Source organism: Neovison vison, chromosome X, assembly GCF_020171115.1.
Source record: "Neovison vison isolate M4711 chromosome X, ASM_NN_V1, whole genome shotgun sequence".
Taxonomy (NCBI): domain Eukaryota; kingdom Metazoa; phylum Chordata; class Mammalia; order Carnivora; family Mustelidae; genus Neogale; species Neogale vison.
Window position 1 is genome coordinate 55,193,309 of NC_058105.1, and position 288,358 is coordinate 55,481,666.

At 36.1% G+C, this 288,358-nt stretch overlaps 1 protein-coding gene across 1 annotated transcript; it reads right to left on the reverse strand.

Moving 5' to 3' along the window:
• Positions 1-107,587: 107,587 nt before the first annotated feature.
• Positions 107,588-230,008, reverse strand: PCDH11X (protocadherin 11 X-linked). The gene is made up of 4 exons (XM_044235228.1): positions 229,974-230,008; positions 216,563-217,146; positions 190,169-192,673; positions 107,588-107,720 (listed from the first exon to the last, which is right to left on the reverse strand). Exons 1-4 carry the CDS (start codon positions 229,984-229,986, stop codon positions 107,682-107,684), a joined length of 3,141 nt encoding a protein of 1,046 aa, XP_044091163.1. The 5' UTR covers positions 229,987-230,008; the 3' UTR covers positions 107,588-107,681.
• Positions 230,009-288,358: the final 58,350 nt, after the last annotated feature.

Here is a 288,358-nt window from a genome sequence, read left to right on the forward strand (position 1 = left end):
TAAATAAATAAATAAATAAAACAATAATGAAAACAAAAATAAAACAAAAATCATTTTATGTCTATTTTTTTTCTATATGGATCCATATATTACCTTGGGAATTATTTTATTATTTGATTAGATCTTGATGGTGTTCTCTAAACATCATCACTTTAAAGTCATTTCATTAAAAACTTAGCCCTGCATAGTAGGTAGAATAATGACACCTCAAAAATAGCTACTTACTAAGCATGGAATTTCTGAATATGCTAAATTGCATATGAGATTGAATCAAGGATCTTGAAGTGGACAAACTATCCTGGATTATCCAGGTGGGTGCAATGTAATCACCAGGATCCTGATGAGCAAAAAAGGGAGGAAAAATAGTCAGAAAAAGAGATATAAAGAGAAAAGCAGAAGTCAAATTGATGTGGCCCTGAGGCAGATAATGCTGGCAACTTTAAGAAGCTGGAAAAGACAAGAAAATGAATTCACACCAAAAGCCTCCAGAAGGAATGAATTTCTGCCAACCCCTTGACTTTGTCTCATAGGAATTATGTTTGGACTTCTGTCCTTCAGAATTGTAAAATGATTTTTTTGTTGTTGTTTTAAATTGAAAATATTGTGGTATACATTTTAATAGCAATAGGAGACTAATATATCTATGAAGGGTTTGATTAAATAGAAACCATGGACATTCTGAAATATATAAAATAGGTAAACGAAAAATACTTCAAATGACAACGACAACTTGAAAATACCAACTAGTTTTGACATATCATGACCTCAGAAAACTCAGTGGCTTTTGCAGAATCTATAACCAAAGCTTAAAAAAATATAGAATTTCATGTGAATAGATCACCAGTGAACTGTGCAGGACAGAAAAGACAAGGATACTTCAGAAGGACCTTCATTCACTCATTTATTCAATAAATATTTGATGAGCACCAACTATGTGCTATGCACTGATCCACATACTGGAGACATAGGTATGAATAAAACCATCAGAATCTCTGTCCTCATGGAGATTACATTCTATAAGAGATGTAAAAGATAATTAACAAAATAAATAAAATATGTAGTCTATTATACAGTGATCCTTACTGTGGGAAAAATATTAATACAAACCAAAGGGATATAAATTCCTGGAGACTATAGTGACTATTTTACATAGAGATAACAAGGAAGTTCTCATTAAGTAACTGCCTTTAAGGAGGGACCTAAAGGAGATTAAAAAAAAATAAAAGCAAGATATATGGATATCTGAGGAAAGAGAATCCCTGGCAAATAAAACTTCCAGAAACATGTTTGGTACACTTTAAGTGACTAATGAATATCAAGGAGACCAGTGTGGCTACAGTAGAATGATCAAGAAAGATAGAACCATATGAGATTAGAGAAGAAGTGCAAGACCTGTCCGATTATAAAAGGTCTTTCAGTCCATTTATATGACATCTATTCTAATTGACATGGTAAGAAATTGGAATATTTTGAACAGAGAAGAAATGTGATCTGACTTGACTCAGATTAAGGATTTCTCTAGATGTCATGTAAATAGATTAAAGGACATTAAGAGGTGTTAGGAACACCTGTTAGAAAGCCACTTTAGTAATCTATGAGTGCTACAGTGGTGGCTTGGAGAAGAATGGGAGAAGTGAGGTTGTAAAAACTTGCTGGATTCTATTTATTTTAAGATAGAGCCCATATGAATTTTTAAAGGTAGGATATGTGGCATGATAGAAACAGAGGAGTCAAGAGTGATCCTAAAGCTTCTGCAGGAGCACCTGAGATAGCAAAGCCTCAGGGAGAGCAAATTTGGAAGAAACCAGGAGTTGAGTCTCGGGCATATTAAGTTAGAAATGCCATTAGACATCCAAGTGAAGACTCTGGGGTTTAGCGGTGGAGTATGATCTGGGGATATTAATTTGGAAGTCATCAGCATGTAAGTATTTTTAAAGACACAAGACAACATGAGCTCAACAAGAGAGTGGGACTAAGTAGGAAAGAGACAGGGTTTGAAGACTGAACCCTGGCCAATGCAGTATTTAGAAGCTGGAAAGATGAGGAAGTTTGAGTCAAGACACAGAATGAATGTCTTCGAAGTTAGAGTAGTAATACAGAGTGGGGTCCAGGAAGACAATTGAAGAAAGTAATTCAAGTATAAGTGAGTGGCCAGCTAATTCAAGTGCTGTAGGGAGATAAATCAAGATAAACATTTCAAAATGATCATTGGATATAGCAACACAGAGGTAAGTATTGGCTTTGCTATAGCTTCTTCAGTGGAGTGGTAGGTGGAACACCTATTGGAGGGGCAATAAGATGCCTGTCAAACTTCAAACATTTTTCAGATTTCTATAGCCATAGAATAATCCCAAAAGGATACCATGATAGAAACATAGAATTCATTTTTAACACTGCCTATTTCATTACATGAACTATATACAAAGTAATTAGCAATTTCTTGATGGAAATCTGTGACTTTTTTAATTACCAGAGCTTTTTCAATGAAACTGAACATTTTCATTTCACTATTTTTCTTTCTCCATATCATTCCAATATATGGTTGAATAGTTTAAACTTGTATTTTTGTATTCATGTTCTTATTGTCATTGGTAATATGATTTTTCTATTTATTTATTTTTTGAAATTCAGATGGGTTAAATGTTTCAAATGTTTGTGTTGCTGTTAGAGACGGATGTATAAAATAAAAGGAAAGAAAAGCAAACACACTTCTGGAAAGAGGGATCCTAGAAGTATTCTGCCTTTCGAAAAATGAACTTTGATGCCTTTATGTCTTTATAGCCTTCACAAAAAATGACATACTGTAATTGTTAATATTCATTTGTTTTAAATTGCTCATGTTTTCTTGCTTCCAAGTGCAAAATGCAATCGAAAACAAATAATAATTCAAATATTCCAAAATTAAATTATCCAGCTTTATTTCTATTACTTATAAATTTTAGGGAATGTAATCTCTTTGCTTCAATTGGTTAAAATGTTTCATTGTACCTTTTATGTACATGTGGGATAACAGAATTATTCTTGATTAGGAAACTAGTGGTCTCAAAGAATTAGTTACATAAATGTATGCATTAACTACATGAGGGGGAAAGCTGATGGGAGAAAAAACAGTAGAGTTATTATTTAAAAACTTTTTATCTGAAATTACATGTTTAGGTAATATTAATGGTGGCAGTGAAAAATGCCCTTGTCTAATTTTTATAAAGTATTTCACTTAATCTTAAAATAGTCTCTGATTTAGATTTGAACCCAAAAATTCCTTCCTTTAAAACTTTAATTCTTCATAAGAGTGGATTTTGTTTGATGTATAGTAAATGGTAAATTGTATTATTTAAATTAGTAGATGAAAACTTCTTAAATTTGGGAGATGTGTTTCTATATAAGGGATATTCTTCCTAGTCTTTGGTAAATTAACATGAACCTTAATATATGTGAATTATTAAGTTCTAGAACATGGAAACAAGAGAATACAGAACATGGGAAGTAAAAAGGCTGCACAATTATCTGATAAATTTTAAGCAAGGTAAACAATCAATTTAGAGATGATGTATCTTCAAATATGTTTTCCAAATTACACAAATCCATTATAATATTTTGCCACTTTCAAAATGTCTAAAGTTTGGAGAGATACAGTAGTCCACTGTTTCAAGTAATACAGAGTAATATCACAACAATATGAATGTCAAATTATTTTTTTAATTCTTGAGATATGTCTACTGCTAAATACAATTCTATGATTTTATATGTTTGTATAAAATTTATAATAATATATTAATATATTATTATGTGTATGTTATTTATAAATATATTTATATATAAATATGTATAACTACATTTAGCCATAAATAAGAATTCTTCAAGTGATTATTAAAACATAAAATTCTCACACCATTTAAAAATATGTACAACAAATAGCTTCAACTAAATCATTTTGTTTTTTTTTTTTTTTTAAGATTTTTTATTTATTTATTGAGAGAAAGAGAGTGCATGAGCAGGGTGAGGGGCAGAAGGACAAGCAGACTCCCCGCTGAGCAGGCTCCCCACCCCCACCCCCGCCGGCCCCCTGCAGGACTCGATCCCAAGACTCTGGGACCATGACCTGAGTTGAAGGCAGGCGCTAAACTGACTGAGCCACCCAGGGACCCCAATGTTACTGGTTTCTTTTAGGATCCTAGCTACTTTTTTTTCTTTCTCCTTTTTTTTTTTCCAATTTATTTATTTTCATTTTGGTTTTGTTTGGGTGTTGTGCTGAAATTTATGAATTCAATAAAATAAGTGACTATTGTGTTTATGCATATACCAGTACTTTAAAAACATCAACATACGTTTCCAAAATGTATATAGACAAGCTCAAAGTATAAAAATTCATTGGACTTAAAATGGCAAATTTAAAAATGGCTCCATCATCAACTGAATTACTCTCCGTTTAAGTGCCTCATGGGAATAAGCCACATCCAAGGTGAAAGGATTATAGATCATCTCAATTCTGAATTCTAGCCACAAAGAAGCTTTTGTAATGAAGTCAGAATGTGCTGCTCTCTATTTGCTGAGCTTTTAACCTCTCCTCTCTAATAAATAGGCTCATCGCGTATACAAGAACCCCACCCCCTCAAAGAAATGTGAGGAGAGTGCACCATGCCTCAAACTAAGTTTGGATTAAGGATCACTGGATTTACAGTTTGAAGTTTAAAACTACCATTAATTACAGTGAGGACTATGCCCCCAGAAACACACACCATAAATAAATACATACATACATACATACATACATACAAAATATTGTTCTAGCAGCCTTTGGTATATGCCCTAGAGAACATTAAAAAGCAAGGCATAAGCTATTAACCAAGGTAGGGTTATTAAAATATCTCTTTGTATTTATTTTTTCTCTTTTTTTTCATTCTCACATAGAAGTGGTAGACATTTTGAATTACAGAACCGCATGTGGTTTTATAAGCAAGGATATGAAATTTAACTTTCAAATTTGAAAAATTTTCTGCATTTTGAATATGAATCTCATTCTTGAAACAATATTCCTTACTATATTGCACTTTGAATGAATGTATGCATTGACATATGTTATAGGAATAGAGGAAAGTTAAACTTGGAAGATTAAGAAAGCTTTACTTTTCAAGCAACTCAGCACATTGCCTGAAAAAAATCTACAGGCTTATGATTTAACTAAACCATTAAATTCTTGTAGCATTTTCAGGGAGGATTTTAAAGCTTTACTGAAATCCATTCTGATGAATAATAAAAATCAAAAGTACCTTCAAATCTACTCATTTTGTTCAGATCCAATCTGAGAAGTCAGTTCCTAGATACATCCTAAATTTGGGGGAACGAAGGAGACATCCCAGTGATGAACAAGTACATCAGTTGTTCTTGTTCATTTTGCTTTATTCCAGTTGTTACTTGGCAGTGTGTTACAGTGAAAAAGAGTATGTAAAAAACAACAACAAACCTGGGAGTTTGGGTTCTGGTTTTATTTTTGCCACTAACTTCTGTGGTTTTAAGACAGTTATTTTGTGAAATAGAAAAATTATAATATTTTACTAAAAGATGCAACCAACCTAAATAATTTATCTTCATAGAGTTGTAGTTTGTATAGTTCTTATTTTGAGGATTTTAGGTTATCACAGAAGTATGTCACCACTTAGGAAATACATGTATATTTTTGTAGAAGTGTGCATCTTTTTCAGGGGAGAATACTTTCAATTAGCAGTAATTTTTTAGGTATCATACATATCTCTTTTAGAAGTTAGAAATTTTTAACTAAAGGTTCTTAACATATTACTCTGATAGACCCATTAGGCCACTTATTATTCATCCAAAATTATGGCTTAAACTTCATAGCTTTCTTGCAAAAATAGACTATATTTTCTTAAAATCGAACTTTATGCTAGGCTATGGAAGTTTTTCTGGGAAGCTACAGATGAACAATGTCTGTCTTTCTTCTCCCTGAATGATTAAGTGACATTTTAAGAGTTTTGTATTTTATATGCCTTTGTGCTAAAACTAAGTTTCTTGGGGGTTATTCTGATGTGGTTAAACACATTTAATAGCTGCTATGATTTTTCATTACTGAAGTACAAGGAGCTATAAAGTTATAATTTTGCATACTTTACAAAGCAAAATTTGGTTAAGGTTCTATCTAGATCATAAAATCAAGTAATAATATTTGTTTTAACTCTCTGTACCCAAGAGGCCTCAGAAATATAAGTGAAAGATGAATGGTATACAGACTTATATGCTCATTATACATAATTATTAAACAATTAATTTTAAAAAACACTTTGTTCATGTCAGAATGCAATTATCTCATTCTACATTTCCATCTATAACTTAGCTCATTTGATTCTCCATGCTTTCTCATATCAATTTTATTTCTCATATTGATCCATTGATACCTGCAACTTAATAAAAAGTAAACTCATGATGATGCATTAATGTTAGACATTTTTTGATAGCCATCATGGTCAATATCATAATCAAGCAGTGCAAATGTCACTTTGGTAGCCTCCATTCCAATAATGTGAACTTAAATTCAAGGAAGGCTCTAGTTGGGGCATCTGGGTGGTTCAGATCAGACTCTCTGCTCAGCAGGAATCCTGCTTGCCACCACCTCGCCTGCTTCTCTGCCTACTTGTGATTGCTATCTGTTAAATAAATAAATAAATAAATAAAATATTAAAAAAATAGAGGCTTTAGTAAAATCATTGCATTCTCCTCCAAGACAACCAAGAACATTTTCACTTTTTGCTCTTTTATCCTTGTTTGCTTATTGAAAGCTGACTTTTATGGGTTTGTTTTCTCCTTATATTTTTATATTTAATCACATATAGTCTCTTGTTTTTAGGAACACTCATGACACTAACAATAAAAGTAGCTTTTCTTTTGCCCCAATTCACTTCCAAGATCCTGTGAATTATTGTATCTACTCTTTTCCTTAGTAGGTAGGTTTTGATCTTTATTCTCACTTTACAAAAGCATCTTTTTTAGTTAATCAATTGTTTTCCTGATTTCTGTTTTTTGCCACATTTGTAAAGATAGAATTACAAATGCATTTGGAAGTCAAATATTTTTAAATCAGACTTCCTGGGAAAAATCATGTATGCCAATTAAGTAGGAAATTTGGGTCTCTATATTTTTTATGAGTCTACTTGTCTTGTATATATTGAAGTCATCAATAATGTGTGACATGATTAATTATGGCTGCTTATTTTCAAAGAGGAACTAAATGATATTATTCATCTTGTCTGATTATACCATTATCTGCTTATAACAAATTTAGAAGTTACAAAAATAGAATTAAACAATGATTGTTTCAAACAAACAAAAAAATTGTTCTTTTCATCTTCTTTACAGAATCACACAGTAGGGGCTTTTCCATGATTAAGCAGACCTTTAGCAGTAAAGTCAGTACAGACCTACCTGAAGTAAGTCCTAGACTTTCAGGATTTGTCATCTAAAGCAATCTAATCTCAAAATCAATACCCTACACTGTTTTATGTTTGTGTGTGTGTGTGTATTTTTTTTTTTTTTTTTGGAGAGAGAGAGTGCAGAAGGGGCAGAGAGAGAGGGAGAGAGAGAATCTTGGCCCAGCATGGAGCCCAACATGGGGCTTGATCTCAGGACCCTGAGATCATGACCTGAGTTGAAATTAAGAGTTGGATCCTCAACTGACTGAGCCACAGGCACCACAGTGTTTCTTTAATTATAATCTGAAGGATTATAATTTAATTATAATCTAAAGGAAGGTGATATGACTTGAGATACTCTGTCTGGTCTTGGAAGACTAAGATATTGGAATAATTATTTGTAGAGATAAACTTTTTTTAAAACTATGAAAATTTTAAATTTTAATATACTGAAACAATGTCCTGGGTAATTCAAACATAAATGTGTTAATTGCTTGGATATTTTACAGAAAGCAATCTTAGAAAGGAATCTGGTGACTATAATTATATGGACAGTTGCCTTAAATACTTTTGCAGTAAACATGCAATGTCCATTTGAGGCTAGGATCCTGGTACCTATACCTGTTTGAAAGCATAGGCAGAACTACAGCTGTATTAGTTGCATTATTAGCTCCACATTCTGTTTTGTTCCTTAATTATGTTTTATGCAGCTCTTAACCTCATGTATGATCAATGATAATTCTGTCTTTTTTAATCCTTATTCCTTATTTACCCCCTTATTTTAGAAACCTTGTGGGAACTGGATGGTAACATTTATCTTGAAATTATCTGATTTACCTAATCATACCAGGTTCCAAATGGTGCCTCAGTGTCTGGGAGAATGAATACCTCCAGATTGTTGCAACCGCCCCCTCCCCCAAGGTTTAAAGAAACTCCTAACCTTCCTTTCAAGCGTTTATTTCCTTCCCCAAAGATATATAAAGTAACCCTATATTTGACAGGACAAGGCAGCTTTGGGAATGATCCTGTTCCTTCTTCTTGGACTACACTTCTGATAATAAAGCTTTCTTTGCTTCAAACCAAGTGTCAGACATTGACTAACTGCATCAGGTGCATGGACAGGTTTGACTACGGTAACACAATGACTGGAATATTTCCAAACGTATAATTATAAGAATCCTTCATTTTTTAAAAGATTTTATTTATTTATTTATTTATTTATTTATTTATTTATGTGATACAGAGGGACAGAGAGAGAGAGAGAAAGAGAGAGAGCACACACAAACAGAGAGTGACAGTCACAAGAAGAAGATTCCCTGCTGAACAAAAAGCCCAATGTGGGACTCAATTCCAGGACCCTGGAGTCATGACCTGAGCTGAAGGCTGATGTTAAACTGATTGAGCCACCCAGGTGTCTCAGGACTCCTTCATTTTAAGCAGAGAAATCTACATTCTTTTCAGAAAAATCTCTTGTTTTTTTCTAAGCAATTGATTTTTGTTGGAATATATCCTCTGCTCAGATCAGTATTCTACATTTAAAGAGTTGTAACTGTGTGCTGAGATGTGCATGGATTAAACATTATGCTCACAATGTTTTGTTTTGTTTTGTTTCTCTTCTGGAGAATTTTGGGCAATGGGACATATAGGTTCACTAATAATCTGAAGTCAAGTTTTTTTAAACTAAAATCACAAAGAGGCCAATACAATTTGTTGATAAAAAACTATAAATAAGAACTATAAGGAAACATCCTCAACCTGATAAAGATCAAGAATGAAATAAGCACAGCTAATATCATACTTAATGATGAAAGACCAAATACTTTCTTCCTAAGATAAAAAATATACATATCTCTTTTTTTATTTTTTTAAATTAAATTTATTTATTTTCAGCATAACAGTATTCATTATTTTTTTCACCACACCCAGTGCTCCATGCAAGCCATGCCCTCTATAATACCCACCACTTGGATCCCCCAACCTCCCACCCCCCACCACTTCAAACCCCTAAGATTGTTTTCCAGAGTCCATAGTCTCTCATGGTTCACCCCCCTTCCAATTTCCCCCAACTCCCTTCTCTTCTCTAACTCCCCATGTCCTCCATGCTATTCGTTATGCTCCACAAATGAGTGAAACCATATGATACTTGACTTTCTCTGCTTGACTTATTTCACTCAGCATAATCTCTTCCAGTCCCATCCATGTTGCTACAAAAGTTGGGTATTCATCCTTTCTGATGGAGGCATAATACTCCATAATGCATATCTCTTTTAACATTTAACATTACACTGGAAATTCTAGATAAAACAATTAGGTAAGAAAAAGAAATAAGCAACATTTGGCTTAAAAGGAAGAAGAACTACCACCTCTATGTGAAGATGACTGGATCTTATATATAGAAAATCCTAAGTGAATTCCTATACAGTAACAAAGGGAATCCAAAAATAACATTAAGAGAATGATTTAATTTATAATAAGATTTAAATTATAAAATACTTAGGAATAAATATAACAAGCACAACACTTGTATAGTAAAAAATGAAAACATTGTTGAAATAAATTAGACAAGTTCAAAGTAAATGGAAAGATATCTGTGTTCATAGTTAAGAACACTTAATATTGTTAAAATGACAAAACGACTCAAACCGATCTACAAATTCAATGTAATAACTATTATAATTCCAACTGCATAATTTTGAGACTAGGTGATCCTAAAAATCATATGAGAATACATAGAATCTAGAATATCCAGAACAGTCTTGAATAAAAAGATATGGGAGAACTAGGAAAGATGGAAGAAGAATAGGGCACCACCATTTCATCTGGTCCCTTGAGTTCAGCTAGATATCTATCAAATTATTCTGAACACCTGTGAATTCAGCCTGAGGTATAAGAAAAGAATTGCAATTCTACAAATAGAAAAGTGACCACTTTTTGCAAGGTAGAAGGTGCAGAGAAGTGAATTTGAGTGGATATATTGGAAGATAAACTGCAGGATAAAAGAAGGAGCCTCCATAAGCTGGCTACTGGAAAATGATACAGCAACAGAGCACAAAATTAGAATTTCAAAAGACTTCTCCTGTGAGGGAAATCCCTCCTTAAAAGGTGTCCAGGTGGTGAAGACAGCAGAATCATAGGTGGGACAGTGTTGTCTCAGGATACCTGGAGTCACAGAAGGAGTGAGGGTGCCGGAGAGGGGCAGGGTTCCCAGGTATCCAAACAGGGAAGCTGGTTGCAATCAGTGAGCCCAAACGGGGGCTTTCAGCTAGGTGTTGCCATAACCCATGAACCAGGGCATGATCAGGTGACAGTTATACAAGCAGGGGCCTCACAAGTAGCAGAACAGCTGGGAGGCCCCCCTCCCTCCTCCAGGAGGAGCTGCCCAGTGTGCACATGATCTGGCAGATGCTCCTGGATCTGGAGTCCAGGAAAGAGGAAAACACTTCCCATAGGAGGAGCTGTGCAGGGGCATGCTTGATCAGGCAACCACTCCCATGGCAGGGGTCCAGAGAGTAGTGAGGAACTGGTGAGACACCTCACTCTCCAATCCCATGGGAGGATTGGTGTGGGTGTGCACCTCAGTAGTCTTTGGAGTTTGACACATAAAAAGATGCTTGACTACTTTTCCCTGAAGGTGTACTAAGGATGAGGGCTGCAATCATTGTGCTCTGTGGCTGGAGATAGATTTCCTGATATTTTTGTGTTTTGTTTTCCATCCTCCAAAGTGGGCTGGAAAGATGTCAGGGAATAAAAGTACATAGAGCAACTTACACTGAGCCCAGTCCCCTGACAAGGGGCAGTGCAACTCTGCCCAGGTGAAAACACCTGAGAATCAGTGCAACAGGCCACTCCCATGAAGGACCAGCAGGGAACATCAGTCGAATACCAAATTTATGGATCACTCAGAATTGAAAATCTCCTGCACTAGAGGAAAACAATATATAGAATTTAAGGATTTTTTTCTTGCATCTTTAGTCTTTCAGTTTAAAATCTTTTTTTTTCTTTTTTTACCTCATTTCAACTAGTTTCCCATTTGATCAAAACTCTGTTTTTAAGCCTTCTTTTTTTTAAATTTTCATTTTAACATTCTCATTTTATAGATATATTCTTCATTTTTGGCTACCTTTCACTGTATTCAATTGTGTGTGTGTGTGTATATATATATATATATATATATTTATATATATACATATATATATGTACATACATACATACATATACACACACATATGTATTTTTTCTTTCTTTTGTAAATAAAATATTTAAAATATTTAAAATAAAATAAAATTTTGGAATCTACAGTCTTCTAAAACAAACTGACAAAAATATACCCAGGATCAAGTAGCTCACCCTGTTTTGTTCATGTGGGTGATTAAATTCTCTTCCCCACCTTTTTTTTTTTTTTTCCTTTTTTGGTTTCTGATCTCCTCATATTTGTCTACTCTGTATTTTGTTGAGATCGTCTTAGATATTTTTATTCTATTCTCTCATTCATGTATTGTTTTCTGGACAGAATGATTAGAAGGATAAATTCACAGCAAAGGAAAGAACCAGAGATAATACACTCTGCCATAGATCTAAAAAATATGGATATTGTTAAAAACTCAGAAATTGAATTCAGAATAAAGACTATAAGGTTACTATTTGGGCTTTAAAAAAAGCATAAAATAACTAGAGAATCTCTTAGTGCAGAAATAAAATCTAATTAGTTCAAAATTAAAAATGCTTTAAACAAGATGCAGTCTGAAAAGGATGCTCTTAACAGCTAGGGTAAATGAGGCAGATGATAGAGTCAGTGACATAGAAGACAAAATGATAGGAAGGAAGGTGAGGAAATGGGAAAACAAAAATAAAAACAAAGCAAAACAAAACAAAAAACTAATGGACCATGAAGAGACTACATAGTGGGTCCCAAATCAGGTCTCAAATGGTACCAAGAAACTGGGACTTTTCTCTACATATTTTCAGACCACAATGCTTTGAAAGTTGAATTGAATCACAAGAGGAAATTTGAGAAGAACTCAAATACATGGAGGTTAAATAGCATCTTACTAAAGAATGAATGGGTCAACCAGGAAATTAAAGAAATATTTAAAAAATCACGAAAACAAACGAAAATGAGAACACAATTGCTCAAGATCTTTTGGATGCAGCAAAAGTTGTCCTAAGAGGGAAATGCTTAGCAAAAAGCCTTTCTCAAAATATTAGAAAAGTCACAAAAGTAAATCTCACCTTACATCTAAAGGAGCAGAAGAAAGAACAGTGAATAAAGCCTAAACCCAGTAGAAGAAGAGAAAGAATAATGATTGGTGCATAAATTAAAGAAATAGAAACCAAAAGTGTAGTAGAACAAATCAACAAACCTAGAAACTGGTTTGTTAAAATAATTAAAACAAAACAAAACAAAACAAAAAAACCTAGATAGACTTTTCCAAAAGAAAAGCAAAAGGACCCAAATTAATAAAATCATGAATGAAGAGATAGAAGAAATAATGACCAACACCAAATAAGTACAATTTTAACAACACAGTATAAGCAAATATATGCCAACAAATGTGGCAATCCAGAAGAAATGGATGCATTCCTGGAAACTTATAAACTAAGAAGAAGTCAAATTCTCATGCTTTGCAGATGACATGGTGCTGTGGAAAACCCAAAAGACTTCACCTCCAAATTACTAGAACTCATACAGCAATTCAGCAACATGACAGAATATAAAGTCAATAAACAGAAATCAGGTGCATTTCTATGCACTAACAACGAGACAGAAGAAGGAAAAATTGAGGCATCATTCCATTTACAATTGTGCCAAAACCTTTAACAGTAAAAGAGAAAAATCTACATGCTTGACTTCAAACTACATGAAAAAAAAACTGTAATCATCAAGAGAGAATGGTGTTGGCACAATTTTTTTTTTTCCATTGAGACAGAATGGTGTTGGCACAATATTACCACCTGCCCCAGCAACTTGTTTCAAGGCATGTCTCCAAATGAAAGAGAAAAAAGAGCAAAAATGAACTTTTGGAGCTTCATCAAGATGAAAGCTTCTGCACAGTAAAGAAAACAGTCAACAAAACTAAGAGCCAACCCACAGAATGGGAGAAGCTATTCGCAGATGACTTTCAGATAAAGGGCTGGTATCCAAGATCTATAAAGAACTTCCCAAATAATCCTGTCAAAATAATGGATGGAAGATACGAACAGACACTTCTCCAATGAAGATATACAAATGACTAACAGACACATGAAAAAATTTTGAAAATCATTAGTCATCAGGGAAATACAAATCAAAACCACAATGAGATACCACCTTACACAAGTTAGAATGCAAAAATTAACAAGGCAGGAAACAAATGTTGGAGAGGATGTGGAAAAAGGGAACCTTCTTACACTGTTGATGGGAATACAAGCTGGTACTGCCACTCTAGAAAACAGTATGGAGGTTCCTCAAGATGTTAAAAATAGAACTATTCTATGACCCAGCAATTGCACTACTAGGTATTTATCACAAAGATAGAGATTCAGTGAAAAGAAGGGGCACATGCCCCCCAACATTCATAGCAGCAATGTCCACAATAGCCATTCTGAGGAATGAACCAAGATGCCATTCAACAGATGAATGAATAAAGAAGATGTGGTTCATATATACAATGGATTATTACTCAGCCATCAGAAAGGATGAATATCCACCATTTTCATCAACATGGATGGAACTGGAAGGGATTATGCTAATTGAAATAAGTCAAACAGAGAAAGACAATTATATAAGGCTTCACTCATATGTGGAACATAAGGAATAGCAGTGAGGACAATAGAGGAAGGGAGGGAAAACTGAATGGGAAGAAATCATAGAAGGAAACAAACCATGAGAGGCTCTGAACCCTGAGAAACAAATTGAAGGTTACAGAAGGGAGAGGGTGGTGGGATGGGGTAGCCATTTGAGTATTAAGGAGGGCACATTTTGTGATGAGCAAATAATCAACTAATGAATCATTGAACATTACATCAAAAACTAATGATGTACTATATGTTTGCTAACTGAAAATAATAAAGAATTTTTTAAATGTTCTTCAGAGGTAATTCCCTATCAGCAATATAATTTCCATCTTTATAATTTTTAGGGAATTTTTTATACTTACCTTAAATATTAATATAGTACTTCAAATTGAGTGAAAAAATGGAAATGGAAATTAGCAGGTGAAACTACAGTGTACAATTGAGTTTAGGATATTTTAGTAAGAAGAAATGCAGGTACTAGTTTAGAAGAAAGGAATGTGATCATTTTAATATTCATGGTAAGGAGAATTGCCAATATGATAATGAATAGACTCATCAATTTAAAGCCATCAGTGACATTTCCTTTTGTCATTAACCAAATAAATTGCCTTTTTGTCAAATGAATTTCTTATAAGAGAAATATTACAAGAAAGTCTTTTTGGGTAAAAAATGTTTTGATATTTAAAAACTTCTGCTTAGAGGGGAGCCTGGGTGGCTCAGTGGGTTAAGCCGCTGCCTTCGGCTCAGGTCATGATCTCAGGGTCCTGGGATCGAGTCCCGCATCGGGCTCTCTGCTCAGCAGGGAGCCTGCTTCCTCCTCTCTCTCTCTGCCTGCCTCTCTGCCTACTTGTAATCTCTCTCTGTCAAATAAATAAATAAAATCTTTAAAAAAAACAAAACAACAACAACAAAAAAAAACTTCTGCTTAATTTGTTTTGAAATATGAATAGTGTTCAGATGATTGAGGTGAGAAATATTAACAAAAGCTCCACATAAAATATTATACCCCTTATAGGATTTTGAGGCCTGTGGAAAATCCATATTTTTTTAAGATTTTATTTATTTATTTGACAGAGAGAGATCACAAGTAGGCAGAGAGGCAGGCAGAGAGAGAGGAAGCAGGCTCCCCACCGAGCAGAGAGCCCAATGTGGGGCTCGATCCCAGGACCCTGGAATCACGACTTGAGCTGAAGGTAGAGGTTTTAACCCACTGAGCCACCCAGGCGCCCCCAAAATCAATATTTTAAATAAAGGGCTTATAATATTAAAAACTGTTTTCTAATATTCAAAGGCACAGAATTGTGAACAATAAAATGATCATTATTTTAAAAAGCCATATTCATAACTATATTCAAAATTGTTACTTATCAGCAGCACCATCAAAATAAATAAATAAACCGAAATCAAATTAGAAGTAGAATATCATTTTATAATAATAAGACTGTCTACAGTATGAAAATAAAATTGATACAAGAATTACATTAAAAGTAAAAGTCAAGGGTATGTATTTTCTGAGCACTTAATCTCATAAGTACTAATATATTAAAATGATCATTTTTTTCTGTTAGCTTACTGAAAATGCATTTCATTATTGTATGATGAAATAAAGAATACAATGTTTAGATTCAGAACTTTAGTAAGAAAAATTGGTGATAAATAAATAATTGGAAACCAAATTTTAAATAAGTATTAATATTACTGTATATTATATTTAGCTACACCTTACTTAAAACATTTTCATAAGTTTATGCAATAAAAATGATATCATTCACAAATCCTATCGATATACTAACTCAAAGAGTAAGATAAACATCCATGGACCAATATGGAGCATTAAAACTTTTATTTTTTTAAGATTTATTTATTTATACTAAGTAGAGAGAGAGAGAGAGAGCGCGCAAGTGAGTAGTGGGAGGAGCAAAAGGACAGAATCTTCAGACTCTCCACTGAGCAGGGACCCCAACTTGGTTGATGCCATGACTCATGAGATAACAATCTGAACTCAAATTGAGAGTTGGACTATTAATTGACTGAGCTACCCAGTGCCCCCAATCTTTTTAATAATGCAAATTATATATCTTTATTAGTTTCTCTTTGTTGTTCAAATCCTCTTTGCAAATTCTGTGTACCTACTAATAGTTTCATAGTTCTTTCAGGAATTCCATGAAAATCATTTCTTGATAAAGCAGATGCATTTATAAGAGGAAGTGTTGGAAATGTAGAAATGCAAATCTGATTTTTCATTAGCTGGAAAGTTATCCTTAAGGATTTAAATAGAACACAGACACATTACCAAAGCAATTATTGTTTACATAGCTATTAAAAACTTAACATAGACCAGTTCTAAATTGCTTTATACTCAATAGTGTACATTACTGGTCATAATTATGGAACATCAGAGGCAATCTAGTGTTGTATATAATTATTGTACATCCATGGTACTTTACAACAAAGCCAGTAGCCTCTTGAACTGAATCTCTTTCACTTCTGCTGCCTAATTCTATTTAAGTGGGGCATTACATATGTAATAGAGAAAAAAAAAAGATTAGCTGTTATAATGACAAATGTTTCATTCACAGATCAAAATTCAATAGAGATGATTTGAGAATACATTAAAAGTATTGCAGAGGCTACTTTGTTTAAGGTGTCCATGTTCATGGCCAACAGTATCAATCAAATAGAAAAGGAAATTGTGATTTTTTAACTTATTTTCATCTTTTTTAAAAGATTTTTTAAAATTTATTTGACAAATAGATCATAAGTAGGCAGAGAGGCAGGCAGAGAGAGGAAGGGAAGCAGGTTCCCCACTGAGCAGAGAGCCCAATGCGGGGCTCAATTCCAGGACCCTGGGATCATGACTTGAGCCAAAGGCAGAGACTTTAACCCATTGAGCCACCCAGGTGCCCCTTATTTTCATCTTTTAAAATACACATAAATATTGTCACTTACCAGAGTATCTTTAAGTTACAAAGATCTTATATTTAGTCTTCAATGTGTTCATATAGTATATCAGCAACTTTTTGTTAAATCTATATATGATACTTTAAAATTATTTTTATCGGGATGCCTGGGTGCCTCAGTGTGTTAAAACCTCTGTCTTTGGCTCAGGTCATGATCTCAGGGTCCTGGGATTGAGAATCACATCAGGCTCTCTGCTCAGTGGGGAGTCTGCTTCACCACCCCCACCCCCCGCCTGCCTCTCTGCCTACTTGTGATCTCCATCTGTCAAATAAATAAATAAAATCTTAAAAAAATACAAATATTTATTTTTATTAGGTCAGTGACTTTTAATCCTAAAATACCATCATGAGGATTATTTATCATACTATAAAGTTCTTGCATCAAAGTTATTAATAATGCCACTTTTTCATTTAAATCAAGAATTCTTTGTGGTGAAACATATTAGTATTTATTTTTAACTTGTTTTTATTTCCAATCTTATTTACATTTTCACTGCTTTCTTATGTACTTATATACTCACTTCCAAAGCTTGCATTCAAGAGCATTCATAAATACATCATTCATTCTTGTTATACATCACACCATTTCTTTTCTTCCTCTTCCTCCTCTTCCTCTTCCTCCTCCTTCTCCTCCTCCTCCTACCCTCCTACTCCTCCTCCTCCTCCTCCTCCTCCTCTATTTCCTCCTCCTCCTCCTCCTCCTCCTCCTCCTCCTTCTTCTTCTTTTCCTCCTCCTCCTCCTTCTTCTTCTTCCTTCTTCTTCTTCTTCTCCTTTAAATTAGGCTCCCTTCCCAGCGTGGAACACAATGCAGGGCTTGAGCTCACAACCCTGAGATCAAGACCTAAGCTGAGATCAAAAGCAGGATGTGTAACTGACTGAACCACCCAGGCACCCTCCTCAGACCATGTCCAATGAAATAATACACAGCAAAATATAATTAGTTAAAATTAGTAAGATGAATGAAGAAAAAATAAATATCTTTGACTTTTCAGAATATCAATTTTTTAAAATGGTGGCATATTCCTCTGTAGCCAATTTTCCACTTTCCCCTCTTTATACGAACTAAACTGTAATTTTCTAACATTCTGACTCAATAATAAAGTCCAGGTTCATAAGCCAAAACAGAACAAAACAACAAACAATTTTAAAAGCAGCAATAATATTCTTCATTAGTATATCAAATTAAACAAAAGAGAGTGCCATAACATATTTTCTGCAAGGTGAAGGATGAAGGATAGTTGAAAACCAGATAATAATTCAAATTTAAAAATATTTTCCTATAAATTTGTTAAGTTAAATTCATAAAACTCTACTTATTACTAGGTTAAATTTTAGAAGATTGTAAAGATGGCAATATAATTCAGTTATTAAAATTAACTTTTTAGATCAAGATGATTCCTTTACATTTAGAAAGTTCAGTTGCCTACATGATAATTTCATAAAACTGTGAAATAACTGAAACTTTTGATTATTTTGACATATAATATGAAAACCAATCTCCTGAATTGCCACCTTTTTTCTTTTAAAATTAATTCCTCTACTAAATCCCTTTGTATTTGTTGTGGATAATTTCTCTTTACACCAAAGAACATACAGACATTTTTGTCTTTTATTCTTCTGAGCAACAAAACCCATTCTATGGAGTTTATAACACTAAATTATATAGACTGTTACCAAGTAAACTATGAAACATTTAAAAAAATGATAATGTGGTGAATTTATTCTATATGAACCAATAGTTCATACATGTGTTCTTCCTATGAAGATTTTTTTTTCTCTCTACTAAACACCCGTTGAGTCTTTTACAGTGTCTCATATGAGAAAACAACAACAACAACAACAAACAGTCTCATAAATCCACATCCCAAAATAAAACAGGCTGAAAAATTCAGCCTATGCATCGATGAACAAATCAAGTTTCCAAACTGTAATCAATCATTATTTTCTATATTCTTGTATATTGTTTGGTTTAGGTATCTTCTAAAGTTTCTGTACTTTTAAATATTTATGGTAGAAAAACAAAACTTTGGTTATTAACATGGTACTTTGTTAAAAGTTACAAAATCCATAAACTATTAAATCCTATTTATAATATGTTCTTGATTTTACCCTTGAAATCTCAGAGGCATTCAGTGTAGAAAAATGAAGGCAAATAAAGTGAGTTTAGTTCACTAAATATAAAAATTATCTATTCTAGAGAAAATATTAGAATGCATCCTATGTGAGGAGTCTTAAAATCCAAGTTAATGATCACAAAGATAAATAATATAAAATCAACTATGCACAAAATACATTTTTTTGTGAAGTCCAGTCATGTTAGGATTTAAAAATTAAAAACTATTAAAAGTATTCCTGATGTTTCCTAACCCAGAACAGAAATACAATGATGAGAAGGGTTTCAATGTATAAGTAATTATTTTCTTTATTATAAGGAATGAATATTATTGATATTATTAAAATATTTATTTATATTCTTAAAATGAACATACTAAAATTCTAAAAGAAAATTTGTATGATGCAAATACGAAGTTATCAAGAATAAAATATGTAAAAATTGTATAAAATTAAACCTCTGGTAGATGCTGGTTATGACATCAATATCAGAAAAAATGACAAGAAATTTGAGACAATCAACAATTATTTATTTACTTTAATGTAAATATAACTTAACAGAAAAAAAACATAATGCCACAAATTACCTCATTATATTTTATTATTTTTATCTGTCTTCCTTTTTATTGATTGATTGATTGATTGATTGATATTTTACTATTTATTCTATTTCTTTAAGCTTTTATTTAGTTTCCAGTTAGTTAACTGGAAATAGTGATTTCAACATCTCTGTACAACATCTGTTGCTCATAAGAACAAATACACTCCTTATAACCTATCATCTGTTTAACTCATCCTCCCACTCACATTCCCTCTGGTAACCATTGGTTTATTCTCTATAGTTAAGAGTCTGGTTCTTATAAGGAAGATGTGGTCCATATACACTATGGAGTATTATGCCTCCATCAGAAAGGACGAATACCCAACTTTTGTAGCAACATGGACAGGACTGGAAGAGATTATGCTCTGTGAAATAAGTCAAGCAGAGAGAGTCAATTATCATATGGTTTCACTTATTTGTGGAGCATAACAAAAAGCATGGAGGACATGGGGAGATAGAGAGGAGAAGGGAGTTGGGGGAAATTGGAAGGGGAGGTGAACCATGAGAGACTATGGACTCTGAAGAACAATCTGAGGGTTTTGAAGGGGTGCGGGGTGGGAGGTCGGGGTACCAGGTGGTGGGTATTATAGAGGGCACGGATTGCATGGAGCACTGGGTGTGGTGCAAAAATAATGAATACTGTTATGCTGAAAATAAAAAATAAATTTAAAAAAAAGGGTCTGGTTCTTGGTTTCCATCTATCTCTCTCTCTTCCTCTCTCTCTCAATCTGGTCTCATTTGTTTTATTATTAAATTCTACCTTTCAGGGGCGCCTGGGTGGCTCAGTGGGTTAAAGCCTCTGCCTTCAGCTCGGGTCATGATCCCAGGGTCCTGGGATCAAGCCCCACATCGGGCTCTCTGCTCGGCAGGGAGCCTGCTTTCTCCTCTCTCTCTCTGCCTGCCTCTCTGCCTACTGGTGATCTCTGTCTGTCAAGTAAATAAATAAAATCTTTAAAAAAAAAATTCTACCTTTCAGTGCAATAATATATTTATCTTTCTCTAACTGGCTTAATTCCCTTAGCATAATACTCTCTAGCTCCATCTACATCATTGTAAATGGCAATATCTTGTCCCTTTTTTATGGCTAAGTAATATTTTATTGTATATCTGTACTACATCTTCTTTATCCATTCAACAATGGATATATGTAAATATGGACTGTCCTCATAGTTTGGTTATTGTAGATAATGCTGCTGTAAACATAATGAGGTATGTATCCATTTGATTTAGTATTTTTGTATTCTTTTGGGAAATACTTAATAGTGCAATTGCTGGATAATAAGGTAGTTCTATTTTTAGCATTTTAAGGAAGCTTCTTACTGTTTCCACAGTGGTTGCACCAGTTTTGATTCTCACCAATAGTGTAAGAGCATTCCCTTCCTCCACATCCTTCCCAACACATGTGGTATCTTGTGCTTTTAATTTTAGCCATTCTGACTGGTGTATGGCAGTATCTCTTAGTAGTTTTGATTTGTATTTTGCTAATGATAAATGGTGCTTACCATCTTTTTCTTTCTTTTCTTCTTCTAATATTTTATTTAAATTCAAGTTAGTTCATATAGTGTGTAGTGCTGCTTTCTGGAATAGAATTTAGTGATTCATCACCTGCGTATAAATACAGTGTTCATCACAAGTGCCCTTCTTAATGCCCATCACCAATTTAGCCCATCTGCCCATTTGCTGCCCCTCCAGCAACCCTCAGTTTGTTCTCTATAGTTAAGAGTCTCTAATGGTGTCCTTTCCTCTCTGATTTATTTTTAAGATATTATTTGTTTATCTGACAGAGAGAGATCACAAGTAGGGAGAGAGGCAGGCAGAAAGAGATTAGGAAGCAGGCTCCCTGCTGAGCAGAAAGCCCGATGCAGGGCTCAATCCCAGGACCCTGGGATCATGACCTGAGCCAAAGGCAGAAGCTTTAACCCACTGAGCCACCCATGCACCCCTCTCTCTGTTTTTATCATATTTTATTTTTCCTTCCCTTCTCTTATGTTCATCTGTTTTGGTTCTTAAATTACACATTTGAATGAAATAATATAGTATCTGCTTTCTCAGAGTGACTTAATTTATTTAGTATAATACACTCTAGATCCATTTACAACATTGAAAACAACAAGATTTCATTCTTTTTGATGGCTGAGTAATATTTGATTGTATATTTATACCACTTCTTTATCCATTCATTATTTGATATATATTTAGGCTTCTTCCATAATTTAGCTATTGTTCTTAGTGTTGCTATAAACACTGGAATGTTGTGCCTCTTCAAATCAGTATTTTCGTATCCTTTGGATACATACCTAGTTTGAAATTGTTTGCTTGTAGGGTAGTTCTATTTTTAAGTTTTTGAGGAACCTAGATGACATGACACTCTAGGTAAAAAAAACCCAAATAATCTACCAAATAATTGGTACAATGATAGATATACAGATATCAATGTACAAAATCAATGTACAGATATCTGTTGCATTTCTAAACACCAATAATGAAGCTACAAAAAAAGAAATAAAGGAATAAGTCCCACTTATATTTACACCAAACTGCAAGATACTTAGGAATAAGCCTAACCAAAGAGTTAGAAGATCTGTACTCTGAAAACTATAGAATACTTATGACATAAATTTAGGAAGACACAAAGAAATGGAAAAACATTCCATGTGCATGGTTGGGAGAAATATATATATTTAAAAGTCTGTGCTACTTGGGAGTCCTGGGTGTCTCAGTTGCTTAAGTGTTTAGCTCTTGATTTTGGCTCAGGTCATGATCTCATGTGTCATTGGACTGGGTCCGTCATCTAGCTCTGCCCTCAGTGGGGAGTCTGCTTTAGTTTTCATCCCTCAACCTCTTCCACACTCATGCTCTCAATGTCTGTCTCTCAAATAAATCTTTGAAAGAAATATCCATGCTACCCAAAGTAATCTACACATTCAAAGTAATCCTTATCAAAATACCATGAATATTTTTCACAAAACTGGAAAAAACAATCCTAAAATTTGTATAGAATGAGAAAAGACCCTGGATACTCAAAGGAATGTTGAAAAAGAAAAGTAAATCTAGAAACATCAGATTTCCAGACTTCACGTTATATTACAAAACTGTAATAATCAAGGCAGTATGGTACTGGTACAAAAACAGACACATAGATCAGTGGAACAGAATGGATAATCCGAAAATGGACCCTCAATCCATGGTCAACCTATCTGTGACAAAACAGGCAGAAATATCCAATGGAAAAAACAGTCTCTTCAACAAATGGTGTTGGGAAAATTGGGCCTCCTTATGCAGAAGAATGAAATTGGACCACTTTCTTACACCATATGCAAGAATAAATTAAAAATGGAAAAATTAAAATTGAGGCAGTAACCATCAAAATCTTAGAGAAGAACATAGGCAGAAACCTCTTTGACCTAGGCTATAGCAACTCCTTTTTAGACAGATCTCCATAGGCAATGAAAACAAAAGCAAAAATGAATTATTGGGACTTCATCAAGATAAAAAAGCTTTTGAATAGCAAATGAAACAATCTACAAAACTAAATGCATCCTATGGAATGGTAGAAGATATTTGAAAATGCCCTATCAGATAAAGGGCTAATATAAAAAATCTATGAAGAACGTATTAAACTCAACACCCCAAGCCCCCAAAATCTAGTCAATAGGCAGAAGACATGGACAGATATTTCTCTAAAGAAGACATACAAATGGCTAACAGGCATATGAAAAGATGTTTAACAACGCTTGGCATCAGGTAAATCAAAACCACAGTGTGATACCACCTTACAGTGGTCAGAATGGCCAAAGTAACAACTCTGGAAGTGATAGATGTTGGTGAGGATGCAGAGAAAGGGGAACCCTCTTACACTGTTGGTGGGAATGCAACTTGCTACAGCCACTCTGGAAAATAGTATGGAGGTTCCTCAAAAATTTAAAAAATACAGCTATCCTATGACTCATCAATTGCACTATTAGATATTTATCCAAAGGATACACACATAGTGATTTGAAGTGGCACATGCACCCCAGTTTTATAGCAGCAATATCCACAGTAGCCAAAATATGGGAAAAGCCCAGATGTCCATCCATATGTATAAAGAAGAAGTGGACATAAGCACAATGGAATATTAATCATCAAAAAGAATGAAACTTGCCATTTGCAATGACTTGGATGGAAGTATAGGCTTTTATGCTAAGCAAAATAAGTCAGGCGGAGAAAGACACACACCATATGATTTCAATCATATGTGGAATTTAGGAAACAAAACTAATGAACAGAGGGAAAGGGAAGGCAAAATAAAACAAGTTAAAAACAGGGAGGGAGGCAACCCATAAGAGACATTGAACTCTAGGAAACAAACTGAGGGTGGCTGGAGGGGGGATGGTTCAGAGGAAGGAATAAACAGGTGATGGACATTAAGGAGGGTACTTGATGTAATGAGCACTGGATGTTATATGCAACTATTGGGTCACTAAAATCTACCCCCCAAAATAATAATACTGTGTATGTTAACTAAATTGAATTTAAATAAGGAATTAAAAAAGAAAAATTCTATTCTCCTTCTGCTCCTACTCCTGGTCCTCTTTATTCCACATGCTCACTCACTCTTTCCCTCTCTCTATCTCTTTCTAATAGACAAGTAAATCTTAAAAAATATAAATGTTGGTATTAAAACAATATAATTTTTACAAAATTCTTTTTTTTTTTTCCCCCAATTTATTTATTTTCAGAAAAACAGTATTCATTATTTTTTCACCACACCCAGTGCTCCATGCAAGCTGTGCCCTCTATAATACCCACCACCTGGTACCCCAACCTCCCACCCCCCCGCCACTTCAAACCCCTCAGACTGTTTTTCAGAGTCCATAGTCTCTCATGGTTCACCTCCCCTTCCAATTTACCCAAATTCCCTACTACTCTCTAACGCCCCTTGTCCTCCATGCTATTGGTTATGCTCCACAAATGAGTGAAACCATATGATAATTGACTCTCTCTGCTTGACTGATTTCACTCAGCATAATCTCTTCCAGTCCCGTCCATGTTGCTACAAAAGTTGGATATTCGTCCTTTCTGATGGAGGCATAATACTCCATAGTGTATATGGACCACATCTTCCTTATCCATTCATCCGTTGAAGGGCATCTTGGTTCTTTCCATAGTTTGGCGACTGTGGCCATTGCTGCTATAAACATTGGGGTACAGATGGCCCTTCTTTTCACGACATCTGTATCTTTGGGGTAAATACCCAGGAGTGCAATTGCAGGGTCGTAGGGAAGCTCTATTTTTAATTTCTTGAGGAATCTCCACACTGTTCTCCAAAGAGGCTGCACCAACTTGCATTCCCACCAACAGTGTAAGAGGGTTCCCCTTTCTCCACATCCTCTCCAACACATGTTGTTTCCTGTTTTGTTAATTTTGGCCATTCTAACTGGTGTAAGGTGATATTTAGTGGTAAAATAATTATAGTTTTTGTATGCTCACTGTCTCAATATATTTCTTATTTCTGAACCTCCCAGTTGTAGTGAATTAATGAAATAATTTAAATAATAATAATACACAATTTGAAAAATACATAATGATATAAACACTGTGAAAAATTCCCCTATTTTCTAGATAGAATGATCATCTACAAGATAAATGTCTGAGATTTAATATATCTCTAATTTTACTTGAACTCACTTTTACATTATCTAAATAATAAATTTAATAAAAATAAACCACAATAAATAACTCAAAAGCAATTATTTTCAATCTGCATAAAAAAAGATAATGAAGCTCTGTTTTATAGGATTTCCTTTCTTGTTTATACATCATGTAAGATTGCATCACATTCTATGATAGGAATGGCATTGTATTGCAACTGGATTTTATTTATTAGAAGTGAAAACAATGATCCCACATATAGGAAATCTACAGATGTATCATCTTGAAAGTCAAACATCAGACTTTTTGACATAGATTTTAATGTGCCCTCCAAGTACATCCTCTTGGGGAAAATATATTCTCAGAAGAATTTCACTGTATCTCCTTAATAGTAACATTATTGTTAATACCAAAATAATGCAAAGAGATCTTTATTATTTTTATAATTTTGTTCATGAATCATGATGAAGACTTGTCATTATGAAGTGAGCTTTGTAAGATTACCCTGTTATTGTTGTGTGGGTATGTATATACATAGAACTAGAAAAAATTCATTTATTTTAAATAAGCAATGACTCTTGAAATAAAAGTTTAAAGTGTAATTCTAAAGCACATTGTCTTGTGGTTGGGGGCATGATTTAAGAGTAAAAGGACCCAAGGTCACCTCACCTATGGATACAACTAGATGACACTCACATCAGTGTAAATAACCCAGAAAATGATCTGAAGACTCTCAGAACAAAGTCTACTACTTAAAAGTAGAGAAGAAGCCATATGGAAGAAGGGAGGAAGGACAGAGATACAGTGAGGAGCAAAATGGACACATCCATGTGTAAGCAGGAAGGAGACATGACATGGAGAAGGGAAAGGAACAGAATATCACACTGGGGAGCTCACATGGGGAAGACCAATCCCCAAAATATTTGCTTTGAAAACTAGAGGGACCAAATTACATGAAGTTTTATGACCACTGAGAATTAAGTTATAGAAGTTAGGAAATTAGGGGCTCAGCTTTGAGAGCACAGAGTTTTATAAGATAACTCCCCCCTTATAGAGACACCATGAGAAAGAGCTTGTGGAGATACAGCATAGAAATAATAGTTTAGGGAGGAGAAAAGATGGTAGAGGAGTAAGGAACCCTATTTCAATCAGTCACCTGAATTGACCTGGGTATCTGCCAGACCATTATGAACACCCACAAAATCAGCCTGAGATATTCAAAGATATATCTGTATCTCTACAAACAGAATATCTCTGGCAGTTGGTCTTGAGGTGTGAACTAGGGGGCTGTGATTATGCAGGCAGGTATCAGAAGATAAATGGAAGGGAGAGGGAGCATCTGTGATCTTGTGCTAGGAAGGCAAAAGCCTCCTGTGTTGTGGACTGGGCACAGACTTGCACGCAGAATGGTAGCAGTGGGGAAAAGACTTAAGGTCAGCCCTCCAGACTGAAACCTGGAGCTGCAAAGGTGCACATGCAAACTGGGAGTAGCTTGTGGTTTTAGAAACACAACAAGCAGAGATGTGCCCAGACCTGGAAGCAAGGGCTGGGACTTCTGTTGTGGGGTGAACAACTCGGGACACTGCAGTTTTTAGCAGCACAGACAGAAATGGAGACAGTGTAGCCTGGAGAGTTCAGTGAAGGTTAGATTGTAATCTCTCTAGTCCAAGGCAAAGGTTTAGATGAGGTCAGTTCTGCTCTGACTCTCTGAAGAGATGCAGAAAGCCACCAGGGAAAGCCACCAGAGAACCAAAGACCCCGCCACAAACTGGTTTTCATGGAGCCCATCCCACACACACAGAAGGCAGGGCAAATCTGCCCAAATAGGGTTGCTTGAGTTACAGCATGGCAGGTCTATCCCTCAGAAGACAGGCTGAAAGGACAACACTAAGGTCTCTTTAAAACAGGTGCATCTTGCTGGGATTGTGGTCAATAACTTGAATTCTCTACTTTCCCTCAAGTACCCCTCAACAGAATGACTAAGAGGGGAAACCCCCAACAAAAGAAAGATTCAGAGACTGTGGTCTCTGCCACAGAAATAATGGATATAGATATAACCAATATGTCAGAAGTTGACTTCAGAGTAGCAATTATCAAGGCAATATCTAGGCTTGAAAAAATATTAATAACAATATAGACTCTCCAAGAGCAGACATATATCTAATTAGGCAGAACTTAAAAATGTTATGAATGAAATTCAATTTAAACTGGATACTTTGACTTCCAGGGTAAACAAGACAGAAGGATGAATTATTGAGATAGAGGATAAGATGATAGGAAAAAAGGAAATGGGGCGCCTGGGTGACTCAGTGGGTTAAGCTTCTGCCTTCAGCTCAGGTCATCTCAAGGTCTGGATGGAGCCCCACATCAGGCTTTCTGCTCAGTAGGGAGCCCGTTTCCCCCTCTCCCCCTGCCTGCCTCTCTGTCCATTTGTGATCTCTCTCTCTCTGTCAAATAAATAAATAAAATCTTTAAAAAAGGAAGGGAATTGAGATGGTATGGGAAAAAAAAAATTTAAGCCCAAGGAATCAAACAGAGAGATTAGTGATGCAATGAAACATTCCAATATCAGAATTATTTGGATCCCTGAGGGGTTGGAGAGAGAGAGAGAGAGGTATAGAAAACAAAACAGAACAAAACAAAATAAAACAAAACAAAAACAACTTGAGAAATCGTAGCTGAGAAATCCCCTAATGTGGGAAACGAAAGAAGCATTCCTTTCCCAGAGACAGAGAGGACCCTTCCCAAGATCAATGGGAACAGACCAGTGCCACAACATATAATAGTGCAATTTGCAAATATTAGAGTCAAGAAAACAATCTTGAAAGAGGCAAGAGTGAAGATTTTTTCTTACGTACAGAGGGAGGACAATCAGAATAGCATCGGACCTGTCCACAGAAACCTGGCAAGCCAGAAAGGGAAGGCAGGACATAATCAGGGTACTAAATGAGAAGAACATGCAGCCAAGGGTACTTTATCCAGCAAAGCTGTAATTCAGAATGGTTGGAGAGACAATGAGCTTCCAAGGCTGGCAGAAACTAAAAGAATATATGACCACCAAGTCCGTCCTGCAAGAAATATTAAGGGGAGTTCTATAAAAGGATAAATATTCCAAGAGTGATATAGATCAGAAATTTACAGAGACATTCTTTTTTATTAAACTATTATCTTTATTTTTTATAAACTTATAATGTATTATTAGCCCCACGGGTACAGTTCTGTGAATCGCCAGGTTTACACACTTCACAACACTACAGAGACATTCTATACAGAAAAGGATTTCACAGGCAATCTGATGACAATAAAATCATATCTTTAAATGAACACTCTCAATGTGAATGTCCTAAATGATCCCATAAAATGGCATATGGTTGCAGATTGGATAAAAGGCATGACCCATCCATAAGCTGTCTACAGAAGACTCATTTCAAACCTAAAGATACATCTAAACTACAAATGAAGGAATGGAGAAACATTTTTCATGCCAAGGGACCTCAAAAGAAAGCTGGGATAGCAATTCTCATAGCAGAAAGATATTATATCATGCTAAAAGGGTCTATCCAACAAGATGATTTAACAATTGTAAATATCTATGCTTCCAGCATGGAAGCAGTCAATTATATATGCCACAGTTAACCAAAATAAAGAGACATACTGAAAACAATACACCAATAGTAAGATACCTCAACACTGTACTCTCAGCAATAGACAGATCATTTAAGCAAAAAATAACAAACAAGAGATTTCTTTTTTTATTTTTTAAAATATTTTATTTATGTATTTGACAGAGAGAGAGATCACAAGTAGGCAGAGAGGCTGGCAGAGAGAGGGGTGAAGCAGGCTCGCTGCTGAGCAGAAAGCCAGATGTGGGGCTCTATCCCAAGACCCTGAGATCATGACCTGAGCTGAAGGTAGAGGCTTAACCCACTGAGATACCCAGGCACCCCTAAACAAGATTTTTTAGTGACAGACAAGATGGAAATCATAAATATATACAGAACATTCCACCTCAAAACAACAGGATACTCATTCTACTTGAATGCACATGGACCTTTCTCCAGAATAGACCAAATACTGGCTCACAAATCAAGTCTCAGCTGATACCAAAAGACTGTGGTTATTTCCTGCATATTCTCAGACTGTAATGATCTGAAACTGGAACTCAATCTCAAGAAAAAAATTGAAGAAATTCACACTTGGAAGCTAAAGATCATCCTGCTTAATAATTTTTGGTTCAACCAGGAAATCAAAGAAGAACTTAAATAATTTACAGAAAACAATAAAAATGATAACATTTCTGTCCAAAACCTATGGGATTCTCCAAAGGCAGTCTAAAAGGGGAAATAGATAGCCATCCAAGGCTCACTCAAAAAAATAGAAAAATTCCGACTGCACAAATTAACATTACACCTTAAAGGACTGGAGAAAGAACACCAAATAAAGCCTCAGCCATGCATTAGAAGAGAAATAATTAAGATTAGAGCAGAGATCAATTAAAGGCCAGAAATACAGTAGGGCAGATCAATGAAACTACAAGATGGTTCTTTGAAAGAATTAATACAATCAACAAACCCTTATTCAAAATAAAAGAGAAAGGACCCAAATTATAAAATAATGAATGAAAGGGAAGAAATCACGACTAACACCAAGGAAATAGAAACAACGATCAGAAATTATAATCAACAACTATATGCTAATAGATTAAGCAACGCTGAAGAAATGGGTGCTTCCTGGAAACCTAGAAACTACCAAGACAGAAACAGGAAGAAATTGACAACAATAATAGATCAATTACCATAACAGGATTGAAGCAGTGATCAAAAACTTCCCCAAAAAAACAAGAGACCAGGGACTGATGGATTCCCTGAGGAATTCTGCCAAACATTCAGAGAAGAAATAATACCTATTCTCCTTAACCTGTTTGAAAAAATAGAAACAGAAGGACAACACCCAAACTCAATCTATAAGGCCAGCATTATCCCCAAACCAAGCAAAGACCCCATTAAAAAGGAGAATTTCAGATGAATATCCTTGATGAATATGGATGACAAAATTCTCAACAAGATCCTAGCTAATAGGATCCAATAGTACATAAAAAGTCTTATCCATCATAACCAGATGTGATTTATCCCTTGGATTGCAAGGGTGGTTCAACATTTGCAAATTAATCAATGTGATACAGCACATAAATAAGAGAAGAGAGAAGAACTGCATGGTCCTCTCAATTGATGCAGAAAAAGCATTTGATAAAATACAACATCTTGGGGTGCCTGGGTGGCTCAGTGGGTTAAGCCGCTGCCTTCGGCTCAGGTCATGATCTCAGGGTCCTGGGATCGAGTCCTGCATGGGGCTCTCTGCTCAGCGGGGAGCCTGCTTCCTCCTCTCTCTCTCTGCCTGCCTCTCTGCCTACTTGTGATCTCTCTCTGTCAAATAAAAAAATAAAATCTTAAAAAAAATACAATATCTTTTCCAGATTAAAACTCTTTAGACTGTAGGGATAGAGGGAACATTTCTCAATCTCATAAAAGCCATCTATGAAAAGCCCACAGTGAATATCGTCCTCAATGAGAAAAAGCAGAGAGCCTTTCCCTTAATATCAGGACCATGACAAGGATGCCCATTCTTGCCACTATTGTTCAGCATAGTACTGGAAATCTTAGCAATAACAATCAGATAACAAAAAAGAAAAAAAGAATTGTATTCAAATTGACAAAGAAGTCAAACCCTCTCCTTACAAATGACATGATACTTTTTGTGGAAAAGCCAAAGACTCCACCCCCAAATTATTGGAACTCATATAGCAATTCAGTAATGTGGCAGGATACAAAATCAATGCACAAAAAGCAGTTGCTTTCCTATACACTGACAACGTAACTGTAGAAAGAGAAATTAGGGAATCAATTCAATTTGCAATAGCACCAAAACCTGTAAGATACCTGTGAATCAATCTAACCAAAGAGGTAGAGGATCTATACTCTAGAAATGACAAAACACTTATGAATGAAATCGAAGAAGACACAAAAAGATGGAAAAACATTCCATGTTCATGGATCAGAAGAATGAACATTTTCAAAATGTCTATACTTCCCTGAGCAATCTATAATTTCAGTTCCATCCCAATCAAAATACCAATGGCATTTTATCAAAGTTCTGGAAGAAGCAATCTTAAAATTTGTATGGATCTGGAAAAGACCCCGAATCACCAAGGAAGTGTTGAAAAAGAAAAACAAAGCTGGAGGTATCAGCGTTGCCTGATTTCAAGCTATATTACAAAGTCGTGATCACCAAGACAGCATTGTATTGGCATAAAAACAGACACATAGGTCAATGGAACAGAACAGAGAACCCAGAAACGGACCCATTACTCTATGGTCAACTACTCTTCAACAAAGCAGAAAGAAAATATCCAATGGAAGAAAGAGTCTCTTTAATAAATAATGCTGGGAAAATTGGACATCTGTATAGAGAAGAATGAAACTTGACCGTTCTCTTACACCATACACAAAGATAAATTCTAAATGGATGAAAGACCTCAATGTGAAACAAGAATCCATCAAAATCCTAGAGGAGAACAGAGGTAGTAACCTTTCCAACATCAGCCACAGCAACTTCTTTCAAAATGTGTCTCCAAAAGCAAAAATGAAGGTTTGAGATTTAATCAAGATTAAAAACCTCTGCACAGGGAAGGAAACAAGAGTCATCAAAACAAAGAGACAATCCAAGAAATGGGGGAAGATATTTGCAAATGACACTACAGATAAAAGTCTTGTATCCAAGATCTATAAAGAACTTCTCAAATATACACCAAAAAAACAAATATGCAAGTCAAAAAATGGGCAGAGAGCATGAATAGAAAAGTCTCCAAAAAAGAAATACAAACAGCTAAGAAACACATGAAAAAATGTTCAACATGATTAGTCATCAGAGAAATACAAATTCAAACCCACATTGTGATACCACCTTACACCAGTTAAAATGACAAAAATCAACAAGACAAGAAACAACAGATGTTGGAGAAGTTGTGGAGAAAAAGAACCCTGTTACACTGTTGGTGGGAATGCAAGTTGGTACAGCCACTTTGGAAAACAGTGTGGAGGTTCCTCAAAAAAATAAAACTGGAGTTACCCTATGGCCCAGCAATTCCACTACTGAGTATTTACCCCAAAGATACGGTAGTGAAAAGAAGGGACATATACATCCCAATGTTCATACCAGCAATGTATACAATAGCCAAACTATGGAAGGAAGTGAGATACCTTTCAACAGACTAATGAATCAAGATGTGGTCCTTATACAATGAAATATAACTTAGCTATCAAAAAGTATGAATACCTACCATTTGCATTGACATGGATGGAACTGGAGGGGATTTTGCCAAGAGAAGTAAGACAAGCAGAGATATAAAATTATGATATAGTTTCATTCATATGTGGAACATAAGAAATAGAACAGAGGATCTTAGGGGAATGGAGGGAAAACTGAATGGGAGGAAATCAGAGAGAGAGACAAAGCATAATAAATCTGGACTCTGGGAAACAAGCTGAGGGTTACGGAAGGGAGGGGGATAAGACTATGAGTAGCAAGGTGATGTTTAGTAAGGAGAGCACGTATTGTGATGAACACTGGGTGTCATATGCAACTAATGAATCATTGAACACTACATCAAAAACTAATGATATACTATATGTATGGCTAACAACATAATAATAAAAATAATTACTTAATTAAAAATATGTGGCATCCTTGGTGAGTGCTGTGAAGTGTGTAAACCTGGCAATTCACAGACCTGTACCCCTGGGGATAAAAATATATGTTTATAAAAAATAAAAAATCTAAAAATAAATAAATAAATAAAAAATATGTGGCATCCAAAACAGTAAGGAAGAAGTAAGATTATCACTATTTGCAGATGACATTTTACCCTATGTAGAAAACCTAACAGACTGCATAAAAAAAACTACTAAAACTGGTAAATGAATTAACTAAGGTCACTGGATACAAAATCAATGTACAAAAATCCATAGCATTTCTGTACACTAAATACTGAAGTGAAATTTTGTTATTCACTTGTTATAATAGGATTAAGATAGATTATAGATAGATATCTTTGGTTTCAAAATTCAATTATACATAAAAAATAATTATAATACACTATATAACAAAATAAAAGAAAAACATTACTTTGGTAAATGCAGAAAAATAATTTTATAAAATTCAACACCCATTCATATTAGAATAAAACTATAAGCAAACTAAAGTTAGTAGATTCCTTAAACTGCAAAAAAATCAAGAAAAAAGTTACATCTAATATTATAATTGTATGGTTTTCCTTTGAGAATAAGGCAAAGAGGCCTTCTATTGTTAGTTTTATTCAACATGTTCTGGAAAATATAGCAATAAGAATAATGTAAAAACAAATGAACAATATGGAAGGAAAGGACCAGAGAGAGAAGTAGAATTGTCCATATGTGCAAATGATAGGATTGCTATTATATAACATCTTAGGAAACCTACAAATCAATTATTAGAGTTAATAAATAAGTTTAGTGAGGTTGAAAAATACAAGATACACACATTCAATGGTATTCTAATAAATTAACAAAATAATTGAAACATGAAATTAAAAATATATATGGTAATATAAAACAACATAAAACACATTAGGAATAAATCTAAAAATGTTGCCTAGGCTTTCTACATTGAAAATGACAAAACAAAACAAAACAAAACAAAAAAGTGGCACAATATTGTTAGGAACAATTAAATGAGATCTAAATAAATAAAACATATAATATGTTCATGGATTTATTCATTAAAAATTGGAAATAAAAATATCCACTAAGAGATGAATGTATTAATAAAATGTGGTTTAACCATGAATGGAATATTATTTAGCAATAAGAAAGAATGGAGTACATGCTATAACATGAATAAAATTTGAAAACATCAAAATATTAAAAAAATTTGTATGATTCCATTCATATAACATCTTGGAAATACAAACTAAATATAGTGAAAGAAAGCAGATGACTGTGTCTCAGGGCAAAATAGAGGGAAAGAGGAGTGTATTACAAGAGGGTTTGTGGTAACTTTTGGATATGATGAATATGTTAAATACTGTGACTGTGACAATGTTTTCATATATGTCAAAACAGATCAATATTTTAATTTAGATATGCAGTTCATTGTACTTTGGTTATACTTTTATAAATACATTTTATGAAAAAATACTAGGATTTTGTTTGTGATTATTTTTTTTAAGATGTTTGGTTCAGAGGGGGGCAACTAAGATTGTGGCAGAGTAAGTGGACTACAGGCTCCTCTCTTTCCTTGAACACAACTAGATAACTACCAAATTATTCTAAAGATCTCAGAAACCAACTTGAAGTCTGACAGAACAAATTCCACAAATAAAAGGAGAAGAACCCACATCAAAGAAGGTAGAAAGCATAGTGACATGGTTTAGGGGAGAAATGGATCACAGGTGCTACAGAGGGAAGGGAGCCATGGTCAGAGAAACTCAAGAGAGATAAGATCATACAAAGGAATGCACAATAAGAACATTTCTCCAAGTCCATTGGCTAAGAAAACAAAATGGACAGATTTTCCTGAATTCTTGCAACTAGTGGGGCTTGAAGCCTGGAGTTTTAAGGGTCAGCTGGATTGGCTGGAATAGAGCCCTGAGGATATTACTATACTCCTGGAGAGAAGATGAACAGTATGGAAACAGTGACCTAAAAATTCCCTCAGTCACATGGAGAAGAGTCAGGAATATTTGCTCTTTTTCAAATGTCCCCCTGAGAGACAACATTTAGGGAGATGCCTCTCATTGACAAAGGAACTGGCATGAGCCATTTTTCTCTCCCTCCACCAGGATAAACACAAAGCCAACTGCTATAAGCAGCACAGTGCCCACACTGACTGCCTAACCTGGTTACAACAAGTCCCCTGTGCTCTGGTGGGACTTCCCCTATCAGTCAAGATTGCCTCAGTCCCAGTGTGATGGTTCCCTACCCCAGAAGACCAGCAGAAACCCCTGCATACACCGTATCTCCCAACCAGAGAGTTCTGCAGGGCTTCAGTTCTAAAGGATCTAGTATCAGGTCACATTTAACAAGGAAACCAGAGAATACCTGGCTAACATTTGCCTCATTCTTGACCTCTTGTTCATAAAGCCAATGCTCTCAGGGGCAGGAAATGTAATGGGGCTTGTAACATATAGAAGGCAGAGGAGTTGTAAAAATGTCAAGATGGAGGAATTCATCCCAAATGAAAGAACACAATAAAAACACAACCAGAGATCTAAGAAAAACACACAATTAGCATGCTTAATGAAGAATTTAAAGCAACAATCATAGGATGCTCACTGGTTTGAGAAAAGAATGGCAAACTTCAGGGAGGCATTACTACAGGGATAAAAGAGTTTAAAAAAAAAAGTCAAGGGGTGATGAGTCAAGATGGTGGAGGAGTAGCAGTTAAGATGACATCAGGTCCCAAGAGTTCAGTTAGATAGTTATCAAACCACTCCAAACACCTACAAATCCAACAGGAGATCAAACAGAAGAAGAGCAGCAATTCTAGAAAGACTTTCTAAAAGGTCGGACATGCAGAGGAGTGAATCCAAAGTGACAGGAAGACAGACAGCAGGGGAAGGGGCCAGCTCCTGGTAAGCGGCAGAGCAAAGGAGTACAAAATCAGAACTTTTAAAAGTCTGCTCCACTGAGGGACATTGCTCCAGAGGCTAAGCGGGGATGCAACCCTGCACGGACAGTGTGGTCTCAGGTCCCACGGGGTCAGAGAAGGATCAGGGATGTCTGAGTGTAGCAGATCTCACAGGTATCAGAGTGGGGAAGCCAGCTACAAAGATAGAGCCAAGGATTGAGCTCTCAGCTCAGAGTTACCTTAAACTGTGATCCATGGCACAGCCAAACCACTGATCTTTGAGCAGGGATACCACAAGTGGCAGATCTGGTGAGACTCAACTCCCTTCTCTGGAGACAGGAAACTGCTGGGTTTGGAGACTCCAAGCAGGGCTGTGTGCCAGAGACAGAAACATTCGGTCACAGGCCAGGTGAGCTTGGAGCGCAGCTGGGGGCCAGAGAGATGGGAGTGATTGAGCACTTTTCCCCAAGGGTATGCTGAGGAGTGGGGCTCCAAGCTCTCTGCTCCTCCGGGCCAGAGATGGGAGGCTCCCATTTTCATTCCTGTCTTCCAGAGCTCTATGGAAAGCCTTCATGGAACAAAAGCTCCTGAGAGCAAACACCAGCAGATTACTTAGTCCAGCCCCTGGCAAAGCAGTGCACTTCTGCCTCTGGCAAAGACACCTGAGAATCACTACAATGCGCCCCTCCACCCAGAAGATCAGCAAGAACACCCAGCCAAGAACAAGCTCACTGACCAAGGAGAACAATGGAACTCCAGAGGAGGGGAAAGCAAAGCATGGAATTCATGGCTTTCTCCCCATGATTCTTTCATCTTGCAAAGTTAATTTTTTAAATTTTATTTTTCTTTCTTATTCTATTTTTTAAAATTCACTCTTTCCTTTTTTAACATTTTTTAACTAGTTTATCTTAACAATACCTTTTTAAAAAAACTTTTTGAACCTTCATTATTACAGTCATATTTTATCCTGTATTGTATCTAACTTTATTTTTTGTATACATATAGGGGTTTTTTTCCTCTAAAAAAACTTGGGATACAACATTTTCTAATAGATCAAAGTATAACCTAAATCTAGCACAGGGCTTTGTTCTAGTCTCCAGCTTAAGCAAATTTTCTCCACTTTCTTTTTCTGTCTTTTCCCAACCAACTTATATTATCAACTCCTTTTTTAAAAGTTTTTTTTTTAAATTTTCATCTTTACAGTCATATTCGATCCCTACATTATGTTTACCCTTTTTTGGTATATCTATATATATAATATTTGTATATATAAAAGTATTATATTTTATATTAATATACAAATATTATATTGTATATATTTGTATATATGCAAATATTATATATAATATAATATGCATATATGCATACATATATACACATACATATACACATGCATATACATATACATACATACATATGTATACATATGTATTATGTATATACATTATGTATATACATGTCTGTATTGATTAGGTCCCTAGCCTTCAGTCCTGCTTCTTATTCTGTTTTATGTGGTGAGTTTTTCTGCCTTGTCATTTTATCCAGATAAGAATATATGAATGAGAGAATAAAATATGAGAGAATGAGAATAAAAAATGTCAGAATAGTTAAAATTAAAAAATATATATTATATATAGATATTATATATAAAATGTTTATTTTAAAATTAAAATATATATAAATTTTAACTTTTTAAAAGTTAAAATTAAAAAATATATATTATATATAAAGAAGTTACAATTATATATGTATAATTTTATATATATATAAATTTTTATATATTAAAATTTTATATATATTGTATATAATATATAAATAATATATATATATATAATTTTAAAAGGGGTAAAAAGAAGTTAAAATTTTATATATATAATTTTACATAAATTTTATATAAATTTTTGTATATTAAAATTTTATATATATATAAAATTTTAAAATTTTATATATATATAAAATTTTAACTTCTTTTTACCCCCTTTCTTCTCCCCTACAATTTGGGATCTCTTCTGATTAGGTTTATTCACACTTTTCTGGGGTCTTTGCCACTCTTTAGTATTTTATTTTCTCAATTGTATATTCTTATTTGGATAAAATGACAAGGCAGGAAAACTCACCACATAAAAAAGAATAAGAGACAGGACTGAAGGTTAGTGACCTAATCAATACAGACATTGGTAATATGTCAGATCTTGAGTTCAGAATGATGATTTTCAAGGTGCTAGCTAAGCTCGAAAAAGGCATGGAAGATGTTAGAGAGACCCTGTATGGAGAAATAAAAAAAACTAAAATCTAACCAAGCTGAAATAAAAAAAGCTATTGGGGGGAGGAGTCAAGATGGCGGAGAAGTAGCAGGCTGAGACTACTTCAGCTAGCAGGAGATCAGCTAGAGAGCTTATCTGAAGATTGCAAACACCTGCAAATCCATTGGCAGATCGAAGAGAAGAAGAACAGCAATTCTAGAAACAGAAAAACAACCACTTTCTGAAAGGTAGGACTGGCGGAGAAGTGAATCCAAAGCGACGGGAAGATAGACCCCGGGGGGAGGGGCCGGCTCCTGGCAAGCGGCAGAGCAACGGAGCACAAAATCAGGACTTTTAAAAGTCTGTTCCGCTGAGGGACATCACTCCAGAGGTGAAACCGGGGCAAAGCCCACGCGGGGTCGGGGTGGCCTCAGGTCTCGCAGGGTCACAGAAGGTTTGGGGTGTCTGAGTGTTGCAGAGCTTGCAGATGATATTGGAACGGGAAAGCCGGCTACAGAGACAGAGCCGACAGTAAGCTCACAGCTCACTGTTGCCTTGAACCGGTCGCAGGCTCTGTGAGCTCGGAGCGCGGCCGGAGGTCAAGCACACAGGAGTTACTAGGAGCTGTTCGCTGAGGGCGCACTGAGGAGAGGGGCCCCGGGCTCTCGGCTCCACCGGGCTGGAGACCAGGAGGCCGCCATTTGTATTCCCGTCCTCCGGAACTCTACGGAAAGCGCTCAGGGAACAAAAGCTCCTGAAAGCAAACCCAAGCAGATTACTCAGCCCGGACCCTAGTAAGGGCGGTGCAATTCCGCCTGGGGCAAAGACACTTGAGAATCACTACAAAAGGCCCCTCCCCCAGAAGATCAACAAGAAATCCAGGCAAGACCAAGTTCACTTACCAAGGAATTCAGTTTCAATACCAAGGAGAGCAGCAGAATTCCAGAGGAGGAGAAAACAAACCACGGAACTCATGGCTTTCTCCCTGTGATTTTTTAGTCTTGCAGTTAATTTGATTTTTTTCTTTTTCATTTTTTTTCTCTTCTTCTGTTAAATTATTTTTTAACTTTTACCCTTTTCTTTTTAAACGTTTTTTAACTAGTTTATCTAATATATATATATTTTTTCTTTTTTATACTTTTCTTTATTCGTTTTCTTTTTTTTAATTCTTTTTTCTTTTTTTTCTTTCTTCATTTTTTAACCTCTTTTTATCCCCAAATCAGAAGAGATCCCAATCTCTTCAATCTCTTTTTTTAATTCTTTTTAAAATTCTTGATTGAATTTTTAATTCAATCTCTTTTTTCAATTTTTCTTTTTTCTTTCTTTCTTTTTGAACCTCTTTTTATCCCCAAATCAGAAGAGATCCCAGTCGGAGGAGATTGGGAGATCCCAATCAGAAGAGATCCCAATCAGAGGAGATCCCTCACCCAATCGTGAGGGGGGAAAAATCCCCCCTCGCGATTTGGGATCTCTTCTGATTTGGTTAAAGCATATTTTCCTGGGATTGTTGCCACCCTTTTATTATTTAACTTGCTCCTTCATATACTCTTAGCTGGACAAAATGACAAGACGGAAAAATTCACAACAACAAAAAAAAAAAAGAACAAGAGGCAGTACCGAAGGCTAGGGACCTAATCAATACAGACATTGGTAATATGTCAGATCTAGAGTTCAAAATGACAATTCTCAAGGTTCTAGCCGGGCTTGAAAAAGGCATGGAAGATATTAGAGAAACCATCTCCAGAGATATAAAAGCCCTTTCTGGAGAAATAAAAGAACTAAAATCTAACCAAGTTGAAATCAAAAAAGCTATTAATGAGGTTCAATAAAAAAATGTAGGCTCTCACTTCTAGGATAAATGAGGCAGAAGAAAGAATTAGCGATATAGAAGCCCAAATGACAGAGAATAAAGAAGCTGAGCAAAAGAGGGACAAACAGCTACTGGACCACAAGGGGAGAATTCGAGAGATAAGTGACACCATAAGACGAAACAACATTAGAATAATTGGGATTCCAGAGAAGAAGAAAGAGAGGGGAGCAGAAGGTATATTGGAGAGAATTATTGGGGAGAATTTCCCCAATATGGCAAAGGGAACGAGCATCAAAATTCAGGAGGTTCAGAGAACGCCCCTCAAAATCAATAAGAATAGGCCCACACCCCGTCACCTATAGTAAAATTTACAAGCCTTAGTGACAAAGAGAAAATCCTGAAAGCAGCCCGGGAAAAGAAGTCTGTAACATACAATGGTAAAAGTATTAGATTGGCAGCTGACTTATCCACAGAGACCTGGCAGGCCAGAAAGAGCTGGCATGATATTTTCAGAGCACTAAATGAGAAAAACATGCACCAAGAATACTATATCCAGCTAGGCTATCATTGAAAATAGAAGGAGAGATTAAAAGCTTCCAGGAGAGTTGGGGGACAAGATGGCGGGGTAGTAGGAAGAGGCGTCTTTTCAGCTGGTACCCCAAAGTGAGCTGATTAACTACCAAAGAACTCCGATCACCCATGAAATCAACCTGAGATCAGAATTATACACGTCTGGATCTCTACAGGGGCAGAAGACGCCAGTGAGCAGGTAAAGCGGAGTGGGAACGGCGGACTGATATCGGAAGATAAACAAAAGGGGGAGGGAGCCACCAGTGGCAACCGGTGGGAAAGTAATACCCCAATACGAGCGACGGTGCCCTGCGTCTGGGGACCAGCATTAACTTGGAGACTGGTTGAAAGCACTCCAAAAGAGCAAAGGATCGCGGGGGGAAATTGTGGGAATCGGGGCGGCTAGGGACAGGGGCTTAAGTCCCCGGTCCCAGACGGCCTTCCCGGCACTGAGGCAGAGAGTGCGGCAGAGAAACCAGCTCCTGGTACCTAAGCCGCCAGCGCGCCCCAGAGCACGTGGGTTCCGGCTCCTGTGAGGGGATGGGAGCCGCGCCAGTCTGCAGAACGCGCGCTAGCCCTACCACAAAGCTTGAGATGCGTGCGCACGTCCCTCGAGCTCCCCTGGTTTACTGAGGCCCGGCAGGCGCTCCTTGACCCGCGCCATTGTTTCAAAGCCTAAGCCGCGTGCGGGCGAAACTCTTCCCCTGACAGAGGCGCGCAAAAGCCCAGCCTGCGGCTTACGGACCAGCGCCCCGTTCTCAGTGCCCCAGATGCGCGCCCGACCCACAGCCGCCTCTGAAAAGAGGTGTGCTCAATCCGGGCACTCCAACCCCGGGCCGGTGGCAAAATCTCAGTTTGCGATCGCTGCTTGGAACCTCTCTGGAGTTCGGGAGCTCCCAGACAGCCGCCACTGCCTTGGCTTTGGGGACAAGCAAAAGATCCTGCGCCCCCAGGGTCTGCAACTTGGAACCTGCGCTGCCAGCGGCCAAGGGGGAATTTATTCAGCTTCTGCACCCAGACTGAGGCTTCTCTCTGAGATGGAGACCAGGGTGCGGTTTGATTTCTTCTAATACTACAAAAACCATCAAAGGCAGTCAAGGTGAGAGGGGAAAAAGTGAATAAGCAAAAAAAACCGCCAGAGAACAAAAGCCTGAAAAAAAAACCAGTTTCCCCAGAGCCCACCCCCTTGAGGGGGGCGGGGGGACTCAACTCAGGAAACATCATTGACTGACAACCCACGTGGCAGGCCACTCCCCCAGAAAACAAACCAAGAAAGAAAAAACAAAAAAGGACTACAAGAGAACCACCACTACTTCATAGGAAAACTTGTATTATCCACTCGTTTCCACTATTCCGGTTTATATATATATATATATATATATATATATATATATATATATTTACACATAGGTAATTTTTTTAACCTATTTACCATCACACTGAGCTGTACAGTACATCAAATTCCATAATACCTTTCTAACCTGAACTTTTTGATACATACACCTATGTTTTTCTTTTGCATTTTTATTTTTTGAATTCCTTTTTTTTAAAATTTTAGTTTAGTTTAGTCTAGTATATTCCTTTTTATTTTTATCCTCTAATATTCATATAGAGTTAACTTCAAAGTAATCCCCTTTCCCAATCAATACTACCCCTATAGGTAAACCAATTTTTAATCCCCTTTATCTTAGGAAAGTTGAATCCTTTAACAAAGATATCAAGATACATCCAGGAAGAATCAAAACAACCTTCCTCGCACACACTGAGAATTTATAAGAACTCTCCCATCTTCTCCCACCTGTGTTTCTGTGTTTTTTGAGTTTGTCCTGATAGCATATAAATTTTACACTTGTGGTTCTTTTTGACGAGGGTCTTTCTTTATTTGCATATATATATTTTTTTTTCTCTTGCCATATAATTGTATCAGTCTTTTTATCTCTTTTTGCTTCTCTACTTCATAAATCTTACCTTGGGGCCCATCTGGGCTGAACCTTCTCTTTCATCTTCCCTTTCTTTCCTGTCTCTCTCTCTCTCTCTTTTTCTTTTTTTTCTTTTTCTTTTTCTTCTTTTCCTTTTTCTTTTCTTTTGTCTCTCGTTTGGGTGGGGAATCCTGATTCCTCAGAAGTGTTCCAGGGTGCACCTTGACTGCACCAGAGTTGATACATCCAGCTACATCTGTTCAGTCTTCTCCCACTAAAATGACTAGGAGGAGGAATGCCCAACAAAAGAAAAATACAGAGGATGGACCTTCTGCAACAGAGCTAACAGCTATCAACATAGACAATATGTCGGAAAGAGAATTCAGGCTAACAATTATCCAGGCAATAGCTAGGTTGGAGAAAGCCATGGATGACCAAACAGAATTAATTAGGGCCAAACTGAAAGCGACCAGACAAGATGATCAGAATGTTAGGGCAGAGCTTAAAGCTACCACGGAGGAGGTCCACAATGCTCTCAATGAGTTCCAATCTAATCTAAACTCTCTCAAAGCTAGGGTAACTGAGACAGAAGATAGAATTAGTGATCTGGAAGACAAACAGATAGAGAGAAAGGATCAGGAGGAAGCCTGGAACAAACAGCTTAGATCCCACAAAAGCAGAATCAGGGAAATAAATGATGCCATGAAGCGTTCCAACATCAGAATTACTGGAATTCCTGAAGGGGAGGAGAAAGAAAGAAGTCTAGAAGATATCGTGGAACAAGTCCTTCATGAAAATTTTCCGAATCTTGCGAATGAAACCAGCGTTCATATACTAGAGGCTGAACGGTCTCCACCCAAGATTATACATTCCAAAAAAACATCACGACACCTGATAGTCAAATTGAGGAATTATAATTGTAGGTATAATCTCTTGTAAGCCGCCAGGGCAAAGAGGCTCCTTACTTACAGAGGAAAGCCCATCAGAATAACGTCAGACCTGTCCACAGAGACCTGGCAAGCCAGAAGAGGCTGGCAAGATATATTCAGGGCACTAAATGAGAAGAACATGCAGCCAAGAATACTTTATCCAGCAAGACTGACATTCAAAATGGATGGAGAGATAAAGAGTTTCCAAGAGCGGCAAGGCTTAAAAGACTATGCAACCACCAAGCCGACACTGCAGGAAATATTAAGGGGGGTTCTATAAAAGAGGAAAACTCCCAGAATAGCATTGAACAGAAATATAGAGACAGTCTACAGAAAGAAAGACTTCAAAGGTCACTCGATGTCAATAAAAACGTATCTATCAATAATCACTCTCAATGTGAATGGCCTAAATGCACCGATAAAACGGCACAGGGTTGCAGACTGGATAAAACGACAGGACCCATCCATATGCTGTCTACAAGAGACCCATTTTGAACCTAAAGATACACGCAGACTGAAAGTGAAGGGGTAGAGAAGCATCTTTCATGCCAATGGGACTCAAAAGAAGGCTGGGGGTAGCGATTCTCATATCAGATAAATTAGACTTCAAACTAAAGACTGTAGTCAGAGATACAGAAGGACACTACATAATCCTTAAAGGGACTATCCACCAAGATGATCTAACAATTGTAAATATCTATGCTCCCAATATGGGAGCAGCCAATTACGTAAGAAAACTGTTAATAAAGAGTCATATTGATATGAATACACTAATCGTAGGAGATCTTAACACACCTATTTCAGAATTAGACAGATCATTGAAGCAGAAAATCAATAAAGAAACAAGAGCATTGAATGACACATTGGCCCAGATGGACCTCATAGATATATACAGAACATTCCACCCTAAAACAATAGAATACTCATTCTTCTCAAGTGCACACAGAACCTTCTCCAGAATAGACCTCATACTGGGTCACAAATTAGGACTCAACCGATACCAAAAGACTGAGATTATTCCCTGCATATTCTCAGATCTCAATGCTTTGAAACTGGAGCTCAATCACAAGGAAAAGTTCCGAAGGAACTCAAACACCTGGAAGCTAAAGACCACCTTGCTTAAGAATGCTTGGATCAACCAGGAGATCAAAGAAGACTGAAACAATTCATGGAAACCAATGAGAATGAAGACACTTCGGTCCAAAACCTATGGGATACAGCAAAGGCGGTCCTAAGGGGAAAATATATACCCATCCAAGCCTCGCTCAAAAAAATTGAAAAATCCAGAACACACCAGCTGTCTCTACACCTTAAAGAACTGGAGGATCAACAACAAATCAAACCAACTCCACACATAAGAAGGGAAATCATCAAGATTAGAGCTGAGATCAATGAGGGAGAAACAAGAGATACAGTAGAACGTATCAATGAAACTAGAAGCTGGTTTTTGAAAGAATCAATAAGATCGATAAGCCACTGGCTACACTAATCCAAAAGAAAAGAGAGAAAGCCCAAATTCATAAAATTATGAATGAAAAGGGAGAGATCACAACTAACGCCAAGGAAGTAGAAACAATCATCAGAAGTTATTACGAACAGTTATATGCCAATAAGCTTAGCAACCTAGATGAAATGGATGCATTCCTGGAAAAATATAAACTACCAACATTGAGCCAGGAAGAAATCGACAACCTGAATAGACTGATATCTAATAACGAGATTGAATCAGTGATCAAAAACCTCCCAAAAAACAAGAGCCCAGGACCTGACGGATTCCCTGGGGAATTCTACCAAACCTTCCAAGAAGAAATAACACCTATTCTCCTGAAGCTGTTTCAAAAAATTGAAACAGAAGGAAAACTTCCTGACTCTTTCTATGAAGCCAGCATTACCCTGATCCCCAAACCAGGCAAGGACCCTACCAAAAAGGAGAATTTCAGACCAATATCACTGATGAATATGGATGCTAAGATTCTCAACAAGATCCTAGCCAACAGGATCCAACAGCACATTAAAAAGATTATCCACCATGATCAGGTGGGATTCATCCCTGGGCTACAAGGATGGTTCAACATTCGTAAATCAATCAATGTGATACAACAAATTAATAGGAGAAGAGAGAAGAACCACATGGTCCTCTCAATTGATGCAGAAAAAGCATTTGACAAAATCCAACTTCCGTTCCTGATTAAAACGCTTCAAAGTATAGGGATAGAGGGAACATTCCTGAACCTCATCAAATCTATCTATGAAAGACCTGCAGCAAATATCATCCTCAACGGGAAAAAGCTTGCAGCCTTCCCATTGAGATCAGGAACAAGACAAGGATGCCCACTTTCACCACTCTTGTTCAACATAGTATTAGAAGTCCTAGCAAGAGCAATCAGACAACAGAGAAAAAAAAGGTATCCAAATTGGTAATGAAGAAGTCAAACTCTCTCTCTTTGCAGATGACATGATTCTTTATATGGAAAACCCAAAAGACTCCACCACCAAACTACTAGAACTCATTGCAATTCAGCAACGTGGCAGGATACAAAGTCAATGTGCAGAAATCAGTGGTTTTCTTATACACTAACAATGAAAATACAGAAAGGGAAATTAGAGAATCGATTCCATTTACTATAGCACCAAGAACCATAAGATACCTGGGAATAAACCTAACTAAAGACGTAAAGGTCTGTACTTGAGGAACTACAGAACACTCATGAAAGAAATTGAAGAAGACACAAATAGATGGAAGACCATTCCATGCTCTTGGATCGGAAGAATAAACATGGTTAAAATGTCTATACTGCCTAGAGCAATCTATACATTTAATGCCATTCCGATCAAAATTCCACCGGCATTCTTCAAAGAGCTGGAACAAATATTCCTAAAATTTGTATGGAATCAGAAGAGACCCCGAATCGCTAAGGAAATGTTGAAAAACAAAAATAAAGCTGGCGGCATCAACTTACCTGATTTCAAGCTTTATTACAAAGTTGCGATCACCAAGACAGCATGGTACTGGCATAAAAACAGACACATAGACCAGTGGAACAGAGTAGAGAGCCCAGATATGGACCCTCAACTCTATGGTCAATTAATCTTCAACAAAACAGGAAAAAATATACAGTGGAAAAAAGACAGTCTCTTCAATAAATGGTGCTGGGAAAACTGGACAGCTATATGTAGAAGAATGAAACTCGACCATTCTCTTACACCCGTTCACAAAGATCAACTCAAAATGGATAAAAGACCTCAACGTGAGACAGGAATCCATCAGAATCTTAGAGGAGAACATAGGCAGTAATCTCTTTGATATCAGCCACAGCAACTTCTTTCAAGATATGTCTCCAAAAGCAAAGGAAACAAAAGCGAAAATAAACTTCTTGGACTTCATCAAAATCAAAAGCTTCTGCACAGCAAAGGAAACAGTCAAAAAAACAAAGAGGTAACCCACGGAATGGGAGAAGATATTTGCAAATGACAGTACAGACAAAAGGTTGATATCCAGGATCTATAATGAACTCCTCAAACTCAACCCACACGAAACAGACAAACACATCAAAAAATGGGCAGAAGATATGAACAGACACTTCTCCAATCAAGAAATACAAATGGCTATCAGACACATAAAAAAATGCTCATCATCATTAGGCCTCAGGGAGATTCAAATTAAAAGAACATTGAGAGAGGCGCCTGGGTGGTTCAGTGGGTTAAAGCCTCTGCCTCCGGCTCAGGTCATGATCTCAGGGTCCTCGGATCAAGCCCTGCATCAGGCTCTCTGCTCAGCAGGGAGCCTGCTTCCACCTCTCTCTCTCTGCCTACCGCTCTGTCTACTTGTGATCTCTGTCTGTCAAATAAACAAATAAAAAAAAACCACATTGAGATATCACCTTACACCAGTTAGAATGGCCAAAATTAACAAAACAGGAAACAACATGTGTTGGAGAGGATGTGGAGAAAGGGGAACCCTCTTACACTGTTGGTGGGAATGCAAGTTGGTGCAGCCTCTTTGGAGAACAGTGTGGAGATTCCTCAAGAAATTAAAAATAGAGCTTCCCTATGACCCTGCAATTGCACTCCTGGGTATTTACCCCAAAGACACAGATGTCGTGAAAAGAAGGGCCATCTGTACCCCAATGTTTATAGCAGCAATGGCCACGGTCGCCAAACTATGGAAAGAACCAAGATGCCCTTCAACGGATGAATGGATAAGGAAGATGGGGTCCATATACACTATGGAGTATTATGCCTCCATCAGAAAGGATGAATACCCAACTTTTGTAGCAACATGGACGGGACTGGAAGAGATTATGCTGAGTGAATTAAGTCAAGCAGAGAGAGTCAATTATCATATGGTTTCACTCATTTGTGGAGCATAACCAATAGCATGGAGGACAAGGGGCGTTAGAGAGGAGTAGGGAATTTGGGTAAATTGGAAGGGGAGGTGAACCATGAGAGACTATGGACTCTGAAAAACAGTCTGAGGGGTTTGAAGTGGCGGGGGGTTGGGAGGTTGGGGTACCAGGTGGTGGGTATTATAGAGGGCACAGCTTGCATGGAGCACTGGGTGTGGTGAAAAAATAATGAATACTGTTTTTCTGAAAATAAATAAATTGGGGAAAAAAAAAAGAAAATTATAGGAAGATAAAGCAAATATTACAAACTGTTAGCTTTTAAACTGGGTGGGGGTTGGATGGTAAATGCATGTTCATTATCCTTTTCAACTTTTCTGTGTTTATAAGTTTTCATAATGACAAGATGGGGAAGTTTAATGGGCAGTTTTCCTCCTGTTACCCTTTTGATAATTTCTAATGAATAAGAAGTGTAGATTACAAAAAAAAAAAAAAAAAAAAAAAGAACATTGAGAGAGGCGCCTGGGTGGTTCAGTGGGTTAAAGCCTCTGCCTCCGGCTCAGGTCATGATCTCAGGGTCCTCGGATCAAGCCCCGCATCAGGCTCTCTGCTCAGCAGGGAGCCTGCTTCCACCTCTCTCTCTCTGCCTACCTCTCTGTCTACTTGTGATCTCTGTCTGTCAAATAAACAAATAAAAAAAAAACCACATTGAGATATCACCTTACACCAGTTAGAATGGCCAAAATTAACAAAACAGGAAACAACATGTGTTGGAGAGGATGTGGAGAAAGGGGAACCCTCTTACACTGTTGGTGGGAATGCAAGTTGGTGCAGCCTCTTTGGAGAACAGTGTGGAGATTCCTCAAGAAATTAAAAATAGAGCTTCCCTATGACCCTGCAATTGCACTCCTGGGTATTTACCCCAAAGACACAGATGTCGTGAAAAGAAGGGCCATCTGTACCCCAATGTTTATAGCAGCAATGGCCACAGTCGCCAAACTATGGAAAGAACCAAGATGCCCTTCAACGGATGAATGGATAAGGAAGATGGGGTCCATATACACTATGGAGTATTATGCCTCCATCAGAAAGGATGAATACCCAACTTTTGTAGCAACATGGACGGGACTGGAAGAGATTATGCTGAGTGAATTAAGTGAAGCAGAGAGAGTCAATTATCATATGGTTTCACTTATTTGTGGAGCAGAACAAATAGCATGGAGGACAAGGGGCGTTAGAGAGGAGTAGGGAATTTGGGTAAATTGGAAGGGGAGGTGAACCATGAGAGACTATGGACTCAGAAAAACAGTCTGAGGGGTTTGAAGTGAAGGGGGGTGGGAGGTTGGTGTACCAGGTGGTGGGTATTATAGAGGGCACGGCTTGCATGGAGCACTGGGTGTGGTGAAAAAATAATGAATAATGTTTTTCTGAAAATAAATAAATTGGAAAAAAACCTTCCTAATTGTACTTAATATTTTAAAATTCTAATAAATTTTTAGATTGATTAAAAAAAAAAAAGCTTCCAGGACAAACAAAAACTGAAAGAATTTGCAAACACCAAACCAGATCTACAGAAAATACTGAAAGGGTTCGTCTAAGCAAACAGAGAGCCTACAAGTGGTAGATCAGAAAGGAACAGAGACAATATACAGTAACAGTCACCTTACAGGCAATACAATGGCACTAAAATCATATCTCTCAATAGTTACCCTGAATGTTAATGGGCTAAATGCCCCAATAAAAAGACACAGGGTATCAGAATGGATAAAAAAAACAAAACCCATCTGTATGTTGCCTCCAAGAAACTCATTTTATGCCCGAAGACACCTCAAGATTTAAAGTGAGGGGGTGGAAAACAAGTTACCATGCTAATGGACACCAGAAAAAAGCAGGAGTGGCAATCCTTATATCAGATCAATTCGATTTTAAGCCAAAGACTATAATAAGAGATGAGGAAGGACAATATATCATACTCAAAGGGTCTGTCCAACAAGAAGTTCTAACAATTTTAAATATCTATGCCCCCAACGTGGGAGCAGCCAACTATATAAACCAATTAATAACAAAATCAAAGAAACACATCAACAATAATACAATAATAGTAAGGGACTTTAACACTCCCCTCACTGAAATGGACAGATCATCCAAGCAAAAGATCAACAGGGAAATAAAGGCCTTAAATGATACACTGGATGAGATCGACATCACAGATATATTCAGAACATTTCATCCCAAAGCAACAAAATACACATTCTTCTCAAGTGCACATGGAACATTCTCCAGAATAGATCACATCCTCGGTCCTAAATCAGGACTCAACCGGTATCAAAAGATTGGGATCATTCCCTGCATATTTTCAGACCACAATGCTCTGAAGCTAGAACTCAACCACAAGAGGGAGTTTGGAAAGAACCTAAATACATGGAGACTAAACAGCATCCTTCTAAAGAATGAATGGGTCAACCGGGAAATTAAAGAAGAATTGAAAAAATCATGGAAACAAATGATAATGAAAATACAACGGTTCAAAATCTGTGGGACACAACAAAGGCAGTCCTGAGAGGAAAATATATAGCGGTACAAGCTTTTCTCAAGAAACAAGAAAGGTCTCAGGTACACAACCTAACCCTACACCTAAAGGACCTGGAGAAAGAACAAGAAAGAAACCCTAAGCCCAGCAGGAGAAGAGAAATCATAAAGATCAGAGCAGAAAACAATGAAATAGAAACCAAAAAAACAATAGAACAAATCAACTATATTAGGAGCTGGTTCTTTGAAAGAATTAATAAAATTGATAAAGTCCTGGCCAGACTTATCAAAAAGAAATGAGAAAGGACCCAAATAATAAAATCATAAATGAAAGAGGAGAGATCACAACTAACACCAACGAAATACAAACTATTATAATAAAATACTATGAGCAACTCTATGTCAACAAATTTGACAATCTGGAAGAAATGGATGCATTCCTAGAAACATATAAACTACCAAAATTGAACCAGGAAGAAATAGTAAGCCTGAACAGACCTATAACCAGTAAGGAGATTGAAACAGTCATTAAAAGTCTCCAAACAAACAAAAGCCCAGGCCAGACGGCTTCCCGGGGGAATTCTACCAAACATTTAAAGAAGAACTAATTCCTATTCTCCTGAAACTGTTCCAAATAATAGAAATGGAAGGAAAACTTCCTAACTAATTTTATGAGGCCAGCATCACCTTGATCCCAAAAACAGACAAGGATCCCATCAAAAAGAGAGCTATAGACCAATATCCTTGATGAACACAGATGCAAAAATTCTCACCAAAATACTAGCCAATAGGATTCAACAGTACATTAAAAGGATTATTCACCACGACCAAGTGGGATTTATCCCAGGACTGCAAAGATGGTTCAACATCCACAAATCAGTCAATGTGATACAACACATCAATAAAAGAAAGAACAAGAACCATATGATACTCTCAATCGATGCTGAAATAGCATTTGACAAAGTACAGCATCCCTTCCTGATCAAAACTATTCAAAGTGTAGGGATGGAGGGCACATACCTCAATATCATCAAAGCCATCTATGAAAAACCTACTGCAAATATCATTCTCAATGGAGAAAAACTGAAAGCTTTTCCACTAAGGTCAGGAACACGGCAGGGATGTCCATTATCACCACTGCTATTCAACATAGTACTAGAAGTCCTAGCCTCTGCAATCAGACAACAAAAGGAAATTAAAGGCATCCAAATCGGCAAAGAAGAAGTCAAATTATCACTCTTCGCAGATGATATGATACTCTATGTGGAAAACCCAAAAGACTCCACTCCAAAACTGCTAGAACTTGTACAGGAATTCAGTAAAGTGTCAGGATATAAGATCAATGCACAGAAATCAGTTGCATTTCTCTACCCAACAACAAGACAGGAGAAAGAGAAATTAAGGAGTCAATCCCATTTACAATTGCACCCCAAACCATAAGATACCTAGGAATAAACCTAACCAAAGAGGCTAAGAACCTATACTCAGAAAACAATAAAGTACTCATGAAAGGAATTGAGGAAGACACAAAGAAATGGAAAACTGTTCCATGCTCCTGGATTGGAAGAATAAATATTGTGAAAACGTCTATGCTACCTAAAGCAATCTACACATTTAACGCAATTCCTATCAAAGTACCATCCATCTTCTTCAAAGAAATGGAACAAATAATTTTAAAATTTATATGGAACCAGAAAAGACCTCGAATAGCTAAAGGGATATTGAAAAACAAAGCCAAAGTTGGTGGCATCACAATTCCGGACTTCAAGCTTTATTACAAAGCTGTCATCATCAAGACAGCATGGTACTGGCACAAAAACAGACACATAGACCAATGGAACAGAATAGAGAGCCCAGAAATAAACCCTCAACTCTATGGTCAACTAATCTTCAACAAAGCAGAAAAGAATGTCCAATGGAAAAAAGACAGCCTCTTCAATAAATGGTGTTGGGGAAATTGGACAGCCACGTGCAGAAAAATGAAATTGGACCATTTCCTTACACCACACACAAAAATAGATTCAAAATGGATTAAGGACCTCAATGTGAGAAAGGAATCCATCAAAATCCTTGAGGAGAACACAGGCAGAAACCTCTTCGACCTCAGCCGCAGCAACATCTTCCTAGGAACATCGCCAAAGGCAAGGGAAGCAAGGGGAAAAATGAACTTTTGGGATTTCATCAAAATCAAAACTTTTGCACAGCAAAGGAAACAGTTAACAAAACCAAAAGACAACTGACAGAATGGGAGAAGATATTTGCAAACGACATATCAGATAAAGGACTAGTGTCCAAAATCTATAAAGAACTTAACAAACTCAACACCCAAAGAACAAATAATCCAATCAAGAAATGGGCAGAGGACATGAACAGACGTTTCTGCAAAGAAGACATCCAGATGGCCAACAGACACATGAAAAAGTGCTCCATATCACTCGGCATCAGGGAAATACAAATCAAAACCACAATGAGATATCACCTCGCACCAGTCAGAATGGCTAAAATCAACAAGTCAGGAAATGACAGATGCTGGCGAGGATGCGGAGAAAGGGGAACCCTCCTACACTGTTGGTGGGAATGCAAGCTGGTGCAACCACTCTGGAAAACAGCATGGAGGTTCCTCAAAATGTTGAAAATAGAACTGCCCTATGACCCAGCAATTGCACTACTGGGAATTTACCCTAAAGATACAAACGTAGTGATCCAAAGGGGCACGTGCACCCGAATGTTTATAGCAGCAATGTCCACAATAGCCAAACTGTGGAAAGAACCTAGATGTCCATCAACAGATAAATGGATAAATAAGATGTGGTATATATACACAATGGAATACTATGCAGCCATCAAAAGAAACGAAATCGTGCCATTTGCGACAACATGGCTGGAACTAGAGCGTATCATGCTTAGCGAAATAAGTCAAGCGGAGAAAGACAACTCTCATATGATTTCCCTGATATGAGGAAGTGGTGATGCAACATGGGGGCTTAAGTGGGTAGGAAAAGAATCCATGAAACAAGATGGGATAGGGAGGGAGACAAACCATAAGTGACTCTTAATCTCACGAAACAAACTGTGGGTTGCTGGGGGGAGGAGGGTTGGGAGAAGGGGTGTAGAGTTATGGACATTGGGGAGGGTATGTGCTTTTGGGTAAATTGGAAGGGGTGGTGAACCATGAGAGACTATGGACTCTGAAAAACAGTCTGAGGGGTTTGAAGTGAAGGGGGGTGGGAGTTTGGGGTACCAGGTGGTGGGTATTATAGAGGGCACGGCTTGCATGGAGCACTGGGTGTGGTGAAAAAATAATGAATACTGTTTTTCTGAAAATAAATAAATTGGAAAAAAAAAAAGGGAAATAAGAAAATTGACCAGATCAAAAAGGCACTTGGAGTCAGTACGGCCAAGCCATTGTGTCCTAGGAACTGTGAGCCCAGAATGATAATTCCAAAATATGTAACAGTGAGGTTTATGGATTTCATAAACAAAGAAATAATTCTTGGGGCAATGAGGCAATTGCATCACTTCTAAGAAACAAGGAAATCAGGCTGGTTTCAGACACCACCATGAGGGAGAAGGTAAGGAAGCATGACCTACGCATTTCTCAAGAAATCAAGTACTGCCCAGGAATTTTGCACTCAGCCCCCAACTCTTTTCAGGATAAAGGCAATAAACATTGATTGTGAAAAAAAAAAAAAAAAAGAAAAAGAAAGCCAAAGTTGGTGGCACAAAATTCCGGACTTCAATCTCTATTACAAAGCTGTCATCATCAAGACAGCATGGTACTGGCACAAAAACAGACACATAGATCAATGGAACAGAATAGAGAGCCCAGAGATAGACCCTCAACTCTATGGTCAACTAATCTTTGACAAAGCAGGAAAGAATGTCCAATGGAAAAAAGACAGCCTCTTTAATAAATGGTGTTGGGAAAAATTGGACAGCCACGTGCAGAAAAATGAAATTGGACCATTTCCTTACACCACACACCAAAATAGACTCAAAATGGATTAGGGACCTCAGTGTGAGAAAGGAATCCATCAAAATCCTTGAGGAGAACACAGGCAGCAACCTCTTCGACCTCAGCTGCAGAAACATCTTCCTAGGAACATCGCCAAAGGCAAGGGAAGCAAAGGCAAAAATGAACTATTGGGATTTCATCAAGATCAAAAGCTTTTGCACAGCAAAGGAAACAGTTAACAAAATCAAAAGACAACTGACAGAATGGGAGAAGAGATTTGCAAATGACATATCAGATAAAGGACTAGTGTCCAAAATCTATAAAGAACTTAACAAACTCAAAACCCAAAGAACAAATAATCCAATCAAGAAATGGGCAGAGGACATGAACAGATGTTTCTGCAAAGAAGACATCCAGATGGCCAACAGACACATGAAAAAGTGCTCCATATCACTCGGCATCAGGGAAATACAAATCAAAACCACAATGAGATATCACCTCACACCAGTCAGAATGGCTAAAATCAACAAGTCAGGAAATGACAGATGCTGGCGAGGATGCGGAGAAAGGGGAACCCTCCTACACTGTTGGTGGGAATGCAAGCTGGTGCAACCACTCTGGAAAACAGCATGGAGGTTCCTCAAAATGTTGAAAATAGAACTGCCCTATGACCCAGCAATAGCACTACTGGGTATTTACCCTAAAGATACAAATGTAGTGATCCAAAGGGGCACATGCACCCAAATGTTTATAGCAGCAATGTCCACAATAGCCAAACTATGGAAAGAACCTAGATGTCCATCAACAGACGAATGGATAAATAAGATGTGGTATATATACACAATGGAATACTATGCAGCCATCAAAAAACGAAATCGTGCCATTTGCGACAACATGGATGGAACTAGAGCGTATCATGCTTAGCGAAATAAGTCAAGCGGAGAAAGACAACTATCATATGATCTCCCTGATATGAGGAAGTGGTGATGCAACATGGGGGCTTAAGTGGGTAGGAAAAGAATCCATGAAACAAGATGGGATAGGGAGGGAGACAAACCATAAGTGACTCTTAATCTCACGAAACAAACTGTGGGTTGCTGGGAGGAGGGGGTTGGGAGAAGGGGTGTAGGGTTATGGACATTGGGGAGGGTATGTGCTTTTGGGTAAATTGGAAGGGGTGGTGAACCATGAGAGACTATGGACTCTGAAAAACATTCTGAGGGGTTTGAAATGGCAGGGGGGTGGGAGGTTGGGGTACCAGGTGGTGGATATTATAGAGGGCACGGCTTGCATGGAGCACTGGGTGTGGTGAAAAAATAATGAATACTGTTTTCCTGAAAATAAATAAATTGGGGGATAAAAGCTATTAATGAGGTGCAACCAAAAATGGAGGTTCTTTCTGCTAGAATAAATGAAGCAGAATAGAGAATTAGTGATATATAAGACAAAATGATGGAGAATAAAGTACCTGAGCAAAAGAAAGGCAAACAACTACTGGACCATGAGGGGAGAATTGATAGATAAGTGATACCATAAGAGGAAGCAATATTACAATAATTGCAATTCAAGAAGAAGAAGAGAGAGGGAGTATTGGCGTGAATTATTGTAGAAAATTTCCCTAATATGGCAAAAGGAAAAAAAAATCAAAATCAAGGAGGCACAGAGAACCCCTCCCCAAAACAATAAGAATAGGTCCACAGCCTGTCATTTAGTAGTAAAAGTTCCAATTCTGAGTGACAAAGAGAAAATCCTGAAAGCAGCCCGGGAAAAGAAGTCTATAATATACAATGGTAAAAATATTAGATTGGAAGCAGACTTATGCACAGAGACCTGGCAGGCTAGAAAGAACTGGCATGATATATTCAGAGCACTAATTGAGAAAAAAAAAAAATGCAGCAAAGAATACTATATCCAGCGAGGCTATTGCTGAAAATAGGAGAGATAAAAAGCTTCCAGGACAAACAAAAACTAAAAGAATTTGCAAACACCAAACCATATCTACAGGAAATATTGAAAAGGGTCCTCCAAGCAATGAGAGAGCCTAAAAGTAGTAGACCAGAAAGGAACACAGACTATATACAGTAACAGTCACCTTACAGGCAATACAATGGTATTAAATTCATATATTTTAATAGTTACCCTGAATGTAAATGGGCTAAATGCCTCAATCAAAGACATAGGGTATCAGAAAGGAAAAACAAAACAAAACAAAACAAACAAACAAACAAAAAATAAAAACCAAAAATCCTAGAACCCATCAATATGCTGTCAACAAGAAACTTATTTTAGTCCTAAAGACATCTCCAGATTTAAAGTGAGGGGGTGGAAAACAATTTACCATGCTAATGGACATCAAAAGAAATCTGGGGTAGCAAACTTTATATCAGGTAAATTTTAAGCCAGAGATTATAATAGAGTTGAGGAAGGACACTATATCATACTCAAAGGGTCTGCCTAACAAGAAGATCTAACAAATTTTTAAAGATTTTATTTATTTATTTGATAGACAGAGATCACAAGTAGGCAGAGAGGCAGGCAGAGAGAGAGGAGGAAGCAAGCTCCCTGCTGAGCAAAAATCCCAATGCAGGGCTCAATCCCAGGACCCCCAGATCATGACCTGAGCCAAAGGCAGAGGCTTTAACCTACTGAGTCACCCAGACACCCCATGATCTAACAATTTTAGATATCTATGCCCCTAACATGGGAACAGCCAACTATATAAACCAATTAATAACAAAATCAAAGAAACACATCAGGAATAATACAGTAATAGTAGGGTACTTTAACACCTCCCTCAATGAAATGGAAAGATCATCTAAGCAAAAGATAAACAATTAAATAAAGGTCTTAAATGACACACTGGACCAGATGGACATCACAGCTGTATTCAGAACATTCCATCCCAAAGCAACAGGATACACATTCCTCTCTAGTACACATGCAACATTCTTCAGAAGAGATCACATCTTGGGTCACAAGTCAGATCTCAACCACTGGCAAACTATTGGGATCATTTCCTGCATCTTTTCAGACCACAACACTCCGAAGCTAGAACTCAATCACAAAAGGAAATTTGGAAAGAACCCAAATACACGGAGGCTAAAAAACACTACTGAAGAATGAATGGGTCATTCAGAAAATAAAAGGAAAATTGAAAAAAAATCATGGAAACAAATTATAATGAAAACACAACTGTTCAAAATCTGTGGGACACAGCAAAGGCAGTCCTGAGAGGAAAATATATAGCCATACAAGAATTTCTAAATAAACAAGAAACGTCTCAAATTCACAACCTAACCTTACACCTAAAGGAGCTGGAGAAAGAACAGCAAAGAAAGCCTAAATCCAGAAAAAGAAGAGAAATCATAAAAATCAGAGCAGATATCAATGAAATAGAAACCAAACAGACAAACAAACAACAACAAAACAATGACAACAACAACAACAAAACCAATAGAACAAATCAATGAAACTAGGGCTGGTTCCTTGAAAAAATTAATAAGATTAATAAACCTCTGGCTTGACCTATGAAAAATAAAATAGAAAGGACCCAAATAAATAAAATCATGAATGAAAAAGGAGAGATCACAACCAACACCAAAAGAATGCAAACAATTATAACAACATGTTATCAGCAACTCTATGCCAACAAATTTGACAATCTGGAGAAATGGATGCATTCCTAGGGATGTATAAACTACCAGAACTGAACAGGAAGAAATAAAAAACCTCAACAGACCCATAAAAAGAAGAAGATTGAAGCAGTTATCAAAAATCTCCAAACAAACAAGAGCCCAGGGCCAGACATCTTCCCAGGGGAATTCTGCTAACCATTTAAAGAAGAATTAATACCTATTCATCTGAAACTGTTCCAAAAAATAGAAATGGAAGGAAAACTGCCTAACTCAGTTTATGAATCCAGAATTACCTTGGTCCCCAAACCAGACAAAGACAGAATTACAGACAAAAAACAGAATTGCAGACAAAAACAGAATTACAAAAGACAGAATTACAGACAAAAAACAGAATTACAGACCAATATCCTTGATGAACACAAATGCGAAAATTCTGACCAATATACTAGCCAATAAGATCCAACAGTACATTAAAAGGACTATTTACCATGACCAAGTGAGATTTATTCCTGGAATTCAATATTGGTTCAACAGCAACAAATCAATGTGATATAATACATTAATAAAGGAACGAACAAGAACCATATGATAATCTCAATAGATGCTTAAATGAATTTGAGAAAGTAGAGCATCCTTTCTTGATCAAAACTCTTCAAAGTGTATGGATAGTGGGTACATATCTCAATATCATCAAAGCCATCTATGAAAAACCCAAAGCAAATATTATTCTCAATGGAGAAGAACTGAGATCTTTTCCACTAAGGTCAGGGACACGGCAGGGATGTCCATTATCACCACTGCTATTGAACATAGTATAAGAAGTCCTAGATTCCCCAACCAGACAACAACAACAACAACAAATTAAAGGCATCCAAATTGGCAAAGAAGAAGTCAAACTCTCACTCTTTGTAGATGATATGATACTTTATGTGGAAAACCCAAAGGACTCCACTCCAAATCTGATAGAACTTGTACAATAATTCAGTAAAGTGTCAGTGTCAGGATATAAAATCAATACACATAAATCCATTGTATTTCTATACAACAAGAAGACAACAGAAAGAAAAATTAAGGAGAAAATCCCATTTACAACTGCACCCAATGCCATATGATACCTAGAATAAGCTTAACAACCAAAGAGGCAAAGATCTGTACTCAGAAAACTATAAAGTACTCATGAAAGAAATTGAGGAAGACACAAAGAAATAGAAAAATGTTCCATGCTCATGGATTGGAGGAATAAATATTACAAAAATGTCTATGCTACCTAGAGCAATCTACATGTTTAATGCAATCCTATCAAAATCCCATCCATTTTTTTCAAAGAAATAGAACAAATAATCCTAAAATTTATATGGAACCAGAAAAGACCTCAAATATCCAGAGAAATGTTGAAAAATAAAACGAATGTTGGTGGTATCACAATTCCAGACTTCGATCTCTATAACAAAGCTGTCATCATCAAAACAGTATGGTACTGGCACAAAAACAGACAATAGATCAATGGAACAAAATAGAGATCCCAGAAATAGACCCTCAACTCTATGGTCAACTAATCTTTGACAAAGCAGGAAATAAATTCCCATTAAAAAAAAGTCTCTTCAACAAATGGTGTTGGGAAAATTGGACAGCCACATGGAGAAAAATGAAACTGGACCATTTCTTTACACCAAACATGAAAATAGACTCCAAATGGATGAAGGACCTCAATGCGAGAAAGGAATCCACCAAAATCCTTGAGAAGAATACAGGCAACAACCTCTTTGACCTCAGCTACAGCAACTTCTTCCTAGAAGCACCACCAATGACAAGGGAAATGAAGGTCAAAAATGAACTATTGGGACTTCTTGAAGATCGAAAGCTTCAACAAAACCAAAAGACAACTGACTGAATGGTAGAAGATATTTGCAAATGACATATCAGACAAAATCTATAAAGACATTCTCAAACTCAACACCTAAAGAACAAAAAATCCAATCAAGAAATGGACAGAGGACATGAACAGACATTTCTACAAAGTAGACATCCAGATTGCCAACAGACATATGAAAAAGTGCTCCACATCACTTGGCATCAGGGAAATACAAATCAAAACCACAATGAGATACCACCTCACACTAGTCAGAATGGCTAAAATTAACAATTCAGGAAATAACAGATGCTGGTGAGGATGCAGAGAAAGGGGAGCCCTCCTACACTGTTGGTGGGAATGCAAACTGATGCAACCACTCGGGAGAACAGCATGGAGGTTCCTCAAAAAGTTGAAAATAGAGCTATCCTATGATCCAGCAATTCCACTTCTGGGTATTTACCCTAAGGACACAAACATAATGATCCAAAGGGGCACATGCACTCAAATGTTTATAGCAGCAATGTCCACCATAGTCAAACTACAGAAAGAACTTAGATGTCCATCAACAGATGAAAGGATAAAAAAGAGTGAAAAAAATATATATATATCTCACATACATACACACACAATGGAATACTATGCAACTATCAAAAGAAATGAAGTCTTGCCTTTGCAACGATGTGGATAGAACTAGAGGGTATTATGCTGAGTGAAATACGTCAATCAGAGAAAGACAGATATCATATGATCTCCCTGATATGAAGAATTTGAGAGGCAATATGGGGGGGTTGGGGGGTAGGGAAGGAAAAAATGAAACAAGATGGGATTGTGAGGGAGACAAACCATAAGAGACTCTTAATCTCACAAAACAAACTGAGAGTTGCTGGGGGAGGAGGGAAGGGAGAGGGTGGTTGGTTTATGGATATTGGGGTGGGTATATGCTATGGTGAGTGCTGTGAAGTGTGTAAACCTGGCAATTCACAGACCTGTACCCCTGGGGCTAATAATACATTATATGTTAATAAAAAATAAAAATAAATAAAAATAAACAGTCAAAAGAGAAAAAATACAATTACTGTGATTCTAAATAGGATTGATGCAATGAACACAAAGCTGGATGATGCAGAGGAAAGAATTAGTGACTTAAAGCCAAAATAATGAAAATAAATGAAGCTGAAAAAAGTGAGAAAAAGAATTCTGAGATGTGAGCCTCGACTTAGGGAATTCAGTGACTCCAGCAAACAGAATAATATTTGTATTATAGGAGGTGCAGAAGAAAAAAGAGAAAAGGGGGTGGAAAATTTATTTGAAGAAATAATAGCTGAAAACTTCCCTAATTTTGGGAAAGAAACAGACATTCAGATCCAGGAGGCACAGAGAATTCCCATTAAAATCAATAAAGGCAGACCAGGGCTCCTGGGTGGCTCAGTTCGTTAAGTCTCTGCCTTCAGCTCAGGTCATGATCCCAGGGTCCTGGGATCGAGCCCCACGTTCGGCTCTCTGCTCGGCAGGGAGCCTGCTTCCTCCTCTCTCTCTGCCTGCCTCTCTGCTTACTTGTGATCTCTGTCAAATAAATAAATAAAATCTTAAAAACAAAATAAAGGCAGACCAATGCCAAGACTTATTATATTTAAATTTACAAAATATAATGGTATGGAAAATGTATTAAGAGCAGCAAGACAAAAAGAATCCCTTAACTTACAATGGAAGACCCAAAGGCTAGCTGCTGATTTCTGAACAGAAACATGGCAAGACAGAAGAGAGTGGCATGATATATTCAAAGTGCTGAGTGGGAAAAATGCCCAGCCAAGAATACTTTATCCAGCAAGGCTATCATTCAGAAGAGGAGAGATGAAGACTTTCCCAAAGTCTTTAGCTTCCCCCCAAAGCTAAAGGAGTTAGTGACCACTAAGCCAAGTAATATTAAAAGGGACTCTGAGCAGAAATGGAGAAGCAAAGGTGACAAACACAAGAAAGGAACACAGATAATCTCCAGAAACAACAACAAATCAATTAATAAATGGAACTAAAGACATATCTATCTACAATTACTCTAAATGAAAATAGATTAAATATCAAAAGACATAGTATGTCAGAATGGATTAAAACAAAACAAAACCAGATCCATCTACATGCCACCTACAAGTGACTCATTTTAGACCTAAAGACACCTGCATATTGAAAGTGAGGGGATGCAGAAGAATTTATAATGCAAAAGAATGTCAAAAGAAAACTGGATCAATAATACTTATATCATACAAACTAGATTTTAAACTAAACACTGTACTAAGAGATGAATCAGGGCACTATATCATAATAAAGGGGACAATCCAACAAGACAATATAACAATTGTAAATATTTATGCCCCCAACATGGGAGAAGCCAAATATATAAAACAATTAATAACAAACATAAAGAAACTCATTGATAATAATATAATAATAGTAGAGTATTTTACCATCCCACTTACACCAATGGACAGATCATCTAAACAGAAAGTCAATAAGGAAACAGTGGTTTTGAATGACAAAATGAACCAGACAGTCTTAACAGATATATTTAGAAAATCTCTACCTAAAACAGCAAAACACACATTCTTTTCAAGAACACATGGGGCAATCTCCAGAATAGATCACATATTAAATCACAAATCAGACTTCAAGAAGTACAAAAGATTGAGATCTATACGATGGATCTTTTCTGACCTCAATGTTATCAAATGTTATGTCAACCACAAGAAAAAAAAAAAACCTGGAAATACTACAAGCACATGCAGGTTAAACAACATGTTACTAAACAGTAAATGGGCTTACCAGGAAGTCAAAGTAGAAATAAAAAATACATTTTTGGCAAAATTAATAAATTTGATAAACCCCTAGCCAGACTCATCAAAAAGATAAAAAAAAGGACCACAATAAATAAAATTGCAAATGAGAAAGGAGAAATAACAACCAACATTGCACATGTTGTGATGAGCATTGGGTGTTAGATGCAACTAATTGAACACTACATTGAACTACATTGAACACTACATTAAAAATTAATTATATATTATATAGTGGCTAATTGAACATAATAAAAAAATTTAAAAATGAAGGAATTAGTAAGTAAAAAAAATACCTAATTTAAAAAAATACATCACAGAGATATAAGCAATTACAAGTGAATATTATTAAAAATATATATCAATAAATTGGATGTCCTGGTAGAAATAGATAAATTCCTAGACACATATAAACTATCAAAATTGAAAAAGGAAGAAATAGAAAATTTGGACATACTGGTAACCAGTGAAGATATTGAAGCAGCAATCAAAAACTTCCAACAAACAAAAGTCCAGGGCTAGATGGTTTCACAAGTGAACCTACCAAACACAGAAAGAAGGGTTAATATGTAATCTCAATCTACTCCAAAAAAATAGAAAGGGTAGGAAAACTTCCAAATCCATTCAATAATGCTAACATTTTCCCCAATAACAAAAGCAGATAAAACCACTAAAAAAGAGAAGTACAGGCCAGTATACCTGATGAATATGGAAGAAAAACTCACACACACAAAAATACTAGCAAAATGAAACCAACACTATATTAAAAGAATCATTCACTATGATCATGTGAGATTATTCCTGGGCTTCAAGTGTGGCTCAATATTTACAAAGAATCAACATGATATACCACATGAATAAAAGAAAAAATAAGGACAATACCATCATTTCAATAGATGCAGAGAAAGAATTTGACAAAGTCCATCATCCATTCATGGTAAAAACTCTCATGAAAGTAGGTTTAGAGGGAACACACCTGAACATAATAAAGGCCATTATGAAAAATCCACAGCTACTTTCATCTTCAGTGAGGAAAAGCTGAGAGCTTTTCATCTACGGTCAAGAAGAAGATAGAGATTTCCACTCTTACCATGTTATTAAACATAGTATACTAATTCCTAACCACAGTAATGAGATAACAATAAAGATATAAAATGCATCCAAATTGGCAAGGAAGAAGTCAAACTTTCACTAATTTCAGATGACATGATTCCCTATGTAGAAAGTCTGAAAGACTCCATCAAGAAATTACTAGAACTGATACATGAATTCAGCAAGCTACAGGATATAAAATCAACCTACAGAAACCTGTTGCATTTCTATACATAAGTAATGAAGAAGCAGAAAGAGAAATCAAGGAATCAATTCCATTCACAATTGTATTTAAAACTGTAAGATACCTAGGAATAATCCTAACCAAAGAGGTAAAAGATCTATACTCTGAAAACTATAGAACACTAATGAAAGAAATTGAAGATGACAAAAAGAAATGAAAACACGTTCCATGCTCATGGATTGTAACAACAAATACTATAAACAATGCCAATATTGCCTAAAGCAATCTACACATTTAAAGCAATCCCTATCAAAATACCAACAGCATTTTTTACAGAGATAAAAAAAAATCCTAAAATTTGTATGGGGCCGCAAAAAAACTATGATAGCCAAAGCAATCTTGAAAAAGAAAAGCAAAACTAGAGGGATCACAGTTCCAGACTTCATGTTATATTACAAAGCTGTAGTCATCAAGAAAGTATGGTACTGGCACAACAGTAGACACATAGATCAATAGAACAGAATGGAAAACCCAAAAATGAACCCCCAACTCTATGGACAATTAATCTTTAACAAAGCAAGAAAGACTATCCAATGGAGAGGGGGAATCTCCTCAACAAATGGTTTTGGGAACACTGGGTAGCAACAGGCAAAAGAATGAAACTAGACCCCTTTCTTCTATCATACATAAAAATAAATTCAAAATGGATGGAAGACTTAAATGTGAGACAGGAAACCATTAAAATCCTAGAGGAAAAACACTGGCAGTATCTACTTTGGCATTGGCCTTAGCAACAATTTACTAGACATGTCTCCCAAAGTCAAAGGCAAACAAACTATTGGGAGTACATCTAAATAAAAACCTTGTGCACATCAAAGGAAACAATCACTTAAATTAAAAAAAAAAAACCTATGGAATGAGAGAAGATATTTTCAAATGACATATCTGATAAAGGGTTAGTCCAAAATATATAAAAAACTTTAAAAAGTCAACTACCCCAAAACAAATAATACAATTGCAAATAAGAAGAAGACATGAATAAATATTTTTCCATGAAGATCTATATAGATGGTGCACAGACATGAAAAGATGCTGAACATCACACATCATCAGGGAATTACAAATAAAAACCACAATGAGATATTACCTCACACCTATCATAATGGCTAAAGTCAATAAGACAAAAATCAACAATTGTTGGCAAGGATGTGGAGAAAGGGGAACCCTCTTACACTGTTAGTGGGAATGCAAACTGGTGTAGCCAGTGTAGAAAACAGTATGTAGGTTCTTCAAAACTTTAAAAATAGAACTACCTTAAAATGCAGCAATTGCACTACTAGGCATTTACCCCCAAAATACAACAATACTAATTTGGAGGGATACATGCACCCTGATGTTTATAGCAGCATTACTTGCAATAGCCTAATTATGAAACTGCTCAAATGTTCATTGATTAATGAATATATATAATGGAATATTAATCAGTTATTAAAATGACTAAAATCTTGTCATTTGCAAGGAAGTAAATGGAGCTACAGAATACTATACTAAGTTAAACAAGTCAGAGAAAGAGCATATGGCTTCACTTCTATGTGGGATTTAGTAAAGAAAACAAAGAATCATAGAGGGAAAAAAAGAGAGGTAAGGCAAGAAACAGGCTCAGTTATAGAGAACAAACTGATGAGTGCCAAAGGGGAGCTGGGTGGTGGGATTGGTTGGATGGGTGATGGATATTAAAGAGGGTGCAAATTGCGATGAGCATGGGTGTTATATGTAAGTGATAATCACTACATTCTACTCCTGAAACCAGTATTACACTATATTATACTAACTAGAATTTAAATAAAAACTTGAAACATAAAAATAAGTAAATAAATGAACATACAAATAAATAGGAAAAGAAAAAAAGAATTCTCCATTTCTTATTGCAACAAATAATTTTGGAACAGAATGGATTGTCTGAACTTTATGAATAGTATGAACATAGTCTTACTGTGCTAATCTTTCTCTGATATAAATGTAATATGTCAATCCTATTTTTCATATTTATGTATATAAATTTGTATATGTATATAAATTTGTACATAAATATACCCAAATACAAACATGTAATATCTATATCTGGACAGAAAATAGACATTAACATTGTAGAGCTGGTTTAGTTCTAATGCCAGGTCCAATCTTCATTAATGTCATAAACCATTGCAGAGATAATGAACAGCAAAGTCTTACTTTCAAATATACATTGCAGTGATATATGAAAGAAGACCCCAGGAATGAAATTTGAAAAAGTTTCAAAAAACATCTAAAGACATAATATAAATTCACTCAGAAATTGTAATTAGAGATTGTAATCAAATGAAGGAACTTAATTTGTCAGGTTGTACTTGTATTTGAAAGGTTAATAATTACTTTAGACCTAAAGCAATTCAATATCTCATTCTTGATTTTGTTTCTTCTGATTTTTTAAAATTTTTCATTCTAAACCTCATTTTCTTCCTTCTCAAATTTAACTAATAAGAATATATAGTCTACTGATAGTTATCTTTCTTCAATTTAGGAAAAATAAAAATGTACTTCAATATTATATACTCTTATATCTATTGGCAACATTCTTTGAGTTTATATTATAGCACAAGTTGCACATGTGTAACAGCTGTATATTGTCCCTACCATCCCCAAAAGCAAGCAATTGCATGCAGCAAAGGACTTTTCCAGTAAATATATTCCCAGGATGGTTGGAAAAATTGTGCCTGACTGGAATGTCTTTAGGACTTCTCAGTTGTCAAAGCTAAATTTCAAAGTAACAGTTTAGTTTTTATTGTCCTACTCTTTGTCATAGGCAGGAGTAAAAGAGTATACCAAAACACCCTCTAAACATAATTTTATTAAAAAAAATTCATGGCAATTCTATAGAATGTTTTCTAGGTCTCATTTTGATGTTAATAATATTCAGGGGTTGTTTTTTGAGTGCAAAGTAGATTTTCAAGGCCAGAAGCATTGCAACAATTTAATGTTTCTGTGCTCTGAATGATTATATTATACATACAAAAAAAAAAAAAACTAAAAACTTTGGAACAGCTGACAGTTTTATTTGAAAAACAGTTTTTAGCCCTGTGGAACTGAACTATCTTTCAGGAGATTATAAAACTGCTGAAAAATAGCATTATTAAGTCATCATGAAGTGTACTCAAAAGCCCAATGTGGGGGGGTGCCTGGGTAGCTCATTAAGCATCCGCCTTCAGCTCAGGTCATGATCTCAGGGTCCTGGGATTGAGCCAGGGAGCCTGCTTCTCCCTCTCTCACTACCCCTGCTTGTGTTCTCTCTCTCTCTCTCTCTCTCTCTCTCTCTCTCGTCAAGTAAATAAATAAATAAAAGAAAAGAAAAGAAAAACCCAATGGGGCAGGAGAATTCTGAAGCTATACAAAAATCAAATTTGACTCTCAAGTCTCAATTTACCAAGAAAATTAATGAATTCTATAATAGTTTAAATGAATAAGACTATGTCATTTATCTATTTATTTAGAAATTAAAAAAAAAAAGAAATTTTAAATATATGCCCATGTCAGACAATGATAGACACTAAGGATTTTGGTACCGTTACAATTCACAGTATTGGAAAGGAGTTTCAATCTGCTATCTCTAATTAAAGTGCATACTATAAAAAATCTAGCCACAACTATATCTTTTTAAAATAAAATACTTTACTCTCTACACACATATTTTATAAAACAAAGACACCTTATTTGATGTAAGAGCCTTTGGTAAAACTTTGCCTTTGAAAAAATGTTCCTTTTACTTGCAGTGTCAGAGGATATCCATGAATCCTAAATTCTCTTCCATGGTTTCCTGCCCATAATAAAAGCAAAATAAATAATAAAAAATAAATAACAGCTGTAGATATTTGGATTAATAAATATTCATGTTACTACAGAAACATTTGAATCTGTAGGGCTTAGCAGAATAACTGTTGGGTAAAATGGTAGCAGCCTTTGACAATTTCCTGATGCTTACATATAATCCAATGACACCATGTCACTTAGATTTTGTAGTGCAACAAGCAATTTTGTAGATCTAATTCAAAGGTTAGAAGTTTAAATCAATTGGCATTAAATCAATATATGTAAAAAATTATCAGTGCTTACATTTCTAACACATGTGGATGCTATTGCTTCATTGCTTTCCACTGATTTAATGAAGAAAAAAGAAAAATTCAGAGCTAAAGAATGTGATCTATGAAAGCCTTGTAGTAATGACATTAAGATGGCTGACCTTACATAAATGTAAAACAGGAGATGAGTAAATCTGAAGTTAAGTGTTCTGTGATATTGTCTAAAATGTAAAAGTGCAAAACTGCACTTATTTGCCAAACTGTTTTTTTTCAGTCATTGGAATAGACTCATTCAATCCCTATCTCTGCATTTGATAAACAAAGAACTAAACCATTTGGTTATCAGAAACACCTTGTGTACACAGCAGTAGTAGGACAGAGGAGCTTTGTTATCTGGTGAATTTGAGATAATCTCTAAAATTCATTCAGCTAAACTTATGCAACTTGTGTTCAACATAAAGTTTTATAAACTATATATATATATATATATATATATATATATCTGCTTTTCAGATAAGATGTGCCAAAACAAGGCCACATACAGAATGATAATGATGCAGAACTTTATGGAGTGAAAAGGCACATCTTAAAACTTGCATATAGTTAGAATAGATGGAATGTTCAAATTATAAGCAAACGGAAACATATTCTTAAATATAGAGTTATTACTCAAAATCAGCTCTGTTGGGGTCCCTTCAAATATGTATCTCTGCTATAATTTGGTGTCCCAGGGTACTATATACAGATACAATGAATATATTGTAGAAATATTGTACTCAAAATTATTAAAAAATAAACTTTGCTAATTTTTTAACAAAAACACATTTATTTATTTAAGTTAAAAAATGGTAATGCAGTTTTGGTGAGAAAAAAATGTCATTTGAAAACCAGCATGGGGTTGTCACCTGGGTGGCTCAGTCTGTTGAGTTTCCAACTCCTGATTTTGGCTTAGATCATGATCTCAGAGTCCTGATATTCAGCCCCCCATTGAGCTCTGAGATGGGTATGGAGCCTGCTAAATATTTTCTCTCTTTCCCTTTTCTTTTGTCCCCTCCTCCTCTTTCCCTCATAAATAAGTAAATGAATAAATATCAACATTGGGTTTAAATGGTCTTTTTGTTGCATCAAACATCTTATAAACAATATGGAATTTTAAATGGGAAACAAAAAGCTGCATCTATATTGTAGCCTATAGCTTTGCTTTTTAAAATTAAAGAATCTTAAAATGTTTTAAAATTAAAACATCTTAAAATGTTTTTACCTGGCTCAAATTAATATGTGGTAATCTCTTAATAGTATTCCCTTATTTTTTTAATAAACTAATTAATCATATTCCAATTTGATCTAACAGTCAAGCTGTGGTTCCATATTAATATGGCCTCCAATTTCCAATGTTAACACTTTGGTAAATAGCATAAATAATGAAAAATGGGATCTAGGATAAAAAGATCTATGTAATATTCAAATTATGGATTACCAATGAAATGTTGCATGCCATTCATATCAAATTTCTATTAATTCAATTTAGTTGTTTGAGAAGTGTTATGAAAAATGGACTAAGTTAAGTCGTGTAGTTTTCTACTATCCACCAATTCCTCCCCTCTTTGAATAATAGCTGTAACAATTCTGTACAGCATGGTAATGTATACAGACAGAAACAGAATGATGATGTCCCATCCCCAGGTAAAATTAATGATAGAATAATAATGAATAAAAATATATATTATACATATAGATCATTATTTTATCTTCATTTATGTACCCATCAACATTTCTCTGTAAGTGTAAAGGCAAAATACATATTTATTAATATAGCCTCATTTCATGTAAATCTTCTTGGGTATCTCTTAAATTGAATGCTAAGGGAGGAGATGAATCGCAAGCTATGTAAATCCTAACACTAAATGAATATTTTTGGAAAACCAGACTTAAAGCACAGAGTTGACTGCTTTTATAAACCTCGTTCATAAGGGAGTTAGGAGGAGTATAAATTCATAGGAAAAGCAATTTGGAAAAAATGCCATTTGTTCTATAAACTTATATGTAAGGTTTTTTTTAACTTCTCAAGATTTTTCTCTTTTCATGAGTGGATGTTTTTAACACAATAAAATGTATGGAAGGAAGTTAATTTAAAGATTAGAAAAAAAATTAGGAAAAAGTGCTAAAAAAGATATAGTTTATTTTTTATATACTGTTTATTTCACTCACTGTTCTTGGGTAAATTATATAAAGGTTTTGAAAAATATCTCTTTTAGTGTGTCCCTCTTAAATAATATGTACAAGTAGTGAAGTGTAATACAAATAACCTAACTTAAAGATAGCCATACTATATATAATACAGCATAATTAAAAAAAAGTTGTAATAAGAAAACAAGTAACGGGGGCACCTGGGTGGCTCAGTGGGTTAAAGCCTCTGCCTTCGGATCAGGTCATGATCCCAGAGCCCAGGGATCAAGCCCCATATCGGGCTCTCTGCTCAGCAGGGAGCCTGCTTCCTCCTCTCTCTCTCTGCCTGCCTCTCTGCCTACTTGTGATCTCTGTCTATCAAATAAATAAATAAATAAATAAATCTTAAAAAAAAAAAGAAAACAAGTAATGCATTTAAACAGATATTAAATTTAAAATCTCCTTAGATGGGGGCCTGGGTGGCTCAGTCATTAAGCATCTGCCTTCAGCTCAGGTAGGGATCCCAGGGTCCTGGGATTGAGCCCAGCATCAGGCTCTCTATATAGATATAGATATAGATATAGATATATAGATAAAAATGCAGATACATATTTACTACAGTATATACAGGAATATCATTCAGCCATAAAAAAGAATGAAATCTTGCTTTTTGCAACAAACAAATGGAGCCAGAATATATAATGCTAGGTGAAATAAATCAGAAAATAAATACTGTATGATTTCACTCCTATATGAAATAGAAGTGAAATCCTATTTCACTATGCATTCCTATTCACTATTTCACCTATTCCTATTCACTATTTCACCTATTGTATATCCTCCTAGGAGTGAAATATGGTGAGCAAAAGAAGAAAACAAATGAGCAAAGGAGGAAAAGAGAGACAAACCAAGAAACAGACTCTCAACTATGGAGAAAAAAAACCAGATAGTTATGAAAGGGAAGATGGGAGGATGGGTGAAATAGGTGCCAGGAATTAAACAGTTCACTTATCATGATGAGCACTGAGTAATGTCTAGAATTGTTGGATCACTATTTTGTACCTGAAACTAATATAACTCTGTATGTTAACTATACTGGAATTAAAATTTAATAAAAACTTAATTTAAAAAAGTTGTACTTACTCCATACTTCAGATTTTATTTCTGTGTTTATAATGTACGTGTGTGTGTGTGTGTATGTTTGTGTGTGTATGTGTACAGTGGAATACATTAAATGAATTGGAGGATCAGTCTTTTGTGTATGGTAATTAAAAAGAGTTATAATCTTGGTGAAGAAAATCTTGGCAGTCAGTCTTTGGTAATGAGAAAGGAATATGGGAGTCAAGAACATACATAACTATAATTTGAAGATGACATATGCAAAAATATCATTAGCTATAAACAAAAATTTAGGGGCATTGACAGGTTGTTCACTTGTAATTATTCAGTCAATAATGGTTTTCTTTTATAAATTGTAAGCATATGGCAAAGAAATCTTATATGTTCAAATTAAGACACTGGCATGGTAATTAGTACCACATTTGCTCTTAAGTGCTATTCATTAGCAAAGCAGTGGAATAAAAGTCAAAAATCTTGTTGTGGGTATTGTAGATGACATCTGTGCAAAGATTTGAAAAAAGATGGAGTAAACCATGTGATGATCTGGGTTAAACTAATTCCATGCAGAAGGAACAAAGTCATAAAGTTACCAGATGTATGCCTAATGTAGATAGCAAGATCAGCACTGGGCAGTTCTTTAAGCCAAGACTAGTGTAAAAACTAACAGAGAGTGCTTTGATATTCTAGACCCATTCAATATTCAGTTTATTATATGCCACATTTGATAGTATATTTGCAATGCACATTTTAAGGAATACTTCCCAAGTGCCAATAGTGCAACAATTTATGGAAATGAAAATAGATTATGATGTTAAAATGAAACTGAAGGTATGTCCATTTTTATAACATGGCATGCCACTAAAAATCCATTCCAAAACATTACATTAATATAATGTAAGATATAATGTAAGTGAAAGAATTCAGTAACAAAAGATCACTACATATATTAATTCATTTATATGAAATTAAATATAGGAAGTTTATTGAGACAGAAAGTAAATTAGTAGTGCCCTGCAGATGGATGAGGGGATGGAAGGGTTACTGCTAATGATTATTCTGTTTCTTTTGGGAGTGAAGAACACATTCTAAAATTGTGATGATGGTTGCACAACTCTATGAATATAATAACCATTGGATGTTACACTAAATCAGTAAACTGTGTGGTGTGTGATTTATACCTCAATAAATCTGTTACTAAAAAATACTTCATATACTCAAGGATATACAGAATTATTTTATGAAATGACTGTATTCTTCAATGCCTGCTGAAACTAAGGACTACATAATTTGCAAACATGAAAGTCTCTTGAATTTGATGTTTGCTGCTGCAGATAGATTTTCTTTAACCTGAATTGCAAATTCTCCAAGGTGATTTTTTAAAAGGACCAAAAAAAAGAAAGAAAATGTTTCCTTCATTCTACAGTGTAACAAAAATCAATTTGTTATTGTATAATTATACTATATATACACACACATGCACTAGTATTGTGTGTGTACATAGATGTCCATATATATATATTTGCTTATCATATAAGAAAATAGACCAGTACAAGGAAGATAAAAAACTATTAAAAGATCTACTTTTCTGTTATGAAAGTAAACATTTTTAGGAAAATTGAAAATAGAAATCTATTCCTCATGCCCCAAGTTATTAATATAGCAGATAAAGGGATTCTGGTTTAACAAGGAAATGAACTGATAACATTCCTTTGCTCAAAAACAATCTACAAGTTTCTTCCTTCACTGTTAAAAAAATTGAAGTCTCTAAAATGACCTCAAGGCTCTATAACAGGGATAGGTTAGCAAACAGTTTTTGTAAAGAGGCTGACCAAATATTTCAGGCTTACCAGGGCTCTAAGGTACATGTTACAGCTCCTTAATTTTGCCCCAGTGGGAACAAAAGCAGCCACAGGCAGTACATACGTGAGTGAATATGACTGTATGCCATACAAGTTTATTTATGGAACTGAAATTTGAATCTCTTAAGATTTTCATGTGTGAAGTAATGTTATTTTTCTTTTTCTCTTTCTCTCTTTCTTCCTTTCTCTTTCTTTCTTCCTTTCTTTTTTCCTAACCATTTGAAAACATTAAAGCCATTCTTAGCTCTTGGACTGTCCAAAAACAGTTCTGACTCTTGCTGTCTCTCTGCCCTTATTTCCCATTCCCTGTCTCCTTGCTGGGTCCTGTTAAGAAGAAAACTACAAGCAGTGACAAATGGAGTCACTTATGCTAGAGCACATTACCAAACTAGGGTTTACTACCTAACCTAATCACACATTCACCCTCCTCGAGAAATGTAGTCTTGACAGGTCAGTCAGGAATTTTCTGATCAGTAACAATAAGGTAACCTGTCACATGGGCTCTCTTCATCCCCCAAAGGAAGATGACATAATCCACCTAACAAGATTCATGCTCCTGAAAGGTGACCTCAACCAAAATAATCTTTTTGTTTTCTGTTTTTGACTTCCTTGTCCTGTCTTTAAAAACTTTGCACTTCTTGTGGCTCTTTGGAATTCCCCTCTACTTGCCAGATGAGATGATGCTTGACTCATGAATCATTAATTAGATATTCAAATTTACTCAGTTGATTTTTTTTTTTCTGCACTTGGCTCCAGATATGCTGATCTTGTCTGCACCAAGTGGAATCTTGGTCAGAATGACAATGAAAGTATGGATTGCTCTAGGCAGTATAGACATTTTAACAATGTTTATTCTTCCAATCCATGAACATGTAATGCTCTTCCATCTTTCTGTGTCTTCTTCAATATCTTTCATAAGTGTTCTGTAGTTCCGTGAATACAGATAATTTACCGCTTTAGTTAGCTTTATTCCCAGGTATCTTATGGTTCTCAGGACTATAGTAAAGGGAATTGATTATCTAATTCCCCTTTCTGTATTTTCATTGTTAGTGTATAAGAAAGCCACTGATTTCTGTACATTCACTTTGTATCCTGCCACGTTACTGAATTGCTGTATGAGTTCTAGTAGTTTGGGGGTGGAGTCTTTCAGGTTTTCCATATAAAGAATCATGTCATCTGCAAAGAGAGTTTGACTTCTTCATTGCCAATTTGAATACCTTTTATTTCTCTTTGTCGTCTGATTGCTGTTGCTAGGACTTCTAATACTATGTTGAACAAGAGTGGTGAGAGTGGGCATCCTTGTTGTTCTGATCTCAAAGGGAAGGCTGTCAGCTTTTCCCCATTGAGAATGATATTCACTGTGGGTTTTTTGTAGACAGATTTTATGTGGTTCAGGAATGTTCCCTCTACCCTATACTGTGAAGCATTTTAATCAGGAACAGATGTTGTATCTTGTGAAATGCTTTTTCTGCATCTATTGAGAAGACCATGTGGTTTTTTCTCTTTTATTGATTTGTTCTATCACATTGATTGATTTGCAAATGTTGAACCACCCCCGCATCCCATGGAAAAATCTCACCTGGTCATGGTGGATAATCTTGTTAATGTGCTGCTGGATCCTATTAGCTTGGATCTTGTTGAGAATTTTGGCATTCATATTCATCAGGGATATTGGTCTTAAAATCTCCTTTTTGGTGGGGTCTTTGCCTGGTTTGGCGATCAAGGTAATGCTGGCTTCATGAAAAGAGTATGGAAAATTATCTTGTGCTTCAATTTTTTGAAACAGCTTCAGAAGAATAGGTATTATTTCTTCTTTGAACGTTTGGTAGAATTCCCCAGGGAATCCATCAGGTCCTGGGCTCTTGTTTTGGGGGAGGTTTTTTTTTTCCCAATTTATTTATTTTCAGAAAAACATTATTCATTATTTTTTTGTGGGGAGGTTTTTGATCACTGCTTCAATCTCATTACTAGATATTGGTCTATTCAGGTTGTCAATTTCTTCCTGATTCAGTTTTGGAAGTTTATAGTTTTCCAGGAATGCATCCAATTTAACTTTTAGTCTGGATGAATCCTTTGGTTCAAAATGGGTCTCTTGTAGACAACATATGGATGGATCCTGTCATTTTATCCAATCTGCAATCCTGTGCCATTTCATGAGAGCATTTAGGCCATTTATGTTGAGAGTGATTATTGAGAAATACATTTTTATTGTCATGTTGCCTGTGAAGTCCTTTTTTTCTATGGATTACCTCCATAAATTTCTGTTCTCTGACACTCTTGGGTTCTTTCTTCTCTTATAGAACCTCCCCTTAATATTTCTTGTAGTGCGGAATTGATGGTCACATACTCTTTTAAACCTTGCTGGTCTCACAAGCTCTTTATCTCTCCATACATTTTGAATGTTAGCCTTGCTGGATAAAGTATTCTTGGCTGCATGTTCTTTTCATTTAGTGCCCTGAATACATTTGCCAGGCCTTTCTGGCTTGCCAGGTTTCTGTGGATAAGTCTGATATTATTCTGATGAGCTTTCTTCTGTACATAAAGAATCTTTCCCCTCTAGCTGATTTCAAGAGCTCCTGTCTAAAACTATGATTCATCATTTTCACAATCAGGTGCCTCGAGGTCGTTCTATAGATTCTTTTTTTTTTTTAATTAATTAATTTAATTATTTATTTTCAGCATAACAGTATTCATTGTTTTTGCACAACACCCAGTGCTCCATGCAATCCATACCCTCTCTAATACCCACCACCTGGTTCCCCCAACCTCCCACCCGCTGCCGCTTCAAAACCCTCAGATTGTTTTTCAGAGTCCATAGTCTCTCATGGTTCACCTCCCCTTCCAATTTCCCCCAACTCCCTTCTCCTCTCTAACTCCCCTTGTCCTCCATGCTATTTGTTATGCTCCACAAATAAGTGAAACCATATGATAATTGACTCTCTCTGCTTGACTTATTTCACTCAGCATAATCTCTTCCAGTCCTGTCCATGTTGCTACAAAAGTTGGGTATTCGTACTTTCTGATGGAGGCATAATACTCTATAGTGTATATGGACCACATCTTCCTTATCCATTCGTCCCTGAAGGGCATCTTGGTTCTTTCCACAGTTTGGTGACTGTGGCCATTGCTGCTATAAACATTGGGGTACAGATGGCCCTTCTTTTCACTACATCTGTATCTTTGGGGTAAATACCCAGTAGTGCAATTTCAGGGTCATAGGGAATTTCTATTTTTAATTTCTTGAGGAATCTCCACACTGTTCTCCAAAGTGGCTGCACCAACTTGCATTCCCACCAACAGTGTAAGAGGGTTCCCCTTTCTCCACATCCCCTCCAACACATGTTGTTTCCTATCTTGCTAATTTTGGCCACTCTATGGTCTTGGGGGGAGACCTTTCTGTCTCTAGGACAGGGATGTTCCCCAGTTTGGGAACATTTTCATGGAGAATTTGTTCAACTATATCCCTCAGTCTTCTTTCCTTCTCCTCCCCCTCAGGGATTCCAATAATTCTGAAATTGGAATATTTCATGGTATCATTTATTTCCCTAATTCTGTTTTCATGGCTTCTAAGCTGTTTGTTTCAGGACTCTTCCTGGTCTTTTTTCTCTATCAGTTTGTCCTCTAAATCACTAATTCTATCCTCTGCCTCAGGTACCCTAGCTGTTAGATAATTCAGATTATATTGGAACTCACTGACAGCATTTTTAACTTCTTCTCTGGTGGCTTTCACTTCTGCCCTAATTCATTCCATTTTGTAATGAATGGTTTTCTCCAACCTAGCCATTGCCTGGATGATTGTTAGCCTGAATTCCCTTACTGGCATACTGTTTATGTCCATATACAATAGCTCTGATGGAGAGGAACTGTCTCTGCATTTTTCCTCTGTTGGGCATTCCTCCTCCTAGTCATTTTGGTGAGAGATGGCTAAGGGGATGTGTAGCTGAATGTATCATCGTTGATCCAGGCAAGGTGCACCCTGGAATGCTTCTGTCCACCAGTGTCTTCTGCCCCCTGCAGAGATCTAGGAGTATATAATCCTACATCTCAGGCTGATTTTTTAGGTATTCAGAGTGTTCTGGTAATCAGCTCACTTTAGGGAACCGGTTGAAACAGCATCTCCTACTTTTCCACTATCTTGCCCCACTCCCAAAAACACTATTCTTGCACAAACACTTGAAGAGCATATTCTATCCCTATTATTGGTATAATAAAACATAATATTTGTGATATTTAATGACTTTTTTGCCAAAAAAAATTAAAATTTTCACATAGGATCTTTTACTTCACAAAATTATCATTGTCCATATAGTTAAGAGCTGAAACTTGAAGAAATTATTTTTTATTGAACAGAATATGTATTCAATGGAAATATTGCACTTAATTAAGATACCATTGTGACAAATTGAATGTGATAAGACAATGAATGATGCTAGTCTCCTTTTTAGTTATGTTGCATTGAAGAAAGAGATGGATACAGGATAATAAACTCAGGGCTCAGAGAAGACCAAAATAAAATTGAACTATAAAATACATGATGTACTCTGTTTCATTAGTTCATGGAAATATGGGGGACAAAATCCTAGCAGGCTGTCTTCTTTTAATATAATGGAAACACTTTCAGGTATTTTATTTTTATTTCCAAATATTTATTACTTTTTAATATCTAGAACCATCTCTTCCTCTGAGAACATATTAGTTTCCTTTCTCTTTTTTCTTTCTTTCTTTTTTTTTTGAAACATATCATCATACCAATCAATTCTATTTTAAAGAAAACACACATTTCCAAAGTGTGTATTATGTTCCCCTCTGAAACAGTCAGTCCATTTTATATACACAAACCACTATATTGTCCTTGCATCATAAGGTATGTGACTTCTAATAAAAATACAACTATTAGCAAAGTAAATGGCAAAAAATTCACAGCTTCTTATAATATCAGGTATTGAAATCCATAAAAATTTTAGTCTTACTAAAAAATATTAGCCTTACCTTAAGAATTCAGATAAATTATTTGTACATGTATTTAAACTCAATAAATAATAATAATCATAACTTAACATAATCGAATAAACTTTATATTTTATATGGTGTGATATAAGATATTAGAAAATCAACTCATCTGGACAATGATTCTGTAAGGTAAACTCAAATATATTTGTGATTCAGGTACGTATTGTTTTCAATACTATGAAGGCATTCTATTAAGTGGTAATGTTTTTTATACCCATAGCTTAATTTTTTTTCCAGAAAGTTCATAAAAAGATGGGAAATACTATAACTTGATGCTCAAACGCCATAATTGTTTTAGCTCTGAAAATCTGAAAATGATCTCAATTTCTCCAGCCCCAAAACTACTTCCAGATTTACATGTGCAACAAGTTATACTTTTGAAACATTTACTTTCCTAAATCTATGTGGAAACCATGCAGTCATCCATTCATTCAACAAATGTTAGGAATACCTATGGCACATCAGGTATTCTGCTTACCTTTATAGATTTAGGAGTAAATCAGGTAGATATTATTCTAGTCTTAATGAACTATTTTTTATTGCTTTTAATAAAACAAGGATAGCTCTTCTCATTAAGATAGGAGAGTGCATTCCAACATACCATCCAAATAAGCAGATGTATTTTTGTTCTACATGTTTCCACAGATAATTATACTCTACAGGTAGTAGCAGGGACTCTGTGTACTAAATGATGTAACATTATTCTTCTAGGTCATTGCACCTACTGCAGCACAAGAAGAATGTTGACTATATTAAACAATAATGATGTAATATAGTTTTATCAACATAAATTACATATCCTGATCACAGAACACTGGATTTGCTAATCATGATTAACATGATACAGATATAAAAGTTAAGCATCCCAAAAAAGCTTATTTTTTCTTTAATAATATAAAAGTGGATTTGATAATAAAAAAGTTTCTTAAAGGATGTATGCTGATAACAACTTGTCCACTGATCTAGTAGGAAGATACCAAAATGTGGCTTAGAATAAATGGGTAGTGAGGGACTTTTTTTTTTTTTAGGAAATGGAAATAGAAGTAAATATGCAAAATGGCTTGTCATAATAATACAAAGGAAAAATCTTGGCAATATAAAACATATTTATTTAATGAATAGATGATCAATGCTCAAATTTTTTTTCTAAATTTTATAATATTATATCACATATATATTTTTCAAGAGATGTAGACAAGGTCAGGAAAACTGTACCTTAAATTTGAAAATATTTATAAATGTGTATGGAGTATATTACTCAAAATGGTTACATTCTAACAGTAAAAAATTATCTTTCCATAGTTTGGCGACCGTGGCCATTGTTGCTATAAACACTGGGGTACAGATGGCCCTTCTTTTCACTACATCTGTATCTTTGGGGTAAATACCCAGAAGTGCAATGGCAGGGTCATAGGGAAGTTCTATTTTTAATTTCTTGAGGAATCTCCACACTGTTCTCCAAAGAGGCTGCACCAACTTGCATTCCCACCAACAGTGGAAGAGGGTTCCCCTTTCTCCACATCCTCTCCAACACATGTTGTTTCCTGTTTTGTTAATTTTGGCCATTCTAACTGGTGTAAGGTGATATCTCAATGTAGTTTTAATTTGAATCTCCCTGAGGGCTAGTGATGATGAACATTTTTTCATGATGGCCACGGTCACCAAACTATGGAAAGAACCAAGATGCCCTTCAACGGATGAATGGATAAGGAAGATGTGGTCCATACACACTATTGAGTATTATGCCTCCATCAGAAAGTACGAATACCCAACTTTTGTAGCAACATGAACGGGATTGGAAGAGATTATGCTGAGTGAAATAAGTCAAGCAGAGAGAGTCAATTATCATATGGTTTCACTTATTTGTGGAGCATAACAAATATCATGAAGGACAATGGGTGTTAGAGAGGAGAAGGGAGTTGGGGTAAATTGGAAGGGGAGGTGAATCATGAGACACTATGGACTCTGAAAAACAATCTGAGGGGTTTGAAGTGGCGGGGGGGTGAGAGGTTGGGGTACCAGGTGGTGGGTATTATAGAGGGCACAGATTGCATGGAGCACTGGGTGTGGTGAAAAAATAAGAATACTGTTTTTCTGAAAATAAATAAATTAATTTAAAAAATTATCTTAAAGGATGCTGTTTAGGGGCGCCTGTGACTTTCAGTGGGTTAAAGCCTCTGCCTTTGGCTCAGGTCATGATCTCGGGGTCCTGGGATCCAGCCCCGCATCGGGTTCTCTGCTCATCAGGAAGCCTGCTTCTTCCTCTCTCTCTGCCTGCCCCTCTGCCTACTTGTGATTTCTCTCTGTCATATAAATAAATGAAATCTTTAAAAAAAAAGATGATGTGAAGGGATTAAGTAGAAATATGCACTATTTAGGACTTTCATTTCTATAGAAGAACTGGATAAAAATGAAGAGAATTCATTAATATTATTAATTTATTTTCTGGATATCTGACAATCAATTCTAAAAATTATAACTATAATAGCTATAATGTATTTTGCTTGTGCTCATGGGTATGAATTTTGGAACATTAATATCTTCTAAACTGATTATATCACTGGCATAATTTTTTCTATTTATAACAAATCATTGCACTGGAAAATGTAAAATGAATTTTGACAGAAAGTCTGCCTTTGTGTTTAATTACTTAATTTGTGAAGACATATTTTCTGATGAAACAGGAATTATCTTAAAAAATACTGAGATATTTCAGGTAAAAATCCCATTTTTAGTTATCTGTATCTTCCTTTCCTGCCCAAGGCATGCACTATTCCTATAACATTATTTCTTCACCAAGGCTTTTGGACTGATTGGAATCCAAAGAGAATAAATTCATAGATGTCAAATCAATCATTTATTTTCTCTTTCTGTAAATACTATTTAGCCCATACTCCAACCAGAATAGTATTTTACACTTGTATAACATTTACAAGTTTCTCAAAATGGTCTGCATTCATTTTAATTAACTATAACACCTTACTTGGTAGATCTACTCATTGGTGCAGGGTTTAAAGACTAGAGCTTTTAAGAAGCTATTTACAAATCTTCAAATATCAAATAGAAAATAAGCCTAATTCAAATCAAATTATCATCTACAGAGATCAAATAACTCTTTTGATTATTTATGCTTTTCTAATAATCAGATCCTCACTTCTATCTGAATCTAATCTGATTCAATAATCACTACAATATGGGTGTCTAGGCAGCTCACCTGCTTAAGCTTCAGAATCTTGATTTTGGTTCAGGTCATGATTTCTGGGTCATGAGATCAAGCCCAAAGATGGGCTTTGCACTGAGCATGGAGCCTGCTTAAGATTTTCTCTCTCCATCTCCCTCTGCCCCTTCACCCTGCTCATGCATGCTCTCTCTCTTTCTAAAAAATTATAATAATCACAACAATAATAACATAAAACCAATAACTATATATTGACTAGATTTTACATTTGGATTGAGGTATTTAAATAGATGTGAAAAAGAAAGAAGGAAGGGTAACTATGTGGTTGATTCTGATGTAACATTTAAATTTAAATTATTTATTGAAATCTTATCTTATTCTAAAAATGACTTAAGAATGGTGCTTCATTTATTAAAATAAAATTATACCATAATTATAACTAAATACAATAAGGGTAATCAATCCAATTTAACTGTGGAAGGAACAAAATAAATGAATTCAGGAATAGGAAGATTCAAAAGTCTTGCAATTTAAATAAGTCTCTTGGCATTAACGTCTACATTAAAGAAAAATGGGAACACTAATGAATTAAATGGAATATTATAAAGACTTATTACATTTATAACATGTAATTTAATAAGTATACATTTTAATAATAAATGCATTTAGAGTTTTGACAATGAGCATACCAGATAAAATACATGTGCTTTTTAGAAGTAATAATTAATTAGGCCTATATATCTCATTTTATCACTCCATCTTGAAAAAGTTTTCATTTGGTATACATACACACAGTTTTCAAACAATTATGAATATTTCTGTAACAGATATACCTATTAAGAAAAGTTTAAATAAAAAAGAAAATAAAGTCTTATCTTGAATTAGAATGAATCAAAGGTGTACTTAACAAAAATCTTGCTGCTTGGCAACAAAATTCAGCTTCCCTTGTTTGAAGTACTGACATCATTAACAGTAAAACTTTTTTTGAAAACATAGTCCCAACAAAAGCAGAAAAAAGTATATCTCTCCCAAAACATCATTTTTAAAATTTTATTTTAAAGATTTTAATTTATTTATTTGTCAGAGGGAGCGAGTACACAAGTAGGGGGAGCTGTGGGCAGAGGGAGAAGCAGGCTCACCAAGTAGGGAGCCCAATGTGGGACTCTATCCCAGGACCCTGGGATCATGACTTGTGCCGAAGGACATTTTTTCCCTTGAAACCCAACACTGCACGTGCAGGCACACACACACACACCCGCCCCTTCATTATTGCAAAAAATCTATTCCCAAATCAAAAGAGGAAATGTTTATATTTTTAATGTTTAATTTCAAAATCTTTGATTATCATGAATATATTTAGTGGAATATAAGAAGTTTTTTGAAAGAATAGAATAAAAGCACAAGTATGCTTAAAAAACAGCTATTATTGTTTTTAGTTATGCATGAACCATTTTAAAAAATCACTTCATGAAGGTGTATATATATACACACACACTATTCCTCTTTAATTGTTAAGAATTACATTAGTGACTTCTTGAATGAATTCAGAAAGGTCAGGGGGCATCAGGGTCCTGGGATTGAAGCCCCTGTTAGGCTCCATGCCCAGTGGCAGTTCTGCTTGAGGATTCTGTCTTCCTTCTTTGCCCCTCTTCTCTTTCTCTCTCCTTTCTCTTTCTCTCTCTCAAATTAAATAAATCTTAAACTGAGGGTTTTATAACCCTACCCAATGTCTATATGGGGGTAGGGTTATAGACATTGGGGAGGGTATGTGCTTTTGGGTAAATTGGAAGGGGTGGTGAACCATGAGAGACTATGGACTCTAAAAAACAATCTGAGGGGTTTGAAGTGGCAGGGGGGTGGGAGGGTGGGGTACCAGGTGGTGGGTATTATAGAGGGCACAGCTTGCATGGAGCACTGGGTGTGGTGAAAAAATAATGAATACTGTTTTTCTGAAAATAAATAAATTGGAAAAAAAAGAAAATCTCTTATTAATGTGTTGACTCCAAAGAGGCAAAAAAAAAAAAAAAAAAACTGAGGGTTTTATAGGGGAGAGGGGAGAGAGTATGAGTGAGCCTGGTGGTGGGTATTAAGGAGGGCACATATTGTATGGAGCACTGGGTGTTATACATAAACAATGAATCTTGGTACACTGCATTGAAAACTAGTGATGTAATGTTTGGTGACTAACATAATACATACATAGATACATACATACATACATAAAGGATTATAATCACTTTTTTTAAATGACAAAATTCTTTTTTTTAAAGACTTTATTTATTGATTTGACAGAGAGAGAGATCACAAGTAGGCAGAGAGGCAGGCAGAGAGAGAGGAGGAAGCAGGCTCCCTGCCAAGCAGAGAGCCGAATGTGGGGCTCGATCCCAGGACCCTGGGATCATGACCTGAGCCAAAGGCAGAGGCTTTAACCCACTGAGCCACCCAGGTGCCCCTAAATGACAAAATTCTTAGTGAATAAATATTAATCTATTATAACATCCCTTGCAAAGAATAAGCATATATTATTAGGTTAAAAATAGCTTTGTTCAGGGCACCTGGGTGGCTCAGTGGGTTAAGCCGCTGCCTTCGTCTCAGGTCATGATCTCAGGGTCCTGGGATCGAGTCCCGCATCGGGCTCTCTGCTCAGCAGGGAGCCTGCTTCCTCCTCTCTCTCTCTCTCTGCCTGCCTCTCTGCCTACTTGTGATCTCTCTCTGTCAAATCAATAAATAAAATCTTAAAAAAATAGCTTTGTTCATTTCAAAAAACCTCTACTATAAGACTCTTGCAATAACCACTGCCGCCTGCTGTTATACACCTATAAAGCAATGACACAGAATTCAATAACTAAGTCGTCAAAACCAGTCCTGTTACCTATACTTACACCTTGCATAATGACAAGCAACTTTCCTTTGTATTTAAATAAAGAACAGTATGCTTGTGACAATATCAACTTTTTAAGACTTTTATAGGAATGTAAAATACATATAAGTAATATGATTCTTTCTTTTATGTATATACCATTTTAATTTTATTAACTCTACTGTTTTGACTGAAAAGGCAAAATATTGTTTATGTTGCATATATCATATTTATAAGCATTATCATGTTAATTTATTTTTTATGTGACTGGAACTGTCTATAGTGCATCATGATACTAAATGTTGCCTGCTTCTACTGCATTTTTATTTCCAAATAATTCAATATTAAATTCCATTTTATATTTATTCAGTCATGAAACATGATTAAATATTATATGCATAAAATCCAAATGTATTCATTTGCTCATGCACTAAATATTTACTCAGTTCATACTCTGTGCCAGGTACTTATTAGGCACTGAAGACACAATTATGAAGACAGACATGTCTCCTGACCCACCAAGAGTGTACAGTCTAGGAGATAAGATGGGCCAAAAGCAAACAACAACAACAACAACAAACAAATGAATGAATAAATGAGAGTTCACAAACTTAAGGCCCAGGGCTGGATATTGGCAGCAGACTTGTTTGGTTTAGTCTACACACTGTCCCACAAATATTGTTTTATCACAGTAAAAATATGCAGCATTTACATAAACATTTAGACTCCTACATTTTAGACCTTAGAATATTTCCAACTACGTCCAAATGTCCTGGAACCAAATAGCTATTGTCCCATTTAGATGCAGAGTGTCATCTCCAGTTATCCAGAGTCCTTTTCATACCTCATACAGCTTCATAATGGGTTTATTTACCCATGTATTTACCTGCTTGGCCCCTGTAGCACTGTAGTTTGTAACCTATGAAACAGATTTTAGTTACAACTTGTGATACATACACTAGATGGGGAAAGAATGAGGTATAAAGCCCAAATCTTTTTTTTTAAAGATTTTATTTATTTATTTGACAGACAGAGATCACAAGTAAGCAGAGAGGCAGGCAGAGAGAGGGGAGGAAGCAGGGTTCCTGCTGAGCAGAGAGCCCAACGTGGGGATCGATCCCAGGACCCCGGGATCATGACCATACCCGAAGGCAGAGGCTTTAAACCACTGAGCCACCCAGGCGCCCCAATACCAAATCTTTTTAATATATTGTTGTGCTATGGATGGCATCTTTGAGGGTGCTGACCGTTGAAGTATCAGAGGAATGGAGGATGTCTCAGTGTCTTAGGCAGAAAGCAGAACAGAGATTGTGTTATTTAATTTAAAAAGGTGGCCAGCATGTCTGAAATATATACTAAGCAAGAAGGAAAAAGGAATGAAAAAAGGTTAATGACATAGAAAAGTGTCAAATTGTGTAGGGTACTGTAGCTGATGGCAAATATTTGGCACTTATTCTAAATGCACTGGAAAATCATAATAATCTAATTTATATTTTCCAACATCACTTTAGTTACCTTGAAAAGAAAAGATACAAGAATGGTAGTTGGGGATACTGTCTAGGAGACTAGTACAATATAGTGTGTAGTGGATGGTTTAATGTGGAAACACTGCAAATGGTAAGAGGTTGATGTGTAAGAGTTTTGAGGCATAATCAATAGGGTTTGTTGTTGGGCTGATTGGAGGTCAGGCAAGGGAAATAAAGAGATAAACTGAGCTGATGTTCATACTATTTATTGAAATAAGGAAGACAAAGAAAGAACTAGGTTTGGTGCACAAAAAGGCAGCTAAAATTTAAGATACCTGTGACTTATCCAGTGTAGATAGAGAGTAAGCAGTTAGAGATACATGTTTAGAGATTAAGAAGATTTATCAATATATAGACATCATTTAACATCGGAAGAAATGATGACACTAAGAGATAGATCATAGAGAAAAAGTAGATGGTGACTTATAGCACTGAGGACTGAGGAAAATGGTATTTAGAGTTTAAGTAGATGTGACAATAATACATTATGTGGTTCCTGCTCACAAAGAGTTTATAGTCTAATATATAAAAATTGCTGGATTATGACAGACTGAATAACAACATGCAGTGGTAGATAAGAGAATGGAAGGAATATTCATCTGGGTCAGGAAAATTAAAGAAGAATGTTTGGTGGAGAAAGTAGATTTAACATTAAAGAAAAATTACACAGGTCCATATGCAGGAATGAGGACTGGAGAGAAAGGGAAAGAATTTCAGGTGAGAATAAACTTTCTCCCCAACAGGGATGCAGGACACAGTTCTTCACATTGCAGAAACCATAGGCTGCCCAACAGGTTATAGCATAAGGTGAATGAAGGGAAGTCTTTTGAGATTATAATTTTCTTAAATATGATCATTAAGAGCTCAAGAATACCTCTTGGCCTTTATTCTCATTATACCACCATTTAATGTGATGTTTGTTGATTCTCTTTATTCCTTTTCTTTGTGGAGGAATTTCTAACAATTTTGCAAATATAATAAGCATGTTAAATACAAACAAAACAGAATTATGATCTAGAGACTTCTTATAGATGCCATTCTGAAACTAGTTACAAGCAGACTGAGAGAACATCAACCAGCTAAATGATTTCAAAATTTGTTTCTGCAATGGTACCATTATGCAGATTTCAGGCATGAGAATAATGTTGTGGTAAAATTCTAATTAGATTTGTTTTTTCAATAAAGAACTGCTTCTTTTTTGTTTATTTACCCTTTGAAGATTGAGGTCATAGACTGTCTTTCACCTGGGGAGGGACAAATGGCAGAGGAGTAGGAGACCCTATTTCAACTGTCTCCTGAATTGGGCTCAGTATCTACCAGAACCCTCTGAACACTCAAGAAATCAGTCTGAGATGTAAGATTTTACACTTCTGGTTCTCTATGGTGGCAGAAGATCATCAATAGAGAGGTACAGAGGAGTGGGAGGGCTTGGACTGATATTGGAGGATAAACAGAAGGGGGAGGGAGCCACCAGAAGTGACCCTTTGGAAAGTAATACCCCAATATGAAAGTGCCCTGTCCTAGGACCAAAATTAGCTTGGAAACTGGTTAACAATACTCAGAAAGAATAAAGGTACTTAAAGAGTAATTGGTTGGATTGGGTGGCTAGAGGCACAGACCCAAGCCCACAGTCCCAGGGCTTCCACAGCCAGTGATCGCCCACTCCTGGTAGAGTCCAGCAAGGGCTGCAGTTTGCCAGTCCCTGGGTCCACAGCCATCCACTGCTTGTACCATCTTCAGGACTGAGCACACCCGGCATGGGCATGGGCTCAAGACAGTAATCCTGGGAACAGCAGCCACTGGGATGGGGCTCACCTGGATTAGTATCACTAGTGGTTTTAGTGGCATGGGGTACAGAGACAAGCAGGGGCCTTGGGTGTCCACTGAGACAATGGCTGGGGATATGCCTGCCTTTGGGAGGTTGTGGTGTTCAATGGAGTTTGCAGTGGGGGAGATTGTGTGCTCTGGACCATTCAGAGGAAAGCAGACTGAGGCTACTCTCTGGGGCAGAGGGCTGGGTGTAAAGAGTTTACTTTGTTCTGACCTTCCAAAAAGGCTCAAAAAGGCACCAAAGAACAAAAAAACTCCAGAGAACAAAAGCCTAAAAAACCACTTTCCATGGAGCCCAGCCCCTCGATAGGGGGCAGGGTGACTCAGCCCATACAAGACTGACTGGAAAACAATACAGCAGGACCCTCCTCCAGAAGACAAGCCAAAACAGCAAAAGGACAACCACAGGGTCACAATAAAACTGTAAAACCCCACCATCAGGGGAAAGCAATATATTTAGCTCCAGGTATTATCACAAAAACTTTATATTTCATAGATAAAGTTTTGTCCTTTTTTAAATTCATACTCATAATTCTTGTTCTTTTATTTTTCTCTGTACTTACCATTTCAGCTAGATGTTTAATACTTGATATTCCATAATAAATTTTTAACTTGAAATTTGTCATAGATATACTGGTGTTTCTTTTCTTTTTAAAAAATAGAGAGAGAGAGAGATAAGCTTCAAGGTAGTCCTTTTTTTCTATTCAATACTACCCCTATATATATATACACCAGTTTTAATTTAATTTCCTATATCTCTGGAAAGTTAAGTCCCTTAACAAAGATAACAAGATGCACCCAGGAAGAACTGAAATAACTTTTCTCGCCCACATCAAGGGTTTATAACCACCTTCATCTTATTTTTTTTGTCAGTGTTTCTCTGTGTTTGTTCTTGTTTTTGTACTTTATAAATATTATTCTTAGCATTTATTTTGGCTGGGTTTTTCTTTCTTTCTTTCTTTTTCTTTTTCAGTCTTTTTGGCTGTTGTTTTTTGTTTTTGTTCTTTATAAATCTTACTTGTGAGGCTCCTTTTGGTTGGGTTTTTTCTTTTCTTTTTTTGTTTCTTTCTTTTTGCTGGTGACTTCTGATTGCTCCAAAACCTTCCAGAGTGCCACTTGCCTGGATTGTGGTTGATATTTTCAGCTATACATCCCCTCAACCACCTCTCACCAAAACGACTAGAAGGAGGAACACCCAACAGAGGAAAAATTCTGAGACTGTGACATCTGCCACAGAACTACTGGATATGGACATAAACAATATGTCAGCAATAGAATTCAGGGTAACAGTTATCCAGACAATGGCTGGGTTGGAGAACACAATTAGGGCAACATAGAATATATAAGGGCAGAAGTGAGAGCTGATCTGGCAGAACTTAAAAATGCTATCAATGATATCCAACCTAATCCAAATACTGTAACAGCTAGGGTAAATGAGGCAGAAGGTTGAATTAGTGATCTAGAAGAAAAATTGATAGAAAAAGAAGGATCAGGAGGAGGTATGGAACAAACAGATTAGAAGCCATGACAACAGAATTAGGGAAATAAATGATGTCATGAACTATTCCAATGTCAGAATTATTGTGATTCCGGAAGGGATGGAGAGACAGAGAGGACTAGACTATATAGTTAAACAAATGCTAGATGAGAATTGCCTTAATCTGAGGAATGGAAAAAATGTTCATATCCTAGAGGCAGAGAGGACACCCCTTATGATTAATGAGAGTAGAAAGTCCTCCAGTCACATGATTATGAAATTCACGAATCATAAATTCAGAGATGTCTCAAGGGCACCTGGGGGAAAAATTCCTTACATACAGAGGAAAGCCCATCAGAATAACATCAGACTTGTCCACAGAAACCTGGCAAGTCAAAAAGGGCTGGTAAGACATATTCAGGAAACTAAATGCAAGAAAGTAACTTATTTGTGGAGCATAACAAATAACATGGAGGACAAGGGGCGTTAGAGAGGAGTAGGGAATTTGGGTGAATTGGAAGGGGAGGTGAACCATGAGAGACTATGGACTCTGAAAAACAGTCTGAGGGGTTTGAAGTGGCGGGGGGGTGGGAGGTTGGGGTACCAGGTGATGGGTATTATAGAGGGCACGGCTTGCATGGAGCACTGGGTGTGGTGAAAAAATAATGAATACTGTTTTTCTGAAAATAAATAAATTGGAAAAAAAAAGAAAGTAATGTTTATGATAATGGGTTTGTCAATAAAGCTAAAATAATTAAAAGGCAAATTAAAATTTTATATTAGGAGATATATGTATACACAGACACACACATACACACACATATATGATTAAACTTTTGTGGAGGTGATATGTCATTTTGACTGATAAATTGACAACATTCTATTTCTGTGAAATAGAATTTCTGCTCCTTCTCTTTTTCATACAAGAACCACTTGCTTTGAAGTTACAGAAAGTGAAGTGTATCTTTCTGCATATATTAATTTTCTTTTAGCTCCAGGTTTTAGCCTCATCACTAGGGACCAATGGCTCATGCAAGCTTGAAAGGGAAAGTTCATTTAGTACTCTGATGAAGGACTGAGAGAATATGAGTATATCTGTTTTGGTTAAAAAATATTTATTCCTAAGCATAAGCTTTGAAATGTTTTAGAAATTATGGAATAACAACCCTGATGATCTTCCAAGAAGTTTTAGGCCCTCAGCTGTACATAAATTCAACAATTTAGACCCCCAACCAGTACTTATTTGCACTGACAGAGAATCAAACATAGAGCAATAAACACTAATTGCAGAAATTGCAATGAAAATTCACTGGGATTAAGCCAATAGAAGTATAACATGTTAAAAATGTCTATATTTAAATGTTTTTATTCTTACATGCCAATATACCAAAGATGCAATAGTTAATTTCTGAAAAATACTGGACTCCCTTACTTTTTAACTGCATATATATTAATATGCAATTATCATTATTTTCAAAAGAAAGGGTATTTTCTTCAATAATAATATAAAAATGTCTAATATATGAAAAATACATAATTACATATAGGTCTCCTCCCATCCAAGTACTAACCAGGCCCGACCTTGCTTAGCTTCCGAGATCAAACGAGATCGGGCACGTTCAGGGTGATATGGCCGTAGACAGATATAGGTCTCCTATACATAATAAATTAAAAATTACTGAAATGTGTTCTCAAAAAATGAGCAACAGGGTGCCTGTGTGACTCAGTTGGATAAGCATCTACATTTGGCTCAGATGATCCTGGAGTTCTGGGATCAAGTCCCATGTCAGGTACCATGCTCAGTGGGGAGGCTGCTTCTTCTCCCTCTGCCTGCTGCTCCTAATCCTCGCTTGTGTTCTCTCTCTCTGTCAAATAAATAAATAAAATCTTTTAGGAAATGAGGAACAATTTTATAACTTCCTGAATCACAGTCTTTCTTCAAAGAGTTGTCTCAATGTGGAAATTGTCACTCAATAACAAAATGCAGTTCAATTATAGAAAATTGATAAATGTATGTCACTATAAAAGTCCATGGTAGGTGTCATTAGAAAAAAGTAATAAACTGGAGTATTTGTCAAAGTCTTTGATACTCAGAAATAATAGATTTGTGTGTTTAAATCTGAATCATATGATATTTCATATACAGAAATCTTTAGATCTATCCTTTTAATAAAAAATTAATTTCTCACTCATGTATGTATTTAATAAAAGTAAATATGTCTAGTTGATAATTTATTCAAGGCAAAATTTATGATTGTTCAGTGAAGAAAAAGATAGTACCCTTCACAGTATATTTTAATTTAATACTTTAAGATATTATAGGCTATTTACAGTGTTTCTTAATTTTAAACATTAAATTGTCAGGAATTACATGGGAAATATCTGTATTCATGTTCATATCACTTAATATTTTAATTAAAATAAATGCTATTTAAAAACTGTTTGCTTTAGAATTTCATCACATTTATTAAAATGATATATTAATAACCACTTTAAGGTCAAAATAAGTGAAGAGTTTTTTAACTAATACTGGTTATTTATGTGGTACTCATTTATCCTTTTGCAACTGTAAAATAAACAAATGATATTTTAAAATTAATAGAAGTTCAAGAAATGGAACCTAGAATTATTTACTACTTTACCGATATAAATACCAAATTATATCACCTTGCATTGCCTGTTTTTAATTTGAAAATTCAGAAAGAAGCAGATGTCTTGGACTGTGATTTCAAAACCTCACATGTTTGTATAACCAAATTACATTGTTATGATTTTCCCTGGATTATTATAAGGCAAAATATCAAGACTAAAAGAGAAAAATGCTCTTCTCATAGAAGAGTACTAATAAGGTAGTTGCATTAGAACATAGCTTTACTTAAGTTTTATAAATTGCAGTCTACTATATGAACAGGTCTAGTTTTCTAGGTGTCATTTTCTTTTTTTTTTAAGATTTTATTTATTTATTTGACAGAGAGAGATCACAGTAGGCAGAGAGGCAGGCAGAGAGAGGGGAAGGGAAGCAGGCCCCCTGCTGAGCATAGAGCCCGATGCGGGACTCGATCCCAGGACCCTGAGATCATGACCTGAGCCGAAGGCAGCGCCCTAACCTACTGAGCCACCCAGGCGCCCCTAAGTGTCATTTTCTCAAATGACCAGTAACATTAGTAATAACTCCTAAAACATCCAAAATACTGAAGCATAGTTCTGCCTTAATGGCAAAATTCTGAAACAATTGAGAAAGAAAATGTTTGCCATTTAATCTTTTTTATCTTTAAAAATTTTATTTATTTATTTATTTATTTATTTATTTATTTATTTGACAGACAGAGATCACAAGTAGGCAGAGAGGCCAGCCGAGAGAGAGGGAGAAGAAGGCTCTGCACTGAGCAGAGATTCCTATGGGGGGTTCATTCCCAGGACCCTAGGATCATGACCTGAGCTGGAGGCTTTAACCCACTGAGCCACCCAGGCACCCTGTGTCATTTTCTTTTTTTGTTGTTAGAGAGAGCAAGTGGGAGTGGGAGACAGAAGGGCACAGGGAGACAGAAACTTATGCAGACTCTGCACTGAGCGTGGAGCCCATTATGGGGCTCTATCTCATGACCTGAGCTGAAATCAAAGTTGAATTCTTAAGTGGCTGAGTCACCCAGGTGACACAGTTTATGTCATTTTCAAAATGCTTTAGTCCTTGGTAAAATCTTTACCCCACTGGAAAATATTGTAAAAACATGTGACATCTCCATTACTATTTCAAAATACTTAAAGGTTAAAAGCTATTTTATATATTTATATCTCATTGGCATGATTTTTCAATATCAATCAAGACCCCCAGTGTGAGATGGACGAACAAATCAATTAAGATTTATTTTTATGTTAATAGATGACAAAATAAGGTTTTATTGTGAAAAATATATTGAATTAAATCTTCATTAAGGAACATTTTTGAAAATGTAAAGTCTTCTCTTGATTTTTAAAAAATTTTTCAGTGTTCCAAAATTCATTGTTTATGTACCATACCCAATTTTCCATGCAATACATACCCTCCTTAATACCTACGACCAGGCTCCCCATACCCCCATCCCCTCCCCTCTAAAACCCTCAGTTTGATTCTCAGAGTCCACAGTCTCTCATGGTTCATCTCCCCCTCCGATTTCCCCCAATTCACTTTTCCTTTCCTTCTCCTAATGTCCTTCATATTATTCCTTATGTTTCACAAGTAAGTGAACCCATATGATAATTGACTTTCTCTGCTTGACTTATTTCACTTAGCATAATCTCTTCCAGTCCCAGTCATGTTGATACAAGTTGGGTATTCATCCTTTCTGATGGCTGGGTAATATTCCATTGTATATATGGACCACATCTTCTTTATCCATTCATCTGTTGGAGGGCATCTTGGCTCTTTCCACAGTTTGGTGATTGTGGTCATTGCTGTTATGAACATTGGGGGTACATATGGCCCTTTTTTCACAACATCTATACCTTTTTTTTTCCAATTTATTTATTTTCAGAAAAACAGTATTCATTATTTTTTCACCACACCCAGTGCTCCATGCAAGCCGTGCCCTCTATAATACCCACCACCTGGTACCCCAACCTCCCACCCCCCCTGCCACTTCAAACCCCTCAGATTGTTTTTCAGAGTCCATAGTCTCTCATGGTTCACCTCCCCTTCCAATTTACCCAAAAGCACATACCCTCCCCAATGTCCATAACCCTACCCCGCTTCTCCCAACCCTCCTCCCCCCAGCAACCCACAGTTTGTTTCGTGAGATTAAGAGTCACTTATGGTTTGTCTCCCTCCCTATCCCATCTTGTTTCATGGATTCTTTTCCTACCCACTTAAGCCCCCATGTTGCATCACCACTTCCTCATATCAGGGAAATCATATGAGAGTTGTCTTTCTCCGCTTGACTTATTTCGCTAAGCATGATACGCTCTAGTTCCAGCCATGTTGTCGCAAATGGCAAGATTTCGTTTCTTTTGATGGCTGCATAGTATTCCATTGTGTATATATACCACATCTTATTTATCCATTTATCTGTTGATGGACATCTAGGTTCTTTCCACAGTTTGGCTATTGTGGACATTGCTGCTATAAACATTCGGGTGCACGTGCCCCTTTGGATCACTACGTTTGTATCTTTAGGGTAAATACCCAGTAGTGCAATTGCTGGGTCATAGGGCAGTTCTATTTTCAACATTTTGAGGAACCTCCATGCTGTTTTCCAGAGTGGTTGCACCAGCTTGCATTCCCACCAACAGTGTAGGAGGGTTCCCCTTTCTCCGCATCCTCACCAGCATCTGTCATTGTTGATTTTAGCCATTCTGATTGGTGTGAGGTGATATCTCATTGTGGTTTTGATTTATATTTCCCTGATGCTGAGTGATATGGAGCATTTTTTCATGTGTCTGTTGGCCATCTGGATGTCTTCTTTGCAGAAACGTCTGTTCATGTCCTCTTCCCATTTCTTGATTGGATTATTTTTTCTTTGGGTGTTGAGTTTATTAAGTTCTTTATAGATTTTGGACACTAGTCCTTTATCTGATATGTTGTTTGCAAATATCTTCTCCCATTCTGTCAGTTGTCTTTTGATTTTGTTAACTGTTTCCTTTGCTGTGCAAAAGCTTTTGATCTTGATACAACACATCAATAAAAGAAAGAACAAGAACCATATGATACTCTCAATAGATGCTGAAAAAGCATTTGACAAAGTACAGCATCCCTTCCTGATCAAAACTATTCAAAGTGTAGGGATAGAGGGCACATACCTCAATATCATCAAAGCCATCTATGAAAAACCCACTGCAAATATCATTCTCAATGGAGAAAAACTGAAAGCTTTTCCCCTAAGGTCAGGAACACGGCAGGGATGTCCATTATCACCATTGCTATTCAGCATAGTACTAGAAGTCCTAGCCTCAGCAATCAGACAACAAAAGGAAATTCAAGGCATCCAAATCAGCAAAGAAGTCAAATTATCACTCTTCGCAGATGATATGATACTCTATGTGGAAAACCCAAAAGACTCCACTCCAAAACTGCTAGAACTTGTACAGGAATTCAGTAAAGTGTCAGGATATAAGATCATAGCACAGAAATCAGTTGCATTTTTCTACACCAACAACAAGACAGAAGAAAGAGAAATTAAGGAGTCAATCCCATTTACAATTGCACCCCAAACCATAAGATACCTAGGAATAAACCTAACCAAAGAGGCTAAGAATCTATACTCAGAAAACTATAAAGTACTCATGAAAGAAATTGAGGAAGACACAAAGAAATGGAAAAATGTTCCATGCTCCTGGATTGGAAGAATAAATATTGTGAAAATGTCTATGCTACCTAAAGCAATCTACACATTTAATGCAATTCCTATCAAAGTACCATCCATCTTTTTCAAAGAAATGGAACAAATAATTTTAAAATTTATATGGAACCAGAAAAGACCTCGAATAGCCAAAGGGATATTGAAAAACAAAGCCAAAGTTGGTGGCATCACAATTCCGGACTTCAAGCTCTATTACAAAGCTGTCATCATCAAGACAGCATGGTACTGGCACAAAAACAGACACATAGATCAATGGAACAGAATAGAGAGCCCAGAAATAGACCCTCAACTCTATGGTCAACTAATCTTTGACAAAGCAGGAAAGAATGTCCAATGGAAAAAAGACAGCCTCTTTAATAAATGGTGTTGGGAAAATTGGACAGCCACGTGCAGAAAAATGAAATTGGACCATTTCCTTACACCACACACAAAAATAGACTCAAAATGGATTAAGGACTTCTTTGTGAGAAAGGAATCCATCAAAATCCTTGAGGAGAACACAGGCAGCAACCTCTTCAACCTCAGCCGCAGCAACATCCTCCTAGGAACATCGCCAAAGGCAAGGGAAGCAAAGGCAAAAATAAACTATTGGGATTTCACAACATCTATACCTTTGAGGTAAATACTCAGTAGTGCAATTACAGGATCATAGGATAGCTCTATTTTCAAGTTTTTGAGGAATCTCCACACTGTTTTCCAAAGCAGCTGCACCAACTTGCATTCCCACCAACAGTGTAAGAGGGTTCCCCTTTCTCCACAACCTCTCCAACATTTGTTGTTTCCTGTCTTGTTAATTTTTGCCATTCTAACTGGTATAATGTGGTATCTCAGTGTGTTTTTGATTTTAATTTCCCTGGTGGTTAATGATGATGAACAATTTTTCATGTATCTGTTAGCTCTTGATTTTCCAAAATACTTAATGCTACCTAAAAACTTCATCCTCTGATATCTGTCCATGAATTCCCAACTCCTTTGTACTTCTCCATTGATGATCCTCTGCCACCACAGAGATCCACTAATGTATAATCTTACATCTCAGGCTGATTTCATGGGTGTTCAGAGTGCTCTGGTAGATATCCTGTTCAATTCAGCGGACAAGTTGAAATAGGGTCCCTTACTCCTCTGCCATCTTGTCCCCTAACTTCAAGCAATAACAGTTTTGAAATGTACTCTCTCTTCTCTCTTTGCAAAGAAGATTCTTAAAACCTTCTTCAGGAAGATTCTTAAAATAGTATATTTTACTTAGCTACAGTAAGTATAAAGAGTAACTTACCTGTAGTTGAATCAGTAACTTAAAGGAAGTATATATGACAATCCCTCAAATATGGTGGATTTGAACAAATTATGACAAAAGATTCTGAATGACAGCAGCAGCCTCACAATATCATATCCATTATAAAATCCTGATCTCCTCCATTTTCTAGCAATGTCACATATATTAGATATTAACTACCCAACTAGATTGCCAAAGTGAAGCGGAGATGAGTGGACTGAGCGAACTGCAAAGGAAAGGCAGCTGTAAGTAATGGGGGAAGAATTTGAGCACATAAAATATTGTGGGAAGGGATGATTATTTGCACGTTGGACTTTGAATATAATCTCTAAGCACTTTGTAATCAGTAAACTTGCTCTGATAGTACTTTCTTAAGGAACAGAGTCACTGAAACTCCCTTTAATCAGCTCTTATCCTTATCCTGCTCTGTGGCAGATGTGCATTTTACCAACAAAATAAGCCAGAGTCTCCTAATGCATAGACTACACTCAGGGACTGTAATAAGCACTTCTAGAAGTTACATTAACTCTTTCAAGCACTGAAGCATTAATTTACAATGGTAACCCCTAATATTCCAAAAAAGACAAGAAAATGTCAAAATCAAAGTTGTATGTAGGTTGCTCACAATCGCTCATTGAGTCTTCTTTCCAACCTTGCACAATTTGTAGTTTAAGCAAAAAATCTCAGAAGAAAAGCAAAGGCATCTTGTTGCTGTTTCTGTGTTTTGGGCCTCCTTCGTGCCAATGTTTACATCTTTTGAGTCCTAGGGAAATTATTCAGAGGATGATAAGTAGAAAGAAAGCATGACTATTTCACTTTCATGGTATTTTAAAAAAGAAATGTGAAAGGAACTCATACATGGTAATTCATAGAGAATAATAGAGGCTAGTTTGAGTGAAGGAAAATAACCTGAGGGAATATTTTATAGAGTTCTGTAGACTATTTCTAAGGACTTTGTATTTTACTCTAAATGAGAAGGTGAGCTACTGGAGATTTGAACAGAGAAATTAGATATCTTCCTTCTTAACAGTCTCTCTCTGGCTTCTATGTTGAGAATATGTATCAGAAAGCAAGTGGAAAGTAATGAGACAATTATAAACTATTGAACTTATTCAGGTAAGAGATAATAATGCTTCTATATATTCAGGATAGAAATAGTGAAGGTGGTGAGAAATGTTTGTTTAATAAACTCTGACTTAGAGTCACAAGTATGAAGCTTAAAAATAAAGACCAAATTTTCAAGTCTGCCTTAATCCTTGTTGTCAGTATTGTACTGAATATGAGGTGTGTAATGGAACTCACAGATAGTCTTAAAGAAGTTTCAGGCAATTTTCAAACTTCCCTCACTGTATAATCTTTATTTTTTTATTTAAATGCAATTAGCCAACATATAGTACAGCCTTAGTTTTTGAGGTAGTATTCAATGATTCATTAGTTGCATATAACTATGATCTTGAAATAAATTTTAAATTTACTTTTATTTCTCTTAATTATTTAATGAGATTTTGATGGCACTGACTGTTAAGGGAGCATTATGTTAGATATTGTGACATAAGTATATAACAATAGTTAGAAACTCTATATTTAGAATGGAAGGGGAAAAGCTAGATACTGAGAATGCTGGTAGAAGAACTATCAAGGAATTCAATGTAAAAGAGACAGCACAGTTAGAACTCATTAATGACAAATTGTAAGAGAAAAATGAAAGTTAATGGTGAAAGTTTATATTTTTAAAGCAAAAAAATTAAATATTAATTATACATAATTCAGATGGCAAAATATATGAGGAAGTTGATTTCTTTGCAGTTCAATGACATTGAATGGTCATATACACATTCATACAATAACTTAGACCTTATATTCTGGCTGAAACATTGAATGTTAAATCAGTTCCCTCAGGAATATTATAGTTTGGTTTATACAGGTGAGTCATATGGTTAACTTTATTTTTGAAGCTGTAGGATTATATAGATTTTATAATGCTTTCTTCATGCATGGACTAACCACTAAGCATAATTGATAGATGTAAAATTCATGAATGAATGGAAGAAAGAGTAGTGATATGGTATTACTTTCATGCTTCGCTTGCTATACCTTACACAGGATCTAATAAATCCAATTTATGATACATGGTTCCGTCTTTCTTGACCATGACAAACACAGTCCCTTTGGCTGTTTAAATTACTCTGCATGTTTTCTATCCTTCAACTAAGAAGCAATCAGTGAAAATTGTTTTGTCCCCCTATGCTCTATATTACTTGGCTTCTGTGCAGCTAGTAAATGAAAATCTTTCTAGTATGAGAACATTTAGATACTGATTAGGAGTTTTCTTATACAGATAAATAAGCTTCTTGGTAATCATATTACAGTGAAATAAGAAAGCTAAATCTGATTGGTCCATACAAATAGTTATCATGTTGCTATGGCAATGAAATTATCATTGGGGCACATATATACACATATGTAATATGCAAGTAACATATAAGATATTTCTTACACATATAAGATTATGAAATGAGGTATAATGGAACTGGAAGGCAGGCTATAAGGTTTTCCATGTCATTTCCAACAATGTATAAAATAAAATTCTGTTTGTACATGTGCACATCTGTCTGTGTGTGCATATATACATGCATATGTGGTGCATGCCTCTGAACATACAACACAGTTAGATATTATATGAGGCATGGATATACATTAATAAAGTTAGTTGTTTTAATTTACCTGTTTACTTTAGCAGAAGGAGGGGCAGAGGATGAGGGAGTCTTAAGCAGACTCTGTGCTAAGTGCAGGACCCTATATGGGGATCCATCTCAGGACCATAAAATCATGCTCTAAAAACCAAAAGTTGGGATGCTTAACAGACTGTGTCACCCAAAAACCCCAAATTCATCTAATCTTTATGAACCTACCATAACATATATATCCTAACAAATGCATTTTCAAGTAATCTTCAGAGACTACATTCATTAATCAAAAGGAGGCTTCTGTTGCTTACACCATTTTAGCAATATTTGACTTCAAATTGCATTTTAAGGTACCTGCTATGAAGGCACTGGCATTTTGGATTCTGTCCATTCAGGCAAACTTGATTAAAAACCAGTAACATCACTTTTATAATAATGTCTTACTTGTGATGAACAACATTAATTATAGTTCCATATAAGATTTTAGGTATTAACATCTATTTACTTGTTCTATTAACTAATATATTTTAAAGTTTTTATTAAAATTCCAATTAGTTAGCATACATTGTAATATTATTTTCAATGTAAAATACAGTGAGTGATTCAACACTTTCATACAGAGCACAGTGCCCATCACAACTGCATTCCTTAATACCACCACCTATTTAAACCATCTCCTCCATCTCCTTTCTGGTATGTTCTCTATAGTTAAGTCTTTTCTTGATTTCTCTTTCTCTTTTTGTGCTTGTTTTTTTGTTTCTTAAATTCCACATGTGAGTGAAATCACATGGTGTTTGTCTTTCTCTGAAAGACACTCTGTAACACTCTGTAGGTCCATGCATATAGTTTCAAATGTCAAGATTTCATTCCTTTTTAAAAAATATTTTATTCATTTATTAGAAAGAGAAAGTGTGTGTAAGAGAGAATGAGCATGGAGGGCGGCGGAAGCAGAGGAAGAAGGAGAAGCAGATCCCCTGCTGAGCAGGGGCTTGAACCCTGGATCCTGAGATCATGACATGAGCCAAAAGCAGCTGCTTAAATGACTGAGGCACCGAGGTGCCCTGATATCATTATTATTTTTTTAAGATTTTATTTATTTATTTGACAGACAGAGATCACAAGTAGGCAGAGAAGCAGGCAGATAGAGAGGAAGGGAAGCAGGCCCCCCACTGAGCAGAGAACCCGACGCGGGACTCGATACCAGGACCCCGAGATCATGACCCGAGCCGAAGGCAGCGGCTCAACCCACTGAGCCACCCAGGCGCCCCCCTGATATCATTATTTTTAAGGCTGATGAATACACACACACACACACACAGAAATATTAAAGAGGTGGGGTATAAAGAAGTGGGGGTATATATATGTCATTCATCAGTCATTGGACATGTGGGTTTTTTCTACAATTTGGTTACTGTTGATATATCCTGCTATAAACTTCAGGGTGTGTGCATCACTTTGAAACAGTATTATTGTAACGTTTGGGTAAATACCTAGTAGTGTAATTGCTAGATCATAGGGCAGTCTTATTTTTCACTTTTTTTTTTTTAGATTTCATTTATTTATTTGTCAGAGAGAGAGAGAGAGAGAGAGAGCAGGCACAGGCAGACAGAGTGGCAGGCAGAGGCAGAGGAAGAAGCAGGCTCCCTGCTGAGCAAGGAGCCCGATATGGGACTCGATCCCACGATGCTGGAATTATGACCTGACCCGAAGGCAGCCGCTTAACCAACTGAGCCACCCAGGCGTCCCTATTTTTCACTTTTTTTTGAAGAGCCTCCATACTGTTTCCCAGATTGGCTGTTGACTTTGCATTCCCACCTAACAGTGAAAGAGGGTTCCCCTTTCTCTACATCCTTGCCAATACCTATGGTTTCCTGTGTTGTTAATTTTAGCCATTCTGACAGGTGTGAGGTGTGGGGTGATAACTCATTCCAGTTTTGAATTTTATTTCCTTGATGATCCGTGATGTTGAGCACCTTTTCACATCAATTAGCCATCTACATGTCTCCACTAAAAAATGCTTATCCATGTCTTCTGTTCACTTCTTAATTGGATTATATATATTTGGGGTATTGAGTTTTACAAATTCTATACATGTTTTGGATACTAACCCTTATCAAATATGTCATTTGCAAATATCTTTTTCCCATTCCAGAAATTGCCCTTTCATTTTGTTGATTGCTTCCTTTGATGTGCAGAAACTTTTTATCTTGATGAAGTCCCAATAGTTCATTTTTGCCTTTGCTTCCCTTGACTCAGGAGATGTGCCTGGAAAGAAATTGCTGCAGCCAAGGTCAAAGAGATTGCGCCTGTCTTCTGTTCTAGGATTTTGATAGTTTCCTGTCTCATATTTAGGTCTTTATCCATTTCGGATTTATTTTTGTATATGGTGTAAGAAAGTGGTCCAATTTCATTCTTCTGCATGTTGCTGTCCAGTTTTCCCAACACAGTTTGTTGTAGAAACTCTTCTCCCCCCCGCACTGTATATTCTTTCCTGCTTTGTCGAGACTAATTGACCATATACTTGTGGGTTCATTTCTGGGATTTCCATTCTGTTCTATTGATCTAAGTGCCTGTTTTTGTGGCAGTACCATAGTGTCTAATCACTACAGCTTTATCATATAACTTGAAGTCCAGAATTTTTATGTCTCCAGCTTGGCTTTTCTCTTTGAAGATTGCTTTGGCTATTTGGGGCTTTTGTGGTTCCACATAAATTTTAGGGCTGTTTTTTATAGCTCTGTGAAAAATGTTGCTGGTATCTGATTAGGAAATGCATTAAACATGCATATTGTTTTAAGGAATATAGACATTTTAACAATATTTGGTATTCCAATCCATAGGCATGGAATGTTTTTCCATTTCTTTATGTCATCTACATTTTTTCATCAGTGTTTCAGTTTTCAGGGTACAAAATTTTTTTTATATGAACACAAAACATATATTTCAGTTTTTTTTTAATTTTTTTTATTTATTTTCAGCATAACAGTATTCATTATTTTTGCACCACACCCAGTGCTCCATGCAATCCGTGCCCTCCCTAATGCCCACCACCTGCAGGGTACAAACATTTTACCCTTTAGATAGGTTTATTTCTAGGTATCTTGTGATTTTTTTGTGCAATTGTAAATGGGATGATTCTTTGATTTCTCTTTCTGCTGCTTCATTATTGGTGTATAGAAACACAACACATTTCTGCATCTTGATTTGTATTATGTGACTTTACTGAACTCATGTATCAGTTCTAGCAATTTTTTGGTGGAGTCTTCTAAACGGTTTTCTGCATACAGTATCATGTCATTGGAAAGAGTGAAATATTAGCTTCTTCGCTGCTGATCTGGATGCCTTTTATTCTTTTTGCTCTTTGCTGAGATTAGGACTTCCGGTGCTAGTAAATAACAGTGGTGAAAGTGGACATCACTATTTGGTTCCTAACTGCAGAGGAAAAGTTCTCAGTTTTTCCTCCTTGAGGATGATATTCATTGTTGGCTTTCCAAATATGGCTTTTATTATCTTAAGATATGTTCTCACTTTCCCTACTGTTTTGAGAATTTTTAACATGAGTGGATGTTTTACTTTGTCAAATGCTTCTTCTGTATCCATGGAGAGAATCATAAGGTTCTTAATTTTACTAATGTGGTGTAGCATGGTGCTTGATTTGTGGATATTGAACCATGCTTGCACTTCAGGAAAAAATCCCACTTGATTGAGGTGAATGATTCTTTTAATATACTGTTGGATTTTATTTGCTAGTTATTTTGCTGAGAATTTTTGCATTCATGTTCATCAGGAATATTGCCTTGTAGTGGAGTCTGGCTTTGTCTGATTTTGGAATCAGTATAATGTTAGCCTCCTAGAATGACTTTGGAAGTTTTCCTTTCTTTCCTACGTTTTGGAATAGTTTCAGGATAGATTTAGCTTTTTTTTTTTTCAATATTTGGTGAAATTCCCCTATTAAGCCATCAGACCCCAGATTTTTTTTTGGGGGGGTGTGCATATTTTGAATACCGATTTAATATCTATGTTGGTTTTCTACCTGTTCATGTTTTCTATTTCTTCCTGCTTTAGTTTTAGTTGTTTATATGTTTCTAGGAAATTGTCCATTTTTTCCAGGTTGTCTGATTTATTGTTCTATATATTTTCATAATATTATCTTATATTGTTTATATTTCTGTGGTGTTTGTTGTTATTTCTCTTCTTTCATTTGTGATTTGATTTATTGGGGTCATTTTCTCTTCTTTTTTGATAAGTCTCGCTGAGGTTTTATCAATTTTATTACTTTAAAAAAATGGCTCATGGTTTCATTGATCAATTCTACTGTTTTTTTGTGTGTGTGTCTATGTTATCTGCTCTAATCTTTATTATTTCTCGCTGCCTTTAGGTTTTTTGCTTTTGTTTTGTTTGTTTGTTTGTTTTATCTTCCTAGCTCCTTTAAGTGTAACATTAGGTTGTTTATTTGAGATTTTCTTGCTTCTTGAGGTAGGCCTATATTGCTATATACTTCCCCATTATGACCTTTTCTTTTCCTCATCCCAAAGGTTTTGGATCATTGTCTTTCATTGTTTCCATGTATATTTTAATTCCTTCTTTAATTTCCTGGTTGACCAATTCATTCTTTAGTAGCATGTTATTTAACTTTCATGTGTTTTTAGTCTTTCCAAATTTTTTTCTTGTGGCTGACTTCAAATTTCATAGTGCTGTGGTCCAAAAGATGCACATACAATTTCAATCCTTTTGTGCTTATTGGGAATTTGTAACCTCATATCTGTTCTATTCTGGCAAATGTGCCATAAGTACTTGAAAAGAATGTGTGTTTTGCTTCTTTAAGATAGAATGTTTTGAATATATCAGGTAAGTCCGTCTTGTTTAATGTGTCATTCGGAGCCATTGTCTCATTGCATATTTTCTGCCTAAGTGATCTGTCCATTGATGGAAGAGGGAAGTTAACATCCCCTACTTTACTGTATTATTACCAATGAGTTCCTCTATGTTTGTTATGAATTATTTTGTGTATTTTGTTGCTCCTTATTAGGGAGCATAACTATTTATAATTGATGTTCTTGTTGGAAAATCTCCTTTGTTATGATACAGTTCCCTTCTTCATCACTTGCTCCAGTCTTTTATTTAAAATCTATTTTTTTCTTTTTTAAAGATTTTATTTATTTGTTTGACAGAGAGAGAGACACACAGCTAAAAGGAGGACATAAGCAAGGGAAGTAGGAGAGGGAGAAGCAGGTTCCCCACTGAGAAGGGAGCCTGATGCAGAGCTTAATCTCAGGATCCAGGGATCATGACTGGGCAGATGCTTAATTATTGAGCCACCCATGTGACCCTAAAATCTAGCTTTTTTCTTATAAATTTTGCTACTCAGGCTTTCTTTTGACATCCGTTTGCATGATACTTCTTTCTTCATCCCTTCCTTTTCAATTTCCAGGTGTCATTAGTTCTAAAATGAGTCTCTTGGGGCACCTGGATGGTTCAGTCAGTTAAACCTCTGACTCTTGATTTCAGTTCAAGTCATAATCTTGGGGTTATGAGATTAATCCTTGTTTCAGGCTCCATGCTTGGCCTGGAGTCAGCTTAAGATCTCCCTCTCCCTCTGCCCCTCGCTTCACTCTCATGCTCTCATTCTCTCTTTCTCTCAGAGTTTGAAAAATTGATTAAATTAAATTAAATTTTAAAAAGTCTCTTGTAGGCAACATATAGCTGGAACTTTTTAAAAAATTCATTCTGACACCCCGTGTCTTTGAGTGGGGTGTTAAGTCCATTTACATTCAGAGTAATTATTGATAGATATTTATTATTTAGCATATTTATGTATTTAGTGACATTTTATTACTTGTTTCTGGAGATATTCTCTGTTCCTTTTTAGTTTTTGTTGCTTTTGGTCTTTCTTTCCCACTTGAAGTGTCCCCTTTAATATTTCTTTCTTTTTTTTTTAGATCGTATTTATTTACTTATTTATTTATCAGAGAGAAAGAGAGAAAGAGAGAGTGCACAAGCAAGGGGAGAGGCAAAGGAAGCTGCTGAGCAGGGAACCTAATGAAGGACTTGATCCCAGGACCCTGGGATCATGACATGAGCTAAAGGCAGACACTTAACCAACTGATCCACCCAGGTGCCCCCACTTTAATATTTCTTACAGTTCTAATATTTGTCACAATCTCTGTTAGTTTTTGTTTAGAAGACTCTTTATCTTTCTTCTTATTTTGAATGATACCATGCTAGATAGAGTATTCTTCTTTGCAGAATTTTCCTATTCAGCCCAGTCAATTTAATTAATTAATTTAATTTAATTGCTTGTGCTCTCTCTCTCTCTGATAAATAAATAAGTAAATAAATATGATCTAAATAAAAGAAGGAAATATTAAAAGGGACACTTCAAGTGGGAAAGAAAGTCCAAAAGCAACAAAATCTAAAAAGGAACAGAGAAAATCTCCAGAAATAAGTAATAAAATGTCACTAAATACATAAATACACTAAATAATAAATATCTATCAATAATTATTCTGAATATAAATGGACTTAACACCCCACTCAAAGACTCAGGGTGTAAGAATGAATTTTTTAAAAAGTTCCAGCTATATGTTGCCTACAAGAGACTTTTTTTTTTAAAGATTTTATTTATTTATTTGACAGAGAGAGATCACAAGCAGGCAGAGAGGCAGGCAGAGAGAGAGGAGTAAGCAGGCTCCCTGCTGAGCAGAGAGCCCGATGTGGGACTCGATCCCAGGACCCTGAGATCATGACCTGAGCCGAAGGCAGCGGCTTAACCCACTGAGCCATTTAATTTAATTTAATCAATTTTTCAAACTCTGAGAGAAAGAGAGAATGAGAGCATGAGAGTGAAGCGAGGGGCAGAGGGAGAGGGAGATCTTAAGCTGACTCCAGGCCAAGCATGGAGCCTGTTTCAGGATTAATCTCATAACCCCAAGATTATGACTTGAACTGAAATCAAGAGTCAGAGGTTTAACTGACTGAACCATCCAGGTGCCCCAAGAGACTCATTTTAGGACTAATGACACCTGGAAATTGAAAAGGAAGGGATGAAGAAAGAAGTATCATGCAAATCGATGTCAAAAGAAAGTCAGAGTAGTACATGTCAATTTCTTCTGGCTTGCCAGGTTTCTGTTGAGAGATCTACAGGTAGCTTTATAGGTCTTCCTTTGTAAGTTAAGGACTTATTTTTTCTTGTTCCTTTTAGGGTTTTTGCTTTATTACTGTAGTTTGCAAATTTAATTATAATGTGTTTTGTTGTTGGCCTGCTTTTGTTGATTTTGATAGGAGTTTTTTTTTTTTTTTCTTTTTTCCCCTCCTGGATCTTGATGTCTCTTTCTTTCCCCAAAGTGGGGACATTTTCAGCTATTATTTCATCAAATAAGCCTTCTGTCCCCTTTTCTCTCTTCTGTACTCCTTTGATATGAATGTTATTACATTTAATAAGTCACTGAATTCACTGTGTACTCTCTTGATCTTGTGTATTCTTTTTCTTTTATTTTCAGCTTCATTACTTTTGATAATTCTGTCTTCTATATTATTTATTCATTCCTCTGCTTCTTCCATCCTTGAGGTTATTACCTCTAGTCAGTTTCAAATCTTAGTTATTTGATTTTTCATTTCTGACTGGTTGTTTTTTAGCTTTTTTATCTTTTCAGTAAGGTGTCTCTGATGCCTCCCATCCTTTTTTCAAGAATACCAAGTATCCTTATGATTCTTGCTTTATATTCTCCTCAGGCATGTTACTCATATTTGTTTTTTTTTTAAGATTTTATTTATTTATTTGACAGAGAGAGATCACAAGTAGGCAGAGAGGCAGGTAGAGAGAGAAGGAGGAGGAAGCAGGCTCCCCGCTGAGCAGAGAGCCCGATGCGGGACTCGATCCCAGGACCCCGAGATCATGACCCGAGCCGAAGCCAGCGGCTTAACCCACTGAGCCACCCAGGCGCCCACTCATATTTGTTTTGATTAGATCTCTGGCCATTACCTTTTCTTGTTCTTTCTTTTGGGATGAATTCCTCCAGCTTGTCATTTTGTCTAGGTTTCTGTCTTCTGTATGGTAAAAAAAAAAAAAAAAAAAAAAAGCCTTATTTTTCCTGCTCCTGAAGTTAATGGTTTTATGAAGATGAGTTGATATAATGTCCAGGGCCTTGATTTTCAGGAAGTATCTTTGGTGTGTGCTGTGGGTACTCTGCTCCTGTGTTTTGGCTGCTCTATCCCTCAGGCCAGTGGTCTTCAGAGGTTCTCCTTGCCTGCAGTAGACAGTGTTTGAACTTTGGTCAGAATATGGTGAATTTTAACTGAGTGTTCTATGATCTGCCTGTTAACAGAGACCTGATGCTATTTCCTTTAGAACCGAAAACTTACAGAACTCTATTGGCAGTAGATGTGATGTGTACAGGGGTTTGTGCTTCTCTTTTGGGGAAAGGGCCCACTGCAACACTCCTTAGTCACACTTACCTGAGAAAAGCAGTACCAGAAGACACAAGGTGGCAGGACTAGGTGTAAGCTGGTTAGGCATCCAGTGATAGCACTGCAATATTTACTGAAACTGATTCATGCTGGTGGTTGGGCTCCTTTGTCCTCAGAGATGGGAGTCTGAGTTCTGCTTTTATTGAGGCATTCTTTGGAAAAATGTATAATTTCTCCTCATGTGTCTTAGATGTTTTTTAGATCACTGTTTTCACACTTTCTGTCTCTGGACTACTTGCCTGACTGGAGCAGTGCAGTGCACTTTGAGCTTTATCCCAGTAAAATGGGTTGAATTTAAAGATCTAAAATTTAGGGATTTGGTGTGGCAGAGACCCATGCTGGTCTTTGGAGGTGTGTGTGTGTGTGTGTGTGTGTGTGTGTGTGGCAGGGGGTGGGGGGAGTCACTGCTCTGGGATGATGCAGGTTTGCCCCAGAAAGGCAGTGTTGCCAAAGCACAAAGGTGTGGAATTTGGAACAAAGCAGGTTAAACAACACTGTCTGGGTTAGTCATCCTCAGCAGGTGGCTCTGCACCTATACTGAGGGGCAGAGGGGAGAAATGGCACCCACAGTCTTTTTTTTTTTTTTCCTGGTAAAGCAGGGCCACCTTTCACAGGTGTGCTCCAAGAAGAGGGAACGGTCTCACTATGTGTACCTTAGGCAATCCTCAGATGTACCATCTGCCCCATGGTTGTTTGCCTGCCTTCTTTCCAGGAGTAGGGCAGCATCCTCTGTTCTCTACCTCAGCCAAGCCCACAAACTTTTAAAACTGGTATTTGAGACCCTCATTGCAAAAACTCTCAAAAATCAGTCCTTATTTTTCCAGCCAATGGCTTTGGGGAAGTGTACTCCTTGTGCTAACCCCTGTGTGTTCCACATTATGTTACCTTTCTCTATGACTGGGGCTCCCTCCTATCTGCAGCTCCCATGATCACATCTCTGCACCTAAACCACATCTCTGCACTTCCTACCTTCTTCACTGGGGCTTGTTATCTCATAATTATGCAGTTTTCCTATCAGTCCTCAGGTTGATTTCTTGGGTATCCAGAATGATTTGATAGTTATCTAGCTGTGTTCTTGTGTAGGAACAAGTCATAGGGTCCTCCTACTATGTCACCATTTTAGCTCCCTTAACATAAGTCCTAAACCTCATTTTATTTATCCACTCATCAGTTGATGGACATTTGAGTTGTTTCTAACTTTTGGCTACTGTATGTTAATAGTCATGTACTGGATGCAATCATAAATACATAAGAATGACACACACATACACACACACATACACACATGCAAATATTCCATTATTTCCGCTTATATTGTTAGTTTTGTTTTGGTAATCCTGATAAAGAGGAAAAGGGAAAGATAATTCTTTCTTGTAGAATGTTCTGGGATCACTAGGACATAAGTTTAAATGGACTTTCTTAAGGCATTCTTAAGTAGGTATCTACTTATAATTTAAGCATTTTAAAATTAGACAAGATACAATTTCCTACATCAAGGTATACTCAGTGTATAAATACAGATCTCATAGTCCTTTATGCAAATGATTTTTCTCATACATTTTCCCCCTAGTGGGCATTTGTTTAAATTATAGCATTTAAAAGGCTCATCTATTTGTAATTTACTTTACCTTTTATAAACTTGCAATATACTCTGGAGCTTTCAACAGCCTTACTTCATTATTTTTCTATGTTGCCAGAAGGCAAACCACCATTTTTTTTAACACAGCAACAATAAATGGAAGCTCTAGGATATTAGAGCTACATTAAAGTGGTTCCCATGAATTACCATGTATACTGTCTCCATCTAAAATTTCAAGAAGTCTAATGATTCTACATAAGAATGAATAATTGAATATTATTAAGATACACCTCATACAAAGTTATAAGATAGTAAATGATAAGGAACAGAAAAAGCATTCCTACAGTTAATAAAAATAGATTAAAACCATAACTTATTAATTTAAAATGAGCTAAAAGACATTAATATAATTGTACAAGATATGAGAGAATAACATAAAATAGAGCTAAAAATTATAAAACTAAGATAAGACTTGAGGAAATATTACAAATGAAAGAAAATTAATTAAATTTTCCTTCTAAACTGGAGGAAACAAAAAGAACAGGTAATTGAAGTCAAATAGAGAAAAGACAATAAATAAAAAAGAAATTAAAAAAGAGAAGATAATGGTTTTATAGAATGTATTAAATATTGAAACACGTAAAGAAGATACATTATACTCCAATAGGAGTCACTGAAGGAGAAAGTCAAACCAAAGGAACAGAACAAATAAAAACTGAACAAAAAATTGAGATATTGAAAGACCACACTATACTACATGCCTCAAAGCATCAACTCAGAATGATGAGTTCCAGTATCTATTCTTAAAAAAAAAAGTATTTATTTATTTCAGAAAGAGAGTGAGGTAGAGCACAAGGTGGGGAAGACAAAGGGAGAAGCAGACTCCCTGCTGAGCAGGGAACCCAAAGTGCAGCTTGGTCCCAGGACTCCTAGATCAAGACTCCAGCCAAATACAAATGCTTAGCCAATTGAACCACCCAGGCATCTCTATATTCTTTTAAAATTACTAGAATTAATTACTAAGGAGGATAAAAAATATTCTGGGCACATCCAAGAGAATGACTTATTAGGGAAAGAAACATTACCATAATTTTTTTAGTAGTAATGATGACAGCAGAGAATGGAGTATATGATAGTTTTATATCCTGCAAAAATGGTTTTCAATTACAAAAAAAAAGACCAATATAAAAAAAACTCGAATTATTACTTCCATGAATGATCCAAGATTCCATTGGAGAATGAACTTAAGACAATGAAAATGAGTGGAGAAACTTAAAAACTAACAAACACTATTACTAAACATTAAATGTGCAGCTATTATAGAATGAAGACTGAATTAGGACTAAAAGAGAATGTAAAAAGTATATTTTCTATACTAATGTAAATATAGTACAAGTATTTTTTTTAATTTTTAAGGTTTTATTTATTTATTTGACAGAGAGAGAGAATGAGCATAAGCAGAGGGAGTGGCACGTGGAGGGAGAGAGAGAAGCAGGTTACCTGTTGAGCAGAGTCCAACATGGGGCTTGATCCAGGGACCTTAGGATTGTGACCTGAGCTGAAAGCAGATGCTTAATCAACTGAGCCACCCAGGTGTCACAAGTAAAAGTCTTTTAAAAATCATGCACAATAGTCAAAAAAACAAAGAGGCAACCCACGGAATGGGAGAAGATATTTGCAAATGACAGTACAGACAAAAGGTTGATATCCAGGATCTATAATGAACTCCTCAAACTCAACCCACATGAAACAGACAAACACATCAAAAAATGGGCAGAAGATATGAACAGACACTTCTCTAATCAAGACATACAAATGGCTATCAGACACATGAAAAAATGCTCATCATCATTAGCCCTCAGGGAGATTCAAATTAAAACCACATTGAGATATCACCTTACACCAGTTAGAATAGCCAAAATTAACAAAACAGGAAACAACATGTGTTGGAGAGGATGTGGAGAAAGGGAAACCCTCTTACACTGTTGGTGGGAATGCAAGTTGGTGCAGCCTCTTTGGAGAACAGTGTGGAGATTCCTCAAGAAATTAAAAAATAGAGCTTCCCTATGACCCTGCCATTGCACTCCTGGGTATTTACCCCAAAGACACAGATGTCGTGAAAAGAAAGGCCATCTGTACCCCAATGTTTATAGCAGCAATGGCCACGGTCGCCAAACTATGGAAAGAACCAAGATGCCCTTCAATGGATGAATGGATAAGGAAGATGTGGTCCATATACACTATGGAGTATTATGCCTCCATCAGAAAGGACGAATATCCAACTTTTGTAGCAACATGGATGGGACTGGAAGAGATTATGCTGAGTGAAATAAGTCAAGCAGAGAGAGTCAATTATCATATGGTTTCACTTATTTATGGAGCATAACAAATAGCATGGAGGACAAGGGGCGTTAGAGAGGAGTAGGGAATTTGGGTAAATTGGAAGGGGAGGTGAACCATGAGAGACTATGGACTCTGAAAAACAATCTGAGGGGTTTGAATTGGCGGGGGTGTGGGAGGTTGGGGTACCAGGTGGTGGGTATCATAGAGGGAACGGATTGCATGGAGCACTGTGTGTGGTGAAAAAATAATGAATACTGTTTTTCTGAAAATAAATAAATTGAAAAAAAAATCATGCACAATAAAGAGGAATAGCTAGAAATATTTTTTACCTTTTTTTCAATTATTATATTGCCCATGTTAGTATAGGTATTATTATCCAAAAGTATTGAAAGAGTAATATTGGATGAAGCAAATAATAATCATAGACTATTCTGATAAACTTGCTGAATCACTGTTATGCATTTGAAACTAATGTAACATTGTGTGTCAAATATATTCAAAAAATTTGAAAAAGAAAGAAATTACAGATGTAAAACAGAAGACGTTATATTAAAAATTGTGTGGACATAAATTTGAAAAAATTAGTATAAATTTATGTTGTGTTTTATCTTTAAATATGTGTGTCCAAGTACACACACACACACACACACACACACACACATATTTCACAACTTTGTCCAGTGTAAAGTCCTAGAAAAATGATCCAAACCTTAGCAATGAGGATCTGAGCATACAGATTATGGTTTCAGAACATTACCCAATAAAAGAAAAAAGGCCCTCTTGGAATAATGGCAGATTCGAGGTCAACAGCAGGAAATGTATAAGGCAGTGATCCTTGATCATTTTATCTTACCAGATAGCAAATATCTATCAAGATTATTAAGGTCATGTCAAAAGGACTCAAAAGCCAACTTGAAAAAGCTCTACCAGGGGCACCTGGGTGGTTCAGTGGGTTAAGCCGCTGCCTTCGGCTCAGGTCATGATCTCAGGGTCCTGGGATCGAGTCCCGCATCGGGCTCTCTGCTCAGCAGGGAGCCTGCTTCCCTCTCTCTCTCTCTGCCTGCCTCTCCATCTACTTGTGATTTCTCTCTGTCAAATAAATACATAAAAAAAAAATCTTAAAAAAAAAAAGAAAAAGCTCTACCAGCCAAAAATTGGACAATTAAAAATTGGACCATTTTATTAACCATCAATAAAAATAAGAATCACAGTGCAATTAAACACATAAAAATATTTAAATCTATAAAATCATAATGATATGAAAATTATCTACTTGGTGTCTCTTTCAGAATGACAGAATCAATTCATTGTCTTAGAAACTAGTAACTAAAGTGAAAGAATCATTCACTTACCTTTTTATATATATATATATATATATATATATATATAAAATATGAATTGTACCATTGGACAACCAAAAAACAGGTAAGGAGAAGCACATCTTTATAAAAATGTCCCCAGTAATAAATGTAAAGCAATGATAGAATTAAAATATCACCATGTTGAAATCACCAGTATATTAGTGGATCTGGGCACTAAGCATCAAAATTTCTCATATCACAAAAATGATATAAATAATGGAGTAGGTGTACCTTTCTTTTTTCCTTCTGCTAACTTCAACAAAAATCTCTTGGAATTATATATAAACCAAACATAAAGAGTCTAAAAAGTGGACAGAGGGCAGACTAGTGACTAGGGATCTCAGAACCCAAGGCCAGGCATAGTGGTGAGATCCCTGGGCTTTTGTTTTGTTTTTTCCTCCTCATATATGCAGTTGGTGACCTGGAAATGCCAACAGACACAGACCAAGAAAGTCCCATCAGAAACCTACTGTCAGTAACGAAAAGTACTGAAAAGGAATGGCTTAATGCAAAAGACAATAGTACACAATAACCTCTTCATTCCACCTTTTACTATAGGGGAAAAAAAAAGGCTCCATCCCCACACATGCCGGCCTAGTGGAGACCCTAGACTTCCACATCTGCCAGTCTATAACAAATTGCTACTCCTACCCTCACACAACTCACTGTCATTCTCCCAGAGTAATGTCAGAGAATGCTTTGTGGGGAGCTGTAGCCAGTCATTGTTACCCCTTCCAGTTAAAGAGGTATCAGTGGAGAACTAAGGAAGAGCCAGAACTCCCACCTCAACCTAATTGTAACAAGGTATCTCCTCCCTACCCCTGCATGTCTCCCCCTCAGGTGTCAACAAAGGCATAGTGGGGAACTTAGAATTTTTCCCCCCACATTGGAAAATAACAAGATGTCTCTCTCCCTTCTGTGGTAGGTGGTGTCAGAGAAGACCTAGTGAAAAGTCAGATCTCTCAACACTGTACAACAGCCATGAGGCCAGCCTCCCTCTGTTTTAAGAAGGACCACAAACCAAGCAGTTACAAGGCAAATGTGCTTATTTTAACTAGAGTAGTATCAGTTGAAACCTCGTGGGAAAAAGGGACTCCTAACCTAATCCAGTAGTAAGCCCTTGAACCTACTGGATGTCAATAGAAACTGAGTGGGGAATTAGGGCTCATTCCATTACCTGGCAGTAATGAAGCAGTGTCCCCTTTCCCATTGAAGTGGTATCATATGAGGCTTGCTAAAACAGAAAGTTTAAATAAAATCCAGAATCTCATAACATATACTCAAAATGTTCAGATTTCAACTGAAAATCACACATCATACTAAGAAGCAGGAAAATATCCACTTGAATGAGAACACAGTCAACAAATACCAACATCAGGATGACAGAATTGTTAGAGTTATCTGAAAAGAATTGCCAAACAGTCCTCATAAAAAAACCCTTTAACAAGCAATAACAAATACACTTGGAACATTGAAAAATAAGAGCTCTCTGCAAAGATATAGAAAGCCTCAGTCAAAAACAAACTAATAAACAAACCCCCAAATAATAAAAAGGAAGATATAAGAAAGAATCAAATGAAAATTTTAGAACTGAAAATTAAAATAACCACAATAAAAAACTCAGTGGATGGTTTCAACATGAGAATGGGAGGGACAGAAGAAAGAATCAGAAAACTTGAAGAAAAATAAATAAAATCTATTCAGTTTGAACAACAGTGGGAAATTAGATGGCAAAAAAGTGAACAGAGCCTCAGGGACTTGTAGGACTATAAAAAGTATTTAGTATTCATATCATTAGAATTCTGCATTGAAAGAAGAGGCCTGAAAAGTTATCTGAAGAAATAATTTTATAAAATTTTCCAAATTTACCAAAAAAACAATTTTACAGATTCCAGAAGCTGAGTAAACACAATCAAGTGTATTTTCTTTAAGACTTCCGAGAACTTTGAATATGTTAATATGCATTACAGAAATCAGAATCTGACAAACTGATTAAATATGCAACATTTTTCCCCAAAAGTGTAGTTATGGGTTATGCCACCATCTCTCACCTGAGATTGATCAACAGCATGCATTAATTCTTTTCTTTTTTCTTTTACAAGATATGTTGGGAAATAAATGAGAGTATTTTTTTCTTTTTTTCTTTTTTTCTTTTTTTTTTTTAGTTTGAGAAAAGTAAGCAGCATTGGAATCAAGATGGATGGACTATTTCAAGATCTCTGAGCATCATAGAGGGCAGTGTCCCTTTGAAGGATGTGTGAGAAAGATTATTATCTAATAAAACAGTGTCTAAATAAGCTTCTCTGCGTTTTGAACAGCTATCTAAACCCTAGTAGCAGAATTTTCCCTTGTGTTTTAAATGTTTATCTTCTAAAAAAATGACTTTAATATTTTCACAGATCACAAATAAAACAACAGAATCACCACCAAACTATGGGGGACACAAAGATGAATAAGACGTGGTTCCTCTCCAAAGGAAACATCTTTTCTATTGTAAGAGGGTTTTTTTTTTTTTTTAATGGACCATAAGGGTGTTTCAATGTTTCATTTCTTAAACCTCAGAGGAATAAAAGCTACTTAATTCTATTTTTTTTAACTTTTTGTATATTTTTTTAAATTTTTAATAAACATATAATGTATTATTAGCCCCAGGGGTACAGGTATGTGAATTGCCAGGTTTACACACTTCATACCACTCACCATAGCATATACCCTCCCCAGTGTCCATAACCCCACCACCCTCTCCCCCCTCCCTCCCAGCAATCCTGTTTGTTTTGTGAGATTAAGAGTCGCTTACAGTTTGACTCCCTCCTGATCCCATCTTGTTTCATTTATCCTTTTCCTACCCCCCTAGCCCCCCACATTGCATCTCCACTTCCTCATATCAGGGAGATCATATGATAGCTGTTGTTCTCCAATTGACTTATTATGCTAAGCATAATACCCTCTAGTTCCATCCACATCATCACAAATGACAGGATTTCATTTCTTTTGATGGCTGCATAGTATTCCATTGTATATATATATACCACTTCTTCTTTATCCATTCATCTGTTGATGGACATCTAGGTTCTTTCCATAGTTTGGTTATTGTGGACATTGCTGCTATAAACATCTGGGTGTGCATGGCCCTTCAGACCACTACATTTGTATCTTTAGGGTAAATACCCAGTAGTGCAATTGCTGGGTCCTAGGGTAGCTCTATTTTCAATTTTTTGAGAAATCGTCATGCCGTTTTCCAGAGTAGTTGCATCAGATTGCATTCCCACCAACAGTGTAGGAGGGTTCCCCTTTCTCCACATCCTTGCCAGCATTTGTCATTTCCTGACTTGTTAATTTTAGCCGCTCTGACCGGTGTGAGGTGGTAACTCATTGTGGTTTTGATTTGTATTTCCCTGATGCCGAGTGATGTGGAGCACTTTTTCATGTGTCTGTTGGCCATCTGGATGTCTTCTTTGCAGAAATGTCTGTTCATGTCTTCTGCCTATTTCTTGATTGGATTATGTGTTCTTTGGGTGTTGAGTTTGATAATTCTTTATAGATTTTGGATACTAGCCCTTTATCTTATATATCATTTGCAAATACCTTCTCCCATTCTGTCAGTTGTCTTTTGGTTTTGTTAACTCTTTCCTTTGCTGTGCAAAGGATTTTGATCTTGGTCAAATCCCAATAGTTCATTTTTGCCCTTGCATCCCTTGCCTTTGGCGATATTCCTTGGAAGAACTTGCTGCAGCTGAAGTCAAAGAGGTTGCTGCCTGTGCTCTCCTCAAGGATTTTGATGGATTCCTTTCTCATATTGAGGTCCTTCATCCGTTTGGAATCTATTTTAATGTGTAGTGTATAGAAATGGTCCAGTTTCATTTTTCTGCATGTGGCTATCCAATTTTCCCAATGCCATTTGTTGAAGAGGATGTCTTTTCTCCATTGGACATTCGTTCCTGCATTGTCCAAGATTAGTTGACCATAGAGTTGAGGGTCTACTTCTGGGCTCTCTATTCTGTTTCATTGACCTATGTGTTTTTGTGCCAGTACTGTACTGTCTTGATGATGGCAGCTTTGTAATAGAGCTTGAAGTCTGGAATTGTGATGCCACCAACTTCGGCTTTCTTTTTTAACATTCCTCTGACTATTTAAGGTCTTTTCTGGTTCCATATAAATTTTAGGATTACATCTTCCATTTATTTGAAAAAAAATGGGTGGGATTTTGATAGGGATTGCATTAAATGTGTAGATTGCTTTAGGTAGCATAGACATTTTCACAATATTTGTTCTTCCAATCCAGGAGCATGGAACATTTTTCCATTTCTTTTTGTCTTCCTCAATTTCTTTCATGAGTACTTTATAGTTTTCTGAGCATAGATTCTTTGCCTCTTTAGTTAGGTTTATTCCTAGGTATCTTATGGTTTGGGGTGCAATTGTAAATGGGATTGACTCCTTAATTTCTCTTTCTTCTGTCTTGTTGTTGGTGTAAAGGAATGCTACTGATTTCTGTGCATTGATTTTATATCCTGACACATTAATAAATTTCTGTACAAGTTCTAGCAGATTTGGTGTAGTCTTTTGGGTTTTCCACATATACTATCATATCATCTGCAAAGAGTGATAGCCTGACTTCTTCTTTGCTGATTTGGATGCCTTTAAGTTCTTTTTGTTGTCTGATTGCTGAGGCTAGGCTGCTAGTACTATGTTTAATAGCAGTGGTGATAATGGACATCCCTGCCGTATCCCTGACCTCAGAGGAAAACATCTCAGTTTTTTTCCATTGAGAATGGTATTTGTGGTGGTTTTTTCATAGATGGCTTTGATGATATTGAGGTATGTGCCCTCTATCCAAACACTTTGAAGAGTTTTGATTAGGAGAGGGTGCTGTAGAAAGCTACTTAATTCTTAAAGGGGTTTATTAAATTAATGAGATTTTACTTAAAGGAAAACCAAAATGACTTGTTGACTGAGTACAATAATTTATTTCAGTATGAAATGTCCAGCTATGAATAAAAAATGATTTATTAAGCTAAGTAATAAAATTGGCTTTTATCACAAACCATCTGCATTTTTGAAATGCAAATAAAAACCATTTTATAGTAATATTTAATTTGTTTCAAATGGTTTCTCTCTTTTTTTTTTTCTTGTGGATCTCTCAATATTTTCTTTTTTTAAAGATTTTATTTATTTGTTAGAGAGATATAGAGAGCACAAGCAGGGGGAACAGTAGGCAGAAGGAGAAGGAGAAGCAGGTTACCTGTTGAGCAGATAGCCAGAGGTGGGGCTTGATCTCAGGACCCTGGGATCATGACTTGAGTTGAAGGCAGATGCTGAACTGACTGAGCCACCCAAGCACCCCTCAGTGTTTTATTTCTTAAAATGAAAAATTGTTTTTAACTATAAAATTCTTAATATTTAGTGAAATATGAGTTTTATATGCATTATGTTCTTTTTCATTATATAATATAAAATATTCATATTGAATAGCATGACTAATATATAACTATTTTAATAAATATAAACTTAAAAGCATACCAACCTGTGAGATTTTAAAGCTTTTATGTAAACATTTTCTAGATGTATTCATTGTGACCTAGATAAATGGTGAACAGTAGACTCTCATCAAGTCAAATGGTGAATAGTAGACACTCACCAAGTCTAATAATGTTAAATTCAACTTAATGTTATTTGGTTAAGAACCAAAATGTTTGGCAAATAATAAGTGCTCAACAAATACTTGCTAAATATTGAACTCTTTCTTTTTTGTATGACATAGATTTCATTTTTAAGTTTTGTTCTATATAAAATATATCCATCACATTATTTTATGATGATATTATTGACTGAATTGGAGTGATTGCATTGCCAATTCATTTGCTTAGGCAAACATTTAGATAGTTGAGAGAAATACTTTATTTCCACACATTGAGATAGGACAGAAAGATGGCCCCCATTGAGGTCCACTCCCTCAATCCTAGAACCTGTGATAATGTTACCTAACATGGCAAAAGGAACTTGGCAGATACAATTTAGATTAAGTTCTTGAACTGAGGAGATTATTCTGGATTATGAAAATGGGCCCAGGCTAATCACCTGAATTCTTAAAAGAAGAAAACCTTTCCAGATTTTCCTGGATACAGTCAAAGGGAGATATGAGGAAAACAAGGGTGAAAGGGATGCAATATTTTCACTTTGAAGATAGAAGAAAGGACCATGCACCACGGAATGTGAGTGGCCACTAGAAGCTAGTAAAAGCAAAGAAACAGATTCTCCCCTACAGCCTCCAAAGAGGAATATGGATCTGTTACCACCATGATTTTAGTCCACTGACAACTTTGTTGGTTTTCTAATCTTCAGAATTGTAAGATAATATATTTGAGTTGCTTTAATCCACTAAACTTGTGATAATCTGTCCTGGAAGTAACAGAAAACTAATACATGTACATATAATTCAATTGCTGCATACTAACATTATCATAATATCAATAACATGTTATAAAATTGTTGATTCACACAGAATTCCACATAAAGCTGGCACATTTATGACTCAATTAATTTAAATCTATATTAACCTTATTTTCCTAAAATAATTTGAATTCTTAGATTTTTTTTGTGTTAGTGGACATAATTAAAATGGTACCCAATGAAACAGTGGCATTTGGAGCTGCCAATATTTTTAGATAAGTTGGTTTACTTCTTGCTTACTTCCTCCCATCAAATTAATTTTCATGAAGAGGCTAAGGTTAATTCTGCTGAAATAAGCTTATTTGAGCTAACCATGGAAAGAAATAGATTCCTAAGGAATTGAGCCAGATAAGAAAGTATGGGAAGAAGAATATGCTGTCCTCACTGTGGTAAGATATATCTTTGTGGGAGGTTGGAAAACATCTGTGCTTCATGAAACCATTTGGTGAAAGATATGCTTTTCCACAAGACATTTCTTCAAGTTCTTAAAAAAAGATGAATTTTAAAAATCAATTTTTATACTGGCATTTAACTTAGTCTTTAGCTTGTTTTTTTATTCTGAATATATTTAAGCTTCCCTATATAATGGGTTTCAAGTTAGATTTTTTTCTATTTTTTATAATGAGTACCCTTTACTTCTGAAATTTTAATTATGTTAATTTACAAAATAAGAAAGAAGAGATGTATTTAACAGACTACTACAGGGGAGAAGGGGAGTTAAGATGGCAGAGCAGTAGGAGGACCTAATGTTGACCACATTGCTTGATCATAGCTAGCTCAATATGAGGTCATTCTGAACCCAGGAAATTAATCTGAGGACTATGTGAACAAGCTGGCACACTGGAGGAAGAAATGAGGCCACATCGTAGAAAGTAGGAGATACAGAACTGTGATTTGGGAGGGAAAATAATGGACCATGCTGCATAGGGAAGGGAGCCCTGATCAGGGAGAGAGGGGAGAAAGAGAGAGAGACAGAGACACACAGAGAGAGCAGGACACAAGGCATTGCACAAGATAAACACTCCCCAAAACCACTGACTGGGACTTAATTCTTAAATAATTCTTAAGTTCATTATTAAATTAAGGAAATTTACTTAAAGGAAAAACAAAATGACTTGTTGACTGAGTACAATAATTTATTTCAGTAAGAAATTGTCCAGTTATGAATAAAACATGATTTACTAAGCTCAGTCATAAAATTTGTTTTTATCACAAACCATCTGCATTTTTGAAATGCAAATAAAAACAATTTTATGGTGATATTTAATTTGTTTCAAATGGTTTCTCCTTTGTGTGTGTGTGTGTGTGGATCTCTCAATATTTTGTTTAAGATTTTATTTATTTGGGGACACCTGGCTGGCTCAGAAGGTTAAGCTTCTGCCTTTGGCTTGGGTCATTATCTCAGGGTCCTTGGATCGAGCCTGATATCAGGCTCACTGCTGAGCAGGGAGCCTGCTTCCCCCTCTCTCTCTGCCTACCTGTGATGTCTGTCTATCAAATAAAATCTTAAAAAATCCATTTATTTGTTAGAGAGATAGAGAGAACACAAGCAGGAAGAACAGTAGGCAGGAGGAGAGGGAGAAGCAGGCTATCTGCTGATCAGAGAGCCAGATGAGGGGCTTGAACTCAGAACACCAGGATCATGACCTGAGTTGCAGGCACATGCTCCTTTGCCAAGATGGGGCCTGGTGGGTGTAGAGGTGCTTTTGTGGAGAAGGAAGGCAGAGACCTGGGAGTGATCAGTTGCTTTAAGGATCCCCTGGCCCATGCTGGGAGAGACAGTTGCCCTTCTTGGAGTGCATTTGGGAGAGATACCACTGCCTCTCAGAGGGCAAAAGAGCTAGCGAACACCATTGAGCTACTCTGTTCATTAACATAGAAAAAAGGGCAGATGCTGAGGGCACCTAACCTGGATGTCAGCTTTTTGCTGCATTTTATCATAAACTCCAAGCCCCTGCATGTATGTATTACTGTGCTTCTGGGACAAATCAGTACCAAGTACAGAATGGTGAGACCCTCCCCCAGAGGATCAGTATGGGTTCTTGTCACACCAGGTCCATAAAGTTTGGAGTTTTGAAACCCAACCAGTGTGCCTGAGATAAAACACAGGAGCACCCTGCTGACAGGTGGGCAGTCCACTCAGGCACAGATAGGATGAAGGCAGAGATCTGAAGGAAGGATGGGACAAATGAGAGGAAATTGTTGGCTCTTCTGTGAAGGCTTCCTGAGCAGCAACATGTGTGAACTCCCCTCTCCATGGATGAAAGAGCTGGCTAGAACCACTTTTACCCCCACCCATCAGCACAGATATACTTCATTGAAAAGCACAGGGCCCACAGTGAAGGCTTGAACTGCTTAGAGCAAGCCCTGACCACTTGTGCTCTGCAGGTGCTTTTTCCTAGCACAACTGTGCCTGAGCAGCAGTGTCCCCCACAAGATCACACAAGCCATCTGCACCCACAAAGGCTACAGACCATAGAGTGCTGCAATGATTCAGCTCTAAGGGAAGTAGGATCCAGCCCTTTTAACAAGCAGAACAAAACACACTTAGCCAAAACTCACCATACAGTGGAAAAGTTCCAAACACTTCCACCTGCATGCAAGGAGAAACTCTGCAGAGGACTGCCCTGAAGGAAAGAGCAGCTGACAACAGCAGAGAGAACAGAGCATACATCAGAAACACTTCTCCTGAAGCATCAAACCCTAGACTGTATATGACCTCTTCTTAACATAGCCATTATTTCCCAGAGCAGGAAACATAAAAGGTTTTCCTAACACAGAGAAGAAAAAGACCCAGAAAAAATGTCAAGATGGAGTAATTCATCCCAAAAGAAAAAACAAGAAATGGTCATGACCAAAGATCTAATCAAAACAGATATAAGTAATATGCCTAAATTAGAATTTAAAACAACAATCATAGCGATACCAGCTAGGATTGAAAAAAGCATAGAAGGCACAGGGAATCCCTTACAACAGAGATAAAATACCTAAAAACTATTCCAGGCCAAATTTTTTTAAAAAAATGCTACAACCAAGATACAAAACTGCATGCAATGACCACAAGAATGGGAGAAAGAGAGCAACAAATAAGTGAAATAGAAGATAAAATTATGGAAAATAATGAAGCTGAAAAGAAGAAGGAAAGAACAGCATTGGGTCACAATGTAGACTTAGGGAACTCAGCAACTCCATAAAGTGTAATAATATTCATATCATAGGAGTCATGGTAAAAGAAGAGAGGGAAAAGGGTGCAGAAGGCTTATTTGAGTAAATTATAGCTGAAAACTTCCCTAATCTGAGGAAGAAATCAGACATCCAAATCCAGGAGGCACAGAGAACTCCCATCAAAATCAACAAAAGCAGGGGCACTTGGGTGGCTGTTGGTTAAGCAACCAACTTGAGCTCAGGTCAAGACCCTGGGGTCCTGGGATGGAGACCCACATTGGGCTCCCTGTCAGAAGGGAGCCTGCTTCTATCGCTTCCTGCTGCTCCCCTGCTTGTGTGCTCTCTCTCTCTCTCTCTCTCTCTCTCTCTCTCTCTGTTAAATATATATACATATATGTATATATATATGTGTGTGTGTGTATGCATATATACATATATATGTGTGTGTATTATATATATATATTAAATAAAGCAAGTCAACACCACGACATACAGTAGTAGAACTGGCAAAATACAGAGATAAGGAAAAAATCCTGAATGCAGCAAGGGAAAAGAAATCCCTAACTTACAAAGAAAGACAAATAAGGTTAACAGAAGATCTCTCCACAGGAACTTGGCAGGCTGAAAGAAACTGGCAGATATAATCAAAATGCTGAATGGGAGAAAAATATGCATCCAAGAATACTTTAACCAGCAAGGCTGTCATTCAGAATAGGAGAGAAAAAGCTTCCCCATAAAAAGCAAACAAAAAATAAGCAAACTTAAATGAATATTACACTATATGTTAACTAACTAGAAACTAAATAAATACTTGAAACAAAATTTCAGTTGGGGAGGAGGCTATTTCCTCTTGAAAGAAGGAAAGAAGAAAGAAAAAGAAAGGAGAAAGAAGGAAGGAAAGGAAGGAAGGAAGAAAGAAGGAAGGAAGAAAGAAAGGGAAAGAAAGAGGGAGGGATGGAGGAAGGAAAGGAGAGAGGGTGGGAGAGATGGAGGAAGAAAAGGGGAAAGAAGAATAAAAAGTACAGATATAAGAAAAACAAACAAAAATCTCTGAAAAAATCCTTGAGTTTCTTTTGAAATATTGCAAGAGAAAACGCTATAAAGGCAAAATAGATTTTGAGCATGTTTTCCTCTGCATATCACAGATGGAACTTTCAAGTGTATAAATCCAGTGGACTTCCATTTCTAGTGATATTGCAAAACAAATAATGTGAAAATTCCCCTGTAAAAAGATTCACAGAATTATAGGATAAAGCAGAGAGAGTCAATTATCATATGGTTTCACTTATTTGTGGAGCAGAACAAATAGCATGGAGGACAAGGGGCGTTAGAGAGGAGTAGGGAATTTGGGTAAATTGGAAGGGGAGGTGAACCATGAGAGACTATGGACTCTGAAAAACAGTCTGAGGGGTTTGAAGTGGCGGGGGGTGGGAGGTTGGGGTACCAGGTGGTGGGTATTATAGAGGGCACAGCTTGCATGGAGCACTGGGTGTGGTGAAAAAATAATGAATACTGTTTTTCTGAAAATAAATAAATTGGAAAAAAAATAACAACATCCCTTTAAATGTAATACTGAGAGCACAAGAAAAGAAAAGCAATCCTTAAGTGACCAAAAAAAAAAAAATGAACAACAACAAAAGCACTGATGATTATGTTTTGGGGAAGGAGGGATTTATAAGTCTTCAAACTAAGGGGCTTGTGATTCAATTGCAAGGAAAAGGCATGAACTTAAGTCTTAGGTTCACATGATGTGGGAAGTTGTAAAGGAGATCCCTGATTAAAGCCAAAACCTCTAAAGAACTATATAAGCCTCTAAAGATCTATATATACTATATATACATTGGATTAAAAAAATATCCTTCAGAGCAGTGAAACTCCAAGAATCTGTGCTTATCTTAATCTGATATCTAGCTAAGAAAAAGAAGTCTGTCTTGAGAATTTATAAACACAGATCTGTTTAACAAGTTGTGGTATAAATGTATACCACTTATATGGTCTAAGGATGCCAAAAGTAAGAAGTTAAGCAGTGGTTCTCAGCAGTTAATACTCATGCGTTTCCTGGTGACAGTAAACTTAAAACACTCATCTAAAGAATGCAGGTTCAAAATAAAATAGGAAAGTTAAAGAGGAATGAAGAAGTGGAAAGAAAGGATATTAATTTTTTATATGTCAAGTTTTAATACTCATTTGACTTATTGATTAAAGAATTATGAAAATACATGTTCACTTTTCTGTTTAAAAGTAGATTTATAAACACAGACGTGGGAAAATTTAAGTCATAGAATGTCAAGAAATTTTGACAAAATTTCAAGAAAATTTAAGACATAGAATGTCAAGAATATGACATTAGGATAAATTGGTGAAGGCTTGCTCAATTTTCATAAATAAATTTATGTCTGACAATAAAGTAGAAATATTTTATACTTCTGAATTTTATATATTTTACTTAGCAAAATAACTAGAACAAAAAGTTAGAAATATATGAGACTAAAGTGAAAGAAAGTAAGCAATTATGGGAAATGTTAATATACTTCTCTAAAATTTTGATGTGTATAAAAGAGGAAATAAATATATGAATAAATAAATAAATAAATAATGAAAGTTCAATCCATGCAGAATAAGATCCACAGACAAATCTTCTTTGGAAACAATTTACATATTCAAAATTTACCATAAAAAAGCAACAACATCAATAGTCCTGTTGTTACCTCCAGGAACTTTTGAGAATCATTATCTAGATCAAAAGAAGTATCTTTAAATCAATTTAAATATTAGCAAAAAATTTTTAAAAAAGCAAAGAAGAAATTATCACAAAACACACACATATTTTAAGAGATTAAGCTAGTTAAAAGGAATAAATATATAGGTATTGAAATTAAAATCTAGCAGAATATTTAAAAAGTGAAAATCTCCATATTGATACAATTCTAATGAATAAAAAAACTATTAAACATTTTAATAAGGTAATATAGTAAAAATAAGATAGTTATGCCATAGATTTTCATTTAAAAATAATATAACAATGTCAAGTTTAATGTGTTTCACTAACTTATAGAAGCCTAGTTGTATATTTGTATCCCCCCAAAAGAGAAAAACAACTTCTATATGAAGTATGCAGCAATTAATTCAAATGATCAATAGTCAACCCAAATTGAAGACTTTAAATGTAATATTAAATGTTAACAGTGCAATAAGACCATAGTCCATGATATTTCTATGACAAATATTTTCTATAAATGTTACAGTCAATTTTCTATGATACTATTTTTTTTGTCTACAGCTTAAAACATCTTTTTACAAAACTTAATTTCTTATGTAGTCTTCATTTTATTAAATTGGCTTTATTGGTAGTATGTATGGTTAAGTGATAGATCAAAAAATACAATTTCTGAATTGAATTTTATATTTTTCTGCAACAACAGTAGTCAGTGGAAGAATCATCAAGTAGCCCCTCATGAATTTTTACCAGATCCTGCATTATCATAGACTTCCAAACCAACTTAGGAACCACAACTATATATCCCTGTTGAATACTTGATTTTTATAAGTTCATGCCAAGTTGGATTAAAAAGAAAAGGATTAGCTTAGATATTGATCAGTTTGGTAGAACTTGATTTGCCTTCATTTTTCCCTTATTCAGTTCATTCAGTGATTGAATGGGAAGGTGATATAATAATAACAAAAACAACAACAGCAATAACTAACCTCTTGGTTATAGCAATGGAGAGTTCACTATTACACATTTATTAACTGTAAGATTTTTCACTATACTATATGTTTCCTGAGGACATGGAACAAATCTTGCTCTCTATATATACTCAAAGCCTAGCACAGAATTTCAAAAATAACACACAACGGTATTTACTAAATTAATAATGTATCCAACTTCAATTGTTCTTCCTTTTTCCTTCATTTTTAATATAAAGTAAGTAGTAATGCAATTTCATCTTTTTTATACTTCTCAAGGCAACACACAATAAACTATAAAATCCCTACTTTTGCTACTTGTCACTTTTAAAAAAGTTTTTCCTAAGGTATCCATGAAAATATATTACAGAGCTAGAGGAAACATTGAACACAGTTGAGGCATGATTCAGATGTGATGTGATTGGTCAAGAAAACATTTCTGTGTTGGTTCAGTTTGACTCTTTGCTTTGAAAGAAATGCTGCATGTCATTGGTGGAGAAATGTGGGAAGTGCAAGTCAGAAAGAAAGAATGGCCTAACTCAGGGTCCAAGAACTATTTTTAGGAAATGAATATTTCTGATTCAGGTTAGAGCTGTCAGGTTTCATTTACTTTTAATTTTTTAAAGTTTTTATTTAAATTCTAGTTCATTAACATATAGTGTAATATTGGTTTCAGGAATATCATTTAGCAATTCATCACTTACATACAACAACCAGTGCTCATCACAAGTGCCCCCTTTAATACCCAATACCCATTTAGCCTGTCCCCCACCCATCTCCATTGGGACTATAATTTTTAAAACTTTTTCTTCAAAGGATTAACCTTATAACAACATTCAATGACTATTTCATGTAATACTTAGTTATCACAATAATCACAACTGATCTTTATTCAGGCAGGATGTACATATAAAAATAGGGAATAACACTCTTTTTTTCCCTTAAAAAAGAACTTTACTGAGATTCTTTAGAAAGTAATTTATACAAGTTATTTCTTAAGCTGTTATCTTTATAAATAAAAATCAAACAACACAAAATATATAGAGTATAAAGTTAAAATCTTCTCAGGGACAACTTCTGTTTTCAGTTCGCTTTCAGGTACTTTTCTGTGGTGATATAATTATTCTTGGCCATATGCACATATATAAGATGTCGTTCATTTTGTTCTTTTTTCTTGAGTTCTATTAGAAAGTTTTGTAACGTTCCCTTTTTTACTGAACAAATTTTCATTAATCCTCTCTTTAAAGCTATTTAATTCAAACCACACTAAACTTTTCTCAGCCACTTTATTAGATTAAATTTGATGCTACATTGAACCTGGGTATGTTAGCTATTCTTGGGGGATATACTGCTTATCTCAGTGAAATAAATTAACTATTTCAATTTTCTAATAAAAAATTTTTATTTTTCTCAAGATGCAGAGACTCATTTTTTTCCTTTTCTTCTCAGACTGACTCATTTGAGTCTGACACAAAAATTAATTATTTAAAAATGTCCAAGAAAATTTAAATTCAGTTCTATTTCCATTCTCATAGTGACATCAATATTTTCCTTAACTTGGTATTATCCTGCCTTCATCATGGATTTGTGATTAAAAGAAGAAGAAAAAAAAAGATGGGAGGAAAAAACTAGTTTCAACCACTCAATTTTTGTTTGTATTTGTTTCCAAATTCAAGTAGTCTTTTCAGCAGCAAAGGTTCTCTCTTCTGCTCTATAACTGGTCTGCAAAGTAAATTGCAAAGAGCTACCCAAGTCTAGTGCGTCATCATAGTAACTGTTTAAATCCATTGCTTTTTCTTTTCTCTTATTTTTCCCAATATTTTATTTAAATTCTGGTTATTTACTATATAGTGTAGTATTGGTTTCAGGAGTAGAATTTAGTAATTCATCAGTTACACAAAAATATGCATATACATATAAGGGTAAGTCAATGTTATTAAAATATATATATATAGAAACTTTAGTTCAGTCCTAACAATGTGGAAAATTGCCTAGCCTTAGTCACGTAACAGATGAAAAACCTGGGCAGAAAACATAATAAATAAACAAAAAACTATGCTATAGAAGTGACAAAGGTCAAAATGACTATATAATTCAAATGGCACTAAAGACGAAGGGGTGATATCCAAGATCTATAAAGAACTCCTCAAACTCAACACCCAAAAAACAGATAATCATTTCAAAAAATGGGCATAAGACATGGACAGACGCAGACACTTCTCCAATGAAGACATACAAATGGCTAACAGAAACATGAAAAAATGTCCATCATCATTAGCCTTCAGGGAAATTCAAATCAAAACCACACTGAGATATCACCTTACACCAGTTAGAATGGCAAAAATCAACAGGACAGGAAAAAATAAGTGTTAGAGAGGGTGTGGAGAAAGGGGAACCCTCTTACACTGTTGGTAGGGATGTAAGTTGGTGCAGCCACTTTGGAAAACAGTGTAGAGATTCCTCAAAAAAGTGAAAATAGATCTACCTTTTTACCCAGTAATTATACTACTGGGTATTTACCCCAAAGATACAGATGTAGTGAAAAGAAGGGCCATCTGTACCCCAATGTTCATAGCAGCAATGACTACAATCGCCAAACAGTGGAAAGACTCAACATGCCCTTCAACAGATGGATGGATAAAGAAGATGTGGTCAATATACACAATGGAATATTACTCAACCATTGGAAAAGATGAACACCAAACTTTTGTAACAACATGGTTGGGACTGGAGGAGGTTATGGTGAGTGAAATAAGTCAAGCAGAGAAAGTCAATTATCACATGGTTTCACTTACTTTTGGAGAATAAGGAATAACATGAAAAACATTAAAAGAAGGAAAGGAAAACTAAATTGGGGGAAATCAGAGAGGGAGATGAACCACAAGAGACTGTGAACTCTGAGAAACAAACTGAGGGTTTTGGAGGAGAAGGAGTGAGGGCATGGGTGAGCCTGGTGGTGGGTATTAAGGAGGGCATGTATTGCATGGAGCACTTGGTGTGATGCATAAACAATGAATCTTGGAACACTGAAAAAATAAAATAAATTTTTTTTAGAAATCTTAAAATGACAACAGTGATATTTAGGAAGTCAAGAAATGAAATAATGGGGGTGCCTGGGTGGCTCAGTGGGTTAAAGCCTCTGCCTTCATCTCAGGTCATGTTCCCAGGATCCTGGGATTGAACCCCACATTGAGCTCCCTGCTAAGTGGGGAGCCCATTTCCCTCTATCTCTGCCTGCTCCTCTGCCTACTTGTGATCTCTCTCTGTCAAATAAATAAATAAAATCTTAAAACCAAACCAAACAAAACAGGTGTGTGATTCTAGCAGCCATTCATCCACTTCTGTAAGATTTGTAAGGGGAAAAGAAGAGAGAGTGAGTGCAAGTAGCCTGAATCTCCTATTTGAAGTGCTATTTGTAATTAATAATTAATTTAACACAGGATGCTTGTATGATGTTAATGAAAAGATTTTACATTATTAAGTAGGGGATATTTAATAATGGGTTTGTTTCAGTACGGACTAATTCTAGAAATTTTCTTTCTCACTTTCTGTCTCCCTGTAGCTCTCCTCCACACACTTTTGCATACCTGTGTTTCTCTTCTCCATCCTCACATTATGCCCATATTTTTTCTCTTTCCTCTCTTGCTGTAGAAACTGTCTCTCTCTGTCTCTTCCACCATTTTCCCACTTCTTATTCTTTTTTCTTAAACTATCTACCTTTCCTTTTTCACTTCCCATGTTCCTTCACTTCATCTTTGTTATCCTCCTTCCCATTTTCACTCCCTTTCTCTAATGTCTCCCCTTGTCTGTCTCCTCCTAACCCTTCCCCAATTCTCCCCTTTCTTCCCATTTCTCTGTCCAAAAATTGCAAAACTACATGTTACTTTTTAAAATATTTTGCATACATATCAATTTTTGCATACAGTGTTTCACATTCATAATTTTTGTTCAACTCAGTTTTGGTCAGGAACGAGCCATTATAGAGGCTGAGAGCAGGCTGCCCCAAGATGGGCACCTTTGGCATGCAGACTATTTGGAGATGAAAGCTATCAAGGCCTTATGGGTGAAGAGAAACATTTTCCTTTCCAATAACTACGTAGAAGAATCTAAGTTGGGAGTCTTTCCCAGAATAAGCATTATTAGCAGAGATAAACTTTATCTGAGTGACCTATCAGCATGGCAGGGCAAACATCTAATTACTAAACATCTTTTCTTTTCCTTTTTGCCCTGTAAATTGTATTTCTTTCCTCTGAAGTCCCAGATGCCTACCCACTTCTTCTTAATTCAGGATGACATATATACTTCATTTTGCCTGACTGGCTTTGGAATGTGTGTGTGTGGATTCCTCATAGGTATGCTGTTAAATTTTATTTTCTTCTATTAATATTTCTCATGTCAATTTGTTTCTTAGTCCAGTTAGAAAGACTTTGAAGAACACAGGGCATTCTTGATCCCAGACACCATAAAGCAATAAAATAACATATTTTCCTATTGAATGGAAGATTTTTAACTGCCTAAAATATATCTTCTGTGTTAGATTCAATTGCATTCATCAACTAAGGTAAAATATTCTTCTAACATCTTTTGCTGAATCTAACCATTGAGTCAAGAATGGATATTTCACATCTAAAATGCTTTGTTTCAAGGGAAGAGTTAAGATGGTGGAGTAGTTGGGGGACTCTGAGCTTGCCTCATCCCTCAAATAGGGCTAGAACAAATCAAACTATTTTGAACAACTAAAGATACAATATGAGGATTAAAAAAAATCACATAATTGGAGGGAGATAATGTCACAGATGCAAGATTCAGAACCTCGAATTGGGTGGAGGGAGGAACAGGAAAAGGGAAGGGAACCCTTTTCATAGAGCAAAGTCAGGGAGAGGGAGAGAGTGGGAGAGAGCACAATAAATAGTGTTCACACAGTAAGCCATGGTGAGGGGGTCCCCTGGTCACATTGGGAGAGATTGCTACCCTTCCTGAAGTACATTTTGGAAAGGACATTTTGTCTTTCTAAGGACAAAAGACCAACTAGGAGCCATTGAGCAACGTTCAATCACAGGGACAGAGGTGTGAACAGAGCATATAACCTGGTAGCAAATTTCACTGTGAGTTACAATAGACTAAAGCCACAGTATGTGTGCTGAGTGACTGCTTTTCTGGGACAGAACTGAGCAGAGAGCAGAGACACACATATTGCAGATAACTGGTCACAGTTTTTTGTGACTATATAGACATAATATGACTATATAGACATAATAGACTATAGTCACTGTGTGAACATTGTGTGACTCCATTTCTGGGACAAGATAGTGGTAGGTATGCCAAGAAGTTCTCCTCTGGGGGAGGAGAGCAGGTCTGCACCTCGACAAGGCCTTTAAAATTTGGATATTTGAATCCCAGCAACCAACCAGAGATAAAATGAAGGAGATCTGTGGCACAGGGTGTGCCAATGGCCTGGACATAGAAAGGTTAAGGACAGGGATCTGACAAAAGCCAAGGACATAGGAGATTGTTCACTTTTCTATGAGGGCCTGCTGAACGAGAGAGCAGAATGATACCATCTTCCTCCTCTGCCACCTTTCCCTCAATCCCCCCACAACCCAACCCACCAGCACAGTAAGAATTCAGAGAGAATCACAGCACCTCCAATGGAAGCTAGAGCCTCTTATACCAAACCCCACCTTCTGTGCCTGGCAGAGGCATTGTTACAAGTGCAACTCTGTGAGCCAGTCTAACAGGACTCTCCCTCAGAAAACCAAAACAGGCCACCTGCATCAACCAAGAGCACTGATTAAAGAATGCTCCAAAGTGTCAGCTTCACTTCACTTCTGGTGGAAATATGACCAAGTATTCTTTCTTTCCTTTTTAAATTTGTGTTCCATATATATATACATGTATGTGTGTGTGTGTATGTATATATACATATATACAAATATGTATATATATATGCATATATATATTTCCTGTTTTGTTATCGGTTTATAACTTTTGTTCATTTATTGGTTTGGTTATTTGTTTCCTTCTATTATATTTCAGATCAGTGTTCTTAATAAATATTTTATTTAGGGGTGTGTGAGTGGCTCAGTGGGTTAAAGCCTCTGCCTTCAACTCGGGTCATGATCCCAGGGTTCTCTGCTCAGCGGGGAGCTTGCTTCTCTCTGCCTGCTTGTGATCTCTGTCAAATAAATAAATAAAATTTTAAATAATTTTAATAAATTTAATAAAATTAATTAAATTAATAAATTTAATAAAAATAAATAATTTTAATAAAAATAAAATTTAAAAAAAGATGATTTGCAACATATATATATGTATATTATATATTATGTATATATATGTATATAATATATACATATATATATATATATATATATATAATTTATTTAACAGAGAGACAGTGAGAGAGGGAACACAAGCAGGAGGAGGGGGAGAGGGAGAAGCAGGCTTCCTGCTGAACAAGGAGCCAGATGCAAGGCTTCATACCAGGATCCTGGGATCATGATCTAAGCTGAAGACAGACACTTAATGACTGAGTCACTCCAGAGCCTCTCAGAGCAGGCTTTTTTTTTTTTCCTTTCCTTACCTTTTATTTCCTTCTTTTCTTCTTATTCGTTAGAATCAGGTTTTTATTTCTGGTTTTTGTTTTATTTTTTTGTTCCTATTCTTATTCTCTTATTTTTTTAATATATTTTTTAATAAACATACATTTTTTTATCCCCAGGGGTACAGGTCTGTGAATTGACAGGTTTACACATTTCACAGCACTCACCATAGCACATACCCTCCCCAATGTCCATAACCTCACCCCACTTCTCCCCACCCCCCTCCCCACATCAACCCTCAGTTTGTTTTGTGAGATTAAGAGTCACTTATGGTTTGTCTCCCTCCCAATGCCATCTTGTTTCATTTATTCTTCTCCTATCCCCTTAACCCCCATGTTGCATCTCCACTTCCTCATATCAGGGAGATCATATGATAGTTGTCTTTCTTCGCTTGACTTATTTTGCTAAGCATGATACCCTCTAATTCCATCCACGTGGTCGCAAATGGCAAGATTTCATTTCTTTTGATAGCTGCATAGTATTCCATTGTGCATATATACCACATAGTCTTTATCCATTCATCTGTTGATGGACATCTAGGTTCTTTCCATAGTTTGGCTATTGTAGACAATGCTGCTATAAACATTCGGGTGCACGTGCCCCTTCGGATCACTACATTTGTATCTTTAGGTTAAATACCCAGTGCTATTGCTGGGTCATAGGGTAGTTCTATTTTCAACATTTTGAGGAACCTCCATGTTGTTTTCCAAGGTGGTTGCACCAGCTTGCATTCCCACCAACAGTGTAGGAGGGTTCCCCTTTCTCTGCATCCTCGCCAGCATCTGTCATTTCCTGACTTGTTAATTGTAGCCATTCTGACTGGTGTGAGGTGATATCTCATTGTGGTTTTGATTTGTATTTCACTGATGCCGAGTGATATGGAGCACTTTTTCATGTGTCTGTTGGCCATCTGGATGTCTTATTTGCAGAAATGTCTGTTCATGTCTTCTGCCCATTTCTTGAATGGATTATTTGTTCTTGGGGTGTTGAGTTTGCTAAGTTCTTTATAGATTTTGGACATTAGCCCTTTATCTTATATGTCATTTGCAAATCTCTTCTCCAATTCTGTCAGTTGTCTTTTGGTTTTGTTAACTGTTTCCTTTGCTGTGCAAAAGCTTTTGATCTTGATGAAATCCCAATAGTTCATTTTGCCCTTGCTTCCCTTGCCTTTGGTGATGTTCCTAGGAAAACGTTGCTGCAGCTGAGGTCAAAGAGGTTGCTGCCTGTGTTCTCCTCAAGGATTTTGATGGATTCCTTTCTCACATTGAGGTCCTTCATCCATTTTGAGTCTATTTTCATGTGTGGTGTAAGGAAAAGGTCCAGTTTCATTTTTCTGCATGTGGCTGTCCAATTTTCCCAACACCATTTATTGAAAAGGCTGTCTTTTTTCCACTGGACAATCTTTCCTGCTTTGTTGAAGATTAGTTGACCATAGAGTTGAGGGTCCATTTATGGGCTCTCTATTCTGTTCCATTGATCTATGTGTCTGTTTTTGTATCAGTACCATGATGTATTGATGATGAAAGCTTTGTAATAGAGCTTGAAGTCTGTAATTGTGAGGCCACCAACTTTGGCTGTCTTTTTCAACATTCCTTTGTCTTTTCGATGTCTTTTCTGGTTCCATATAAATTTTAGGATTACATCTTCCATTTCTTTGGGAAAAATGGATGCTATTTTGATAGGGATTGCATTAAATGTGTAGATTGCTTTAGGTAGCATAGACATTTTCACAATATTTGTTCTTCCAATCCATGAGCATGGAGCATTTTTCCATTTTTTAGTGTCTTCCTCAATTTCTTTCATGAGTACTTTATAGTTTTCTGCATATAGATTCTTTGCCTCTTTGGCTAGGTTTATTCCTAGGTATCTTATGGTTTGGGGTGCAATTGAAAATGGGATTGACTCCTTAATTTCTCTTTCTTCTGTCTTGTTGTTGGTGTAGAGAAATGCAACTGATTTCTGTGCATTGATTTTATATCCTGACACTTTACTGAATTCCTGTACAAGTTCTAGCAGTTTTGGAGTGGAGTCTTTTGGGTTTCCCACATATAGTATCATATCATCTGCGAAGAGTGATAGTTTGTCTTCCTCTTTGCCAATTTGGATGCCTTTAATTTCCTTTTGTTGTCTGAGTGCTGAGGTTAGGACTTCTAGTACTATGTTGAACAGCATTGGTGATAATGGACATCCCTGCCATGTTCCTGAACTTAGCGGAAAAACTTTCAGTTTTTCGCCATTGAGAATGATATTTGTGGTGGGTTTTTCATAGATGGCTTTGACAATATTGAGGTATGTGCCCTCTATCCCTACACTCTGAAGAGTTTTGATCAGGAAGGGATGCTGTACTTTGTCAAATGCTTTTTCAGCATCTATTGAGAGTATCATAAGGTTCTTGTTCTTTCTTTTATTAATGTGTTGTATCACATTGATTGATTTGCAGATGTTGAACCAACCTTGCAGCCCTGGAATAAATCCCACTTGGTCGTGGTGAATGATCCTTTTAATGTACTATTGAATCATATTGGCTAGTATTTTGGTGAGAATTTTCGCATCTGTGTTCATCAAGGATATTGGTCTGTAGTTCTCTTCTTTGATGGGATCCTTGTCTGGTTTTGTGATCAAGGCGATGCTGGCCTCATAAAATGAGTTCGGAAGTCTTCCTTCCATCTCTATTTTTTGGAACAGTTTCAGGAGAATAAGAATTAATTCTTCTTTAAACGTTTGGTAGAATTCCCCTGGGAAGCCATCTGGCCCTGGGCTTTTGTTTGTTTGGAGATTTTTGATGACTGTTTCAATTTCCTTACTGGTTATGGGTCTGCTCAGGCTTTCTATTTCTTCCTGGTTCAGTTGTGGCAGTTTATATGTTTCTAGGAATGCATCCATTTCTTCCAGATTGTCAAATTTGTTGGCGTAGAGTTGCTCATAGTATGTTCTTATAATTGTTTGTATTTCTTTGGTGCTAGTTGTGATCTCTCCTCTTTCATTCATGATTTTTTTAAATTTGTGTCTTTTCCCTTTTCTTTTTGATAAGTCTGGCCAAGAGTTTATCAATCTTATTAATTCTTTCAAAGAACCAGCTCCTAGTTTTGTTGATTTGTTCTATTGTTTTTTGTTTTCTTTTGTTTTGTTTTTTGTTTCTATTTCATTCATTTCTGCTCGGATCTTTATGATTTCTCTTCTCCTGCTGGGTTTAGGGTTTCTTTCTTGTTCTTTCTCCAGCTCCTTTATATGTAGGGTTAGGTTGTGTACTTGAGACCTTTCTTGATTCTTGAGAAAGGCTTGTACTGCTATATATTTTCCTCTCAGGACCGCCTTTGCTGTGTCCCACCAATTTTGAACCACTGTGTTTTCATTATCATTTGTTTCCATTAATTTTTTTCAATTCTTCCTTAATTTCCTGGTTGACCCATTCATTCTTCAGAAGGATGCTGTTTAGTTTCCATGTATTTGGGTTCTTTCCCAATTTCCTCTTGTGATTGAGTTCCAGCTTCAGAGGATTGTGGTCTGAAAATATGCAGGGAATGATCCCAATCTTTTGATACCGGCTGAGACCTGATTTAGGACCGAGGAAGTGATCTATTCTGGAGAATGTTTCATGTGCACTAGAGAAGAATGTGTATTCTGTTGCTTTGGGATGAAATGTTCAAAATTTATCTGTGATGTCCATTTGGTCCAGTGTGTCATTTAAGGCCTTTATTTCCTTGTTGATCTTTTGCTTGGATGATCTGTCCATTTCAGTGAGGGGGGTGTTAACATCCCCTACTATTATTGTATTATTGTTGATGTGTTTCTTTGATTTTGTTATTAATTGGTTTATATAGTTGGCTGCTCCAACGTTGGGGGCATAGATATTTAAATTGTTAGATCTTCTTGTTGGACAGACCCTTTGAGTATGATATAGTGTCCTTCCTCATCTCTTATTATAGTCTTTGGCATAAAATCTAATTGATATGATATAAGGATTGCCACTCCTGCTTTCTTCTGATGTCCATTAGCATGGTAACTTCTTTTCCACCCCCTCACTTTAAATCTGGAGGTGTCTTTGGGTTTAAAATGAGTTTCTTATAGGCAACATATAGATGGGTTTTGTTTTTTTATCCATTCTGATACCCTGTGTCTTTTGATTGGGGCATTTAGCCCATTCACATTCAGGGTAACTATTGAGAGATATGAATTTAGTGCCATTGTATTGCCTGTAAGGTGACTCTTACTGTATATTGTCCTGTTCCTTTCTGATCTACTACTTTTAGGCTCCCTCTTTGCTTAGAAAACCCCTTTCAATATTTCCTGTAGAGCTGGTTTGGTGTTTGCAAATTCTTTCAGTTTTTGTTTGTCCTGGAAGCTTTTTTTTTTTTTTTTTTTTTTTAAAGATTTTTATTTATTTATTTGAGAGAGAGAGACAGTGAGAGAGAGCACGAGCGAGGAGAAGGTCAGAGAGCGAAGCAGACTCCCCATGGAGCTGGGAGCCTGATGCGGGACTCGATCCCAGGACTCCAGGATCACGCCCTGAGCCGAAGGCAGTCGTCCAACCAACTGAGCCACCCAGGCGTCCCTGTCCTGGAAGCTTTTAATCTCTCCTTCTATTTTCAATGATAGCCTAGCTGGATATAGTATTCTTGGCTGCATGTTTTTCTCATTTAGTGCTCTGAATATATCATGCCAGCTCTTTCTGGCCTGCCAGGTCTCTGTGGATAAGTCTGCTGCCAATCTAATATTTTTACCATTGTATGTTACAGACTTCTTTTCCCGGGCTGCTTTCAGGATTTTCTCTTTGTCACTAAGACTTGTAAATTTTACTATTAGGTGACGGGGTGTGGACCTATTCTTATTGATTTTGAGGGGCATTCTCTGCACCCCCTGGATTTTGATGCTTGTTCCCTTTGCCATATTGGGGAAATTCTCCCCAATAATTATCTCCAGTATACCTTCTGCTCCTCTCTCTCTCTCTCTTTTTTTTTTTTTGAGTTTACTCTTATTATTTATTTACTCTTATTATCATTTACTTTTTTCCAATTTATTTATTTTCAGAAAAACAGTATTCATTATTTTTTCACCACACCCAGTGCTCCATGCAAGCCGTGCCCTCTATAATACCCACCACCTGGTACCCCAACCTCCCACCCCTCTGCCACTTCAAACCCCTCAGATTGTTTTTCAGAGTCCATAGTCTCTCATGGTTCACCACCCCTTCCAATTTACCCAAAAGCACATACCCTCCCCAATGTCCATAACCCTACCCCCCTTCTCCCAACCCCCTCCCCCCAGCAACCCACAGTTTGTTTCATGAGATTAAGAGTCACTTATGGTTTGTCTCCCTCCCTATCCCATCTTGTTTCATGGATTCTTCTCCTACCCACTAATAGTAAAATTTACAAGTCTTAGTGACAAAGAGAAAATCCTGAAAGCAGCCCGGGAAAAGAAGTCTGTAACATACAATGGTAAAAATATTAGATTGGCAGCAGACTTATCCACAGAGACCTGGCAGGCCAGAAAGAGCTGGCATGATATATTCAGAGCACTAAATGAGAAAAACATGCAGCCAAGAATACTATATCCAGCTAGGCTATCATTGAAAATAGAAGGAGAGATTAAAAGCTTCCAGGACAGGGACGCCTGGGTGGCTCAGCCCCCATGTTGCATCACTACTTCCTCATATCAGGGAGATCATATGATAGTTGTCTTTCTCCGCTTGACTTATTTCGCTAAGCATGATACACTCTAGTTCCATCCATGTTGTCGCAAATGGCAAGATTTCGTTTCTTTTGATGGCTGCATGGTATTCCATTGTGTATATATACCACATCTTCTTCTGGAATCCCAATTATTCTAATGTTGTTTCATCGTATGGTGTCACTTATCTCTCAAATTCTCCCCTCGTGGTCCAGTAGCTGTTTGTCCCTCTTTTGCTCAGCTTCTTTATTCTCTGTCATTTGGTCTTCTATATCACTAATTCTTTCTTCTGCCTTATTTATCCTAGCAGTGAGAGCCTCCATTTTTTATCGCACCTCATTAATAGCTTTTTTGATTTCAACTTGGTTAGATTTTAGTTCTTTTATTTCTCCAGAAAGGGCTTTTATATCTCCCAACAGGGTTTCTCTAATATCTTCCATGCCTTTTTCGAGCCCGGCTAGAACCTTGAGAATCATCATTCTGAACTCTAGATCTGACATATTACCAATGTTTGTATTAATTAGGTCCCTAGCTTTCAGTACTGCCTCTTGTTCTTTTTTTTTTGTGAAGAATTTTTCAGCCTTGTCATTTTTTCCAGATAAGAGTATATGAAGGAGCAAGTAAAATACCAAAAGGGTGGCAATGACCCCAGGAAAATATCCTTTAACCAAATCAGAAGAGACCCCAAATCGTGGGGGGGGGGAAGGGGATAAAAAGAGGTTCAGAAAAAAAAAAGAAAAGAAGCAATTTAAAAAAAAGAAAACTAATAAAGAAAAAGTATAAAAAAGAAAAATATATATATTAGATAAACTATTTAAGAAACGTTAAAAAATAAAAAGGTAAAAGTTAAAAAAAGAAGAAGAGAAAAAAAAATGAAAAAGAAAAAATAAATAAATTAACTACAAGACTAAAGATCACGGGGAGAAAGCCATGAGTTCCATGTTTTGCTTTCTCCTCCTCTGGAATTCCACTGCTCTCCTTGGTATTGAAACTGAACTCCTTTGTAGGCGAACTTGCTCCTGGCTGGATTTCTTGTTGATATTCTGGGGGAGGGGCCTGTTGTAGTGATTCTCAAGTGTCTTTGTCCCAGGCGGAATTGCACCGCCCTTACCAGGGGCCTGCCTGAGTAAGCCGCTGGGGTTTACTTTCAGGAGCTTTTGTTCCCTGAGCGCTTTCTGTAGATTTCCAGAGGACAGGAATAAAAATGGCGGCCTCCCAGTCTCTGGCCCGGAAGAGCCAAGAGCCCAGGACCCCAATGCTCAGTGCACCCTCAGAGAACAGCGCCCAATTACTCCCGTCTCCCTGGCCTCCAGCCACGCTCCGAGCTCACCGAGCCTGCGACCAGTTCAAGGTTACCCCGAGTTGGGAGCTCATTCCTTGGCTCTGTCTCTGTAGCTGGCTTCCCCGTTCTAATACCAGTAAGCTCTGTGACACTCAGACACCCCTGATCCTTCTGTGACCTTGCAGGACCTGAGGCAATGCTGACCCCGTGTGGGCTTCACCCTGGTTTAGCCTCTGGAGCAATGTCCCTCAGTGGAACAGACTTTTAAAAGTCCTGATTTTGTGCTCCATTGCTCCGCCGCTTGCCGGGACCCGGCCCCTCTCCCCAGGGTCTATCTTCCCGTCGCCTTGGATTCACTTCTCCGCCAGTCCTACCTTTCAGAAAGTGGTTGATTATCTGTTTGTAGAATTGCTGTTCTTCTCTTTGATCTGCCATTGGTTTTGTAGGTGTTTGCAATCTTTAGATAAGCTATCTAGCTGGTCGCCTGCTAGCTGAAGTAGTCTCAGCCTGCTACTTCTCTGCCATCTTCGTCTCCTCTCTTATTTTATTTTATTGTGTTATGATAGTCACCATTCAGTACATCATTAGTTTTTGATATAGTGCTCCATGACTCATTGTTTGCCTATAGCACTAATGCTCCATGCCATCCATTCCCTTCTTCAAACTCACTACCAAGCTCACCCATCCCTCATCCCCCTTCTAAAACCCTCAGTTTGTTTCCCAGAATCCATAGTCTCTCATGGTTCCTCTCCCACTCTGATTTCTCCCCCTTTATTTTTCCCTTCTTTCTTCTCATGTCCTTAATGTTATTCTTTATGTTCCACAAATAAGCGAAACCATATGATAATTGGATTTCTCTGTTTGACCTAAGTCAAAGTCTGTTTGACTTGGGTCAAACAGAGGAATTCAATTATCCTATTCTCTTATATTAGATAAAGTTTTTTTTTTCTTTTTGCTTTTCCAGGATTATCTTAATAAAAAAATAAGAACACACTTAAAGGTCTAAACAGTCCCCACTACAGATAGGAGCTCTGTAGAAGATGGACAGTGGGAAAGAGCAGCCAAAACACAATAGCAGAGTGCACACACTATATACCAGAAATACCTCTGGAAGTGCCAGGCCCTAGGCAGTGTATGACCTTTTTTTTTAATATAGCTTTATTCTGAGGTGCAGGAAATGTAACAAGGTCTCATAACACACAAAACATAGCAACTTAGGCAAAATGACAAGATAGAAGAATTCTCCCTAAAAGAAAGCTCAGGAAAATATCACAGTTAGGGACTTTCTCAAAGCAAATATAAGCAGTATATCTGAACAAAAATTGAGATCAACAGGTGTAAGACTAATGGCTGGACTTGAGAAACATGAAGAAAACCGTGCCAAAGGATAAAAGACCTAAAAAGAGCCAGGCTGAGATTTAAAAAAAATGCTATAACTGAAATGCAAAACAGATAGGATATAATCACTATGAGGTCTGAAGAAGCAGAGGAGAGGACAGGTGATATAGAAGATAATATTATGGAAAATAATGAAGCTGAAAAGAAGAGGAAAAGAAAATTATTAGATCATGTAGGTAAATATAGGCAACTCAGCAAGTACATAAAGCACAAAGATACCCATATGATAGGAGTCCCAGAAGAAGAAGAATGGGAAAAAAGGATAGACAGAAGGTTTATTTAAACAAATTATAGCTGAGAATTTCCCTAATCTGGGAAAGGAAAGAGGCATTTAACTACAAAAGGCAGGGAGAACTCCCCTTAAAATCATCAAAACAGGTCAACACCATGACACAGTATACTGAAACCTGCAAAATACAAAGATAAAGAGAATCCTGAAAATAGCTCAGGACAAAAGGATCTACAAAGATTGATACATAAGGCTGGCAGCAGACCAGTTCACAGAAACCAGGCAGGCCAGAAAGGACTGGCATGGTATATCAACATGCTAAATAGGAAAAATATTCAGCCAAGAATACTTTATCCAGCATGGCTGTCATTCAGAATAGACAGAGACATGGTTTCCAAGACAAGTTGAAACTAAACCAGTCCTTCAAAAAATGTTAAAGAGAATCCTTTGTATGGAGAGAAAGCCCAAAAGTTTCAAAGACCAAAAGGGAACAGAGATAAACTATAGGAACAGTGATTTCACAGGTAATACAATGACACTAAATTCATGTCTTTCAATAATTTCTCTGAATGTAAATGGACAAATAAAAAAACATAGGTTATAAGAATGGATAAAAAAAGGCCGCTTGATATGTTGCCTACAAGAAACTCATTTTAGACCCAAAGATACCTTGATATTGAAAGTGAGAGGATGGAGAAACATTTACCGTGCTACTAGACTTCAAAAGAAAGCTTAAGTAGCCATCCTCATATCAGACAAATTAGATTTTATTTATTTATTTCAAAGATTTATTTGTTTATTGAGAAAGGGAGAGAAAGAAAGTGGGGAAGGGGCAGAAGGAGACAGAGAGAAATCCTCATTCAGACTTTTTTTAATATAGCTTTATTCTGAGGTGCAGGAAATGTAACATGGTCTCATAACACACAAAACATAGCAACTTAGGCAAAATGACAAGATAGAAGAATTCTCCCTAAAAGAAAGCTCAGGAAAATATCACAGTTAGGGACTTTCTCAAAGCAAATATAAGCAGTATATCTGAACAAAAATTGAGATCAACAGGTGTAAGACTAATGGCTGGACTTGAGAAACATGAAGAAAACCGTGCCAAAGGATAAAAGACCTAAAAAGAGCCAGGCTGAGATTTAAAAAAAATGCTATAACTGAAATGCAAAACAGATAGGATATAATCACTATGAGGTCTGAAGAAGCAGAGGAGAGGACAGGTGATATAGAAGATAATATTATGGAAAATAATGAAGCTGAAAAGAAGAGGAAAAGAAAATTATTAGATCATGTAGGTAAATATAGGCAACTCAGCAAGTACATAAAGCACAAAGATACCCATATGATAGGAGTCCCAGAAGAAGAAGAATGGGAAAAAAGGATAGACAGAAGGTTTATTTAAACAAATTATAGCTGAGAATTTCCCTAATCTGGGAAAGGAAAGAGGCATTTAACTACAAAAGGCAGGGAGAACTCCCCTTAAAATCATCAAAACAGGTCAACACCATGACACAGTATACTGAAACCTGCAAAATACAAAGATAAAGAGAATCCTGAAAATAGCTCAGGACAAAAGGATCTACAAAGATTGATACATAAGGCTGGCAGCAGACCAGTTCACAGAAACCAGGCAGGCCAGAAAGGACTGGCATGGTATATCAACATGCTAAATAGGAAAAATATTCAGCCAAGAATACTTTATCCAGCATGGCTGTCATTCAGAATAGACAGAGACATGGTTTCCAAGACAAGTTGAAACTAAACCAGTCCTTCAAAAAATGTTAAAGAGAATCCTTTGTATGGAGAGAAAGCCCAAAAGTTTCAAAGACCAAAAGGGAACAGAGATAAACTATAGGAACAGTGATTTCACAGGTAATACAATGACACTAAATTCATGTCTTTCAATAATTTCTCTGAATGTAAATGGACAAATAAAAAAACAGTTTCATTTTTCTGCATGTGGCTGTCCAATTTTCCCAACACCATTTATTGAAAAGGCTGTCTTTTTTCCACTGGACAATCTTTCCTGCTTTGTTGAAGATTAGTTGACCATAGAGTTGAGGGTCCATTTATGGGCTCTCTATTCTGTTCCATTGATCTATGTGTCTGTTTTTGTATCAGTACCATGATGTATTGATGATGAAAGCTTTGTAATAGAGCTTGAAGTCTGTAATTGTGAGGCCACCAACTTTGGCTGTCTTTTTCAACATTCCTTTGTCTTTTCGATGTCTTTTCTGGTTCCATATAAATTTTAGGATTACATCTTCCATTTCTTTGGGAAAAATGGATGCTATTTTGATAGGGATTGCATTAAATGTGTAGATTGCTTTAGGTAGCATAGACATTTTCACAATATTTGTTCTTCCAATCCATGAGCATGGAGCATTTTTCCATTTTTTAGTGTCTTCCTCAATTTCTTTCATGAGTACTTTATAGTTTTCTGCATATAGATTCTTTGCCTCTTTGGCTAGGTTTATTCCTAGGTATCTTATGGTTTGGGGTGCAATTGAAAATGGGATTGACTCCTTAATTTCTCTTTCTTCTGTCTTGTTGTTGGTGTAGAGAAATGCAACTGATTTCTGTGCATTGATTTTATATCCTGACACTTTACTGAATTCCTGTACAAGTTCTAGCAGTTTTGGAGTGGAGTCTTTTGGGTTTCCCACATATAGTATCATATCATCTGCGAAGAGTGATAGTTTGTCTTCCTCTTTGCCAATTTGGATGCCTTTAATTTCCTTTTGTTGTCTGAGTGCTGAGGTTAGGACTTCTAGTACTATGTTGAACAGCATTGGTGATAATGGACATCCCTGCCATGTTCCTGAACTTAGCGGAAAAACTTTCAGTTTTTCGCCATTGAGAATGATATTTGTGGTGGGTTTTTCATAGATGGCTTTGACAATATTGAGGTATGTGCCCTCTATCCCTACACTCTGAAGAGTTTTGATCAGGAAGGGATGCTGTACTTTGTCAAATGCTTTTTCAGCATCTATTGAGAGTATCATAAGGTTCTTGTTCTTTCTTTTATTAATGTGTTGTATCACATTGATTGATTTGCAGATGTTGAACCAACCTTGCAGCCCTGGAATAAATCCCACTTGGTCGTGGTGAATGATCCTTTTAATGTACTATTGAATCATATTGGCTAGTATTTTGGTGAGAATTTTCGCATCTGTGTTCATCAAGGATATTGGTCTGTAGTTCTCTTCTTTGATGGGATCCTTGTCTGGTTTTGTGATCAAGGCGATGCTGGCCTCATAAAATGAGTTCGGAAGTCTTCCTTCCATCTCTATTTTTTGGAACAGTTTCAGGAGAATAAGAATTAATTCTTCTTTAAACGTTTGGTAGAATTCCCCTGGGAAGCCATCTGGCCCTGGGCTTTTGTTTGTTTGGAGATTTTTGATGACTGTTTCAATTTCCTTACTGGTTATGGGTCTGCTCAGGCTTTCTATTTCTTCCTGGTTCAGTTGTGGCAGTTTATATGTTTCTAGGAATGCATCCATTTCTTCCAGATTGTCAAATTTGTTGGCGTAGAGTTGCTCATAGTATGTTCTTATAATTGTTTGTATTTCTTTGGTGCTAGTTGTGATCTCTCCTCTTTCATTCATGATTTTTTTAAATTTGTGTCTTTTCCCTTTTCTTTTTGATAAGTCTGGCCAAGAGTTTATCAATCTTATTAATTCTTTCAAAGAACCAGCTCCTAGTTTTGTTGATTTGTTCTATTGTTTTTTGTTTTCTTTTGTTTTGTTTTTTGTTTCTATTTCATTCATTTCTGCTCGGATCTTTATGATTTCTCTTCTCCTGCTGGGTTTAGGGTTTCTTTCTTGTTCTTTCTCCAGCTCCTTTATATGTAGGGTTAGGTTGTGTACTTGAGACCTTTCTTGATTCTTGAGAAAGGCTTGTACTGCTATATATTTTCCTCTCAGGACCGCCTTTGCTGTGTCCCACCAATTTTGAACCACTGTGTTTTCATTATCATTTGTTTCCATTAATTTTTTTCAATTCTTCCTTAATTTCCTGGTTGACCCATTCATTCTTCAGAAGGATGCTGTTTAGTTTCCATGTATTTGGGTTCTTTCCCAATTTCCTCTTGTGATTGAGTTCCAGCTTCAGAGGATTGTGGTCTGAAAATATGCAGGGAATGATCCCAATCTTTTGATACCGGCTGAGACCTGATTTAGGACCGAGGAAGTGATCTATTCTGGAGAATGTTTCATGTGCACTAGAGAAGAATGTGTATTCTGTTGCTTTGGGATGAAATGTTCAAAATTTATCTGTGATGTCCATTTGGTCCAGTGTGTCATTTAAGGCCTTTATTTCCTTGTTGATCTTTTGCTTGGATGATCTGTCCATTTCAGTGAGGGGGGTGTTAACATCCCCTACTATTATTGTATTATTGTTGATGTGTTTCTTTGATTTTGTTATTAATTGGTTTATATAGTTGGCTGCTCCAACGTTGGGGGCATAGATATTTAAATTGTTAGATCTTCTTGTTGGACAGACCCTTTGAGTATGATATAGTGTCCTTCCTCATCTCTTATTATAGTCTTTGGCATAAAATCTAATTGATATGATATAAGGATTGCCACTCCTGCTTTCTTCTGATGTCCATTAGCATGGTAACTTCTTTTCCACCCCCTCACTTTAAATCTGGAGGTGTCTTTGGGTTTAAAATGAGTTTCTTATAGGCAACATATAGATGGGTTTTGTTTTTTTATCCATTCTGATACCCTGTGTCTTTTGATTGGGGCATTTAGCCCATTCACATTCAGGGTAACTATTGAGAGATATGAATTTAGTGCCATTGTATTGCCTGTAAGGTGACTCTTACTGTATATTGTCCTGTTCCTTTCTGATCTACTACTTTTAGGCTCCCTCTTTGCTTAGAAAACCCCTTTCAATATTTCCTGTAGAGCTGGTTTGGTGTTTGCAAATTCTTTCAGTTTTTGTTTGTCCTGGAAGCTTTTTTTTTTTTTTTTTTTTTTTAAAGATTTTTATTTATTTATTTGAGAGAGAGAGACAGTGAGAGAGAGCACGAGCGAGGAGAAGGTCAGAGAGCGAAGCAGACTCCCCATGGAGCTGGGAGCCTGATGCGGGACTCGATCCCAGGACTCCAGGATCACGCCCTGAGCCGAAGGCAGTCGTCCAACCAACTGAGCCACCCAGGCGTCCCTGTCCTGGAAGCTTTTAATCTCTCCTTCTATTTTCAATGATAGCCTAGCTGGATATAGTATTCTTGGCTGCATGTTTTTCTCATTTAGTGCTCTGAATATATCATGCCAGCTCTTTCTGGCCTGCCAGGTCTCTGTGGATAAGTCTGCTGCCAATCTAATATTTTTACCATTGTATGTTACAGACTTCTTTTCCCGGGCTGCTTTCAGGATTTTCTCTTTGTCACTAAGACTTGTAAATTTTACTATTAGGTGACGGGGTGTGGACCTATTCTTATTGATTTTGAGGGGCATTCTCTGCACCCCCTGGATTTTGATGCTTGTTCCCTTTGCCATATTGGGGAAATTCTCCCCAATAATTATCTCCAGTATACCTTCTGCTCCTCTCTCTCTCTCTCTTTTTTTTTTTTTGAGTTTACTCTTATTATTTATTTACTCTTATTATCATTTACTTTTTTCCAATTTATTTATTTTCAGAAAAACAGTATTCATTATTTTTTCACCACACCCAGTGCTCCATGCAAGCCGTGCCCTCTATAATACCCACCACCTGGTACCCCAACCTCCCACCCCTCTGCCACTTCAAACCCCTCAGATTGTTTTTCAGAGTCCATAGTCTCTCATGGTTCACCACCCCTTCCAATTTACCCAAAAGCACATACCCTCCCCAATGTCCATAACCCTACCCCCCTTCTCCCAACCCCCTCCCCCCAGCAACCCACAGTTTGTTTCATGAGATTAAGAGTCACTTATGGTTTGTCTCCCTCCCTATCCCATCTTGTTTCATGGATTCTTCTCCTACCCACTAATAGTAAAATTTACAAGTCTTAGTGACAAAGAGAAAATCCTGAAAGCAGCCCGGGAAAAGAAGTCTGTAACATACAATGGTAAAAATATTAGATTGGCAGCAGACTTATCCACAGAGACCTGGCAGGCCAGAAAGAGCTGGCATGATATATTCAGAGCACTAAATGAGAAAAACATGCAGCCAAGAATACTATATCCAGCTAGGCTATCATTGAAAATAGAAGGAGAGATTAAAAGCTTCCAGGACAGGGACGCCTGGGTGGCTCAGCCCCCATGTTGCATCACTACTTCCTCATATCAGGGAGATCATATGATAGTTGTCTTTCTCCGCTTGACTTATTTCGCTAAGCATGATACACTCTAGTTCCATCCATGTTGTCGCAAATGGCAAGATTTCGTTTCTTTTGATGGCTGCATGGTATTCCATTGTGTATATATACCACATCTTCTTCTGGAATCCCAATTATTCTAATGTTGTTTCATCGTATGGTGTCACTTATCTCTCAAATTCTCCCCTCGTGGTCCAGTAGCTGTTTGTCCCTCTTTTGCTCAGCTTCTTTATTCTCTGTCATTTGGTCTTCTATATCACTAATTCTTTCTTCTGCCTTATTTATCCTAGCAGTGAGAGCCTCCATTTTTTATCGCACCTCATTAATAGCTTTTTTGATTTCAACTTGGTTAGATTTTAGTTCTTTTATTTCTCCAGAAAGGGCTTTTATATCTCCCAACAGGGTTTCTCTAATATCTTCCATGCCTTTTTCGAGCCCGGCTAGAACCTTGAGAATCATCATTCTGAACTCTAGATCTGACATATTACCAATGTTTGTATTAATTAGGTCCCTAGCTTTCAGTACTGCCTCTTGTTCTTTTTTTTTTGTGAAGAATTTTTCAGCCTTGTCATTTTTTCCAGATAAGAGTATATGAAGGAGCAAGTAAAATACCAAAAGGGTGGCAATGACCCCAGGAAAATATCCTTTAACCAAATCAGAAGAGACCCCAAATCGTGGGGGGGGGGGAAGGGGATAAAAAGAGGTTCAGAAAAAAAAAAGAAAAGAAGCAATTTAAAAAAAAGAAAACTAATAAAGAAAAAGTATAAAAAAGAAAAATATATATATTAGATAAACTATTTAAGAAACGTTAAAAAATAAAAAGGTAAAAGTTAAAAAAAGAAGAAGAGAAAAAAAAATGAAAAAGAAAAAATAAATAAATTAACTACAAGACTAAAGATCACGGGGAGAAAGCCATGAGTTCCATGTTTTGCTTTCTCCTCCTCTGGAATTCCACTGCTCTCCTTGGTATTGAAACTGAACTCCTTTGTAGGCGAACTTGCTCCTGGCTGGATTTCTTGTTGATATTCTGGGGGAGGGGCCTGTTGTAGTGATTCTCAAGTGTCTTTGTCCCAGGCGGAATTGCACCGCCCTTACCAGGGGCCTGCCTGAGTAAGCCGCTGGGGTTTACTTTCAGGAGCTTTTGTTCCCTGAGCGCTTTCTGTAGATTTCCAGAGGACAGGAATAAAAATGGCGGCCTCCCAGTCTCTGGCCCGGAAGAGCCAAGAGCCCAGGACCCCAATGCTCAGTGCACCCTCAGAGAACAGCGCCCAATTACTCCCGTCTCCCTGGCCTCCAGCCACGCTCCGAGCTCACCGAGCCTGCGACCAGTTCAAGGTTACCCCGAGTTGGGAGCTCATTCCTTGGCTCTGTCTCTGTAGCTGGCTTCCCCGTTCTAATACCAGTAAGCTCTGTGACACTCAGACACCCCTGATCCTTCTGTGACCTTGCAGGACCTGAGGCAATGCTGACCCCGTGTGGGCTTCACCCTGGTTTAGCCTCTGGAGCAATGTCCCTCAGTGGAACAGACTTTTAAAAGTCCTGATTTTGTGCTCCATTGCTCCGCCGCTTGCCGGGACCCGGCCCCTCTCCCCAGGGTCTATCTTCCCGTCGCCTTGGATTCACTTCTCCGCCAGTCCTACCTTTCAGAAAGTGGTTGATTATCTGTTTGTAGAATTGCTGTTCTTCTCTTTGATCTGCCATTGGTTTTGTAGGTGTTTGCAATCTTTAGATAAGCTATCTAGCTGGTCGCCTGCTAGCTGAAGTAGTCTCAGCCTGCTACTTCTCTGCCATCTTCGTCTCCTCTCTTATTTTATTTTATTGTGTTATGATAGTCACCATTCAGTACATCATTAGTTTTTGATATAGTGCTCCATGACTCATTGTTTGCCTATAGCACTAATGCTCCATGCCATCCATTCCCTTCTTCAAACTCACTACCAAGCTCACCCATCCCTCATCCCCCTTCTAAAACCCTCAGTTTGTTTCCCAGAATCCATAGTCTCTCATGGTTCCTCTCCCACTCTGATTTCTCCCCCTTTATTTTTCCCTTCTTTCTTCTCATGTCCTTAATGTTATTCTTTATGTTCCACAAATAAGCGAAACCATATGATAATTGGATTTCTCTGTTTGACCTAAGTCAAAGTCTGTTTGACTTGGGTCAAACAGAGGAATTCAATTATCCTATTCTCTTATATTAGATAAAGTTTTTTTTTTCTTTTTGCTTTTCCAGGATTATCTTAATAAAAAAATAAGAACACACTTAAAGGTCTAAACAGTCCCCACTACAGATAGGAGCTCTGTAGAAGATGGACAGTGGGAAAGAGCAGCCAAAACACAATAGCAGAGTGCACACACTATATACCAGAAATACCTCTGGAAGTGCCAGGCCCTAGGCAGTGTATGACCTTTTTTTTTAATATAGCTTTATTCTGAGGTGCAGGAAATGTAACAAGGTCTCATAACACACAAAACATAGCAACTTAGGCAAAATGACAAGATAGAAGAATTCTCCCTAAAAGAAAGCTCAGGAAAATATCACAGTTAGGGACTTTCTCAAAGCAAATATAAGCAGTATATCTGAACAAAAATTGAGATCAACAGGTGTAAGACTAATGGCTGGACTTGAGAAACATGAAGAAAACCGTGCCAAAGGATAAAAGACCTAAAAAGAGCCAGGCTGAGATTTAAAAAAAATGCTATAACTGAAATGCAAAACAGATAGGATATAATCACTATGAGGTCTGAAGAAGCAGAGGAGAGGACAGGTGATATAGAAGATAATATTATGGAAAATAATGAAGCTGAAAAGAAGAGGAAAAGAAAATTATTAGATCATGTAGGTAAATATAGGCAACTCAGCAAGTACATAAAGCACAAAGATACCCATATGATAGGAGTCCCAGAAGAAGAAGAATGGGAAAAAAGGATAGACAGAAGGTTTATTTAAACAAATTATAGCTGAGAATTTCCCTAATCTGGGAAAGGAAAGAGGCATTTAACTACAAAAGGCAGGGAGAACTCCCCTTAAAATCATCAAAACAGGTCAACACCATGACACAGTATACTGAAACCTGCAAAATACAAAGATAAAGAGAATCCTGAAAATAGCTCAGGACAAAAGGATCTACAAAGATTGATACATAAGGCTGGCAGCAGACCAGTTCACAGAAACCAGGCAGGCCAGAAAGGACTGGCATGGTATATCAACATGCTAAATAGGAAAAATATTCAGCCAAGAATACTTTATCCAGCATGGCTGTCATTCAGAATAGACAGAGACATGGTTTCCAAGACAAGTTGAAACTAAACCAGTCCTTCAAAAAATGTTAAAGAGAATCCTTTGTATGGAGAGAAAGCCCAAAAGTTTCAAAGACCAAAAGGGAACAGAGATAAACTATAGGAACAGTGATTTCACAGGTAATACAATGACACTAAATTCATGTCTTTCAATAATTTCTCTGAATGTAAATGGACAAATAAAAAAACATAGGTTATAAGAATGGATAAAAAAAGGCCGCTTGATATGTTGCCTACAAGAAACTCATTTTAGACCCAAAGATACCTTGATATTGAAAGTGAGAGGATGGAGAAACATTTACCGTGCTACTAGACTTCAAAAGAAAGCTTAAGTAGCCATCCTCATATCAGACAAATTAGATTTTATTTATTTATTTCAAAGATTTATTTGTTTATTGAGAAAGGGAGAGAAAGAAAGTGGGGAAGGGGCAGAAGGAGACAGAGAGAAATCCTCATTCAGACTTTTTTTAATATAGCTTTATTCTGAGGTGCAGGAAATGTAACATGGTCTCATAACACACAAAACATAGCAACTTAGGCAAAATGACAAGATAGAAGAATTCTCCCTAAAAGAAAGCTCAGGAAAATATCACAGTTAGGGACTTTCTCAAAGCAAATATAAGCAGTATATCTGAACAAAAATTGAGATCAACAGGTGTAAGACTAATGGCTGGACTTGAGAAACATGAAGAAAACCGTGCCAAAGGATAAAAGACCTAAAAAGAGCCAGGCTGAGATTTAAAAAAAATGCTATAACTGAAATGCAAAACAGATAGGATATAATCACTATGAGGTCTGAAGAAGCAGAGGAGAGGACAGGTGATATAGAAGATAATATTATGGAAAATAATGAAGCTGAAAAGAAGAGGAAAAGAAAATTATTAGATCATGTAGGTAAATATAGGCAACTCAGCAAGTACATAAAGCACAAAGATACCCATATGATAGGAGTCCCAGAAGAAGAAGAATGGGAAAAAAGGATAGACAGAAGGTTTATTTAAACAAATTATAGCTGAGAATTTCCCTAATCTGGGAAAGGAAAGAGGCATTTAACTACAAAAGGCAGGGAGAACTCCCCTTAAAATCATCAAAACAGGTCAACACCATGACACAGTATACTGAAACCTGCAAAATACAAAGATAAAGAGAATCCTGAAAATAGCTCAGGACAAAAGGATCTACAAAGATTGATACATAAGGCTGGCAGCAGACCAGTTCACAGAAACCAGGCAGGCCAGAAAGGACTGGCATGGTATATCAACATGCTAAATAGGAAAAATATTCAGCCAAGAATACTTTATCCAGCATGGCTGTCATTCAGAATAGACAGAGACATGGTTTCCAAGACAAGTTGAAACTAAACCAGTCCTTCAAAAAATGTTAAAGAGAATCCTTTGTATGGAGAGAAAGCCCAAAAGTTTCAAAGACCAAAAGGGAACAGAGATAAACTATAGGAACAGTGATTTCACAGGTAATACAATGACACTAAATTCATGTCTTTCAATAATTTCTCTGAATGTAAATGGACAAATAAAAAAACATAGGTTATAAGAATGGATAAAAAAAGGCCGCTTGATATGTTGCCTACAAGAAACTCATTTTAGACCCAAAGATACCTTGATATTGAAAGTGAGAGGATGGAGAAACATTTACCGTGCTACTAGACTTCAAAAGAAAGCTTAAGTAGCCATCCTCATATCAGACAAATTAGATTTTATTTATTTATTTCAAAGATTTATTTGTTTATTGAGAAAGGGAGAGAAAGAAAGTGGGGAAGGGGCAGAAGGAGACAGAGAGAAATCCTCATTCAGACTCCCTGCCAAGCCCAGAGCCCAATGCAAGGCTCAATTCCAGGATCCTGAGATTATGACCTGAGGTGAAATCAAGAGTCAGACAATCAACCAATTGACCCAGCCAGAAGCCACAACAGACAAACTAGATTTTAAGCCAAAGACTGTAATAAAAATGAAGGACACTGTTTCGTAATAGAGAAGTCTATCCAACAGAGAGATCTAACAATTGTAAATACTTCTCTAATTTGGAAGTGGTCAAATATATAAATCAATTAATACAAACTTTAAGAAACTCACTGATAATACAATAATAGTAGGGTCTTTAGCATGTCACTTACAACAATGGATAGATGACCTAAAAAGAAGATCAACAAGGAAACAAAGGGCTCTGAATGACTCACTGGACCAAATGAACTTCACAGATACATTGAGATAATTTCCTTTTAAAACAGAAGAATGTACATTCTTCTTGAGTGCACATAGAACATTCTCTAAAGTAGTCACAAATCAGGCCTCTACCACTACAAAGAGACTAAGATCATACAGTGCTTGTTTTCACACAATAGTACTATGAAACCTGAAGTCATCCACAAGAAAAATTTGGAAGGACCACAAACACATGAGGATTAAATAACATCCTACTAAAGGATGAAAAGGTTAACCAGGAAATTAGAGAGGAATTTTTTAAAAATACATAGAAGCAAATGAAAATGAAAGCACAACTTTTCAAAACCTTTGGGATGCAGCAAAGGCAAGACTATGAGTGAAGTATATTGCAATATAGACCTACCTCAAGAAAAAAAAGTCTCAAATATTACACACCACCTTACTCTTCAAGGATTATTCACCACCAGTAAGTGGGATTTATTCCTGGCTTCAAAGTGTGGACCAACACCCACAAATCAAAGTGACACACCACATTAATAAAAGAAATGATAAGAACCATGTGGTCCTCTCAATAGGTGCAGAAAAAGCATTTGACAAGGTAAAGCATCCTTTCTTGATTTAAAAACAAAACAAACAAAACAAACAAACAAACAAAAACCTTCAACAAAGTAGGGATTGAGAGAACATACTTTAACATTATAAAGACCATATAGGCCCACAGCTATTATTATCCTTGATGAGGAAAAATAGAACTTTCTTTCTAAGGTCAGGAATATGGCAGGGATGCCCACTCTCACAACTTGTTCAACATAGTCCTGGAAGCCCTAGCCTCAACAAACAATGAAAAGAAATAAATACCCAAAATCCTCAAAGAAGAAGTCAAACTTTCACTCTTCGCAGATGAAATGATGCACTATATAGAAAACACAAAAGACTCCACCAAAACATTGCTAGAACTGATAACATGAATTCAGCAAAGCCATAGGATATAAAATAATTGCATAGAAATCTGTTGCATTTCTATGCACCAACAATGAAGCAGCAGAGAGAAATCAACAAATTGATCCTATTTACAACTGTACCCCAAACCATAAGTTACCAAGGAATAAACTTAACCAAAGAAGTAAAAGTTCTGTACTCTGAAAATTATAGAACATTTATGAAAGAAATTGAGGAAGACACAAAGAAATGGACAAAGATTCCATGTTCATGGATTGGAAGAACAAATATTGTTCAAGTGTCTATACTGCCAAAATCAATCTACATATTAAATGTAATTCCTATCAAGATACCACTACCACTTTTCACAAAGCTAGAACAAACAATTCTAAAATTTATATAGAACCAGAAAAAAACTCTTGAGAGCCAAAGTAATGAAAAACAAAACAAATCCAGGGGCACCTGGGTGACTCATTTGGTTAAGTGTCTGCCTTTGGCTCAGGTCATGATATCAGGGTCCTGGGACTCAGCCCTCCATTGGGGGGAGGGGGGTTCCTGCTCAGCAAGGAGCCTGCTTCACTCTCTTTCTCTCTGCCCCTCTCCCCACTCATTCTGTCTCACTCTTTCCTAAATAAATAAATAAATACTTTTAAACAAGGAAAGAAAAACAAAATGAAACCTGGAGGCATCACGAAAGCAAAGATGACTTATTGAGACCATCAGGATAAAAAGTATCTGCACAGCAAAGGAAAGAGTTAACAAAACTAAAAGGCAGCCTGCTGAATGGGAGAAGATATTTGTCAAAGACATATGAGATAAAGGGCTAATATCCAATATCCATAAAGAACTTATTAAAGTCAACACCCCCAAAAAACAAATAATCCAGTCAAGAAATTGGCAGAAGACATAAACAGACATTTCTCCATAAAAGACATACAAGTAGCCAACAGACACATGGAAAAAAGCTCCACATCATTTGTTATCAGGGGAATACATATCAAGGACAATGAGGACAATGAGATACCTCACAGCAGTCAGAATCACTAAAACTAAGAAGTCAGGAAACACAAATGTTGGTGAGGGTGTGGAGAAAGGGAAACCCTCTTACACTTTTGATGGGAATGCAAGCTGTTACAGCCACTCTGGAAAACAGTATGGAGGTTCCTAAAAAAGTTAAAAATTGAGCTAGTCTACAACCCAGCAATTGCACTACTAGGTATTTACCCCACAATACAAATGATCCGAAGGGGCACCTGCACCCCAATGTTTATAGCAAAAATGTCCACAATAGCCAAACTGTGGAAAGAGCTGAGATGTCCATCAACAGATGAATGGTAAAGAAGATGTGAAGTTATACACACACACACACACACACACACACACACACATTGGAATGTTACTCAGCTTTCAGAAAGGATAATTACTTACCACTTAGTTTGATGTGGATGGAACTGGAGGGTATTATGCTTAGTGAAATAAGTCAATAAGTGAAAGACAATTATCATATGATTTCAGTATTATATAGACTATAAGAAACAATGCAGAGGATCTTAAGGGAAGGGAGGGAAAGCAGAGTGGGAAGTCATCAGAGAGGGAGAAAAACCATGAGAGGTTCTTAACTATATAGGAAACAAACTGAGCATTGCCAAAGGGGAGGTGGGTGGGAGGGTGGGGTAATTGGATGATAAGCATAATGGAAAGCATGTGATATGATTGGCTCTGGGTGTTATATGCAACTGATGAAATATGGAACACGACATCTGAAACTAATGTTGTACTATATATTAGCCAATTGAATTTAAATTTAAAAAAAAAAGAACTAAGCAAACAACACCCTAAAAATAAAAATTCCAGGAAAGAAATGGGTAAACAATGCTCAACATCATTAATCATCAGAGAAATACAAAGCAAAACCCCAATGAGATTGCACTTCACACCCGTCAGAATGGCTAAAATGAACAATTCAGTAGACAACAGATGGTGATGACAATGCAGAGAAAGGGAACCCTCTTACACTTTTGGTGGGAATGCAAACTGGTGTGGACATTCTGGAAAACAGTATGGAGATTCCTCAAAAAATTAAAAATAGTACCACCCTACCACCCAGCAATTGCACTACTAGGTATTCATCCAAAGGATACAATAATGGTGATATGAAGGGGCACATGCACACCGATGTTTATACCAGCAGTGTCCACAATAGCCAAAGTGTGGAAAGAGCCCAGATGTCCACCCACAGATGAATAGATAAGGAAGATATGGTATATATGGAATGTAATACTACTCAGCCATCAGAAAGAATGAAATATTGCCATTTCCAATGATGTGGGTGGAATTAGAGTGTATTATGTTAAACAAAATAAGTCAGCCACAGAAATCCACATATAATTTTACTCATATGTGGAATTTAAAAAACATAACTGATGAACATATGAGTAGGGAAGGAAAAATAAAATAGGATAAAAACAGAGAGGGAAACAAATCACAGAAGACCCTTAACCATGGAAATAGAAAAACAACAAAAACAACAACAACAATCCAATAAAACCAAACCAAACAACAACAAACTGTTTTCTTTTGCAACTGGAAATATTGAAGTAAATCATAAAATTTAAAAACACAAGTAAAAGTGGCTTTAGAATTCAGGATGCCTCAGTGGCTCAGTCAGTTCAGGGTCTGCTTTCAGCTCAGGTTATGATCCCAGGGTACTGTGATCAAGTCCTATGTCAGGTTCCTTGCTCAGTGGGGAGCCTGCTTCTCCCTCTGCCTGCTACTCCCCTGCTTGTGTTCAGTTTCTCTTTCTCTCTCTGATGAATAAATAAAATCTTATATATAAAAAAGAATTCATACAGCACATCCCACATGAATTCCTTCTGCTGAATCCTCTGTTAATGGCTGTGAATCCTTTGGTGTTTTTTTTCCCCAATTTATTTATTTTCAGAAAAACAGTATTCATTATTTTTTCACCACACACAGTGCTCCATGCAAGCTGTGCCCTCTATAATACCCACCACCTGGTACCCCAACCTCCCACCCCCCCGCCACTTCAAACCCCTCAGACTGTTTTTCAGAGTCCATAGTCTCTCATGGTTCACCTCCCCTTCCAATTTACCCAAATTCCCTACTACTCTCTAACGCCCCTTGTCCTCCATGCTATTGGTTATGCTCCACAAATGAGTGAAACCATATGATAATTGACTCTCTCTGCTTGACTGATTTCACTCAGCATAATCTCTTCCAGTCCCGTCCATGTTGCTACAAAAGTTGGATATTCGTCCTTTCTGATGGAGGCATAATACTCCATAGTGTATATGGACCACATCTTCCTTATCCATTCATCCGTTGAAAGGCATCTTGGTTCTTTCCATAGTTTGGCGACTGTGGCCATTGCTGCTATAAACATTGGGGTACATGGCCCTTCTTTTCACGACATCTGTATCTTTGGGGTAAATACCCAGGAGTGCAATTGCAGGGTCGTAGGGAAGCTCTATTTTTAATTTCTTGAGGAATCTCCACACTGTTCTCCAAAGAGGCTGCACCAACTTGCATTCCCACCAACAGTGGAAGAGGGTTCCCCTTTCTCCACATCCTCTCCAACACATGTTGTTTCCTGTTTTGTTAATTTTGGCTATTCTAACTGGTGTAAGGTGATATCTCAATGTGGTTTTAATTTGAATCTCCCTGAGGGCTAATGATGATGAGAATTTTTTCATGTGTCTGATAGCCATTTGTATGTCTTGATTGGAGAAGTGTCTGTTCATATCTTCTGCCCATTTTTTGATGTGTTTGTCTGTTTCGTGTGGGTTGAGTTTGAGGAGTTCATTATAGATCCTGGATATCAACCTTTTGTCTGTACTGTCATTTGCAAATATCTTCTCCCATTCCGTGGGTTACCTCTTTGTTTTTTTGACTGTTTCCTTTGCTGTGCAGAAGCTTTTGATTTTGATGAAGTCCAAGAAGTTTATTTTCGCTTTTGTTTCCTTTGCCTTTGGAGATGTATCTTGAAAGAAGTTGCTGTGGCTGATATAAAAGAGATTACTGCCTATGTTCTCCTCTAAGATTCTGATGGATTCCTGTCTCACGTTGAGGTCTTTTATCCATTTTGAGTTGTTCTTTGTGTACGGTGTAAGAGAATGGTCGAGTTTCATTCTTCTACATATAGCTGTCCAGTTTTCCCAGCACCATTTATTGAAGAGACTGTCTTTTTTCCACTGTATATTTTTTCCTGTTTTGTCGAAGATTAATTGACCATAGAGTTGAGGGTCCATATCAGGGCTCTCTACTCTGTTCCACTGGTCTATGTGTCTGTTTTTATGCCAGTACCATGCTGTCTTGGTGATCACAGCTTTGTAATAAAGCTTGAAATCAGGTAAGGTGATGCCGCCAGCTTTATTTTTGTTTTTCAACATTTCCTTAGCGATTCGGGGTCTCTTCTGATTCCATACAAATTTTAGGATTATTTGCTCCAGCTCTTTGAAGAATGCCGGTGGAATTTTGATCGGAATGGCATTAAAAGTATAGATTGCTCTAGGCAGTATAGACATTTTAACAATGTTTATTCTTCCGATCCAAGAGCATGGAAAGGTCTTCCATCTTTTTGTGTCTTCTTCAATTTCTTTCATGAGTGTTCTATAGTTCCTCAAGTATAGATCCTTTACCTCTTTAGTTAGGTTTATTCCCAGGTATCTTATGGTTCTTGGTGCTATAGTAAATGGAATCAATTCTCTAATTTCCCTTTCTGTATTTTCATTGTTAGTGTATAAGAAAACCACTGATTTCTGCACATTGACTTTGTATCCTGCCACGCTGCTGAATTGCTGTATGAGTTCTAGTAGTTTGGGGGTGGAGTCTTTTGGGTTTTCCATATAAAGAATCATGTCATCTGCGAAGAGAGAGAGTTTGACTTCTTCATTACCAATTTGGATACCTTTTATTTCTCTCTGTTGTCTGATTGCTGTTGCTAGGACTTCTAATACTATGTTGAACAAGAGTGGTGAAAGTGGGCATCCTTGTCTTGTTCCTGATCTCAATAGGAAGGCTGCAAGCTTTTTCCCATTGAGGATGATATTTGCTGTGGATCTTTCATAGATAGATTTGATGAGGTTCAGGAATGTTCCCTCTATCCCTATACTTTGAAGCGTTTTAATCAGGAACGGATGTTGGATTTTGTCAAATGCTTTTTCTGCATCAATTGAGAGGACCATGTGGTTCTTCTCTCTTCTCATATTAATTTGTTGTATCACATTGAATCCTTTGGTTTTTAAAGTACAGTGTTGGGGGGCACCTGGGTGGCTCAGGCATTAAGCATTTGCCTTCTGCTTATGTCGTGATCCCACAGTCCTGGAACTGAGTCCCACACTGGGTTTCCTGCTCCTTGGGAAGCCTGTTTCGCCCTCTCACACTCCTCCTGATTTTGTTACCTATCTGGCTGTGTCTCTCTCTATCAAATAAATAAAATCATTAAAAAGGTAAAAACGATGAAGTCCCGTGTTGAGAATCTCACTATCTTCTTAGATAGTTCATTCCATTTTATTAGAAAATTCTGCTTTCAAATGAAAGAAAACCTGGGTAAACTCCATTCAGAGTTACTACTAACAGAGAGTTTTAATCATAATTAACTCTGCCTTTCTCATTTTTTTTCTGTTAGCCCAATATACACATAGTTTTAGTGCATCTTATCATATAAAAGCTAATTGGGCAAGTTGAAAAAGTTTTGAAAATGTTTTCTTTCATGCTAGTTTATTGTGAGAGTTAATCAAAGGTTAACAGTCACACACACACACTTACACATACACAATTTTGTGGGAAGAAGAAAATGAAAAAATTAGTTACATGAACCCCAAAGCCTAAGTTCACCTGAGCCCCCTTTTCTGAACACTGTTTCTGGATATTCCTTTTAGAACTAATTGGACTTTTAAATGTTACATGTTTAGAGATGTAAGTCTATTTAAGGCTAACCATAGGAGTGGCCACACAGGTTTCCCTACCATCTATATCTATATATCTATATCTGTAATCTCTAGTTATACCTATATCTTTAGTTTCTATCTATATCTAGTTTCTCTCTAGAAAAGAAATGGATGAGGGAGAGAGAGAGAGAGACACTAGGCCACCTTCAAAACTTATCCAAAATGCCCTCTGTTGTTAGCATCAAGGGATAAATTAAGTCATCAAATTAAAGTGAATAGTTACCATTATGTTGGGCATTTTAATGGGCTGGAGTTCATGCCAGGAACAACAGTTCTGGGGCACCTGGGTGGCTCAGTGGGTTAAGCCTCTGCCTTCGGATCAGATCATGATCTCAGGGTCCTGGGATTGAGCCCCCATCGGGCTCTCTGCTTAGTGGGGCGTCTGCTTCCCCCAATCTCTGCCTGCCTCTGCCAACCTGTGATCTCTGTCTAATAAATCAAATCTTAAAAAAATAAAGGAACACCAGTTCTGTTACATGTGGTAACTAAGGGCTACTGACCCTACTTCTCACTTTCAGTGACCACAAGTTGAACCCCAAAGTTTCCTTTTTTTCTGATCGAGGTAGAAAAAGGTCTCTTCGAATATCTTTTTTTTTTTTTGCCCCCACTCTTTATACCCAAATTATCTTTCTCTCCTGTGCTCTCTAATCTGTCATTTTATAGAACTATATGATTATATATCTCTCAATAGTGCCTTAGAGAAAATGATTTTCTTTTATTCTTTACTAACCTCTCTCTCTCTCTCTCTCTCTCTCTCTCTCTTTCATACATACACACAGAGCAATTCACCATTACTACAGATATATGTCTGGATTTAATATTTTTTATATTTTTAATATTTAAAATGGATTTCTCCCTATATCTATCAAATTTTGGGGGGCCTGGGTGACTCAGTTGAGTGTAAAGTGTCTGACTCTTGATTTCAGCTCAGGTCATGAACTCAGGGTCCTAAGATGGAGCCTCATGTTGGGCTCCATGCTCAGCATAGAGTCCGCTTGTCCCTCTCCCTCTGCTCCTCCCACCATTTGCTCTCTCTCTCTCACCCTCTCTCTTAAATAAATGAATAAATATTTTTAAAAGAGTGTTTTGACCTGAAGAATCTACTCTTATTTGTCTATGTTCTCTTATTGTTTTTATAATTTCTGGATGTCTTCTAAGAGATCATGTGTATACATTAATACATTATTATTATTATTATTAAATTATTTTATTAGAGAGAGAGATGGAGAGAGCACAAAGAGAGAAATGGAGAAACAGATTCCTGGATGAGCAAAGAGATTGATTGCAGGACCCTAAGATCATGACCCAAGCCAAAGGCAGATGCTTAACCAACTGAGCCACCCAGGCATTCCTGTATTAATACATTATTAATCAGTTCTGCTATCTTATGGATTTCAACTTGCCTTCTGTCATTTCTAACATCCTGTTATTAAATAAATCACCCCGCTGATCTTAATGGAGACAATTTGTGAGCCTGCCAAATATCTGAAAAACACATAATCACCAACATATTATGAATTTGCATAACACTGCTGGAAGTAGTGTTAACCAGCTTTCCGAGAATCAAACTCTCTAACATTAACTAAATCTCTATGAAAATATCTTTCCATATAAACTTAGAATTTGTTTCAACAACTTAAGTTATTAAACATAGTAGTTTGTATTTTACTTCTTTTGCATGTTCTCTACTATGAAATTAAGTTACAATTCCTCCAGATTTTCTATTTTTAACAGCATGTCTCAACCTTTTATAAGTGTATTGGTAAGAATGCTATCTTCTTGCTGATAAGTGTGTCCACGGTAATCAATAAAAATACTTAAAGCATTTTGAGGAACCTCCATGCTGTTTTCCAGAGTGGTTGCACCAGCTTGCATTCCCACCAACAGTGTAGGAGGGTTCCCCTTTCTCCGCATCCTCGCCAGCATCTGTCATTTCCTGATTTGTTGATTTTAGCCATTCTGACTGGTGTGAGGTGATATCTCATTGTGTTTTCGATTTGTATTTCCCTGATGCCGAGTGATATGGAGCACTTTTTCATGTGTCTGTTGGCCATCTGGATGTCTTCTTTGCAGAAACGTCTGTTCATGTCCTCTGCCCATTTCTTGATTGGATTGTTTGTTCTTTGGGTGTTGAGTTTACTAAGTTCTTTATAGATTTTGGACACTAGTCCTTTATGATATGTCATTTGCAAATATCTTCTCCCATTCTGTCGGGTGTCTTTTGATTTTGTTAACTGTTTCCTTTGCTGTGCAAAAGCTTTTGATCTTGATGAAATCTCAATAGTTCATTTTTGCCCTTGCTTCCCTTGCCTTTGGCGAAATTCCTAGGAAGATGTTGCTGCCCCATGACCCAGAAATTGCACTACTGGGTATTTACCCTAAAGATACAAACATAGTGATCCAAAGGGGCACGTGAACCTGAATGTTTATAGCAGCAATGTCCACAATAGCCAAACTATGGAAAGAACCTAGATGTCCATCAACAGATGAATGGATAAAGAAGATGTGGTATATATACACAATGGAATACTATGCAGCCATCAAAAGAAATGAAATCTTGCCACTTGCGACAACATAGATGGAACTGGAGCGTATCATGCTTAGCGAAATAAATCAAGCAGAGAAAGACAACTATCATATGATCTCCCTGATATGAGGAAGTGGTGATGCAACATGGGGGCTTAAGTGGGTAGGAGAAGAATAAATGAAACAAGATGGGATTGGGAGGGAGACAAACCATAAGTGACTCTCAATCTCACAAAACAAACTGAGGGTTGCTGGGGCCAGGGGGGTTGGAAGAAGGGGGGTGGGGTTATGGACATTGGGAAGGGTATGTGCTTTGGTGAGTGCTGTGAAGTGTGCAAACCTGGCGATTCACAGACCTGTACCCCTGGGGATAAAAAATGTTTATAAAAAATTAAAAAATTATTCAGAGATCTGAGCTCAGTGCCAGACTTACTCCAAATCCCTATAGGTTTCTCTGTTTCAAAGGCATGAAACCATTTTGATCTTAAAGCAAGTTTTGTAATAGAAAAATTGCAAATACGTACATATGTTTTGATATCTTTGAAATAAAAATCATGGAATTAAGTGCAAAAAAAATTATTTTAAAAAAGTTTAAAAATAAAAAAAATTGAGGAGCTAAAAAAAAAACAAAACAAAACAAAACTTAAAGCTGGGTTTTTCTAGACAGACTGCCTGGGCTTGAATCCTAATTCCATTACTTCCTAGGTTGGTGATTTGGGGAAATTTACTTAGTGTTTCTGGGTTTCCATTTCCTTACCTAGAAAACAGGATATAAAGAAGTGTATTTAATAGGGCTCTTTTGTTACATATATTCAAATGCTTACATATAGTACCTAGTATGTAATAAGAATTTAATAAACCTTGTTGATCATCTTTTTAGATTACATACATGGCCATCAGATGGACTATAAATGTAATATATTTGCTATCACTGAACAGAAAAAATAATTTAAACCTATTATCAAAATGATTAAAATAATTTTATAAAATATATGGAGGGAGGGTCATTTAATTTTTCAGAAAAAAATAGCTAAACATAATTGATTTTGTCAGAATTTGATTTTATTACTTCATTTTCTAATTCAAATTTACTAAAATGTATAGAAAATAGACTGTTCATTACCATTTATATTAGGTATCATTTAATCGGATTCAGTTAATGGTCTTTAACTTCTCTAAGACTATAAAAACATTTTTAAGTGCCCTAAGACTTCTATATGTAGGGGTTAACCTAAACTAAAATAAAAGTTGATGCATATACATTTATCAAAAATGCTTGATTCATTTACTTTTTGAAGTTCACATGCTTATGCAATTCATTCATTTGTTCCCCTAACCTACCTTTAGCATTTGATTAATTTTATATCCTGGAGTGGTGAATTCTCTAAGTTGAAATATGCTACTTAATGTCAATTTCCAGGATATTCAGAGTACAATACTTGAAAAGAAATGAACATGTCTCTGTCTATTTCAGAGGATGTATCATTCATTATGACTTTTTACCCATGGCATTTATAGTCTCAGCTAAAATGAGCCAACAATTCATTTCCTGCTATAGAGACATTTTGCTCACACACCAAGCTGCTAATTGTTGAACTGCAGTTTAAGGGTGTCTGAAAGTGTACTGTCTGGGCAAACTCCTGTTAAATTTCAAGTTCAGTAAATATCACAAAATCCTTATTTCTTGCTTCTCAGGCTAATATCTGTATTCAATTTAAGCCTACAAATTTGTTTCTTGATTAACAATAATTAATTGTATAGTTCCTTGTGTTTGATAAAATTGATCATAGAACTTTTGGCATCATCCCTACTGAAAACAACCACTCCTTACATAATATATATGAATAAATGATGCTTCTCAACATGATAGAAGGCTATATTCTTACTATGGGGGCCTTCAAAGAATCTAAATCACAAAAGCCAAGTTTGATTAGGTTGTTCATTTTATTAACATAATGAGGTAAGTTTAGTGCAGCAGTCAAGAACATATTCGTAGGCTGCTGTCATAGTGAGAACAGATAAGGACAATCACTAAAATAAACTTGGAAACTTAATATCCAGTCTAAGTGTCTGTTTTTACTTTTTAGTTTTTAACTGAAAAATAGATACAGATAAATATATGTATTTTTATCTGGCCAGTTATTTGGACTATAAATAAAACTAAATCTCTTTTGACATTGCACTGGACAGATAATTAATACTCCCCTAGTAACTATAGGGCTCTGAGTACAATCCTTTTTCCTTCATACCCTTGTGAATTATGAAGCCTATTCATGACTAAGCTAATACCTACTTAAGTAGCATAACAGAACCTGAAAATGGACTCTGTAGGTGTTATATTTCCTCTCTCAGTATTCTCGGTAGGTTTTTTGCTTGTTTTGTTTTTTCTGTTTTTGCATGCCTTCCCTAGCTGTCATCAGTCATCTGCAATGGGGTAAATTCACAGAAAGGCTGTGAAAGATATCAAAGATACGATGCATGAGCTTAGTAAGTCATCTAAGTTTTCTGGTTTCCTGGGATACTTCATCAATGAAGGAAATAATTAATCAAGAAATCCCTTCTAGTTTTGTGAGTCTAAAATCTCTGCCATTGATATACATGGTTACAGTATTGGTTTTATCACAAGATTTAAAAAAATATTTTAATCATCTTTGAAAAGCAGTGTGCTTAATGGTTAAAAGCATGGCTTCTAGAACCAAAAAGCTTGGATCCCATCCTTACCACAGGTTCTCAGATCTTCAGCAAATTATCTGAACTCTCTGTTCTTCTGTTTTCTCATATATAGAATGGGAAGGTAATAGAATCTATATCATATATTTATTGTGAAAATTAAATAAATTAACATATATAAAGTCTTGGTCAGATGGTGAATTTGTTATATAATGTAACTGCCAATGAAAACAACCTGGAATCAAATTTGACTACATTATCACTATTTTTCTGATAATTTTCCAAAAATATTGTCTTGCTTTGAAGAACATTCAGATATTCAGGACAAATATGTGGTGTGTGTGCATGTGTGTGAGTGTGTGTTAATTTCTCATCACTGATGTAACAAATTGTCACAGGCTAATGGTTTAATACAATAAAATATTATAATTCTGGAGCTCAGAAGTCTGAAATAAGTCTTGCTGGGCTAAACTCAAGGTGTCAGCATAACTGTTTCTTTCTGGAGGCTCTAGAAAAGAATCCCTTTCCTTCTTTTAGAGGCCACTCACTTTCCCTTAGATTACAGCCCTTTTCCTCCATCTTCAAAGCCTGCATCAGTCAGCATTTCTTTCTTTCTTTTTTTTTAAAGATTTATTTTATTTACTTATTTGACAGACAGAGATCAGAAGTTGGCGAGAGGCAGGCAGAGAGAGAGGAGGAAGCAGGCTTCCCACAGAGCAGAGAGCCCGATGCGGGGCTTGATCCCAGGACCCTGGGATCATGACCCGAGCTGAAAGCAGCGGCTTAATCCCTGAGCCACCCAGGCGCCCCTCAGTCAGCATTTCTAACTTCTCTCATCTCTATGGCCTCTTTGTTTGTCCCTCTCTTCCACATTTTTTTTCCCTCTCTTCCACATTTAAGGAACTTATTGATTACATTGGATCCACCTGGATAATTCAGGATACCTGCCAAAAAATAAGTTGGTTAGTAACCTTAATTCCACCTGTAAGCTTAATTCTCCTTTGCTAACTAAGATACAGGTTCTAGGAATTGCGACATGGACAACTTTGGGAAAACATTATTCTTTATAATAAAACCAGTCTTTTTACATGGAAGCATACAAAATGTGATTTTTTTCATTATTTCAGGCACCTCTTTCTTTTGATTTAGAATTTTCAGAAAGTGTTTTTTGTGTATGTGGAATTATAGATCCTCTGAATGTTGTTTAAGAGTGAGAGATACTTTACACCACTTGCTTTTGCTGGTTTGTATGCCGCTAAAATATTTTTAATTTCTGAAAGATATTTATAATAGAAGCCTCAAATTCTGGGATCTAAAGTATCATAAGAATTGCTGTTATAGTCTCAAAATTAAGAGCTGAACTTTGTTTAAATAAAAGTCTTACCATTTTTTAACTATGTCATCTTCAGCAAGTCACTTAACCGTGCTATGTCTCCGTTCCCTAACCTGTAAAACAGAATTACCTAATAAGAAAATATATGTTAATAGAACAGGATCTGGCACTCAGTTAAGTGTTATATACATGTTAGCCATTATTACTGAGTTATAACAAATTTTGGAATTATTTAAAATGCATAATTTACTACAAAAACATTATTAAAATTAGTAGTAATAGATCTTGACTGATTCCAGAACTACTAACTATATTATGGAACAAAGTCTCATTTTAAAAAATGGAAATTTTTTATAAAATTTCCATTTTATATGTGCATGTGTAATGCCAAACAAATACAGACTAAAATAAGAGGTATTGATGGCTGAGATATTATGTGCTATCATCTTCAAAATGAAAGGTGATTAAATATTTCTAAGAAGAGAGATATACTGGGGGCAAGTTAGCAAATGAGAAATTCGTCCACAAGCCAACCATCACTGGAGATGCTGCAGAAAATTTTATTAGCAATTTTTGAGTAATGTTTTGATTTTGTCTGGAAATCCATTTAGCCAAAAGCATTTGTAGATCTAGATTTTTCCTAGAGTGTGCTTTCTGTAAGCATTCAAATTATAAAATGACAGAATAATTAGTGAAACTGGCTATATTGTTCTCATTTGAAGATTACCTAAAATTATAAGTCTGCTAAGAAGCAGGTAAAAAAGAATCTATATGATTCCAAGATTTTCTAAGACTTAGAGTTTTTCAAGTTATGAACATAGTAACAGTAAAATTATAGTTAGTGAAAGAAAAAAAATAAGAAAAGAACAAGCTATATTCAGGGATTTTTTTCACAAATATTTTTATTTTCATCAATATTATTTCGTACAAAAATATAAATAATATATGCAGTAAAAATGTCTCAGTTGTCAAGAAAACATCACAAAGCAAATCGTAACAATAATAAAGACCAAAACCCTTATTTTTTTAATAGAGTGCAAGATTTCTTTGCCTTTACTCTTACTCCTAGAAATTCAGAAGGCAACTTGGGATCATTTTACATATTCACTTCTTTTTTAATTGAAAGTAGTATATTGACTGTGCAAAGCTGCTTTTAAAACTTCATTGCCTAACCATAAGAGACACTGAACTCTAGGAAACAAACTGAGGGCTGCTGGAGAGGCAAAGATAATTGGCTAATAGGCATTAAAGAGGGCATTTGATGTAATGAGCACTGGCTGTTATATGCAACTGATGAAACACTAAATTCTAAATAAGAAATACAAAATAAATTCTCATCAGGGAAAAAAGTCATTGTCTTTTGTTTTCAATTGTTTTCTGAAGGTAGAATATAAACTTGAATTATTTAATGTAGAAGATATTCATTTGAGGTCTAGAGAAAATGCTTCTGATACAATATAGCACATCCCTATTTTATTCACTATTGCACAGAACATTTCTAAATATCCCTAGTGCTTGCACAGCGCTATTGGGCTATGGTTATTTCACATGCTCTTTTCATTGTTCTGTGCTCTAACATGCATTAGAGGAAAATATAAATGCTCTTACAAAGTCAAAGGGAGTCCCACTAAATGAAATTAAGTGAAGGGAATAAAATGTGTTTTTGACAATGTTGATTCCTTAGGCTAAACTTTAGAAGGTGATGCACATGAATTATTCAGTAGAAAAGCTTTTAATTAGTGTTATGTTACGCTTACTCTGTAAAGGACAAAAATAATCACAATAGTCCATCAGACTTGTTGAATGTGTAACTAAGCACATTTTCAACAAGTTGAGTTCCCATCAGTTATTTACTTGAAAAATACCTGAAAGTTACTTTAAGACAATCACAAGGACTGGCCCATCAAGTTGTTTCAGAGGAAACATACTATACTTGGTTCCTTTAATTTGTATAATGAGTTATACTTATCAACCCCAAACATTATTATTATTTTTCATTTCAATCTTTGTTTCTCTTCCTGAGGTTCACTTTTTCTTGGTTCTCTTTTTCTCAGTGCCTCACTCTTCAGGCTCTGGTTGTGGAGTGCAAAGTTGTTGGAGGAGGTCATCAAGAGGACATGACCACCAACTGACCTGTGAGCAGGCCCTGACCTGGAGGGTATTAAGGAGGGCATATATTGCATGGAGCACTGGGTGTTGTACATAAACAATGAATCTTGGAATGCTGCATCAAAAACTAATGATGTATTTTATGGTGACTAACATAACACAACAAAAAAAGGAAGTATAAACTTCCAGCTATAAAATAAGTAAGTCATGGGGCTGTAATGTACAGTATGGGGAATATGGTTAATAATACTATATGAACTTTGTGAGGTGACAGATGGTAACTATACTATGTGGTGACCATTTCACAATGTATATAAACTCTGAATCACTATGTTGTATACTTGAAACAACTATAATATTGTATGTCAATTATACCTCAGTAGATTTTTAAAAAAATCTTATATATGAGTCCATGAAAATTGTGTTGATTTTCTAGGAGGTTTAATAAAGCAGAAGGAATATTCAGGTTTACTGCCCTGAAGTGAGAATTTTTCTTTCTTTTTTTTTTTAAGAACTTTACTTGATTACAAGTGGAAAATCTACCATTAACACAAAATGTGAAAAAAAATTGCAGTAAATATCTCCATAGCATTATTCCTCAAATATATCTCAGGCTCAGTAGAATGCCTCTTGATCAACTACATTTTGATCTACATCAAGTTGATTATTATCTATCACTATTATACATCTTTCTTCTCTTATCCTCCAGTGTTTAGGTACCAAATAAACTTATATTCTTCTTGGAATATTAGTGTATATACTTTATGTTGGAAAATTATGCTTACAATAAGCATTTGAAGCACAACTTCAATACTTCAATTAACAATATATAACATTCTGCTTGTGTTATCACCCAGTAAGAGCAAAACACTTTTATATGTGATCTCTCTTCAAGAGCAAAATAACACAGTGAAAAAATAGAGCAAATATTTTTTTTTAAAGTGCTAAAGACACATTAGCACCTTTTTTTTTTTTAAGATTTTATTTTATTTATTTGAGAGAGAGAGACAGTGAGAGAGAGCATGAGCGAGGAGAAGGTCAGAGGGAGAAGCAGACTCCCCATGGAGCTGGGAGCCTGATGTGGGACTCGATCCCGGGACTCCAGGATCACGCCCTGAGCCGGAGGCAGTCGTTTAACCAACTGCGCCACCCAGGCGTCCCAAATAGAGCAAATATTAAAGAGGACTTTCCTTCTCAAGAAAGGAAGCTCAGTTTAGGATATTGAAAAATTTGACAAAATTCACCCTGCTAGTAGTGGCAGAGTCAAAAGTAAACTAAATTCTAACAGGTTCTAAATTTAATGTCCTTTTAATGTATATAACCCTATAACTTAAAAAGCAAGCATGGGGTGATGTGCATTGATATTTTATGTAATAGTAATCATTATAAGAGTAATAACTATGACACTTCCCTTAACTCTTCACCCCAGGCTTCTTGGGCACAAGTATATACACATACACACACAAACACACACACACACACCCCATTATAAAAATACTTGAGATTGACTGTTTACTAAGTAATAATTTCCTTGGGAATCCAAACAGCTGACTAAGATGTAGAAGCAATATATCATAACAAAAGAAACTGGGTAAAAGGTAAGTGAAATAATGGCAATCTTATTAGAGAGGTGATTAACTCTAATTACAGCTATCAATGAATCAACAAATTTAGCTTCAAATATGTCTAAAAATTAGTCAAGTATTTCAGCAATGTATCTAGTTCCACATTGTAACATTTTTTTATGATTTTTTTTATTTATTTGAGAGAGATAATGAGAGAGAAAGAGAGAACATGAGAAGAGGGAGGGTCAGAGGGAAAAGGAGACTCCCTGGCCAAGCAGGGAGCCTGATGCGAGACTTGATCCACAGACTCCAGGATCATGACCTGAGCTGAAGGCAGTCATTTAACCAACTGAGCCACCCAGGTGCCCTAATTCTAGATTTTAAAGGTAACTCTTCTTTTATCAGAAGGCCAGGTTTCTAGGGCAAGGCTCTATGCTCAATAATATATTCCATGAGTACCCCTTTCTCCTTGCAAGAGAAGTTTAGGAACAAACATAGTATCTGATTATTTATGTCCCACCATTTGATAATACATCAAAGAATAATGAATAAAATCTTAAAGTAGGATAGCAAGGTAAACAATTTTGAATTCAATATTAACAAAGAGAAACTAATTGTTGGGTCTTTAACTCACTAGAATTTTCTAGATAAGGATCTCCATTCTCTATATGGTTTACAAACTCACAAAAAATTATATATTTGCTGATGAAAATATATTAACTTGAAGAATTCTAGAAAATACATTGGGTTTTATACATAAAATATTCTCTTTCTAATTAGATACTATTCATTCTATATACCAGATTAATACAACTTTATGAATTTATAGATTTTTTGAGTCTTATAGATTTATAGTTTATATATTTATAGTTTTATAGAATTATAATTTAGTGTATATATTTAAAAAACATCCTTCCTAAAAGATTTTTATAATTTTAATTATTTTTTTCACTGTGTAATGTACTGATATTTTATGAAGAGTATTATTATAAAGTAAATATATTGTTTCAAATTATTTTATCATAAAACTTTAAGATTCTCTGTAAATTTCTTAATATTTTCCAGTTCAGGTGTGTCTAAGTGCAGTCTAAGTGGTGCAGTCTAAGTGGTGCAATCCAACTCTTGATTTCCGCTCAGGTAGTAATCTCAGGGTAGTGAGATCAAGCCTGCACTGGGCTCAGCAAAGAGTCGACCTGAGATCCTCTCTTTCTCACTCTCTGCCCCTTCACTCATGCCCTCTTTCTCTAATTTTTTTTTTCTAGTTCAAATTAGGTATTGTAATCTTAGAATCAATATAAATCTATAATTTCTATAGGATGAAACGTTGATAAATTCTAATTGTCTCTAGACGAATATACTTTATAGACTGCTTCTTTCACAGTTTGCTTGTATATTGTAGAATATAAGGCAATCCTGAGAAATCAGTTGCAATTTTCAGATTGGAGCTAGATCATGGAAGATATTAAATGCAAAACAAAAAAATCTGAACCCTCTTCATTAAGTGATGGAGCAGATTTGACTAAATAAAAATCAAGATTCACAAATGTTAGGTAAAAGCACTTCTTAAAATTTCTACTTTAGAATAATGTATTTTTTTCTTAAGAATTTAGTGTATTTTTAAAAAATTCATTATTTTAATAGTGATTTCTCTATTTCTATACTCTTGGTTGGTTAACAAGTTTTATAAATGTAGTAGTTAAATTTATAAAAGTCTAATGTATGTAAAATCAGCGTCTGATAAAAATAGTGTAATTTCGGGGCGCCTGGGTGGCTCAGTGGGTTAAGCCACTACCTTCGGCTCAGGTCATGATCTCAGCGTCCTGGGGTCGAGTCCAGCATCAGGCTCTCTGCTCAGCAGGGAGCCTGCTTCCCTCTCTCTCTCTCTCTGCCTGTCTCTCCATCTACTTGTGATTTCTCACTGTCAAATAAATACATAATATCTTTAAAAAAAGTGTAATTTGTTTTTACTTGCTTCATCATAATGAAATATGACATACTAAATGAAAATGACATGAAGATTTAGCAAAAAGAAAATTAAAAATAAATATTTTGAGGGAGGGACAAGATGGCAGAGAAATAGGAGGCCTTGTTTCAACCAGTCCCTTCTTAAATATCTACCAGAGCACTCTGAACACCCATGAAAGGAGCCTGAGATGTAAGAGTATATACTACTGGAAGTATATACTTCAGGGACACAAGACATCAGTGGAGAGGTAAAGTGGAGTGGGAATGCTCAGAGTGATATCAGAGGGTAAACAAAAAGGGGATGGAACCACCAGAAGCGACCCACTAAAAAACAATACCCCAATATGAAAGTGCCCTGTGACTGGGGACTATCATTAACTAAAAAAGAAGAAGAAAGAAAAAAACAAAGGGTCTTAAGGGGCAACTGGTGGAATTGGGCAACCACAGGCAAGGTCCTAAGCTCACAGTCCCAGAAAGGTCACAGTGGGGACCTACCAGTGCCTGGGAGAGCCCAGCAGGACTTCCAGTCCATGGTCCCTGAGCCTGCAGCTTTCCACTGCTTGCACCACTGCTTGGGCTGGGTGCATCCCTGCCCTCACCTGAGAGAGCCCAGCACAGCCCCTGCTAGAGGTCCCTGGACCTGCAACCTGCACCGCCACTCCCACAGCTGGGTGTGAGTTTAACCATCCTGGGCACGAACTCCAAACAGCAGTCCCAACAATGACAGCCACTGCAATTGGGCTCCCTGGATGAATAGCACTCGTGGTTTTAGTGCTACAAGGTGCAGAGACAAGGTGGGGAGGGGGGGCTCTTGCGACCACTGAGACAGTGGCTGGTGGTGTGCACCACTTGTAGGAGATTGCAGAGGGTGCGTCTGTATGTTCTGGATCATCCAGAGGGAAGCAGACTGAGATTACTCTCTGGGGCAGAGGACTAGGTCAGTTCACTTGGCTCTAACCCTCTCAAAATCCACAAAAAACCACCAAAGAACAAAAATCTCCAGAGAACAAAAGCTTCAAAAACTGGTTTCCACAGAGCCCAGCCCCTTGAGAGGGGGCAGGGCAACTCAGCCCAAGCAAGACTGACTGGTAAACAAGGAAGTGACAGGCCCCTACCCCAGAAGACAAGCCAAAAGAACAAGAGGACAACAACCACAGGGTCCCCATAAAACTGTAAAACCCAAGGTCAGGGAAAAACAATATATTAAGCCCTGGTAATGCCCCAAAACCTGTATATTTCATAGATACAACATCTTGTTTTATTTTTTTAAATTCATCTCACAATTCTTTCTTTTATTTTTTTAACCTACTTACCACTACAACTAGATGTTTAATACAACATATTACATAATAACTTTTTTACTTGAACTTTTTTCATACATATATTTGTGTTTCTTTTTCTTTTCTTTTTTTATAATGTATATAAAGATATAAGCTGCAAGGTAATCCCTTTTTCCTATTCAATACTACCCCTGTATATAAACTACTTTTAATTTCCCTGTACCTCTGGAAAGTTAAGTACTTTAACAAAGATAACAAGATAAACTCAGTAAGAACTGATAAAACCTTCCTCACCCACATCAAGGGTTTATAACCACTTTCCCATCTATTCTTCCATTAGTGTTTTGGTGTATTTGTTTTTGTTTTTGTACTATATAAATCTTATTCTTGGGGTTCATTTTGGTTGGGTTTTTCTTTTTTTTTTTTTTTTCTTTTTCTTGTGTTTTACTTTTGTCAGTCCTTTAGTTTTTTTTGTTTTTGTTTATGTACCTTATAAATCTTACATTGGGGGCTTATTTGGGTGGGTTTTCTCTTTTTTCCTCTCTCTCTCTCTATCTCTCTCTTTGTTTTTCTTTCTTTTTGGTGGTGGCTTCTGATTGCTCCAAAATTTACCAGGGTGAATGTTGCTTGGATCATGGTTGATATATTCAGCTATACATCCCACAAACCACCTCTTACCAAAATGACTAAGAGGAGTAACACCCAAAAGAGGAAAAATTCAGAGACGCTGCCCTTTGCCACAGAACTATTGGATATGGACATAAACAGTAGTTCTGAAAGGGAATTCAGGGTTACAATTATCCAGGCAATGGCTAAGTTGGAGAAGACCATTAGTGGCAACATAGAAACTCTAAGTGTGAAAGTGAGTGTTGATCTCGAAGTACTAAAAAATGCTATCAGTGAGATCCAATCTAATCTAAATACTCTAATAGCTAGGGTAACTGAGGCAGAAAATTGAATTAGTGATCCAGAAGACAAACTGATAGAAAAGACAGATCAAAAGGAGGTCTGGAACGAACAGCATAGAAGCATTGAAAACAGAATTAGAGAAATAAATGATGCCATGAAACACTCCAATGTCAGAATTCCTGGAATCCCTAAGGGGGTGGAGAAAGAGAGAAGTCTAGAAGATAGAGTTGACCAAATTCTGGATGAAAATTTTCCCAGTCTGGGTAATGGAACAAGGGTTTGTGTCCTAGAGGCAGAAAGGACACCCCCCAAGATCAACAAATCTAGAAAGACCTCAAAACATTAATTGTGAAATTGACGAATCATAATTTTAGAAAAGAGGTCTTAAGGGCAGCTAGGGCAAAGGAGATTCCTTACATACAGAGAAAGGACCACCAGAATGATGTCACACCTGTACACAGGAGCCTGACAATCCAGAGAGGGTGAGAAAGACATGCACAGAGCACTAAAATGAGAAGAACATGCAGCCAAGAATACTTTATTCAGCAAGGCTGACATTCAAAATGGATGGAGAGATAAAGAGCTTCCAAGACCAACAAGGTTTAAAAGAGTATGTGACCACCAAGCTGGCAATATGAGAAATCTTAAGCGGGGTTCTATAAAAGAAGAAAGAACCCAAGAGTGACATATGAGAGAAATTTACAGAAACAATCTATAGAAACTAAGGACTTCTCAGGCAACATGATGTCAATAAAAACATCTTTCAATAATCACTCTCAATCTGAACAGACTAAATGGTCCCATAAAAGAGCATAGGGTGGCAGACTGGATAAAACGATAGGACCCGTCTACATGCTGTCTACAAGAGACACATTTGGAGCCTAAAGATACAACCAGACTGAAAGTGAAGGGATGAAAAACCACCTTTCATGCCAATGGGCCTCAAAAGAAAGTAGGGTAGCAATTCTCATATCGGACAAATTAGATTTTAAACTAAAGACTGTAGTCAGAGATACAGAAGGACACTACATTATTCTTAAAGGTTCTAAACACCAAAAAGATCTAACAATTGTAAATATTTATGCCCACCAATATGAAAGCAGCCAATTACATAAGCTAAATGTTAATCAAAATAAAGAGTTATTAATTGTACATATTAATTGTAGGGTATCTTAACATGCAACTCTCAGTAATAGAAAGATCATCTAATCAGAAAATTAATAAAGAAACTAGAGCTTTCAATGTCACATTGGAGCAGATGGACCTCATAGATACATACAGAACATTCCATCCTAAAACAACAGAATACTTATTCTTCTCAAGTGCACATGGAACTTTCTCCAGAATAGACCACATACTGGGTCACAAATCAGGACTCAACCGATACCAAAAGATTGAGATTATTCCCTGCATATTCTCATACCCCAATACTTTGAAATTGAAACTCAAACATAAGAAAAAAATTGGAAGGAATGCAAACACTTGGAAGCTAAAGACCATCCTGTTCAAGAATATTTCAATCAACCAGGAAATCAAAGAACTTAAACAATTCATGGAAACCAGTGAGAATGAAGACACATTGGTACACAACCTCAGGATAGAACAAAAGTGGTCCTAAGGGGAAATACGTAGCCATCCAAGCCTCACTCGGAAAAAAAAAAAAAATCCTAAATATACCAACTCTCTTTATACCTTAAGGAACTGGGAAATCAACAACAAATTAAGCCAAATCCATGCACAAGAAGGGAAATAAGATTAGAGCAGAGATCAATGAGTTAGAAATTAGACATATAGTAGAACACATCAACAAAAATAGAAGATGGTTCTTTGAAAGAGTAAGATCAATAAACAACTGCCCAACCTAACCAAAGGAAAAGAGAGAGAAGAGAAATTAATAAAATTGTGAATGAAAAGGGAGAGGTCAAAGGAAATAGAAGCAGTCACCAGAAATTATTATCAACAGTTATATGCCAATATGTTAAGCAACCTAGAAGAAATAGATGCCTTCTTGGAAACCTATAAACTTCCAAGACTGAAACAAGAAGAAATTGACAACCTGATTGGACCAATAACTAGTAACGAGCGTGAAGCAATAATCAAAAACCTCCCAAAAAACAAGAGCCCAGGACCTGATGGGTTCCCTGGAGAATTCTACCAAACATTCAAAGAAGAAATAATACTTCTCCTGAAGCTGTTTCAAAAAATAGAAATAGAAGGAAAACTTCCAGACTTTTCCATGAACTCAGCATTACCTTGATCCCCAAACCACACAAAGAAAAATTGAAAAAGGAAAAAGGAAAATTTCAGATCATGAAAAAGGAAAATTTCAGATCAATATTGCTGATGAATACGGATGCCAATATTCTCAACAAGATTCTAGCTAATAGAATCCAACAGTACAGACTATGGACTCTGAAAAACAATCTGAGGGGTTTGAAGTGGCAGGGGGGTGGGAGGTTGGGGTACCAGGTGGTGGGTATTATAGAGGGCACAGCTTGCATGGAGTACTGGGTGTGGTGAAAAAATAATGAATACTGTTTTTCTGAAAATAAATAAATTGGAAAAAAAAAAAAAGAATCCAACAGTACATTAAATAGATTATCCACCATGACAAGGAAGGATTTATCCATGGGATGCAAGAGTGGTTCTACATTTGCAAATCGATCAATGTGCTAGAAAAAATCAATAAGAGAAGAAAGAAGAACCACATGGTCCTCTCAACTGATGCAGAAAAAAACATTTGACAAGATACCGCATCCAGTCCTGATTAAAATGTTTCAAAGTATAGGGATAGAGGGAACATTCCTCAACTTCATAAAACCTATCTATGAAAAACCCACAACAAATATCATCCTCAATGGGGAAAAGCTGACAGCCTTCCCTTTGAGATCAGGAACACAAGGATGTCCACTCTCACCAATGTTGTTCAACATAGTACTCAAAGTCCTAGCAACAGCAATCAGACAACAAAAAGAAATAAAAAGTATTCAAATAGACCAAAAAAAGTCAAACTCTCTCTCTTCACAGAAGACATGATACTTTATATGGAAAACCCAACAGACTCCACCCCCAAACTACTAGAACTCATACAGCAATTCAGTAATGTAGCATGATACAAAATCAATTCACATAAATCATTGCTTTTTTTATACACTGACAATGAGAATATAGAAAGGGAAATTAGAGTATCAATTCCATTTACTATAGTAACAAGAACCATAAGATACCTTGGAATAAACCTAAACAAACAAGTAAAGGATCTGTACTCCAGGAACTACAGAACACTCATGAAAGAAACTGAAGACACAAAAAGATGGAAAAGAATTCACTGCTCATGCGTTGGAATATTAAACATTGTTAAATGTCTATGTTGCCCATAACAATCTATACTTTCAATGCCATCCCTATCAGAATTCCACTGGCATTTTTCAAAGTGCTGGAACAATAATGCTGTAATTTGTATGGAACCAGAAAAGACCTTGAATTGCTAAGAAAATGTCAAAAAAGAATAACAAAGCTGGAGACACCATGTAGCCTGACTTTAAGCTATATCACAAAGCTGTGATCACCAAGACATCATGGTACTGGCACAAATACAGACATACAGGCCAGTGGAACAGTGTAGAGAGTCCAGATATGGACCCTCAACTCTATGCTCAAATAATCTTCCACAAAGCAGGAAAAAATATTCAGTGGATAAAAGACAGTCTCTTCAATAAATGGTGCTGGGAATATTGGACAGCTATGTGTAGAAGAAGGAAACTTGACCATTTTCTTACACCATACACAAAGATAAACTTGAAATTGATAAAAGACTTCAATGTGAGTCAGGAATCTATCAAAATCCTAGAGGAGAACATAGGCAGTAACCTCTTCAACATAAGCCACAACAACTTCTTTGAAGACATGCCTCCAAGGGCAAAGGAAAAAAAAGTGAAAATGAACTTTTGGGACTTCATCAAGATCAAAAGCTTCTGCACAGAAAAGGAAAACAGTCAACAAAACAAAGAGGCAACCCACGGAATGGGAGAAGATATTTGCAAATGACACTACAGATGAAGAACTGATATCCAAGATCTATAAAGAACTTCTCAAACTCTACACTCAAAAAACAGATAATCACATCAAAAAATGGGCAGAAGACATGAATAGACAGTTCTCCAAAGAAGCCATACAAATCGCTAACAGACACATGAAAAAATATTCATCATCATTAGCCATCAGGGAGATTCAAATCAAAACCACATTGAGATACCACCTTGCACCAGTTAGCATGGCCAGAATCAACAGGATAAGAAACAAAAAGTGTTAGAGAGGATGTGGGAAAGGGGAACCCTCTTACACTGTTGGTGGGAATGCAAATTGGTGCAACCACTTTGGAAAGCAGTGCAGAGATTCCTTAAGAAATTATAAATAGAGCTACTCTATTACCATGCAATTGCACTACTGTGTATTTACCCCAAAGATACAGATGTAGTGAAAAGAAGGACCATATGTACTCCAATGTTAATAGCAACAATGGCCACAGTCGCCAAACCGTGGAAAGAGCCAAGATGCCCTTCAACAGAAGAATGAATAAAGATATGGTCCATATATAAAATGGAATATTATGTCTCCATCAAAAAGGATGAATATCCAACTTTTGTATCAACATGGATGGGACTTGAGGGAATTATACTGAGTGGAATAAGTTAAGCAGGGAACTTCAATTATCATATGCGTTCACTTACTTGTGGAGCATTAGGAATAACATGGAAGATATTAGGAGAAGGTAAGGAGAAGCGAATTGAGGCAAATCAGAGGAGGAGATGAACTGTGAGACACTGTGGACTCTGAGAAACAAACTGAGGGTTGTGGAAGGGCAAGGGTTGAAGGGATAGGTGAGCCTGCCAGTGGGTATTAAGGAGGGCATATATTGAATGCTCTGAGTGTGGTGCATAAACAATGAATCTTGGAATACTGGAAAAATTAAATTAAATTTTTAAAAAGTCAGATAGCAAGCATATCTAGGATCTTAACATCATTTTGTACATAAATAATAAACCAAATCCTACTTCTGCTTTGTAAGGTAAAATGACACACAAGAAAGCATTTGAACGAAAATCCAGGAAACATAAGTTATGTCATAATTATAAAGGTCCTTTATACTCCTTTTTGTCTCAAGAAATCACTTAAAAATTATGTAAATAGTATCAGTAAGTCATAAACTGTTTATAGGATACCACGTAAATTGGGTCATGTCCTTCTTTCCTCAATAAAATATAATATACACCCAATATGAGGCATTCAGTGATTTGCATAGGAAATTAATTGACCTTCTGAGAGAAGGAGTTAATATGAAAAAGCAAATTATTCAAATCAATGAAATATTCTTGGTAATTGATGTCAGAGAAATAAAATAGTGGATGCCTGGGTAGCTGAGTCATTAGGCATCTGTCCTCAGCTCAGGTCATGATCTCAGAGTCTTGGGATGGAGCCCCACATCAGGCTCCCTGCTTAGTGGAAAGCCTGCTTCTCCCTCTCTCATCCCCACTGCTTGTGTTCCCTCTCTCACTGTGTCTTTCTCTGTCAAATAAATAAATAAAATATTTTTTAAAAGAAAGAAAATAGATGTGCCACTATTTAGATATATCTCTAGTTGTTTATATTTTCTTAGGTAGTTTCACAATTATGATAAAATATTTTTATATATCTTATCTAAATCCTTGTTTTTCCTCTCATATGACTGGAGCTACTTCAAGGAATACAAAGAACTTTACATTCTCCTTTTAATATATAGAAAAAGAAATAACTTATTTTTTTCACTACTTATAGAAAAAGGAAACATGATAACAACAAAAATAATTTTGTAATAATTAAAGTAGTGGAACATGAGTATCATCAACATAAAAATCAATAAGAACATTTCATATCATGCAATTTTTAAGCATAGTGATAGGCAGTTATAATTATTTTCTCAACAGTACTCTATTAGTGAATCTTTTCAGAAAAAAAATTAACTATTTTTTTGTCTTTAAAAATTCTCTTGATCTGAATAACTTTCAGAAGGTAGCTTGAATAGTTCAACTTCACTTTCTTTCTTTTTTTTTAAAGATTTTATTTATTTATTTGACAGAGAGAGATCACAAGTAGGCAGAGAGGCAGGCAGAGAGAGAGGAAGGGAAGCAGGCTCCCTGCTGAGCAGAGAGCCCAATACGGGACTCGATCCCAGGACCCTGAGATCATAACCTGAGCCGACGGCAGCGGCTTAACCCACTGAGGCACCCAGGTGCCCTCAACTTCACTTTCAAACTCCCAGAGATGATGCTTAAACTCTGCAGCAATCAAACAGGGCAAGTAATTTCATGCTGAATAATTGATATATAACCATAAGTTTGTACAAGACAGTGTTGCATTAAATTACAGTTGTTGACACTTAGACTAAATAAATGGAGAAACAGCATGACAAAACTATTTTATTAAACCACACTGTTTCTTCCACATTTTTAAAAATTTTATGGCAAGATTACAGCTGAAGTAAGTGTAAGGTTCAATGAGACATTCTTTTTAAGGTTTTTTGTTTTGTTTTGTTTTGTTTTGCTTGCCTCCATCATGGGAAATCCATGTTACAAAATCAATGATCTCAGCCAAATTTTGAAATCACAAATTATTGGAATTTTTGGAAGAGGAATGGAAGTATGTTTTTCCTATAAATTTGTATCTCACTGATTTCAATACTTCATGCCCTGAATCAGTCCAGGACAAGAAAAATAACAGGTTATCAAAATGAGATGGTTATATTCTAGGAGTCTTAGTTGCCAAAATATATATAATAATAAAATCAAAGATATTGAATTTAATAGTTAGTGCAAATCCTATTCCAGGCTAACTCAGATTCTGTTATCATTTTGAACTCATGTATAATACCTACGCATGGTTACATCCATGAATTAGCTTATAAACCTTCCACTATTCATTTTACATCACTTCTGAATCTGCAAAACTACTCAAGCTCCAATCACAGAAATTAGTTAGATTTTTTTTTAGATTTTTTTAAAATAAGGTGACTTAAATGCATGTCTAAGACAGTGACTTGAACAAAGAAGGCACTCATAAAATGGTACTCTCATTTTTATTCTCCTCTATTTTTCAAGCATAGTCTTCACAGTATTTTGATGGGAGAAGTATCCTAAGCTAAACTTGATTTGGCAGTATTTTTTGTTTACATGACAATATCAAAACTGATTCTAAAATGGTTATCTTCTTGTTTTTCTAGTCATACTAACCAAATGCTATCTGCATGCTCTGAAATCATTAATTGAAGGTAAACTGTACGATGATCTTTTAAATTTCATATTTTTCTTTTTTCGTACAACATATACCAAAATGCCTTCCAGAATACTTGCAAAAATTTATACAAAAGAAGAGCATCATATTTCCAAGGTACAAATGGTTTTGTAAAACAAATACATTTCTCTTCTTTTAAGATTTTATTTATTTATTTAAAAGAGAGAGAGAGAAAGAGAGACTGCAAGGGACAGAGGGAGAGGGAGAAGTAGACTCCTCATTGAGCAGGGAGCCTGATGTTGGGCTCTAGCCCTGGACCCTGGGATCATGACCTGAGCCGAAGGCAGAGGCTTTAACCCACAGAGCCACCCAGGTACCCCAAAATAGATATATTTCTCATGAATATTTTATCATTTTTCAGAATCTCTGAGTCAAAATAGATGTAGAAAATATTTTATTCCCTGTTGAAAACATGAAATTTCTGCTAAATATCTTTATATATTACAGCCTACTACAACCATTTCATTTCTGACTTTCATTTTCTATTTAGGTGAGTAATGAGCTAAATGTAAGTATCACCCCAAAGTCTCCTTTTGAAAATGCATTTCACACTTTGTTTAAAATCAGTTGGAATATTTTGCCTTCTGCTAACAATAATATTTTATTTCATTGTCAGAATTTCCTTAAGGAACAATGAATTTTTGTTGTGTTTGTTGACATTTTCCCCATTTTGTGTGACGTTTCTTCAAAAAGAAGACAACTACTATATTGAAAGTTTTAAGTACATGTATTCTTCTTCAGTACTCACTTATTTTACAACGCAGCAGCATCAGTACAAATAAAATGCCTCTCCTGGCATTAATCAGAAACCGAAGAATGTATAGAAAGGATGAGGAATACTGCAGATGTAGCACAAAATATAAGAATAAAATAATTTTAATATATTAATTTGCCTAAGTTCACCAACTCATGTGCAGCAGGTATGTGGTAATTTAATAATGTGAACCAATGGTAGAAAATATGTAATTTATCTATTTTTAGGATGTGAAAATATAAAATAAATCATCTGAAAATTAATTGATTGTAAGATGGTCCTTTTGCTAATAAAAACCTAAGGATAGGACAAGATGGCGGGGAAGTAGGAGGAGGCGCCTTTTCAGCCTGTACCCCAAAGTGAGCTGATTACCTACCAAAGAACTCCATTCACCCATGAAATCAGCCTGAGATCAGAATTATACACGTCTGGATCTCTACAGGGGCAGAAGACACCAGTGGGCAGGTAAAGCCGAGTGGGAAGGCAGACTGATATCAGAAGAAAAACAAAAGGGGGAGGGAGCCACCAGAAGCGACCATAGGAAAGTAATACCCCAATTGGAGTGAGAGTGCCCTGCGTCTGGGGACCAGCATTAACTTGGAGACTGGTTGAAATCACTCCAAAAGAGCAAAGGATCGCGGGGGGAAATTGTGGGAATCGGGGCGGCTAGGGACAGGGGCTTAAGTCCCCAGACACAGGACACCCTCCCCTGGTGCTGAACCAGAGGGAGTGCAGCGGAGAAACCAGGTCTTGGTCCCTGAGCCGCCAGGGAGCCCGAGAATGCATGGGTTCTAGCTGCTGTGAGGGGATGGGAGCCATGCTGGTGGGCAGAATGCGCGAGCCCTGCTGCAAAACCTGAGCTACGCGCACACGTCCCTCATGCTCCCCTGAGAGAGTTACAAAGGCCCGGCCGGCGCTCTTTGACCCACGCCATTGTTTCAAAGCCTAAGCCACGCGCCCCAAACTCTCCCCTGACAGAGGGGCGCAAAAGCCCAGCCTGGTGCTTTTGGACCTGGGTCCCATTCTCAGTGCCTGAGATGCACGCGCAACCCATAGCCACCCCTGAAAGAGGTGCACGCAAGCCGGGCACTCTTAGACCCAGCAAGACCAGGCACTGGCAGCCCGGGCCAGCGGCAAAATCTCACTGTGCGATTGCTGCTTGGAACCTCTCTGATGGTCGGGAGCTCCCAGACAGCTGCCACTGCCTTGGCTTTGGATACAAGCAAAAGATCCTGTGCCCCCAGGGTCTGCAACTTGGAACCTGCTCTGCCAGCAGCCAAGGGGGAACTTATTTAGGCTCTGCACCCAGACTGAGGCTTCTCTCTGAGAGGGAGATCAAGGTATGGTTTGTTTTCTTCTAAAACTAAAAAAAAACATCAAAGGCAGTCAAGGTGAGAGAAAAAAAAAGTGAACAAACATAAAAACCACCAGAGAACAAAAGCCTGAAAAAAAAACAGTTTCCTCAGAGCCCACCCCCTTGAGGGGGGACGGGAGGACTCAACTCTGGAAACATTATTGACTGACAACCCATGGGGCAGGCCCCTCCCCCAGAAAACAAATGAAGAAAGAAAAAAAAGAGAGAAAAATAAAAGGACTACAAGAGAACAACCATTACTTCATAGAAAAACTTGTATTGTTCACTTGTTCCCACTATTCGGGTTCATTTTTTTTTTTTAAACATAGGTAATTTTTTTAACCTATTTACCATCACAGCGAGCTGTACAGTACATCAAATTCCACAATACCCTTCTAACCTAAACTTTTTGATACATACACCTATTTTTTTCTTTTGCATTTTTATTTTTTGAATTCCTTTTTTTAAATTTTAGTTTAGTTTAGTCTAGATTATTCCTTTTTATTTTTATCCTCTAATATTCATATAGAGTTAAACTTCAAAGTAATCCCCTTTCCGCAATCAATACTACCCCTATAGGTAAAACAATTTTTAATCCCCTTTATCTTAGGAAAGTTGAGTCCTTTAACAAAGATATCAAGATACATCCAAGAAGAATCAAAACAACCTTCCTTGTACACACTGAGAATTTATAACCACTCTCCCATCTTTTTCTTCCACCAGGGATTCTGTGTTTTTGTGTTTGTCCTGATAGCATATAAATCTTACACTTGGGGTTCTTTTTGACGAGGTTCTTCCTTTATTTGCATATATATATTTTTTTCTCTTGTCATATACTTGTATCAGTCTTTTTGTTTGTCTCTTTGTTTTTTTTTTTTGTCTACTTCATAAATCTTACCTTGGGACCCATCTGGGCTGAACCTTCTCTTTAATCTTCCCTTTCTTTCCTGTCTCTCTCTCTCTCTCTCTTTTTTTTCTTTTTCTCTTTCTTTTCTTTTGTCTCTCATTTGGTTGGGGAATCCTGATTGCTCAGAAGTGTTCCAGGGTGCACCATGACTGGAACACAGTTGATACATCCAGCTACATCTGTTCAGTCATCTCCCACCAAAATGACTAAGAGGAGGAATGCCCAACAGAAGAAAAATACAGAGGATGGACCTTCTGCAACAGAGCTAACGGCTATCAACATAGACAATATGTCGGAAAGAGAATTCAGGCTAACAATTATCCAGGCAATAGCTAGGTTGGATGACAAACAGAATTGATTAGGGCCGAACTGAAAGCGACCAGACAGGATGTTCACAATGTTAGGGCGGAGCTTAAAACTACCAGGGAGGAGGTTCACAATGCTCTCAATGAGTTCCAATCTAATCTAAACTCTCTCAAAGCTAAGAAGAAGATAGAATTAGTGATCTGGAAGACAAACAGATAGAGAGAAAGGATCAGGAGGAAGCCTGGAACAAACAGCTTAGATCCCACGAAAGCAGAATCAGGGAAATAAATGATGCCATGAAGCGTTCCAACGTCAGAATTATTGGAATCCCTGAAGGGGAGGAGAAGGAAAAAAGTCTAGAAGATATAGTGGAACAAGTCCTTCATGAAAATTTTCCGAATCTCGCGAATGAAACCAGCGTTCATGTACTAGAGGCTGAACGGTCTCCAACCAAGATTATACATTCCAAAAAAATATCACAACACCTGATAGTCAAATTGAGGAATTATAATTGTAGGTATAATCTCTTGAAAGCCGCCAGGGCAAAGAGGCTCCTTACTTACAGAGGGAAGCCCATCAGAATAACATCAGACCTGTCCACAGAGACCTGGCAAGCCAGAAAGGGCTGGCAAGATATATTCAGGGCACTAAATGAGAAGAACATGCAGCCAAGAATACTTTAACCAGCAAGACTGACATTCAAAATGGATGGAGAGATAAAGAGTTTTCAAGACCAGCAAGGCTTAAAAGACTATGCAACCACCAAGCCGACACTGCAGGAAATATAAAGGGGGGGGGTTCTATAAAAGAGGAAAAATCCCAAGAATAGCATTGAACAGAAATATAGAGACAGTCTACAGAAAGAAAGACTTCAAAGGTAACTCGATGTCAATAAAAACGTATCTATCAATAATCACTCTCAATGTGAATGGCCTAAATGCACCCATAAAACAGCACAGGGTGGCAGATTGGATAAAACGACAGGACCCATCCATATGTTGTCTACAAGAGACCCATTTTGAACCTAAAGATACACCAAGACTGAAAGTGAAGGGATGGAGAAGCATCTTTCATGCCAATGGGCCTCAAAAGAAGGCTGGGGTAGCAATTCTCATATCAGATAAATTAGACTTTAAAATAAAGACTGTAGTCAGAGATACAGAAGGACACTACATAATCCTTAAAGGGACTATCCACCAAGATGATCTAACAATTGTAAATATCTATTCTCCCAAAATGGGAGCAGCCAATTACTTAAGAAAACTGTTAATCAAGATAAAGAGTCATATTGATATGAATACACTAATCATAGGAGATCTTAACACGCCTCTCTCAGAAATAGATCATCGAAGCAGAAAATCAATAAGGAAACAAGAGCATTGAATGACACATTGGACCAGATGGACCTCATAGATATATACAGAACATTCCACCCTAAAACAACAGAATACTCATTCTTCTCAAGTGCACATGGAACCTTCTCCAGAATAGACCACATACTGGGTCAAAAATCAGGACTCAACCGATACCAAAAGACTGAGATTATTCCTTGCATATTCTCAGATCACAATGCTTTGAAGCTGGAGCTCAATCACAAGGAAAAGTTCCGAAGGAACTCATACACCTGGAAGCTAAAGGCCACCTTGCTTAAGAATGCTTGGATCAGCCAGGAGATCAAAGAAGAACTGAAACAATTCATGGAAACCAATGAGAATGAAGACACTTCGGTCCAAAACCTATGGGATACAGCAAAGGTGGTCCTAAGGGAGAAATACATAGCCATCCAAGCCTCCCTCAAAAAAATTGAAAAATCCAGAATACACCAGCTGTCTCTACACCTTAAACAACTGGAGAATCAACAACAAATCAAACCAACTCCACACATAAGAAGGGAAATCATCAAGATTAGAGCTGAGATCAATGAGGTAGAAACCAGAACTACAGTAGAACGTATCAATGAAACTAGAACCTGGTTTTTTGAAAGAATCAATAAGATCAACAAGCCATCGGGCACACTAATCCAAAAGAAAAGAGAGAAAGCCCAAATTCATAAAATTATGAATGAAAAGGGAGAGATCACAACTAACACCAAGGAAGTAGAAACAATCATCAGAAGTTATTATCAACAGTTATATGCCAATAAGCTAAGCAACCTAGATGAAATGGATGCATTCCTGGAAAAATATAAACTACCAAAATTGAACAAGGAAGACATTGACAAACTGAATAGGCTGATATCTAGTAACAAGATTGAAGCAGTGATCAAAAGCTCCCAAAAAACAAGAGTCCAGGACCTGATGGATTCCCTGCGGAATTCTACCAAACTTTCAATGATAAAATAACATCTATTCTCCTGAATTTGTTTCAAAAAATTGAAGCAGGAGGAAAACTTCCAAAATTCCACCCGTATTCTTCAAAGAGCTGGAACAAATAATCCTAAAATTCGTATGGAATTAGAAGAGACCCCGAATCACTAAGGAAATGTTGAAAAACAAAAATAAAGCTGGGGCATCACGTTACCTGATTTCAAGCTTTACTACAAAGCTGTGATCACCAAGACAACATGGTACTGGCATAAAAACAGACACATAGACCAGTGGAACAGAGTAGAGAGCCCAGATATGGACCGTAAACTCTATGGTCAATAATCTTCGACAAAAAAGGAAAAAATACACAGTGGAAAAAAGACAGTCTCTTCAATAAATGGTGCTGGGAAAACTGGACAGCTATATGTAGAAGAATGAAACTCGACCATTCTCTTACACCATACATAAAGATAAACTCAAAATGGATAAAACACCTCAGTGTGAGACAGGAATACATCAGAATCCTAGAGGAGAACATAGGCAGTAATCTCTTCGATATCAGCCACAGCAACCTCTTTCAAGATACGTCTCCAAAGGCAAAGGAAACAAAAGCGAAAATAAACTTTTGAGACTTCATCAAAATCAAAAGCTTCTGCACAGCAAAGGAAACAGTCAAGAAAACAAAGAGGCAACCCACGGAATTGGAGAAGATATTTGCAAATGACAGTACAGACAAAAGGTTGATATCCAGGATCTATAATGAACTCCTCAAACTCAACACACACAAAACAGGCAAACATATCAAAAAATGGGCAGAAGATATGAACAGATATTTCTCCAATCAAGACATACAAATGGCTATCAGACACATGAAAAAATATTCATCATCACTAGCCTTCAGGGAGATTCAAATTAAAACCACATTGAGATATCACCTTACACCAGTTAGAATGGCCAAAATTAACAAAACAGGAAACAACATGTGTTGGAGAGGATGTGGAGAAAGGGGAACCCTCTTCCACTGTTGGTGGGAATGCAAGTTGGTGCAGCCTCTTTGGAGAACAGTGTGGAGATTCCTCAAGAAATTAAAAATAGAGCTTCCCTACGACCCTGCAATTGCACTCCTGGGTATTTACCCCAACGATACAGATGTCGTGAAAAGAAAGGCCATCTGTACCCCAATGTTTATAGCAGCAATGGCCACAGTCGCCAAACTATGGAAAGAACCAAGATGCCCTTCAACGGATGAATGGATAAGGAAGATGTGGTCCATATACACTATGGAGTATTATGCCTCCATCAGAAAGGATGAATATCCAACTTTTGTAGCAACATCGACGGGACTGGAAGAGATTATGCTGAGTGAAATAAGTCAAGCAGAGAGAGTCAATTATCATATGGTTTCACTTATTTGTGGAGCATAACAAATAGCATGGAGGACAAGGGGCGTTAGAGAGGAGTAGGGAATTTGGGTAAATTGGAAGGGGAGGTGAACCATGAGAGACTATGGACTCTGAAAAACAGTCTGAGGGGTTTGAAGTGGCGGGGGGGTGGGAGGTTGGGGTACCAGGTGGTGGGTATTATAGAGGGCACGGCTTGCATGGAGCACTGGGTGTGGTGAAAAAATAATGAATACTGTTTTTCTGAAAATAAATAAATTGGAAAAAAAAACCGCATTGAGATATCACCTTACACCAGTTAGAATGGCCAAAATTAACAAAACAGGAAACAACATGTGTTGGAGAGGATGTGGAGAAAGGGGAACCCTCTTACACTGTTGGTGGGAATGCAAGTTGGTGCAGCCTCTTTGGAGAACAGTGTGGAGATTCCTCAAGAAATTAAAAATAGAGCTTCCCTATGACCCTGCAATTGCACTCCTGGGTATTTACCCCAACGATACAGATGTCGTGAAAAGAAGGGCCATCTGTACCCTAATGTTTATAGCAGCAATGGCCACGGTCACCAAACTATGGAAAGAACCAAGATGCCCTTCAATGGATGAATGGATAAGGAAGATGTGGTCCATATACACTATGGAGTATTATGCCTCCATCAGAAAGGACGAATACCCAACTTTTGTAGCAACATGGATGGGACTGGAAGAGATTATGCTGAGTGAAATAAGTCAAGCAGAGTCAATTATCATATGGTTTCACTTATTTGAGGAGCATAAAACATATCATGGAGGACAAGGGGTGTTAGAGAGGAGAAGGGAGTTGGGGTAAATTGGAAGGGGAGGTGACTCATGAGAGACTATGGACTCTGATAAACAATCTGAGGGGTTTGAAGTGGAAGGGGGGTGGGAGGTTGGGGTACCAGGTAGTGGGTATTATAGAGGGCACGGCTTACATGGAGCACTGGATGTGGTGAAAAAATAATGAATACTGTTTTTCTGAAAATAAATTAACTAATAAAAAAAATTAAAGTTAGAAAGATTAGTTAGAAACTTGGATTACCTACCAGTCTAGTGTGTACAGACACAGGAGTTTTGAAAGTTGTCACTGAATAGCTGCACTCAGAAACACTGTAAGGTTCGGAACTGCTGGAGGAACATTTAGAGATGGAATCACAGGTCACAAAGGTGTTATCAAGTGGTAGTTCCTGAATGATGTGGTGCTTCGAATTCAGGGGAGTTTCAGGGTAAATCTGGAAGGCAGGCTGTGGAGAGGCAGATTTGTAGTGCCTGGCCAAATCAGGGCTGTCAGGTTTGAAGGTGGTAGTTATAGTGCCCCAGTTGTTCTTGCCCATGGTTTTTTCTTCCAGCTCAATGGGAAGGTCTAGCGTGACACTGTTTCCATCATTGTCAACATCATCTGCCTTAATTTCTTCAATAGTGACAAAGTTAAGCAGTAAGTTCTTAGGGGCATGCTTCTTCTTTTTTTTCTTCTTCTTCTTTTTCATCATCATCATTACCATCTGTCTGTTTTCTGGGTTTGGAGTAACCCATTCAGAATTCTGCTTGTTTTTCTGAGAAGCCTTAAGGTGTGGTGACTGGCGGCATCTTACTACAGCAGTAATGAAAATAACAAGGATGACAGTTATGGTGCCAGCAATAATAGCAACCGTGATCTTGACATAGTCACTGGTTGGTGAGAATGCATCAGTTGTCTCAATATTTGGGGTCACTGGTGTTTCAATGTGTTTGTGTACCAGTTCATGAATCCATGTAGCATTGGCCACTGATTCATTCACAAATAGATTAACAATAACAACACTGAAGAGAGATTCAGGTTGTCCCAAGTCCTTAGCTTTAACTATCAGTCTGTATAAACCAAGGTCTGTAACAACACATTTCTCCTTTAGTGTGATGTTGCCTGTTGTTTGGTCAATTATAAACAAACCTTTTGTGTTTCCTCCTACAATGCTGTAACGAAGCTCTGCATTCATGCCGGTATCATTGTCAACAGCAAGTACCGTGAAGACCACTGTGCCTGGATTAGCGGACGGTAGAACCAATTCATAGGAGTTGTTGGAAGAAGGAACAATGAAAACTGGTTTGTTGTCATTGACATCAACCACATTTATGGTCACTTTGGAAGTTGAAGAATGTGGTATCTTACCACCATCCTCAGCCTTTACATAGAAAGTATAAGATTCCTGTTTTTCTCTGTCAAATGAAATATTTGGTTGGATAACACCAGTCTGTGGATCAATGGTGAAGTCATCATTCATATCTAAAATGGAGAGAGTGACTACAGAATTTTCTCCATAATCTGGATCAGTTACAGTGATCAGTCCTACTGTCCCATGTCTTGGAAGGTTTTCTGGTACATAGAAGTTGTACTCATTGTGAGTAAAAATTGGACTGTTGTCATTCTGATCAAGAATGGTCACTGAAACTGTGGCATTGGTTATTAAGGGTGGCATCCCATTATCTTTTGCTAGAACTGTGAAGGAATATTTTTCCTGTTTTTCTCTATCCAGTTTCCTCACTGCGGTCAGAATGCCTGTATGATGATCCAGACTGAATTCAGATGGAGCATCAACACCAAGCAGATAATTGATCTCAGCGTTGTACCCACTGTCTGCATCTGTTGCACTTATTTTTGTCAACTTGATGCCAGGAGAGTTATTCTCAGGAAGAGAAAGACTTATGAAAGGCTGGGTGAAAACAGGAGCATTGTCATTTTCATCTTTCACTTTGACAAGGAGCATAGATGATTGATTCAAAGGAGGTTTTCCAGCATCTGCAGCTAGTAATTTAATGGCATATTCTCTTATGGTTTCATAATCAAGATATGCAGCAGTCTCCAGGAGGAATTGATTACTGAATACTGGCCTTAATCTGAAAGGGACTTCATGATCTGTGAAGCATGTCACCATGCCATTATGGTCAGCATCTTTATCTGTCACAGTTATGAGAGCAATTTTGGTATTGACTGGAGCATTTTCTGAAAGAACCACAGTGCCATTGATTGGATTAATGATGTACCTTATGTCAATTGATGGGGCATTATCATTGATATCTGTAACATTTACTAGAACCATTGCTCTTGCTGGCATCAATCCACCATCACTTGCCAAAACCAGTAACTTGTGGTTTGGTGATTCCTCCCTATCTAGTTGTTGTTTGATTGTGATAAGTCCTGTGGTGGTGTTGAGGTGAAATAGCCTCTTGGCAATGCTGGAGACTAGATTGCTAAAATAAAAATGAATCTTGGCATTTTCACCTATGTCAGCATCTGTGGCATGGAGTTGTGTCACTGAAGTACCTACAGGAGCATTTTCTGGTATGTTGACTTCAATCCCATCCTCCTTGAAGACTGGGCTATTGTCATTTGTGTCTGCAACACTTATTTGCAAAATAGCCGTACTGGATCTTTGAGGAAAGCCACCATCTTCAACCTTTACTTTCATTATATATGTATCCTTCTCTTCCCTATCTAACTCCTTTTGAACAATCAGCTGTGGCATCTTGTCTCCTTCTGGCGTTTCAATGATATCAAGCCCAAAAATACTTTGACCCTGGAAAACATACAACAAAACACATTTTAACTTATGTAATGAGACCAGTGTTCAATCTATTGAAGCCACGTGACATAGGATCAGCTCAGAAATAGGTGTTAGAAACTCAATTTATAAGCCCTAAGTCTGTCTGTAACTAGTATTATGACCACTAGCAAGTTGCTTACCATCTCCATGCATTTCTAAAATTAGAAAGTTGTTCTATAAGATGATTTGAGAGCTTTACAGTTCATGGCATTTTATGGTGATAAGTGTAACTCACTTATATAAAGTATTAAAGTCTACAAAAGGAAAAAAAGTATAAAGAGTTGTCAGTGTTTCACATGGTGATTTAAGTTATGAGTGAATTAACTGAGGCAAGATGGCAGTAAGTAGGGGACCTCCTTTCATTTGGACCCTTGAGTTTAGCTAGGTAACTATCAAACCATTCTGAACACCCATTAACTCTGCCTGAGATGTAAGAAAAAAAAAATATCTGGAACTCTACTCTACTCTACAGTAGAAAATCCACTGTTTTTTTGCAAGGAAGGGAGTGCAGAGACATGAATCCGAGAGGAGATATCCAGAGATAAATGGAGGGGAGAGGAAACCTCCATAAACTGGCTACCAGAAAGTGATATAGCCCCAGAAAGCAAACTCAGAACCCTTAGAAATCTGCTCCAGTGAGTGACATCCTGTATGAAAGAGGCTCAGGGGATGAAAAGGGTCGAATTCTAGGTCAGTCAGTGTGGTCTCAGGATCCTAGAAGTCATGGGGATGCTAGAACTGATAGATTTCCCAAGCAGTGGAGTGGGGAATCTGGTTATGGTCACTGAGCCAAGGAGGGGACTACCAGCTCTGGTCACCATAAACTGCAAGCAAGGGCAATCAAGTGACTACTCAATGCCTGGGCACCCTGCAAAGGACTGGAGAGTGAAGACCATCTGTCATCCTCCAGGAGGGGGAGAACTGGCGTGCCCACAACAGGGTAACAATTCTCAGGGTGGCAGGCCCATAAAGGACAGTATGGCGACACTCAGCCATCCCCCAGGGGTGGTGGAGCAGATACATGCATGATCCCATGACCACTGTCAGCACCAGGGCACAACAGAGGGCAATAACACGAGACCCTCAGATTCCCCACACCCCCCAGGAGGCTTACTGTGGGCACACAACACAGGAGTCTGAGGAGTTTGGTACACATGAAAGTGAAGACCATTGTTCCCAGAGGGTTTACTGAAGAGGGAGAATAATGATCTTTTGGCTCTGGAGCTGGAGATTGGCACAGGGCCATTTTTATTTTGATCATCTAAAGAGGTGTGGACATCTTTCAGGGAAAAAAAAAAGCCCCACAGAAGACCAAGACATTGAGTCTAGCCCTCTGGCAAGGGGCAGTGCAACTCTGCACAAGAAAAGACACCTGGGAAGCAGCAGAGCAGACCACTCCCCCAGAAGACCAACTGGAAGAACAGGTGCATAACTAGCTTACAAATTCCAAAAGACTGTAAAACTCCAGAGCCAGGGGAATATAGTATATAAAATTCAAGATTTTTTTCTGATTCATTCCTCTTTCAGTCCAAAATTTTTCATTTTTTTTCTTTTTTCCCTTTTCAACTAGTTTCTTATTTTAGCAACTGTTTGTTTTTAAGTTGATTTTAGCATGTATTTTTTACATCTACATTTTATAGATCTATGTTTCATTTTTGGCCTTTTTTCACTTTATTCAATTTAATTTTGTAAATATGTAAGTTTTGTTTTTTTTAGTTTTGGGATTTAGTGTATTCTAACACAAAGACCAAAATTCACTCAGGAACAAGTGGATCAGTGTGTTTTGTCCACCCTGTGAGATTATATCCTCCCCCCAATTTTTGTTGTTTTAGTTTGCTTATCTGTTTTGATTTCTGACTGCTTCAGATTTGTCTGGTGTGTATTTTGCTTGGGTCATTGTTGATATTTTTGATTCTGCTGACTCACTCTTCCATTCTCTGAGCAAAATGACTAGAAAGAGGAATTCACAACAAAAGAAAGAAAAAAACAAGAGGTAATGTTCTCTGCCACAGACATAATTGATACAGATATAAGTAAGACATCAGAGATGGAATTTGGGATAACAATAATAAAGTTAATACCTAGGCTTGAAAAAAAAAAACCATAAAAGACAGTAGATAATCTCTTAGACCACAAATGAGATCTAATCAAGCAGAAATTAAAAATGATATAACTGAGATGCAGTCCAAATTAGTTGTTCTAACAGCTAGGGTGAATGAAACAGAAGAGAGAGTAAGTGATCTAGAAGACAGGCTTATGGAAAGGAAGGAAGTTGAGGGAAAGAGAGAGAAACGACATATATTCTATGAAGAAAGGCTTTGAGAAATTAATGATGCCATAAAATGTACCAATGCCAGAATTATTGGGGTGCCTGAGAGGAGAGAGAAAGAGAGAAAGAGAAAGAAAGGGTCAGAATGTATATTTAAACAAATCATGGCTAAGAACTTCCCTAATCTGGGGAAGGAAATAAGAACTCACTTCCAAGAGGTAGAGAGGATGCTTCCCAACATCAATAAAAACAGATCAACACCCTGAAATATGATACTGAAGCTTACAAATTTTAGAGAAAAATAAAATCCTGAAAGCAAGTTGAGATAAGAGTTTCCTTACTTATAGAGGGAAGGACATCTGACTAACATCAGACCTATCTACAGAAACCTGGTAAGCCAGAAAGGGTTGACATGATATATTCAGGGTACTAAATGAGAAGAACATGAAGCCAGAAATACTTTATCCAGCAAGGCTGTCACTCAGAATGGAAGGAGAGATAAAAAGTTTCCAGTACAGACAGAAACTGAAAGAATATGTGACCACTAAACCAGCCCTACAAGAAGTATTAAGGGGTATCCTGCAAGCAAAGAGAGAACCTAACAGTAACATAGATCAGAGAGAAAAAGAGAAAATCTACAAAAAGAAGGACATTATGGGCAATACAATGACACTAAATTCATATATTCCAATAGTTACTCTGAATGTAAATGGGTTGAATGTTCCTATCAAAAGACTCAGTGTATCAAATTAGATTTAAAAAGCAAGACCCATCAATATATTGTCTACAAAAGACTTATTTTATACCTAAAGACACCTCCAGATGGAAAGTGAGGGCATGGAGAACTATTTACCACACTAATAGACCTTAAAAGAAAGCTGGGGGTAGCAAACCTCTTATCAAACTAGATTTTAAACCAAAGACTGTAGAGGGACACTACATCATACTGAAAGGGTGTTTCCAGCAAGAAGTTCTAACAATTGTAAATATTTATGCCACTAACATGGGAGCAGCCAATTATATAAATCACTTAACAAACAAAGTAACGAAACACTGTGATAATAATACATAAATAGTAGGGGACTTCAACACCCCACTCACAGGAATGGACACAGATCATCTAATGAGATCAACAAGGAAACAAGGGCTTTGAATGATGCACTGGACCAGATGGACTTCAAAGATATAAACAGAACATTCTCTCCATAAACAACAGAATAATCATTCTTTTCAAGTGCACATGGAATTTTCTCCAGAAAAGATCACACACTGGGTCACAAATCAGGTCTCAACCAGTACTGAAAAGTTTGAATTATTCCCTGCATATGTTCAGACCACAATGCTTTGAAACTCTAACTCAATCACAAAAAGAAATTTTGAAGGGACTAAATGCTTGAAAGTTAAAGAACATCCTAATAAAGAATGAATGGCTCAACCAAGAAATTAAAGAGGAATTTAAAATACTCATGGAAACAAATGAAAATGAAAACACAACTATTCAAAACTTTTGGGATGTAACAAAGACAGTCAGTCCTAAGAGAGAAGTATATTGCAGTGCAAGCCTTTTTCAAGAAACTAGAAAAGTCTCAATATGCAAGCTAACCTCACACGTAAAGGAGAGCAAAAAAGAACAGGGGGAAAAAAACGGAAACCAAACAGAAGAGAAATAATAAATATTACAACAGAAATTGATTAGAGACTAGAAGAAGAATAGAACAGATCAATGAAACTAGAAGCTCGTTCTTTGAAAGAATGAAAAAGATAGCTAAATCTCTAGCCAGACTTCTCCAAAAGAAAAGAGAAAGGAACCAAATTAATAAAATCATGAATGAAAGTGGTGAGATCATGACTAACACCAAGGAAATACATACAATAATTGAAATATATTATGAGTATCAATATGCCAACAAATTGGGCAATCTGAAAAAGAAACAGATACCTTCTTGGAAACATATAAACTACCAAAGCTGAAACAGGAGGAAATAGAAAACAGAACAGATGCACAACCAGATAGGAAATTGAAGGAGTAATCAGAAATTTCTGCCCCCCAAAAAAGAGTCCAGGGCCAGATAGCTTCCCAGAGGAATTCTGCCAAACACTTAAAGAAGAAATAAGACCTGGTCTACTGAAATTATTCCAAAAAAATAGAAATGGAAGGAAAACTTCCAAACACATTCCATGAGGCTAGCATTACCTTGTTTTCAAATCAGACAAAAACCCTACCAAGAAGAATTAGAGACAAATATCCCTGATGAACATAGATGTCAAAATTCTCACAAAGATACTAGGCAATAGGATCCTACAATACATTAAAGGGATTATTCAACATGACTAAATGGGATATATTCCTGGAATGCAAGAGTGGTTCTACATTCACTAATCAATCAACATGATAGATTATATTAATAAAAGAAAAGACAAGAGTTGTAAGATCCTCTCAATTGTTGCAGAAAAGGCATTTGACAAAACACAACATCCTTTCATGACTGAAACTTTTCGGAGTGTAGGGATAGAAGGATCATACTTCAATATCATGAAATCCATCTATGAAAAGCCAAAGTGGATATCATTCTCAATGGGAAAAATCTGAGACCTTTTTCACTTAGGTCAGGAACGTGGCAGGAATGTCAAATATCTCCAGTGTTATATAGCAGTAGAAGTCATAACCTTAGCAATCAGACAACAAAAAGAAATAAAAGGCACTTAAGATTACAAAAAGGAAATCAAACTCTCACTCTTTGAGGGTGACATAATACTTTATGTGGAAAATCCAAGAGACTCCACCCTAAAATTGCTAGAACTCATACAGCAATTAAGCAACATAGCAGGTTAAAAAATGCACAAAATGAGTTGCATTTCTATATAACAACAACTCAACTGAAGAAAGAGAAATTAAGAAATTGATCCCACTTATAATTGTACCAAAAACTGTAAGATACTTAGGAATAAACCTAAGCAAAGAGATAATGGATCTCTACTTTAAAAACTACAGAATGCTTATGAAAGAAATTGAGGAAGGCGCAAAGAGATGGAAGAAACAGTCCATGTTCATGAATTGAAAGAATATATATTGTTAAAATGTCTATGCCAGAGCAATCTATCCAGAGCAAACTACACATTCAATGCAATACTTATTAAAATAGCTTTGACGTTTTTTTACAGAGCTTGAACAAACAATCCTAAAATTTGCATGGAGCCAGAAAAGACCCTGAAGAACCACCGGAATGTTGAAAAAGAAAAACAAAGCTAGAGTCATCATAATGCCTGACTTCAAGCTATCTTACAAAGGTGTGATCATCAAGACAACATGGTGCTGGCACAGAAACAGACACATAAATCAATGGAACAGAATAGAGAACCTAGAAATTGACCCTCAACTCTACTGTCAACTAATGTTCGACAAAGCTGGAAAAAATATCCAAAGGAAAAAGAAGTCTTTTCAATAAATGGTGCTGGGGAAATTGGACAGCTACATGCAAAAAATGAAACTGGACTATTCTCTTACACCATACACAAAAATAAACTCAAAATGAAGAAAGACCAAATTATGAGACTGAAATCCATCAAAATCCGAAAGAAGAACACAGGCAGGAACTTCTTTGACCTTTACTCTAACAATTTCTTGAAAGACACATCTCTAAAGGCAAGGGGAAAAAAAGCAAAAGTGAACTATTGGAACTTAATCAGATAAAAAAGCTTCTGCACAGCAAAGGACAATCAACAAAACAAACAAACAAACAAAAATCTGCTGAGTGGGAGAAGATATTTGCCAATGGTGTGTGAGATAAAGAGCTCGTATCCAAGATCTATAAAGAATATATCAAACTGAACTGCCAAAAAAACAAATAATCCAGTCAAGAAATGGACAGAAGACATGAGCAGATATTTCTCTAAAGAACACATACAAATGGCCAACAGAAACATGAAGAAACTCAACATCACTTGGCATCAGGAAAATACAAATTAAAACCACAATGAGATATCACCTTACACCAGTTAGAATGGCAAAAATTAACGAGACAAGGAACAACAATGTTGGCAAGGATGTGGAGAAAAGGAACCTTCCCAAACTGTTGGTGGGATGGCAAGCTGGTACAGCTAGTCTGGAAAAGGGTATGGATGGTCCTCATGAAGTTAAACATAGAGTTACCCTATGACCTAACAATTGCCCACCTGGGTGTTTACCCCAAAGGTACAGATGTAGTGAAATGAAGGGGCATCTGTACCCCTATGTTCATAGCACCAATATACACAATAGCCAAACTGTAAAAGTAGCTGAGAGTACCTTCAACAGATGAATGGATAAATAATATGTGGTTTATATACACAAAGGAATATTACTCAGCCATCAGAAGGGATGAATACCTACCTTTTATATCGACATGGATAGAACTAGAGAGTATTATGCTAAGTGGAATAAGTTAATCAGAGAAAGAAAATTATCATATGATTTCACTCATATGTGGACTCTAAGAAATAATGCAGAGGATCATAAGGGAAGGGAGGGAAAACTGAATGGGAAGAAATCAGGGAGGGAAAGAAACCATGGGAGACTCCTGACTCTGGGAAACAAACTGAGGGATGCCAAAGGGTAGGTGGGGGGGGGGAATGGGGTGACTGAGTGATGGGCATTAAGGAGGGCACATGATGTGACTAACACTGGGTAATATATGCAACTGATTAATCATTGAACATTACATCTGAAACTAGTGATGTACTGTATGTTGGCTAACTGAATTTAAACAAAAAAAATTTACCATGGTTACTCCAAATGAATTAAAATATTTTACTATAGATTTCAGCTGTCTAGGATGCTTTTTTAACGCGAAATTAACAATCAGGTATAAAATATCCATCCAAGACAAGAGCATACATTGAAAAATACTTAAAAATTCTGGTAGAGGGAGAAATTACACAAACTCTGATTAAGAATCAAACCTTGGACGGCTATATGCAGAAGAATGAAACTCGACCATTCTCTTAAACCATACATAAAGATAAACTCAAAATGGATAAAAGACCTCAACGTGAGACAGGAATACATCAGAATCCTAGAGGAGAACATAGGCAGTAATCTCTTTGATATCAGCCACAGCAACCTCTTTCAAGGTATGTCTCCAAAGGCAAAGGAAACAAAAGCGAAAATAAACTTTTGAGACTTCCTCAATATCAAAAGCTTCTGCACAGCAAGGGAAGCAGTCAAAAAAACAAAGAGGCAACCCACAGAATTGGAGAAGATATTTGCAAATGACAGTACAGACAAAAGGTTGATATCCAGGATCTATAATGAACTCCTCAAACTCAACACACATGAAACAGACAGTCATATCAAATAATGGGCAGAAGATATGAACAGACACTTCTCCAATGAAGACATACAAATGGCTATCAGACCCATGAAAAAATGTTCATCATCACTAGCCCTCAGGGAGATTCAAATTAAAACCGCATTGAGATATCACCTTACACCAGTAAGAATGACCAAAATTAACAAGACAGGAAACAACATGTGTTGGAAGGGATGTGGAGAAAGGGGAACCCTCTTACACTGTTGGTGGGAATGCAAGTTGGTGCAGCCTCTTTGGAGAACAGTGTGGAGATTCCTCAAGAAATTAAAAATAGAACTTTCCTATGACCCTTCCATTGCACTCCTGGGTATTTACCCCAACGATACAGATGTCGTGAAAAGAAGGGCCATCTGTACCCCAATGTTTATAGCAGCAATGGCCATGGTCGCCAAACTGTGGAAAGAACCAAGATGCCCTTCCATGGATGAATGGATAAGGAAGATGGGGTCCATATACTCTATGGAGAATTATGCCTCCATCAGAAAGGATGTATACCCAAATTTTGTAGCAACATGGACGGGACTGGAAGAGATTATGCTGAGTGAAATAAGTCAAGCAGAGAGAGTCAATTATCATATGGTTTCACTTATTTGTGGAGCATAACAAATAGCATGGAGGATATGGGGAGTTAGAGAGGAGAAGGGAGTTGGGGTAAATTGGAAGGGGAGGTGAACCATGAGAGACTATGGACTCTGAAAAACAATCTGAGGGGTTGGAAGTGGCAGGGGGTGGGAGGTTGGGGTACCAGGTGGTGGGTATTATAGAGGGCACGGATTGCATGGAGCACTGGGTGTGGTGAAAAAATAATGAATACTGTTATGCTGAAAATAAATTTTAAAAAAAAGAATAAAACCTTGGGTAAATACACAGAATTTCCTTGTTTTTTACCTACAGAAACAGGTGTTAAAAATTCAATTTCCCTGGAAATTAACAACATATTGTTATTTAATTAACCTTATTATTATTATAATTAGATATATTTTTTTACTGAGAAAGCACAATTGGACTGAAAATTACATGTCAATATGTCAAATCGGAAAATATAGCTTGAAACAGCAGCGATTTTCTCTTCATGTCCATGGAGTCAGATTATGGGAATTTTTAAAAAAGTCTTCTCAGGTTCTGGCTTCGTCTTTAGCCTCCAAGGAGGAAGTGCAATTAGTGTAAAATTGTAAAATATTTAACATGCATTCACTAAAATATATGGTGATATTATATGGTTATATTTTTAAATTACCAAGGTGTTATAATTGTCTATACATGATCTTGTACAATACTCATATACATTTATCTTTTTCCTCTTGACCTGTTGGAAGATAATTCTGTAGTTTTGGATTTTTTTTCTGCTGAGATTCACTTACATTTTTACTCAAATCTGGAACCATAATATATCTCGGTAGAAGAATTAGACATTTGTTATTAAATTTAAGGTTGTATTTCAGAAATAGTACCAGCTTGGTTCCTCCTAATCTGCTGCTATCTTCCTCTATTCTTAATCTGCATCAATGTGAATTTTAAAAAATCAAATTCAGTAATCCATGTGTATTGGTTATTCACTTAAATTCATACAACTGTAATATGTACTTTATTAATATTTTATTCATATAAACCAATAAATAATTTCCTTTTTCCTTTGAATAAAGTATTTAGCAAGGAAAGCATTTTCCATGTCATATCTAATTACGAGTGCAAAATTATCAACTACTCTTTAATTGCATACTTTAAGAAAAAATATAATTTTATGACCATAATGTCAAATGCAAATGCAGTATTTCAAATTATAATTTGATCTAAATAAACACAGCTATTAGTGACAATTTTGTTTTTTAAAGATATCTCAAAAGGCTCAAACCTTTGGGAAGGCTCAAACCTAAAATGTCTCATTTATAGGTAGAAAAATAGTTTCTAAATTGCATTTCATAAAAATGCGCGGCACTTAACACTATTTTGCTAATTCTTTTTTTTTAAAGATTTTATTTATTTCCGAGAAAAAGGAGAGCGAGCATGCAAGCAAGAGCAGGGGGATGGGGTGGGGCAGAGGGTGAATCAGGCTGCCCACTGAAAAGGAAGCCTGACACGGGGATTGATGACAAGGTCCTGGATCATGACCTAAGCCAAAGACAGATGCCCAATCAACTGAGCCACCCAGGTGCCCCATATTTTTTGCTAATTCTTGACAAACACAATATTCGGTGGTTAATACAATCAAAACATTCTTTATGTTTTTTTTAAAGATTTTATTTATTTATTTAACAGAGAGAGAGAGATCACAAGTAGGCAGAGAGGCAGGCAGAGAAGAGGGGGAAGCAGGCTCCCTGCTGAGCAGAGAGCCCAATGCGGGTCTAGATCCTGCATGATCCCTGAGATCATGACCTGAGCTGAAGGCAGAGGTGTAACCCACTGAGCCACCCAGGTGCCCCCAGTCACAACATTCTTGTAGGCATTGGGGACATTGTAGTGAGTAAACATATTTTACAAATGTAATAAAAATTAAGTTTTGACTAAGATGAGGAAAAAAAATTGATGGCAATCTAAACATATAATGATGTTGATAGTAACATTTATATTAATAAAATTTATACTTTTAATAAGAGGTATAGAGGGAGAATATAAAGTATTATTAGGAGTTATATAAGAAGAAACTAACATATATTATAGTGTAAAAAAGAACAAGTAAATGATCTTAAGCTTTTAGTTTCACACTCAATTATCTAATTTATGACTATAATATACTGGGGAAAAGAATATGCTACTTTTAATTTTTAAGTGTATGTATTTATGTTTGTATAGTTTTTGCTATTTGTTCAGGGTTTAATCTTATGCATTGGTCTGAGTCTTGAATCGGCCTTTGCTTTCTCAAGCAGATGAAGGCAAGGTTGTATAGGCTGAAAAATCTAACAACAGCATCTTCATTGTCTTTTAAGTATTTTATGAGAGGTGACATGGATCTTAAAATATTTTTCAAATTCAAGGTGATAATAGGATTTACATGCCAGATAATAGGTAATGTCTATATTTCCCTTCTGTCTTCTACAACTGTTTTGTCCACTATGGCAGTGATTAGGCACAAATATTTAAATATAAATTTTAATTAATTAAAATTAGATAAAATCTAAATATCAGTTCCTTAGTCTCACTAGCCACATTTTAAGTTTTCTTATCTATATGTGGGTAGTGGTTAATGCATTGGACAGCACAGATATACATTTCTATTATTGCATGAAGTTCTGTTGGACTATACTCTTCTAAGGTGTTATAATATTTTTCTTTAACAAAAATTTATGTTCAGTTAGGTGATGACATGTGCACCTCCCCCAGATACTTACAAATCTATGGATTATTTGCTGATTTGCATGTTTAAATTTCATACTGTCCAAGGAATTGAAGAGGAGTTACCCACATGCAGGACATAAATTTCAACAAAGTTTGACGAAACATCTAAGTTTGATGACCAAGTGTGGTGGCAACCTGAGCTCACTATCATTATTGGATGACTATTCCAAGGTCGTTCCTCTGCCTTACCTCCTTTAGAAATAAAAATTTAGAAATAAAAATGAACATTTTTTCATGTGAAATGACACTGATCTTAAGTACACAAAACAGCACGTTCCAGTTCAAGTTAAAAAGGAAAAATTGTGCAGGTGCCTACGTGGCTCAGTTGGTTAAGCATCTAACTAGATTTCAGCTTAAATGATGACCCTCTGCCCCACTCTCTCTTTCTAAAATGAATAAATAAATATTTTCAAAATTTTGGACATTTTAATAACCTCATGTAATGCAAAAAACTTAGTTTCACTTGTTAAAAATATTTCTTCCTAAAATCAAGAATAAGCTTAGTGTTTCCAAACACAGGATGAAAACTAAAGAAAAAAGCAAGAGGTTAATTTCATCTGAGACTTTAATTCTTAGTAGGGATTTAGAAAAAAAAAATGTTGGTGTTGGAAATGAAACTTAAAAGAGAAGTATACATGCTTTGGGGAAAAAAAAAATGAAGTACATTTGTTGCCAACTAAAAAGCTATTGTCTATTTTCCCAAAAACAACTAAACCATTGTATTAAACTTCAACATTTTTGACTTATTTGTGTGCAAGTCGCACCTTCATTGCACATTGAAAAGTAATACATAACACAACACTTCCAGAGTCTTAAATCTGGCATTCTTGCCCAGAAAATGCATACAGTGTCAGCAAGTACTAAAAATAGTTCCAAAGACCCTTCTGCACTTTTGGTAGGAATGCAAACTAGTGCAGCCACTCTGTAAAAAAGTATAGAGTTTCCTAAAAAAGTTAAAAAAAAACAATCTTATTATCAATCAATCATACTACAAGGTATATAAAATAATAATAATTCAAAGGGACCCATGCACTCTGACATTTATAGTAGCATTATCTACAATAGTCAAATTATGGAAACAGCCCAAATGTCCACTGATGAATGAATAAGAAGATGAGGTATATATAATGGAATATTACTCAGCCAAAGCAAAGAATGAATTCTTGCCATTTGCAGTGACATGGGTGGAGCTACAGCGCATTATGCTAAGCAAAATAAGTCAGCCAGAGAAAGATGAATATCATATAATTTCACTCATATGTGGAATTTAAGAAACAAAACAATCATAGGGGAAAAATGAGGGAAATGCAAACCAAGAAAAGACTCTTAAACATAGAGAACAAACTGATGATTGTTAGACAGGTAGGTGGGGAGAGGGGTTAAATAGGTGGTGGGGATTAGGGAGTGAACTTGTAATGAGCACTGGGTGTTATATGTGTTGAATCATTAATTGAACACCTAAAACTAATATTACTCGGCTATGTTAACTAACTGGAATTTAAGTTAGAACTTAAAAAAAAAAAAAAAACTAAAAAATAAATAAAAGTAGTTCCAAATAGACTTGATTCTAAAACTGACTAAAAAAATTGTTTGCTCTGTAGATTTAGGAATGTAGGGGGGAAGACTAAACTTTCATTTCTGAGCTTTAACCTTATTTGATTTATCCAAACCAACTTAATTTAAAAAAAATTAGCCTTTCTTACTCTTACTGACACATATTTGAGCAAGATAAATACAAGGATATAGTTTCAAATGGTTAGAACTCAGAGATATGGCTATTTTAGAAAACAATAGGCAAATAAATTTAATATTCTCAATACAAATACAATGGGAAATACAATAAATGTACTTTAATTCTGATAAAGATGTCTTGGTTTGCGATAGCCTACCTAGAACCAATGGAGAGAATAGTAACTGTTTCCTAAATATTCAGTATTGTAATATTTAGGTTGTATGCACTATTTGTAGAACATTTCTTTCAGGTTTCATTTGTACCAACGTCAATGGAAAAACAATAAAGAATGTATTCCATGTAAAATGACCTGAGCTGTTAGTCATATATTTCGCCATAACCTTGAAGTCACCATGTTCCTCCTTATTTTAAAACTGTATTAGGGAAAGGAGAGTCATGTTTAAGAAAACATTAACTCTCTTTCAAAGAAATAAAGCCATGCACAGGGTTTAAGATATCACCCCCTTTTTAACTATTATCTTTTGAAATTTAGCACAACCATCTTAGTAGAATAATGATATTCATCCCATAAGGTTCTTCTTATTTAAATTTCTTTTTTGTTTACTTCATCACATTACAACATTTGGAGCAATTGGTTTGTTTTTCCTTTGATAAAATGCTTGCAGTCAGGAACATGAAAAAAAAATTGACAGTATGAAAATAAGATTATCCATAAAAATCAGTCAAGGAATTCACAAAATAAAACAATGTAAAACATGACACTATATATCTAAAACATGTGGAAGAGAAGAGTAAAGAATGGATCCAAACTTTATCCACCATAAACTTAAAATAAACTATGATATGCAGAAGATGTTATATACAAACATAATGGTCACCACAAATCAGAACCAGTAATAGATAAGTAAAGAATAAAGAGAAAGGAATCCAAGTATATCACTAAATAAAACAAGCAAGACATGAGGGAGGGCAAGAGAACAAAGGATCAGAGAAAAATTGTAGAAACAATCACAAAACAAGTAACAAATTGACAATAAATACCAATCAATAATGACTTTGGATGAAATGTACTAAATGTTCCAATCAAAAGACATACAGTGATGGACTGGATTAACAAAAAAAGAAAAAAAAATCTATATGCTGCCTACCACAGACTCATTTCAGACCTAATGATGCCTACAGAGTGAAAGGGAAGGGATAGAGAAACATTTATCATGCAAATGGATGTTCAAAGTAATCAAAAATAACAATAAAATAGACTTTAAAACAAACACTATAATAAGAGAAAGAAGGATATATAAACTACTGCTACTACTAAAAATAACAACAAAAGGGAAAATCCAACAGGAAAATATAAGAATTATAAGTACTTATGTACCCAGCAAGGGAGCACCTAAATATATAAAACATTTAATAACAAACACAAAGGAACTAATCAATAGTAATACAATTATAATAGAGGAGATTAACACCCCACTTTCATCAACAAACAATTCACCCAAACAGAAAATCAATAAGGAAAGGGTGGCATTGAATGATACACTGGACTAGATGGGTTTAACATATATATTCAAGACATTCAATCAGAACAGAACAGAATACATATTCTTCTCAAGTTCACATGGAACATTCTTTAGAATGGATCACACATTAGACTGCAAAACACGTCTCAAAGAATTCAAAAAAACTAAAGTCAAACCATGCATATTTTCTCACTACAATGCTATGAAATTAGAAATCAATCACAAGAAAAAATATAAAAATAGCACAAATACATGGAAGTTAAATACATGATACTAAACACAGAATGCATCTATAAAAAATACAAGGCGATATAAAACAGTTCATAGAAACAACTGAAAATGACAACACAATGGTCTAAGACCTCTGAGGTGTAACAAAAGCAGTTCTAAGGAGTGAGGTTTATAGCAATACAAGCCTACTACAAGAAGCAAGAGAAATCTCAAGCAAATAACCTAACCTTACACCTAAAGGAGCTAGAAAAACAACAATGAACAAAACCCAAATCCAGAAGAAGGAAGGAAAAAATAAAGGTTAAAACAGAAATAGAGGGAGGAAGAGGTAAATTGGCAGAGTAGTAAGAGGACCCTATGCTTACCTGCTCCCAAGAACACAGCTAGATAAATATCAAATCATTCCGAACACCCAGGAAATCCATGTGAGCACCGAGAGAACAATAGCCAAGCTAAAGGGAAAAAAGAGGCCACACAGTGCAAGACAGGAGGTGCAGAGATGTGATTTGGGGGATAAAGAAAACAACAGTGCTGGTGGGAGGGGGAGCCCTGATCAGGGAATGGAGAGAGAGAAAGAGAGAGAGACACAGTTCACTGTACAAGAAAAACACTTCCTTAAAACCATTGATGGGAAAATGAGAGGGACTGATCATTGCAAGTTTTTACAAGCAGCAGAGTTCAAAGTCTGGAGTTTTATAAGTCTGCAGAATCACTGGAGTAGAGCCCAGTGAGCATAGAGGTGCTCCTGTGGAAAAGGAGGGCCTTGAGTGGATAGCATGGACTGGGGATGACCTGGGTTGCAATGACAGAGTGAATTTGAGAGAGATGCCATTAACTTTCAAGGAACAAAAAAACCAGCAGGCACTGTTAAGATGCCCTGTTTTTTAATAGGAGCAGAGGCAGCTGCTGAGGGCACCTAACCTGGATGCAAGCTTTTAGCTGCACTCACCATAAATTCCAAATCCCTGCATGTATGTACAACTGTGCTTCCAGGACAAATCAATATCAACTACATCATGACAAGAACTTCTCACAGAGGATCAATGTATGTCCTTGCCACACTGGGTCTATAAAATTTAGAGTTTTGAAACTCAGCCAGCAAGCCTGAGATAAAACATAGGTTCACTACTCAGCCAGATGGGCAGATGGTCCGGTCACTGACAGGGTGAAGTACCCCTGCCCATCAGCACAGACATATATCAGTGAGCAGCACAATGCCCACATTTGAGGCTTGAGCCACTTACAGCAAGCCCATTCCTGTGCTCAGCAGATTCTTTTTTATAAGGACGAGTGTGCATGAGAGTCAAAGCAGCAGCTGGCTGCTCCCACAGAAGATCAGCAGAATCCACCTGCACATTTATATCTACTGACCGTAGAGCACTGCAAAGCTTTAGCTCTACAGAAAATGAGCTTTAACCTCTTTTACCAAGCAAACCAGAGCACACCCAGATAAAACCACACAATGGACAAGGTTTAAACAATCCCCACTGCAAGCAACGAGAAATTGCTGAGAACTAACCTGAGAGAAGGCATAGCCAAAAACACAATACCAGAGTGGATGCAGCACATACCAGAAACACTTCCTGAAGTTCCAGACCCTGGACAGCATATGAACACTTCTTAAAATAATAGCCATTATACTCAGAAGCAGGAAACATAACAGGCTTTCCTAACACAGAGAAGACATAAACTTAAACAAAATAACAAGATGGAGTAATTCATCCCAAAAGAAAGAAAAAGGAAAGGTCACAACTAGGGATCTAATCAAAATAAGCACTGTGCCTGAATTATAATATTTTATAAAGATATTATTTATTTATTTGTTTATTTATTTATTTGACAGAAAAAGAGAAAGGATAAGCAGGGGGAGCAAAAGGCAGAGGGAGAAGCAGGCTCCCCACTGAGCAAGAAGCCCAGTGCAGGACCCTGGGATCATGACTTGAGCTAAAGTCAGACACTTAACTGACTAAGACACCCAGGTGTCCCCTGAATTAGAACTTAATACAACAATCATAAGGATATTGACTGTGCTCAAGAAAAGAGGGAACGAAAGGGAGTTGCTTATCACAGATATAAAATACCTAAAAACCAAGCCAGCTGAAATTAAAAAAAAATGCTATAACTAAGATGCAAAACTGGTTGGATATAATGATCAAAAGGGTAGAAGAGGCAGAGGAATGAATAAGTGATGTAGAAGATAAAATTATAGAAAATAAGGAAAAGAAGAGGGAAAGAAAAATATTGAAACAAAATGTAGAATTAGAGAACTCAGTGATTACATAAAGTGTAACAATATTCATATAATAGGAGCCCAAGATGAATAACATAGGGGAAAATGGACAGAAAGCTTAATGGAGAAAATTATAGTTGAAAAGTTCCCTAATCAGGGGAAGGAAAGAAACAACCAAATCCAGGAGGCACAGAGAACTCCCATCAAAATCAACAAAACAGGCCAACACCAAGACATACCTCAGTAAAATTGGCAAATTACAGAGGGAAGGAAAGAATCCTGAATGGAGCACAGGAAAAGAAATCCCTAACTTATAAGGGAAGACAAATTATGTTTGCAGCAGTTATTTCCACAGAAACTCAGTAGGCCAGAAGAAAGAGGCCTACTGAATGGGGAAAAAAAAATGGGGAAAAAAAAACGCAGCAAAGAATACATTATCCAAAAAATACTGTCACTCAAGTAAGAAGGGAAGACAAAGAATTTCCCAGACCAACAAAAACTAAAGGAGTTCATGATCCTGCAAGAAATGTTAAGAGGGACTCTTGATTGGGGAAGAAAAGACCAAAAATAACAAAGAATAGAAAGGACCAAAGCACAGCACCAGAAACACCAATTCCATAGGTAATACAATGGCATTAAGTTAATATCTATCAAAAACCACTCTGAATACAAATATACTAAATGATCCAATCAAAAGATATTGGGTACCAGAATAGATAAAAATCAAGAAATCTGTATGCTGCTTACAGAGATTCATTTTAAACTTAAAGTCTCCTACAGATTGAAAGTGAGGAGATGGAGAACAATCTATCTTGTTAATGGACATCAAAAGAAAGCCAAAATAGCCATACTTATCAGAAAAACTAAATTTTGAGCCAAAGACTGCAATGAGATGAAGGACACTATATCATAACAAAATGGTCTGTCCAAAAAGGAGATCTAAAAATTATTAATATTTATGCTTTCAATGTGGGAATGCTCAAATATATATATATCAGTTGATAGATCACATAAAGTAAGTCACTGATAACAATACAATAACAGTATGGATTTTTAACCCTCCATGTACATAAATGGACAGACCATCTAAGAAAAAAATCAATAAAGGAACAATGGCTTTGAATGGCACACTGGACCAAGTGTACTTCATATGTATATTCAGAACATTTCATCCTAAAACAGCAGAATAGACATTATTTTCTAGTGCAAATGGAACATTCTCCAGAAGAGATTACATATTGGGTCACAAATCAGGCCTGAACAAATATAAAAAGATTGAAATCATACCATGCATCATTTCTGACGACAATGCTATGAAACTTGAATAACAAGAAAAAATTTGGAAAGAACACAAATAAGTAGAGGTTAAAGAAAATGCTACAAAAGAATGAATGGAATAGGGCACCTGGGTGGCTCAGTGGTTTAAAGCCTCTGCCTTCAGCTCAGGTCATGATTCCAGGGTCCTGGGATTGAGACCCACGTCCGGCTCTCTGCTCCGTGGGAAGCCTGCTTCCTCTTCTCTCTGCCTGCCTCTCTGCCTACTTGTTATTTCTATCTGTCAAATAAACAAATAAAAAATCTTTAAAAAAAAGAATGAATGGAATAACAAGGAAATTAATAAAGAAATTAAAAAAAAATACATGGAAGCAAATGAAAATAGAAACACAACATTCCAAAACCTTTGAGATGAAGCAAAAGGAGTCACTAAGAAGGAAATATCTAGGGAAGTTCCCTATGACCCCGCCACTGTACTACTGGGTATTTACCCCAAAGATACAGATGTTGTGAAAAGAAGGGCCATCTGTACCCCAATGTTTATAGCAGCCATGGCCATGGTTGCCAATCCGTGGAAAGAACCAAGATGCCCTTCAACGGACAAATGGATAAGGAAGATGGGGTCCATATACACTATGGAGTAGTATGCATCCATCAGAAAGGACAAATACCCAACTTTTGTAGCAACATGGACAGGACTGGAAGAGATTATGCTGAGTGAAATAAGTCAAGCAGAGAGAGTCAATTATCAAATGGTTTCACTTATTTGTGGAGCATAACAAATAGTATGGAGGACATGGGGAGAAAGAGAGGAGAAGGGAGTTGGGGGAAATTGGAAGGGGAGGTGAACCATGAGAGACTATGGACTCTGAAAAACAATCTGAAGGTTTTGAAGGGGCGGGGGTGGGAGGTCGAGGTACCAGGTGGTGGGTATTATAGAGGGCACGGATTACAGGGAGCACTGGGTGTGGTGCAAAAATAATGAATACTGTTATGCTGAAAATAAAAAATAAATTTTAAAAAAAGAAGGAAATATATAGCAATACAGGCTTACCTCAAGAAACAAGAAAATTCTCAAAAACACAATCTAATCTCACATTTAAATATGAGGAAGTGGTGATGCAACATGGGGGCTTAAGTGGGTAGGAGAAGAATCCATGAAACAAGATGGGATAGGGAGGGAGACAAACGATAAGTGACTCTTAATCTCACGAAACAAACTGTGGGTTGCTGGGGGGAGGGGGGTTGGGAGAAGGAGGGTAGGGTTATGGACATTGAGGAGGGTATGTGCTTTTGGGTAAAATGGAAGGGGAGGAGAACCATGAGAGACTATGGACTCTGAAAAACAGTCTGAGGGGTTTGAAGTGGCGGGGGGGTGGGAGGTTGGGGTACCAGGTGGTGGGTATTATAGAGGGCATGGCTTGCATGGAGCACTGGGTGTGGTGAAAAAATAATGAATACTGTTTTTCTGAAAATAAATAAATTGGAAAAAAAAGAAAAATAATAATAAACAGAAATAAACAGTAGAATAGATAAATGAAACCAGGACACGGTTCATTGAAAGAATAAAGAAAATTGGTAAACCCTAGATAGATATATCGAAATAAAAAGAGCAAGGACCCAAATAAATAAAATCATGAATGAAAGAAGAGACATTGCAACAAATAACACATAAACACAAGTAATTATAAAAGAATATTATATGTTAAAATTTGAAGATAAATATTCTAAGTTTTATGTTACCTAATATCATATACATTTTTTAAATTTTTTGTTTATTTATTTGATAGATCACAAGGAGGGAGAGCAACAGGCAGAGAGAGGGGGAAGCAGGCTCCCTGGTGAGATGAAAGCCTGAAATGGGGCTTAATCCCAGGACCCATGGCCTGATCCAAAAGCAGAGGCTTAACCCACTGAGCCACCCAGGCACCCCCAATTATATAAATTTTTTATACATTTAATACATCTTTTCCACCACTGCCTTTATTTTCAGTTAACTAATATAGAATTGTCAGTCACAATACCCCTTCTTGTGTAAATTGACCTATTTTTCCCTAAAATTTGTCCCTATATCTCCCCTTTCTTCTTCTTTTCCTTTGCTATCTGAATTTTACAGATACATTTTATATCTCCCTAGTTAGAATAAACTGTGATTTTGCTATCTTTTCTATTCAACAAAATAGAACAAATTAATATTAATTAAATTTTCATCCTATTCTGTAGGACAGAGGTTATTATTATGGTTGGCCTACTTGTAACATTCATTAAAGTTTATGGATAAATCATAACAGGTTTCTTTTCTTTTTTAACTTAATTTTCCCATACTTTCAGCATAGATACCACTTTCATGACAAGACCTTTCTGTAAATCAAAGTATACTCAGTTAATGTCATCCCTGTCATAGCCCTCCGCATGCCTGGGACAATGTTTTATGTTCCATATTCATTATTTCTTGTCATACTCATTATTTTTTTTTATTTTCAGCATAACAGTATTCATTATTTTTGCACCACACCCAGTGCTCCATGCAATCCGTGCCCTCTATAATACCCACCACCTGGTACCCTGACCTCCCACCCCCCCACCCCTTCAAAACCTTCAGATTGTTTTTCAGAGTCCATAGTCTCTCATGGTTCACCTCCCCTTCCAATTTCCCCCAACTCCCTTCTCCTCTCTTTCTCCCCATGTCCTCCATGCTATTTGTTATGCTCCACAAATAAGTGAAACCATATGATAATTGACTCTCTCTGCTTGACTGATTTCACTCAGCATAATCTCTTCCAGTCCCGTCCATTTTGCTACAAAAGTTGGGTATTCGTCCTTTCTGATTTAGGCATACTACTCCATAGTGTATATGGACCACATCTTCCTTATCCATTCGTCCTTTGAAGGGCATCTTGGTTCTTTCCACAGACACTTCTCCAATGAAGACATACAAATGGCTATCAGACACATGAAAAAATGTTCACCATCACTAGCCATCAGGGAGATTCAAATTAAAACTACATTGAGATATCACCTTACACCAGTTAGAATGACCAAAATTAACAAGACAGGAAACAACATGTGTTGGAGGGAATGTGGCGAAAGGGGAACCCTCTTACACTGTTGGTGGGAATGCAAGTTGGTGCAGCCTCTTTGGAGAACAGTGTGGAGATTCCTCAAGAAATTAAAAATAGAACTTCACTATCACCCTGACATTGCACTACTGGGTATTTACCCCAAAGATATAGATGTAGTAAAAAGAAGGGCCATCTGTACCCCAATGATTACAGCAACAATGGCCACAGTCGCCAAACTGTGGAAAGAACCATACTCATTATTTTTAAAAAAACAGGACAGTTATTTATCCATGGAGCCATACAAATGCTTCAATACTTTAAGTATATCATGTAGCTCACTTTTGCCTTATCACACACTCTAAAACAATGAAATTTTAGAGCATGTCTATCTCTAAGACTCATATAATAACCTGTAGTGAGCGTGTAAACTTTATATTATTTGGTGATAATATTTCAAAGAAAATAAAATGAAAACAGATTTTAACACAGCTAAAATTATGTCAATAGGTTTATTTGTTTTATTTAAATTTCTTAAGCAGCTTTCAAGACAAATCAGAAATGTAAATTTGTTATGCTATCCTGAGGGAGCTATGACAAAATTATTCTTAGAAATAATTTCTTTGGGATAATAGAAACCTGCATTTCAAAACAATACATTTGTATAGATGGTTGGTAGAGACACTGTACTTATTTTGAAATACAGATTTATGTATTTATTTTTAAATACTGATTTAAATTTGGTAACATCCCATTTTGATTTCATCTGTTATTTTTTAGATTCCAAATGAACTTTTACTTTGTTTTGACTCTGCTAGCTAATACGATAGCCACTAACCACTTGTGGTGATTAAAATTAAGATTAAATAAAATTAAAAATTCAGTTACATGGTAGCACTAACCCCATCTTATGTACTCAAGAACCACTTATAGCCAATAGCTACAATATTGGTTATTCACAGATTATAGAATTTATGTCATTGCAGAAAGTTACATTGTACAGTGTTGTTTTAGAGATAGTATGCACTCTGCTATACAATTTACAATTTAAAGTGATAAATCTCACATATCTAAAAAAATAGTTAAATGTTTTGAAGCATCTCTAAATAGCATCAGCAGGTCTACCTACTTTTTACTTGGTGCTTATTCTCATAATTCTGCCTTTGTGACATATATATCAACACCCTCATATTACGGTTGAAGAAACTGAAATTCAGAAAAATTAAGCTGGAGGTGACATATCTAGTCAACAGTAAGCACAAAATTGTGATCCATATCTTTCTGAATCCTGCATATTTTCCTATTTCATCAAATAAGAAGATACCATTGTAGGGATTTTACCTAAAAAACCCTCATTTATAAATTGTCTATCCCTTCTTTTTCTGTTTTTATTTCTTATAGTCACACACTAGTGTGTATTTCAATTGAATTTGCTCAAAAAATACATGGCCTTCTATTCCTGAATGTGTTTATAACTAAATATGTCTTTATAACATATCAACATCAGCTGAGTAGTTTTCCAATATTATACATCTTCCAGGCCAAAACCTTCAGATTATATACATCAAAATATGTATGTGTTCTTAGTATATTTTGTAACATTGGCTGTTAGGTTCTTCATAATAATCTGGTAGTGAATAGTCAGGAAATGTTTATAGAACTTCAAAAACCCCTAACCAATCTATATTAAGTCTGAATATTTGTTCATTCACACATTTTCCAAGGTCATTCAAGTGCATTGAATTATTTCATATATCCAAATCTGAGTTCCTACTATCCTATATATTATATAGGTGATTAAAAGGAATTATCCATTCACTTGATAAACAAGATGCCTCTGCACATATTTCAAATAAAATTATTCCACCTATTCTTCCTTCTTCCATCTCTATCCCAAGACCCAAATCAGACCAAAACAGATTCTTCAGATAAACTGAATTTTTTTGGCTAAAGGTCTTACATACCCTTTATAGCAAATTGGTGTTCTGTATCTTCAAAGAATTAGAACAAAATGAAAATATATAACATTAATAGCACATTGACTAAAATTAAATCTCATTCTAGTGACCCAAGAGATGCTTAAAGATGTTTCCTTGAATTGAAATTACTATGAAAAATATTAATTATTCTATATATGTGTAGAAACATTAGTAATAAAAAAGTTGTATTCACCACTCAAATAAATTTCTTTGGTACTTTTTTTCAAATGGCAAGAGAAAACTTCCTATCTATAATGATCACTGAGTAAATCTAATAAATTTGCATATTCATTCTTTTTTTTTTAAATTCACTCTTCTATCATTGTATAATATGCTTTTTGTTATTATTATTATTTTAAAGATTTTATTTATTTATTTGACAGACAGAGATCAGAAGTAGGCAGAGAGGCAGGCAGAGAGAGAGGAGGAAGCAGGCTCCCCGCTAAGCAGAGAGCCCCATGCGGGACTCGATCCCAGGATCCTGAGATCATGACCTGAGCCAAAGGCAGAGGCTTTAACCCACTGAGCCACCCAGGTGCCCGCATATTCATTCTTAATGTTTAAATTTGTTTGTTTATGCCCACCTTGTGGTAGAGTCATGACTAGACAAATTAAAAGTGAGGTATTGGGTGGGTTATTTATTATAAGTAGCAAGGCTGAGCTCCTTATCTGACCCCTATAATAGATTGTTAAGGGAAACATAAGCAAATTCTTGAAAATAAATATAAATAAAATAAAAATTCATAAGCTTCATAAATCACAAAAAATACATTGATGAGTCTGCCCCATTATGCTTAAACATTAAAAAAAAAAAAAATAGGGTGATGGCTTGCTTAAAATTTGAAGTATGCAAAGATCCTTTTTTTTTTTTTTTGGCCTTTTAAAAATGAATTATCTTGAACAAAGTGTTTTTAATACGTACCTTAATTAACTGGTAGTTTTGAACTCCATTTATTCCTATGTCAGGATCAATGGCTGCCGGGAGAGCATATCGCGAGTTTATAGCCGAGTTCTCTGGAATTGATATGTTGATAACTGTTGCTGGGAATAATGGTGCATTATCATTTATGTCTTCTATCAGAAAACGTATCTTAACCAGTCTAAATATTTCATCTGGCAAAACGGCAACTTCCACTTCATAAAAGCAACGGGTTTCCACCACAATACCAGAACACAATTTCTCACGATCAATGCGAGTTCCAGCAGTAAAGATCTCACCAGTACCTTCTTCAATTCGAATCAGAGGCGCATCACCAGTCTTGTACACTAGCTTAAACTGCATAGGGGATGTTAAGGTCTTGTCTGGAACCAGTGACAAGTTGAGGTCTTTCAGCAAGTCGCCTATCAGAACGTTTTCTGGCATTTCTTCTCGGACAGTGTAGTTTTTCTCCTGGGCGCCAGACTGAAATACGACACATGCTAAAAGAACTGCAAATATATATGTCCCAGACAACAAGTCCATACCAGGCACAGTTGTGATGGTTCTCTGTATCAAGCCACAGAAAACTGTCAAAGAGAAACGAGAAAAAAAGAGAGAGAGAGAGGAAGATGAAGAAGAAATTATTAAAGCCAACCAACCACTAAATGTATATTAACTAGGGGCGCCTGGTGGCTCAGTGGGTTAAGCCTCTGCCTTCCACTCAGGTCATGATCTCGGGGTCCTGGGATCAAGCCCCATGTCCGGCTCTCTGCTTGGCGGGGAGCCTGCTTCCCTTCCTCTCTCTCTGCCTGCCTCTCTGCCTACTTGTGATCTCTCTCTGTCCAATAAATAAATAAAATATTAAAAAATAAGAAGAAGAAGAAGAAGAAGAAAGAAAAAAAATGTGTGCTAACTAAATGCACAATTTTAAAATCATTAAATTAAAATATTAGTAAAATTTACTCTTAAATAATATGCATTTTTCATTAAGATAGAAGTAAATTATACAACATACCTACAGTAATTAAAAGACTCAGTATTTGTAAAAGTGGTCACCATTGATAAAATATATAAAAGACATAACATACCAAGATAGATAAAGTTAATAAAAATAATTAAAAACATTTAATTGAAGTAAGGTATATTTGTTACTAATCAAAAATATAATCATTACTCATTATTATGGCTTTCAAATGTAATTCTTCTATTGGTAATAATAGAATACATTGGCAATGTTTTATAAAATAGTTCTTGTGTTCAGTGTTCTTGCATTAAAGAAGGAAACTCCTTTGAGCAAGGAAGGGGCTGATGTGACACATGCCTTAATGTGAGAAAGAATACCATGTGAAAAGAAGACTAAAGTTTTCTTTCTTTGAATGAGAGGAATAAGGATACATAAATTACAGGGAGGCTACTTTCAGATCAACATAACTGAATTAAAATATTCTGGGGGAAAAAGAAAATTTTCAGGAAATAGTAAGAAGCTACATAACCGGTTTATGTCTGCATATGCATGATTAGGCAGATGACGTCCAAATCATTCAGTGGGAGACCTGGACCAGAAGACATTCCAACTTTGAGAATTTATATCTATAAATTGAAAGTAGATGATATTGGGGCACCTGGGTGGCTCAGTGGGTTAAGTCTCTGCCTTCGGCTCAGGATATGGTCTCAGGGTCCTAGGATCGAGCCCCGCATTGGGCTCTCTGCACAGCGGGCAGCCTTCTTTCCCCTCTCTCTCTGCCTACTTTTGATCTCTCTCTCTGTCAAATAGATAAATAAAACCTTTTAAAAATAATATAAAAAAGAAAGTAGATCATGTTAAAATGGGTTTTCATATCTGCAAACTGACACCCAAAAGAACAAATAATCCAGTTAAGAAATAGGTAGAAGACATGAATAGACAATTTTCCAAAGAAGATATCCAGATGGTTAACAGACACATGAAAATGTGCTCAACATCATTCATCATCAGGGAAATACAAATCAAAACCACAATGAGACACCATAAGTCAGAACAGCCAAAATTAACAACTCATGAAATAATTGGTGTTCACAAGGGTTCAGGAAAAAGGCAACACTTTTGCAGTTTTGGTAGGAATACAAACTGCTGGAGCCATTCTGGAGAACAGTATGGAGGTTCTTCAAAATGTTAAAAATAGCATGACCCTACAATGCACAGTCACCCAATGTTTATAACAGTACCATTGACAATAGCCAAATTATGGAAAGAGCCCAAATGTCCATTGACTGATGAATGGATAAAGAAGAGGTGGTATATATACAATTGAATATTACTCAGCCATCAAAAAGAATGAAATCTTGCATTTGCAATGACATGGATGGAAGTAGAGTGTATTATTCTAATAGAAATAAGTCAGCTTGAGAAAGACATTATGATTTCACTTACATGTAGAACTTAAGAAACAAAACAGATGAACATAGGGGAAGAAAATGAAAAATAAAATAAGATAAAAACAGAAAGGGAGGCAATCCATAAGAGACTCTTAACTATAGAGAATAAACTGAGGGTGAATGGGATGGAGGATGGATTGAATGGGTGGGAGGATAGGCTAAATGGGTGATGAGCATTAAGGAGGGCGCTTGTGATTAGCACTGGGTGTTATATATAAGTGATGCATCACTAAATTCTATTCCTGAAACCAATACTACACTACATGTTAACTAACTTGAATTCAAATTAAAAAAGGAATTAATGCAGCTATCAATGCATTCAAAACTTTTAAAGGATTAGCCAACAGATGGCCAGTTAAAAATCCATTACAGAAAAAAAAATCATTACAGAAAATTATTAATGCATGTAGGTAACTAATTAAGTAAGTTTTCAGTATTTATACATAATTAATAGCATTAACAAAATTCTAGTAATAGCTCTAAAAATAGGAAGACTCATGAAATGATGTAAATAACTTGCTATAAATATGGTCTGATTATGGCAGAAAATGTATTCCATTAAATAATTTTCCCACTGTATAGTTGTGCATCTGCATTTTAAAAAATAGGCATATGGACAGGTCAGAAGACACAAAAGTGAGAAAATGAAACTTTCTTATTTGCAGTCAGTGATGGAATAAATGTATTTGTTACAAAAATTGAAATAGTTTAGGTCAAGAATATAACCAAGAAATGAACCAGATAAATGTGAAACATCTCATTTTAAGGAATTATTATCACCCAAGTTAAATATATATATATATATATATATATATATATATATATATATATATATGAGTTCACCCATTTTCCTGTGTTTAATACTGAAGACATTCTCTATCCTAGCAAACAATGCAAAATGACTATTGCCTGTGGTATTTTTAGCCCATTTTCTCAATGATGAGCATTGGGTTTACATAATATAAAACTTTTCTCAAGATTTATGCTTTTATGAATTATTGGCCCTATACAAAAATACCCATTTATACTTATTATGTTAATATGTACAAATATACTTGTGTTCTATGTAATATGAATCTAGGACATCTAAAATAATTCAGTGTCTGTGTGATTTTGTAAGTACTATGCAAACATAAGGAAAAATAAAAATGGGATAATGACAATTGGAGATAAAACTACTACTCTCTTCTTATCTTAACCTTAATCATATACACATTATTACAACTGGCAGAAGAAGGCTACAGACCATTTTTTTCAAACACTGCATGCATATTATAATATCTCTATACAAGAATTAAGAAAGTGACTTAATTCCAAGCAGTTCTCCTCTGCCAACCCATTCTAAATATGTTCTACTCTTTCTTAATAGCATCATTAAACAAAACATTTTATTTTTTTCCTTTTTTTCCAATTTATTTATTTTCAGAAAAACATTATTCATTATTTTTTCACCACACCCAGTACTCCATGCAAGCTGTGCCCTCTATAATACCCACCACCTGGTACCCCAACCTCCCACCCCCCTGCCACTTCCAACCCCTCAGATTGTTTTTCAGAGTCCATAGTCTCTCATGGTTCACCTCCCCTTCCAATTTACCCAAATTCCCTTCTCCTCTCTAACGCCCCTTGTCCTCCATGCTATTTGTTATGCTCCACAAATAAGTGAAACCATATGATAATTGACTCTCTCTGCTTGACTGATTTCACTCAGCATAATCTCTTCCAGTCCCGTCGATGTTGCTACAAAAGTTGGGTATTCATCCTTTCTGATGGAGGCATAATACTCCATAGTGTATATAAACCACATCTTCCTTATCCATTCATCTGTTGAAGGGCATCTTGGTTCTTTCCATAGTTTGGCGACCGTGGCCATTGCTGCTATAAACATTGGGGTACAGATGGCCCTTCTTTTCACGACATCTGTGTCTTTGGGATAAATAACCAGGAGTGCAATTTCAGGGTCATAGGGAAGCTTTATTTTTTAATTTCTTGAGGAATCTCCACACTGTTCTCCAAAGAGGCTGCACCAACTTGCATTCCCACCAACAGTGGAAGAGGGTTCCCCTTTCTCCACATCCTCTCCAACACATGTTGTTTCTTGTTTTGCTAATTTTGCCCATTCTAACTGGTGTAAGGTGGTATCTCAATGTGGTTTTAATTTGAATCTCCCTGAGGGCTAATGATGATGAGCATTTTTTCATGTGTCTGATAGCCATTTGTATGTCTTCATTGGAGAAGTGTCTGTTCATACCTTCTGCCCATTTTTTGATGTGTTTGCCTGTTTCGTGTGTGTTGAGTTTGAGGAGTTCATTATAGATCCTGGATATCAACCTTTTGTCTGTACTGTCATTTGCAAATATCTTCTCCCATTCTGTGGGTTGCCTCTTTGTTTTTTTGACTGTTTCCTTTGCTGTGCAGAAGCTTTTGATTTTGATGAAGTCCCAAAAGTTTATTTTCTGGAAAAATATAAACTACCAAAATTGAACCAGGAAGAAATTGACAACCTGAATAGACCAATATCTAATAACGAGATTGAAGCAGTGATCAAAAACCTCCCAAAAAACAAGAGCCCAGGACCTGACGGATTCCCTGGGGAATTCTACCAAACCTTCAAAGAAGAAATAACACCTATTCTCCTGAAGCTGTTTCAAAAAATTGAAGCAGAAGGAAAACTTCCAGACTCTTTCTATGAAGCCAGCATTACCCTGATCCCCAAGCCAGGCAAGGACCCTACCAAAAAGGAGAATTTCAGACCAATATCACTGATGAATATGGATGCTAAGATTCTCAACAAGATCCTAGCCAACAGGATCCAACAGCACATTAAAAAGATTATCCACCATGATCAGGTGGGATTCATCCCTGGGCTACAAGGATGGTTCAACATTCGCAAATCAATCAATGTGATACAACAAATTAATATGAGAAGAGAGAAGAACCACATGGTCCTCTCAATTGATGCAGAAAAAGCATTTGACAAAATCGAGCATCTGTTCCTGATTAAAACGCTTCAAAGTATAGGGATAGAGGGAACATTCCTGAACCTCATCAAATCTATCTATGAAAGACCCACAGCAAATATCAGCCTCAATGGGAAAAAGCTTGCAGCCTTCCCATTGAGATCAGGAACAAGGCAAGGATGCCCACTTTCACCACTCTTGTTCAACATAGTATTAGAAGTCCTAGCAACAGCAATCAGACAACAGAGAGAAATAAAAGGTATCCAAATTGGTAATGAAGAAGTCAAACTCTCTCTCTTCGCAGATGACATGATTCTTTATATGGAAAACCCAAAAGACTCCACCCCCAAACTACTAGAACTCATACAGCAATTCAGCAACGTGGCAGGATACAAAGTCAATGTGCAGAAATCAGTGGCGTTCTTATACACTAACAATGAAAATACAGAAAGGGAAATTAGAGAATCGATTCCATTTACTCTAGCACCAAGAACCATAAGATACCTGGGAATAAACCTAACCAAAGAGGTAAAGGATCTGTACTCGAGGAACTATAGAACACTCATGAAAGAAATTGAAGAAGACACAAATAGATGGAAGACCATTCCATGCTCTTGGATCGGAAGATTAAACATTGTTAAAATGTCTATACTGCCTAGAGCAATCTATACTTTTAATGCCATTCCGATCAAAATTCCACCAGCATTCTTCAAAGAGCTGGAGCAAATAATCCTAAAATTTGTATGGAATCAGAAGAGACCCCGAATCACTAAGGAAATGTTGAAAAACAAAAATAAAGCTGGCGGCATCACCTTACCTGATTTCAAGCTTTATTACAAAGCTCTGATCACCAAGACAGCATGGTACTGGCATAAAAACAGAATAAAAACAGACACATAGACCAGTGGAACAGAGTAGAGAGCCCAGATATGGACCCTCAACTCTATGGTCAATTAATCTTTGACAAAACAGGAAAAAATATACAGTGGAAAAAAGACAGTCTCTTCAATAAATGGTGCTGGGAAAACTGGACAGCTATATGTAGAAGAATGAAACTCGACCATTCTCTTACACCGTACACAAAGATCAACTCAAAATGGATAAAACACCTCAATGTGAGACAGGAATCCATCAGAATCCTAGAGGAGAGCATAGGCAGTAATCTCTTCAATATCAGCCACAGCAACTTCTTTCAAGATACGTCTCCAAAGGCAAAGGAAACAAAAGTGAAAACAAAACATTTTAAAATGTGTTTTATCACTTGAAATTCTTCAGAGGTTTTAATAACTGGAGAGTATTTGGGGAAAAGGACAATGACATTTCTAAACATTGAATACATATCCATATTGAAAACATAGAAGAAATATCTAACCTCTAGTTAGTAATTAGTTTCATAAAGGTTTAGTCTTTTAGCCAACAAATATTTTTTAAGCTTTTTTTATATGCCAGACAATGTTCTAGGCACTGAGAATAAATCAGTGAACAAAGGAGACAAAAATCTCTGCCCTCACAAAGTTTATATTTCATAACATAAATATTCCAGAATGTTTTAATTCAGAGTTCAATCAATGCATAACAAACTCAATTTTGACTCTATCATGATGTAAACCTGCATAATTAAATGACCTCGATCTATAGATTTTTATTCTAAACCCCTACATTTGCCATTTGAAAATGTATAATCTTTAAAATTATAAAGTTTTTTTTTTGAAATGCTGAGTTTGCTTCTTTGACAGACCAATACAGAAATTTAGTTATCAAACATGGATATAAAAAAATCACTGTTTAGTTGTATATTAGCATGATGAATTTAACTCAGATATTCAAGGAAGATATCCCTAGACACTTACTTTTACCTGGTTCTAACTTTCTCATCCATGAACAAATGGTAAGATAACTTAAATTTCTTTACTATTCTCACACATCTCATTCCTACTATAGTCTAAGGTTAGTTTGGAAACTGATAGGGGAATGAACCACAGTGAAAACAGATAGAGTTAATTAAAATTTTCTAAAAGCTTCAGCAGTGACAATGTTATTTGAGTGAATTTTTTAATAGACAATACCTAATGGTTGCATATGCAACAAACATAGAGGGATAAAATTGTGACAATCAGAGAAAGCAAAAGCAGCAACAAAATAAGCAACTCTGAAATTTTAGATGAAAAACAAAAATGCAAATTCATTTTATAGTTTCTGTGCAATTTCATTTCAAAAAGAGGTAAGTACATAGAGGAACTAAGTATCTACTCAATTTAAAGATTTCAAACCACAAAAGTAATGTTCAAATGGTTTGTCAGAAGACTTTCAAGACATAATTTCCCTCACATAATTGTTACATTTTCTTTTATTATAGTGCTGTGTTTAATCTGTGAAAAACTAACTCTTTTTTTTTTTTAATTTTTTGAGAGAGAGAGAAAGTGTGCATGATCAAGTGTGGGAGAGGGGCAGAGGGAGAAGCAGACTCCCTGCTGAGCAGGAAGCCTGCTGAGCTGCTCCATCCCAGCACCCTGAGATCATGACCTGAGCTGAGGGCAGATGCTTTACCAACTGAGTCACCCAGGCACCCCATGAAAAACTAATTCTATATGAATGAGTGGCTTACAGTCTACAGTAACAAATTGTCTAAAATAGTACAAATTTAGGTATTAAATAAAAATATGAAGTTTGGCCTATGATCTTAACTTCACTTGGCTCCTGTCACTCTACTTTACTGTCTCATGAAGTCAAAAATACACCATTAAACAACTATGAGGTATTATATATTTACTTCTCTGTCCTTGTTCTCATGCAGTCAAAGCTTCTTTCAACAGATTGGGGAAACAATGAGGTAGTTTTTGGGGTTCACAGGAAGCAATCTAAGATCTTGCAAGAACTGTTATTAAGGGTATGTATTGTGATGAACACTGGGTGTTATAGGCAACTAATAAATCATTGAACACTGCATCAAAAACTAACAATGTACTGTATGGTGGCTAATGTAACAGTAATAATAAAAAAGAAGTAATCACATCTGTAGAAAGAAACTGGAGCAACTAATAAATTCAGCACTTTCAAAGGGACTGATCCCAAGTAGAGTGAAATAGGTGCTTTAGCTGTCTTGCTTGACATGGCTATTTTCTATGTATTCTGAAACCTGAAATGCCAAAACAAAAAAATTAATAAGGTATGGTAATTTCATCAAGTTAGTATTTTATTAAATTTTATTCCAGAAAGGACTCATTTATTGTATTTTTTTTTGTACAGGTCTAATTTTCACATTTGTATCTACTCTTCTCCAAAAAATGAATTCCATTAATATTGTTTCTTTCTTTATAATGTTCATGTTTTGTTGATTCACTCTAACTCTTCACAACAGTTATTGCAGTATTCTCTATCAGAGTTCAAATCTGTTAATACTCAATGCTTAACTAGAACTTATAAGTAAATTTATGATGGTTGCTTTTCCATATTAATTTTTTTCTAGATTTTTTGTATATGACTTAAGTAGTGAAAGAATTTGATTCAAAGACCCCTCCCTAACAAAGTTTACAGACAAAACTCACAGGTGTCCAGTTAGAATGGCCAAAATTAGCAAGACAGGAAACAATGTGTGTTAGAGAGGATATGGAGAAAGGGGAACCCTCTTACACTGTTGGTGGGAATGCAAGTTAGTGCAGCCTCTTTGGAGAACAGTGTGGAGATTCCTCAAGAAATTAAAAATAGAGCTTCCCTATGACACTGCCATTGCACTCCTGGGTATTTACCCCAAAGATACAGATGTCCTGAAAAGAAGGGCCATCTGTACCCCAATGTTCATAGCAGCAATGGCCATAGTCACCAAACTGTGGAAAGAACCAAGATGCCCTTCAACGGACGAATGGATAAGGAAGATGTGGTCCATATACACTATGGAGTATTATGCCTCCATCAGAAAGGACGAATACCCAACTTTTGTAGCAACATGGATGGGACTGGAAGAGATTATGCTGAGTGAAATAAGCCAAGCAGAGAGAGTCAATTATCATATGGTTTCACTTATTTGTGGAGCATAACAAATAACATGGAAGACATAGGGAGATGGAGAGGAGAAGGGAGTTGAGGGAAACTGGATGGGGAGGTGAACCATGAGAGACTATGGACTCTGAAAAACAATCTGAGGGTTTTGAAGGGGTGGGGGTGGGAGGTTGGGGGATCCAGGTGGTGGGTATTATGGAGGGCACATATTGCATGGAGCACTGGGTGTGGTACATAAACAATGAATTCTGTTACACTGAAAAGAAAAAAACAAAACAAAACAAAACACAAAACAACTCACAGGTGTCTGTACTTGGTCCTAATTCTTTGTGTTTTTTTTTTGTTTTTTTTTTTTTCCAGGTCATTGTACTCTTCATTCTCAGAAAATAGATCACTACTAAAAAACATATTCTCTAGCCATACCACAACCCACGTTCCAGATGAACCCTTGATAAAGCCTCCCAAGAAACTGACACCTCCTGCTCTACTTGGCCAAGAGTTGAACCCCTCCCCCCACACCCTCCTCCACGTGCACAGCTGCAACCTTCTCACATCGTTTAATTCCCTTAAAAGTCCCAGCCTAACAGAAGATTTGGGCAAAATTTCTCTTGAAATCTGGCCCCTCTTCTCCCTTGGAGAATGAATAAATTCTGTTCTGATTGTTCCTCTACTATGTGCAATTCTTTGTCACCTGTTTCACTGGCCACCCTAACAGGGATATTCAGAAAATGGCTTTTAGTGTGCCTGGGTGGCTCAGTTGATAAATGTCTGCCTTCAGCTCACGTCATGATCCTACTGTCCTGGGATTGAGCACTGCATCAGAGCTCCTAGCTCAGCACTCCAGTCTATTTCTCACTCTCCTTTTGGCCCTCCTCTGGCTTGTCCTCTCTCACTCACTCTCTCTCAAACAAGTGAATAAAGTCTTTTAAAAATATAAGAAAATGGCTTCGCAGATTAATAAAGCAAGAGACACGTTCTACAGGCAAAAATATTATGCTTATCATCACATATCGTTCGATATCACCATAGGGTGAACTTAATCATAATTATTTCAATACCTATTATTTTAATATATTTCGTCTGTAAGTATCATATTCTCATAATAAATAAATCTTATATTCACCAAGGTTAAGAGGAATATTTTCATTTATTCAAGGTTAAGAGGAATATTTTCATTTATTATAACATTTTAATTGCTCTGATTTCAATCAATTATTTTATTCAATTTTATAACAACTATGTGGTATATATAAATATTCATAGGCATTAATTTATATGTTAAATGTTCATATTAAATAGACATTAATTTCACACTCTATAAATATTCTAGATGATCATGTTTTAGGATTAAAAATCCATAGGATAAATTTGTGACTTCATTGGGAATTTGTTGTAAAAGCCTATTTTGATTTTTAGATGTATAAGGATAACTGATTACTTTTAGCAAGTGTTCTTATGACTAAAACACTATCAGTCTAACCAGAAAAGAAAATAAGTGATGGCTTAGTATATTTTTTGTGTCACCTGTTAATATATCAAAATCAAGATGCAATAAAATCAACAGTTCAAAGCAAATGACATATACCAATCAGAATATTTGAAATGGTGGTTGAAAAAGGATCTCCATTATAGTCTGTAAAATGAATCAAAGTAAGATATTAGTTATCCAAAACTGAATAGTAGCTATCAACCTATTTGTTCCAAAGAACAGGAAGATGACATTCATCCTTAATAGCTTCATTTATTCACCCAGGGAGACAAAGAATCTCTTCCTGGTAAGATGACTTTGGGGTGATATAAATCCACAAACAATAGCTACATATTATAGACCACTAAGCAAAAATGACATAAAATTTTTTTTAAATCCAATCCTGCTGGGGCACCTTGGCTGCTCAGTTGGTTGAGCATCCATTTATTGATTTTGATTCAGGTCATGATCTCAGTGTTGTGAGTTTGAGCCCTGCTGTACCTCTGCATGGAACACCACGTCAAGCTTTGTGCTCAGAGGGAAGTCTGCTTCTTTCTTGCTCGCTCTTCTTCTGTCCCTCCTCCTGTTATGTGCTCTTTCTGTATCAGATAAATGAATAAATATTTTTATTTTTTAAAGGTTTTTATTTATTTATTTGACATACAGAGATCTCAAGTAGTCAGAGAGGCAGGCAGAGAGAGAATGGAGGAAGCAGGCTCCCTGCTGAGCAGAGAGCCGGATGTGGGGCTTGATTCCAGGACCCTGGGATCATGACCTGAGCGGAAGGCAGAGGTTTTAACCCACTGAGCCACCCAGGCACCCCATGAGTAAATATTAAAAAAAAAACGTACTATTGGTTTATCAATTGTCTAATTACAGATGACTTATTCTAAAAGTTCAGCAAAAAATTCCTTCTCCTTCCATTAATCTGTATTCACATACATCTACTTTAATATTATTGATTTGATTTTTATTTGCTATCATCTCCAAACCAAAATGAACCAAATGACATGAAGGAATAAATGGAGAGAAAACAGATAAGCAAAATAAGTCAGAAAATGACAAACACCATATGATTTCACTAGTATGTGGAATTTAAGAAACAAAACAGATGAACATATGGAAAAAGAGAGAGAGAGAGAGAGAAAGGCAAACCAGGAAACAGACTCTTAACTATAGAGAATAAACTGAGGGCTACTGGAAGGGAGGTGGGTGGAGAGGATGGGTTAAATTGGTGGTAAGTATCAAGAGGGCATTTGTTGAGATGAACAGTTTGTTGTATGTTAAGTGACAAATCATTAAATTCTACCCCTGAAACTAATACTGCACTGTATAGTAACTAACTAGAGTTCTTTTTTTTTAACGTTTTAAAGATTTACTCACCTGTTTTAGAGAGAGAAAGCTCTCATGCAAACATGTACGAGTGCAGGGAGGGGCAGAGGTAAAGGGAGAGAAGCAGACTCCCCATTGATGAAGAGCCTGACACTGTGTTGGATCCCAGGACTCTGAGATCATGACCTGAGCTGATACCAGGAGTCAGCTGCACAACCAACTGAGCTACCCAGGTGTCCCAACTAACTGGAACTTAAGGAAAAACTTGGAAAAAAAAAAAGTAAAACAGTTGAACTATAAATGGGATATACACAGGTCAAGTTTTGATATATTTAATTTGAGGAAGAAAAGCAATAATTCAGAATTCTGGCTTCAAATTTAATTCTTGTTTACAAGTTACATTAAACACTATTCCTTATTTGTCCTCAATTTGTACAATAAATCCATATTCTGTGTCCAAACCTTGTTGTTGTTGTTTTTTTTTATGGAGGAATCATGTCCATACTAGATACAATTCAAATGTATTTACAAATAAGTCATATGAAAACAAATTAGTATTTTATTGGTGTTTCTGCTTTTCTTTTCTCTTCCAAGTTAATACATAAGAAAATGTTTTGTTGATTTAGAAAGTATCTTTCAAGCCTATAGTTAGTTATTTTTTCTTTTTTGTCTTAATTCATTCTAATTCTAAATATAAATGTATATTAACAATTCCAACTTCACTGTGGGTATTTCAAAACATCTTGCTACACTTGAGAATTCCTAATTTTAGAATTTTTTTAACTTATATACCACTACAATGAAAGGTTCAATATGACAAATTCAGTAATAACATATTAACTTGAAATATTTTCATACATATAACTGTGTTTTTCTTTTGCTTTTCTATTTTTTACATACATATAGAAATAAGCTTCAAGGTAATCCTCTTTCCCTAGGCAATACTACCCCTATATATAAACTCGTTTTAATCTCCCTTTATCTCTGGAAAGTTGAATCTTTTAACAAAGATATCAAGATATACCCAGGAAGAATCAACATAACCTTCCTCATCCACATTGAGGATTTATAATCATTTTCCCTTCTTTTTCTTCTGTCAGTGTTTCTGAGTATTTGTTTTTATTCTAGTATTATATAAATCTTATACATGGGTTTCATTTGCCTGTTTTTTTTTTTTCCTGTCATTTACCTCTGTCAGTCCTTTCATTTGTCTGTTTTTGTTTGTATAACTTATAAATCTTACCTTTGGGGCCCATTCTGGCTCGGTCTTCTTTTTTTTTTTTTTTTTTTTTTTTTTTCTGTCCCTCTCTTTCTCTCACTCCTTTTTTTCATTATTTCTTTGGGTGGTGACTTTCAATTGCTTAGAAGTGTTCCAGGGTGCCCCTTGCCTGGATCACAGTTGATATCTTCAGCTACACATTCCCTCAACCACCTCTCACCAAAAGGCTAGGAGAAGGAATGCACAAAAAAGGAAAAATTCAGAAACTGTCCCCTCTCCATCAGAGCTTTGGATAAGGATGTAAACAGCATTTTGGAAAAGGAATTCAGGGTAACAATTATCCAGGCAATGGCTAGGTTGGAGAAATAATGATAACATGGAATTGATTACCACAGAAGTGAAAGCCACCAAGAAAGAAGTTAAAAATGCTATAAGTGATATCCAATCTAAATCTAAATTCTCTAACGCCTAGGGTAATTGATGCAGAAGATAGAATTAGTGATCTAAAGGACAAAATTATAGAGAGAAAGGACCAGAAGGAAGCCTGAAACAAACAGGTTAGAAGCCATGAAAACAGAATTAGGGAAATAAATGGCACCATGAAATGTTCCAATGTAAGAATTATTGGGATTCCTGAGGGAGAGGAGAAAGAATAAAGACCAGAGGATATAGTTGAACAAATTCTCCATGAAAATTTTCCCAATCTGGGGAATGGAACCAGGGTTCATGTCCTAGAGACAGAAAGGCCTCCCCCCAAAATCATAGAATCTAGAAAGACCTTGAGACACCTGATTGTGAAACTGATGAATCATAATTTTAGATAGGAGCTCTTGAGAACAGCTGGGGGAAGAGATTCCTTATGTACAGAGGAAGGTCTATCAGACTAGCATCAGACCTGTCCACAGAAACCTGGCAAGCCAGAAAAGGCTGGCAAGACATATTCAGGGCACTAAATGAGAAGAACATGGAGCCAAGAATACTTTATCCAGCAAGGCTGACATTCAAAATGGATGGAGAGATAAAGAGCTTCCAAGACTGGAAGGTTTAAGAGTATGTAACCACCACGCTGGCACAACAAGATATTAAGGAAGCTTCTATAAAATAAGAAAGAACCCATGAGTATCATAGAATAGAAATTAACAGAGACAATCTATAGAAACAAGTACTTCATGAGGTCAATAAAAGCATATCTTTCAATAATCACTCTCAACACGGATGGCCTAAATCCTCCCATAAATGTAACAGGGTTGCAGGTTGGATAAAATGACAGGACCTGTCCATATGCTGTCTACAAGAGACCGATTTGGAACCTAAAGATACATCCAGACTGAGAGTAAAGGGATGGAGAAGCATCTTTCATGCCAAAGGGCCTCAAAAGAAAGCTGGGGTAGTGATTCTCATATCAGATAAATTAGATTTTAAACTAAAGACAGTAGACAGAGATAAAGAAGGACACCACATCATTTTAAAGAGTCTATCCACCAAGAAGATCTAACAATTGTAAATATTTATGCCTTCAATATGGGAGCAGCCATCTACATAAGCCAATTGTTAATTAAGATAAAGAGGCATACTGATACGAAAACTTTAAAAGTAGGGGATCTTAACACACCACTCTCAGTAATAGACAGATCATCCAAGCAGAAAATCAATAAAGAAACAAGAGCACTGAATGACACATTGGACCAGATGGACCTCATAGATATATACAGAACATTCCACCCTAAAACAACAGAATACTCATTCTTCTTGAGTGCACATGAACTTTCTCCAGAATAGACTGCATAAGAGGTCACAAATCAGGGCTCAACCAATACCAAAAGACTGAGATTATTCTCTGCATATTCTCAGACCACAGTGCTTTGAAACTGGAACACAACCACAAGAAAAAAAAAATGGAAGGAATTCAAACACTTGGAAGCTAAAGTCTGCATTGTTAATGAATGTTTGGATAAACAAGGAAATCAAGGAAGAACTTAAGCAATTCATGGAAACCAATAAGAATGAAGACACCCCAGTCCAAAACCTATGGGGTGCAGCAAAGACTGTCCTAAGGGGGAAATACATAGCCATCCAAGCCTCCCTCAGAAAAAATTGAAAAATTCAGAATATATCAGCTCTCTTGATACCTTAAAGAATTGTAGAATCAACAACAAATTAAGCCAACCCCACACAGAAGAAGGGAAATAATCAAGATTAGAGCAGAGATCAATGAGATAGAAACTAAAGATGCAGTAGAACATATCAATGAAACTACAAGCTGGTTTTTTGAAAGAATCAGTAAGATCAATAAACCATTGGCCAAACTAATCCAAAAGAAAAGAGAGAGGACCCAAATTAATAAAATTATGAATGAAAAGGGAAAGATCATGGCTAACACCAAGGAAATAGAAACAATCATCAGAAATTATTATCAACAATTATATGCCAATAATTTAAGCAACCTAGATGAAATGGATGCATTCCTGGAAACCTATAACTTCCAAAACTGAATCAGGAAGAAATTTTCAACCTGAACAGACCAATATCTAGTAAAGAGATTGAAGCAATTACAAAAAAACCTTTGAAAAAACAAGAGCCTAGGACCTGACAGATTCCCTGGAGAATTCTACTAAACATTCAAAGAAGAAATAATACCTATTCTCCTGAAGCTGTTTCAAAAAATAGAAATGGAAGGAAAACTTCCAGACTCGTTCTATGAAGCCAGCATTACCCTAATCCCCAAACTAGGCAAAGACCTCACCTAAAAGGAGAATTTCAGACCAATATCCTGAATGGATATAGATGCTAAGTGTCTCAACAAGATCCTAGATAATAGCATCCAAGAGTACATTAAAATGATTACCCACCATGACCAGATGGAATTCATGCATGGGATGCAAGGGAGGTTCAACATTCACAAATCAATCAATTTGTTAGAACAGATCAATAAGAGAAGGGAGAAGAACCACATGGTCCTCTCAATTGATGCATAAAAAGTATTTGACAAGATACAGCATGTGTTCCTGATTAAAACACTTCAAAGTATAGAGATAGAGTGACATTCCTCAACGTCATAAAATCTATCTATGAAAAATCCACAGCGAATATCATTCTCAATGGGGAAAAGTTGATAACCTTCCTTTTGAGACCAGAAACATGACAAGGATGTCCATCCATTCTGGCCACTGTTGTTCAACATAGTACTAGAACTCTTAGTAATAGCAATCAGACAACAACAACAAAAATAAATAAATAAAAGGTATTCAAATTGGCTGAGAAGAAGTCAAACTTCATCTTCGCAGATGACATGATACTTTATGTGGGAAACCCTAAAGATTCCACCCCCTAACTACTAGAAGTCATAGAGCAGTTTAGTTATGTGGCAGGATACAAAATCAATGTACAGAAATCAGTTGCTTTCTTATACACTAACAATAAAAATATAGAAAGGGAAATGAGAGACTCAATTCCATTTACTGTAGCACTGAGAACCATAAGAGACCTGAGAATAAACCTAACCAAAGATATAAAGGATCTGTACTTGAGGAACTGCAGAACCCTTATGAAAGAAACTGAAGAACACACAAAAAGATGGAAGAGCATTACATGCTCATAAATTGGAAGAATAAACATTATTAAAATGTCTATACTTCCTAGAGCAATCTATACTTTCAATGTCATCATGATCAAAATCTCACCAGCATTTTTTAAAAAGCTGGAGCAAACAATCCTAAAATTTTTATGGAACCAGAAGAGACCTTGAATTGCTAAAGAAATGTTGAAAAACAAAAACAAAACTGGGGTCATAACGTTGCCTGATTTCAAACTTTGCTACAAAGCTGTGATCACCATGACAGCCTGGCACTGGCATAAAGGCAAATAGACCAGTGGAACAGAGTAGAGAGCCCAGATATGAACCCTCAACTCTATGGTCAAATAGTCTTCGACAAAGCAGGAAAAAACGTACAGTGGAAAAAAGACAGTCTCTTCAAAAAAAGGTGCTGGGAAAATTGGACAGCTACGTGTAGAAAAATAAAACTCGACCATTCTCTTACTCCAATAACAAAGATAAACTTCAAATGGATAAAAGACCTCAACATGCAGGAGGAATTTATCAAAATCCTAGAGGAGAGCATAGGCAGTAACTTCTTTGACATCAGCCACAGCAACTTCTTTCAAGATATGTCTCCAAAGACAAAGGAAACAAAAGCAAAAATGAACTTTTGGGACTTCATCAAAATCAAAAGCTTCTGCACAGCAAAGGAAACAGTCAAGAAAAGAAAGAGGCAACCCACGGAATGGGAGAAGATATTTGCAAATGACAGTACAGACAAAAGGTTGATATCCAGGATCTATAAAGAACTCCTCAAACTCAACACACACAAAACAGTCATATCAAAAAATGGGCAGAAGATATGAACAGACACTTCTCCAATGAAGACACACAAATGACTATCAGATACATGAAAAAATGTTCATCATTACTAGCCCTCAGGGAGATTCAAATTAAAACCACATTGAGATACCACCTTACACCAGTTAGAATGGCCAAAATTAGCAAGACAGGAAACAACATGTGTTGGAGAGGATGTGGAGAAAGGGGAACCCTCTTCCACTGTTGGTGGGAATGCAAGTTGGTGAAGCCTGTTTGGAGAACAGTGTGGAGATTCCTCAAGAAATTAAAAATAGAGCTTCCCTATGACCCTGCAATTGCACTCCTGGGTATTTGCCCCAAAGATACAGATGCAGTGAAAAGAAGGGCCATCTGTACCCCAATGTTTATAGTAGCAATGGCCATGGTCGCCAAACTGTGGAAAGAACCAAGATGCCCTTCAACGGACGAATGGATAAGGAAGATGTGGTCCATATACACTATGGAGTAGTATGCCTCCATCAGAAAGGATGAATACCCAACTTTTGTAGCAACATGGATGGGACTGGAAGAGATTATGCTGAGTGAAATAAGTCAAGCAGAGAGTCAATTATCATATGGTTTCACTTACTTGTGGAGTTTAAGGAATAACATGGAGGACTTTGGAGATGGAGAGGAGAAGGGAGTTGGGAAAATTGGAGGGGGAGACAAACCATGAGAGACTGTGGTCTCTGAGAAACAGAGTGTTTTGGAGGGGAGGGGAATGGCAGTTTGGGTGAGCCTGGTGGTGGGTACTAAGGAGGGCATGTATTGCATGGAGCACTGGGTATTGGACATAAAAAATGAATCTTGGAACACTGCATCAAAATGTACGAATGATGTATTTTATGGTGACTAACATAACACAATTTTAAAAAATTAAAAAAAAAATACCCAGCCGAAATGCCATTATATCAAACAATGGTTGAAGTGGAAATGACATGGTCAGCATTACTCATATTCAGGTAGTACCAATAGACATTACTTTCACAGTGTCCCCTCAGTAATGCATATGGAGACCAAAAAGATATTTTTATTTAGGCATTTATTGTCATTGTTGTTTTTATTAATTTAGTTACTACACTGCTTATGGAAAACATAGCTTGAGTTTTGTTTATTTATAAAAGCTTGCAAGAAAAAAAATTTAAATATTTCTTTTGAAAATTACATTTTCACACTGGTTTTGAAAAATAGTTTTCCAAAGAAAAAGAACAGGGATTCTTCCTACTAGGTAATAGAACCTCAAGTTATATTTTTACCTTACCTCCCAAAATATTTTTGGTTTTCAGGATATCAAATTTTGATGATTTCAACTTTAAATAGGGTATGAAATAAGTGAAAATGGACATTGTCTTATTTTAGGCAACTTACATTTTTTATATAGGGGATAAATGTGTAATAGTGTCCTGAAATGCTCTTGTTATCCCAAGAAATATTAGAAATATGATTCTATTTTTTCTTTTCAGATATTTGGATATTTAATGGAGATCATAGAATGAACTGTCACAACTACAACTATTTCACATTTGCTATAACTGGCACCGTAAGAAATTATGACCACATGCTGCATTAATTCTTACTATAAACTGACAATCCTGAAAACATAAACCCTAAAAAATAAAGTAGTATTCATGATAAAATTACTTTGTGTCAGGACTTAATATCATAAGAACAAAATTTTAGAAGCAAAGTTGATTATATCCTGGAGGGTTGGTTGGTAAAATGAATTAAGGAGAGAAGGTGATACAAGCTTTCAGTTATGGAATGAGCAAGTCAGAAGAATAAAAGGCACAGCACAAGGAATATAATCAATGATATTATAATAGCAATATAATGGGACAGATGGTAGCTACACTGGTGGTGAACATGGCATAATATATAAACTTGCCAAATCACTAAGTTGTTAAATCATCTGAAACTAAAGTAACATTGTGTGTCAACTACACTCAAATTTTTAAAAAAAGAAAGAAAGAAAAGGAAAGGAGAGAAAAGGAAAGGATAGAAAAGAAACATTTTATTTGATTCTGTAGCATGAGCTATGGAGACACTGTCTGGTTTTGAATCCATCATTCATGATCCACCACTTATTAGCTGTGTAACTTTTTCCAAGTTTTTATAATTTTCTGTGTCTCAGTATAAAATAGAGATAATAACACTATCTACCTCAATAGTAGCTAATAACCACAATAGTGTTATTGTGAAGAACAAATGAATCAACATATGCAAATAACTTAGAGGAGTTCCTGGAACCACAATAAGTGCCCTATGTGTTTGTAATCCTTGTTGTTGTTATTATTAAACTAAAGAAAATAAACAAAAGTGGTTCTATATCCTGCACTCACAAAGACAAGTAAGTCTATTCTTATAAGACAGTAAAATTGGATTTGAACTGTAGTTTTAGCTGTCTTTAAATAGCTATGACTTTGGAAAAGTAATTTAATCATTCTGTGCCTTATTTTTCTCATTCAGGTGAGTATGGTTAGGGTTTATCTCTAAGATCTATTCCTTTTCTAGCATTCTATGATTGAAATAATAAGCTTTAATCATAAATATGTAATCATTTGTGTAATGGATCTCAACCATATGCAATGCTACAACTTTAAGGAATTTTACACCACAACTCCATATGCAAAGGCAAACTCTCTATTGTCATAAACTGTGTATTTCATATAATTTTATTTTATTTTTTTCATATAATTTTAATTGAGTTAAAATTTTTATAAGATTTAAAGACTGTATGATTTTTAAAATTTTGGTTTAAATTCCAGTTGGTTAATATGCAGTGTAGTATTAGTTTCAGGTGTACAATTTATTGATTTAGCACTTCCATATAACATCCAGTGTTCATCACAAATGCACTCCTTAATCCCTATCACCTATTGTTTTTGGTAGGTAGTGATTCCATGATTGTTTCTAGTTTGGCACAGATATTTTTTTTCCCATATAATTTACAATGGAACTTTGTTTTTAAGAGAATATTTTAATGATTATTTTCTGTTTTCCAGGGTTTTTTTTTTAAGTAATAAAATATCTCCTGGGAACCTGGGTGACTCAGAGGGTTAAGCATCTGCCTTCGGCTCAGGTCATGATTCCAGGGTCCTGGGATTGATTCCTGCATGGGCTTCCTGCTCCTTTGGGAGCCTGCTTCTCCCTCTGCCTGTGCCTCTCTCTCTCTCTTGCTCATGAATAAATAAATGAATAAAATCTTTAAAAAAATTCTCCTCAAAATTTTATAACCCTTGATAACATTTTCAAGTAGGCTATATTCCAGTGACATTTATCTTTAGATGTTATGATTAATTTTGGAATGTTTAAATTTATTAATTTTTCCTTTGATGAAATAGGAAACAAATTGACTCATTGATTGTTTTTTGTTATTTATTTATTTTTTATTTAATTTTTAAATTTTTTAACAAACATATAATGTATGTTTATCCACAGGGCCATTAATTTATTTTAATTCATATTTGAATTCTTAAGAACCATTATAAATTTAAAACAAGCAGGGAAATTAAGTATATAACTATAATATATCATAAATATATTGTAAAAATGTAATATTTCATAAAGTCTTGTAATCCTGCACTGTGTTAAAATGGTTGAAACAAACGAATCTTACAGAATCAAGTAGTTTTTTAAAAAGTGCTTCCAACTAAAATAAATCATCAAGATTTTGTATTGAAATTGATAAATATTTAATTTCTGTAAAGATAATTAAAACTTACTATAGCTGACAACTACAACATTACACCTTCAAAATTTTCCACTAATTACAGGTGTTAATACCAAAAAAAAAACCTGTCAAAGTGAGTGAGATTTGACATAAAGACAGCTTTTCCACCTCTTTATTCAGAAGAAAAGTTCTTAAGTTAAAAAAAATCCAAATATGTTATCTATTTAGCCAGTCATTTTCATGGCTTTTTACTTTTATTTTTTTATTTTAGAAAATAAATAATTACTTTATAAAACATTATATATAACCAAAACAAAACAACAATAACAAAAACTGAAAACAAAACAAAGCAAGACAAAACAAAATTACATGTGTTACCTATTAAAATCTTTAGCATCTTAACTCTAAAACCTAACATTCAAGTCCTTAATTAGTAACTTCCAACATAGGTCTTTTTTAAATTTTTTTTTAAATTTATTTTCAGTGTAACAGTATTCATTGTTTTTGCACCACACCCAGTGCTCCATGCAATCTGTGCCCTCTATAATACCCACCACCTGGATCCCCCAATTTCCCACCCCCTGCCCCTTCAAAACCTTTAGATTGTTTTTCAGAGTCCATAGTCTTTCATGGTTCACCTCCCCTTCCAATTTCCCCCAACTCCCTTCTCCTAACTCCCCATGTCCTCCATGCTATTTGTTATGCTCCATAAATAAGTGAAACCATATGGTAATTGACTCTCTCTGCTTGACTTATTTCACTCAGCATAATCTCTTCCAGTCCCATCCATGTTGCTACAAAAGTTGGGTATTCATCCTTTCTGATGGAGGCATACTACTCCATAGTGTATATGGGCCACATCTTCCTTATCGATTCATCCGTGGAAGGGCATCTTGGTTCTTTCCACAGTTTGGTGACCGTGGTCATTGCTGCTATAAACATTGGGGTACAGATGGCCCTTCTTTTCACTACATCAGTATCTTTGGGGTAAATACCCAGGAGTGCAATTGCAGGGTCATAGGGAAGCTCTATTTTTAATTTCCTAAGGAATCTCCACACTGTTCTCCAAACAGGCTTCACCAACTTGCATTCCCACCAACAGTGTAAGAGGATTCCTCTTTCTCCACATCCCCTCCAACACATGTTGTTTCCTGTCTTGCTAATTTTGGCCATTCTAACTGGTGTAAGGTGGTATCTCAGTGTGGGTTTGATTTGAATCTCCCTGAGGGCTAGTAATGATGAACATTTTTTCATGTGTCTGATAGCCATTTGTATGTCTTCATTAGAGAAGTGTCTGTTCCTATCTTCTGCCCATAGGTCTTTTTTATTAATTTATAGTTCATGACCTCCCCTCTTCAGACTCGCCAACACCCACTCTCTAGTCATAAAATTTTCTGCCTGTTCCCTGGTCATCCAAGGTCATTGTCTGCTTCAGGGTATTTCACAACTCATTTCCTATAAGAAATTTTCACAGTTTAATATCACATGGGATAAGAGTAAGGATAATGTTAAATAAAAGTCCTTAATGGACTCAGTTAAAATATGACAACTATGGAAAAGGCAGTCAGCAGAGTCATGAAAGAATAAGTTTTGATTTTTTAACTTTAATTTAAAAAGGCATATATCATTAGCTGTTATTATGTGTCATGTGCAAATAGCTCATTTCCTTACTCATTTACTCTTTATCCTTTACTCCTTAAAAGGTATACAGAATATTGTTCTAACTGCATATCTTGTTTAATAAAAATTGTTTACTTTGGTTTAATCTTGATTTTCTACTTTAATGGTAAAGTACCACTAAGAAAACAGGGAACTGCTTTTTAAAAAAAAAATTGTTCTACTATCTTAAATTCTTTTGAAAGCTGGCTTGCTACAGATATCAGGTCTTATAATGTGTGCATGTTAAGGGGTAATAAAAAAGGAAAGAAATAATAACATTAAATTAAACTGCCAATGATTAAACTACAAACGGTCTTATTTATGGCAGTTTGTAAACTCAAGCTGTTTGTAAATGTAGTATTATTATAATGAATTATGCTCCAATTATCACTAAAGGATGTGAATATTTTGGAAGAACTCTGAGACAGTAGGCAAATTGGGAGGAGCACAGAATTTGGAAGGGGCTATGGAGGAAACTTGAAAAGAATGAGAGTATTAAGGAGAGTTAAGGAATGATTTGAGATAGGCTAGGGGATTAAGAAGCATCCCATAGAATCTAACCAGAACAAGGATGGAAGAAAACTAACTGGGAGAAATTGGAATGATGAAGATTGGTAACTTAAAGAGTGGGGAGAGACTTAGAAGAATTGTAGAAATTCAAAAGTAATGGAACTGTAATGGAACTGAAGAAGACATCAATGAATATGAAGACTGAAAAGTACAGCGAAAACATAGGGAAATTTGATGGACCTGGGAAGTCTTGGGTATCACTGACAGTAGATTTGAATATCTGAAGAGAATGATTGGAAGAGATAGAAGAGTAATGAAGATAATAAATGGAAATAATGAAAATAATTATGCAAAGGGTAAAAGAAGTTCCTTAAATCTTTTCTTCCTTAAGATTAAAGTGCCTGAGAAATTTTGCAAAGACCAGAGCTTTTTCTTTTTTTAAGATCTAATTTATTTATTTGAGAGAGAAAGCATGAGCTGGGAGGATGGGCAGGGAGAGAGGAACAAGCAGATTCCCCGCTGAGCAGGGAGACCAACTCCATTGGATCCCAGGACTCTGGGATCAAGACCTGAGCCAAAGGCAGAGACTTAACCAACTGAACAACCCAGGTATCCCCACAATAACTAGCACTTTTAAGATATTTCCTCTTTCAGTAATGCCAGAGCTGGGGGCATATTTTACTCTTTTTCTGCCACACAGAAGAGAGAAACTGAGAATGGAAATTTGTGACAACTTAAATACATTATTACATTATTTTAAAATATAAAATACATTATTATATTAAAGTACTGAAGAGGTGCACTGGAGGACACATTAATCAATAAGATACAAACTTAAATGATTTTTTAAAAAATTAAAAATCCCCATACATTTGAAGATTATTTCAAATTTTGCTTAAGTAGAAGCTTAAATAACTTTTATTCACTTAAGTGGAGATTGGAAGGATGGAATATTAGTTCATCTTACCAATGCAAGAAATTACATATATTTATATCCATTAGGACAATCTCTTGTCTATCAGTTTGGTATATATTTGTTGAGTACTTTCTACATACAAGGCATAGGAAATGAAAAAATATGGAAGAACAGTGCCTCTGCCCAGAGTGTTCATAGTCCACAGAACAGGTATTTTTTTCTGAAAATAGGTACTTCTGTAATTCATCAGTACATAGGTAACTACTGAACCTAATGACATCTCTGCAGGATCCAAAGGGCACTTAAGTCTTCATTGATTACCATCAGTTGGTCTGTGGTGTTGTATCTTTTCTTTTAATTCAGTCTTAGATGTTGACAATTCACTGATGACATGTGTTCATCTAAGCCAATAAAAATATTTTCTGCAATTTGTGCAATTTTTTTTGTTGTTTTATGTCTCTCTCCACATGATATCAATCAGGATATTAGGATACAACTTTCTCTTCCCCTTTATTCTCACTTAACATTTTTAAACTTGACACAAATCTTTGTAGAAAAAAAAACAGTTCAAACACTGAATATAAGTATTCACATAAAATTTGCACTTAAAGGATGCAGAGGAAATGTGACTTATATGGTATTTCATATACATAAGGCTCATTTTGAAAGATATGAATTAAAACCCACTTTCATACAATGCTCATAGCTTTCTGCAATCAGCTGTAGGTTGGAGGATTAAAAGAGGGATGGGAAGAAAAAAAGATCTTTGCCTCCAGTACAATTTAATTAGTTGTAAATCAAATAAAATAAATGCACTAAAAAGATAGGGCTTCTATAACCCTAACGCTACAGTAGTTGGGAGATCCCATAGCAGAATCTCCAAGATCCTTTTAGTTTCAGGGAGGCAATGATTCTACATTCCCTGATGGATAAAATGCTTTTAGCAGCAAATCATTCAGGACTCTGAAAAGTAGGCACAAAATATTTTAGGAATTCAAAATAAGTCAAAATCTCTGCAACCTTTATTTGTCAGGCTAGGAAAGCTTAAATAAAAATGTCATATCCACTAACTGGGCTTTCTCCTTTGGACTATTTTAAGTTTTTTAAACATAACACATAGAATTGAGAATTTACAGTAGGTTTATAAAACAGTAGAAGCAGTACATATATGGACTAGGTGTGATCCTAACCCATTTGGCTAGTAGTAATTTATTTCCTGATGCTGAGAAAAATGGTCATGCTTTGAATGTTAATCACGTATTATGTTCCTAAGAGTTCATAATTACCTACATATTAAGTTCAATTTTCTTTAGTTATGAAATTGATCTTAATTATGTTTCTCAATATCAATGCACACTATCTTAAAGGAAATTTGTAATTCTGTAAGGAGGACAGAAAAATGCCGTCTCACCTAACCTTGTCAGCTTCTTCACAAGACTACAAAATTGAGAGCAGCTAAGGCAAAACATCTCTGGCATGTGATGTGTGGAATCCTTCTTACTCACTATGGGGTTTTTCTGCATTAAGTCAAACAGTTTGAGTTCTATTTCAACAAGTAGACAACAGATGACAGGAGCCCATCATTATATGGAAGACCCTCCAATTTGCTGAAATGGCTACAAATTTTTTTAAAAAGTTAATTTTTTTGTATATTTTTAGATTTTGGAAAGGGGAAAGTAAGGCATATAAAGTTTCCAGTGTGATATTATGGATCTCTCTTAGACCAAACAAGAAAAATCCAAAATACTTTTAGAGGTAGGGTATGCTAGGAAGATATTTCCAAGCTTTACAATAGAAGAAGCTTTTAAATTTTTGAGAAGCGAGACTACACTGTTGAATCTTAATTTAAATAAGTCAGATCTGTTAAAATATTTAATGCATATTTACATAAAAATTACAGCAACTTAGTGACTATATTATATTTGAGCTTTATGAGCACTGGGTGTTATATGCAACTAATGAATCTTTGAACATTACATCAAAAGCTAAAGATGTACTATATGTTGGCTAATTGAACAAAATTAAAAAAGAAAAAATATAGATTAAGTGAAAAGGTGATTAAGTGAAAAGGTGATTAAAATGATACTGATATAAACATTCCTCTTTGGGGAATAATTACATTGTAAATGGCTGTAAGTTACACCTTTAATATGGGAAAATGAAAATCTCATTCCTTATTACTTTATGATTATGACTTTCCTAGAATTCCAGAGTTGTGTTTTTCACATCCAACAAAACTTTCTGGAGCAGTTCTATCCAATGTAACTTTCTGGGATAACAGAAATATTCTATATCTGAATGGTCCAATATGCTAGCCATATGTGACTATTAGATACTTGAAGTATAGCTACAGTATCTGAGAAAATTAATTCTTTATTTTATTTAATTTTAATTGATTTCTATTTAAAAAGCCACATGTAACTACTAGCTACCTTATTGGATAACAAAGCTCAGAGGTACTTCATGTTCTATATTTATTAAAGTATATTTTTGTTAGGATACTCCATCTTCTTCCTTCCACCCATCCAGCTGATCTTTAAATTTTAAGCAGCTTAAGTGTGTAAAGCACTATGTTAAGTTTATATAATAGAGACTTGTATAACAGAAATAACACACTGAATATGCTGACAAAGCAAAGAGCAAAGTACTATTTAAGTACCAAAAAATAAGAACACTTTTGGATAATGGAATTAAAAAGAGGTCATATAAAAAAAAAAAGAGGTCATAAAGGAAGTAGTTATTTAAATGTTTTTTGATAAATAGTGGCAAAGTGAGGAAGAAAGATTATAAGGAAAGAATCTCCAAGATAGAAAAGCCTGAAGTGTAGACTGGAATGTGGGGATAGGGAAGAAGCTTTAATGTCTTTTGATTTTTTTTTTTTTGTCTGAGTGACTAAAAAGATTATCAAGAGCATATAAAGTCAGGAAAATGAACAAGTTTTGTAAGAAAATGTTGAGGCTAAATCAGAGAACATATTTTAATCTAAGGTCTCCATAAAAGTTACTTAATTATAAAAAAAGTTTTTACTATAAAAGTTCATTAAAAGTGAGTTAAAATTTTAGCCATCCAACTAAATATATACATTATTTGTACAAAATAAAATAAATGTAAAGTTCAGATATGTTTAAAGAGACCTCTAGCATAATGTGGTCATCAATCATCTATCTAAACTTCCATTTTGACCTCTATATTTAAAGACTAAAGATTCAGATGGCTACTGTAAATGTAGCTAAAGACATATGTGAATTTCCTCTTAATTGCCATATAGAAATCTTATGGAATAGTGTTAGATAACTTAAGATATATCAAATACTTTTCATGTCCTAGGACATTTCCTTAAATTCTTGAGCAAGTATTGCATTCTGTATTAATCTAAAGGCAAAGAACAAAATATTTGGGGATGTAGACATCCTTATAATGTGTTGTAGGTAGCAAATCAAATGCCATAAATATAGAACCTGAGTGATGGATTTACTGATGCCCAAAGTCATCACATGATCATTTTGAATATAAACTTGTCAACATATGTTAAATTTGAATAAAGTTAACATTTATCTATGGAGATCCTTGTTCTCTTTGTTTTGCCTCTCTGAATTAATGCTATTTTGACCAGAAAATACTGTCTGCTCTCCTTGAGAAAGAGAACTAATGATTTTCATAGCTTAATATGATTTTAAATAATCAGATATTTAATATAAATACCCAATCAATCAGTTTGAATGTATATGGAAGTGTGGCAAATATTCAGGGTTGTATCTCTGCCTTTAATAAAAACCAGGCCTGAAAGAGATTAAAATTATTTTATTTTTTTAAGGTTTTATTTATTTATTTGACAGAGAGAGAGAGAGAAGCAGAGGGAGAGGGAGAAACAGACTCCCTGCTGAGCAGGGAGCAGAGTGCAGGATTTGATCCCAGGAACCCCAGGATCATGACCCGAGCCGAAGGCAGACGCTTAACCAATTGAGCCACCCAGGCACCCTAAAGTTATTTTCATAGCTGAATTTTCATCTATGAATTCATAGTGTTAACTTATATAGGTACTATTTATTTTGAGGCAAATATGATTTCCAGGAATCTAATTAACATGAATGTTCACATTTTTCATTAATAAGAAATTTGGAAGTTGAGAAGTTGTAGCCCTTTATGCTTAATACTTTTTTTCTAATTTGTCAGGTGCACCTTATGACTTATGGGCTATTCCTACATAGATATTTGTCTTTCTACTAGAATAATACATAAGAATCAAGAGGTTGTGACTATACAGTTTCACAACTCTTATAATTTCCGTCCCATAATCGAAAATATCTCTGTTAGCTTGTCCAACAAATCATATATTGATGGCTGAATTAGAATACTACTTTTATGATCTCTTTCTCTCTTCACACACACCTTTAAAAAAAATAAGTAAACTCTACCCCTAATGTGGGGCTCAAATTCAAGACCCCAAGATCAAGAATCACATGCTCTACTGACTAAGCCAGCCAGGTGCCACAAACCACTTTTATTATTAAGAACACAAATAGCAAATACATTTATCTCCTCAAATTACTCTTAGTTCTTGGTAATGCAACATGTTAATGTGCTAAATTTATTTCAAAGAAAATGCTGAAGGCATAATTAAGAGAATAAATAGTAATAGACACAATGGTGCATTTAAAATATGTGTATTTTAAAGGTAGTTGCTCTGAAATGCAAGATGAAGTTCCTCTACACCATGGAAGCCAAAATACAGCTAACTACAATTGATCCCCTTCCATAAAATCATTTCCTCTTTGAAAACATTCTTACATTAAAGCTGAGATGGCCAATATTTAATGCTTTGGGTTCTTCTATTTTAACCAGTCAGATGGATGACTTATTAGTAAATGTGTATAATTGCAAAGCAAGACAAAAGTTATGTTAAAGCCTGGGGTGCCTGGGTGGTACAATCTGTTAGGCATCTGATTATTGGTTTCATCTCAGGGTCCTGGGATCGAGCTCTGCATCACGCTCCACATTCAGTGTGGAGTCTTCTTTAGATTCCCTCTTTCTCCCTTTCCCTCTGCCCTTCCCACTCATGCTTTCTCTCTCTCTCTCTAAAATACACAATTTTAAAAATTATTTGAAAGCCTAATTACATTTACTATAAGAAAATTGGATATTGGATAAAATATCAGATTTAAGGTATAGCATTACTACAATGAGCTACCTGCCAACTATTGAGACTAGAAATACTAACCTTAGTATGCATTGTACAGAATAGCAAGAGACTATGCAAAATTTTAGGTGTAGAAAAAAAAATAGAGACTGAGGTAGGATGTGTGAAGATTAATAGATAACAATATACAACTTTCATAAGTTACTTTTTTCTGGTTAGCCAACATATTTTCACCAGTTCAGACAATGAAATTCCATGATTTTTGTCACAAAGCTCTAAGAATTTACTAAAGAATTGTTTAAGCTGTCAAAAAATATTTTTTTGTGCTGACTACTATTACCAGCACTGCTGCCAATTTAAGCTGTGTAAAATTTTCACTATTTAGCAAACAGTAGACTTTGTAATAACCTCAGTATCAAAATATGTGATTGAAGAAACTCTAGGAAATTGGATAGTTCTCCACTCAGGCTATTTGAACTCCTCCTCTTAAGATTACTTATAACTTGTGAAATTCCTGAAAGTTATAGGCCTATTAAAATATAAGGGAGTTAGAAGGGAGTTGGGGGTAATTGGAAGGGGAGGTGAACCATGAGAGACTATGGACTCTGAAAAACAATCTGAGGGGTTTGAAGCGGCGGGGGGTGGGAGGTTGGGGGAACCAGGTGGTGTGTATTAGAGAGGGCACGGATTGCATGGAGCACTAGGTGTGGTGCAAAAACAAGGAATACTGTTATGCTGAAAATAAAATATATATATATATATATATATATATATAATTCATATATATGAATTGTACAAAATAAAATAAATGTAAAGTTCAGATATGTTTAAAGAGACCTCTAGCATAATGTGAATTATATTATATATATATATATATAATGTGAATTATATATATATATGAAATATATATATATATTTTATTTTCAGCATAACAGTATTCCTTGTTTATATATATATATATATATGAAATAAAGATCCATGTTTCTGCAAATTACTACGGTGACAAATATCCTGAAAAATCCAGCACTTAAGTTCATCCTAATATAACTTCTAAAGTATATAATCAATTGTTAAATAATAGTAGTCACCATTTTATTCAGTTCTGATTGTATGTCAAACACTGTATTAAGCATATTTAAAATAATGACCCTGTAATATATATACTATTATTGTCACTTCCACTTACACATGAGGACATGAGACTCTAAGAATTCAAGTAATTTGCCCAAGGTATCAGATCTATTAAAGTATGCAGCTAGAATTTTGAAAGCAGATTCATCCAGCCTCAAGCTGAACCTCTTAAATACGACACAGATTTTATATAAGACAACATATGTTTATATGTTCACTTATAGTAAGACAAACAAAACAAGCAACAACTTGGAATTAAAACCAAGATCAAGATTATTATCAAGAAGATCACCCAGTAAAGAATTGATCTGTATGAAAATGTAACTTTAGGAAAAATGGGGAAAGTACCCAGTGGCAAATTTGTTAATTTAACTTTTTCTTAGGAATCAAATTTTCTCAATTTCCTGATAATGGAATAAACAATTATAAGGAGGTCTCATTCCACTTGATTTTATAACCTGTATTAAAGTACAAACACTATAAATATTCTATAGAAAGAAGTAAATACTATCTTTTGATTAAAATGCCTATCTTCTTATTAGAAAATGTCTTCTAATTCAAAAAGTAATTCAACTGGAAAATAGTTTTGCTTGATGCTACATCTCATTGAAATTAATGTTGCATAATTGGGTAATTATGCACTAGGACATTTAATGGAACTGGAACCATGTTTCATTTTCAGGAATTCATGTGAAAATTAGATCAGAAGTACCTACTTTACAAATATCACTTTATCCTGAAATATACATTCTTCATAAAGATTTCCCCAACATTAATTTTTACTTAAGCCTATGCAAATCATGTCAAATCTGCATATGTGAGGAGTATATTCAGGAAATATCTCCATAAGTAACAGTATAATTTGGGAGTTATTGACAATAAAACTATATTATCTCCCCTTCAGGAAATCTTCTGGTCTAAGACCTTTGATTATTAAGTTTAAACATACGCAGTTGCTAAAACTCAATAAATTCTGACTTGAAAAATAGCAATTTCATATGGTCCTATTTATACATTCTGCCTAAGTATTTAGTCAGACTCTCCACTAGTACTCATTTCTCTATATAAAATACTGTATCAATAAGAAAAAAATAGCTCCAAAATATTGGAGGAGTTTGCAAACTGGCTATGAAGAAAAACTTATTTCATTCAGATAGACATTATTAAATAAATGTAAGTCATCAATAAGCATGATACGCTCTAGTTCCATCCATGTTGTTGCAAATGGCAAGATTTCGTTTCTTTTGATGGCTGCATAGTATTCCATTGTATATATATACCACATCTTCTTGATCCATTCATCTGTTGATGGACATCACATGATCTCCCTGATATGAGGAAGTGGTGATGCAACATGGGGGCTTAAGTGGGTAGGAGAAGAATCCATGAAACAAGATGGGATAGGGAGGGAGACAAACCATAAGTGACTCTTAATCTCACGAAACAAACTGTGGATTGCTGGGGGGAGGGGGGTTGGGAGAAGGGGGGTAGGGTTATGGACATTGGGGAGGGTATGTGCTTTTGGGTAAATTGGAAGGGGAGGTGAACCATGAGAGACTATGGACTCTGAAAAACAATCTGAGGGGTTTGAAGTGGCAGGGGGGTGGGAGGTTGGGGTACCAGGTGGTGGGTATTATAGAGGGCACAGCTTGCATGGAGCACTGGGTGTGGTGAAAAAATAATGAATACTGTTTTTATGAAAATAAATAAATTGGAAAAAAATGTAAGTCATCAAAATTCACGGGACACAATGTAACTTTGATGTGAAGTGAGCTGCAAGATGCTTAAATAAGGAAAGAGAAAGAACTTATTTGAGAGTCAATAAAAGCACAGCAGACAATATAAAAGGTGTGGCAGTGAAAAGCAGGAAATAAAAGTGATCAAAATAGATGAATTTTAGTCAACTGAATTAACTGAATCTTAACTATATGCAGTACACTGTACTGACATAGGTCACCATAAATAAAGAACACCATAAAGAAAGAAAAGTAATATAAAGACAAGCTGAAATAAAATAAAGAAAATCACCTATATTAATCTGAGGTAGAATACAGACTGTCAATAACAACTTGATAGGCATGCTATTTCCATCACTTCTCATCTATACATGTATGACATTTACCTGTGTATGATTGTCCTTTAATCATTACAAAACTATGAAAGACATTAAGAGTATCTGCCCCCACTTGAATGAAGATCATTTCCTTCAGTTAAATATTTTCTCTAGTAAGCACTTCTTTAAGAAAGCACACTGTTAATGTGTCAGTGTTTTCAGATTAGTCAGCATATTATTGTTTCATTTAAATAAAATCCTTTTACATATTTTGACCTCCCAGATTATTGCATCTGCTTAACATCTTTCACTTATATTGTAGTCTAAACATAACTGTAAATCATATGCAACACCTGGAGAACTAATAACAACCACCATTTTTATTAGTCTAAATTGATACTTAAAGAGTCAATGATGAATCTATTTATATAATGAACATATTTTTCTAAACAGATAGCTGATATTTAATGTTATATATTATATTAATATCATGTATAATTTTAGCGTTAATGTAAAAACATTTCTAGTTTTTTAAAATTTTTATTTTTTTTAAGAATTTATTTATTTATTTGTCAGAGAAAAAGAAAGAGAGCACAAGCAGGCAGAGGGAGAAACAGGGTCCCCACTGAGCAAGGACCCTGATGTGGACTCTACCCCAGGACCCTGGGATCATGACCTGAGTCAAAGGCAAATGCTTAGTGAAGTGAGCTACCCAGGCATCCCCAGTTCTAGTTTTTAAATATGTGCCTTTTTTTATATGAATTTACTTTGTAGATAAAATTTTAAAGTATTTATGTCATCCCAAAGAAAAGTAAAATGTGATTTTCACTAATGAAAGGAAAGTATATTTATTTCACTCTGTATATTCATGCTTGGCTAATTCATTCCCTTTGAAAATAATCAAGATAAATTTACCATTTCCATGCAAATATTTTAAATCTGTTTATATTGAAGATATTTCTGTTATTCTGGTACAATATGAAGCCCAGCTTACATTTTGTTAATAATTTAAAAATGAAGAAACCATCATTGCCATCTGAGAGCCTCTTTTATATCAACTAACATAAATATTTCTCTTTTAAACCCTATAAATATTATCTATTTTAAATTCTAAGTTGACTAACCATCCTACTTATTAAAATCATTTTAATTGAAGCCCTGACAAGATCATTAACTTTTTTAAAAAGTAACTTTTTAGTGTCTTACATTTCATTTTAAGATTCTATTTATTTATTTTAGATAGTGTGGTGATTAGGGGGATGGATAGGAAGAGGAATAGAGGGGCAGGGAAAGGGAGAGGGACAAGCAGATTCCTCACTGAGCTGAGTGAGGGGTCTGACTTGGAGCTGGCTTTCAAGACCCTGAGATCATGACCCGAGTAGGAATCAAGAGTCAGATGTTCAACTGACTGAGCAATAGAGACTCCCCTGGTTTTAGTTTAGTTTAGCCTTGTTTTGTTTTTAAAGGTATTGCTCACTCATACAGATGATGAAAAACAAATGAACACAGAAGCACAATGTTACACAGAATCATTTTAATTACCACAAAATTATATATCTCCTATCACTTTCATCCAAAATGCTAGTCAAAAAAAGCTATATTTAAATGTTTGTTTTATCAGGCAATATTTAGATATATAAATCAAGGCCTGGGCATATACCCTTTTACTGTGCATCTCCAAGACAGCCAAAAGGAAGGAGTCAAATTCACAGTATAGGGCAAATATTTGCCTGAAAGAGACAAAGAATATATTTCTAATTGCACATTTTCCTTTTCTTTTTAGGGAAAAAAAAGAGATACTTTAAAAACAGAATAACAAAAGGGATTTTCCAGCATTTTTGATATATTGCACATATGAGGAACTGAAATAGAAAAGTATTTTATCTTTCAAAAATTCACTTTTGAAGAAAAAAGGTGAAAATTCAATAAAGTAAAAAATACAATAGAAAGAAAGGATAAAGGATGGGAAGTGGAAAAGTTTTGGTCAAAAACCCTAATGAAATATTAAATCAATCTCCCTGCTGTGTGAATTTGGCAACTTTCTCTGACCTGGAATGTGGTGACACCTGTTACTAAGGGGTCAATGTGTTGCTAGTGTTGGGGCAATAAAATATACTTGGAATTGCTTATACATATAAACTTAAAAGATCTAGTTTGTTTTCCCATGATTCATAATATGATAATTTCAAGTTCATATTTAGGAACATGTGTCTAATCATTATACTGCCATGTGTTTAAGAAGGAATATGCTTCTCCATAAATACTAAGGTCTAATATATGAATAATACACATATATCGCACTCTTACAAATACACTTGTAATAATATTTAGAAAAGTACACAACTTATTTATGTACCATTTCACCTGATTTTATAATCTTACGTGCAACATCTAATTTTAAAAACTTATTTATGAAAAAAAATTAACTTGTTTATGAAGATATCACTGTTCAGCATTTGTAGTAATTTATGGATATGTGTATAATATTTAAAATATTTAAAACTTTATATCTTCCAATTCTATTCTTCTTAGTAATACCTTTTTCATGTCTTGTAATTTATCTGAATAGTGTCTCAGGAAAAAAAGAAACTTTCAGTAGCCATTACTATTATTTTAAAACCAGCAAAATGTTTGGGTAGTTATGCAGAAATCCAGAGTAAATCGTAAGTATTTGACTCTTCATAACACATAGTCTCTTAGTGACAATTTTACACTCATTCTTTTCAGGCTAGAGAAATGCTTCAGTAGAGATGGATTCACTTACTCAACATCATTACCTGTATTTATGATTATTTAACTGAAGGACAGTAGAAATTTAAGCTGCAGATATGCCTTTTCAAAATCAATCAGAAGGTACAAAAAATTGTGTCTAAGAGGTCATGAATTTAGTTCAAACCTCTATTCAACTGTGTGGAATATTATTCTAAAGTTTCTATTTTAAATTCCCATGGATGCAAGATTTTTTTCAAAAGAAAATAATTCAGGACAAAATTACAAATATGCAGCAAGTCATAAGTGCACTTATATTTTAGAAAAGTGGTTATATCTTTTCAAGATTTTAAGTGATCACTATAAATTTAGAAAGATACATACCATTTACCTACTAGAAAGGGAGTCTACTTGGGCAAAATTCAATCATGCTAAGCTTCCTTATTTGTACTTATCAAGCCATGGCATCTATGTCCATGTATGTTCTTTATTGGTACTGTATTTGCATGATTATTGAATAATTTTAATTATTAAAAAATCCAAGAGAAGATATGTTAACTTTTGACTGATCCTTGATTAATATCGTTGACTCACAGTTTTCTATCCTAGCTGATAAACCCTAAAAACATGATAAAAGGGGGGGACAAGATGGCGGGGTACTAGGAAGAGGCGTCTGTTCAGCTGGTAACCCAAAGTGAGCTGATTACCTACCAAAGAACTCCGATCACCCATGAAATCAGCCTGAGATCAGAATTATACACGTCTGGATCTCTACAGGGGCAGAAGACGCCAGTGAGCAGGTAAAGCGGAATGGGAACGGCGGACTGATATCAGAAGATAAACAAAAGGGGGAGGGAGCCACCAGAGGTGGCCGGTGGGAAAGTAATACCCCAATACGAGCGAGAGTGCCCTGCGTCTGGAGACCAGCATTAACTTGGAGACTGATTGAAAGCACTCCAAAAGAGCAAAGGATCGCGGGGGGAAATTGTGGGAATCGGGGCGGCTAGGGACAGGGGCTTAAGTCCCCGGTCCCAGACGGCCTCCCCGGCGCGGAGGCAGAGAGAGTGCGGTGGAGAAACCAGCTCCTGGTCCCTAAGCCGCCAGCGCGCCCCAGAGCGTGTGGGTTCCGGCTCCTGTGAGGGGATGGGAGCTGCGACGGTCTGCAGAACGCGCGCTAGCCCTACCACAAAGCTTGAGATGCGCGCGCACGTCCATCGAGCTCTCCTGGGTTACTAAGGCCCGGGGGCGCTTCTTGACCTGCGACATTGTTTCAAAGTCTAAGCCACTCGCGCGCGAAACTCTTCCCTGGTCAGAGGCGCGCAAAAGCCCAGCCTGCGGCTTACAGACCAGCGCCCCGCTCTCAGTGCCCAAGACGCGCACCCGACCCATAGCCGCCTCTGAAAAGAGGTGCTTGCAAACCGAGCACTCCCAGCCCGGGCCGGCGGCAAAATCTCAGTGAGCGATCACTGCTTGGAACCTCTCTGGCGGTCAGGAGCTCACAGTCAGCCGCCACTATCTTGGCTTTGGGGACGAGGAAAAGATCCTGCGCCCCCAGGGTCTTTAACTTGGAACCTGCACTGCCAGTGTCCAAGGGGGAATTTATTCAGCTTCTGCACCCAGACTGAGGCTTCTCTCTGAGACTGAGATCAGGAAGTGTTCCAGGGTGCACCTTGACTGCACCACAGTTGATACATCCAGCTACATCTGTTCAGTCTTCTCCCACCAAAATGACTAGGAGGAGGAATGCCCAACAGAAGAAAAATACAGAGGATGGACCTTCTGCAACAGAGCTAACGGCTATCAACATAGACAATATGTCGGAAAGAGAATTCAGGCTAACAATTATCCAGGCAATAGCTAGGTTGGAGAAAGCCATGGATGACCAAACAGAATTGATTAGGGCCGAACTGAAAGCAACCAGACAGGAGGTTCACAATGTTAGGGCGGAGATTAAAGCTACCAGGGAGGAGGTCCACAATGCTCTCAATGAGTTCCAATCTAATCTAAACTCTCTCAAAGCTAGGGTAACTGAGACAGAAGATAGAATTAGTTATCTGGAAGACAAACAGATAGAGAGAAAGGATCAGGAGGAAGCCTGGAACAAACAGCTTAGATCCCACGAAAGCAAAATCAGGGAAATAAATGATGCCATGAAGCGTTCCAACGTCAAAATTATTGGAATTCCTGAAGGGGAGGAGAAAGAAAGAAATCTAGAAGATATCATGGAACAAGTCCTTCATGAAAATTTTCCGAATCTCGCGAATGAAACGAGCTTTCATGTACTAGAGGCTGAACGGTCTCCACCCAAGATTATACACTCCAAAAAAACATCACGACACCTGATAGTCAAATTGAGAAATTATACTTGTAGGTATAATCTCTTGAAAGCCGCCAGGGCAAAGAAATTACTTACATACAGAGGGAAGCCCATCAGAATAACGTCAGACCTGTACACAGAGACCTGGCAAGCCAGAAGAGGCTGGCAAGATATATTCAGGGCACTAAATGAGAAGAACATGCAGCCAAGAATACTTTATCCAGCAAGACTGACATTCAAAATGGATGGAGAGATAAAGAGTTTCCAAGACCGGCAAGGCTTAAAAGACTATGCAACCACCAAGCCTATACTGCAGGAAATATTAAGGGGGGTTCTATAAAAGAGGAAAAATCCCAAGAATAGCATTGAACAGAAATATAGAGACAGTCTACAGAAAGAAAGACTTCAAAGGTAACTCGATGTAAATAAAAACGTATCTATCAATAATCACTCTCAATGTGAATGGCCTAAATGCACCCATAAAACGGCACAGGGTTGCAGATTGGATAAAACGACAGGACCCATCCATATGCTGTCTACAAGAGACCCATTTTGAACCTAAAGATACACGCAGACTGAAAGTGAAGGGGTGGAGAAGCATCTTTCATGCCAATGGGACTCAAAAGAAGGCTGGGGTAGCGATTCTCATATCAGTTAAATTAGACTTCAAACTAAAGACTGTAGTCAGAGATACAGAAGGACACTACATAATCCTTAAAGGGACTATCCACCAAGATGATCTAACAATTGTAAATATCTATGCTCCCAAAATGGGAACAGCCAATTACTTAAGAAAACTGTTAATCAAGATAAACAGTCATATTGATATGAATACACTAATCGTAGGAGATCTTAACACGCCTCTCTCAGAATTAGACAGATCATCGAAGCAGAAAATCAATAAAGAAACAAGAGCATTGAATGGCACATTGGACCAGATGGACCTCATAGATATATACAGAACATTCCAACCTAAAACAGCAGAATACTCATTCTTCTCAAGTGCACACGGAACCTTCTCCAGAATAGACCACATACTGGGTCACAAATCAGGACTCAACCGATACCAAAAGACTGAGATTATCCCGTGCATATTCTCAGATCACAATGCTTTGAAGCTGGAGCTCAATCACAAGGAAAAGTTCCGAAGGAGCTCAAACACCTGGAAGCTAAAGACCACCTTGCTTAAGAATGCTTGGATCAACCAGGAGATCAAAGAAGAACTGAAACAATTCATGGAAACCAATGAGAATGAAGACACTTTGGTCCAAAACCTATGGGATACAGCAAAGGCGGTCCTAAGGGGAAAATATATAGCCATCCAAGCCTTGCTCAAAAAAATTGAAAATCCAGAACACACCAGCTGTCTCTACACCATAAAGAACTGGAGGATCAACAACATATCAAACCAACTCCACACATAAGAAGGGAAATCATCAAGATTAGAGCTGAGATCAATGAGGGAGAAACCAGAGATACAGTAGAAAGTATCAATGAAACTAGAAGCTGGTTTTTTGAAAGAATCAATAAGATCGATAAGCCACTGGCTACACTAATCCGAAAGAAAAGAGAGAAATCCCAAATTCATAAAATTATGAATGAAAAGGGAGAGATCACAACTAACGCCAAGGAAGTAGAAACAATCATCAGAAGTTATTACGAACAGTTATATGCCAATAAGCTTAGCAACCTAGATGAAATGGATGCATTCCTGGAAAAATATAAACTACCAAAATTGAACCAGGAAGAAATCGACAACCTGAATAGACCAATATCTAATAACGAGATTGATGCAGTGATCAAAAACCTCCCAAAAAACAAGAGCCCAGGACCTGACGGATTCCCTGGGGAATTCTACCAAACCTTCAAAGAAGAAATAACACCTATTCTCCTGAAGCTGTTTCAAAAAATTGAAGCAGAAGGAAAACTTCCAGACTCTTTCTATGAAGCCAGCATTACCCTGATCCCCAAACCAGGCAAGGACCCTACCAAAAAGGAGAATTTCAGACCAATATCACTGATGAATATGGATGCTAAGATTCTCAACAAGATCCTAGCCAACAGGATCCAACAGCACATTAAAAAGATTATCCACCATTGGGACGCCTGGGTGTCTCAGTTGGTTGGACGACTGCCTTCAGCTCAGGGCGTGATCCTGGAGTCCCGGGATCGAGTACCACATCAGGCTCCCAGCTCCATGGGGAGTCTGCTTCGCTCTCTGACCTTCTCCTCGCTCATGCTCTGACTCACGGTCTCTCTCTCAAATAAATAAATAAAATCTTTAAAAAAAAAAAAAAAAAGATTATCCACCATGATCAGGTGGGATTCATCCCTGGGCTACAAGGATGGTTCAACATTCGCAAATCAATCAATGTGATACAACAAATTAATATGAGAAGAGAGAAGAACCACATGGTCCTCTCAATTGATGCAGAAAAAGCATTTGACAAAATCCAACATCCGTTCCTGATTAAAACGCTTCAAAGTATAGGGATAGAGGGAACATTCCTGAACCTCATCAAATCTATCTATGAAAGACCCACAGCAAATATCAGCCTCAATGGGAAAAAGCTTGCAGCCTTCCCATTGAGATCAGGAACAAGGCAAGGATGCCCACTTTCACCACTCTTGTTCAACATAGTATTAGAAGTCCTAGCAACAGCAATCAGACAACAGAGAGAAATAAAAGGTATCCAAATTGGTAATGAAGAAGTCAAACTCTCTCTCTTTGCAGATGACATGATTCTTTATATGGAAAACCCAAAAGATTCCACCCCCAAACTACTAGAACTCATACAGCAATTCAGCAACGTGGCAGGATACAAAGTCAATGTGCAGAAATCAGTGGCGTTCTTATACACTAACAATGAAAATACAGAAAGGGAAATTAGAGAATCGATTCCATTTACTCTAGCACCAAGAACCATAAGATACCTGGGAATAAACCTAACTAAAGAGGTAAAGGATCTGTACTTGAGGAACTATAGAACACTCATGAAAGAAATTGAAGACACAAAAAGATGGAAGACCATTCCATGCTCTTGGATCGGAAGAATAAACATTGTTAAAATGTCTATACTGCCTAGAGCAATCTATACTTTTACTGCCATTCCGATTTAAGTTCCACCGCCATTCTTCAAAGAGCTGGAGCAAATAATCCTAAAATTTTTATGGAATCAGAAGAGACCCCGAATCACTAAGGAAATGTTGAAAAACAAAAATACAGCTGGCGGCATCACCTTACCTGATTTCAAGCTTTATTACAAAGCTGTGATCACCAAGACAGCATGGTACTGGCATAAAAACAGACACTTAGACCAGTGGAACAGAGTAGAGAGCCCTGATATGGACCCTCAACTCTATGGTCAATTAATCTTTGACAAAACAGGAAAAAATATACAGTGGAATAAAGACAGTCTCTTCAATAAATGGTGCTGGGAAAACTGGACAGCTATATGTAGAAGAATGAAACTCGACCATTCTCTTACACCGTACACAAAGAACAACTCAAAATGGATAAAAGACCTCAACGTGAGACAGGAATCCATCAGAATCTTAGAGGAGAACATAGGCAGTAATTTCTTTGATATCAGCCACAGCAACTTCTTTCAAGATACGCCTCCAAAGGCAAAGGAAACAAAAGTGAAAATAAACTTCTGGGACTTCATCAAAATCAAAAGCTTCTGCACAGCAAAGGAAACAGTCAAAAAAACAAAGAGGCAACCCACGGAATGGGAGAAGATATTTGCAAATGACAGTACAGACAAAAGGTTGATATCCAGGATCTATAATGAACTCCTCAAACTCAACCCACACGAAACAGACAAACACATCAAAAAATGGGCAGAAGATATGAACAGACACTTCTCCAATCAAGACATACAATGGCTATCAGACACATGAAAAAATGCTCATCATCATTAGCCCTCAGGGAGATTCAAATTAAAACCACATTGAGATATCACCTTACACCAGTTTGAATGGCCAAAATTAACAAAACAGGAAACAACATGTGTTGGAGAGGATGTGGAGAAAGGGGAACCCTCTTCCACTGTTGGTGGGAATGCAAGTTGGTGCAGCCTCTTTGGAGAACAGTGTGGAGATTCCTCAAGAAATTAAAAATAGAGCTTCCCTACGACCCTGCAATTGCACTCCTGGGTATTTACCCCAAAGATACAGATGTCGTGAAAAGAAGGGCCATCTGTACCCCAATGTTTATAGCAGCAATGGCCACAGTCGCCAAACTATGGAAAGAACCAAGATGCCCTTCAATGGATGAATGGATAAGGAAGATGTGGTCCATATACACTATGGAGTATTATGCCTCCATCAGAAAGGATGAATACCCAACTTTTGTAGCAACATCGACGGGACTGGAAGAGATTATGCTGAGTGAAATCAGTCAAGCAGAGAGAGTCAATTATCATATGGTTTCACTTATTTGTGGAGCATAACAAATAGCATGGAGGACAAGGGGCGTTAGAGAGGAGTAGGGAATTTGGGTAAATTGGAAGGGGAGGTGAACCATGAGAGACTATGGACTCTGAAAAACAGTCTGAGGGGTTTGAAGTGGCGGGGGGGTGGGAGGTTGGGGTACCAGGTGGTGGGTATTATAGAGGGTACGGCTTGCATGGAGCACTGGGTGTGGTGAAATATAATGAATACTGTTTTTCTGAAAATAAATAAATTGGAAAAAAAAAAGAATTAAATTATTCCATAAACTTGAAAAAAAAAAAAACACATGATAAATGAATAAGGAATTACCATACTTTTTATGTTTAAAGTAGAAATACAAACAGTAATTTGGATGATATGAGTATTGTCCACATAAAAATAAAGCCAGAAGTTAATTTAAAAAAAAATAGTTAAAATAATTGATTGACTCAAATACAGGTGATACTATGCAGGTGTTTCATAACTAAATTCAATTCCTCCCTTTGTAGTGAAGAGAATGTTAATGATTTACTTGTTTAATGCTGTGAGACATTTTATCCCTCTATGATTTATCCCAGCATTATACATCAGGATTTCTAAACAGAGGCTAGAATTGAGAAATACTATTTTAAATAGGGACTATACAAGCAAGTCCATTAAAAATCAAAATTGCTACATGTCTCTAGACCAAACTTATCAATTTTATTGATACAGATTTCTAATACAAATGAAATAATAATGTTACAATCATGGATGTGAAAGATCATAAGCCATCCATAACTTTAATTTTCTTAAACTGATTGTGTAATCCACAACAAAAAGATGGAGTTATCAAAGAAGTAGTTCTGTTTTAAAATAGACCTGCAAAGCATATTTGTTAGCATTTCCCTAGCTGTAATTGAATTATTGATGACTGATGATATTACAGATTGAATATTTCTCCTACAATTAAGATGTCTACAAGTTAAAAAAACGAACCTTAATATTTAGTTTAACTGATGTGTTTTTGTCTATTTCATCAAGACATGGTATTATATGGTATTATACAGCTTTAATACATTATTATGGGTAAATGTGCATTTTTATTTTATTTTACTTTATATACTTTATAATTATATTTTAATCATTATCTTTGGTTAAATAATTGACCCTGGATTTTTTTCAACTAAAAGAGTATTTTCTAGAAAAAGACCCAAGAAAATGCTATTGACAATTTTGCCCACTTTTAGTCATTTAACAGCTTCCAATTTTACCTGTTTGTCATCAGTAGCTTCTGAATAGAGGAGATTCTATGTTGACTTTTTCACCTCGTAGCTAACATTTTAAACTTCATTTCTACAATAGTTCCAAAATAGTAATGTTATAAAACAAAAACAAACAAAAAAACAACACTTAGGAATTTTTTCTGGAAATCAAGTTGAAGACATTCAAATTATTTCTTAAAAATATTTAAGAATTTATGCAATGTAGAGGGTTCACCTGGGTGGCTCAGTGGGTTAAGAATTTATGCAATGTAGAAAGAATATAAGGCTCTGGTTTTAAAAAAAAGGAAAAAATGTAGACCAATAACTATGGAAGACAAAATACTGTCTGTTCATAATACAAATTCTTTAAATTAAATCAAAACATGATATGAAGTAAAACAACTTTCATTCCAACAAATACAACCAGAGCAGTATGTAACTGATGTCGCTGACATTTAACCAAAAGCTGTTAATTTATATTTTGAAAAAGAGCATGACCTTTGAAGATGTGTTTTCTAAGCAGAAATTTGCAACTCCATTTTATTAATCCATGAAAAGTCTACTGTGATAAGCATTTTTAGCAGGAGAGAAACACCTCTAAAATAAACATGGAAATATTTAATTTTCTGTTAGTAAGCAAAACAATTTCATAAATTGGATCATTTATAGTGTTTATGAAATATTAAAACTTTAATATATTTTAGAGTCCTAAGATACAAGGGCAACTATTAAAGTAAAAATTACTATAAAACTGTTCTTGGAGTATTTCTTCAAAACAAAATTCTTGGGAGGGAGAAGATAAGATGGCAGAGTAGCATGGGAACCCTGGGCTCCTCCCTCGAACACAGCTAAGTTCAACACCAAAGAATTTTGAACAACTAGGAAATCAATCTGAGGATTAAGAAAACAATCTGCACAAATGGAGGGAGAGAACATGGTAGATGTGAGGTTGTGAGACATGAGTTGGGAGAAAGAAAAGCCATGCTGTGGATGAGTGGGAGACTTTCCATGGAATGAAGTAAAAAATAGAGGGAGACTGTGGGAGGGAGGGTGGCATGTAGAGTCTCCCCAAGGTGCCATGTTGTGGGTATCCCCTGAGTCACAATGGAAGAAAATATTCCCCATCCTGGAGTGCATTTGAAAGAGTGTATTTTGCCTCTCCAAGGACAGAAGATCCACCAGGTAGTATTGAGCTGATGGTCAACAGCAGGGTACAGAGGCACACACAGAGGGTGGGTACATGGTCCCAGCTTTTTGCCATGTTTCAACATAAACTCCAGGCACTCATGCAGTCATGCAACTTCTTTTTTGGGCAGAAATATGTCAGTCGCAGAGCTGCAAGGCTTTCTTCCAGGGAAGAGAGTGGGTCTACATGCTGCTGGGTACTTTAAGATTTGTGGGTTCTCTTTCTTCCTTCCTTCCTTCCTTCCTTCCTTCCTTCCCTCTTACCTTCCTTCCCTCCTTTTTCTTTCTGTCTTTTGTTCTTTCTCTCTCTCTCTCTCTCTTTCTTTCTTATATTTTCCTTCCTTCCTTCCTTCCTTCCTTCCTTCCTTTCTTTTTTTTTTTTAACTTAAGTTCAATTAGTGGGGGTGCCTGGGTGGCTCAGTGGGTTAAGCCTCTGCCTTCGGCTGGGGTCATGATCTCCGGGTCTTGGGATAGAGCCCCGCATCGGGGGGGGGGGGGGTCTCTGCTCAGCAGGGAGCCTGCTTCACTCTCTCTCTGCTTGCCTCTCTGCCTAATTGTGATTTCTCTCTCTGTCAAATAAGTAAATAAAATCTTAAAATAAATAAATAAATAAATAAATAAATGTAATTAGCCAACATACAGTATACCTTTAGTTTTAGATGTAGAGTTCAGTAATTCATTAGTGGCATGTAAAACCCAGTGCTCATCCTATCAGGTGACCTCATTAATACCCATCACACTATTACCCCATTCCCTCACTCACCTCCCCTCCAACAACCCTAAGTTTTTTCATAGTTATGAGTCCCTCATGGTTTATCTACATCTCCGGTTTCTTTCCATTTTGTTTTCCCTCTTTCCCCCTATGATCCTCTGCACTACTTTTTATATCCCAAGTATGAGTGAAACAAATAATTATCTTTCTCTGATTGACTTATTTTGCTCAGCATAATACTCTCCAGCATAATACCCTAATACAAATGATAAGTATTCTTTTCTAATGGCTGAGTAATATTCTGTTGCATAAATATATAACACATCTTCTTTATCCATTCATCTGTTGAAGGATATCTGGGCTCTTTCCATAGTTTGGCCATCTTAGATATTGCTGCTATAAACATTGGTGTGTATGTGCCTTTTCAGATCATTACATTTGTATATTTGGGGTGAAAACATAATAGCGTAATTGCTGGGTCATAGGGTAGCTCTATTATTGACTTCTTGAGGAACTTCTACACTGTCTTCCAGAGTGGCTTTAATTGTGCATTACCATGAAGGGTGTGAGAGTGATCCCCTTTCTCCACATCCTTGGCAACATTTGTCTTTTCCTAACTTGTTAATTTCAGCCATTCTGATTGCTATGCAGTGGTATCTCATTGGGTTTTGATTTGTATTTCCCTGATGCCAAGTGATGTGGAGCATTTTTTCATGTGTCTTCTTTCTATTTGTATGTCTTCTCTGGAAATATGTCTGTTCATGTCTTCTGTCCAATTCTTGACTGGATAATTTGTTTTACGGGTGTTGAGTTTAAAATGTTCTTTATAGATCTTGGATACTAGCCCATTTTCTGATGTGTCCTTTGCAAATAATTTCTCCCATTCAGTAACTTGCCCTTTAGTTTTACTATTTCCTTTTGTGTGAGGAAGTTTTTATCTTTATGATGACCCAGTAGTTTTATTTTGTTTTTGTTCCCTGGGCCTTTGGAGACATAGCTACCAAGAAGTTGTATTAGATGGTGTCTAAGAGGATGCTCCTGTGTTCTATAGGATTTTGATGGATTCCTGTCTTACATTTAGGTCTTTCATCCATTTTGAGTTCATTTTTATGGTGTAAGAAACTAGTCCAGTTTGATTCCTCTATAAGTGGCTGTGTAATTTTCCCAGCGTTATTTCCTGTTGAGACTGTCCTTTTCCATTGGATATTCTTTCTTGCTTTGTCAAAGATTTGTTCCCATAGAATTTAGGGTTTATTTCTAGATTCTCTATTCTGTTCCATTGATCTATGTGTCTGTTTTTGTGCCAGTACCATACTATTTTGATGATTATGGCTTTGTTTTATAGCTTGAAATCTGGTACTGTGATGCCACCAGCTTTGGTTTTCTTTTTCAACATTCTTCTGGCTATTTGGGGTCTTTTTTGATTCCATACAAATTTTAGGATTATCTGTTCCAGCTGTGTGAAGAATGTTGATGTTGATGGTATTTTGATAGGGATTGCATTAAATGTGTGGATTTCTCTGGGTAGCATAGACATTTTAACAATATTTTTTTCTTTTAATCCATGAGCATGGAATTTTTTCCATCTCTTTGTGTCTTTCTCAAATTCTTCCATAAGTGTTCTGTCATTTTTAGAGTACAGATCCTTTATCTCTTTGATTAGGTTAATTCCTAGGTATCTTATTGTTTTGGGTGTAATTAAAAATGGGATCCATTCCTTAACCTCTCCCTTAAGTCACATTGTTAGTGTATAGAAATGTAACTGATTTCTGTGCATTGATTTTGTATATTGCCACATTGCTGAATTGCTGTATGAGTACTATTAATTTGGGGATGGAGTCTTTTGGGTTTTCCACATAGAGTATCATGTCATCTGCAAAGAGTGAAAGATTGACTTCTTCTTTGCCAATTTGAATGTCTTTTACATATTTTTGTTGTCTGATTCCTGAGGCTAGGACTTCCAGTGCAACCTTGAACAACAGTGCTGAGAGGATCCCTGTCATGTTCTTGACATTAGAGGAAATGCTTTTTTTCCCTGTTGAGAATAATATTCGCTGTGTGTTTTTCATAGATTACTTTTTTTATTTGAAAATTTACAGCTCTTTATTATTATTATTTTTTATTATATACATGATATTTTTTAAAAAAATTATTTTCAGCATAACAGTATTCATTTTTTTATTTTTATTTTATTTTTTTTCGGGTTTCTTTTTTTTTTCTTTTTTTTTTCAATTTATTTATTTTCAGAAAAAACAGTATTCATTATTTTTTCACCACACCCAGTGCTCCATGCAATCCGTGCCCTCTATAATACCCACCACCTGGTACGATATTGAGGTATGTTCCCTATTTGCCTATACTGTGGACAGTTTCAATCAGGAAAGGATGCTGCATTTTGTAAAATGTTTTTTCTGCATCAATTGAGAAGAACATACGGTTCTTGTCTTTTATTAATGTGATCTATCACATTGATTGATTTGCAGGTGTTGAACCACAACTGCATTCCAGGAATAAATCTTACTTGGTCATGGTGAATAATCCTTCTAACGTACTATCGGGTCCTATCAGCTAGTATCATGTTGAAAATTTTTGCATCCATGTTCATCAGGGATGTTGGGCTCTAATTCTCCTTCTTGGTGAGGTCTTTTTCTGGTTTTGGAACAAGGTAATGCTGGCCTTATAGAACAGGTTTGGAAGTTTTTCTTCTATTTCCATTTTTTTGAAACAGCTTCAGAAGAATAGGTATTAGTTCTTTAAGTGTCTGATAGAATTCTTGTTTACTGGGAATTTTTGATTAATGGTTCAATTTCTTTGCTGGTAATGGATGTGTTCATGTTTTCTATTTCTTCCTATTTCATTTTTGGTAGTTTATAAGTTTCCAAGAATGCATCCATTTCTTCCAGATTGCCTAAGTTGTTGGCTTATAGTTGCTCATAATATTTTGTTGTAATTTTTTGTATTTCCTTGGTGTTGGTCATGATCTCTCTTCTTTCATTTACAATTTTATTAATTTGGGTCCTTTCTCTTTTCTTTTTGATAAGTCTGGATGGGAGGTTATTAATCTTCTTAATTCTTTCAAAGAACCAGCTTCTAGTTTCATTGACATATTCTACTATTCTTTTGGTTTCTATTTCATTGGTTTATGCTCTAGTCGTTATTATTTTTTTATCTTGTGCTTCATTTAGGCTTTATTTGTTGTTTTTTTCTCCAGGTCCTTTAAATTTTAAGGTAAGCTTGTGTATTTGAGACTTTTCTAGTTTCTTGAGATCGGCTTCTATTTTTATGTACTTCCCTATTAAGACTGCTTTTGCTCCATCCCAAATTTTTGAACAGTTTGTTTTCACATTCATTTGTTTCCATGATTAAAAAAAAAAATTCTTTAACTTTCTGGTCAACTGATTCATTCTTTAGTAGGATGTTCTTTAACCTCCAACTATTTGAGTTCCTTCCAAATTTCCTCTTGTGATTGAGTCCAAGTTTCAAAGCACTGTGGTCTGAAAATAGACATGGGATAATCCCAATCTTTTGGTACTGGTTGAGACCTGATTTGTGACCCAGTATGTGATCTATTCTGGAGGATGTCCTATGTGTTTTTGAGAAGAGTATGTATTCCTTTGCTTTAGTATGGAATACTATGTATATATCTGTGAAGTCTAACTGGTCCAGTGTGTCATTCAAAGTTGTTGATCTTCTGCTTAGATGATCTCTCCATTGCTGTGAGTGGTGTGTTAAAGTCCCCTACTCTTTTTATATTATTATAAATGTGTTTCTTTTGTTATTAATTAGTTTATATAATTGGTTGCTCCCAAGTTAGGAGCATAAATATACTTGTAAGATCCTTCTGTTGGATAGACTCTTTAAGTATGATACAGTGTCCCTCTTCATCCCTCACTACAGTCTTTGTTTTAAAATCAAGTTTTTCGGATATAAGGATTGCTACTCCACCTTTATTTTGATGTCCAGTATCATGATAAGTGGTTCTTCACAACCTCACTTTCAATCTGGAGGTGTCGTTGGATCTGAAATGAGTCTCTTGTAGGGAGCCTATTGATGTGCCTTGGTTTTTATCCAATCTGATATGCACATTTTGATTGGAGCATTTAGCCCATATATATTCAGATTAACTATTTAAAGATATGAATTTAATTCCATTCTATTGCCTATAAAGTCACCGTTTCTGTATATTATCTCTTTTTCTTTCTAGTCTATGTTATTTTGGAGTTCTCTCTTCACTTACAGGATTCCCTTTAATATTCCTTGAAGGACTGGTTTAGTGATCACAAATTCTTTTAATTTCTTTTAATTCTTTTAGTTTCTAGTTTACAAATTATTTTTAGTTCTGGAAGCTCTTTATCTCTCTTTCCATTCTGATTGACAGCCTTGTTGGATTAAATATTCTTAGGTGAATGGTTTTCTCATTTAGTACCCTGAATATATCATGCCAGTCCTTTCTGGACTGCCAGGTCTTCATGTATGTCTCCTGCCAGTCTAATGTTAATATCCTTATAGGTTAAGGACCTCTTGCCTTGAGCTGCTTTCAGGATTTTCTCTTTATGCTGAAGTTTGCAAGCTTCACTATTATATCCCATAGCATTGATCTATTTTTAGTGATTTTGAGCAGTGTTCTCTCTACCTACTGGACTTGAATGCCTGTTTCCTTCCCTAGAATAAGGAAGGCTTCAGCTGTAATTCACTCAAATATACCTTTTGTGCCAATCCATTTCCTCTTCCTCTTGGACCCAATAATTCTGATATTGTTTCAGATTATACTATCTCTAATCTCTTGAGTCCTCCCCCCATGGCCCATTAGTTGTTTATCTCTCTTTTGCTCAGTTTCTGTTTTCTCCATAATTTTTCCTTGTATATTACTCAGTCTCTCTTCTGCCTCATTTATCCAAGCAGTAAGAGCTTTTATTGTTGATTGTATCTCAGCAATACCTTTTTTTATTTCAATCTAATTAGATCTTAGTTCTTTTTCTTCTCTAGAAATGTTTTCTCTAGTGTCATGCATGTTTTTTTTTCAAGTCCAACTAGTATCTTTATAATTGTTTTTCCTAAATTCTAGCTCTGAAATTTTACCATATTCTTTTTTTTAATTTTTCATTTACTTGTATTGTACTACAGATGATTATTATACACATAAAGAAAATAATGACTCTTGAATCTGAGCCAATTTGCTGGGATGGAACCCAGTGGCTTAGTAGTTTGGTATTTGGTATTTAGCTCTTTATTTTTCCTTTTCACAAATTTACTGAGATATAATTCAGAAAGCACAATAATATCCATATCATAGGAGTCCCAAAAGAAGAGCAAGAAAAAGGGATAGTAGGTCTATATGGACAAATTATAGCTTAGGACTTCCCTAATATGAGGAGGAAACAGGTATTCATGTCCAAGAGGCACAGAGAACTGCCCTCAAAATCAACAGAAACAGGTCAACACCAGAACATATTATAATGAAACTTTCAAAATACAAAGAAAAAGAGAATCCTGAAAGCAGATATGGACAAAAGTTCCTTAACCTTCAAGGGTAGACACGTAAGTTTAATAGCAGACCTATGAAGAAAAACATAACTGGCCAGAAGAAAGTGGCATATATTCAAAGTGATGAATGGGAAAATTTTACAGGCAAGTAATTTATTAATATTCAGTAATGTTGTCATTCAGAAGAGAAGAGAAAAAGAGCTTCCAAGACAACCAAAGAGTAAAGGAGTTTGTGGAAACTGAATTAGCTAAGCAAGAAATGTTAAAGGAGACCCTTTGAGCAGAGAGACCAAAGTAATAAAGACTAGAAATGATGAGAGATGATTATAGAACAGCAGCTTTACAGATAACAAAATCGCATTAAATTCATGTCTTTCAATAATTACTCTGAATGAATATGAGGCCAATGTTCCAGTCAAAAGACATAGGATATCAGAATAGATAAAAAATTAAGACCTATTGATATGTTGCCTACAAGACACTCATTTTAGACTTAAAGACACATCCAGATTGAAAATGAAGCAGTGGAGAATAACTTATCATGCTAAAGAACAGCAAAATCCTTATATTATCTTTGTATTAGACATACTAGATTTTAAACCAAAGACTGTAATGAGAGATGGAGAAGGGCATCCAATTAGGGGTCACAATAAAGGGGTCTATTACATCACAATAAAGGGGTCTATCCAACAAGAAGATCTAACAGTTATAAATAGTTATGCATCCAACATGGGATCAACCAAATATATAAAACAATTAATTACAAACTTAAAGAAACTCATTTATTTTTTTTAACTTTTTTTTTCAAGAAACTCATTTATAATAAAAGAATAGTATGGGATTTAAACACGCCACTCACAGCAATGGACAGATCATCTAAGCAGATCAATAAGCAAACAAGGGCTGTGAATGACATACTCGATCAAATGGACTTAATAGATATATTCAGAGCATTTCATACTAAAGCAGCTTTTCACGTGCACATGGAACATTCTCGTGAATGGTTCAGCTAGTAGGTCACAAATCAGGCCTTGAATGGTATAAAAAGATTGAAATCATACAATGCATATTTTCAGATCACAATGCTATGAAACTTGAATCACAAGGAAAAAAAAAATGGATAGACCACAAATACATGGATGTGAAAGATCATCCACCTAAGGAATGGATGGGTTAACCAGAAATTAAAGAATTTTAAAAATACATGGATGCAGATGAAAATGAAAACACTACAGCCCAAAACATCTGGGAAACAACAAAGGCCATCTGAAGAGGGAAGTATATAGTGAAACAGGCCTTCCTCAAGAAGCAAGAAAGGTCTCAACCACAACACAGGCTTACATCTAATGGAGTTAGAAAAGGAATAGCAAATAAAGGTTAAAGCCAGCAGAAAAAAATGGAAATAATTAAGATAAGAGCAGGAATAAATGATATAGAAGTTAAAAAAACAAAACAAAACAAAACAGTGGAGCACATCAGTGAAACTAGGAGTTGGCTATTTGAAAGGATTAACAAAATAGATAACCCCTAGCCAGACATAAAAATGAAAAGTGAAAGGATCCCAATAATTAAAATCATGAATGAGAAAGGAGAGATCACAACCAACATTACAGAAATATGTACAATTATAAGAGAATATTATGAGCAATTATATGCCAACAAATTGGCATATATCCATTTCTGGAAGAAACAGATAAATTTCTATAAACATATAAACTACCCAAATTGAAATAGGAAGAAATAGAAAACCTTAACAGACCCATAATCAGCAAAGAAATTGGTTTAGTAACAAAAAAACTCCCAAGAAACATGAGTCCAGGGCAAGATGTCTTCCCAGGGGAATTCTTACAGGCATTTGAATAAGATTTAATAGCTATTGTTCTAAAAATGTTACAAAAAATAGAAATAGAAGGAAAAGTTCCAAACTCTTTCTATGAGGACAACATTACCTTGGTTCCAAAATAAATAAGGACCCCACTCAAAAGGAGAATTTTAGAGTAATATTCCTGATTAATATAGATGAAAAAATTCTCAACAAGATACTAGCTAATCAGATCCAACAGTAAAGGATTATTCACCATGATCAACTGGGATTTATTCCTGGGCTTCAGGGATAGTTCAATATCCACAAAGCAATCATCATAACACATCTCATTAATAAATGAAAAGATAAGGACCTTATCTTTGAAAAAGATAAGAACCTCTCAATAGTTTCAGAAAAAATATTTGACAAAATACAGCCTTCTTTCTTTTTAAAAATATTTTATTTATTTATTTGAGAGAGAAAGCATGAGAGAATGATTGTTCACAACTAAAGAGGAGGAGTAGAGGGAGACAGAGACTCCCTGCTGAGCAGGAAACACAATGTGGAACTCAGTCCCAGGACTCTGGGATTATGACTTGAGCCAAGGGCAGATGCTTAACTGACTGAGCCACCAAGTGCCCTACAACACCTTTTCTTGATAAAAAATCTTCAAGAAAGTAGGGATAAAAGGAACACACCTCAACACCTTAAAGGCCATATTTGTATGAATCACAGCTAATATAATCTTCAATGAGGACAAACTGAGCATTTTTCTCCTAAGTTCAGGAAAATGACATGGATGTCCCCTCTCACCACTGTTGTTCAATATTGTGCTGGAAGTCCTAGCCTCAGCAATCAGATAACAAAAACAAACAAAAGGCATCCAAATTGGCAAGGAAGAAGTTAAACTTTCACTCTTCGCAGAGGACATGATACACCATGTAGAAAATCCAAAAGACTCCACCAAAATATTTCCAGAGCTTATTCATGAATTCAACAAAGTTGCAGAATATGGTATTAATGTACAGAAATCTGTTACATTTATTTATTCAATAATGAAGCAGCAGAAAAAGAAATCAATGAAACTACCCCATTTTCAATTGTATCTAAAACCATAAGAAACCAAGGAATAAATCTAAATAAAAAGATAAAAGATATGTACTCTAAAAACTGTAGAACACTTATGAAAGAAATTGAGGAAGATATGAGGAAATGGAAAAACATTCCATGATCATGGACTAGAAGAACAAATATTGTTAAAAAGTCATTGGGAATTAGAGAGAAGTGAGTTGTGGGAAATCGGAGGGGGAGATGAGCCATGAGAGACTGTGGACTCTAAGAAACAAACTGAGGGTTTTGGAGGGGATGAATGTGGGGGGTTGGGTGAGCCTGGTGGTGGGTATTAAGGAGGACACATATTGTATGGAATACTGGGTGTGGTGCCTAAACAATGGATCTTGGAACTCTGAAAAAATAAAATAAAATAATTTTTTTAAAAATTCTATATTACCCAGAACAATCTACACATTCAATGCAATTCCAATCAAAATAACACCATCTTTTTCACAGAACTCAAGTAACCTTAAAATCTGGATGGAACCAGAAAAGACCCCAAATAGCCAAAAGGATATTGAAAAAGAAAAACAAAGTGGAGGCATCACAATCCCAGACTTCAATCTGTATTAGAAAGCTGTAATCATCAAGAAAGTATGGTACTGGCACAAAATGCACAGATCAATGGAACTGAATAGAGAACCCAGAAATGGACCCACAATTATATGGTCAACTAGTCTTCAACATAGCAGGAAAGAATAGCCAATAGAAAAACAATCTCTTCAACATATGATTTTGGGGAAACTGGACAGGGATATATAGAAGAACAAAACTGGACCACTTTCTTACACCACACATAAAAATAAATTCAAAATCGATGAACCATCTAAATGTAAAACAGGAAAATATCAAAATCCTAGAAAAGAAAACAAGCAGTAGCCTCTTTGACCTTGGCCTCAGAAACTTTTTACTAGACAGATCTCTGGAGTCAAGGGAAACAAAAGCAAAAATACACTACTGGGACCTCATGGAGATAAAAATTTTCTGAAGTGTGAGAGAAACAATCAACAAAACTAAAAAGCAATTGATGGAATGGGAGAAGATATTTACAAATTATGTATCAGAAAACAGGCTAGTATCCAGAATCTATAAAGAACACATCAAAATCAACACCCCAAAAATAAATAATCCAGTTAAGAAATGAGTAGAAGGTATGAGTAGATGTTTATCCAAAGAAGACATAACATGACTAACAGACACATTAAAAGAAATACTCAACATTACTTACCATCATGGAGGTGCAAATCAAAACAACAAAGAGATATCACCTCACACAAGTCAAAACAGCTAAAATTAACAGCACAGAAAACAGCAGATATTGGTGAGAATGTGGAGAAAAGGGAACCCTTTTGCACAGTTCTTGGAAATGCAAACAGGTATAGCCACCCTGGAAAATAATATGGAGGTTCCTCAAAAGTTAAAAATAGAACTATCCTATGACCCAGCAATTGCACTACTAGGTATTTATCCAAAGGATAAAAAAGGTGATTTTTTTTCAAAGATTGTATTTATTTATTTTTTAAAAGATTTTTATTTATTTATTTGATAGAGAGAGATCACAAGTAGGCAGAAGGCAGGCAGAGAAAGAGGGGGAAGCAGGCTCCCCGCTGAGCAGAGAGCCCAAGGTGGGGCTAGATCCCAGGACCCTGAGATCATGACATGAGCTGAAGGCAGAGGCTTAAACCACTGAGCCACCCAGGCACCCCATGATTGTATTTATTTATTCGACAGACTGAGATCACAAGTAGGCAGAGAGGCAGGCAGAGAGGTGGGGAGAGGCAGGCTCCCTGCTTAGCAGAAAGCCTGATATGGGGCTCAACCACAGGACCCTGAGATCATGACCTGAGCCGAAGGCAAAGGCTTAACCCACTGAGCCACCCAGGAGCCCCACAAAAGGTGATTTTAAGGGGCATGTGCACTCCAATGTTTATCAAATTATCAACAGTAGCCAAGTTATGGAAAGAGTCCAAATGTCCATTGACTGATAAATGGACAAACAAGAAGTGGCATGATATATATCTACATATCTATAGATATCAATATCTATATCTACATAGATATAGATATCTATATCTATATATATGGGTTCGATATATTCTATATAGATATCTATATAGATATTGATATCTATAGAGATATCGATATTGATATATATTCATATATATTCATATATATTCATATCTATAGAGATCCCATATATATAGATATAGATATCTATCTATAGATATCTATAGATATAAGTGATATCTACAGATATATAGATATAGATATAATGCCATATTACTCAGCCATCAAAAAGGGTGAAATCTTGCCATTTACAACGACATGGATGGAACTAGTGTGTACTATGCTAAGTGAAATAAGTCCGAGAAAGACAGATACCATATGATTTCACTCATATGTAGCAAACAGATTCACATAGGAGAAGGAAAGGAAAAATAAAATAAATTCAGATAGTGAGAAAAACCATAAAAGACTCTTAACGATAGAGAATAAACTGAGGTTTACTGGAAGGCAATTGATGGAAAATGGGCTAAATGGGTGATGTGCATGAAGGAGAAAACTTGTTGTGATATGCACAGGGTATTATATGTAAGTAATGAGTCACTAAACTCTACTCCTGAAACCATTTCTACACTCTGTTTTAACTAACTGGAATTAAACACACACAAACACACACACACACACAATCTTTGATTCAAGACATAAATCTATGTGCAGTATTGCAGAGTATTATACTGAATTTTCATAAAGTTTAAATTACAACATAAAAACCTCATGTAGAAGATGTATCTAATTTTGAAGAGAGTAGATTACTTAAAATATGTAATTTTGCCTTATAAAATTTAGGTTTTATTAAAATATTGGCTGATGAGTTAATAAATATTTAATTTGTTCAAAAAGTCACTATTGGTATGCCTGGGTGCCTCAGTCAGTTAAGCGTCTGCCCTCAGCTCAGGTCATGATCCCAGGGTCCTGGGATCCAGCCCCACTTGGTCTGCCTCAGCAGGGAGTTTGCTTCTCCCTCTGCCTCCCCCCACTCCTGTGTTCTGCTCTCTGTCTCTCAAATAAATAAAATCCTCAGAAAAAAAGTCACTATTTTTGCTACTTACACTTTTCTTTGGTATTTAATGTCTACACTTATAACCAAAATTACTTGCAGAACTTTGAAACATTTCAGCCTATATGATCATTACACATCTAACTTTGTCCTATTTGCATAATCCCTTTTACTATGGTAAAAGACAGTATGGTAGAGTAAAAATCACACTGGCCAGAGAGACCTAAATTTTATTCCCTAATGTCATTAATTAGCTTTTGAGACTTTGAGTAAGTCACTTCAAAAGGAATGGAACTCGCTGGTAAACAACCAATCTTAAGTAGGTATAATTGATCACAGTTCACACTTATACAGTATTTGTGTTTTGTTACTTCAGAAGTGCCCATTATGCACAACCTCCCCACAATCCTGAAGAATGACCTTCTTAAGTAAAAAACAAACAATAAAAAACAAAGAAAAAAAAATAAAGAAAAACTAAATAAACTAGGGATTCAAGGATACCACATAATGTTTATGAACAAGGATTTCACTGAAAGAGTGAAACTCTTTCTCTATTTGGAGGGACATATAAGAACAGAAGAGGGATCTTAACAGTAAATAAAGTAAAAAATCACTAGTATGAGTTATCTCAGCATGTTGCTAGTTCCATCATGCCTGAGTATCTCATCAAAATTTGCATTTTTTTACAGAGAAGTGTCAAAACTAACCTAGATTCCAAAAAAATATATACTAAATATCTACTAAATATCTAAAAAAATCTACTTTCTCTTTCTTCCTCTATTGAAAATTTCAAAGTACTGCATAATTTCCATTATAGTTATCTACCACCCATGTCCCAATCTATAAAGTATATTGAAAAGCTCATGGAATTTTAAGTTACTGCTAACTAACATGATGGCCTTAATTTAAGCAGACCACTTAGCTAATTCTGGACAAGTTTCATTCTTCATTTGGAAAAGGAAAAATGGAAAAAGAAGGAGGATGGGGATAAAAAATGTCTACTCCATATAACACAGGTTTGTTAGGACTATTATATGTTAAGTCCTTTGCCAAGTACCAATCTGCAAACAAATATGAATTTTATGTAGAACTGTAATTTTAAGGAAACATTAAAATAGGGATAGTGTTTGCCTTTTATATTCAGTGGCACTTTGGCAGACTATGTATGTGTCATCCTTTATAGTTTTGTTTACTAATTATCTCATGAGATTCATTAAAGAACCTAAACAGCGTTTGCCTCCAATTTTTGAATACCTTTAATAATCTAGTTTTTCCAAGATCTCTTATGGAAATGTTTGAATGTAATTCAAATAAAATGAGAAATCTGAAACCTCCCAAAGCTCTGAGTTTCAAGCATGGCCAGAATTTAGCCAGTGCAATACACTTAGTTTATTACTTAATTTTCTATATCTAGGCAAATTCATAGCCTTAATAGATTTCCCTTTTTTCCTCCCAAATACTCTCTTGTCAGACCTATTCTCTCAAATATTTTTATCTTCACAGAGAAAAAAACCAGGAACACGGCTTTGGTTTCTGAGCCTATTTTAGATTAGCATCAAATCCTCATTTAAACAGGTTTATCAGATTTATCCATTCTTCTACTCCTCTTTTGTTCAATTTGATAACTTCCCTATTTCTTAGTCCACTATGACAATTGTATCTTAGTCCACTATGATGATTGTATCATTGTATATTTATGTTATCATATGTTAACATAAGTTTAATACTTAGGACAGAGATATTATCCTAAATGTATCCAATGAGATTCTATGAGTTCTCAGCAAAAATTTCTCACGTGAATTCAAAACTTCTAAAAGATTAAATATAATAAATACATTGTTAATGTTTTCCTTTGATATATATATAGCCATAATCCTATTTGGGCCTAAAATTTTAGTGTACACACTGGCTGATGTTATGAATATTGTTCCAGGTATCATAAGAAAAGTGATGTAATGCTGCCTCTGACACTTAAGGTAATGTAATCTTAAGAGGAAAAAATACTGGTCTGTGTGTCTTCCCTTGTATGTCAGAATGGTATAGTATTTGTTTCACAAGACTGAGTGAGATTTGGATGAGGTAACATTTGAATGAGTAGCATTAATACTTTAAAATTCAGTGAAAATAGTTTTTAAAATGATAATGTAATCATTTGCCTAGTTACAAAGGTGTGGTAGTGCCTGTCTTAGTTACTGAGAAACGCTATGTCAGGTAATTTCTTTCTCTTCTTTTTTTCTTTTCTTTTCTTTTCTTTCTTTCTTTTTTGTTATTTCTTCAGATTTAATGCAAAGACATGATAAATTTACTTTGCTTTTTTTAGTTGTTTTTTCTTTAGAAACTCAATTGTTTTAGTTACCACTAAAACATGTTCATTGGTGATTTATTTAGTTGCTATCATCAGTGTATGAAATAAGGAAAATATAAAGCAATGATATTTTCTTCCTTTTTTTTAACTAATAGACTATTATTTATTTATTTTTAGAGAGGGAGAGAAGGGGTAGGGGCAGAGGGAGGAGAGAGAATCTTGAACAGGTTCCATGTTCAACACAGAGCCTGACATGGGCCTCAATCTCACAACTCTGATATCATGATCTTAGAAGAAATCAAGAGTTGGGACACTTAACCGACTGAGCCACCCAGGCACCCCAACTTTTTTTTTTTTGGAGAAGTGTTGGGTTTACAGAAAAATTGACGAGAATATATAGGATCATTTTTCATTCCCACCAATAATAAACTAAAGTTCCTGTTGCCCCATATCCTTGGAAGCATTTGGTATGGTTGGCGTTAGGGATTTTAGGTGGCCTAATATATGTGTAGTAGTATCTTACTGTTTTAATATGTATGTCTCTGATAACATATGACATGGAGCATATGACATGGAGCATCTTTCTATATGCTTATTTGTCATCTTTATATAGATAGATAGATAGATAGATGATAGATAGATAGATAGATATTTTGGCAGGATATCTGTTGAAATACCCATTTTTAAACTGCATTGTTTGTTTTCACATTTTCAAAGGAAATATGAAACATTATGTTCTCAGAGTGTTTTCTAGTTCTTTGAATGATAGTGTTTACTTGAGTTGTGGGTCTTCACCTTGGAACCCAATCTTAACCTGGAAATCTGATCTTTTTAATAATATAGTCAACTCAGTTCTTCAGTGATACTATCATTCATTTTTGTCATCCTTTCATACTATTTGTAATTATAAGCACTTCAACATTTCATGTATATTATATGACATTATCTACTGGCTAATTGTGCTCAACTTTCACTGATATCTTTTTAAGATCTTTATTAAAATTACATGACTTATGATTAAAACTTTATACAGTTAAACAGTATTTTCTCTATTTAATATTTCTGATATTAAAAATATCTTATTCTATTGAGAAGTATTCTTATTATCTCTAAAACAAGAAAACAGAGGACTGACTTAGTTATCTAGTTAGAATTGATCATTCTAATTCACAAAATTCTAATATTCATAACGTGTTAGATTAGTCCAAGAAATTATCTTATATTTTCCTTCCAGTTATTATGACCCAAACATGATCTAACTTTTCATATTGTATTAAATTTTATGTATTTTTGAGGTTTTTTTTTTTTACTTTTTTTAAATGTAAGCTCTACACCCAATGTGGGGTTTGAACTCATGACCCTGAAATCAAGAGTCATATGCTCTAAGGACTGAACCAGCTAGGCTCCCCTAATTTTTGAGTTTTAATGCTATTGTAAATTGACTCAATTTGTTCTCATTCTGTCTTAAGGCATGAACAATATATTTTCATAGAACTGATATTTTTACTTTCTATAGTGAGTTTTTGTCTCTTCTTTAAAAATAGAACTTGAAGAGATGTTATTTTTCATGTTTTTGTTTTGTTTTATGTATTTCTTTCTTTTTGTGTATTTTGTAATTTCCCCCTCAAAAAAAAATATATATATATGATATTTGACTGCTCTACTTACCACCTCAAGCAGATGGAAACAGTCTATGCTTAACATTATGTTAATGATCAAAAAAATCCAAAGTAATTTTGACAGATACCCAAGTTTATTTAACACTTACAAAAAACACTTTAATCCAACTGGCCCTTTGGAATTGGAATCCTCAAGTTGCCCTCAAACAAGTTCTGCTGTTTCTATTACGGTATCAGACCAGCATATAGTACGTCATTAGTTTTTGATGTAGTATTTAACGATTCATTAGTTGCATATAACACCCAGTGCTCATCACCACTCGTGCCCTCCTTAATACTATATGCTGGCTAACTGAAGATAATAATAAAAAATACATTAAGTACCTGAAAATAAATAAAAAATAAAGTATCAGACCTTAGAAAAGATTAATAGTTTCATTGGGAAGGTAATGGGTTCTGAAACCCAAAGCCATAATTAAGACATGAATTGCAGCTTTGAAGTGACAACTTTTTCAGTTGTTTTCCTAAATCTGCTGGAACCACACTGTGCCTCCTAACCAATAGTTAAAACACTTACACTTCACTTTTTTCAATAGCTGTTTTCAATGTTCTTTGTTTTAATATGACACTGATTCCATACCAAGATGAATTGTACATAAACAAATGGAATTATGAAGATTTCCAAGAATGATTAAGGATAAAAAGTTCACTTAGACCAAATGGCAATTCTGCTGTAGTCTCAGATAAAAAAAATCTAGGTGTGAAGAAAGTAGTTAGACAGCACAATGTCTAATTTATCATTCCTTAAGGGAAGTTTTGAGAGATAGCAGATATAAAATTAACTCTACCAAGTATTTTTGCTATTGTTGTTGTTCTTAAAAATATCAGACACTACCTGAAACGAATATCATACTACATGTTACTCAATTGGAATTTAAATAAAAACATGAAACAAACAAGTAAAAAAAAAGACTACTTTGCCTGAGAGGCTTTGGTTATGAAGATGTTTTATAAACTAAAAATTTTTAAAAGGTCAGCAAAGGTTTAAATCTATTCACTGATGTAAGATATAAAATAGCTGAATAAGGAGATTAAAAATCAATTCTTAACCTTATGAGGGCACTTGCATTTTCTTCACAGACCCAATCTTTTTGCTGTCAGAATAGTCAGATGGACAATTGAGCAGGCCTATTATCTTATATACTTTATTACTTCCTGAAATTGGCTGCAAGTGTTCAATATGGATGGAATCTGGACTTCATTCTAAACTTTTATGTCAAACATAAATTATTAAAATAGATTTACAGAAAAAATCAGGCACTTAAAAATAATGTCTTTGAATTACATAAATGGAAATATAATTGGTCCTTCTATTCTGCAGTCTGAACAATTAATTGATACATTCATGCTCAACATTTCACAAAATAATATCACCAATGATCTATGTTATAGTTAACTGCTCAGAATTTTTGAATCTCTTTGGAAAAATATTAAAAATATTGGTAAATTGTTGACAAACTATGGCCAATGGTTTGTTTTTAAAATGTTATAAATGTATGCATATAGTGCTTGTAGAATAAATTTGACTATACAATGAGCAAGCAACTGGTTTTTTGTCTGAACTAGTTTCAACTGATCTAGTTGTACCAAAGGTTAAAATCAATTTTAATACCTAAAGCAATAATTTATACCATTTCAATTTTTAAAAATTTAGTACTTTGCAAAAACAGCTGTTACCTTTGCTTACTTCACCATTTTCATGTTATTTAACAGACTAAGAATTAGCCTTTTGTTGCTTGGTGTGGTTTGCCAGGGGCAGCAGCATCTACATCCCCAGTGAACATGTTAGAAATTCAAAATTTCAGGTCCTACCTAGACTCTACTGAATCAGAATCTGCATTTTAGCAAGATTTCCAGATGACTGGTATGCACATTAAAATTTGATACACACAGTAATAGAATATAACTTCCTAGAAACTGGAGTTTGAAATTGTCATTGGCAGTGATGGTGATGTCATTGGCAGTGATGGTGATGGACTACAAATTGTGTATTTGGCTCTATTTCTTTTCTAAAGAGCTTTGATCTAGCTATTGTTTTTAGCAGTGACCGTATATTCCCATATTTATTTACTCATGTATGCAGTTCTAAGGCATTCATAATCCATATGATATTTAATGGATTCAAATTCCCTTCCTCAAATAATCCTGTTTTGCACTCTCACATTGTAACATGGCTAGGACATATTGAAACTGCTTTATATCACAGATTTTGTGATATAAAGAAAAGTTGTAAGACAAAGAAATAAACAAGTCTTGGGTATATTTAACTTTCTGATAAGGTACAAAACTATTATTGCATTAAAGCAAAGCAGGGAATAGGTAAGACTGTGGAGTACATTAATTAGTGCTATCATCAAATGCCTTACATGAACTCCTATACCCTTAATTCACTTTCTGTAAATGAAAGGAGTTGGACCAAATGAGCTTTCTGGTCCCCTTTACTTCCAGAGTATATAAAACCTGGACCATACTTGTCATATTGCAATGTACCACCTGATATTCAATGTATGTTGAATTTAATTTGATGTCACTATATATTACTTTGTTATTTTTGTTTTTCATTGTTTTTGTCCAATCAGAATGTAAGCTTCTCAAAGCAGGTAGTACTTTAAATTCTTTAATGGTCACCCTTCACAGTCCAGACACCACATCTAAAGAAATATAATGCTGGGCAAGCAATACTTCTTTAGTTATTAATGGTTAGTGGATCAATGCAGTAAAACGGATAATACCTGCAGTACTACAGGACAAAGAAAGAACGCTTTATATGGCTATTGATTTTTGTAAAACATCATATTTTTTTTCATTGGAAATGAACTTGAAATAATTTACACTTTCTTCATTTTACTTTTGGGAAACCTGTACTCCAGGGAGATTAATTTATTTGCCCAAGATTACTCTCTACATACTAATAAAATATAAATCATAAAATACCTTGTGTTCACACAATTTAAATAAAACTTTTGCTCATACTTTCTATACCAAAAACCATGGGATAAACTTTAGAAGCCTGAAGACAACAATGATTTGCATGTTGGAAGCTAAATGTCCTTTTGCTTGATGTGATTGATCCAAACCTATATACAGTTAATTCCCAAAGACATGGTGCTTCACAAATGGCATGTCAGAAGAAAACCACTACTTAAAAATCATTGAAAAATATTCCCTAAAATAACTCCTATATAAAAATTTAGATGCTCTAAAAATTGGATTAGGCTATAACACCACATATTTGTCATATTAAGTAAACTTGTATTTTATGGAGTATCATGATATGTCATAATTTGAATTCTTTATATAAATAAAATAGAGGAAGTATATGTATCTCTGTAGTGTATACTGTTAAATTTCAATAGTCCCATTATTTTTACCATATAATTCTTACAAGGTCAGCGCACATAGACTCTAAATAAGAGGAGAACATAAGAGTCTTTTAATTGAAAACTTATGTAAATATAGTTGAACATACTTGTCTTTAAGATCTTTACTTTTTAATATCTTTACTTTTTAATATAAAAAGCATTTTTTGTTGTTTTTTTTAAATATTTTTCCAAACAGATTCAAAAATTCTAAGCAGTTTACTATAACATAGATCATTGGTGATATTATTTTGTGAAATGTTGAACATGAATGTATCAATTAATTGTTCAGACTTCAGAATAGAATGACCAATTACATTTCCATTTATGTAATTTGAAGACATTATTTTTAAGTGCCTGATTTTTTCTGTAAAACTATTTTAATAATTTATGTTTGACATATAAGTTTAGAGTCAATGCCAGATTCCATCCATATTCAACACTTGCAGTCAATTTCAGGAAGTAATCAAGTATCCTACCCTGCCTTTGAGAAAATACACTCAAAGAAATGAAAGGCAAGGTGAGATGCTGGAAAATGTCCCAAGTTTGGAGACTGAAAATCAACAACCCTGTATAAGTTTCCTCTCTTAACCATCTAGAGGAAAGCCTATCTGATTTCCAACCTTAAGTTTTCCCACTGAAAAGAAATAGGTATAACCATTGCTTCTTTTTCTACTCAAAAATTTTTGAGACTATATTAATATATATACTTCCAAAATGATATAAATATAAAAAATGGCATAAATATAGCATTCTGTACAAATTAAAGGTATTTGACATGGAGAATGAGTTAAAACAAAAGTGTAGTAGAAACCTTAATATTTTTATTTTCATTTCTTATAACAGTAAATGAATTGTAAAATCAGTACAAATCTCAACCTGTATTCTCATCACTTAAAGATTTTAAAAAGAAATTAATTTTATATAGTCTAATTAAAATGCCTCAACAATTACTTTTATTATTGTCATGTTAAAAGTTATATTATATTAATTAAAATAGTTTTTATTAATGAGAAAAAATTATCTTGGATGATTTAGTCTCTTCTTTCATTTCCCTTTCCTTTTTGTGTCTTCCCATATTTACACATTTTAGTTGAGAAGACTAGGTAGGAAAAAAATCATTTTTTCAGATCTGGGCTGGAAATGACAACTGTAGTCATCATTACTCTTACTTTCAAAATCTATTATACTGATTTGATGCTTAACACATTAAAGACAATTAAAAGGACACTTTAACTCCTTGATCAGTTGAGGATTTTTGAAATGCAAAAGATAACAGAAGCATTTACAATTTCTGCCAAGTCACTCTTCTAATTCGAAAATCATGATTAGAAAAGACTATCAATTTTTTATTGTTTGATAATGAGAATGCAGTCTTTCCACAGATGTCACCAAATCTCAAGACACTTTTCACCCTAAAATAGCTTTCTCCATGTAATAAACCTGTACTTTACAATTAATGATTCACAGGGTGGAAATCTTGAGAGACCTTGACATATAGGTCATTTGATGTTTTCTCCTAAAAAAAGATATAACCACATTTTAGGGATGATGCCTTCATGAAAACATCTATTGAAAAATAACACCATTCTGAATAGGAGTAGATTTATCTGAACATCACAAGCTAGTCTGGAATATCAAGACATCTTATCTAGTTTTCTTCAGTCTGGATACTGAATGATCTGTAAAGTCTTCAGATAATAGAACTCTGATCAGATAAGAACATGTAATTTGGAATGTTACAATATAAAGTCAATCCAATTAAATGTAGTTATATGTTTTATTTTTCCTAAAAGTAAAAGTTACATATGTCATTGATGAAAGAATGGATCATCTTTTTTTTTACAGTGTACTCTTCTTCCGTCACCAATTCCCAATAAAGATTCAGCCAACCCTACTACATGTGCAAATATGGATGATCTAAGAATTGTCCCTCTTTCTCACACATAAAAATAACTCTAAGAATGTAGTAAAGAAAAAAAAAAAGTTCCTTTTCCTCTAAAGATTGACATGATAACTGTACATGTTGATAAGAACATATACCAGAAAGGGATGCGAGAAACAACTTTAGGAGAGTGTAGTGAGAAATTCAGAAAATTTGGATTCCCCAATGTACAATATTTGAATCCCTAGTTGTAACCAAAAGAAAACAGATATTTTAGGGGGGACAAGATGGCGGGGAAGTAGAAGGAGGTGCCTTTTCAACCTGTACCCTAAAGTGAGCTGATTACCTACCAAAGAACTCTGATCACCCATGAAATCAGCCCAAGATCAGGCACCATTGTTTCAGAGCCTAAGACTCATGCCCCAAACTTTCCCCTGAGAGAGGTGCACGAAGGCACAATCTGGTGCTTTCAGACCTGCGCCCCGCTCTAAGAGCCTGAGACGGCGCACAACCCACAGCCTCCCCGAGAGAGGTGCGTGCAAGCTGGGCACTCTTAGACCCAGAAAGACCAGGTACTCCCAGCCCAGGCCAGTGGGAAAATCTCAGTGTGCATTCGCTGCTTGGAACCTCTCTGGCGGTCTGGAGCTGCACAGACAGCCGCTGCTGCCGTGGTTTTGGGTACAAGCAGAAATCCTGCATGCCCAGGGACCTCGACTCGGAATCTGCTCTGCCAGCGGCCAAGGGGAAATTTATATAGGCTCTGCAACATCCACAGAAGAACAACTGAGGCTTCTCTTTGATAGTGAGGTCAGGGTGCAGTTTGCTTTCCTCTAAACCTACAAAAACCATCAAAAGCAGTCAAGGCAAGAGGAAAAAAGAAAAAAAGTGAACAAATATAAAAACCTCCAGAGAACAAAAGCCTGAAAAAACCGGTTTCCTCAGAGCCCACCCACTCAAGGGGGACTGGAGGACTTAACTCAGGGAACATCATTGACTGAAAACCCACCTGGAAGGCCCCTCCCCCAGAAAACCAACCAGGAAAAAAAAAAAAAAAGACTACAAGAGAACCACCACTACTACTTCATAGGACAACTTTTATTTTTAATTTGTTCCCACTATTCTGTCTCACTTTTTAATATACATAAATTTTAACCTATTTACAATCACAGTGAGCTGTGAATACATCAAATCCCATAATAACCTTCTAACCTGAACTTTTTGATACATACACATGTGTTTTTCTTTTGCATTTCAATTTTTTAAATTTCTTTTATTTTAATTTTAGTTTAGTTTAGTCTAGTTTATTCCTTTTTTTATTTTTATTTTCTAATATTCATATAGAGTTAAACTTCAAAGTAATCCCCTTTCCCCAATCAATACTACCCCTATAGGTAAACCAATTTTTAATCCCCCTTTATCTTAGGAAAGTTGAGTCTTTTAAAAAAGATATCAAGATACATGCAGGAAGAATCAAAATAACCTTCCTCGCCCCAACTGAGAATTTATAACCACTCTCCCATCTTTTTCTTCCACCAGTGTTTCTGTGTTTTTGTGTTTGTCCTGATAGTATATAAATCTTACACTTGGGGTTCTTTTTGATAAGGTTCTTCCTTTATTTGCATATCTCTCTCTCTCTCTCTCTCTCTCTCTCTATATATATATATATATATATATATATATAATTATTTTTTCTCTTGTCATATACTTTTATCAGTATTTTTGTTTGTCTGTTTACTGTTTGTAGACTTCATAAAACTTACCTTGGGGCCCATTTGGGCTGAATCTTCTCTTTTATCTTCCCTTTCTTTCCTGTCTCTCTTTCTCTCTCTCTCTCTCTCTCTCTCTCTCTTTTTTTTTTTTTTTTTTGATTTTTCTTTTCTTTTTTCTCTCATTCGGGTGGGGAATCTTGATTGCTCAGAAGTGTTCCAGGGTGCACCTTGACTGCACCATGGTTGATACATCCAGCTACATCTGTTCAGTCATCTCTCACCAAAATGACTAGGAGGAGGAATGCCCAACAGAAGAAAAATACAGAGGATGGACCATCTGCAACAGAGCTAAGTGCTATCAACATAGACAATATGTCAGAAAGAGAATTCAGGCTAACAATTATCCACACAATAGCTAGGCTGGACAAAGCCATGGATGACCAAACGGAATTGATTAGGTCCGAGCTGAAAGCGACCAGAGATAATGTTCACAATGTTAGGGCAGAGGTAAAAGCTGCCAGGGATGATGTTCACGATGCTCTCAGTGAATTCCAATCTAATTTAAATTCTCTCAAATCTAGGGTAACTGAGACAGAAGATAGAATTAGTGATCTGGAGGAAAAACAGATAGAAAGAAAGGATCAGGAGGAAGCCTGGAACAAACAGCTTTGAACCATGAAAACAGAATGAGGGAAATAAATGATGCCATGAAACGTTCCAACATCAGAATCATTGAAATCCCTGAAGGGGAGGAGAAAGAAAGAAGTCTAGAAGATATAGTAGAACAAGTTCTTCATGAAAATTTTCCCAATCTCACGAATGGAAACAGTGTTCATGTACTAGAGGCCGAACGGTGTAGATTATAGATTCCAAAAAAAATCAAGGCACCTGATAGTCAAACTGAGGAATCATAATTGTAGGTATAATCTCTTGAAAGCTTTTAGGACAAAGAGGCTCCTTACTTACAGAGGGAAGCCCATCAGAATAACGTCAGACCTGTCCACAGAGACCTGGCAAGCCAGAAAGGGCTGGCAAGATATATTCAGGGCAGTGAATGAGAAGAACATGCAGCCAAGAATACTTTATCCAGCAAGACTGACGTTCAAAATGGATGGAGAGAGAAAGAGTTTCCAAGACCAGCAAGGCTTAAAAGACTATGCAACCATCAAGCCAACACTACAGGAAATATTAAGGGTGGTTCTATAAAAGAGGAAAAATCCTAAGAATAGCATTGAACAGAAATATAGAGACAATCTACAGAAAGAAAGACTTCAAAGCTAACACGATGTCAATAAATGTGTCTATCAATAATCACTCTCAATGTGAACGGCCTAAATGCACCCATAAAATGGCACAGGGTTGCAGATTGGATAAATTGACAGGACCCATCCATATGTTGTCTACAGGAGACCCATTCTGAACCTAAAGATACACCCAGACTGAAAGTGAAGGGATGGAGAAGCATTTTTCATGCCAGTGGGCCTCAAAAGAAGGCCGGGGTAATGATCTCATATCAGATAAATTAAATTAGATTTTAAACTAAAAACTATAGTCAGAGATATGGAAGGACACTACACAATCCTTAAAGGGACTATCCACCAAGATGATCTAACAATTGTAAATATCTATGACCCCAAGATGGGAGCAGCCAACTACATAAGAAAACTGTTAATCAAGATAAAGAGTCATATTGATATGAATACATTAACAATAGGAGATCTTAACACACCTCTCTCAGAAATAGACAGATCATGGAAGCAGAAAATCAATAAAGAAACAAGAGCATTAAATGACATATTGGACCAGATGGACCTCATAGATATATACAGAGCATTCCACGTAAAACAACAGAATACTCATTCTTCTCAAGTGCACATGGAACCTTCTCAAGAACAGACCACATACTGGGTCACAAATCAGGACTCAAACAATACCAAAAGACTGAGATTATTCCCTGCATATTCTCAGATCACAGTGCTTTGAAACTGGAGCTCAATCACAAGGAAAAGTTCCGAAGGAACTCAAACACCTGGAAGCTAAAGACCACCTTGCTTAAGAATGCTTGGATCAACCAGGAGATCAAAGAAGAACTGAAACAATTCATGGAAACCAATGAGAATGAAAACACTTTGGTCCAAAACCCATGGGACAGCAAAGGCAGTCCTAAGGGGGAAATATGTAGCCATCCAAGCCTCCCTCAAAAAATTGAAAAACCCAGAACACACCAGATGTCTCTATACCTTAAAGAACGGGAGAATCAACAACAAATCAAACCAACTCCACACATAAGAAGGGAAATCATCAAGATTAGAGCTGAGATCAATGAGGTAGAAGCCAGAGATACAGTAGAACGTATCAATGAACCTAGAAGGTGTTTTTTTGAAAGAATCAATAAGATCGATAAACCATTGGCCACACTAATCCAAAAGAAAAGAGAGAAAGCTCAAATTCATAAAATTATGAATGAAAAGGGAGAGATCACAACTAACACCAAGGAAGTAGAAACAGTCATCAGAAGTTATTATCAACAGTTATATGCCAATAAGCTAAGGAACCTAGATGAAATGGATGCATTCCTGGAAAACTATAAAGTCCCAAAATTGAACCAGGAAGAAATTGACAACCTGAATAGACCGATATCTAGTAACGAGATTGAAGCAGTGATCAAAAACCTCCCAAAAAACAAGAGCCCAGTACCTGATGGATTCCCTGGGGAATTCTACCAAACTTTTAAAGAAGAAATAACACCTATTCTCCTGAAGCTGCTTCAGAAAATTGAAGCAGAAGGAAAACTTCCAGACTCTTTCTATGAAGCCAGCATTACAATGATCCCCAAACCAGGCAAGCACCTTACAAAAAGGAGAATTTCAGACCAATATCACTGATGAATATGGATACTAAGATTCTCAACAAGATCCTAGCCAACAGGAACCAACAGCACATTAAAAGGATTATCCACCATGACCAGGTGGTATTCATTCCTGGGCTACAAGGATGGTGCAACATTCGCAAATCAATCAATGTGATAGAAGAAATTAATATGAGAAGAGAGAAGAACCACATGGTCCTCTCAATTGATGCAGAAAAAGCACTTGACAAAATCCAACATCCGTTCCTGATTAAAACGCTTCAACATATAGGGATAGAGGGAACATTCCTGAACTTCATCAAATTTATCTATGAAAGACCCACAACAAATATCATCCTCAATGGGAAAAAGCTTGCAGCCTTCCTGTTGAGATCAGGAACACGACAAGGGTGCCCACTGTCACCACTCTTGTTCAACATAGTGTTAGAAGTCCTAACAACAGCAATCAGACAACAAAGAGAAATGAAAGTATCCAAATTGTCAATGAAGTCAAACTCTCTCTCTTCGCAGATGACATGATTCTTTATATGGAAAAACCAAAAGACTCCATCCCCAAACTACTAGAACTCATACAGCAATTCAGTAACGTGGCAGGATACAAAGTCAATGTATAGAAATCAGTGGCTTATTTATACACTAACAATGAAAATACAGAAAGGGAAATTAGAGAATCAATTCCATTTACTCTAGCACCAAGAACCATAAGATACCTGGGAATAAACCTAATCAAAGAGGTAAAGGATCTGTACTCGAGGAACTACAAAACACTCATGAAAGAAATTGAAGAAGACACAAAAAGATGGAAGACCATTCCATGCTCTTGGATTGGAAGAATAAACATTGTTAAAATGTCTATACTGCCTAGAGCAATCTACACTTTTAATGCCATTCTGATCCAAATTTCACTGGTATTCTTCAAAGAGCTGGAGCAAATAATCCAAAAATGTTATGGAATTCGAAGAGACCCCGAATCACTAAAAAATATTGAAAAACAAAAATAAAATTGGGGGCATCACATTACCTGATTTCAAGCTTTACTACAAAGCTGTGATCACCAAACAACATGGT

What these genes read in the sequence shown, in the direction of transcription:
- PCDH11X (XM_044235228.1), bottom strand. An exon ending in AAAACTACCAGTTAATTAAG is followed by an intron (nt 192,674 to 216,562) that starts GTACGTATTAAA and finishes TATGTTTTCCAG; the next exon opens with GGTCAAAGTATTTTTGGGCT. An exon ending in TGTCTGTACACACTAGACTG is followed by an intron (nt 107,721 to 190,168) that starts GTAGGTAATCCA and finishes TGTCTACTGCAG; the next exon opens with GCAAGGAGAACCTCTGAAGA.